Source organism: Microcebus murinus, chromosome 17, assembly GCF_040939455.1.
Source record: "Microcebus murinus isolate Inina chromosome 17, M.murinus_Inina_mat1.0, whole genome shotgun sequence".
Classification (NCBI taxonomy): domain Eukaryota; kingdom Metazoa; phylum Chordata; class Mammalia; order Primates; family Cheirogaleidae; genus Microcebus; species Microcebus murinus.
The window spans coordinates 59,658,982-59,940,109 of record NC_134120.1 but is presented as its reverse complement, the minus strand read 5'-3'; the positions used below and the strand labels follow the sequence as shown (position 1 = coordinate 59,940,109).

Below are 281,128 nucleotides of genomic sequence, written 5' to 3'. Positions count from 1 at the left end.
GCCGACACCCACAGTCTGTCACCAGGTGCCTTGGAGCCTCCGCAAGTGCAGCAGGCATCACAGTGTGGCTCGAGGTGTGTCAGTGCTGGCCCCCAGCCTGCCCACGGCCTGCAGCTCTGCCGGGGCGTGCCCCGCCCCCCAGGGGCTCATTTCTGCAGCCCGCACGCCTCCCCTTCTGGACCCTGCTGGTGTTGGGGTAGCTTTCTGGTGACAGCTGAGAAACAGGTCCCCAGGACAAACAGGACTCTCGGTCGGCGAGTGCACGTTACAGTGCTGCCGCCTATTCCTCATAAACCTGGTCGCCATAAACACACATTCGTACGTCCAGCACATCCGTGTCCACACTGTGTCCCTGCCCCAAGGGCCTGAGACCAGCTTGGGCTGGAATGCGGGGCAGGCTTTCAACCTCACCCGGAGTGCTGTAGCTGCCGTCTGGGCGGCCTTTGCCCTTCCCACCCCCATGTCGCGCTAACAGCCTGGTGCGCAGTGCATGCTCATCCGGCCTTGGTGAGCAGATACTGACAGCCCTGCCCACGCCAAGCGCCCCTGCGCAGAGTGTAGGTGGCAGAGATAATTAGGGTCCCTTGGCCACCAGGAGGCTCCTCTCTGGCCCCACCCTGCCTGTGTTCCCAACCCCTTATGAACTGAGCCAGGGAGCAAACCAGCCAAGGAGCAATGAGACCCCACCTGACACGTGATAAGGTCACCTAGCCGGGAGGTCAGGGAGTGCACTGTGCACCCCTGTCCTGGGCAGGGCCTGCTGGGTGAGAATAGGGTGGGGAGGAGGCATTGGGGTGCACTGAGCTAGCCTGGCTGGCTCCTGTCATGGACTTGGGTCCCAGCAGGGACAGGCAGAGACAGGGCAGCCAGCAGCCCCAGGCCCAGCCGGGTGCCTTACCCAACTCAGGGAATTCTGCCTGGTGACATCAACACCTCAGCAAGGCCCCAGGAGTGCGCAGCAGCCGGGCAGAGACGCGGGCATGCTGCCCGTGAGGGCCAGGCGGGGTCTGCTCTGCACCCAGACTAACCCCTTCCCTCTGAGACCTGCGTCTCCTCACACCTCATCATGCTCCCAGTGGGGGCCTGGGCAGGGCCCTTGGGCCAAACCTGAGGAGTCTTGAGGGTCCAAGAGCTGGCTGGAGCCCCCTCTTCACCCCCATCCCTACCCCACACCCTCAGTCCCTGGCATCCCTTGGGCAACATTAGAAAAGACCCACTACAGAGGCCCGCGGGGACTGTGCCTGCTTCCTGGCTCGCTGGGCACTGCCTGTTGGGTGGGGCACGCAGCGCAGGAGTGAGGCTGGGCCTGGAGACACCCATGAGGTTCTGGGGAGCCTGGGGTGACCGTCCCTGCCACATGCAAGCCCTTGCCCAGCCCCAGGCTCCTAGCTCTCTCCAGGGCCAGCCCTCATCACCACTGTCACTCCGCAGCCGCTATGTCACAGGCCCAGCTATGTCCTGCTAGTCAGCAGCCTCCTCCCTGGCCAGGGGAAACATGAGGAAAGGATGATGGAGAAAGCAGCACAGCCCCACCCTGTGCCCCATGGCCAGAACTCCAGCGGGAAGACCAGGAGGCAGGTCAAACCTGCCAGTGTCGATAAGGGGAGGGCCCGGCCCCACTACAAAGGAAACATGGTGCAGCATCCTGCTCTGTGGCCTTGCACATGCTGTTCCTGCTGCCTGGGATGCCGAGGACTGAACTCTGATCTTTTTCTTTTGCTAAAAACTCCTTCCTAAGGAGGCCAGCTGGATCAGGCTGACAAACGGTAAATTCCCACTAAGTGGCAGTGGTTTACTTCCCAACCTGATTCTGGTATGGCATTAACATCACCTAAAAGATAAGAAGCCCCTGTCTTAACTCAAGCATCCTAGCAGATGCCTATCATAAATTTAAAATATCTTAACTCAAGCATCCTAGCAGATGCCTATTAGTAAATTTAAAGCATCTTAAAGCATCCTAGCAGGCGCCTATCATAAATTTAAACGTCTTCCTGTCTGGACCTCCCAGAGTGCTCACACCCTTTTCTTAAAATAAGCATATCCTTTCTGGTCTTCAGATGAAGGCTAAGTCTCTCAGCCAATTGCCAGCCAGAGAATCTTTAAACCCACCTGTAACCTGTAAGCCCCAGCTTCGAGATGTCCCACCTTTTTGGGCCAAACCAATGTATGCCTCTCATGTATTGATTTGTGACTTTGCCTGTAACCCCTGTCTCTCTGAAAATGTATAAACCAAACTGTGACCCAGCCACGGCAAGTCCACTTGCCCAAGGCCTCTTGGCAGTGGCTCCGGGTCATAGTCCTCAAATTTGGCTCAGAATAAATCTCTTTAAAATTATTTCACAGAGTTTGGCTTTTTTCCATTGACAATGCTGTTCCCCACCTACTCAATCCAGGCCGAGCTGCAGCCTCAGGCGCAGGGCCCATTGCCCGGGAGCCATCGTGACATCATGCTCTCCATGCCTGCCAGCGCCTCAGTGGCCCCGCACAGAAGGGCACTGGGAAGATGGCAAGGTGAAGCGTGGGCTCTCTAAGATGGGGGAGAAGGGGGCAGCCCACAGCCAGTCCCCAGAGAACACGGGCTGGGGGTCACCCGGGGCGCTCCACTCTGCTCCCCACCTCTCTGAGCAGCTGTTGGCTGCCAGGCCCTCAGAAGACCCGCCCGGGCCCCAGGTGGGATGCAGTGCCCTGAGCAGGTGCAGATCCGAGCCCAAAGAGGCCCTTGCTCATGGCCGCATCGTCTGTTGCTCAGCCACGTCCAGGGCCCGTGGCCCTTCCCTGCAGGGGCGCCTTTGTCCTCCTGTGGTCCTGGCTCCAGTGCCCGAGCTGGCCAGATGGGAGGGCCTCCGGGCTCTGCAGTCCAAGGCCTGCGCCTGTGGGACAGGTGTCAGCGGCACAGGTGGTGCCCAAACTGATGCCTGCGAGGCCCGGCACGGCAGCAGGGGAGGCAGCCTCTTAACACAGCACAGCTGTGCTGCGGCCCCGGGTGGCCGCCTGCGGCTCTCCTTCCTTGCCTACCGCGATTCTCAGAGCCTTCCAGGTAGGGACCGGGTGGGTGGCCATGCCGACTGCCAGAGTCTTCCGTGATGGGGTTTGCTTCAGAGGCCCTGGGCCTGGCTGGGGTCCAGAATCAGTTCATTCTCACATGGGGATCCAGGGGTTCTCTAAACCCCAACCCCCCGCATTGCTGCAGCACTGGGGATTCACACCCCCAAAGCAATTTCTTAGAAGCTGGCTGTCTTAGTCCATTTGGGCTGCTATTGAAAATGCCTTAGGCTGACTAATTTACAAATGACAGAAATTTATTGTTCACAGTTCTGGAGGCTGGGAAGTCCAAAACCAAGGCTCCAGCAGATTTGGTGTCTGCTTCCTCATAGATGGCACCTTCTATGTGTCCTCATGTGGCAGAGGGGGTGAGGAGCTCCCTCAGGCTTCTTCAAGGACCTACTCCTATGCATGAGGCCAGCACCCTTGACTTAATCATGTCCCAAGAGACCTCACTTCTTAATGCTATCACATTAGGAATTAAATTTCACATACAAATTTGGGAGGATGCCCACATTCAGACCACAGCAGGCATCTCTGTTGTGGCCAGCAGCTTAGCCTAGGAACCTGCTGCACCCAGCCCTCTGTGAAGCCTGTGCACCCCCCGCAGCCCTCCGGAGCAGGGCCCTGCTGACCCCAGGCAGCTCTCAAAGGGGAGGGTAAGGCCACCCTAGCAACTGTCACAGCCCCCTTCCCTCACAACTCAGGGATGATAGCCAGACACTGGCATGGCCCCTTGGGTCCTTCAGATCTCTCAGGCTGGCATCACCTCAACAGGGCTTGTAGGAGGTTCTTGAGGGAGGGTGGCACTTCCAGCCCACCCACAGCAATGCCAAACAGTGTCCTCCCCAATTTCTAGCTACTGATGGCAGCGGACACGCCCCAGCACAGTTGGAAGAGTGAAGAGCCGGGCTGCTCTGTTTCCCACCTGAAATCAAACACTCCCCTTGAGCACTAGGTCCCAGGCCTGTGCTTTGTGCACCCCCCAGCACAGCAGTCCCCAACATTTGGCACCAGGGACCATTTTCGTGGAAGATAATTTTTCCACAGACCAGGGGTGGGGGTGGGGGTGAGGCAGAGCTCTGCAGCCTGGGGGTTGGAGGCTGCAGGCCTAACAAATCCCTGGGGTAAGTGAGGCCACTGTCCCCCTTGGCAAGTGGCAAAACAGAGGCTCAGAAAGGCAAAGTAATTACTCAAGGGCGCCCAGCACACAGGACAAGCCTGCCTGGGCTTACGGGCCCACTGGCCTCCAAGCCCTGCTCCAACAGCGGCGAGGGGCGGGCCCGACAGCGCCTGGCCTCCCACAGACAGACGCACGCATGCCCTGCCCCCACCCTCCTCCTCTGCGGGTCACTGAGCCCCTGGTGCCCCCTGGTGTTTCAGGAGGGCCCTCAGTGCACATGCTCCTCATGCATGCAGCAGGTGCCCGTCATGTCAGCCTCTGTCTCAGGAGCCTGGGCTATGTGGTCCATGCCCCACTGCATAGGGTCTTCAGTGGAAACGGCTCCTTTCTCTCCCTAGGACTCAGGTAGGGGTCCTGGGCCCTGGGCCAGGAAACAGATCCTATCGGGCACAAGAGGCCCTTGCCCAACACCATTGGCATCCCACTGGGCCTCCAGGCAGGACCAGAGAGGTGGGAGTGGACAGGTCTGAGGCATAAGCTAGAACCCCCACTACTGACCAACAGACCTTCCCAGGCGGGCAAGCCTGGAGAACAGCTCGGCGAGGACAGGGACAGAACCCACGTGTTAGGCAGAGAGCAGTGGCAGGACAGAGCAGCAGGGGCCACACAGCGCATGGCCCCTGGTACAGACCAGGAGCTTGCAGTTTACTCGAAAGTTTCTAGGGGAGTCATCAAAGAGTTTTGGGGATGGCAGCAACCCGGTCAGTTTTAGAAAGATCTCTCTGATGCCTTTTGACCCAATATTTCAACTTTTGAGGTCTAGCCTAAGGAAAAAAATCCGAGATCAGCAAAGTATTTGCATAACAGAGAAGTAAATTGTGGGTGTTATTCCCACTCCCGTGCCAGGTGTGGACGCTGCTCCTCAGCCCAGCTAGCACCTGGAGAACCAGAGCCCCACCCCAGGGGCCACACCTGCACCCCTTCTTGCAGCCTCAGGCACAAGAGACTCACCAGTCCTGCAGGGCGGGCTGATGGCAGGGGCCAATACAAGAAAAGAAGACCAGCCCACCGTGGGGATACAGAAGCTTATCGATGAATTGCTGGCTCCTATTGCTTTTTTTTTTTTTTTTTTTTTTTTTTGAGACAGAGTCTCACTTTGTTGCCCAGGCTAGAGTGAGTGTCGTGGCGTCAGCCTAGCTCACAGCAACCTCAAACTCCTGGGCTCAAGCAATCCTCCTGCCTCAGCCTCCCAAGTAGCTGGGACTACAGGCATGCGCCACCATGCCCGGCTAGTTTTTTCTATATATATTAGTTGGCCAATTAATTTCTTTCTATTTATAGTAGAGACGGGGTCTTGCTCTTGCTCAGGCTGGTCTCGAAGTCCTGACCTCGAGCAATCTGCCCGCCTCGGCCTCCCAGAGTGCTAGGATTACAGGCGTGAGCCACCGCGCCCGGCATTTTTTTTTTTTTTTTTTTTTTTTGGAGACAGAGTCTCGCTTTGTTGTCCAGGCTAGAGTGAGTGCCGTGGCGTCAGCCTAGCTCACAGCAACCTCAGACTCCTGGGCTCAAGTGATTCTACTGCCTCAGCCTCCTCAGTAGTTGGGACTACAGGCATGTGCCACCATGCCCGGCTCATTTTTTCAATATATATTAGTTAGCCAATTAATTTCTTTCTATTTATAGTAGAGACGGGGTCTCGCTCTTGCTCAAGCTGGTTTCAAACTCCTGACCTTGAGCGATCCTCCCGCCTCGGCCTCCCAGAGTGCTAGGATTTACAGGTATGTGCCACCTCGCCTGGCCACTCCTATTGCTTTTGTGAACAGTTACACCTTGTTTATTCAAGTAACTATTTACCTCTCTGGATTGAAACATAGATGAAATGTAGCAATGCACAGCACAGGCTGGTTGAAGTTGGAGCTCTTAATGCTGATGTGGACAACATCTCCACACAGGGCATGTCTTTACAGTCCATCATCTGATCTGGCACATCGAGGCCCTAAGCAGGGAGACCCTCCTGGAGACTGCTGGAGACCTGGCTTGGGCGTCCACGAGCCACGTTCATAGAGAAAGAGCTCAGCCCAGCGCATGCCAGTGCTTAGGGGAAATAAGAAAAATCCATCATGGACATTGAGAAGGAGTTTCTAGAAGCTAAGAAGAAAACCAAGGAAGACACAGAAGCTGTTAAAGACAGATCCAGGCAGGAGGGGCCAACCAGCTGTGCAGCTGCTGCTGAGAAGGTCCTGTATGAGAATAAGAGGACCATAGGCGGGCGACAAAAAAGAAGGAGGTAGAGTGAAATGCTGGGGGCGAAAGTCTGACTAAAAGTGATTCAAAAGAAAATGGAAAGATCAACTATCCAACGGAAAAATGAGGGACATGGAAACAGCTCACAGAAGAGGAAATGTGGGAAGAGGCCCCTGGGTGATAAGAACATTCAACTGCCATGAAGGAAGACCACGCCACAGCACCATTTTTACCTCTTAGAAAAATGATCGTGGGCCGGGCGCGGTGGCTCACGCCTGTAATCCTAGCACTCTGGGAGCCCGAGGCGGGCGGATTGCTCAAGGTCAGGAGTTCGAAACCAGCCTGAGCAAGAGCCAGACCCCGTCTCTACTATAAATAGAAAGAAATTAATTGGCCAACTAATATACATAGAAAAAATTAGCCAGGCATGGTGGCGCATACCTGTAGTCCCAGCTACTCAGGAGGCTGAGGCAGTAGGATTGCTTGAGCCCAGGAGTTTGAGGTTGCTGTGAGCTAGGCTGACGCCATGGCACTCACTCTAGCCTGGGCAACAAAGCGAGACTCTGTCTCAAAAAAAAAATTAAAGTGAATGCAAAAAGTTCATGAACAAAATATATTAACATTGTCTTCTAGAATTCTTAAGGTTTCACACCTTGGGTTTAGCCTGTTACCCATGATGAGGCGGGGGGGGGGCATGAGGGGAAGGGGAGGGGTAAACCCACAACTAATGTGTGCGGACTGCCCGGTGTGAGGGATGGGCATGCATGTAGCTCTGGCTTGGATGAGACAAAGGCAATATATGTAACCAAAATGTTTGTACCCCAATAATATTGTGAAATTTAAAAAATAAATGAGTCGGCCGGGCGCGGTGGCTCACGCCTGTAATCCTAGCTCTCTGGGAGGCCGAGGCGGGCGGATTGCTCAAGGTCAGGAGTTCAAAACCAGCCTGAGCAAGAGCAAGACCCCGTCTCTACTATAAATAGAAAGAAATTAATTGGCCAACTAATATATATATATATATATATATATATATATATATATATATATATATAAATTAGCCGGGCATAGTGGCGCATGCCTGTAGTCCCAGCTACTCAGGAGGCTGAGACAGAAGGATCGCTCGAGCCCAGGAGTTTGAGGTTGCTGTGAGCTAGGCTGACGCCACGGCACTCACTCTAGCCTGGGCAACAAAGCGAGACTCTGTCTCAAAAAAAAAAAATAAATAAAAAATTAAAAAAATAAAAAAAAATAAAAAAATAAAATAAATGAGTCAAAATTAAATATATATATGTATGTATATATATATATATATATATATTAAACACACACACACACAAAGACAGGATTAGGCTTTTTGTTTGAGACAGAGTCTCACTCTGTTGCCTGGGCTAGAGTGCCATGGCGTCAGCCTAGCTCACAGCAACTTCAAACTCCTGGGCTCAAGCAATCCTCCTGCCTCAGCCTCCCAAGTGACTAGGATTACAGGCATGCGCCACCATGCCTGGTTAATTTTTTTCTATATATATTTTTATAGTTGGCCAATTAATTTCTTTCTATTTATAGTAGAGACGGGGTCTTGCTCAGGCTGGTCTCAAACTCCTGACCTCAAGCAATCCTCCCGTCTCGGCCTTCCAGAGTGCTAGGATTATAGGTGTGAGCCCCCGCACCCAACCAGGATTAGGCTTTTGTTTTTGCCTCAGGATCTGAGACTTTGACCTTGTCTTTGATTTTTTTTATTTCATTAAAGCATTATTTATGGCAATGACTGAGATTTTTTGGCATCCATCTCAGTCCCGGCCCCAGGAGAGATAGTCAATAAACAAGCAACACTGTCATAATTTCAAACAGTGATCAGAGCTCTAAAGAAAATCATCACCATGCGATCCAGCAATTCCACTCCTAGGTATAAACCCAAGGAAAATGAAAACACACTCACACAAAACTTGTACACAAGTGTTCATAGCAGCATTATATATAATGGCCAAAGAGTGGGAAAAAGTATGCATTAATGGATGAATGGCTAAACAAAATATGGCTGTAATAGTGTAAAATATTAACACCTATTTAGTCTTCATCTCTGTTTCCTGGCACACAACTCCTAAAATCCTTGGAAATTCCACAGAGCCGTCTTTTGTATGCTAATGAGTTGATTGGTGGCTGGCAGCCACTGGGCAGCTTCAGGATCCGGGCTGGTCACCAAGACCAAGGCAGGTTCAGAGGGTTGGGACTTCCAGCCCCACCCCCAACCTCAGGGAGGGAGGGGATTAAAGGTCAAGTTGATCACCGATAGCCAATGGTTTAATCAGTGTGCCCATGTCATGAAGCCCCCATAAAAACCCAAAAAGACAGGGTTTGGAGAGCTTCTGGACAGCTGGACACATGGAGGTCCCTGGAGGGTGGCGCATCCAGGACTGCATGGAAGCTCCGCGCCCCTCCCCATACCTCGCCCTATGCATCTCTTCCTCTGTATCCTCTGTGCTAGCCTTCATGACAAACCCATCAATACAAGTGTTTCCCTGAGCTCTGTGAGCTGCTCCAGGAAATTAATTGAATCCAAAGCAGGAGTTGTAGGAACCCCAACGTGCAGCCAGTCAGAAGTGCCAGAGGCCCAGAGCTGTGACTGGTGTCTGAAGTGGGGGTGGCCTGGGGCTGAGCCTCACTCTGTGGGACCTGATGCTGTCTCCAGGCAGCATCGAGATTGCATCAAAGGAGGTCCAGCGGCGTCCGCTGCAGAACCAATTGCCGGCTTGTTGGTGTGTGGGGAAAACTCCACACTCATTTTGTCACAGAAATCTTCTCTGTTGATTGTTGCAGCATGAACATGGAGAACAAACAGCTTGAGTTTTTCCATACTCAGTGGCATATTCATACAATGGAATATTATACATCCATGAAAATGGATGAAGTTCTGACACATGCTGCCACATGGATGAAGCTTGAGGACATTGTGCTAAATGAAAGAAGCCAGACATAAAACGTTATATATCGTATGATTCCATTCATGTAAAATGTCTGGAACAGGCAATTCCATAGAAACAGAATCAATGATTACTGGGGATGGGGTTTCTTTTGGGGGTGGTGGACATGCTATGGAATTCGATAGTGGTGATGGCTGCACAGCCTCCTGAATGTACGCAAAACCACTGATCGTATACTTCCAGATGATGAATTCTATATTATGTGCAATTTTATGTTCTGTGCATTATATCCCCATTTAAAGAAAAAGGAAATAAAGCAGAATGACAAGGACAGACTGGGAAACCAGGAGACCTCTCCACAATGAAGATCAGGTTGATGCACCCTGAGTGACAAGAAGGAGCCAGCTGGGGCCCAGCCAGGAAGGACAGCGGCCTGGGCAAAGGCCCGAGGCAGACCCCTGTGTGGTCGCTCACTCACCCTGCAGGCAGCTAGTCCCCACCTCCTCTGTGCCAGGCACTGTTCATGGGGACACAGTGGGGAACAGACACCCCATAATTCCAGCATGTGAAAGCAGCAAAGGGCTGGGAAGGAGAATCAAACAGGGAGGGGAGGGTGTGCAGCACGGGTTGTGTTATATAAGAGGCCGGTGAAAGCCTAAGAAAGTTTGAGCAAATGGGCGAGCGAAATGGTGGAGCCACAGCAGAGAGGTAGAGGGCCTGGCCAGCAAGGGCCTGAGGCCACGGCCGCACAAACGTAAGTGGCTGGATTCCTTTTCAAAAGACCAAGCTCTCTCTGGCAGCTGTGGACTCCATGCTCCCAAGCCCCAGATTGGCAGAGCTAGGTAACAAACTGTATTTAACAGGTGGGGTTGCTTTTTAAAGGAACTCTTGCATCACACAAGTCCCAGATATGACACCGAGGCTAAACAGCGCTGGATGTCTGGCTGCTCACAGGCCCCGTGGTGGACCCTGGCCAGAGTTCTGGAGTCCAGCAGGCAAAGGAGCCATCTCTGTGGCACTGTGGCAGAGACAGATTCCTGGGCCCCAGCCCTAGGACTCAGGCTCAGGCATCCAGAGTGGGCCTGGGAGTCACTTGGTAACGTGGACCCAGGTGATGCTCACACGGGTGGTCCACAGTCCTCACACTGAGAAAACAGCAGCCCGGGCTTTGCCAAGCACAGTAGTAAAGCCACTGATCATGCAAAACACAAAGTGGTGGACCGAGATCTCAGCCCAGACCCTTTAGCCTGGCCAAATGGTAGCTGTGATTTAGTTAATTGATGGCAAACATTTAAAATTGGGAGATTATATATCAGAGTCTAGTTTTCCGGCTGCTCTTGAAAAGCTGCATCATCTGCCAGCTCTGGCCACGTCTCCTCACAGCAGTTGGCACCACCTCCAGGCTCCACACGCTTGCCCGTGGTCCACCAGGGCTTCAGTCCTTGGCATCTTCAGTTGTTCGTGCTGCTGTAACAGAATGCCATAGCTTTGCGACCTATGAAACAACAGCCATTGATTTCTCAGTTTTGGAGGCCGGACATCCAAGATTAAGGTGCCGGCAGACTTGGTGTCTGGTGAGGGTCTGATCCCTGGTTCATAGAAGGCACCGTCTCACGGTGTCCTCACGTGGCGGAAGGGATAGGGACAGCTCTGTGGCATCCCTTTCGTAAGGGCACTAATCCCGCTCAGAGGGCTCCGACCTAATGACCTCCCAAAGGCCTACTTCCTAACAGAGACATAAAAGATCTGTTTTGCAGGGCTTTGCTATCTCAGACCTGTTGGCTTGCGCCTGACACCTCTGTAGGACAAAGCATGGGACCACAGGTTGAGAACTGATCAGAGTGCCCACCCCTCTCTTGGGGCTCCAGAACCTTGTCCACGAGTGTATAATAAAGCCACGTGGTTTGACCCCCACTCTCTCTCTCTCTCTGTCTTTTCTTCTCGCCGCCGCCAAAAAACCTTACAGCCAGGAGTTCAAGACCAGCCTGGGCAACAGTGAAACCCCATGTCTTTAAAAAAACTTTTTTTTAAATTAGCCAGGCGTGGTGGTGCTACCTGTAGTCCCACCTATTCTGGAAGCTGAGGTGGAAGGATGGCTTGAGCCCAGGAGTTTGAGGTTACAGTGAGCTACGATCAGGCCACTGAACTTCAGCCTGGGCAACAGAGTGAGACCCTGTCCTCAAAAAAAAAAAAAAAAAAAAAAGAACACTGAAATATAATAACTACCAACCTAGAATTTAATAGCCAAAGAAAATGTCTTTTAAAAAAGGAGATTAAACATACAAAAACCAAGAGAATTCAATGTCAGCAAACCTATCCTAAAAGCTAAAACCACCAAAAGTTCTTATTTTTCTGATGGTTAATTTTAATATTTATTGAACACTATGTACATGGCATGAAAAAAAGAAGACCCAATCTCTAGAAGTTTATAATCTAGTTGAAGAGAGAACATTTGTGTATAACTTTTTTAAAAAAGGATTTTTCAAAAAGCCATGGAAAATATAATGTAAATTTTAAGAATTTGCACTGAGCATACAAATGCCAGAGGGATGCAGACTAGCTGGTGCACCAGGTCCGGTGAGGTCAATGATACATAGCTTTCTAGCAGATAGAGTTTGGTTCCAGTTTCTTTTTCTTCTTTGGCTAAGGAACTTAACACTCAATTTCAGACAGTCCAGGTCATTCCCTGACTTTGGAATGTCTCAGTGACACCCCTCCCCTCCCCTCCACCAACGGATCCTTCTATACACACCCCCAGGGCATTCAGCACTTTCTTTTTGTTTGTTTTGTTTTCCTTTTTTTGTTTTTTGTTTTTGTTTTTTTAATTTCAAAACATTAATTAAGGGGGTACAAGTGTTGTTATTACATGGATATTTTGTATAACATTCATGAATAAGTTCTTTTTGTTTATTTTATTTTTTTTCCAGCATATTATGGGGGTTCCAATGTTAAGTTTACCTATAGAGCCCTTGCCCCCCCTCCCACCTTGGGTCAGAGCTTCAAGTCTGTCCATCCCCCAGATGGTGTGCATCGTACTTATTATGTATGCACATACCCATCCCCTCCTCCTCCCACCTGCCCAACACCCGATAAATGTTATTCCTATATGTGAATAAGTTCTTTTTTTTTTTTTTTTTGAGACAGACTCGCTTTGTTGCCTGGGCTAGAGTGAGTGCCCTGGCATCAGCCTAGCTCACAGCAACCTCAAACTCCTGGGCTCAAGCAATCCTGCTGCCTAAGCCTCCCGAGTAGCTGGGACTACAGGCATGCGCCATCATGCCCGGCTAATTTTTTCTGTATATATTAGTCGGTCAATTAATTTCTTTCTATATTTATAGTGGAGACGGGTTCTCACTCTTGCTCAGGCTGGTTTCAAACTCCTGACCTCGAGCGATCCACCCACCTCGGCCTCCCAGAGTGCTAGGATTACAGGCGTGAGCCACCGAGCCCGGGTATTTACTTTTTTTTTATTAATTTTTTCTTTGTATTTTTTTGTGAGGAAGTAACCGCAGATGTGGCAGAAATTGGGACATACTTCTGATTGGCTGACTACCATGTGTAAGGCTGGTGGCAGGGGCCCCTCCCCTCCCTAGGTGGAAAAAGAAAACGCTTAGTGACCTGACCTGCCAAGGACAAACTGCCAGGCCCCACTGAGAGGAACCACACCCAGATCTCCACCTGGATTCGCTCCTGGACTCCACAATACCTCCAGCCCCTCCTATTTCTCAACGACCTTCCAAGGTCACAATAGAGAATCCCAGCTCTTCCCGCCACAAGTCCCTAGCCCCGCCCAAAGGGTATAAAAGGCCTCAGCCCCTTCAAACTGCGGCGACTTCCGGGGCCCCGCTCTTGGGACCCCAGAACCTCGTCCACGAGTGTTTAATAAAGCCACGTTATTTGGCCCCAACTCTCTCTCTGTCTGTCTGTCTGTCTTTTCTTCTCACCACCGCCGAAAAACCTTACATTTGGTGCCAAAACCCGGGAGGGGAGTCTTGGCTGTGCCAGCCTGCCTCAGGGCCGTGGTCACACTGTCCCCTCTCGTGTCTTCCAGACCTCGGACCGGGACCTCCACCGGACGCCAGTCGACCAATTGCCCTGGGTAAGTCCCTCTGCCCTTGTGTTCCTAGCCCAATGAGTCCATTCCAGGGTCTCTGTCCATGGTCCAAGTCAGAGATCCTCCACCATAAGGCCCTGAGTGTCTCAGGGACGCCCAAGCCCCTCAGTCAGTCCTTCCATCCCTAAGGATTTACAAGGCCCTGAGTGTCTCAGGGACGCCTGATCCCCTCAGTCAGTCCTTCCACCCGTAAGGATTCATAAGGGCCTGAGTGTCTCGGGGACGCCCGAGCCCCTCAGTCAGTCCTTCCATCGTAAGGATCCATAAGGCCCTGAGTGTCTCGGGGACGCCTGATCCCCTCAGTCAGTCCTTCCATCCGTAAGGATCCATAAGGCCCTGAGTGTCTCAGGGACACCTGATCCCCTCAGTCAGTCCTTCCATCCGTAAGGATTCATAAGGGCCTGAATGTCTCGGGGACACCTGATCCCCTCAGTCAGTCCTTCCATCTGTAAGGATTTACAAGGGCCTGAGTGTCTCGGGGATGCCCGAGCCCCTCAGTCAGTCCTTCCATCGTAAGGATCCATAAGGCCCTGAGTGTCTCGGGGACGCCTGATCCCCTCAGTCAGTCCTTCCATCCGTAAGGATCCATAAGGGCCTGAGTGTCTCGGGGACACCTGATCCACTCAGTCAATCCTTCCATCCGTAAGGATTCATAAGGACCTGAGTGTCTCAGGGACGCCCGATCCACTCAGTCAATCCTTCCATCCGTAAGGATTCATAAGGGCCTGAGTGTCTCGGGGACACCTGATCCACTCAGTCAATCCTTCCACCCGTAAGGATTCATAAGGGCCTGAGTGGCTCGGGGACGCCTGATCCCCTCAGTCAGTCCTTCCATCCCTAAGGATCCATAAGGGCCTGAGTGTCTCGGGGACGCCTGATCCCCTCAGTCAGTCCTTCCATCGTAAGGATCCATAAGGCCCTGAGTGTCTCGGGGACACCTGATCCCCTCAGTCAGTCCTTCCATCCCTAAGGATCCATAAGGGCCTGAGTGTCTCGGGGACGCCTGATCCCCTCAGTCAGTCCTTCCATCCATAAGGATCCATAAGGGCCTGAGTGTCTCGGGGACGCCTGATACCCTCAGTCAGTCCTTCCATCCCTAAGGATTTACAAGGCCCTGAGTGTCTCAGGGACGCCTGATCCTCTCAGTCAGTCCTTCCATCCCTAAGGATTTACAAGGCCCTGAGTGTCTCAGGGACGCCCGAGCCCCTCAGTCAGTCCTTCCATCCGTAAGGATTCATAAGGACCTGAGTGTCTCGGGGATGCCTGATCCACTCAGTCAATCCTTCCATCCGTAAGGATTCGTAAGGACCTGAGTGTCTCAGGGACGCCCGATCCACTCAGTCAATCCTTCCATCCATAAGGATTCATAAGGACCTGAGTGTCTCAGGGACGCCTGATCCACTCAGTCAGTCCTTTCCAAGGCTCAGAGCCTTCTCTCCAAGGCCTGATCAGTGACCTGGGACACCGGCTCCCGATCTCGTCCTTCCCTCATTGGACTAGGACACCATGGGCAGTCAACCCTCCAAAATCAAATCTAACACGCCTCTGGGCTGTCTCTTAGCCAGTCTTGCAGCCCTGGGCCTCAAGCCTGATATTCAGCCCAAGCGACTCATTTTCTATTGTAACACCACCTGGCCGATGTACAAATTAGGCAATGGGTCACAGTGGCCTAAAAATGGGAGTTTCAGTTTCAAAATCTTACAAGATCTCGATAACTTTTGTCACTGAAATGGCAAATGGTGGGAGAGCCCTTATGTCCAGGCTTTCTTCCATCTGCGCTCCCGTCCTTCCCTCTGTCAGACCTGTGACCCGTCACAAATCCTCCTTGCACTGAGTCCTCCGCCGTCCTTGGCCTCTTCCACCTCTCAGCCGAAGGACCCGTTAGAAACCTCTTCCGCCTTCTCTGGCCCGCCTGACTCCCTTACCTGTCCCCCTGCTCGGCCTCCACCATATCTAGGTCCTCCTCCTCCTCCTCCTCCTCCTAGCGCCCCACCGTCCTCCGCTACTGCTTGCGCTGGCTCTCTGCCAACGTCCCCTGTCAGTCACCACGCTCGATCCCAGGCAGGGCCCTCAGGCCAAACCCTTCTCTGTCGCCTGAGAGAGGTAGCCAGTGCCGAAGAGGTCGTGCACGTCCATGTTCCCTTCTCCCTTTCTGATCTCTGTCAGATTGAGAAGCGTTTAGGCTCCTTTTCTAACGACCCCCAGCCTACACCAAAGAGTTCCGCTGTCTTACACCAGCCTATGATTCGACCTGGCGTGGCATTGTTGTCATTCTGGCTTCTACTCTCACTACTGATGAAAAGGAACGTGTCTGGGCGGCAGCTCAGGGACATGCTGATCAAGTCCACCTAGCAGACCGCAGCATGCCGGTCGGGGCCGAGGCTGTCCACGCAGTGAGCCAGGGTGGGAATACCAGCCAGACACCCCCGCCGGCCGAGATGGTAGAACCCGCCGAGATCGCATGCTGCAATGCGTTCTTGCTGGTCTCCAGGCCGCCGCCCATCGGGCAGTTAATTTTAATAAGCTTAGAGAAATCACTCAAAAGCCCGATGAAAATCCCGCGGCTTCCTCAGCCGCCTTACGGATGCTCTCATCCAACACACCCGCTTGGACCCCACCACCCCAGCAGGGGCCACCGTCCTTGCAGCTCACTTTATCACCAGTCCTCCTCTAACATTAGGCGCAAACTCAAAAAGGCAGAAGAAGGCCCTCAGACCCCCATCCGAGACCTGGTGAACATGGCATTTAAAATCTTTAGTTCCCGAGATGAACAGGCAGAGGCCCAAAGGAAAGCCCACGTCCACCAAAACGCACACCTGCAAGCCCAAGCCTCGGTTGCAGCCCTGCGGCCGGTGGGGCCCGGAAAGCCATCGACCACCAGCCACCAGCCACGCCCCGCCGGGCACCTGCTTCAAGTGCGGTAAGGAGGCCACTGGGCCAACCGGTGCCCGCAGCCACGTCAGCCCAATAAGCCTTGTCCGGCCTGTGGTCAAGAGGGACACTGGAAGAGTGATTGCCCCTTGGGACAAACGTCTAGAGGGTCAGTCCTTCCACCCCCAGACCTGCCGTTGACGGTTTTGGGCTTGGCTGCAGAAGACCCACGAAGCCCCGGCTCTGCCACCCCGATCACCCTCGCTGAGCCCAGGGTAGCAATCAGGGTAGCGGGTGAGGCAGTGTCCTTTCTGGTCAACACGGGGCTACCTACTCTGTCCTGCTTCTTTTTCAGGCCCTACTTATCCTTCCCAGGTGTCGGTTATGGGCACTGACGGCAGTCCTTCACGGCCCCTACTACTGGCCCTCTGACACGTCTTATAGACGACCGTCCCATCACCCACTCCTTCCTCATCGTGCCCTCCTGTCCCGCTCCACTTTTAGGAAGAGACTTATTAGCCAAATCAGGCACCACACTCCACTTTTCCTCAGGGACATCCGCCCTTCTCCTTCTATCCCTCTCTTCAGATTCCTCACCCCCACCCTCCGCCTCTCCCAAGACGCTCCCTCTCCCGCCTGAACTTGTAGACTCTGGGGTTGGGACACCTCCACCCCAGTAGTGGCCACACACCACACCCCGTCCTCATTCGACTCAAAGACCCTTCATCCTTCCCTTCCCGCCCCCAGTTCCCTGTTTCGCCACCCACCGCAGAGGTCTAAGACCCATGATAGAACGTCTTCTGTGGGAAAAACTTTTAATCCCAACTAATTCTCCCTATAAGGCACCCATTCTCCCGGTAAAGAAGCCAAACGGGTCATTAGCGAGGCTGTTAATCCCATACACCCTGTGGTGCTAATCCCTGCACTTCACTTTCCCGTATTCCGCCCTCCACTGCCCGCTTTTCTGTCCTGGACCTCAGAGATGCCTTCTTTGCTATCCCCTTGGACCCAGCGAGTTACAATCTCTTTGTCTTTACGTGGGGAGATCCTAACACTTTCTATTCCAATAAAAGTAAACTCCAGTTAGATATCCTCGACCCTTAGGACCAGCGCTGGGAAGTTAGGGTCACAGGCAAATGATACTGGAGAAAGATAGACTATTGCCCTTCAGGGACTATTCACATTAGCCGTAAATATGTCCTGGCCCTGGGTGTCCTCGCCCAGCCCTTAGGCTCCTGGAGCCCACCCACCTGTGCTCCAGTGGCTTATTTATCCAAACAACTAGACACCACGGTCCTGGCTGGCCGCCTGGCCTTAGGGCACTGGGCGTGGCAGCCTCTCTCGCCAGGGAAGCACTGAAGCTGTCCCTGGGACAGCACCTTCATGTCTTTTCCACCCATCGCCTCCAAGATCTGCTGACTCACCGCTCGTCGGCGCCCCTCACTCCCTCTAGGTTACAGGAATCCCATCTCATATTCATAGGAAATCCCAACATCACCCTAACACAGTCTGCTACTCTAAACCCCGCTACTTTGCTGCCCATCCCGTCCTTAACCCTCTCCTCTCGCTCCTGCCCGGAGACGGTCGATGCCGCCACCACCTCCAGGCCGACCTCTCGGACCAGCCCCGCTCAGATGCAGACTTAACACTGTTTGCTGATGGCGGCTCGACCGTGGGCGATGACGGCAAACGCCAGGCAGCCCATGCCCTTGTCTCGGCCTCTCAGGTTACAGAGGCGCCCGCCTCCCCGAGGGCTCCGCTTCCCAGAAGGCAGAACAGACTCTGGCCGGACAACTTGCTCCTTCTCGTCCCCATAACCCCACTCTCACCTCTTGGTTAGATATCATACAGCACACCCTCACCTTCCTAAATTCCCCTGAAATAATCCCTAATATTTCCCACCGTTTCCTCTGTGCCCCCCTTCAGCAGCCCCTGCTGGCTGCTGTCCCTCTAAACCATTCTAACCCCCAAACTCCCTCATCAGCTCCCTCATGCTCCACTCCGCTCTCTCGCGTTCCCTTTGGGAACCTGAGCCTACAGGCCAGCCCTACGCAGACCGCGTGCGCTTTCTCACCTCCCGCACTGGCCCCCGCCTACAACTTCATGGACGCCGCCTTACCAACCACACTGTGACCACAGCCACCTCCTCTGCTCTGGGACAGTTCTTCTGGTGCAACGGAGCACTTACCCGCTGCGTCAATACATCCACCCCGGGTCCCTGTTTCCCTGTCATGGTGTGTCCCGGCCCACGGGACCTTCTGTTACTCGAGGGGTCGAGGGGGACCATGCCTGAAAGAGATGGGCGAGAGAAAGAAATGAGACCAAGCAAATGGTTGTCAAGGTCTGCTTTACTTAGATTCTTAGTAGGTTTTTTGTTTTTTTTTTTTTGAGACAGAGTCTCGCTTTGTTGCCCAGGCTAGAGTGAGTGCCGTGGCGTCAGCCTAGCTCACAGCAACCTCAAACTCCTGGCTTAAGCAATCCTCCTGCCTCAGCCTCCCGAGTAGCTGGGACTACAGGCATTCGCCACCATGCCCGGCTAATTTTTTGTATATGTATTAGTTGGCCAATTAATTTCTTTCTATTTATAGTAGAGACGGGGTCTCGCTCTTGCTCAGGCTGGTTTTGAACTCCTGACCTCGAGCAATCTGCCCGCCTCGGCCTCCCAGAAAGCTAGGATTACAGGCGTGAGCCACCGCGCCCGGCCCTCTTAGTAGGTTTTATAAGCATACAGAAACAAGGAAGTAGAAACAAAAAAATAGAGTGGGGCAACGATGAGGCTTGGGTCTGGGTTAATCAGCCCCAATCAGCGTCTTATCGGTATCCTGTTTTTGACTGGTTACTCATCTCCAATCTGGCAGGTGGTCGGGAACAATTGCAGCCAGCACTCCCTGGAGCATCCCGTGGTCCGCACGTCATGGACTGCATTCTTCTCGGAGCTATAGCTGGAATTTTCCAGGGCGAAGTCCGTGCGTAGGACGAGTCATAGGGGAGTTGAGGGTCTTTGAGGGTCCTTGCCTCTAACATCTCCCCCTCTCTTTATTAATATGAGGGAGGTTTATATAAGTTGGTGGAGAGCCTGTTTTAGGCTACGCGATGTGCTTCTGCGACCAGCACCCCAAATATAAGATCTGGCGATTAATGTGAAGGTGAGGCCTCTGTCTTAGGCTATGTAGGTGGCATCCACCTCCGGCACTTCTGATTATGAAGTGTGCCCCCGGGCATGGACCTACAATATTCCCGTCATGGAGTAACCTCACTGCTGGTGGGGTGTGCACCTGGTACGCAGCATCACGATAATCCCGTCATGGGCGTCTCCACAGCCTTTGGAACCAACTGCGTTCCATGCCTGCGGCAAGGTCTGAGAAATTTAGACCTTCAGTGGGTGTGTTGGGAGACTCTTCATGGAGGTCTTCTCTGGAGCCTCTTAGTTCTAGCCGTTGGTAAAACACAGAGACCGATTTTTGTGTGGCTGCGTCTACCTGTGACTTGACAAAATTAGTTAGTTTTTTGAAAGCCCAAGGCCCAAAGGTGAGGAGCAACAGAAAGCCTACAAGCGGCTCTAAGACACTGGGAAGCAATGTGGATAGCCAGGGGGATGTAGAAAACCAATTTTGATACCATGCCTCACTCTGTTCTCTCCGTTTTTTTCTATCTTCTAGGCTCTGTCTAACTCTTTCAATGCTATCTTCTACCAGACCTGTTTTGTCTGCGTAGAAGCAACATTCTTCTTTAAGTGCTGCGCACAAACCTCCCTCTTGGAGGAACACTAAGTCTAGACCTCTTCTATTTTGCAACACTACCTCAGAAAGCAAAGCATGGGACTCTTTAAGATACTTTAGGCCCTGCTGTAGCTCTCGGAGATCGTTATCGATGGCAGCAGAGAGCTGAAGGTATTGCTGGTTGGAGGTGACTAGAGAGGCTATGCCTGTTCCAGCCCCTGTGGCACCAAGGCCTAGGACAACTGCGAGTGTTATGGCCGAGATGGGCTCCCTCTTTTTCCGGGGCATTGTGGTGCCGCGCTCCCAAAATCTGAGCAATTCGTCAGCAGGATGTACAGTGAGCCTGGGGAAGAGCATGACTAACACACAGTATTCTCTATGCTCCAGAAACGTTGCAGTGACTACATAAGGGGTAAGGCCGGAGGAACAAGCAAAATAAGAGGTGTTAGATGCCTGAATATACTGAAAGGTGGAGTCGACAGTAATTGACTGATTGCATATTTTCTCTAAGGCTGCGGGGGGAAGCATTCTTGGGCTAAGAAGGCAAAGGCCTAGGCCTGTGACTTGGCTGAGTGTTAGGCCATCATGGGTCTCTAGGCCCCATCTGAGTCTGCTGGTGTCATTAGTAAATAATCCTGGAATGGGGGAGACTCTTGTTTTCTTGGGAAATATTACAGGTGTCCGATAGAGGAACTGAATTAGTTTATCAGGGGGGTAATGATCATCTAGTTTGCCCTGGAAAGACGTACAGTTAACTGCCCAATCATCATCATTCTGTATTAGCCACTGAATTTGAGAAGCATTGTAAGGTAGTATTATGATATCTGGATCCTTTTCAAAGAGCTTAAGGGAGTTTTCTCGCCCCAGGCGAATAATCATAGCTACTAAGTAAGGGTAGGTGGGAAGGAATTTAGGGGAGGAAGCCAATAGGTGAACCCAAAAAAGAGGCTTGCCCTGCCAAAAGAGTCTTGTGGGCGAAAAGGGGGTGGGGAGGACAATGAAGTACAAGGGGGAGTCGGGGGAGAAGTAGCCAATGGCCTGGGCATTTATGGCCTGCTTGACCAAATTAAGCGCTTGCTGCCCTTCTTTAGTTAGGGAGCGGGGAGAGGTTGGGTCAGTATCTCCCTGCAGGATGTCAAATAGGGGTTTTAACTGTCCTGTGGTGAGTTTTAAATATGGGCGAAGCCAATTAATGTCGCCTAGAAGACGCTGAAAATCATTAAGGCATTGAAGAGAGTCTTTTCTGATCTGTACTTTTTGGGAAAGGACATTATTGGGGAATAATTCAAAGCCTAGGAACAGGTGAGGGGGGCAGACCTGAATCTTTTCAGGGGACAGGCAGAGGCCTCGAGCTTGTAAGGCCGAGACAACCTGCATAGTAACTTGATGTAGGGTTGCCTCGTCAGCTCCGGCAAAAAGAATGTCATCCATATAATGAATTATATATATTTGAGGATGTTGAATTCTAAAAGAATCAATTGTCTGAGCTACATATTTTTGGCAAAGGGTAGGGCTGTTGGCCATGCCTTGAGGCAATACTCGCCACTGGAAATGTGGGGAGGGTCCTATACAGTTTACTACCGGAAGACTGAATGCAAAGCATTTGCAGTCATCTGGGTGTAACGGTATGGAGAAGAAGCAGTCTTTTAAGTCAATGACTATCTTATAGTAGCTGCTGGGGATAGCTACGGGTGAAGGCAAATCAGGCTGGAGTGCCCCCATGGGAACAATTGTTTGATTAACAGCCCGTAACTCTTGTAGCAGCCGCCACTTGCCAGTCCTTTTTTGAATGACAAAAATGGGGGTGTTCCATGGTGAAGTAGAGGGCTCTATGTGTCCGGCAGCTAATTGTTCCTGCACCAACGCTGTAGCTGCGGCTAGCTCGTTAGATGGGAGGGGCCACTGATCGATCCAGACAGGTGAGTCACTCTTCCAAGTGATTTTATCTGCCTGAAGTGCAGGGGGATCAATGGCCCTTACAAAAAATGTTCTTTGAACCCTAGTCCTGATCTGTCTGACCTAGGGAGGGTGGTCAGGGGTGCTCTTAGTCCCTGACCCTCTTTGCCTAAACCCTGCCCTGGGAGGAATCCCTGCTTAAGCATTTGGCTGGCTACAACTTCATTGGGGCTGCACATAATGACATTCATTTGTGCAAGGATATCACACCCCCATAAGTTAACAGGCAGGTTTGGGACTACAAAGGGTTGAGTGGTGCCTTTGTTTCCCTCAGGGTCTTCCCATGTTAAAATTTTTGAGCTCTGGAGAGTATCTCTAGACTGTCCTATGCCTTGTAAGTGCGTAAGGGAAGGCTGCAGTGGCCATGATTGGGGCCAGGCGTCCTGGGCAATAAATGTGGAATCGGCGCCAGAATCAAGAAGGCCCTCAAAAAGTTTACCATCTAACTTTAACTGCAGGGTGGGTCATTTTTTGGTGATAGCTTGGACCCAATAGAGATCAGAAGAGCCAGGGCAGGAAGCACCTCGGTTAGAGGCGATGGCTGGGAAGGATGTATTAAGGGGCAAGGGTAATGCCTGAGCTAAGCGCTGTCCCTTAGAGACACACACAGGGCCGGTAAGCGCGCTGGCTAGGATGTTAATCTTCCCGGTAAAGTCACTATCTACTATGGAAGGGTGGACTATGAGCCCTGCAAGAGTGGAGGAGGCTCGGCCCAGAATAAAAAAGAACATGTTAGCCGGTGGGGGTCCAAATGAGCCAGTAGGCAAAATTTGAACACCATCCTCAGGTCTCAATATTGTGTCGGAGGAGGCACACAAGTCCACTCCTGCGCTCCCTGTGGTCGCTCAGAGGAGTCTAGGGGCTGGGGATCCTCTTGTCGGCTGTTCCCCGAGGCTGACTGAAATTGAATAGGACAAGGGGCCCGGGCTGGCCCCTCAGGCCGTTTCCCGAAAGGGGGGGCAAGGGATTTCCAAGGGCATCGGTCTTAGAGCAGCACTCATTAGCCCAATGGTATCCCCTCTTGCAGCGAGGACAGAGGGAGGGGGGCCGAGTTGGCCTGCCTGGTGGTCCACTGAGGTTAGGGGCAGCAGAGGAGGTGGCTAAGGGGCATTGCCTCGCAAAGTGCCCTGGCTGACCGTACTTAAAACAGCCTTTCTGTGCCGCAGTGCCTTGAATGGCAGCCCCGACCGCAAGCTGCACAGCCTGCGACACCTTATAGGCGAAGGGGTCAACATAATTACACATTCTAATCATGTCATTAAGATCTTTATTTTTAAGTTTGCCCCTGAGGATGGCCCTGCAAGCGCTGTTGGCATTTTCATAGGCCAATTGTTTAATAAGCCTATTATTCTCATCCTCCTGCCTGAGGGTTCGTTCAGCAGACTCAAAAAGCCTGCCCACAAATTCACTAAAGCCCTCCTGAGCTCCCTGGGTGATTTTTGTCAGAGGAGTGAGAACAGATCCCGTAGAGGGAAGTGCTCGCCAGGCGCCAAAGGCGGCTGTGGCGGTCTGAGACAAAAGCCCGATCGGGAGTCCCCTTTGGCGTTGTTCAGTGGCAAACTTTCCTTGTCCGCTAAGTTTTTCAAGGGTCCAAGATGCAGAATTGGGGTTTTTTAAGTTATTAGCAGCCGTAGTTTGACAGCGGTCAAGAAAATCGGCTTTCCACGAGAGGAACTGTCCGCGTGAAAGGACCGCCTGAACCAGCTTGGTCCATTCTCCCGGGAGCAGGTAGCCGCCTCCCGAGGCTGCCTCTAGGAGGGAGTAGGTAAAGGGTGCATTGGGCCCATGCGTCCTAACAGCAGAATTTAATTCTTTTAAAGTCTTAAGCTTTAGTCTTCGGAACTCAGTGGGCTCTGCAGTGGGCCCCGGGACTGCCTCCTCCGGGGGGGGGTCATCACTTTCACTTTCCCTTTCTCTCTCTTCTGCATCCTCATTATCTGAATCTTGGGGCGGGGACTGGCTCGAAGAAGAGGCGGCAAGATTTTTTCGCCTATTAGACTGGGTAACTACCGGGAATGCTAGGGCCTTATGGGGGGACTTTAAGGATTTTTTATTTAAGGTGGCGTGTGACTGGGTGGTCTTCTGACGTGGGTGGCTAATGAAGACCGAATCTTTAAGCGTATCTTGGAGGGAGGACAAGTCTTTGGAAAGCTGGGCAAACTCTTTTTGAAGTTGTAGGACATCCTTTAATTGCGTAACCCTTTGACTTAAGTCTTCTTTGGCATACAAAAGCAAGGGCATTGTAAGGGGAGGCATTAACGAAGGTGCTCAAATTTGGGGCACGTAAGGGGGAGGCCATTCGGGATTGTGATATTGGGCCGCTTCCTCTCTGATGGTTGCCTCTTCGGCGGTGTCGAGGGACTCTCGGAGGGGTTGTTTCTTTTTTTTTTTTTTTTTTTTTTTTTTTTTTTTTTTTTTTTTTTTTTTTGAGACAGAGTCTCGCTTTGTTGCCCAGGCTAGAGTGAGTGCCGTGGCGTCAGCCTAGCTCACAGCAACCTCAAACTCCTGGGCTCGAGCGATCCTTCTGCCTCAGCCTCCCTGGTAGCTGGGACTACAGGCATGTGCCACCATGCCCGGCTAATTTTTTATATATATATCAGTTGGCCAATTGATTTCTTTCTATTTATAGTAGAGACGGGGTCTCGCTCTTGCTCAGGCTGGTTTTGAACTCCTGACCTTGAGCAATCCGCCCGCCTCGGCCTCCCAAGAGCTAGGATTACAGGCGTGAGCCACAGCGCCCGGCCAGGAGGGGTTGTTTCTTGAACACCGGGTAATTGAATGCATGAGGAGCCGTAACCTCGGGTAAGGGAGGGTAAATTGTCTTGGTGTCTGGCCTACTAATCGGGGGCTCGTCTTTAGATGTCTGGAGCTCAACCGATGGGTCTGGAGGGGGCATATTAATACAAACCGAGGGGCAAGGGGAAGGGCATGTGGGTCTCTCAGGATTATTAGCGGGGGCCGACCCTTCGGCCGCTCCTAAAGACGTTTTCGAAGCGGACCGCGACATGGGTCGGAGGCAGAATTCTGCTACTGAGAGCAGCTACTTTTTATTGGGGTCTGAATCTGCCCCTTCAACAATATCTCTGATTAGTCCCCAGTACAAAAAAACAGATACAGGGACGGCATCTGGGCCCTGATTTAGAAGTAAATCGTTTAAATCTCTACCTACTTTTTGCCATTTGTGTGGGTGAATCTCAGGTCCACCAATAATAAACCAAGGACAAGCACGATCAATGAACACAAAAAACTTTACTAAGTCTTTTTTCTTAACTATAATTCCTCTCTCTCTGAGTGAGGCCTTGAGATCCTTAATAAAAACGGCCTCTTTAGACAATGAATGGCCCATCTTGATGGGGTGACAATGTAAAAATTTACTCACCAGACCGTCGACTCTGTGAGCGGCAGAACGAGGGTCTCTGTAGGGTTTCCTTCGGCCAAAGAGCGCTCCGCGGCGTCACGCGACAAAGGTCCGTACCTCGGGCCCCACGTTGGGTGCCACTTGTCCCGGCCCGCGGGACCTTCTGTTACTCGAGGGGTCGAGGGGGACCGTACCTGAAAGAGATGGGCGAGAGAAAGAAACGAGACCAAGCAAATGGTTGTCAAGGTCTGCTTTACTTAGATTCTTAGTAGGTTTTATAAGCATACAGAAACAAAGAAGTAGAAACAAAAAAAATAGAGTGGGGTGACGATGAGGCTTGGGTCTGGGTTAATCAGCCCCAATCAGCGTCTTATCGGTATCCTGTTTTTGACTGGTTACTCATCTCCAACCTGGCAGGTGGTCGGGAACAATTGCAGCCAGCACTCCCTGGAGCATCCCATGGTCAGCACGTCATGGACTGCATTCTTCTCGGAGCTATAGCTGGAATTTTCCAGGGCGAAGTTCGTGCGTAGGACGAGTCATAGGGGAGTTGAGGGTCTTTGAGGGTCCTTGCCTCTAACAATGGTGGTCCCTCAATAAACTCTATACGGTGAGTCTGAGTTTGGATGGCTTCTCCCAGGAGCCCAGCCAAGACTAGCCGTCTTTCTACCTGTCATGGTAGGTCTCAGCTTGGCCTCTTCCATAGTGGCCTCAGGGCTCGCGGGAGGTGCCCTGGGCCACGGTGTCATTTCTGCCCAAGATTTTGCAGACCCGCTGATGACTGGAAAAAGAAAAACCTGCCTTTTCCTTCATAAAGAATGCTGCTGCTATGCTGGCGAATCGGGCCTTTGGAGCGGAACATAGACAAGCTCACCAACCTGAGTAAAGACCTGCACAACCGCCGCCGCTGGGATGCGTCCCCCTTTGGCTGGATACAATTCCCTTTGGCTACCTGGCCATTGCCGCTAATAGGACCCAGTGTCATCATCTGCCTAATCTTTCTGTTTGTTCCCTGTCTTTTGCAGTTCCTCCAGCGCCGCCTACAAGAGCTGACAGGAGTGGCCGTAAACCAACTACTTCTTCATCCATACTTTCCACTACCAACCGCCCCTCCACAGCCGCCCCGCCTAGAGCCCCTGACCAGGCCCCTCCTAGCAGGAAGTAGTCGGAAAGAGCGGGCCCATCAAAACCAAAAGGCCGGAATGTAAGGCTGGTGGCGGCCCCCTCCGCTCCCTAGATCAAAAAGAAAAGGCTCTTGAGACCAGACCCGCCAAGGACAAACTGCCAGGCCCTGCTGAGAGGATCCACCCCCAGATGTCCACCTGGATAAGAATGTTCCGCTCTTGGATTCCACAAATACCTCCAGCCCCTCCTAGAATCCCCAGCTCTTCCCGCCAAAAGTCCCTAGCCAGGCCCAAAGAGTATCAAAGGCCTCAACCCCTTCAAACAGCGGTGACTTCTGGGGCCCCCTCTCTTGGGGTATAATAAAGCCATGTGGTTTGGCCCCCACTCTTTCTCTCTCTGTGTCTGTCTTTTCTTTTCGCTGCCGCCGAAAAACCTTACACTAGGCTGACGCCACGGCACTCACTCAAGCCTGGGCAACAAAGCAAGACTCCATCTCAAAAAAAAAAAAAATTGTATAAAGTAATTTATTTTAAGATAAAAAGCGAATGATGATTAAAATCCATGAGAATCTCAAAGCACTCTTACTCTATAAATGTGCTCAAGTTTATAGACTAAAAAATTGTTTTGACACTATTTACATTTTTTTTTAAAAAGAAAACCAGCTTAATCTTGATCCTCAGGTAAAAAACATGTTACCACTTTGTATCATGGTTTGAGGTGTTATAACAATTGGTGCTGAAAGTTTTTTTCCTCAGTCTACAGCCTGGTGAAATATGTTGATGGGATTCAAAAAAAAAAACAAAAAAAAACTAACCTAAAATAAAGGCTTCAAAAGCAAAATTTTCTGACCTTGCCTGCCTCTTGTGCCAATTCTTCCCTGAAGCTAGCCATAAAACCTAAAATTATTCTATGTGAAATGCCCATAAAGTAATTATCTGAACTACTTTGTTTTTAGTTTGTTTTACTATATAAAATCCCATGCCAGAAAGGGCTTTATCCTACACCCAAAAAGGAAAAATGCGCACTCCAGAGGCCAAGTAAAATCTAAAGATAAAAAGCCTTGCTGGTTCTGCCACTAAGCCTGTTAGAATTAGGTCATACCCTTTTTGTCCAATCATCTTTCTACACAACTCTTCATACTTAAACATAAAAAATGGAAAATTTTCCCTGCATCTTTGTGTTCATTCTAAAGGTGCCCATGTATAAGTTTTAAGTCCTTCTCTTATTAATCCTATTAATTTTAATGTCATAGATTTTCAGCAAGTCTTTAGGAGAACAGTGGCCTTTGCTCCCAAACTTTGGGGGCCAGAGACACTTTAAAGCCTATGATGTCAATAGATTTGTTTGGGGATGTAATGTTTTAGAAGGATCTAATTAGCTAATACCTTTAAACAAGATATTCCAAAATGACTACCATGTTTACAAAATTTCGAACTGATGTTATATTTGTTTAAAATAACAAGTCTTATTGAAACATTTATTTATTTTTGGTAAGATTTGTGAGTTTGTATTTTGATCCCTGTTCTGTGTTATGTATATCCAATATACAGGGTATAAAAATAGTTAATAAAAAAAGTAACAAACTTTTAATAGCTAGGATATAAGTGAACTGCTAATATAGATGAATTAGGTAAATACAAATGCAATAAATACAAATTAAAGTTTTCATGTAATTTAAAATCTTAAAATCATTAAGAAAAGATAATCATTAAATGCCATTATATGTCCCTTATAAATGGGTCATTTATAAGGTAAAATACTAGAACATCAGTTCTTAATGTAAGGCTGGTGGCGGCCCCCTCCCTTCCCTAGATCAAAAAATAAAAGGCTTCCACAGAAGTTGAACTAGTAAAGAAAAATAAATAAATAAATAAATAAAAAAATAAAAGGCTCATGAGACCAGACCGGCCAAGGACAAAACTACCAGGCCCTGCTGAGAGGAACCACACCCAGATGTCCATCTGGATAAGAACGTTGGGCTCTTGGATTCCCCAAATACCTCCAGCCCCTCCTAAAATCCCCAGCTCTTCCCGCCAAAAGTCCATAGCCAAACCCAAAGGGTATAAAAGGCCTCAACCCCTTCAAACAGCGGTGACTTCTGGGGTCCCCCTCTCTTTGGACCCCAGAACCTCGTCCATGAATGTATAATAAAGCCATGTGGTTTGGCCCCCACTCTTTCTCTCTCTGTCTGTCTTTTCTTTTCACCGCCGTCGAAAAACCTTACACTTAAATATACGTTTAAACTTATACCTTGATAGCTTTATATTTAAGAATACTAATCAAATTGGCGACTAACAGTTCACTGTTCAAAGTTACTTTAACTTCCTAGGTTTTTCTAAGAGTTGACATTATAATTAGTATGTGAAATTAAAACTTCTAGATGAAAGGAAAACAACTCTATACAAAAATTCTTTTAATAAAAGTGTTATACAACATAAGTATTAGTTTTATTAAAAGATAATTTTGTTTATAGGCATTTATGGAAATAAACTGTCCCACAGGTTTGATAACTTGTGTCTCCTTTGTCATTTAGTTCAAAGAATCTTTTGATTTCCATCTTGATTTCCTTGTTTATGAAGTGATCATTTAGCAGAAGTGTTAGGGCCCATAGGTAGCCAATAACCAGCCATTAGCTTCTGTATTATGCTTGCTTGCTTGCTTAGGAGAGTTGGAAATTTTCAGTTGACCCTTATCTGACTCCACACCCACCATCCTGACTCTGCTACTGTGATTAAGTTTAGAAACTAAGGAGAAGGGTGGTGGTGCATGGCACAACTACCCACAAAATAGAGCCTCTAGGCCAGGGTCGAAGCGCCCTCGACCCTTGAGGCACCTGACATGCTTCGTGTACCCAGTGGAATGAGTTCTGGCTTAGATCACAGGATGCAGGATGTACTTCAACTAAGATTGATGTTGTCTGTAAATTAGGATACTTTAGGGGCATCCTCTGGGCTGAATCTTAACTGCAGCCAGTGACTCCTACAAAACCCATCTCAAGGCTCCAACCCCTCATTGTGCTAAAACAAGATTGTAAGATTGATGCTTTCTCTAACTTCTATAAAAGTACTTGCTAATCAGATTTTTAGAGTGTGTTTTTTGCCTTTTGTTAGGGACTGACCTTCCACAGCCCCACTGAACAGAAAAGCAGAGACATTGAGGATGCAATCACACAAGAGGAGCTTTATTTTCTGGCTAGCCAGGGTCCGAGCCCCAGAGCACCAATGCAGTGGTCACTCCCTCGGGCAAGGACCTCGACTTCTGTAACGGCATGCCTTTTTACCCCCATGACGCATAAGTGGTGCACAAGCCGATCACGTGTGGATCGTGCGTTGACCTTTAAGATGATTGATTGCCCACTATTGTCCTAATATGATTGGTTGCCCTCTATTGCCTGATGGGCCAGTTGCCCATGCTTCAATGACCTCATCCCATAATTCCCCATACAGTGGTGTAGCAAGCAAGCAATGACCAGAAGCTCATTGCCCCACCCAAGTAAATTCCCGACAATTACTCAAGTAAATTCCCAACAATTGGAAAAATTCCTCTGCCCTTCCTCTGCCCTACACTTTAAAAGGGGGGCATTTTTCCATTCTTTTTTTTTTTTTTGAGACAGAGTCTCGCTTTGTTGCCCAGGCTAGAGTGAGTGCCGTGGCGTCAGCCTAGCTCACAGCAACCTCAAACTCAAGCAATCCTCCTGCCTCAGCCTCCCGAGTAGCTGGGACTACAGGCATGCGCCACCATGCCCGGCTAGTTTTATATATATATATTAGTTGGCCAATTAATTTTTCTATTTATAGTAGAGGCAGGGTCTTGCTCTTGCTCAGGCTGGTTTTGAACTCCTGACCTCGAGCAATCCGCCCGCCTCGGCTTCCCAGAGTGCTAGGATTACAGGCGTGAGCCACCGCGCCCAGCCCATTTTTCCATTCTTGCTACTACTTTCTGTGCCTGCCAGTCTGCAGGACAGGAATAGTTCTAGCCAGTAAATACTCACAATTTGGCCCAATTTGGTTTCTAAGGTGGTCTTTTCTTGCACTTCGGACTATAACAGAAGGTTGTTTAGTTTCCATGACTTTGGGTAGAAATAAGAGTTCCTGTTAGGGTCGATTTCTCCATTTATTCCATTGTGGTCTAAAAAGACACATGGTATAATTTCTGTCTTTTAAATTGTTTGAGACATGCTTTGTGTCCTAGGATATGGTCAATCTTAGAGAATAACCCATGAGCTGATGAAAAGAATGTATATTCAGTGGTTTTGGGGTAGAATGTCCTGTAAATGTCAGTCAGGCCCATTTGTTCTAGAGTTCTGTTTAAGTCCATTATTTTGTGTCCCGGCCCGCGGGACCTTCTGTTACTCGCGGGGGCGAGGGGGACCGTGCCTGAAAGAGATGGGCGAGAGAAAGAAACGAGACCAAGCAAAGGGTTGTCAAGGTCTACTTTACTTGGATTTTTAGTAGGTTTTATATACAGAAACAAGGAAGTAGAAACAGAAAAATAGAGTGGGGGGATGATGAGGCTTGGGTGTGGGCTAATCAGCCCCAATCAGCATCCCAATGGCACCGAAAGCTGTAATGCATTCTTCTCCGAACTATAGCTGGAGGGCTGGGTGCTATTTTCATCTTAGGCTATTTTTCATGCGTAGGACAAGTCAGGACAAGTCGTTGGAATGTGGAGGGTCTTAGTCTCCAACAATTTTGTTTAATTTATTGGTTTTTAAAACGACTTATTCAATATGTAAATGATCATTAAAAATTAAGTGGATATAAAAGTTAAAGGTTATAAATGGTTTATGAAAGTCTTATAATAAAATTGCTTAAAATTAGGTGGATTTGTTTCTAAGATTTTTTTTCTTTCAATTTTTTGTCCCATGTACAATATGTTTCTCGTATGTTTATAAGATTTTATTAAAATTAACTTTGATCATTAATACACTAATACAATAAAATTTGGTTTTCTCTTTTAAACTAGATTGTCATATGATATTAATAGGAATAATAAGATTTTTTATTCACCTTTTAATAAAGTGCAAAAAGGAAGGGAAGGAAAAAAAGACACAGATTCAGTTTCCTTATTAACTTGTACTGCAGTCTGTCTATTAGGTCTTATACTTGTTTGAGACACTGAGTCTCCTTTCTGAAAAAAAAATAGGATTTCGGCATTTAAAAAATGTATATTTGAATTATTAATTTGGCTATAATTTTATAGTAACCTACAATCTTGTTTCATGACAAGTGTCTTATGATAAACAATTCGTGACTTCCTACTTTTTAAGCTTTCACTAAAATTTAAAGTTAGTAATAATAAGAATTCTAGTGAATGTGTATAATTCTATATATAAAGTGTACCAAAGAATAAGATTTTTAATAAAAAATTATAAAACTGGCCAGGTGCGGTGGCTCACGCCTGTAATCCTAGCTCTCTGGGAGGCCGAGGCGGGCGGATTGCTCCAGGTCAGGAGTTCGAAACCAGCCTGAGCAAGAGTGAGACCCCGTCTCTACTAAAAATAGAAAGAAATTAATTGGCCAACTAATATATATATATATATATATATATATATATATATATATAACTAGACGGGCATGCTGGCGCATGCCTGTAGTCCCAGCTACTCGGGAGGCTGAGGCAGGAGGATTGCTTGAGCCCAGGAGTTTGAGGTTGCTGTGAGCTAGGCTGACACCAGGGCACTCACTCTAGCCTGGGCAACAAAGCGAGACTCTGTCTCAAAAAAAATAAAAATAAAAATAAATAAATAAATTTAGAAAGAAAATAAAAACACAATTCCACTTGTGTAAAAAAAAGATGTAAAGGGGCAATGAATATAGAAATATATTTTTGGTAACAAAGGTTAAACAGAAAAAATAATGTAAAGAAAGGATCTTGCATACATTTTTGTCCTAAAATGACTGGTTATTTAGGAAAAGGGAATGTTAGGACAAAACCGAAAGTTTTAAGGTATGTTTTGTAGATGGTGTATGGTACGTGCAGGTTGGGATAAAGTTTATAAAAAAAAATTTATTAAAGAATTTTGGCTAAATAAAGATTTCTGCCTATTAATTTACTCTTAATGAAATGACATGATGTACTCATTTGATTCTATAACATTTTTTTCTTTTCCTTTTAATATAAAAAGTAATGTAGTACAAAAGGTTTTTGTTTAATTTTGGTAATTGCCTAAAAGAAACAAAGATTTTATGCTTTGTCAGATAATCCCTGTGCTCTCTTTATTAGGTGTTTTGTTTTTGTTTTTTTTTTTTTTGAGACAGAGTGTCGCTTTGTTGCCCAGCCTAGCTCACAGCAACCTCAAACTCCTGGGCTCAAGCAATCCTGCTGCCTCAGCCTCCCGAGTAGCTGGGACTACAGGCATGCGCCACCATGCCCGGCTAATTTTTTCTATATATATTAGCTGGCTAACTAATTTCTTTCTATTTATAGCAGAGACGGGTCTCACTCTTGTTCAGGCTGGTTTCAAACTCCTGACCTTGAGCAATCCACCCGCCTCCGCCTCCCAGAGTGCTAGGATTACAGGCGTGAGCTACTGCGCCCAGCCTTAGGTTTTGATTAACAAAAAAAACCACTAGAGTTTAAGAGGATTCTATACCCGTATAACTTTATCACCTTTAAAATCTTTTGATGGGTATCTCTCTTGGTTAAATTATTTTATAGTGGTTTGTGATTGTATATGAATAAATGTTTTGAGCCTTTGATTTGTAAACTAAAATGCTCACCCCCCCCCCAGCTGACTGAATGGACCCCCTCGTGGCCAAAGGAATATTCTAGGGCAAAGTAGCCTGCCAGGAGGAGGGAGGTCAGACATGCCTTATCATGCCCCCCTCCCTTCTTGGAGACTTCCTTTGTTACCCATTAACAGGCCTAAGGGTATGCAAGACAAACCTGCAGGTCCTCAATTTATGCAACAAATGGTGGCTTATCGCTGGTGAACAGTTTATGTTAAAACATTCCAAGCCTTTATACCAAGCTTCATGTCTTTAGTCACTTACAATCTGAAGAATTAAACCCACCTATAACCTGTAACACCCTCCCCCCTTCCAGATGGCCCACCCTTTTGGGCCAAACCAATGTATGCCTCCCACCCTGTCTCTGAAATGTATAAAAACCAAACTGTGATCCAGCCACAAGTCCACTTGCCCAAAGCCTCTTGACAGTGGCTCCGGGTCATGGTCCTCAAATTGGCTCAGAATAAATCTCTTTAAAATTATTTTGCAGAGTTTGGTCTTTTTCCGTTGACACATGGATGTCCCCGGATGGTGGAAGAATGATTGATCCTGTCTTGTGCCTGTTCTGCACCTGGGAAGAAATCTGTAATCAACACTATTAATGTGGAATCAAAAGAGACTTCAGTTTTAGGAGCTAGGCTTAGCCTGCAGACCCAAAGTTACAATTGGCATGTCCTTGTTTATGGCAGGCCAGCAAGCTATTTACTTATGAATGATCTGTAGGAGCTGTCCTTGTAGGTGCCTGAGGCCTTTTACCTTTCCCTGGGGATCTGGCTAATGCCTTATCTTGGTGACAGAGACTTATTTGGTAGGGAGTGTTGCACAACTCAGCTCTAGGCTTGACCTTACCTTTTGCATAAGGAGGTTAGGGGGGCGTGTTCCTGAGATTTTTATTTTCCTTTACAAAACCAAATCTCTGGCATCTTGGTATCAGGCTTCTAGCTTCTAGAATTTGGAGAAAAAATGCCTATTGTTTAAGCCACCCAGTTTATGGTATTTCATTAGGCTAGTCCCAGCAGACTAATACAGGCCTGTAAAGGAGAATTTGACCAAGGGCCCCTTGAAGCCACTATCCCAACTCTGCCAGCCTCCATCCTCCAACAGTATCTCTCTCCCCTTCCCTTGGTCCCCTCCCACAGTCTGACAAATTCCAGCTGGTTCCTCAAGGGCCCCTCCCCTGATGGATCATCAGAAGACAGCTTTTTTATAATTTCAAAAAGGATACATTTTGAAAATAGAAAAAAATTAAGGAAACAAAAACAGTCATTCAAAATTGTCCCAAATAAACCCAACTACTTTTATTTTGCTATCTCCCTTCAGGTTCTTTTTCACACATGTAGACTTATTCTACACAGGAACAACCAGACTGATTTTGTATTCTGCTTTTGCACTCAACAGAACATCATAAGTGTTCTTCACATTGCTACAGTCTGCTTGCTATGTTAATATCTGCATAATCATCCTCAAATTTTTTGCACCATAATTTGCTTGACAGGTTTATTTCCAACTTTTATCCCTGTAGCTAATGCTACAATAAACATCCTAAGCATATGTTTATTTGTTCATGTGTTCAATGTTAGTTGAAAAACAGCCTGGACATTGGTGTCAGCTCTGAGCTGGCAGCTTGTATTGTCCTGTCCCACCTGAACCCCCAGACAGCTGTTCATGTAGAAGCTGCTAGGTCTTTGACATCAGACTCTCAGCTGACCACAAATGACCTGGGAACAGTACTGTCCCCTAGCTGGATGACATGTCTGAAAAGAGAGGCTTGGAACCCCACCTCTACTTCTGGAAGAAACTAGCCAGTGTTCACCTGCCAGGAAGTGGGATTGAGCAACCTGCATGGGCTTCCCCCTGCAGCAGACAGGTGCCCTGGCCTGCCCAGTGCCCACTGAGCTATGTTGGCCCCAGAGGGGGCACTATTCCTCCTCCATCAGATACTCCCTTGGCCAGGCTGACAGTTAAGGTGGCTCTACAGCCAAGGTACAGGCACCTGACTCAAGGTAGACACGTGACATGCTTTCTTCCCAGCAGTGCTGGCTTAGCAACAGCAACACCCTGGAGATGTTAAGGACCGGCTTCCTGCACCCCGCCAGGCAGACGAACAAAGACACCAAGGATGCAATCTCTCAAGAGGAGCTTTATTTTCTGGCTAGCCAGGGTCCAGGCCCTAGAGTGCCAGCGCAGTGGTTGCTCTTACAGGCAAGGACCCTGACCAAAGCTGGGGCTGCCCTTTTATCCCCCCTCCCTCTTGAACACCCGCGCTGCACAAGCTGATTGCACGTGTTAGTCTTTAAAATGATTGGTGGACTGGTAGCCCGCCGGGGCAAAGGGGCCTTTCTCCCTTATCTGGCACCGTACCTATGCGTCTAGCTGCAAGCAAGCGATTCTCAGAAGCAGAAATATGCGTTTAGCCGATAGCTCTACCTTTGGGTCCCAAGCTAGCAGTTTCCAGAAGCCGATTACTCCTCCCCTGGGCCAATTTTCTGTTATCCGGGCTCGCACAAGTGAGCCAGCAGCTTTGGGCTGCAACCAGGCCCTTACAGAGAAGCCATCCTTAGGGTCCAGCTGCCCAAATCCCCAGCGCTGCCTGGGTGCTGTCCTTTCTGAGCCCAGCCCTGCTGCCTTCCCTGCCAGATGAGCTGCCCTGCAGCTCTCCAGAGGGGTCTCTTCCTGTGCAAGTTGAACCAAGTCTGTCTCCTGCCTGTGAGCAAAGGGATACACCAGGCTGTCTGGTGGAGGGGCTCTCAGGATTCCAGGGGTACCACCACTGCAAGTCAGCTGAGCATCATGCTCAGCTCTTTGTGGCTCAGCCATTCATCACTCTGACCAAACAAATCTTGACAAAGAACAAAGCGATGGCTTCGATCCTGCTAAGAGGCAGCCACCCCAGCAGCCTGTGCCTGCTGCCCCTGGGGATGCTCAGCATTCCCAAGGAGAGATGAGTCCAGGCCCCATCTGAATTCCTGGACAGAGCTCAGCCTCGGGCCTCTAGCTTCCTGGGCTGGGCCAAGTGCAGGGAAATCCAGGAGTTGTCTGAATTCTGAATCTGGTGCCAACCTGCAGTAGTGAAATGAGTGAGGGTCCTGGAGCCAGCTGGGACTGGGCTTGCATCCCAGAGCTACCACTCGCCCCTCCTCGGCTGGGAAAAGAGCTCACTTCTCTGAGCTTCAGTTTCCTGATCTGCAAAATGGGCATAATAAGCCCTATGTCTGATTGTCCTCGGGGAGATCAAATCCTGACAGATTCCAAATCTGAGCATTTGTCTGTCACTTCCCTGTCTAGAGGGGTTTTCACAGTGTCACCGCACCAGACTGTCGCTGCTGTGGCCTGTGAGCTCTGGGCTCCGGGAGACAGCCAGTGTGGCAGGCTTCCCTCTCCACGCCCCTGCCCTGCCATAACTTCCCTAATGAGACCTCAGCAGGGAAGGAGGGGACAGCTTTCTTTGTTGTTGTTTTTTTTCTTTCGTGGCAAAATACTGGAAATAAACAGCTTTCTTTGTTATATTCGAGATTCACAAGGCCGCAGGACAGAGAGACAGAGTCACCGAGGGTGTAATTATCAAAAGGAGTTTGGCCTCTTCTCCGGGCAGGGACCCTCCTTTGTGTGTTAGTCCCCTTTTATAACTTAGTTGTTTACACACTGGTCTTGCATCCGCCCCCACAGTGATTTTTACTCCATCCTCCCCCTGATAGGCCCTAACCTGTTCCGGGTGCTAGCTGAGAGACTCAGGTTTTTGCTCTTTGTCTTTTCCCTCTGCATCCCATAATATACTCATAATGCCTTGCGGTTAGCGAACAAGCAGTAAACAGAAGCTGGAAGGTGTCTATTGTCCTTATAGCCCAGTATCTTACATTCTTCACCTAGTTCCCACCTCTCAGAGGGGACAGGAGCCTGGGCTAATTCCATATTTTGACGATCCTGATGTACTAAAAATGAGGAAGTTTATAGTAATTGTGGTATAATTTCAATGTTTACACAAAAAGGGTAGAATATAATACATTTATGTTATTGAGAAGATAATTGCAGAACTCCATAAATTTCTGGTGAATTCTGAGTGGTGCAGTTCCACTTCTGCTGGAGCTGAGGCTGTACTCTTCAAGTCTGAATTTCTAGAAAAAGACATAACTAAACCCAGTGCAGAACCTTTATGGGATTTCATTCAAAGAAATCAGGGTGAGGGGGACATCTTTAGATGTTAGGGAACATTTGAATAAGGGTGGGATATGGGATTATTTTAAGAAATTACTGTTCATTGTCTAGGTCATGATAATATAGAGGAACAGCCCAAAGGGTCATAAAGTGGTTCAGGAAAAATATTTACAAACCAAAGCAACAGACTAGGTGCACGCTGTCTGGGAGATGGGAATGCTTGAGGCTTTGACTCGGGCAGTGGAATGGCAATCTATGTGACCAAAGCGTTTGTGCCCTTGTAATATTCTGAAATTCAAATAAAAAAGCAATAGATACATCATTTATAACCAAATGGTCACCACTGCTGGACCCAGGTGGTGGGTGTACAGGTGCTTCATTGTATCATTCTTTCAACTCTTCCATATATTTGAAATTTTTCACTAAGTTTTTGAATTGCTAATAAAAATGTACTGTAGATTTTTCCAGATAAGGTGCTATTATGTTATGCCCTGCTGTCAGAAACATCTCTTATATGGTGTTTTGTTTTTGTTTTTGTTTTTTTTGAGACAGTCTCACTCTGTTGCCTGGGCTAGAGTGCTGTGGTGTCAGCCTAGCTCACAGCAACCTCAAACTCCCAGGCTTAAGTGATCCTACTGGCTCAGCCTCTCAAGTAGCTGGGACTAAAGGCATGCGCCACCCACCATGCCCAGCTAATTTTTTCTATATGTTTTTAGTTGGCCAATTAATTTCTTTCTATTTATAGTAGAGACGGGGTCTCACTCTTGCTCAGGCTGGTTTTGAACTCCTGACCTTGAGCCATCCGCCCGCCTCGGCCTCTCAGAGAGCTAGGGTTACAGGCGTGAGCCGCCGCAGCCGGCCGCTTATATGGTCTTGATGTCTCTGAGAAGCTCTTCACTCGCAGCTTCTTTATAAGGGACACCGCTTCTCCTGGATAGCCTGCTCCATGGGACTGGACTGAGTTTCTGTAATGATTTTACCTGCAGCCCCAGCTTGGGGGTAGGCTGCAACAATTGGCAACCATGGAAGCAGCCAGGAGGGACCAAGACCCACGAGGGCCAGAGCCCTGTGGAGGCAGAAAACAGAGGCTCAGATGGGGGTAGTGAGGACAGCTTAACAAGACAGTGCCGTGTCTGCCATTGCAAAACATGTGACTGCCCTATCATGCATCATCCCACCCCAGAGTATATGATCTTAGAGATGCATACACATGTCCACCAAGAGTCACACAGGCTTCATACTAGCTCCACTCATAGTATCCCCAAACAGAAATCAATACAAATGCCCAGCCACAGGAAAATGGATAAATCAATAATGGAATACTGTACATCAAAAAAAGAGCAAACTACAAGTGCATGCAAAAATAAAGAATCTTGCAGACATAATGTTAAGGAAAAGAAACCAGACACCAAATAGTACTTATGTGTTTTACTATTTATGTAATGCTCAATAACAGGCAAACTAATCCATGGCAATGGAAATAAGAATAGTAGCTCTGCATGGTGGCACCTGTAGCCCCAGTTAATCAGGAGCCCAGGAGCTTGAGGAGGCGAGCTCCTCCTCCAGGAGCCCAGCTCCTTGAGCCCAGGAGCTTGAGGCAGCAGTGAGCTGTAATTGTGCTACTGTACTCCAGCCTGGGTGACAGAGTGAGACCCTGTCTCCACAGGAAAAAAAAAGAAAAAGAAATTAGCATAGTGGGGCATTCATGACTGAGAAGCCCAGGGAAGCTTCCAGAGGTGCTGGTAATGTTCCCCATCTTGATCTAGATGGCAGTTAAAACGTATTTTCATCTTTTATGAACTGTACACACAAGATTTTTGCACTTCATTATAGGTATGTTATATTTCAATATAAAAAATTAATAAATGTATGGAGAAAGTTTTTTTTTCGATACATGGTCTCATTGAAACAAGTTTTTAAAAAACCCAACATAGTGCTGGGTGAAGAGAATGAGAAACAGAATGACATCTATAATCCAGTACTGTTTCATAATTCAAAAGTATGGGCACACTAAACAATAACACACATTTTGCAAGAACACAAACAAAAGAGACACATTAGTGAATTAGAATGATTGCCCATAGGGCAGGGAATGGGAGTGGGAAATGGTGACAAAGGGGAACAGGCCAGTAATGAAATAAGAGGGGCACTTGCTAGGACTCCTGGAGATTATTTGCCAACCAAGAAAGAAAAGAGGAAGAGGAGGAGGCCGAAGAGGTGGAAGAGGAGTTGTTGGACTCTTGGAAATCTGGACAATCCACTGAGGTTTCTATCACTGTCCAGCATATTTGGGCTCTGGGTGCTGGAGGCCCCAGCCACTTTGTAGTGTGCTTTACACACATTACCCTGCTCACAGCCCTGGAGAGGCAGACTGCTCACAGAGAAAACAGATCCCCTCCTGAAGGTCTGAAGCCCTTACCGGGGCCTCAAAGTGGGAGGCTGGCATCTGGGGTCCCACTGGAGTTCTGGGGAGAAGGGGAATTTTTGGGATTTATAGGTCACCTAGGATTTCCTGTGAGCGAAGAAATGGCAGCAGAGGCAGAGGAGAATGATCATGGTGGAGATAGAGAAATGGCCCCTCAAGGAGAGGAGCTTGTGGGGCAGTTCACTCACAGACCAGCAAGGGCTGCATGCAAGTCCCAGCACAGCCCTCCATGAGCTCTGCCATATCCAAGGACCACTGGTTCTTTTATTTGCCTAATACTTTTAATTGACTCACTTTTTTTTTTTGAGACAGAGTCTCACTTTGTTGCCCAGGCTAGAGTGAGTGCTGTGGCATCAGCCTAGCTCACAGCAACCTCAAACTCCTGGGCTCAAGCAATCCTCCTGCCTCAGCCTCCCAAGTAGCTGGGACTACAGGCATGCGCCACCATGCCCGGCTAATTTTTTCTATATATATTAGTTGGCCAATTAATTTCTTTTTATTTATAGTAGAGAGAGGGTCTTGCTCTTGCTCAGGCTGGTCTCGAACTCCTGAGCTCAAATGATCCTCCCGCCTCGGCCTCCTAGAGTGCTAGGATTACAGGCGTGAGCCACCTAATTAACTCACTTTTGACAGACTTAAATGTTTTAAAAGATACCTTTGTCCAAAGACATACGAATGATCAATAAGCACATGAAAAGATGCTTAACCTCTCTAATCATTAGGGAAATGCAAATCAAAACCACAATGAAATACCACCTCAACCCATTAGGATGGCTCCTATTAATAAAAAGAAAGAAAGAAAATAAAGTTCTGTGAGGATGTGGAGAAACAGGAACACTTGTGCACTGTTGGTGGGACGTAAAATGGTACAGCCCCTGTGAAAAACATTATAGCAGTTCCTGAAAAAATTAAGCATAGAATAACTACTTGATCCAGCAATTCCACTTCTGACGACATATATACTCAAAAGAACTGAAAAAGAGCAGGTCTTGAACAAATGTTTATATACTCCATGTTCATAGCATCATTATTCAGGGTGATCAAAAGGTAGAGGTAACCCAGTGTCCATTAATGGATGAATGGATAAACGAAATGTGATTGTATATAAAATGGGATATTATTCAGCCTTGAAAAAAGAGGAAATACTGACACATGCCACAACATGAGTGAACCTTGAGGACATTATGCTAAGTGAAATAAGCCACTTGTAAAAGGACAAATTCTGTATGAGTCCACTTATATGGATACCTAGAGTAGTCAAACTCATAGAGACAGAAAGTAGAATGGTAGCTGGAGGATAGGTGGATGTTTATTGAGTATGGAGTTTCAGTTTTGCAGCATGAAGAGTTCTGGAGATGGATGATAGTGATGGTTACACGATATTGTGAATGTACTTACTGCCACTGAACTGTACATGTAAAAATGGTTAAGATGGTGATTTTTATGTTATGAGTATTAAATTACAATTTTTAAAAAGGTAGCTTTATATCACTATTATAAATGAAAAGCCTCTTGTCTTAAAGGAAAAGTCTTCATAAAAGACAACTATACCCCAAGTACAGGGAGGTGTTAATGTCACCCTAGATGCTGGAGCCTGCTAAGGCTATGCACAGAGACCTCATCTCGCTTTATTTAAAGGGGAGATCAGCAAGTGTCAGGGAAGTGTTAAAAGCACTCTGGAATCAACTCTCTTCTTCACAAATTCAGAAGGACTGAAAGAGAGCCTTAAGGAGAGCCGCCTCCTCCCGGCTGATCTGACAGGGTGGTGTCTGTGGGCCTCTAGAACCGTTTAAGCCAGGGTCATGGGCACTCTACACTTTAAAACAGTCCCCTGCCCCCCATACACACTTGTAAAGACAGGGGTGTAGGGGCCATGAGCAGGCCAGGGCACACCTGGTGGGGACAGCAGAGAAGGAGACCCTCATGGGGAAGAGCCCCACGCATTTCATAGAAGTGGCCCATCAAGGAATTCCAGGGTCTTGGGTGCTTGATCAGGAGTGCCTTGGTCCCAAGGACTCCTTGCTCTATAGGAGGGGCCCAGATGGAGGAGGGCCAGAGCAGAGCCCTCTTTTAGTGCTGGGCCCAGGCTGGGGACCCCGTTGCTTTGGTCTAGGGGCCTGGTGGCAAGAGAATAGGTAAAAGCTGCTCTCAATAGGCCAGAGCACGGTTGATCTGGTGGAAGGGATAGAACGAGAGGGAGAAACTGTGAATGATGTCACCAACAAAGCAACAGTAGACGTCTGATGTTTTAGCCTGCACTGCATCCATGCCTTTTTCCTGGAAACAGTGCCTCGTTTTTCTTTTGGGAAGCTACCTCTCTCCTTGACTCTCAGTGCATTTGGTTGGGCAAGGCTGACTCCACCCATTTCCCACTGCAGGAGGCCGGAGACCACCCCAGGCTGTCAGAAGAAGTCATCCTTCCTCCTCCATGTCCCCACATGATGCTGTGAATTCTTGAAGTCAGCCACACTTGAAGACAGACCCATTATACCCCTCAGTTTTTGCTTTAGAACGATGCATCATTTTAACCAACAAGGTGTGTGTGTGCGCGTGTGTGTGCGCGTGTGTGTGCGCGCGTGCGCGTGCGTGAGTGAGCGTGAGGAGAGGAGCAGACCTCACCACAATCTTCTGGGCCAGGGACCCTGGAGGTTTTCATCTACGCCACTGAGGTCATTCCCAACCACTGAGGTGTCCCTGCAGTTCCAGGCCTACTGGGCCCCCATCCAGGATGTCAGTTGTATAACTTGCAGTTGATGGGTTGAATGTTGAATCTCTTACACATTTAATTTTAAATGTTTACTTTAAAGTTTTAACTATTTTTCCTTGTGTTTTGTGTTCTCAAACATTCCCACACGCCCTTGGAAAGCTCCCGAGCTGCACGCACTATGGCTGTCACCCACGACAAACAGGCGGGAGCGCAGCCCCGCGGGCTAGCAGCCCCCTCGGACTCTCGTGAGGGTGAGCGGGAGCGGGCAGGCCTCGCACGCATGCGCGGAGGCGGCGCTGCAGCTCGGGCCTGCGCGCTGCCGTTGAGCCGGCGGGGGCGCGGTGGCGGCGACGTAAGCGGGCAGGGGCGCTGTTTGGGGCGCGTCCTCCCGGAACGGTCTCTCAGCACCGCCACGTCCTTGCGAGGCGCCTCCAGCCCCTTGGAGGGCCCGACCCGGGGAGATGGAGAGGTCCCGCCCCCGCAGCCCTCGCGGGACCCTGAGGAGGCGACCGCGTGCGGCCTGAACCGCCGTCCCGGCTAGGGGACGATGGGCGCGTCTCCGCGGGCCGGCGGCGGCTGTGAGGGCGACGGGCGGCGGGGCCGCGGCGCTGAGGGGAGCCGTGCTCGTGCTCGGGCCCGCGCAGGCCGCGCGCGCGCGCCCCCGCCGCAGCCCTGGCCGCGCCCGCCCCGCCTCTCGGCGCCGGCCCGGGAGCCCGGTCCGCGAGTGGCAGCGGCGGCCGGAGGGACGATGGGCGGCGCGGCACGGGCGGGCCTGGCCCGGCTCGCCGCGCTCACGCTGCTGGCCTGCGGCCTGTGGCCGGCGCGGGCGGACAACGCGAGCCAGGAGTACTACACGGCGCTCATCAACGTGACGGTGCAGGAGCCCGGCCGCGGCGCCCCGCTCACGTTCCGCATCGACCGCGGGCGCTACGGGCTCGACTCGCCCAAGGCCGAGGTGCGCGGCCAGGTGCTGGCACCGCTGCCCCTCCACGGAGGTGAGTGCGGGCCGCGGGAGGGCGGCAGGCGCGGCGGGGCCTGCCCCTGCCCGGGCTCCGCGGCGCTCGGCCGGCGGCCCTGCGGGCGAGGTTCCGTGAGCGGCGCCCGGCCTGCTCTCGGCCGCGGGAGGCTGCGGCCGCTGTGGGGTCCCCCGTCCTTTACACGTTCTCCTCTCGGCTCCAGCGGCGTGTTTATTGGAGGGCATTGAACTGCGAGCTTGCGGGCCCGCGTAGACAAAGGAGCGGTGCGAGAGCGCACAACTAGTCCGCGGTGGGTGAGACTCACCTGCGCCGGGATCGGCAGGTCTGTCCCCGGAGCCCCGGACCTAACGCTGCGGTGCTGCCCAGGACAGCCGTTTTCTAGTGTGACAGCGTGCCGTGTTTGCAGGGGTCAGAGGGAGGGGTGGCAGGGGAAAACAGCATCTTCCCTGTTGGTTTGGCTCGTGTTCTGCCCCCGTGGTTTTATTGTAGTTTGACGCCTGAAAATTACACATTATGAAGAATCTGATGCTAGTTGGAAGTAGTAGCGATGTCTTCTGGTCATGGTTGCCGACCAAGAAGGAAATAGGTAAAATTTTCAAGAATTGTCTTTGAAGCCGTTTGCCTTAACGTCGTTTTTTTTGTGGTTTTTTTTTTTTTTTTGAGACAGAGTCTAGCTTTGTTGCCCAGGCTAGAGTGAGTGCTGTAGTGTCAGCCTAGCTCACAGCAACCTCAGACTCCTGGGCTCAAGCAATCCTACTGCGTCAGCCTCCCCAGTAGCTGGGACTACAGGCATGCACCACCATGCCCGGCTAATTTTTTCTCTATATATATGTTAGTTGGCCAATTAATTTCTTTCTATTTATAGTAGAGGCAGGGTCTCGCTCTTGCTCAGGCTGGTTTCGAACTCCTGACCTAGAGCAATCCACCTGCCTCGGCCTCCCAGAGTGCTAGGATTACAGGTGTGAGCCACCACGCCCGGCCAACATCGTTTTTTTAATACATTTGGGCTCTGTTCACTTTATAATTTGATGTAAAATACATGTTTAAATTGTTGGTCATATTTTAAGGGAAACGTTTTCCACGTCGTGTAATACAATTTTTTGGGTTTTGGGCACTTTGAATTTTGAGAAATGCTGTCTTCTCCCACCCCCATTCTCTGAGAATGCTGAGAGAGGACTTCTTTTAAAAAACTGCTATTCATGTTAGAATGACCTAAACTAGGCAACCTAAATAAGGTAATCGTGTTTGTTTTTATACTCTAAAATATTAACGTATCATGCCTCTCTGAGATCAGTACTTGTGTGCTAAAGTACTAAGCTGTTTCTTCTTTGAGGTAGTCTGGCTGGGAAAAAGAATCACAGGAGGCTTTTACTGTAGCCTGTCTCCAACTTAGACTGGGCTTTTAAAAATACATATTTTTGGTTTTTTTTTGAGACAGAGTCTCACTTTGTTGCCCAGGCTAGAGTGAGTGCCATGGCGTCAGCCTGGCTCACAGCAACCTCAATCTCTGGGGCTCAGCGATCCTACTGCCTCAGCCTCCCGAGTAGCTGGGACTACAGGCATGCGCCACCATGCCCGGCTAATTTTTTTGTATATATATTTTTTTAGTTGGTCAATTAATTTATTTCTATTTTTGGTAGAGACGGGGTCTCGCTCAGGCTGGTTTCGAACTCCTGACCTTGAGCAATCCGCCCGCCTCAGCCTCCCAAAGTGCTAGGATTACAGGCGTGAGCCACCACGCCCAGCCTTAAAAATACATTTTTTACACCAATAATTAGGTGCTTAAGGTGCATTTGTTGTCTCCACTTTGTTCAAAATGGCAGTTAGGATCCCAGCTTGGCCACAGAAACAACTTTTGTCTTGGGTTCATTCAGTAAATATTTGCTTGCCAGCTCTGTGCCAGTCACTGTGTTTGGGATGCATAATGTCTCCACACTATGGCACTAACAATGGTAGCCTATTTTCTAGTGGTGGTGGGGACCGTGGAGTCACGTGGAAGAGTAGAAAGAGGAAGAGAGGCAAGCTGTTCTGGAGCAAGAGCTGGCCCGGTGCAGTGTTTTGAAATCTGTGGTTTGTCTTTGAGGGTTGGTTCCCTCAAGCACCACAAATCCATAGCCCTAACTTTAGATTCTTGCCTCCAAAGTGTTCCATGTGCTTAAATTACTTGTTGCTTACCTGTCACCCCAAACAAAAGCCCTGTCTTTGAGAAAGCACGTTTTAGGTGTTTCAGAAGAAGAGTCTTGGGAACTAGAATAGCTAATGTGCACTGACGTGTGGATAAAGGCTATTTTTAACTCTCCTCTCACCAGGGAAGAGCATTATAGGATTAAAGGTTCTGAGTCAGACCTGTGCTGTGTGCCTGTTGTGTGACACTGGAAAAGTAATTCTGCCACTTAGCCTTAGTTCCTTCAGCTGTAAAATGGGATGATGAAGTAATTTACTCTTAAGGTTGTTGAAAGATTCAAACAGTTTCTTAATTCTGAAAAGACCAGATTTGTTAACCTAAAGGAATCTCTAAGTTGGTAAGGTTTTAGACACTGCAACGAAATAAACAAATTTTCTTCACACATGTGATCTTTCAGTCTAGCAAATACTACTTGAAATCCTACTGTCAGCACCAGTGAAGGAACTGTGCAAGGAGGAGGGACAACAGCAGAGAGAAAACATAAAGATTTCTGTCTTTCTGAAGCTTACATTCTCATGGGGGGGTTTTATAAGTTAGTCTACATGTAAATTGTTTCTAAACCTGAGTTTATGTGAAATCCACCAAGTTCCATTTTTGCAGTAGGAACTTAGGAATGTTTTTTAAAAACAAGAATGGTGGTAGAAATCTGTTAAAATTAATGTTTAAAATAATGATTTAAGGCCAGGCTTGGTGGCTCACGCCTGTAATCCTAGCACTCTGGGAGGCCCAAGCGGGAAGATTGCCCAAGGTCAGGAGTTTGAGGTTGCTGTGAGCTAGGCTGATGCCACGGCACTCTAGCCTGGACAACAGAGTGAGACTCTGTCTCAAAAATAAAATAAACTAAAATAATGATTTAAAATTGTAACAATTTTGGGGTATTTTATGTTGTGATCTTGATTTAGTGAGTTTCAAAATTTTTTACTTTTAGAAAAAACATTGCATTCTTTATGACTTTTATGCTCTTGTAATTTTAAGTTGAATTCTTGACATGTTTATTGAGGACTTAATGTGTGTCTACCACTAAGCAAAGGGATGTTCAGATTACACAAAGGAAAATTAGAGGCAGAGTCCTGGTTCAAACACAGCTGTGGTCAATGATGTGAAATTTATGAAAATTCATCTTGATGCTAGGTGTTTGGTAGAAATGAACATAAAGACAAAAGAACTTTACAGTTTTCCTAGAGCTTTAAAATGATGGCTCATTTTAAATCTTGCTTTGTGAAATTAGAAACTTTTTCTGTTTTGCACTGCTGCTACTATCAGGCATGTATGAATTAATTACTCAATAGGATTATTTGTCCTACACCTTTAAAGGGACAAATTGGCAGTTTTTTCTTAGGGACTTTGATGTTTTAAAAGTACATTTTGAGGCCAGGCGTGGTGGCTCACACCTGTGTGATCCTAGCACTCTGAGAGGCCGAGGCGGGTGGATTGCTCGAGGTCAGGAGTTCTAAACCAGCCTGAGCAAGAGTGAGACCCAGTCTATACTATAAATAGAAAGAAATTAATTGGCCACCTAATATATATAGGAAAAAATTAGCCGAGCATGGTGGTACATGCCTGTAATCCCAGCTACTTGGGAGGCTGAGGCAGCAGGATTGCTTGAGCCCAGGAGTTTGAGGTTGCTGTGAGCTAGGCTGATGCCATGGCTCTCACTCTAGCCTGGGCAACAAAGCAAGACTCTGTCTCAAAAAAAAAAAAAAGTACATTTTGGCCAGGTGCGGTGGCTCACGCCTGTAATCCTAGCACTCTGGGAGGCTGAGGCGGGCAGATTGCTCGAGGTCAGGAGTTCGAAACCAGCCTGAGCAAGAGTGAGACCCTGTCTCTACCATAAATAGAAATTAATTGGCCAACCAAAAATATATAGAAAAAATTAGCTGGGCATGGTGGTGCATGCCTTTACTCCCAGCTACTTGGGAGGCTGAAGCAGAAGGATTGCTTGAGCCCAGGAGTTTGAGGTTGCTGTGAGCTAGGCTGATACCACAGCACTCACTCTGGCCTGGGCAACAAAGTGAGACTCTGTCTCAAAAAACAAAACAAAAAAGTTAATGGGAATGAATATATAGTCCTGAATTTGAGTTAAAAGAAAAATCACCTGTCTTGAAGGGAGATGAGGCTTTGCTGCATGTCACCAGCAAAGCCTGTGAGGTCTCCCTGAGGTTGCCCTGTCCAATCTCGTGCTGCATTTGGGCATCTGGATCTAGGGCAGCAGCAGTCCTGTTTCACATGGGCCAGACACACCTTTAGTTTATGTTTAGTTTTGCATATGAGTTTTAAGAGATGAACAAAATACAGAGGAAGCATCATTTTGAATGTTATAAAAGGGAAATCCTTCATTTGAAAGGTTATACTAAATAGCTTCTAAGAGCCCTCCACCTATACTAAGGCAAATCTTTTTAAACAAACCTGCCAGAATATACCCATTAAAGAGAGTGGTGTTCTTTTCGAACCAGTCATACTGGGAGAATGTGTGTGTGTGTGTGTGTATATATATATATGCACATAATATACAGCAATGAAAACATTAATTTAAACATTGTTAGCGTTGTGTGAGATTATCTTTTTGAACAATTAGAAATATCTGTAATATATCAAATCTTTGTCTTTTCTCAATAGATTTGAATTTTGACAATAATCAAAAGTTATTCAGGCTGGGCACGGTAATCCTAGCACTCTGGGAGGCTGAGACGGGTGGATTGCTCCAGGTCAGGAGTTCAGAACCAGCCTGAGCAAGAGCACGACCCTGTCTCTACTATAAAAATAGAAAGAAATTAATTGGCCAACTAATATATATATAGAAAAAATTAGCCGGGCATGGTGGCGCATGCCTGTAGTCCCAGCTACTCGGGAGGCTGAGGCAGGAGGATTGCTTGAGCCCAGGAGTTTGAGGTTGCTGTGAGCTAGGCTGACGCCATGGCACACTAGCCTGTGCAACAAAACAAGACTCTGTCTCAAAAAAAAAAAAAAAAAACAGTTATTCAGAGACAGTTGTGTTGAATAACGTGCCTGCCTAAGCAAGGTAGTGACAGTTTTGTTTAAAAAAGAAACTATAAGGAAAGGAACTTATTTTTTGTGTGCTTCTGAACTCTTTGTTTACATAAGTCTCAAAAGAGGAAATCCAACCATGTCCACATCAGTGGGATGAATGGATAGTCCTCAGGGCTAGTTCTTTTAAGTATAGTAATCTTGATTTATTTACAAAATGAAACTATTAATTTTTTCAAGAACATTGATGTTTGTTTTATCAGCCTTACATGTTTCAAGTACTAGGCATTCATGCTTTCCCATAAACCGTATTAGTGTAGTTTACTGTTTGAGGCAATTTTGCATAGAAAGGAACCCTGTAGCTTCAAACTTCAAATGAAATAAATAAAAAAGTACTTAATAAGCACATACTCTGTGCTTGTGTTATGCAAATCCTGTGTTGTGTGCAGAACACAAGGTATTATATATAATTCCTGCCTGAGAGAACTTGGTTTGTCTTATTGTTGAGATCAGTTTTGTCTCGGTAGTACAACTAGGACATGCTATTGTAAAAGTCCATGCAGGCTGTTTTCATCTTATAGATGGATTTAGTTCTAAAGCAGGGGTCTGCAAACTACTACAGCCTGGGGACCGGCACCTTGTTATCGTAAACAGTTTTCTTGGAACACAGCTATGCCCACTTGTTTACATGTTGTCTGCAGCTGCCTTTGTGCCACAGCAGCGATTAACTGGTTGTACCAATTGCCTACATGGCCTGCAAGCCTAAATCAAATATTTACTCTCTGTCCCTTTAAGAAAAAGTTCGATGATCTTTGTTCTAAATGTTCATTTATAGCTTCCCTTTAAAGAGTCTCCTATTGGTGAGGATTTGATTCCTCGGTTATCTCAAACTGTGAGCTCCTGGAAGTTAGATATAATGTCATCTTTGTTTCAGCCAAGCATCTAAACTGTGCCTGACACTTGCCAGCCACTGGAGCATGCGATTACTTTTAATCTGGTATGACTTGGTCTGCTGCTGAAACTGATGGCAGTCGAGGTGTAGAGGGATGAGGGCAACAATAGACAGAGTATACTATGGGGTCTGTTTTTTGTGCTAAATTGTAAATGACCCAGAGACCAGAGGAACAAAAAAATTATTTAGACTAGTCTAAAAAGGTTTCATTGAAAATGTGAAATTTGAACTCAAACTTGGGACTTCTGCTTCCACTCATAACAGAGTAACAGCTCTGGGTTACATTCCCACCTTAATTGACTTCAAAAGCTAAGTTATTTATGAAATAGCAGTTTTAGAAATCGATTAATAAGCAGCACAGGATAATGATCCCTGAGAAAAGGGAAATAAACAAGGGAGCCCTATCATTGCCCCAGCTTATTTCCTGGAGACAGTTTCCAGGCTGCAGTGCAGGGAGGAGGAACCCCTGAATGAAGTCTGGTGGTCTTCCTGTGTTGAAGAGACAGAGTTCAGAGGCTGAGGTGACATAAGTGTCCAAGACAGGACACTGGAGAGATGGGAGTTGCACAGAAGAGCCAGCTCTGGATTGCTACAAAGGGGTCCCCTTGAGGGTTTGGTTTAGCGTGAATCTGTAGATTTCATTAAGAAACTGCCAGAGGCTGGGGTGAAGAACTGCGAGAAACTGGCAGGTGGAACAATTCTTGGAGTTCACACAAGGCTGGGATAGTTAATACTCTTGCTCATCAGAGTAGAAAGACTTTCTAATGTGCAGGGCATGGACTGATGCCAGATTAGCCCTGGGATTCTCCTAACAAAGCTTAAAAGCAAACCATAAAAAGATCTGACTGACTCTATAATCTACTGATCTAAAACAAAGCCCAACAGTATTTAAAGGTGTACATCAAAATCTAGCTAAAAACATAATATTCAAAACCAGCATCAATCAAAAATTACCAGGCATGCAAAGAAGCAGGAAAATATGACCCATAACCAGAAAAAAAGCTCAGAAATTACATAAATGACAGAATTGCAGATGAAGATGTTAAGACAGCTCTTATGAATAATATTATATTCACAGAGATAAGGAAAACATGAATATGAGGGCAGAAACGGGTATAAAGAAAAACACATCAAACTTCTAGCAGTGAACTCAGCTAGGGGATCAGAACTCAGCTAGATGTCGGATTTATATTGACAGAAAAAAGAAGAGGAAAGAGTATTACAAGAGGATGGTAGTTCTTGCTTTGCTCTCAGTTTCTCCTGGACAGTAATGTAGCTAATATGTGTTGGGTACGCACTGTGTGCCAAGAATGGTGCTCAGTCTTTTCCGTGGTTCACACCTACTCCTCATGACAGCCCTGGTGGCACTCTTTACCCTTCCTTTCTGGATGGGCAATTCACAGCACTCCAGTGTCTCACTTAGTGCCTTTTTTCGTTATGGCACTTAACATGATTGCAAATTATATATCTTCCTTGTTTCTGAGGGTGGGGATTCTGTATCTTGTGTCCACTCTTGTATATTCAGGGATTAATGTGGCACCTGGGACATAGTAGGGTGGTGCTGAGTGAGTGATTAGTATTGGGTGAATGAAAGAGAGCGAGGTAACTCACTGGCTCTGTGGCCTTTGGGACTCAGCAGAGCTGAGCCTTGCTGCAGGTCTGTTTGACTTTGGTGCCCACACTTTAACCACTTGTTTGTACTGCTTCCCAAGTGGGTTTAATAAATTATAATATATCCACTCAGTGAACTGATACACAGCCATAAAAGGGGATCAGTGTGAAAGCTGTACATGTGCTACAAAAGTAAAACAAGGTGATTGTAACTCTTACTGTGTTAAATTTATTTACAGTGGACAAGGACTCAAAGTAATATGCAAAAATAAAAATGGTTATGTTATATTGATAAGATTATGAGAGACATTTCTCTATTTTTTAAAAAAATGCTAATTTTTTTAATTCACTACAAAAGGGGGGAAAAATCTTCATGAAAGAAAAGGGGAAAAAATTGTGTTCTCTGAACAGGATTACCAAGAACAAGTTAAGTCTCTGCAGGTTGACTTTTTTTTTTTTTTTTTTTTTATTCGCTAGCTTCAAGGAGAAAGGACTGAATCCCAAGCGTTGTTTAGGATATGTAGGGAACTGGCAGATACTAGGGATATGTTGAAAAAGGCATGATTTTTTTTTTCCCTAGTAAGGAAAGAGGAACTCTAGATCAGGACTACTTGGTCCAAGTAGGAAGCAAGCAGTTTGTGAATCCTAGAGAAGGAAATGGAATCCTAGTGCAGGACTTGGCTATTTTGTCAGTAGTGTGTATATGCTTGTGATGTTAATGCTTCTACTGGTTTTTGGTTTTCCTGGCTTAGAATATCCATAGTTAAAGTGCAGAAGACTTAATTCTAGGTACAGAGCAGGAACCTTGAGAACATACAAACATAGATGGCAAAGGTGGAGGAATGGAAGAGAAAGAAGAGATATTAGGGCCTGGCGCGGTGGCTCACGCCTGTAATCCTAGCTCTCTGGAAGGCCGAGGTGGGCGGATTGCTCAAGGTCAGGAGTTCGAAACCAGCCTGAGCAAGAGCCAGACCCTGTCTCTACTATAAATAGAAAGAAATTAATTGGCCAACTAAAAAAATATATAGAAAAAATTAGCCAGGCATGGTGGCGCATGCCTGTAGTCCCAGCTACTCGGGAGGCTGAGGCAGCAGGATTGCTTGAGCCCAGGAGTTTGAGGTTGCTGTGAGCTAGGTGACGCCACAGCACTCACTCTAGCCCGGGCAACAAAGTGAGACTCTGTCTCAAAAAAAAAGAAGCGATGTTAGGACCAGGTGAGGGAGCCAGTATATTCATCTCATAGGGTGGGGAGATTAAAGGGGTAGTCCATAGTTGCAGAAACTAAAAAGGTTTAACAACAGAGGAAAATGATGAAATAATAAAATCAGGAGAAAGGGGACGTGGAGAAGAAAGAGTAAGTAAGCAGGCCGGGCGTGGTGGCTCACGCCTGTAATCCTAGCACTCTGGGAGGCCGAGGCGGGCGGATTGCTCGAGGTCAGGAGTTCAAAACCAGCCTGAGCAAGAGTAAGACCCTGTCTCTACTATAAATAGAAAGAAATTAATTGACCAACTAATATATATAGAAAAAATGAACCCAACTAATATATATAGAAAAAATGAGCTGGGCATGGTGGTGCACTCGGGAGGCTGAGGCAGGAGGATTGCTTGAGCCCAGGAGTTTGAGGTTGCCACGGCACTCACTCTAGCCTGGGCAACAAAGCAAGACTCTGTCTCAAAAAAAAAAAAGAGTAAGTAAGCAGAATCCTGATTTTTGACCTCATATATCCACAGATGATGTCCAAAGTCAACAAACCAAGAAATGATGGCTATAAGCCGGTTTAGAACTGAGGGCAGGCCACCAGAAGAACTAAACCCAGTTGAAAGTGGTTGCCTCTGGGGATTAGGGACAGGTGGGATTGTTGGGGCAGGTGCACTTCATCGTAGCCATTGGATGAGTTTGCTGTTTTCCTAGATGCATACAGTAAGTTTCCCACTCTTTCCCCTTTGTTCACTACAAGCAAACCTGCTATTTTTTTCCTCCTTGGAAGAAGTTCCTTATTTTCCAACATCTGAGCTCTTCTCTGACTCCAGTGACATGCTGTGGAACTTAGGATTCTGCCAAAATTCCATATTTTGTAAATACAAAATTTCCATCCCGGGCCAGCTGTGGTGGCTCACGCCTGTAATCCCTATCACTCAGGGAGGCCGAGGTGGGCAGATTGCTCGAGGTCAGGAGTTCAAAACCAGCCTGAGCAGCGAGACCTCGTCTCTACTAAAAATAGAAAGAAATTAATTGACCAACTAAAAATATACATACAAAAAATTAGCCGGGCATGGTGGTGCATGCCTGTTGTCCCAGCTACTTGGGAGGCTGAGGCAGTAGGATCGCTTGAGCCCAGGAGATTGAGGTTGCTGTGAGCTAGGCTGATGCCACAGCACTCACTATAGCCTGGGCAACAAAGCGAGACTCTGTCTCAAAAAAAAAAAAAAATTTTTTTTCCATCCCGGATGAACCATGCACCATTCACCTCCATGCTTCTTGTAACTAAGGGGCTGAATGTTGCTATAACAAAATTCTAGAACCCAGCTGACTGAGGTTTGAGATCAAACATTTTAAACAAAACCAAATGGGCACTTAATATGTCCAATAATTGGAAAATGTTTTCTTGTAAAGAAATAAGACAACTCACTGAGATGAGAATATATTTTCTCCCCACATGCCTCCTATTACCTCTTCCTGTACCTTTATTTTTGGCCTAGCCGTCTCCTCTGAGCTCTAGATTCATACATCCATCTGCCTACTTGGTATCTTTACTTAAATGACTCAAGGACATCTCTAAATTGATAAGCCCCGAATGGATCTCTGATTCCTTTTTTCACCTCCCAGTCTACACAGCTGCTCCTCAATCTTTCCCATCTTAGGAAGTGACATTGCTTGTTATTTAAACAGACTCAGGAGTCATCCTTTGCTGCTTTTCCTTGCATTCCACATCTAAGCCGTCCTCTACAACTTGCCTTTAGAGTGTATTGTGTCTTGCCGTTTTCACAGCTGCCACCTTATCCAGGCAACTATCCTTTCCTACTCATTCTTGGTCTCTGCTTTTTCTCTTAACTTCTGTCAATCTTTTCTCCTTAGGGCAGCCAAAATGATCTTGAGGTTCTTCTGGGCCTGTCATTCCTTGCTGAAACCCCTTTAGTGGCTTCCTATCACCCTGAAAATGGACATCGGAGGGTGCTCACTGCTTGGTCTAGCTCCACCTACAACCTCCCTCCCTCTCTCCAGCTGTCTCACCCTTGCTCACTTGAAACCGTCTAACATTCTTTCAGTTCTTGGGCTTCTAAGATTTCTTTACAGTATGTACCTTCTGGCTAGGATTCCACCCACCTCCACCTCCTTCTCCCCTACACTTTGTTTGCAGTATTAGTGGAGATTTACAAAAGTTCTTATGTATAATGGTCTGTTAAAGGGACAGAGACATGGGAGGGGACTTACAGAATCTTAGAACTTAAGGGTCGTCAGTGATCTATAAGTTTAGCCTCTCATCTGAGGCTTCAGCATTCCTGTCAGATGATTGTACAGCTTTAACAAATGGAGCAACAGGAGTCTACCACATTCGTCTCTGGAAAACTGAATGTTAGTGTTTTTCATCTGAAAAACAAAATTGGTTCAGGTATTTAAGACCATCATTAATTTCGAATCTGACTCAAGTCCTGTAACCTTTAGGCTTCATATCCCTATTTTCTTTTGACCATTCTTAGTAAAATGGTATCTTAAACCTCAGAATGCATTTGTCTATTAATATCCCTCTTAAAGGGTGTTGGGTGTTGCTGTGACCTGAATGTTGATATCCCCACCAAATTCATATGTTGGAACTTAATCACCAATGGGGTAGTATTAAGAGGTGGGGTCCTTAGGAGAGGATTAGGTGGTGAGGGTAGAGCCCTCATGAATGGGATTAGTGCCCTTATAAAAGAGGCTGAAGGGAAGGAGTGTGTTTGCACTTTTCCTCCATGTGAGGGCACAGTGAGGCGGCATCTGTGAACAAGGAAGTGGACCCCTACCAGACACCGCATCTGCTGGAGCCTTGATCTTGGACTTCCCAGCCTCTAGAACTATGAGAAATAAATTTCTGTTGTTTATATATTACCCAATCTAAGATATTTTAGCCTGAAGGGACTAAAATAGGTTTGAATGGTGTCCCACAAAAATTCACGACCACCTACAACCTCAAGAATGTGACCTTATTTAGAAATAGAATCTTTTCAGATATAATTAGTTAAGGATCAAGATGAGATCTTACAAGTTTCAAGTGGGCCCTAAATCCAATGACTAGTGTCCTTATAAGAAAAGAAAAAGATGTAGAGAGACACAGAGAAGAAGATCATGGGAAGAAGGAGGTAGACAGAGATTAGGATTATTCTGCCACAACCAGGGAGCACCAGGGATACCCAGCAACTATCAGAAACTAGGGGAGAGGCTTGGTTTCTCCCTCGAACCAGAAGCAACCAGTCCAGCCAACACCTTGGTTTTTGGACTTGTGGCCTCCAGAACTGTGAGACAATAAGAAAGATTGTTGTTTGAAGCCACCAAGTTTGTGGTAATTTGTTATGGCAGCTATGGGGAACTAATATAAAAGGAAAACCAAAAGTGAATACAGTATTGCAGGTTTCATTTTGCCAGTGCAAAACAGAGTGGAACTACTTTTATCCGTCTTTCTGGACATATGCCTAAAGTCATATAAGTTATTTTGGTCTTCCCAATCACTGACTCATACTGAGCTTGCTGTTGATTAAATCTTCAGTGTCTTTTTTTTCATAAAGGCTGTTCCTAAGCTGTGTAACTTTATCTTTGCTAGATTCAACCTGTTCATTCAGCCTTTCAGGATATTTTTTTTTTTTTTTTTGAGACAGAGTCTCGCTTTGTTGCCCAGGCTAGAGTGAGTGCCGTGGCGTCAGCCTAGCTCACAGCAACCTCAAACTAACTCCTGGGCTCAAGCAATCCTCCTGCCTCAGCCTCCCGAGTAGCTGGGACTACAGGCATGCGCCACCATGCCCGGGTAATTTTTTCTATATATATTAGTTGGCCAATTAATTTCTTTCTATTTATAGTAGAGACGGGGGTCTCGCTCTTGCTCAGGGTGGTTTCGAACTCCTGACCTTGAGCAATCCGCCCCCCTCGGCCTCCCAGAGTGCTAGGATTACAGGCGTGAGCCACCACGCCCGGCCTCAGGATATTTTTTGAATCCCAATTTGTCATCCACAGTCTTTACTCTTTGGAGCACCTTGTGTCATTGGTGAATGTCGTGAACATACTTTCTATATCTTTATTTCAGTTAGTGGTTCTTAACCTTCTGGGGTTAAAGATCCCCTTTATGACTTTGAAAGCTGTGGTCCTTTCTGCAGAAAATACATATTTATATAGGTATGCACAAAACTTTTAATAAGGTTTAGGAAGTTCAGTTGCCTCTTGAAGCCCCAAGTGGTCCAAGGACCCAAAATTAAGAACCCCTGCTCTGAGTTATTTATAAAAGTACTGAAAAGTGAATTAATAGACCTTTGTAGTGTGCTACTAAAAACCTAAGATGACTGATGTTGTTCTATTAATCAGCACTCTTGGGAGTTGGGCGTTCCACAGAGTTTTCTAATTCACTTTATTGACTTGGCATTTAGCCTGCATTTCTTTGTCTTGTGATATCATAAAGGACTAATCAAATGCTTTGGTGGAGAAAACATAAAGATACTTACTCTGTTCCTTCTTGGCTAGGCCAGGAGCCAGGGCAGGAAAGGAAAATAAATGAATCTTTCATAGCTTACCCATAGTCTGTTAATTTCCTGTTGCCACAAATGACCACAAACTAGGTGGCTTAAAACAACATAGATTTAATTTTTTTTTACAATTCTGGAGGTCAGAAGTTCAAAATGAGTTTCAGTGGGCCAAAATTAAGGTGTTGCAAAACTGCATTGCTCTCAGAGGCTCTAAGGTAGGCTTCATTTCCTTGCCTTTTTCAGCTTATAGAAGCTGCCTTCGTTCCCTGGCCCATGGCCCTTGATCTTCAGATCTCTCTTTTCAACCTTATGTTTCTCTTGTCCACATTTAAAAGACTCTTATGGCAACATTGGGCCCACCTAGGTAGTCCAGGATATACGCTTATAAGATCAGCCTATTATCCACCTTACTTTAATCTACAACCTTAATTACCCGTTGCTGTGTAACCTCACGCAGTCACAGGTCCTAGGGATTAGGGATGGACATCTTTGAGGGAGTTGTTAGTTTGCCTACTATACATAGCAAACCTGTGCTAGCACCTGGTCATCACAGCTTTCTCTTCACAGTGTCCACAAAGTATTCCTTGAATAATCATTTCTGAAATGTGGCTAAGGATTAGCTGTATCGCAGTGGCTCCCTTGTTGGCACAGTTCACCTTTGCTCTTTTGTAAATGTTGGAGTGTGACTTAAACAGGTTAGTTTTATAACATTTCCTTTTCTGTGACTCCTCAAAGGTCACTGTCAGTGATGCAGTTTCTCCTTTGTCACTAGATTAATTCATCTGGATCAGAAATCCTAATTCATGTGGGCCAGTATTTCTTCAAGTATTCATTCATCAAACTATTAAGCACCTACTGTGTGCCAGGCAGGACAAGAAGTTCCTGCATGCTTTCTGGTGGGGGAGGTTAGGTGAGTCAGCATCTGTATACTGTCTAGTGGGGGAAACAGACATTAAACAGATAATACAAGCAATTAATAATAGTCCTTGGGGAAAGCATCAGGATGCCGAGGGCATCAGTGGGGTAAGTGACTAGGATGGTCAAAACTTCTCTGAAGAAATGATGTTTGAACTGAGACTGAAACATGAGCAAATATTAAGAGAGACAGAAAGGGAGGCACTCCAGGCCAAGGGAACATATATGAAGGCCAAAAGGTACAAAAAACTTGATGTGCTTGAGGAACTGGAGAGAGTTAGAGAATGAGGGGGAGAGTGGTGTACAGTAAGGTTGAAAGGATCCATTGATTCTTTCTAGGCTACCCAAAAGGTACAAAAAACTTGATGTGCTTGAGGAACTGGAGAGAGTTAGAGAATGAGGGGGAGAGTGGTGTACAGTAGGGTTGAAAGGATCCATTGATTCTTTCTAGGCTATGTTGGGGTTTCAGACATTATACTAAGAGGAATGGAAAACTCTTGGAAGGGAGGTTTTTTAAATTTTTAATTGCAGTAAAATACATGTAATATGAAATTTACCATCTTAACCATTTTTAAGTGTATGTACAGTTCAGTGGTGTTGAGTACATTCACACTGTTGTGCAACCAGTCTCCAGGACTCTCTTCTTCCTGCAAAACTGAAAGTCACACCCATTAAACGAGTCTCCATTCCCCCCTCTTCCCGAAGCCCCTGGACCAAGCCACCCTTCCACTTTCTGTCTCTCCACATTTGACAACTGTAGGTACCTCCTACAGGTGGGATCATAGGATATTTGTCCATTTGTGACTGGCTTCTTTCACTTAGAGTAATGTCCTTAGATTCATCCATGTTACAGCATGTGTCGGAATACTATTGAAGGGTTTTAAGCTGGGGAATGAGACGACTAGATTTTTTTTAAATTAACAAACATTTTTACTAGCTATAACACATGCCGGAAGATACACAAAGTCCACAGCTTGATGGATTAGCAGAGTGAGCACACTGACATTACCATGAGCCTGGTCAAGGAATAGAGCAGGCCAAGCGTGGTGGCTCACACCTGTAATCCCTAGCTAGCACTCTGGGAGGCCAAGGTGGGCAGATCACTTGAGCTCAGGAGTTCGAGACCAGCCTGAGCAAGAGTGAGACCCCGTCTTTACAAAGAAAGAAAGAAAGAAAGAAAGAAGGAAGGAAGGAAGGAAGGAAGGAAGGAAGGAAGGAAGGAAGGAAGGAAGGAAGGAAGGAAGGAAGGAAGGAAGGAAATTAGCTGGACAACTAAACAAACTATGTCTGTCTGTCTGTCTGTCTGTCTGTCTATCTATCTATCTATCTATCTATCTATCTATCTATCTATCTATCTATCTATCTATCTATCTATCTAATATTAGCCGGGCATGGTGATGCATGCCTGTAGTCCCAGCTACTCGGGAGGCTGAGGCAGAAGGATTGTTTGAGCCTAGGAGTTTGAGGTTGCTATGAGCTAGGTTGAGTCCACGGCACTCTACCCCGGGCAACATGGTGAGACTGTGTCTCAAAAAGAAAAAAAAAGGAATAGAGCATTACCAGCTCCATAGAGTCCCATTGTGTCCCCTTCCTGCCTCCCTCCCCTTCTCACCCCAAAGGAAATACTATCCTCACTTTGAACACCATAGATTATGCCTGTTTCTTAACTCAGTATGTAAAGGAAATGTGTCTTTATTCACAACACTTTTGACACCAAATGCATGGGTTTTCAATACCAAGCAGTTTTCCAGTTCTCTACAGACACCAAGTAGATGTCCTACAACTTAATTCAACTCTGACACTACCTGGAGTTAGCACAGACCCCATAGGTTAAAGACTCAGTCTCACAAAACTGCCCCTCCACTTCAGACACCTGTTGCAAGTTGTGAGCCCAGGGCTTCCTACAACCTCCTCAGCCATTTGAAAATTTGCTATGATAGCTGACAGAACTCAGGAAAATACTATCCCTGAGTTATTGTAAAAGATATTGTGTAAGATACAAATGAACAGCCAGATGAAGAGGTGCAGAGGGTAAGCTCCTGAGATTAAGAGCTTCTGTCCCTGTGGAGTTAGGGTGTGCTGTCCCTCTCCCACAGAGGTGTGTTTACCAACCAAAGCTCCCCTAACGCTGTTGTTTAGAGTTTTTATGGAAGCCTCATTACATAGGCACAGTTGATTAAATCACCTACCATTGGTTATTGGCTCAATCTCTACCCCCTCTCCCCTCTCCAAATGTTGGGTGTTGGAGATTGGGCTGAAAGTTCTGACCCTCTAATCACAGGTTGGTTTCTTTGACAAGCAGCCCCCATCCTCCATTGGCTTAAACTTAGGTTTGGTTGAACGGCGCTTATTATGAATAACAAAAGATGTTCCTCTCACCTGTATCATCCAGGAAATTACAAGGGTTTTAGGAGCTCTTTGACAGGAACCATGGATGAAGACTTTATCACAGTATACATGGAATGATGGTATGCATTCTTTTGCATTCTTGTGACTAATTTTTTTGCTTACATCATAGTAATGAGATAAGTTCATGTTACTGCATGTAGTGATAATTTTGTCAGTGATCTGCTATATGAATATGTCATAATTTAGGCGTTCTACTCTTAATGGACATATGGGTTGGCTGCTGTTCCGTAGTTACAAATAATGCAGGGTTTTTTGTGGGTTTTGTTTTGTTTTGTTTTGTTTTTGAGACAGTTTCTTGTTCTGTCACTCTGGGTAGAATGTAGTGGAGTGATCATAGCTCACAGCGTCCTCCAACTCCTGGGCTCAAGCAATCCTCCTGCTTCAGCCTCTCGAGTAGCTGGGATTGTAGGTGTGCACCACCATGCCTGGTTAATTTTTTCTATTTTTGGTAGAGACGGAGGTCTCACTCTTGCTCAGGCTAGTCTCCAACTCCTCACCTCAAGTGCCCCTCCCGCCTCAGCCTCCCAGAGTGCTAGGATTACAGGTGTGAGCCTCTGCACCCAGCCCAAATAATGCAGTTATAAGCATCATTGTACATGTCTTTTGGTACACACATATACATGTTTTATTGGGTATATACTTAAGAGTGGAATTGTCTTTCCCTGTCAGTCTTCTTTCCAGTCCACCATGTCCAAGGCAGTTCATTATCTTTCCTCTGAAAATCTGTTCCTCCTCCAGTGTTTGTTGTTTCAGTCAGTAACATCACCTCTACCTAGAAACCGAGGTGTCTCCCTTTTTACACCTCTACTCCCTTGTCTTATTAATTGCCAGATCCTGTTAATCTGAAATGTGTTCATTTCTCTCCACATTTATGGCATCCTTCTTTAGTTTGTCACCTAGATGTGGCTTCCTAACTGGCTCTGCTGTGTCTACTGTGGCTTCCCTCTAGCCCATTCTCTGCAGTAGGACACAGACTTTTTCTATTGTGCATGTGTATGTAGCCCCAGTGTATACATGATACTTAAAAATGTTATGCACACACTGTTGGGGTTTTTGACATAAGCTAGTACTTAGGACCTAACACTTAGATTAATAATTAATAACAGCTATAATGAATCTACATATTTCTAATAGTGTTCATGTTAATTTCTTGTTTTTTGGCTTTATTTTCCAAATCTGATTTTTTAAAAACCTTTATGGTAGCTAAAGAGAGCTTGTATAGGAGTAGATGTATTAGCTCTGCCAGTTTGTTTGTTTGTTTGTTTTTTTAACTTTGCTGGGATTTTTTAAAAAGGCATTTGTCCATTGAAAGGGAGACATTTAGAGTGGGCTGGTGTGGTATATTATATGCCTGTGGTATATACCTGTGGTATATGCCACTTTGCAATGTGCTGAAGACAAATAGGAGTGAGGGAGTCACTGCCTTCCCCTTCATGTTGGAGGCCACCACTCTTCATTCAGGACACCTCGTGTGCCATGTGTGACACACAGCCACCTGAAATGGATTGAGGAAAGCAGCCAGTGTTAGTCCTTGATGAAATGCCAGTAAAGCTTGATTTCTTATTACCAGTACCAGCAGAGTAATTTTTAAGAAGTTCAAGTAAATTTAGGAAAATGCATAGATAAAAGATCAATACACCAAAACAAAAAAAAAAGTCAGTTGTACTTCTATATGCAAGGAACAATTAGAAAATAAATTTTTAAAAATATAATTTAAAATGCCATTGGCACTAAAAACTATAAAATGTTGTTATAAGAAGTTAAAGAAAATCTAAATAAATGGAGAGACGTTCCATGTTCTTGGGTCCAAAGACTGGTTTTAAGGCGGCAGTACTCTCCACATTGACCTACAGATGCAAACAACCCTTCGAAAATACCAGCAGGCTTTTTGCAGAGATTGACTTGGTGATCCTAAAATCATATGGAAGTATAAGAAATCCAAAATAGTCAAGACAGTCTTGGGGAAAAAAATAATAAAATTAGAGAATTTATATTTCCTGATTTTAAACTTACAACAAGATAGTGTGGTACTGGCCTGGAATCAATAGAATATATAACTGAGATCCAGAAGTAAACTCTTATGTTTATGGGCAGTTGACTTCGGGTGCTGAGACGACTTAATGGAGAAAAAAATAGTCTTTTTAGCACAGGGTCCTGGGACCAATGGCTATCCAAGAAGGCCAAGAAGGGAGAGGGGAGGAGGCTGAAGAAATGTGTATCATCTCTAAGTTAAATGGTCATCTGCTGGGGGGATGGTATGCTGAGGGCTGGAAAGAATTCTTTCCATTTAGTGATACAAAGTGAAAGTGACCAGAAATTCAGAAGAAAGCAGCTGTAAGTAACATTTTAAAGTTTGTAAATCCCAGGGCAAAGAAAGCTGGGTGATTACAAATCATCTTAATGGGAAAGAAAATGGAGATTACTTGAAGAAACCAGCCTGAATGCACAAGATTCAGACAGCAGTTTCACTGAGTGGAAGTGAGGTTGTGTAGCGGAAGAATCTCTTCTGAGAGAGTATTTGCTTTTTCACAGTCTCTACACCCATTTTCAGTGTCCTTCAGCCTCCCTCTGACTGTTTCAGTTCTGAGGTGATTCTCTGTGGGAGAGAGGAAGTGCAGCACAGTCTCGAGAAACATTTTCATCCGTTGTTAAGTTGGCCCTGAGTAGTAGACCTATTTCTTTCCTATTCTTCTTGCTGTGAATATACTTTAAAAAAAAGAACAAGCTTTTGGAAAGGAGGCAAGAGCCCCTTTGCTTGTTCCTGTCATCATGGGCAACCTTCAGCTCTTTCTAAGCGTTTTAATTTTTGAAAAAATTTCATAAGTCTGTCCTGTTATCTTGCCTTTCTTTGCCTTTTCAGCTTTCCTATGAGTCCTCCATCAGGTTTAATTCATCCTGTGCATTCCTGCTGGTTTCTTTATGTAATGTCTCATTTTCTTTCTTACCAAGATGATTTGTAATTACCCAGCTTTCTTTGCCCTGGGTTTTGTAAACTGTAAAATGCTGTGTTGCTTTCTTCCAAGTTACGGGTCACTTTATCCTGGGTCTGCATGAGCTTCCAGACAGTTCTGCCTGGCCATTCTCCCAGGGCGATGAAATGAACTGGGAAGCAAGTGAGACACCCTGCGTTTAGCTGAGTGAGATTTCTGTAGTTTTGCAGATAGCTAGAATGCCTATCAGTGATCTCTCTCTATTAAGAAGTTTCATATTTGATCCGTTTGGCCAGTTGACCTTGGTATATTGCATCCTCAAAGTCTCATTTCCCTTTTCTGTCTCTCAGACATGTTCTTGAGTGCTTCTGTTTACTTGTTTTCTTGAAGGACACATGATCATGACATAAAATAATCTGCTTCTCCTTTTTCCCCTTAGAATAGTAGTAAAGAGTATACTTTTCCATCATTATAGGCTGATCTTGAGACCTGCTTCAAGTGTCATTGATTATTTTATATATTTAAGTAAACTTAACTTTTTTCTTATTTATTGGTCTATGCTCATCTTAGATTATGAACACTTTAAACCTCCTGTTCACATTTTTCTCATGTGATAATCTCTTCTAGCCTTTTTTATCCTCCTGTTGTCCCCCATAGAGACTGATTTCATGAACCTCCTCCCATCCCCTAAAGTTCCCTTACCTCCTCCCTCCTTTAAGCAATTTAGCTTAAAGTCCTTTGCTTGCTGGTCAGGCAACCCCTGGACAAATGTCTTCTTCCCTGTTAGTGTGGGCCACGTGGTTCCTAGCTTATCATACTTGTATTTTGAATTATGGTCCACATAGCCTGATCTTTGTCAATACTGTCATTATGTCAGAGTCACTAGTACTGAAAGTAAGAAGTGATTAAATAAAACAGGGGTTCTCCCACATCCTTTACTTTTCTGCCCAAGGATTAATAATGTCCTCAGGTAACACTCTGGATCCTTGAAGGTGTCCTTGCATCCCTATGTGCATTGGCAGGCTGAGGTACAATTAGTGGTTTTGCCATGTCTTGGTGGGAGCCTAGTGGCATCCAAGAACACAGAATGCTCTATTGACTGAACAGAGTCTCTTTATCGCCACTTCCTCGTTTTTCAGCAGATATTTCAGTCTTGTGTGTCTAGGTAGTTGATGACACTGTTAGTCAGGAATTCAACATGAGAAGAAGGTCACATTTGAGGGGAAGATAATAACTTTGAGGTGCTGAGTATTCATGGAGAAATATCTAGCAGGCAGGTGATTGATAAATAGCAAAGCTCAAGAGAGATTTACATTTAGATATTGTCTACATGCAGGTGGTAGTTGAAGCCATGGGAGTGGGTGATATTGCCCACCAGGAAAAGAGGGCCTAGGACAGAACCTTGGTGAACACCTCCAGATAAGGGGCTAGCAAATGGAAAAGAATAGGAAGAATAGTCAGAGAGGTGGCATGGGGCCGAGGGAACATGATGAATGAAGCCTAGAGAAAAGGGAGCTCAGGAAGAGCTACACTTAATATTGCAGTCCTTCATGGGATAGGGAGTGATGTGGACTCAATAATTAACACTGTTGTACAATGATACCAAATTTGTATGAGGGCTGAGCTATACTTTTTAGTTACTTTGATTTATACATCTCACTTACATGAAGTATTTGTTGTATCTGTTTTAATAGAAATTATTTTTGACATAACTTTTCATGCAAAGTGATTTGTATTAGCCATCATTTAAACTTACTCTTAAGATGCTTTTTATCATGTCATGGAGAATATCTAGCAGATATATTTGTGTTCTAAGGATGTGAAAAATAATCAAAATCCATTTGAGATGTACACTAAGTACAGGAGACAAAGGGTGATGGATGGCTGCTGACAGTCGGACTTGCTGACAGTTCAGCCATTGTACAACCTTCCTGTTATGCTGATTGATGCATCCAGCACTCTAGGTGCACAGAAGATATTTTGTTACTTTCTTAAAAATTCTATACAAAAAGGAAAGAATTTGTTTCTTTGAACTGTTTAAAAGTGTGGGCTGCCTCTCAGAATAGTGGTCAGTGCAAAGGGAAATAAGATTAAAGGAAAGCAAATATACTGAAAAAGCAGTATCAAAGTATTAAAATATTTCAAATATTTGTGACATGGTAATATGTGTGCTTTATCAACATATTGAGTAGCAAGATCTAGTGGCAGGTCTAATAACTTTACCAGCATTTTGTAGTATCTGTAGTTACTGTAATGTGATTGCTGTTATTTACAGAGTTACGGGTACTTTGTTGTCTATATTTGTAAAGAAAGAGCTAGATTTAAATTAGAGTTTAGCAGAAATGAAGACGGTTTCCCCTCATCTAAATTTCACTAACCCCTGAATTTTGTCCCCAGAGCCTTGTCAGGAACCCTTGCTCTAGATGTTATTCTTCCTGTGAAGCTCTCCTTTCCCAAATAGCTGGCACTTCCCTCTTGTGGAGGAAAAGGATTGGCGCTGTGCCTCCTCCATGTGTCAAAGGACTTTCCAAAGAAGCTTTCCTCTTAGTTTTGGCCTTTTTGGTGGGCTTGGATTGTTAAATGTGGATCCTGACAAATCAAGAGCCAGTCAGCAGGGATAATCCTCTAATCTAGGCAGTGTCTGCTTGACTCAGAAAAAATGAGTGCTCTGGGTAACAAAATCCCTCTGTGAGATTGCTTAGTAATAATGAGGAAATTTATACTGTCTCAGAGTGGGAAATTGAGAGGGAGAGCCGCGTTTCGGGTTAAGGACTCAGGGTCGTGGCAGTGTTCACAGGGATCTGGTTCCTCTCAGTCTCCTCTCTTTGCTGTCTATAGGTTCAGTTGTACCCTAGGGTGATTCTCCCCTTTATCCTAAGGTGACTGCCAGCAACAAGTGTAGTCACTTGTTTCCTTATTCATATCCAGTGGGAAACAGAAAAAGCCAGCCCTTCACGTGTGTAATTTATGTTCTTCACTCCTATGTGGCTTATCTTCGGTCATCTGTCTCCCCTCACCCCACATAGGTGCCATTTAAAGCTGCACAGCAGGAGATGAGTGGCAGCTGAGCCAGTGAAGCTTCCTCTGTGTTCACAGCCGCTCCCCATCACTCGCATCACCGCCTGAGCTCCACCTCCTGTCAGATCAGTGGCAGCAGTAGATCCTCAGGAGCGTGAACCCTACTGCAAACTGCACACGAGAGGGATCTAGGTTGTGGCTCCTCGTGAGAACCTAATGCCTGATGATCTGAGGTGGAGCTGAGGCGGTGACGCTGGTGCTGGGGAGCGCCTGCAAATACAGAGCGTCATTAGCAGAGAGGTTTGACTGCACAGTAAATGAGATGCGCTTGAGTCATCCCAAAACCATTCTCCTACCTCATCTGTGGAAAAATTGTCTTCAATGAAACCAGTTCCTTGTGCCAAAAAGGTTGGAGATCGCTGATTTAAAGCATATGCTAACATGAAAGTGATCTGTAGGTGCCTGAAATAATAAGGTTTCTGGGTTTGCTTTGTTGTTAAAAATAAGCAGATGCTGGTGGCCAACTGAGAGTTCACTTCAAACTCCAAGGTGGTCCTACAGCCCTGCCTGGAGATGGAGCAGAATAGCCCGGAAACAGATAAACTATATTAGAGCGATTTTTGCCATAAACCTATGACGGACACTCCTGTCCATGCCTCCTTCCTTGTAATCAGTTAAACATCCAAGAGTTCTGGTTTCCTCATCACAGGCAATGCCAGGGTTTTTACTTGGAATGGACCTCTCCCCTGTGTGCGGTTTCCATAGTCCTCTCCTGATTCTCAGCGTGCTGTTGACCTGATTTAGCTGTGTGTATTGGAAACTGGACTCATGTAAGTAGAAAATGAAAAACAGTTTCTTAAAAAAAGGCTGCTTGGCAAAAGACGTTAGTAAGCATCATTGTTCCAGTAACAGAAAAGGGAACCATCAATACCATAAGGCAGGCATTTAAGGCTATGGAGGAGGTAAGCCAGGAGCACGGAGAGGAGAGTGTTCAGCCCAGCAGGTCAGTTTGGAGGACAGAGAGTGGTCTAGGATTTAGCAGCGTGGAGGTTATTGGTGCCTTTTAGTCAGAGCAATTTTAGTGGAGTGGTGGAATGCAGAAAGATAAAAATGTGCTGAGGAATGAGTAGACAACAAGGGGATAGGAACAGTAGGTACAGATGGCTCTTGAAAAGAGTGGCAGTAGAAGGGATTTTTTGAGATAATCTATTTTTTTCTTTATTTTTAAGATGGGAGAGATCAACAGGTTTAAATGAGAGGAAAAAGAACAAGAGGGAATGATCATTAGTATAAAGTTCTGATAAATCAGGAAGGAATAAGATCCAGATCATTTTTACTGGCCATTATTGGTAACAAATTTTACCAAAAAGAAAAATGTAGCAGAAGTAGACAGGGGGAGGGAAGGAGAAGGCAGAGAATTAAAAAAATAAGAGGAGGCTGGGCACAGTGGCTCGCTCACGCCTATAATCCTAGCACTCTGGGAGGCTGAGGTGGGCAGATAGCTGGAGGTCGGGAGTTCGAAACCAGCCTGAGCAAGAGTGAGACACCGTCTCTACTATAAATAAAAAGAAATTAATTGGCCAACTAATATATATAGAAAAAATTAGCCGGGCATGGTGGCGCATGCCTATAGTCCCAGCTACTTGGGAGGCTGAGGCAGCAGGATTGCTTGAGGTTGCTGTGAGCTAGGCTGATGCCACGGCACTCACTCTAGCCTGGGCAACAAAGCGAGACTCTGTCTCAAAAAAAAAAAAAAAAAAAAAAAGAGGAATAACATATATAGATGCAAGGTTAAGAAAAAATTGAGACTTAATGAATAAGTTAACAGAAAATTAAGAGAAAAGGATAAGTAGAACATTTCCAACAAGACTAAACACCCAATGAAGTAAAAAAAGAAATAAGATGTTAGATTTAAGTGCAAATGCAGAAATAGTAAGAGAGTAAGTTATAGCCATGGACGTATATAAAGAAATGAAAGCTAGACACAAGTCCAGTAGCTGAACATTACAAATGAAATTTAAAAATTGGTAATGGGGCCGGGCGTGGCAGCTCATGCCTGTAATCCTAGCACTTTGAAAGGCCAAGGCAGGAGGATTGCTTGAGGTTAGGAGTTCGAGACCAGCTTGAGCAAGATCAAGAGCCCATCTCTACAGAAAATAGAAAAATTAGCCAGGCGTGGCAGTGTGTGCTTTGTAGTCCCTGCTACTTGGGAAGCTGAGGCAGGAGGATCACTTGAGTCCAGGAGTTTGAAGTTGCAGTGAGCTATGATGACACCACTGAAGTCTACCTGGGACAACAGAGCGAGACGCTGTCTCCAAAGAAAACCAAAAAAGATTGAGGAGATTGTAATCTAATTCAGGACTAGGAAAGCAAATAACAGGAACATATCTGACAATAGAAGCATCTAAGTCTGAAGTAACTAATTAGTCTCACTTTTATCTTTACATCTTTTGTAGGAAACAACTAATAGAACATTATTACAGTTAGTACATTACCATATGAAACAAAGAGATCTTTGGTACAAGCTTTTTTTTTTTTTTTTTTTTTTTTTTTTTGAGACAGAGTCTCGCTTTTTTGCCCAGGCTAGAGTGAGTGCCATGGCATCGGCCTAGCTTACAGCAACCTCAAACTCCTGGGTTCAAGCAATCCTGCTGCCTCAGCCTCCCAAGTAGCTGGGACTACAGACATGCGCTACCATGCCCAGCTAATTTTTTTCTATATATATTAGTTGGCCAATTAATTTCTTTCTCACTCTTTCCCCCCCCTCCCCAGGAGTCTTTCTCACTCTTGAGAAAGAGTGAGACTCATGGGGTCTCACTCTTGCTCAGACTGTTTTCGAACTCCTGAACTCGAGCAATCTGCCCACCGTGGCCTCCCAGAGTGCTAGGATTACAGGCGTGAGCCACCGTGCCCGGGCAATATTAAGTTCTTGATTATAAAAACCTCTTATTTTCTTCTTGTGAAAAATAAATACGACTTCCTTGGACAGAAGTTTGCCTATCTTACTATGGCTTATTACGTATTATATTCTTACTGATATAAAATCAGAGACCTTTTATGGGTGATGATTTGGGTGAATTTTGAGGAACAGGAGCATTCTTTTGCTCATATGGCTGTTGTGTAGTTCATAGAATCTGTTTTTAGTGGGTAGGGATTCCTTTAGGAGAATTTTTAAGTTGTTCTTCAGTGTGTTTGATAAATTTTGCTCTGTGGTTGCACCCCTTGCTCTGTCTTTTTATGCCTAGAACATTGTGAATGTTACTGAACTGCTGTAATTGTAAGTGACTGTGCCTCCCCCAAGAGGAATGAGGCAGAGAGGACAGACTTGGGAACAGGAGCTGCAGTGGCTGTTAAGAGTGGAGGGATTTAGGAGGGAACCATTGTGCCAAGCCTGGGTGAAGTTCACGTATTTTGACTCAGAAAATACCCAAGGCACTGAACTAGATCATTGGGACAACGTAGGATGGACACCGGTTAAAGGGGAAGGATTTTTTTTAAGCACTCAAGAATAAAGGAATTGTTAAAGGCTTTTTCACTTACATGACTATGATATAAGAATATCTCAGTCTTGATAAATAAATAAAACTAAAGATCAGGGAATTTAAGTAATGTGTGACAGTTGCTTAGCTGGTAAGTATTTGGTCTAGAATGTGGCCCCCAGCTCTTGCTAATTCTGTAACTGTGGCGCTTCTTCTTTACTATAAATGCATGCATGGCCACAGAAAAACGAATAAATGTTTCCCAGAAGACAAACGTACAGATTCCTTTAGATATTCTTGATTCTGCATTTTCTTCCAGGCTTTGTGTAGCAGTATGTTTTGAAAAATAACAAATGAAACGCTTAAAACCAGTTTTTTGTCAATAGTGGGATATAGTATTGGAGGTTTTCCTAAGACAGCGAGGCTATTGTAACATGTCGCCTAACTGCTTGTTATTTTAAAACAGCATAATTATCTGTGAAACAGATATCACTGAAAGTAAACAGTCTGTTTCAGGATTTTAACGTTTCATGATGTGTTGACTGTGTCTTTCAGTAATAGGTTACTACAATCATTACATAGGTTTTTGTCTCCCTGTTTAATTTGAGAAAAGGTTGACGTTTCAGAGTGCAGACACTGTTTAAGGACAAGGGTAGGTAATAAATAGTTGTAGTCAGTATCAATCGTGACAAATTCTGAAAACATTCGTCTCCCACTCTATGTATTAGGAGACCACTGGTAGCAAATATGCTCTCATTTTGATCTCTCACCATGATTAATTATACAAAATTTGGAGAAAGATAGGTAAGTGGGAATGATAGCTATAATATTTCTCTGAAGTTACTGGCATCTTTATGTTGTACAGTTTAAGTGTCGAAGGGTTTTGATTTCTTTTTCTAAACAATGTGCTTCAGGAGTATGGAAAACAAACATTTCCCCACTGCTGTCATCGCTTTATATACTAGTCACACTCTATTACTAATTAATACTCAGTATTTTTCTTGATTTGTTGACTTCTGGTATCACACTTTTGTGTCAGTGCGCCGTGTTCCTCCTCAGGTCCTCCCCAGCATACACGGGACTGGTGGTGGCTGACTCCAGGAGGTGCAGGGCTGCCATATTCTGCCCCTGCGTGCCATTAGTCTCAGACCTAACCTTCAGTTACTTTTCTCCACTTCTGGACTGCCCTTCTCTTTCATTTTAACCTTTCACACACACCCCATCCCCCACCCCCATTGTGAACCTGTTAATAAGCATACGAGAGTGCGGAATGGGAGGAGCAGCCAGAGGCAGATTTTTAAGAGGGTGCCAGAGCTGTGATGACCATGTGCAGAATCAGAAGTGAGGAGCTTGGTCTGACAGATTCAGATGTACCTGTGGGTATTTGAAAGAAACCGTCCCCAGAAATCTAAAACAATAGCCATGTAATTTGTAGTCCCAAGGAATGGTCTTGGTGTCTTCTCATATCCTATTACAGTAAATGCGTCTTAATGTGGAGTTGTGGAATAATTTTTACCTGTAAAAGGTAAATTACAGGAATATTCTACTTTGATGTTATTTTAACCACTTCAACTTTCAAATATAGGCCAAAACTGAACTTTAAAAATTTCCTTAGGAATTTGTTCAAACGTGCTTGAATTTCAACACCACCACTTGGTAACTGAACCAAAGGTTACTTTGACTTCTTCATCTACCCCAAGCAAAATTAATCTCCTCTTTTCTCACTGTGGTGGTAGTGGTTGGTGGTGATGTAGGGTATGAATGGATAGACTAGTAAGGGTAAGTGATATCAATCTGTAAAGTTAAAAGGAAATTTTCATTGTTTTAATTTACCTTACAGGTAACATTTGAATGGCACACTTGTCTCCCTATACAGATACTGATTCAGATTCATTGTCGTTTGTATACCTCATAGGTCTGCTGGCAGTGAGTTGTTGGAAGTGTTTTGACCCTGTGGCATTCAGAGAACAGTTCAGCACTTTGATAAGGACTTGGTCGCTTTTATTTATCTTTAATACATACTTTTTTTCTTTTCTGTTTAGTTGCTGATCATCTGGGCTGTGATCCTCAAACACGGTTCTTTGTTCCTCCTAACATCAAACAGTGGATTGCTTTGCTGCAGAGGGGAAATTGCACGTTCAAAGAGAAGATATCACGGGCTGCTTTCCACAATGCGGTTGCTGTGGTCATCTACAATAATAAATCCAAAGAGGAGCCAGTCACCATGACTCACCCAGGTAAACAGAAGAGGAAGTTGTAGATTTTGTTTTTCCTCCTAGAAATTGTGGAAATTGTTGCTTTATACAAGGCATTCTACTTCTGCTGAAGCTATATAATTTTTGACATAATTCTATGATTATATTTACTTTGGGCATTACCATTTGTTTGTCGAGACACTTGTCTTTTCCCTTTAGTTGAATTTCTTCTTCTTCTTCAGTAAAGATTATAATAGTCTATAAAACTTGCACTTATTAAATAACCTACTATGATTGAATCCTTAGTTATTTTGCATTTCTGCATTTACTGTATGACTTTGACAGATGATGTATTTGATTTGGAATCATTTGCCCAAGTTATGTCATGGCGTCTCAAGGATTACCTGACTGGGAAGGATACTTTTTATCTCATTAGGATAAATGTTGAAACTGACTTAGTAATTAGCATAATTACACTAGTAACAATATTTTTTCATTTCTTGTGGAAGCATTTAGGATATTTCTGATGTGATTTTTAAAATAACAATTGTCACAATTTATTGAGCACTTACTATATGTATGCCAGGAAGTATGCTATGAGCTTTTAAAATATGTTTCTTAGTCTTCACAATAACCATGGTGATGTGGGTCTTCTCTCATCTTACAGAGCAGGAAGGAGACTGAGGCAGTTAAGGGCCGTCAGAGCAGGGCTCAGACCCCAGTTTGCTGGTGTTCTTTCAGTTTCACCACTCTGTCTCCTTAAGTGGAAACCTAGATGAATGTTAGTATTATGGCTGGGCGCGTTGGCTCACGCCTGTAATCCTAGCACTCTAGGAGGCCAAGGTGAGTGGATTGCTTGGGCTCAGGAGTTTGAGACCAGCCTGAGCAAGAGCAAGATCCCGTCTCTACTAAAAATAGAAAAAAATTAGCCAGGCAACTAAAAATAGAAACAAAAAAATTAGCCAGGCGTAGTGGCTCTCTGCTACAGTCCCAGCTACTCGGGAGATTGAGGCAGGAAGATCGCTTGAGCCCAGGAGTTTGAGGTTGCTGTGAGGCTGACACCATGGCACTCTAGCCCAGGCAACAGAGTAAGACTGTGTCTAAAAAAAAAAATAAAAAGTTAATATTGCATTCATAAAGATTTTAGGGTTTAATGGCTTAAAGAATTAACTTTTAAACATGTAATGTTTACATAATCCAGTTGTAGACAATTTTTTTGCAAAGACTTGCTCACCATAATCGAGGGCTATTGATATTTTTGTGTGTATCTCGATAGAATAATACACATAGATTTAAATTTTATTTCCCTGTGACTTATTTTGTTCCTTTTAAACTAAGCCTTTTATTTAAGCCTAAAAATTAAGCCTAAAATCCATTTTTTCCAGTTGCAAAAGTTAACACATGCTCATTGTAGAAAAACTGAAACTAAGGAAAAGCACAAAGAATAAAATAGAAAGAATATTGTGATTTTTCACTATCCAGAGATAAATGGAGTCTTATACTTAATCTATTCAGGGAAACCAAAAGGAAACTATGGGACAGTTTACTTTAGCTGGACATCTGTGTGGGAACACTGGGCTCAAGACAGTAGTTTTCTTACTGGTTCTCAGCAGGTGCTAGTTTGTTTTTCTCAGCTGTCGTAGAGGAAAGAAAAACTGTTTGAAATTTTGGACCTAAGACAGCTTATCTTTATTCCATGCTAACTTTTTCTCTATTGAAAACATGAAGAAAAATAGACAAGGAGAAATTCAATTCAGCAAAATGTAATTGTCTTTCCCAATGGTGTTATTTTACATAGACAAAACAATAGAGAAATAGCTAGAATGAGTCTTTTAATAAAACTGTGAGATGATCTGGGAATTTTTAGAGAGAATTGAAATCTTTAAAAAAATATTTTAGGCCAGGCGTGGTTGCTCACACCTATAATCCTAGCACTCTGGGAGGCCGAGGCAGGTGGATTGCTTGAGGTCAGGAGTTCAGTTCAAAACCAGCCTGAGCAAGACCGAGACCCCGTCTCTACTAAAAATAGAAAGAAATTAATTGGGCGACTAATGTATATAGAAAAAATTAGCCGGACATGGTGGCGCATGCTTGTAATCCCAGCTACTTGGGAGGCTGAGGCAGGAGGATTGCTTAAACCCAGGAGTTGGACGCCAGGGCATTCACTCTAGCCTGGGCAACAAAACAAGACTGTGTCTCAAAAAAAATAGATAAATAAAAATAAAAAAATATTTTGAATGATTTTTGTTTAAAAAGGGTGGGAAGATCCTATAAATTAATGCAGCATTTCCCATGTATGTTCTTTGAAATATTAGTTTATCTATATGTGTTCATAGATGATCCATGGAAAAGACAAATTGTAAAATAAGTTTTGGAAAATGCTTAAAATGTCTTCCACAGTTAGAGGCTCCTGGTACTCATTAACATATTGGGGGCTCTGAGAGGTCTTAAGGAACCCATTTTATGTTGATTAACCTAATTAACTTTATCTAATAAAACCTAGTATGTCCCAAACTTACTTGACATCTAACTCTTATCACAGATTAGTGTAACAGCACAAATAAGGAACCTCGGGTATAGTTTGAGGACATGTTCTCAGGAATATAATTTTTGTGAAGCAAACAGAATGGAGGTGTTCAGAAGAGCAATAGGAAATGGCTCTGTGTAGTGTTTAGATGTGTAGAAAATCAGAATAATGTGGGAAGGTAAATTGGTACAATACCTTGGAGAGAAATTTGACACTATCCAGTATAGTTAAAAAATTCATACACTGTGACCCAGTAATTTCACAACTAGATACATACTCTAGAGTACTTTTCAAACTTTAATGTGCATGCAGATTATCTAGGAATCTTATTAAAATGCAGATTCTTATTTGGTAGGACTGGAATATGACCCAAGAGTCTGTATTTTTAATAAGTATCCAGGAGATGCTAGTGTAGCTGGTCCACAGATCTTGCTTTGAGAAACAAGGATGTAAAGATGATAGGAAGTCTAGGTTTAGTCCCAGATTTTTCACTTATGTGCTCTGTGCCATAGGCCAAGTTGCCTCCTTTGTTGGGGTTGGAGAAAATACTCTCTAAGGACTCTTGTGACTCAAAATCCAGATTCTGTGGAAGGCCGTGGATTCCACTTCCAGCCACATGGGAGCCGATGGGGAGATTTCATGTACTTATGTAAACATTTACAGCCTCTCCCTATGCTTCTCTACATCCTTGTTACTCTTGCACATGTGCAGATTATTGTAAACACGTGTCTGGCAGAGGAGAATGAATGAATTGTGGCATATTTAAGCAGCAGTTAACTATGAATGAATTAAACCTGCATATATTTATATGAATAAATCCCCAAAATATAGTAAGTTACAGAAGAATATTTATAGTCAGATATTATTTGAATAATATTAAAATTACAGTAGTTATTTAAGAATATATATAGGTATAAAATAACAAAAACATAAGATTAATAAATATCAAATTTAGGACAGTGGGTCCCTCTAGAGAGAGAAGAAAGAAAATATGATCAGGGAGAAGTAAACAAAGAGCTTCAAATAACCTGTAATGTTATATTTCTTGAGCTGAGTGTTGGGTACACAGGTATTTATCATATGCTCTTTAATTTTTGGTCATTTGAAATATTTCAAAATAAAAACCATAAGAGAAAAATTTTGTAAAATATGTATATGGTAGGATTAGAAATAATGGGGAGACAGGGGTAGTATTTCTGATTATGACCAACTGAGGAGATCAATAAATGTTTTAAAAAAGCAACTATAAAACTGGACAGAATTGACAAAAACAGTTATTTCAGTGTTCTGGAAATCAACCAAAGGCATATAATACTCTTGAGACACATTTGTGCTTTGAAAAATGCCCAGCTTCCGGTAAGAACAATGGAAAGCTGTGGTGTTTAGTAAGGCTGCTTCCTATTCTTCCAAAACTATGTTGTGTGGAGTTTCTGCCAGGGTGGAGCAGGCTGCAAAGACTGGCAGCTTGATCTGTGCTGATACAAGGGGCTCTGTTTGGAATAGTGGGTGACATCAGTGCCCATTGCCATCGTCTGTGGAAGCCACTTCACAGAGGCAGGCAGGCAAGCAGAGGAGAGCCAGTGGCTTTGAGCTGAGACTCGAGCGGGTTTGCAGTCATGGCTTGTTCTCACTGAGGGACTGAAAGAGGGGAGGACTAGCCGTGTCGTCCTTGGTCAGAAGAGTGATCAGCACCGCCAAAGCCCTGGGGGCCATTGGCCCCTACAGTCAAGCTGTATTAGTCCACAGGACCGTTTACATTTCAGGACAGGCATAGACCCATCAAGTGGACAGCTTGTGCCAGGAGGGGTAGAAGAAGAAGCTAATAAACAAGCTCTTAAAAAACATGGGTGAAATTCTGAAAGCTACAGATCGTGACTTTACTAATGTGGTAAAAACAACTGTTTTGCTGGCTGACATAAATGACTTCAATACTGTCAGTGACATCTACAAACAGTATTTCAAGAGTAATTTTACTGCAAGAGCTGCTTACCAGGTTGCAGCTTTGCCCAAAGGAGGCAGAATTGAAATTGAAGCAGTAGCTGTCCAAGGACCTTTCGCAACACCCTTACTATAAGTGGGTCCAGTGTTTAGTCTGGAATTTTTAACATCTTAATTTTCATAGTTGATATAATAACCTCTTAATTTTTATAGATGATAGAAGCATAAGCTTGACTAAAATATCTGAAGTTACCATGGAAATAGGATATAATAGGGGTAGTTGAACATGAATGAAGATTAGATTAATGCATCCAGTTGCTGGTGTGTAAATTACACTTAATGTATACCCATATGACTGAATGTAGGAAAGAGATACTCATTACATAGTTACTCAAATAAAGGGAAATAACAGGTAGGAAAGATGAGTTTTTGTTTCTGAGAAATAATCAAAAGCACACCTAATCGAACTAATGGTGTGAAATATTTAGTTCTCATGTCAGATCTGTGATTCTTTTAGTTGAGTAAAATTAAAGTATTTAAATATGAACGGTTGAGGTCTAGGAGAAGGAAGTGGACCAAAATTTTATATAATTAATATTTTTCTAATGGAAATAAAATAGACATGCATTAAAAAAAAAAGAGACCCAGTGGCTTAGCAGTCCCTAGGAAGTCAGTCTTAAAAAGAAGGGAAAAAAAGAACATAAAAAAATAAGAAACTGGCCGGGCGCTGTGGCTCACACCTGTAATCCTAGCTCTTGGGAGGCCGAGGCGGGCGGATTGCTCAAGGTCAGGAGTTCAAAACCAGCCTGAGCAAGAGCGAGACTCCGTCTCTACTATAAATAGAAAGAAATTAATTGGCCAACTGATATATATATATAAAAATTAGCCGGGCATGGTGGCACATGTCTGTAGTCCCAGCTACATGGGAGGCTGAGGTAGGAGGATTGCTTGAGCCCAGGAGTTTGAGGTTGCTGTGAGCCAGGCTGACGCCACGGCACTCACTCTAGCCTGGATAACAAAGCGAGACTCTGTCTCAAAAAAAAAAAACAACAACAAAAAAAAAAAAAAAATAAGAAACTGTGTGTAGGTATCAGTGGCTACACACCACAGAGGAAACAGATTTTATAGATTTAACCTAGGCATGTTAATAAACAAAAGCCAATAGGCAGATACGGCAACAGCACCAACTTTAAGGGGGGAAATCTCAGAATTTAGAGTCACTACAATATATTATCTAAAATGTGCAGTTTTGAACAAAAGATTACAAGCTATGCAGAGAAATAGGGATGTGTGACTCATAATCAGGGAAAAAGACATTCTATAGAAACTTTCTCTAAGTATCCCCAGATACTGGATTTAGCAGAGAAAAACTTGAAAACAATGAATGTAAGTATGTTCAAAGAACTAAAGAAAACTATAAAGAAGTAAGGGAAAATATGACAGTAGCGAATGGAAACAATGAGTCAACAAACATAGATTCTCAATAAAGAATATAAAAATTATTTGAAAGAGCCAAATAGACATTGTAGAATTGGAAAGTATAATATTGGAAATGAAGAATTCATTAGAAGACATCAATAGCAGATTCAGAATAGCAGAAGAATCAGTGAACTTAAAGATAAGTCATTAGAAACTATCCAATCTGAAGCAAAAAAGTTTTTTAAAAATGATTGAAGGGGCTGGACGCGGTAGCTCATGCCTGTAATCCTAGCACTGTGGGAGACCGAGGTGGACGGATTGCTCAAGGTCAGGAGTTCAAAACCAGCCTGAGCAAGAGCGAGACCCCGTCCCTACTATAAATAGGAAGAAATTAATTGGCCAACTAATATATATAGAAAAAATTAGCCAGGCATGGTGGTACATATCCGTAGTCCCAGCTACTCGGGAGGCTGAGGCAGCAGGATTGCCTGAGCCCAGGAGTTTGAGGTTGCTATGAGCTAGGCTGACGCCACGGCACTCACTCTAGTCTGGGCAACAAAGCGACTCTCTGTCTCAAAAAGGAAAAAAAAATGATTGAAGGAAAATGAACAGAGCCTCAAAGGCCTAGCAAATATACCGACATATATGTGATGGAAGTCCCAGAGAAGAGGAGAGAAACAAAGGAGTCAAAGAAATATTTGAGGAAATAATGGCTGAAAACTTACCAGATTTGATGAAAACATTGATCTACATATCCAAGAAGTTTATAGAGCCCTAATAGAAAGTCTGAACTAATTCTGAAAGATTAATATTGTATATTCTTCAACCACTATAGAATATGTTGTAGAAATCAACTAAAGAAGGAAATCTGAGAAATCCTCAAGTATTTGAAATTAAGCAACACACTTCTAAATAACACATGGGTCAAATAAAAATGTCACAAGAAGAATTTTAAAATATTTTGAACCAAATGAAAATTAAGAATTCAACATATAAAAATTTGTGGGATGCTGATAAAGCGGTACTGAGAGGGAAATTTATAGTTTTAAACACCAAGGTCAGAAAACAAAGATCTCAAATCAGTAACCTAAGTTTTACCTTAAGAAACTGCAAAAAGAACAAAGTAAACCCAAAACAAGTAGAACAAAGGAGATAATAAAGATTAGAGGAGAAATATATAAAACACAAAACAGAGAAGTAATAGAGAAAGTGAATGAAACCAAAAGTTGGCTCCTTGGAACTATCAAAAAAATTGACAAACCTTTAGTTAGAGTGACCAAAAAAGAAGACACAGATTACCAAAATCACAAATGAAAGGGGACATCATTACTGACTCTACAGAAATTAAAAAGATTGAACAACTTTATGTCAGTTATGTTTGACGTCCCAAAGACCATCCACAGGCTCAGTGATTCACCAGGTGGACCCAGTGTATAGTCACACTCACAGTGAGCTACTCTTTCTTACCAATTCATGTTGGGAACTCTCCCAAAATCCAAGTTCCCTGGTGCCACCCAAGGGACAGCTTTGTAAGCAGACTTTTTAAAGAATAGCATTTCAGACCTGTTATGTTAACTCTTTTCTCTACATTTACAAATGAGATAGCATAGTTGAAAGGAACAGATTCCTAAAAAAAAAAAAAAAGTATTATCAAAATTAACTCAAGAGGCCGGGCTCGGTGGCTCACGCCTGTAATCCTAGCTCTTGGGAGGCTGAGGCGGGTGGATTGCGCAAGGTCAGGAGTTCAAAACCAGCCTGAGCAAGAGCGAGACCCCGTCTCTACTATAAATAGAAAGAAATTAATTGGCCAACTGATATATATATAAAAAAATTAGCCGGGCGTGGTGGCGCATGTCTGTAGTCCCAGCTACTCGGGAGGCTGAGGCAGGAGGATCGCTTGAGCCCAGGAGTTTGAGGTTGCTGTGAGCTAGGCTGACGCCACGGCACTCACTCTAGCCTGGACAACAAAGCAAGACTCTGTCTCAAAAAAAAAAATTAACTCAAGAAAAAATAGCAAATCTGAGTAGACCTATAATAAGTAAAGAAATTGAATTGGGAATTAAATATCTTACCACAGAATTCACTGGTGCAATCTATCAAATATTTTTTTAAAAACAGCCAGTCGTTCACAAACTGTTTCAGAAAATAGAGGAGAGAACACCAGTTTTACTGTCATACCAAAACCAAGTGAAGATATACATGACAATGACACGCCAGTATTCCTTATGAATATGAGCACAAAATCCTTTCAAAAGTATTAGTAAATAGAATCCAGTAATATATAAAATGGGTTAGTATTCATGACTAAGGGAGATTTGTCCCAGGAATATAAGGGTATCTTAACATCTGAAAATCCATTAGTAGAATAAGTGACAAAATACTCAATAAATTAGGTTGAAATAAAAGAAAACATCCTTAGCCTGATAAATGGCATCTAGCTATCACAAACCCACATTTTTCATCATATCTGATGCTTTTTCCCTAAGATCAAGAACAAGCCAAAGATCTCCATTCTCACCATTTCTTATTCAACATTATACTTGTGGTTTTAGCCATTGTGGGCAGGCAAGAAAAAGAAATAAAAGGCATCCAAATTGGAAAAGCAGAAGTAAAACATATTATTCACAGTTTGTGTATGTAGAAAATCTGATGGAATTTATATGAAAGCTACTAGATCTAATGATAATGAATGAGTTTAGAAAGGGTGCAGAAGACAAAATCATTATATAAAATAAAAATCAATGATATTTCTATATACTAGCTATGAACATTCCAAAAATGAAATTAAGAAAATAGTTCATTCACAATTGCCTCAAAAACAAAAACACCCCACATCTTAGCTGGGCACTGTGGTGTGTGCCTGTAGTCCAGCCTCTCAGGAAGCTGAGGTGGGAGAATGAATCACTGGAGCCCAAGAGTTCGAGACCAGCCTACGCAATGTAATAAGTCTCCATCTCAAAAAAACTTGATAAATTTAAGGAGTATAATTAACAAAAGAAGTGCAAGACTTGCACACTGAAAACTACAAACATTTCTGAGAGAAATTCTAGAAAATCTGGATACATGGAGAGATATTTCATGACCTTGTTTTGTTTTTTATTTTTTTTTTTTGAACATTTTAAATTACTTCTAACATGACCTTGTTTTGGAGTGCTTAATATTGTCAAGGTGGCAGTTCTCTTTAAAGTGATCTATAAATTCATTGTAGCAGCTATAAAAATTACAGTATCTGTTTTATAGAAGTTGATACCTGATCCTAAAATTATATGGAAATGTAAACTACCTAAAATAGCCAAAATAATTTTTAAAAAGAACAGTGTTGAAGGACCTATACTACTTGATTTCAAAACTTAAGTGATCAAGGTGTTGTAGTATCAGCACAAGGATAGGCATACAGATCAATAGATCAGATTTAAGAGTCTAGAAAGAATCTTTTTGTGGTTAATTGATTTTCAGCAGTTGGTGCCATGACATTTAAGTGGGGAGAGGATAGTCTTCGACAAATGGTGTCGAAACAGTTGTTATCCACATGCAACCAAAGAAATAAAAAGAAGTGAGAACTGTATATATAACTTTACAATGGATATTAAATAAACTCTGTAAGAACTAAATCTATAAACTTCTAGAAGAAAGTCTTTGTGATTTTGGACAAAAAGTTATCGTCTGTGACTCAAAAAGCACTGCCATAAAAGAAAAAAATAGGCTGGGCGCGGTAGCTCACGCCTGTAATCCTAGCACTTTGGGAGGCCGAGGCGGGCGGATTGCTCAAGGTCAGGAGTTCAAACCCAGCCTGAGCGAGACCCCGTCTCTACTAAAAATAGAAAGAAATTAATTGACCAACTAAAAAATATATATATACAAAAAATCAGCCGGGCATGGTGGCGCATGCCTGTAGTCCCAGCTACTCGGGAGGCTGAGGCAGTAGGTTCGCTGAGCCCAGGAGATTGAGGTTGCTGTGAGCCAGGCTGACGCCACGGCACTCACTCTAGCCTGGGCAACAAAGTGAGACTCTGTCTCAAAAATAAATAAATAAATAAATAAATAAGACTTCATCAAAATTAAAAATCTTTGTCATTCAAAAGACACCATTAAAACAATGAAAAGCCACAGGTTAGGCAGCTCACGCCTGTAATCCTAGCACTCTGGGAGGCATAGGTGGAAGAGCTCAGGAGTTTGAGACCAGCCTGAGAAAGAGTGAGATTATTCTATCTTTACTAAAGATAGAATACTTGGCCAGGTGTCATGTTACGCGCCTGTAGTCCCAGCTACTAGGGAGGCTAGCTAAGGCAGGAGGATTGCTTCAGCCCAGGAGTTTTTTTTTTGTTTGTTTGTTTGTTTTTGAGACAGAGTCTCACTTTGTTGCCCAGGCTAGAGTGAGTGCCGTGGCATTAGCCTGGCTCACAGCAACCTCAATCTCCGGGGCTCAGCGATCCTACTGCCTCAGCCTCCCGAGTAGCTGGGACTACAGGCATGCGCTACCATGCCCGGCTAATTTTTTGTATATATATTTTTAGTTGGTCAATTAATTTATTTCTATTTTTGGTAGAGACGGGGTCTCGCTCAGGCTGGTTTCGAACTCCTGACCTTGAGCAATCCGCCCGCCTCGGCCTCCCAAAGTGCTAGGATTACAGGCGTGAGCCACCACGCCCGGCAGCCCAGGAGTTTGAGGTTGCTGTGAGCTAGGCTGATGCCACTGTACTTTACCTATGGCAACAGAGTGAGACTCTGTTTCAAAAAAAAAAAAAAGGCCACAAACTGAGAAAAAATATTTTCAAATTACATATCCGATATATGACTTGTGTCTAGAATATATAAAGAACTCTTACGAAATCAGTAAGGTAAACAATCTAGTTTTACACTGGACAAAGGATTTAATGATTAAACATTTTCTTGATCATTAGAAAAATACAATCAAAATGAGATAATATTTCACACCCACTACAATGACTATAAATTAAAAAGTCAGTACCAAGTTCTGTTGATGATGTAGGTAAATTGGAACCCTTGTGCTTTGCCAGTGGGAATGTGAAATGGTACAGGCAGTTTAGAAAAGTCTGGCAGTTTCTTAAAAAGTTAGATGCACATTTACTGTATGACCTAGCAATCATACTCCCTATAGAATCTACCCTAGAGAAATGAAAACAATGAAATGTCCATACAAAGATTTGTACAGAAATGCTCATAGCAGCATTATTTCCTATAGCTCAAAAAGTGGAAACAACCCAAACTCCCATCTGCTGGTGAATGGATGAACAAAATGTGGTATGTGCATACAATGTAACATCATTTAACAATTACAGTTGACCCTGAACAACAAAGGTTAGGGATGCTTACCCCCCTGTATGGTTGAAAATGTTGGTATAACTTTTGACTCCCCCAAAACTTTAATAGCCTACTATTGACTAGAAGGCTCATTAGTAACATAAACAGTTGATGAGCCCATATACTGTATGTTATGTATGTTATGTAGTATATTCTTAAAGTACACTAGAGAAAAGAAAATGTTATTAAGAAAATCAAAAGGGAGAGAAAATACATTTACTATTCATTAGGTGGGAGTAGATCATCCTAAAGGTTTCCATCCTGGTCATCTTCATGTTGAGTAGGCTCAGGAAGAGCAGGGGCTGGTCTCATTGTCTCTGGTGGCAGAGGGGGAAGAAAATCTGCATATAAGTGGACCCTCACAGTTCAAAACCATGGCGTTCAAGGATCAACTCTAAGTGGAATTAACTATTGATAAATGGATAAACTCAAAAGCATTGTGCCAAATGAAAGAATCCAGGCACAAAAAGCTACTATCATATGATTCCACTTACACGAGATGTCTAAGAAAGTGACATTTACAGAAAGAGAGCAGGTTAGTTGCTATGTAGGGTGGTGCTGGGTGTAAAGATTAACTGCAGATGTGTATGAGGGGCCAGGCTGAGGGTGCACACCTGGAGTCCCAGCTACTCAAGCTGATATACAAGGATCGCTTGAGCCCAGGAGTTTGAGTTCTGCCTGGGCAACATAGGAGAGATCTAAAAAACAAAACAAAAATGTGTTTTAAAAAATGGACACGAGAAAACTTTCTGGGTGATAGAAATAGCCCAAAACTAGATGTGGTGGTTGTTGCATATCCCTATAATTTTACTCAGATCAATGAATTATATACTTAAAAAAGGTCAGTCTGGTGGCATGTAAATTACACCTCATTAAAGCTGTTTTTTAAAAGTATGCAAACCTTACCAAGTAACTTCAGAAACTGCCTATAAAAAAAAAATTATAAAAAAAGTAACAGGTCGGGCGCGGTGGCTCACGCTTGTAATCCTAGCACTCTGGGAGGCCGAGGCGGGCGGATTGCTCAAGGTCAGGAGTTCAAAACCAGCCTGAGCGAGACCCCGTCTCTACTATAAAAAATAGAAAGAAATTAATTGGCCAACTAATATATATATAAATTAGCCGGGCATGGTGGCTCGTGCCTGTAGTCCCAGCAACTCGGGAGGCTGAGGCAGTAGGATTGCTTGAGCCCAGGAGTTTGAGGTTGCTGTGAGCTAGGCTGATGCCACGGCACTCACTCTAACCTAGGCAAGAAAGCGAGACTCTGTCTCAAAAAAAAAAAAAAAAAAAAAGTAACAAAAAAAAAAGTATGGAAACCAGTATTTAGAAGCAACACAAAAAGATTCTTAAACTGAAATAGTTTTGAGTTCTATACCCTTAAGTATTCTTACATGGAGAGACATAGAAAGTATTCATGAGGTAGTCTCTTTTTTGTTTTGTTTATGTTGTAAGTGTTCAGGGTAGAAATTAAAAGACCATATAAGGAAAGAATGATATTAAAAAGTGGACAAGAAAAATGTAAATGTAAAGATGGTTGCTTTGCTTTATAATTAGTAGAAATATGCTAAGTGTAAAATTAAAAGATTAACTATGAAGACATGCCCTAAACATACATGTTGTCTATTCTAGAGTTAGAAATCTAAACCAGACTGGTCTAAATTGGTACATTTTAATCCAAAAAGTTACATAATTATTTAAATGAAAAACATGGATGTATTGTTAACAAAAGCAAAGCTGGGCACTGTGGCTCATGCCTATAATTCCGGCGCTTTGGGAGGCCAAGACAGGAGGATCCCTTGAGCCGGGAATTCAAGACTAGCCTGGGCAACATAGTGAGACCCTGTCTATACAAAAAAATTAGGCCAGGTGTGGTGGCATATGCCTATAGTTGAGGCTACTTGGGAGGCTGAGGCAGGAGGAGCACTTGAGTCAGGACTTTGAGGCTGCGATGAGCTATGATCGTGCCACTGTGCTCCATCCTGGGCAACAGAGGGATACTCTGTCTCTAAAAAAAAACCAACTTCATCTTCAAAGCAGAAGTATACCTAAGGCAAGGACTATTTAGTAACATCACGAGGATGTTGAAAGAAGAGAGGGGTGGTTCTCTGGGCCAGTGAGGTTGATGCAGCCTGAGTGCTTATCTACCCCAGCCCTGTCCTACGGGTATGGAATCTCATATCCACAGCAAAAACAAAACCAGTCAACTGAGCAGCTGCACTGAACAAGGACACCTGCCTTAACGAACTAGAAAGATGTTCCTGTCTTCTTCTCTGCCACCTAGGTAGAACTTGGAAAACTCAGCAAGAAGCATTGTGTGGAGATATGGAGGGAACATGTGGTGGCAAAACCGCTCACACAGCACAGTTCCCACAGATGAAGTGAGGAAGAGCAGAGCAGGAGGGGCTGGCAGCAGATGGGCTCCTGGCAGACACACTAAGAAGAAATGAAGCCCATGTTTAGGGTCAGAGAGACAGGGGTCATAGAAAGGTCCCATTTCAGTCCAGTGAGCCGAGCTTGCCGAAAGCCCTGCTAACCCACCTCTGAGAATGCGGAGGGCACTACAGGTTAAGTAGCGCACATCATGGAGGACCTTCTCTGACTCCCATCTCTTGAGTCTCCAAAGTTATGATCCTCTTCTAACCTTTCCATGATGTAGGTCCCTGTCCTAGTGTTTCTGCTTGTGTTCCAGAGAAAATTGTTACGCACTGACAACTCCTTGCTTTGCTGGCTAATATTGATGCGTTGGCCAGCACTCTCCCTCCACATATGACCCTTTTCACCAGGTACGGGGCACTGGGAGGTGTGAGAACCCTTGCATCAGAGTCACTTGGGGTGCTTGTGAAAGATACTGGTTCCAGGATACTCCCCCACCCCAGCCTATCACTCAGATCTCAAAGGATGGACCCAGAGATGTTTTAGCCCTCCCCTGCTTACATGGCAATTCTTTCCTCCCTTCATTTAGTACAGAAACATTGAATTAGTAGCTGTCTGTGCTGTGTTTTAATATGAACTGGTAGGTCACTAATAGACCTGGATCACAGCCCTTTCTTACTGTACAATCCAAGGCCCTGCAATCCTCAGAGCCGTTTTTGTGCCTTTCTGATAGTATTGTCCTTTTCCTTTTATGTTGTCATTATTTGTACACTTGACTGGCAGTAGGAAAAGATCTACAAGTTTCATTAAGGTTTGTGTCTTTAATCTCGGCAGTGGTCAACAAAATGCCTTGAACAAAATAAATGTGTTGCCCTGAATGATTTTATTCAGATATTTAGTTTTGTTATTAAGCTTTATTTCCATTGAAGGATATATTTAATAACTAATTTTAAAAGTCCACATTGTTAAGCATCAGTACTTTGTTTCCTTGCCTTGTCAATAGTGTTTCAAGAGCTTAGTCGTGTTTGTTCTAGGGCATGCCCTTTGCCTGGTGACTGAAGGGCATCTTTCCCAGTGCAGTGCCAGTGACATCATTGACGGGAAGGACTGCTCGATTTGTGGTTTTACTTGTTAACTCTAGTTAATAGAATGAGTTCTTTGTCTTGTAGTTAGCGGATATGTATTAGTATAAAGGGGAAGTTATGAGCCCTTGGATAGTTCAAAGTAATGCACATTTGTCTAAAAATTAAGGATTTATTTTCCTGGCTCTAAAAATTTATAGAGATTTTACTGTTATTGTTTGACAGTCTTAAGTTGTGTCAAATTATCATCTAATGCAAAATCTCTTTACAGTTTTATCTGCATGTCTGTAAGAATATGTGAACATTCTTTCCATTATTAACGGAAGATGAAGAATTCAGGCCAGGCGCCGTGGCTCACGCCTGTAATCCTAGCTCTCTGGGAGGCCGATGGGGGCGGAATGCTCAAGGTTAGGAATTCGAAACCAGCTTGAACAAGAGCGAGACCCCGTCTCTACTATAAATACAAAGAAATTAATTGGCCAACTAATATATATAGAAAAAATTAGCCGGGCATGGTGGTGCATGCCTGTAGTCCCAACTACTTGGGAGGCTGAGGCAGGAGGATCGCTTGAGCCCAGGAGTTTGAGGTTGCTGTGAGCTAGGCTGACACCACCGCACTCACTCTAGCCTGGGCAACACAGAGAAACTCTGTCTCAAAAAAATAAATAAATAAAATGAATAATATAGGCTGGCCTCGGTGGCTCACGCCTGTAATCCTAGCACTCTGGGAGGCTGAGGCGGGTGGATCGCTCAAGGTCAGGAGTTTGAAATCAGCCTGAGCAAGAGCAAGATCCCATCTCTACTAAAAATAGAAAGAAATCAATTGGCCAGCTAAAAATATATAGAAAAAATTAGCCAGGCATGGTGGCACATGCCTGTAGTCTCAGCTACTTGGGAGGCTGAGGCAGAAGGATCGTTGTGCTCAGGAGTTTGAGGTTGTTGTGAGCTAGGCTGACGCCGCGGCACTCTAGCTGGAGCAACACAGTGAGACTCTGTCTCGAAAGAAAAAATGAATAATATAATAGTCATGCTGTTGTTTTACCATTTCAAGTTTTTTAGCTTCTAATTGAATACGATTTAATGACCTTAGAGAAGGTAGAGCCTACAGTTTAAATGTACTGCTATGGCAGGAAGTATGAATTTAAAGTATATGTAAATCTGCGCTTGAGTTTGCACGTTTCTGCTATATCTTCCATATGTTTCATAACATTTTTAAAAAGAAATTCATGATTATTAAAAAATGTAAAACTGAAAAATTTAAGCAGTAGCTTTAAAAAATATAAATAACTTTAGAAAATAAATGCAGTAGTTCTGTTTAAAAACTTTTCCATATGCTCTTAAATTTTCTTTTTCTTTTTTTCTAAATGTGAAGTGGAACTGGCAGGCCTTTCCGCCTGCCAAAACTTGAGACTATTTTCTATTGTATTATCCTAACTTAGACTAACTTAGCCATTACAGGTTTTGCATCCTGGTTAGGTTTTTGACCTCATCACTTGATTTTCTTTTTTGTCTTTCCTATGCTTATCTCTCCTCATTGGTAGCAGAAGTGGAGAAGGCAAAATAACATAAAGGATCTGTGTAGGTTTAGAATATTGTTCTAAAAGTCAGTTTCATAGGTTACAAGCTGGAAGATTCTTCTTCTTTTTTTTTTTTTTTTTTGAGACAGAGTCTCACTTTGTTGCCCAGGCTAGAGTGAGTGCCATGGCGTCAGCCTAGCTCACAGCAACTTCAGTCTCCTGTGCTGAAGCAATCCTACTGCCTCAGCGTCCCAAGTAGCTGGGACTAACAGGCATGCACCACCATGCCCTGCTAATTTTTTCTATATATATTTTTAGTTGGTCAATTAGTTTCTTTCTATTTTTAGTAGAGACATGGTCTCACTCTTGCTCAGGCTGGTTTTGAACTCCTGACCTCGAGCAATCCACCCACCTCGGCCTCTCAGAGTGCTAGGATTATAGGCGTGAGCCACCCCGCCCGGCCTTGAGGATATTTCTTTACGTGATAGCAGTGCATGTGATGCTGAGCCTGGACTCAAAGTGCTCAAAGCTCAAAGGTGGTCTCACCACCACAGCTGCCACATGCCCTAGAGGCCTGGTGAGGATCCCTTACCCCTTGACGGATGCCTCACAGTGCTTCTCAGTTCAGGATTGTGGGGGAGTCTTTTGGGCAAGATAGTTGTTTTGCTACGCAGGACTGTTCTTTGCATTATGGAGTGTTCAGCCTCCCTGGCCCCTGCATACTCAGTGCCAGTGGCTCCTCCACGTTTGTACAAACCCTTCCCCAGCGTTTCTAGATGCCCCCAGGAGGGTTTGGCTGCTCCTGTTGAGACCTACTGCCCAAATCTTAAGTTGGAGGAGCTTTTAGAGAAAGTGTAAGAGGGGGCCCCTCATTGGAGAGGGAAATGGGAATGGCAAAACTGAGGACGGTAGGCCTTTATATTTACCTGCACGTTAACATTCCTGGTGTTCTTACTCCTTTCTGGAATTCCAAGTTTCCATCTGGTATCATTTTCCTTTTTTAAATCATTTTATGCAGTGCAGATCTCCTGGTGACAAATTCTCTCAACATTCACTTATCTGGAAGTCTTTTTTTGCCATTATTTTTCAAGGACATATGTATACAATTTTGGGTTCACAGAATTTTCCTTTCCCAGCTTTAAAGATATCATTTCCTTGTTTTTCAGCCTCTGTTTTTTCTTTTTTTTAATTCCTTCTTTTTCTTTTCATCCCAGTGAACAAGTTGCAAAGCCTCTGTTTTTTCTGAGAAGTTGTTTTGTTTTATATAATGAATCTTTTTTTCAATAAAATTTATTTTTTAGAACAGCTTTACATTTATGGAAGAATTGTGGAGATAGTACAATGAATTCCCATAATCCTGCTCACAGTTTCCCCTGTTATTACATCTTACTTTAGTATGATACATTTGTTGTAACTAATGAACCAGTAATTGATACATAATTATTAACTAAAGTCCATTTCCTTAGTTTTTAAATATTGGAATCTTGAGCTGTATGCCCTGTGGACATAATCAGATGTAGGGAGATGTTGGTCTTGTGCTACTCCTGATATTGAAAGTATTACATTCATTTTTATTAAAAGAGGAACTGTGAATCCATTCTGATCTAAAGAGTAAAAGCATAAATTGAAAGTTTGATAAGGAATAGAATATTTACCTCATTTCAAAGTGCCTCCCCACAGAATACTTACTTAATAATCACAAAGGGGAAGAAAGTAATTTAATGGTGTGGATGCCTGGAAGACATCACTTTTACCAGATAATCAAAGTGAACTTCAGTAATGGGATATGCAAAGATGTGCACCACCTGGTAGCATACACTGGAACAGCACAGCCTCACTTCTGTGCGGACACTGCTGGAGGTGCATGCTTGATGTAGCCACAAAGAAATACCTTTTACTAAATAACTGGGCTGTAATCTTCAAAAGTGTCAAGGTTGCAAACATTAAGGAAAGATCGAGGGACTGTTCCAGACTGATGGAGATTAATGATACATGACATAATAGCTGCATGCAGCCCAAGACTCTGGTCTGGACTGCTCTTAAGGATGTCAGTGGGAAATTAGGGGACTCTTGCATGACTCTGAGATGAGATAGTAGGAAAGTATTGGTATTAATTTCCTGGCTTGGAAATTGTATTCCTTTTATAATTTTTTTTGTTTGTAAGAACATGAGCACTAAATATTTGGAGTGTTGAAGCATCATGCTGGCAACTTTTAAATTGTTCTGAGTAAAAAGTTTTTATGTGATACTTCCAACTTTCCTGAAAGTTTTAGATTCTTTTTTTTTGAGACAGAGTCTCGCTTTGTTGCACAGGCTAGAGTGAGTGCCATGGCGTCAGCCTAGCTCACAGCAACCTCAAACTCCTGGGCTCAGTCAATCCTCTCCTGCCTCAGCCTCCCGAGTAGCTGGAACTACAGGCATGGCTAATTTTTTTCTATATATATTAGTTGGCCAATTAACTTCTTTCTATTTATAGTAGAGATGGGGTCTCGCTCTTGCCCAGGCTGGTTTCGAACTCCTGACCTCGAGCAATCCACCTGCCTCAGCCTCCCAGAGTGCTAGGATTACAGGCGTGAGCCACCGCGCCCGGCCTTTTATTTTGTATTTTATTTTTTTTATTTTTGGAGACAGAGTCTCACTCTGTTGCCCACGCTAGAGTGCCGTGGCGTCAGCCTAGCTCACAGCAACCTCAAACTCCTGGGCTCAAGCAATCCTCCTGCCTCAGCCTCCTGAGTAGCTGGGACTACAGGCATGCGCCACCATGCCTGGCTAACTTTTTTTATATATGTACGTTTTTAGTTGTCCACCTAATTTCTATTTTTTTAGTTAGAGACAGGGGTCTTGCTCTTGCTTAGGCTGGTCTCGAACTCCTGAGCTCAAATGATCCACCCGCCTCAGCCTCCCAGAGTGCTAGGATTATAGGTGTGAGCCATCACGCCTGGCCTGAATTCTTTAAGAATTTTTTTTTTTAAAAATGATTTGGGGCCCTAAAAATATCAATAGTTACAATATTATGCAGAAAAGACTGAGCTGGGGTAACAAGGAAGACGTCTTTAAATATTTGAAGAACTATTGTGTGGAAGAGGAATTTTCATTGTTCCTGGATGTACAACTTAAAGTTGGAATGTTTTTGATATTAGATGGCATCTTACAACTTACTGACAGACTTTTTTTCCTTCATGATACATAAAGGTGCACCTTACAGTTGATGGTGTTTTATACATCAGTTAATGAAATACAATTCATTTATTCAGTGATACTCCTATGGAGGGGAGAAGCAAGGGCTGTGAATGGGCATTTAGAAATTTTGGTTCTGGTTAGTAGGAAAACCTTTCTGATACTTAGAACTCCCTGTGGATAGAACCAGTTACCTAAAAAGGGTCAGTGGTTTATAGGGTCTCTTGCATTATGTGAAGGTTGATGACCCCTAGGAACTCTTTTTAACAGAAAGATTCTGTGATTCTCTGCTAACTGGCAATTTGTCTTCCTGATCCTCCTTTCTAACTCTCTACATGAAGGAAGAAAGCTCTCTATTCAGGTCTTTGCTCATGCCATCTTTTCTTTTTTTACAACATGGAGAAACCTAAGAGAGCATTTAAAGAGGGAAACAGTTAGGAGATGGCAGAAGAAGCACGTGTGAGTGCTATGCGTAGGCCCTTTGCTCTGCTTGTGTGAGACTGAAGAACTTCTTGCCCAAGGAGTAAAGGGAGGAGAGCTCAGTTGGCCCTTGTTCTTTTTGAGGACAGACTATAGCCCAGTGTCTGCAGGAATTATCAGTGATTATGGTATCACTTGGTGGCTTACATGTTGGGCTTCCATGTGTCAGCCTCATGGCAGGAGATGCAGGTTCAGGCTTCAGCAAAATTACAGGTCGGTGGTGCGAATCCTGTGGTGCCGAGTGGATACTGTGGTGTACAGCTGCTCTCAAACCAGTGTGGTTCCACAGCCGTGAGACCTCACCTTCCAGTTTTGTGCTGCAGACCCTGTGTCTTTCCTGGTCACAGCCATTTACTGCCCTGCCCATCACTTCTTCCTGTTCCTCTGAGGTCTTGACTGCTGGCTCACTTACCAGTCATGGTCCTCCCATCATCCTGCTCAGCTTCAGAATCCGGGTGGGAAGTGAATGCCCCGCCCTAACATTCCTTCCTCGTGTCCCTCAGCCATTCCACATCGCCAGGATCCTGGTCCTGTAGTTGCTGCCCTGGACTGCACTGTTTGCCAGAATTGCTACATCTCAACTCATAAAATCCAGTGTCCTCTGCCCTGACCATTGCCTCTTCCCTCTCTCCTCCACTCCTCCTGCCATTTGGTTTTGTTGAAGCTTCTGGTGTCTTGACCCTTTCTCTACTTCCTCCCAAGTTCCCTCCTCCTCACCTCACCTCTCCATCCTGTTTATTTTATTTAATTTTTTTGAGACAGAGTCTTGCTTTGTTGCTCGGCTAGAGTGAGTGCCGTGGCGTCAGCCTAGGTCACAGCAACCTCAAACTCCTGGGCTCAAGCGATCCTCCTGCCTCAGCCTCCCGAGTAGCTGGGACTACAGGCATTGCACCACCATGCCCGGCTAATTTTTTCTATATATATATTAGCTGGCCAGTTAATTTCTTTCTATTTATAGTAGAGACGGGGTCTCGCTCTTGCTCAGGCTGGTTTCGAGAACTCCTGACCTCAAGCAATCCATTTGCCTCGGCCTCCCCAGTCCATTCTGTTTAGACTGTATGAGCCACTGTTTCAGTCACTGCTGGCACATGGTTTCATTGTGTCAAGGAGCGTCCTTTGTACCATGACTGTCCATTACCTGTAGGGCCATGTGGCTTCCCAGATGCCTTGAGTGTTGGTAATGGGTTTGAACTTCGTTTGGTTGACAGAAAGGACACATCAAAGGCTTTTGAACAAGAGAGTGACTGGACAGATCTATGTTTTGGGAAAACTACTAACAAATCCCAGCAGGAAATCTATAATGGATATAACCTATCACCTGCATCTGTCAGAATTATTGGTGTATTTATTTCATAAAAGAATGGAGAGTTGTTTTTTTTTTTCCTCTTGAGTTCTTTAGGTGGTCTCAGAGAGATGAAGAGAAAAATGAGGACTGGTTTTGAAAAAAGTAAAGTATTTAGATAAACATTTGAGAAGGAATTACACTGAGTCAGTGGAAGTGAGTAAGGAGAAGACCTCACACCACGAATGAGCAGACTCTTTGTGACACAGGCAAGCACAGGACCCTGCGCGTGTGTACAGCTTGACATAGCATTACACCCAGCTGCTTCCTCAGCAGCAGTCCTTCTGGAACTTTAAAGTGATCTCAATCTCTTTCACTTAAAATATGTGGTGTTCTGCTTTACATATAAATAGGTTGTCGAATTCTAGAAGAATAACTCTAATGCCATTGCTAGTCATTTACCAGAAGTTACTGAAGTATCTGTGTAGACACTTAATGTGGGAATGTAGCATCCCCTGAACTCTTTTTATAGGATATTTCCTAAAATTATATCTTTTCACAAGTTTTGAAATTCCTTAAAATTTTGGCAGGGATTCGAACTTAACAAATTCATCTGTTAAAAGACATAAAACCAGGCCGGACGTGGTGGCTCACACCTGTAATCCTAGCTGTCTGGGAGGCTGAGGTGGGCGGATTGCTCGAGGTCAGGAGTTCGAAACCAGCCTGAGCAAGAGCAAGACCCCGTCTCTACTATAAATAGAAAGAAATTAATTGACCAACTAACATATATATAGAAAAAATTAGCCGGGCATGGCGGTGCATGCCTGTAGTCCCAGCTACTCTGGAGGCTGAGGCAGCAGGATCGCTTGAGCCCAGGAGTTTGAAATTGCTGTGAGCTAGGCTGATGCCACAGCACTTACTCTAGCCTGGACAACAAAGTGAGACTCTGTCTCCAAAAAAAAAAAAAAAAAAGGCATAAAACCTGTGCTCAATGGGATTTTATATAGGGATGTTGTTGTCTTAGAAAACAGGTAAGCTTAGAGTAAAACTTACAGTGCAACGCCTCTCTATCCTGCAGCCTCAACTCGTGTGTTCTCTTCCTGGATCTTCCTTTACCAGCTACACAGACTGGCCTGAGATTTACTCCCAGCCAGGGTAGAGGGAAGACAAGGGGTAGGGATGGATTTCTGACACAGCTCAGCGGGTAAACTCACCTTTTTTAATTTTTGAAACAGCCTCACTCTGTTGCCCGGGCTAGAATGCCGTGGCGAACTTCTGACCTCGAGCAATATATCCGCCTCGGCCTCCCAGAGTGCTAGTATTTACAGGTGTGAGCTACCGTGCCCGGCCCTAGACTCACCTTCTAAGCTGAAGCACTAATCCTCTTGGCAGTCAGCAGGACTCTGTCCGTCCACAGGTGCCAGAGAGCTTCCTGAGCAGTGGGGAGGAATTGAAAGGAGGAAATAGGAATCCAGAATTTTGGGGTGGGGGCTTATTAGTTTCCTTCTTTTACTTTCTGTGAGTAGTAACATTACAAGTAGAATTAGTTCATTCACCTATAGCATTTACTGAGCATCTGACATGAAACTTGCAAGTAGTATCTATTTTTTGAAAGAAGAAACTGAGGTTCATAGAGGTTAAGTATAGTGCTGGAATTTGAACCTAGACCTGATTCCAGAGCTCAAAGGAGGTTGATTCTGCAGTTCTTTCTCTTGGCCCCTCAAAATTGATTTTGTAGCCAGTATTATAACAGTATTACCATATTTTTTCCATTAATCTTTTTTTCCCCGTTCTAAAACAGAATTGCCAGGCCAGGGGGTCTTTTTTACAGAAAAACTGCCCTGCTGTTGGTTAGGTTAGTGGGGAAAAAAGATAATTGGGGAATTTTGTTAATGCCTCTGGTTTTAGCATCAGTTTACTATATGTAGAAGACATTATAGCATTAGAAAATCAGAATTTTGCAAATGCCATTTTACTAACAGATTCAGGCAAGCATCAGTGGATGCCGAGAGCATTGAGTAAAAGTTTATTGGGGGAACTGGCTAATTGCACAATCTGAAAGTATCAGCTCACAGATAGCTTATTAATTAAAAAGAGAAAAAACATTCATTTACAGTGGAGAAATCTGGCAGATAGCAAATTAACCAAGTCATAAAATTTGCCATTAGCAATAAAGGTAAACCCAGCATGTGCTCCCGATGTGTGATGCACTGAGAAGGAAGGACATGGCATCCCTTGTAGCATCCCTACCAGAAGTGTTGGCTTTGGAGGTCTAACCATCAGACATAGTCATATAAATCCAGATCAGGGGATATTTTCAAAACATCCGGTTTGGACTCTTTAAAAAGGTCAGTGTCATGAATAATGGACCGGGTGTCTAAGGAACTGTCTCAGACCAAAGGAGACTAACGAGTTGTGACAGCTCAGCACAATGCCCACAGCCCCTGATGGAACCCTGGATACAAAGCTAAAGAAAACAATTGTGGGCCAGGCGAGGTGGCTCACGCCTACAATCCTTGTACTCTGGAAGGCCGAGGCGGGCAGATTGCTCGAGGTCAGGAGTTTGAAACCAGCCTGAGCAAGAGTGAGACCCGTCTCTACTAAAAATAGAAAGAAATTAATTGGCCAACTAATGTATATAGAAAAAATTAGCCGGGCATGGTGGCGCATGCCTGTAGTCCCAGCTACTCGGGAGGCTGAGGCAGCAGGATTGCTTGAGCCCAGGAGTTTGAGGTTGCTGTGAGCTAGGCTGACGCCAGAGCACTCACTCTAGCCCAGGCAACAAAGTGAGACTCTGTCTCAAAAAAAAAAAAGAAAGAAAACAATTGTGAAAGTTGTCACTAGGACCAGTCAGAGATACTTGATTATGGATTGTGTGTATATTAAAGAAGAAAGAGTTAAATTTCCTGAGTATGAATAACTGAATTGTGGGCATATAGAATAACCTTATTCTTAGGAGATAGTGTTGAAGTATTTAAGGGGGAATTGTCATTTTATAGTTTACTCTTAATTGGTTCAGCAAAAATAAATACATATAGAAAGGGCAAAATGTTACCAGTTGACATATCTAAATAAAAGGCTCATGAATGTTCACATAATTATTAAAATTGTTCTGTGCTATTTGAAAATTCTCAAAATGAAAGGGGCAAGAATAGTATTATTTGTTACAGCAGCCAAACTCAACCAGTGGAAACATAGATCCCCATTAAAGAATAACAATGAGGAAAGTTTCTCAAGAAAATAAAATAGTTGAAAACAGGGATCAGAAACAAGTTATTACTTCATTGTCATTTCTAATAATTAATACTGGCTGCCAGACATGTCTAAATGCATAGGATTCTGTGGCCATAGCGTTGATTTATTAGCAGTATTTGTCTGAGGCTGGGATGTGGGAGTGGTGACGGATGTCCCCAAATATTTGTCATTTCTGCTTGAATGTTTACACCATTATAGTCCAATTAATCTTTAACTCTGATCAATCACTGCTTGATTAACCATAGTTTTATTTTGAAGTTCTCATTTCCTCTGGCATTAACATCCCTGATGAAGCTGTGCCAAAGCTTCCCAAATCTTTAAGTCAAGTGTCTGAGGCATCCTAACTCAGTGTCTCTGAACCCAGATAGGCTTTAGGGGCAGGGTTGTGGTGTGATGCTTTTCTTCTAGGAGAGGCCCCTATATAACTTCCATCAGATTATGTAAGAGATTTGAGACCCAGAGTGATTCCTTATGAACCCAGTACCTTTGCTAATGTTCTGGTGGTCTGCTGTCACTGTTTTCATCTTGCTTGATTGATGGAGTCTTACTGTCCTTTGCTGTCACCCTCCCCAGTGTCTTCTGTGCTAGTGTGATGAAGCCACTATTTGGCTTCTCTCTCTAGTCCTTTTAAGATGCTCTTGTGCTTCTGAGGGCACATGCCATTTTCATGTTAAGAGGAGGTAATTTTCTATCTTCTTTAAAAGGTGAAAGGAGCCTTGATCATAGTATGTGCTCAATAAATACCATGGAATGGGTGGTTGAAATAACTAAACATTTCTTTTCCCAAACAGCTTTCCAGGTAAAATTAGTAGGTGCACTCATTCAATGTTCTTTGGTGGAACTGGTGTCCTTGGCTACCTGTGCAGGTTTCCCCCCTCCTTTTCCAGCATGAGTCTTCAAGAGGGAACCTCAGAACTGATTTCTAGAACCGTTTGTACCTGGTGTGATTATAAAGCAATGAGACTGATTGTCATATGTTGTTTGTGGGATCCGTCTCAGTTACTTTATAGCCATACCTGGTATCTTATACCACATTGCCTGTTGAACAACATTTTAGAAGCACAAAGCTAAGATTTCTAAGTGGAAATTTAAAATGCTTTAGCATTATTTTAGGTTTTCTCTAACTTATTGATCAGAACTCCTATTTCAGAAAGGTAATTAGATGATAACTTTATCGCTTGCTTTAATTTTGCAGTTGTCTCTTTGCTTGTGGATTTTAAATCAGTATTCTGTAAAATTGCTGTTCTGATAAAGTGGCTGGAATAATTTTGCATAAGGTAATAAAAAGGTATATATTTCATTGGCTTACATTTCAATAAAACTCCTTTTATTATTGAATTTCTTTTCAGGTGCGTGTAGTCTTCTGTGACTACATGTAACAAACGTCCTTTTAGCTAAATATGATAAATGAACATATCAAATATTTAGTATCCATTATTCGTTGAAGAAGCATTTGAAAGGGCAAGTTTTGGGGTTTTCCTTGTTTTATTTTGGTGGTTTACAGTTACATGTATAAACCTACTCAAATTTGAATGAGTTGTTATAATTTTTTCTTTTCCAGAAGAAAATTTTTATTGCTCTTCTCCTGACCACTAGTCTTTCTTAGGAGCTCTTTGAATAAGGCAAATTGCAAAAGTTGCATGTTGCCACCTGCAACTTCAGTCTACAAAAGAAGGACTGCTGATAGCAAATTGCTAGAAAGGCTTCTGTTTCCTCAGAAGACAGTGGGAAAGTTGTTCCTTTTGTGGAGGAGAAGAGTAGCAAAGAAATTTCTTGCTATTCACAGGAAAGGGGAGACTTGCTTTGAATGTATTACTGCTTCAGGAAATTATGTGACAGAAAGAACTAGGTGGCTGTGGAAGGGCAACTTAAGACCCTCCTTGTAATTAACATACATAGTTGTGACTGTAGGCAGACCTCTTGACAGTGTAGAAGCTGGAGGCCTTTTGATGTCAAACTAGTCCAGAATGTTGAAGCTTGGACCTGTCTCAGGAAGAGTTTGATTTTCAGATCTAGACATAAGGCCACAGTTAGTTTCAAATGTTATTCATAAAAGGTACCACCATTTGGCACTTTGTTTTTGCAGCTCTATCACCAGGTGTGTATCTTAAGTCTCAGTGATGTAAAACTCCATATCCTGCAATTTTCTTTATTCCTTGTACTAGTTCTACACACTGTAGGTGTTCCATGAATGTTTCTGGAGGCTATAAACAACAGCACTTTTCTCCTTTTTTTTTTTTTTTTTTTAAAGACAGAGTCTCACTTTGTTGCCCAGGTTAGAGTGAGTGCCGTGGCATCAGCTTAGCTCACAGCAACCTCAGACTCCTGGGCTCAAGCAATCCTCCTGCCTCGGCCTCCCGAGTATAGCTGGGACTACAGGCATGCGCCACCATGCCCGGCTCATTTTTCTATATATATTAGTTGGCCAATTAATTTCTTTCTATTTATAGTAGAGACGGGGTCTCGCTCTTGCTCAGGCTGGTTTCGAACTCCTGATTGAGCAATCCGCCCGCCTCAGCCTCCAGAGTGCTAGGATTACAGGCGTGAGCCACCAGCCTGGCCACTTTTCTCCTTTTTTTAAAGGAATTAGGACTTTCTAAAGATCATTTTAAAATAGGTTTTACAATGTGTACCTACATGATTTTATCGCATTTCTATTGCTGTGTAATGTTGCAGTCTGTTGTCACAGTTGGCTGGTTTAATAGTCGTTTAAAAAGACAAGTTAATATGGTTCTCAACTCTACAGTCGTTTTACACTTTGTCTGTTTAAGGCTTAACTACTCAGCAACAAACTACATGTTACCACATGGTGCCACCACAACCAGCCACAGCTTCATTTCAGTTGAATCTGCAAACCCTCCCATTAGCAAACATTGCAGTAGTTTTTCTAAGTATTTTTACATATTTGATGTTTCAATAAATTTTAAATGTCACTTGAGCATATATATTTATTTTACATTGCAGGCACTGGAGATGTTATTGCTGTCATGATAACAGAATTGAGGGGTAAGGATATTTTGAGTTATCTGGAGAAAAACATCTCTGTACAAATGACGATAGCAGTCGGAACTCGAATGCCGCCAAAGAACTTCAGCCGTAGCTCTCTAGTCTTCGTGTCAATATCCTTTATTGTTTTGATGATCATTTCTTCAGCATGGCTCATATTCTACTTCATTCAGAAGATCAGATACACAAATGCACGTGACAGGAACCAGGTGAGCTACCAGTAATACTGTACAGTGACTGGCTCTTACTGAACATGATTCATAGACATCTGCCATGGTCATACATGCTACAAACATTTTTTTCCATTAAAAATATTGTAACTGTCAGTCATTTTAATATGTGGAAAAATACCTACACAGGTATTTTAAGGATATTTTAAATACCTAAAAGGGGAAATTATTAAATTTATAGTGATCACTTAGAATATTGTAATTAGGTAGGTAGCTTAATCATAATATGATCTAGATAATACTGTTAGTTTGGACAAATATCATAAAGATGCATTTTTAAACTGGTGACTTTCTGGGTAGGGGAATTAGAAGGGAAGGGTAGGGAGACTTCACTTTACACCTTTTTCCATGTGAATTGTTTTCCCATGGGAGTTTTGCACTATGTATTATCTATTCAGGAAAAAAAAATCTCTGTCGCTGGGTGCGGTGGCTCACGCCTGTAATCCTAGCACTCTGGGAGGCTGAGGCGGGCTGATTGCTCGAGGTCAGGAGTTCGAAACCAGCCTGAGCAAGAGCAAGACCCCGTCTCTACTATAAATAGAAAGAAATGAATTGGCCAACTAATATATATAGAAAAAATTAGCCGGGCATGGTGGCACATGCCTGTAGTCCCAGCTACTCGGGAGGCTGAGGCAGGAGGATCGCTAGAGCCCAAGAGTTTGAGGTTGCTGTGAGCTAGGCTGATGCCACGGCACTTGCTCTAGCCTGGGCAACAAAGTGAGACTCTGTCTTAAAAAAAAAAAAAAAAATCTCTGTCAATCTAAGCTTGGACATGGGAGTAAGGATGAGGTGGGGGACTGATAGAAAAGATCTCTTTAGATAGTCATCCTAGAAATTCCAGCACACCTGCAGTGCTTAGTGAGTGCTAGTTGAATGGATGCAGACATGGTAGATCAGTCTGCTGCCCTGGAGCAGCATGGGCATGGTTCTCTCAGTTTGTTACTTTGTTTGATGTGCTGTGGGCAAATATCCATCCTAGGGGCCAGGGTCAACGCATTAGGTCCTCAGCCTAGACTTTTCCTGTAGAAAACTAAGAAGTGGATTGTTTAGAGAGTGGTTTGAAGCCAATTTTTATATAATGCCATCTTCTCCTAACCTAGTACATTCAGATCCCTGTGGGGGAGTTGGAGTTTTTATCCTTCTGCATTCTAGTGAAAGAAGCACAGACTGAGTTCAGATCCTTACCTTATCACCAGTTGTCCTCTTAGACAGTTTATTTAGCTTCTCAACTTTTTCTTCATCTGAAAATAGGTATAAAATACCTGAAAACTACAATTTATTGAACATTTACATGTCAAGTTCTGCAGTGTTCTACGCACCTTTAAAATTTTTTATTTTGATAATTTTTATTATTGATACTTTCAGACTTACCAAAGAATTTCAAGAATTGCACAAAATATTCCTTTCACTCAGTTGTTTCAGCTGTTAATGTTTTACTATATTTTCTTTTCTATGTGTGTGTGTATATATATATTTTAAACCATTTGAGAGTAAGTTTGAGACATGATGCCACTTTACTCTTAAATACTTCATTGTGTATTTTGTAGATATAAGAACATTCACTGGGCTGGGCACAGTGGTTCATGCCTGTAATTCTAGCACTCTGGGAGGCTGAGGAGGGAGGATCGCTCAAGCTCAGGAGTTCGAAACCAGCCTGAGCAAGAACGAGACCCTGTCTCTACCAAAATAGAAAAAATTAGCCGGGCATGGTGGTGCATGCCTGTAGTCCCAGCTACTTGGAAGGCTGAGGCAGAAAGATCACTTGAGTCCAGGAGTTTGAGGTTGCTCTGAGCTAGGCTGATGCCATGGCACTCTAGCCTAGGCAACAGAGCAAGACTCTGTCTCAAAAAAATAATAATAATAATAATAATAACATTCACTTATATAACCACAGTATGATTATCAAAATCAGGAAGTTAACATTTATATTATCTGACCTACAGATCTTTTTCAAGTTTTGTAAAACTGGCTCAATAATGTCCGTTAGAGCAAAGAAACCCCCACATTGATTGGATCAGGTTGTATGGTGCATACAGTTGTCATTTCTCTCCCACCTGGTTTTATGACATTGATGTTTTTGAAGAGTACAGGTCAGTTATTTTGTATTTGGGTTTATCTGATGTCTTATGGTCCTTTGTAATGAGTTTCAGGTTATATGTATTTTTGTTAGGAACACCAGTCGTTTACGTTTTTTTAAACTTTTATTTTGAGGTAATTATAATTGACTTCATTTGTAAGAAATAATATGGAGAGGTCCCTTACACTCTTCCCTCAGTGGTAATGTCTTGCAAAACCAGTAAACATCACAACCCAGAAATTGGTATGGACACAATCCACTGATGTTACTGAATCCTCTGAAATCTTCAGATTTCTCCAGTTTAACCTGTACTCATTTGTGTGTGGTGGTGTGTGTGTGTGTGTGTGTGTGTTCTATGCAGTTTGATCACTTGTGGATTTGTGTGACCACCACCACAGTTGGACACAGAATAGTTTCATCACAGGGACCCCTTGTGTTGTTCTTTTATAGCCACAGCCACCTCTCGCTCCCTTGCCTACCATCTGGCTACCACTAGTCTGTCTCCTCTCTACAGTCTTCTCATTTCAAGAGTGCTCTATAGATGGAATCGTAGTGTATTTAACCTCTAGAGTTTGAATTTCTTCACTCAACATAATTTCCTTGAGGTCCATCCAAGTTGTTGTGTGTGTGAATAGTTTACTCCTTTTTATTGCTGAGTGGTATTCCATGGTTTGGGTATACCGCAGTTTGTTAAACCACTCACTCATTGAAGGATATCAGGGTAATTTTCAGATTTTGACTCTTAAAAATAAAGCAGCTATATGAACATTCATTTACAGGTTTTTGTGTGAACATGAGTTTTCATTTGCCTAGGATAAATGTGTCAATTTCTGAGTGCAGTGTAAATTTCAAGAATGCAATTTTTGGATTATCATGGTAAGTACATATTTAATTTTAGAAGAAATTGCTATACTCTTTTTCAAAGTGGCTGTACCTATATATTTCCACTAGAGATGTATGACTGATCCACTTCTTTCACATTCTCAACAGCTCTCAATGGCTATTTTTTTAGCCATTTTCTAGGTGTGTAGTAACAGCTCTTATGGCTGTCATTTGCATTTCTCTGATGGCTGTTGATGTTAAACATCTTTTCATGTGCTTATTTGCCTTCTGTGTATCCTCTTCACTGAAATGTCCATTCGTATCTTCTGCCCATTTTCTACCTAAATTGTTTGTCTTTTACTGTTGAGTTTTGAGAGTTCTTATATATTCTGAATACAAGTCCTTTTTCAGATATGTGGTTTGCAAATATTTTCTCCCAGTCTTTGTCTTTTCAACCTCTTAACGAAGTCTTTTGAAGAGCAGAAATTTTGGTTTTGATGAAGTTTAATTTAGGAGTTTTTCCTTTAATGAATCATAGCTTTTGGTGTTAAATCTAAAAACTCTGCTTAGCCTAGGTATCCTAGAGATTTCCTATTTTTTTCTAAAAGTTTTATAGTTTACATTCATCTGTGATCCTTTCGTTTGAAACCTTCCCTCTTTTCTAAGGTAAGAATTTTGAGCTGTGAATCTCTCTCAGCACTTCTTTAGCTGTGTCACATATTTTGATACGTCTTCATTTTCATTGAGTTCTACATATTTTTTCTTTTGAGACTTCCCCTTTGACCCAGGTATTATTTAGAAGTGTATTTTTAAATTTCCAGTTGTTTAGAGATTTTGCTAAGATCTTAAATGTTAGCGATTTCTAGTTCGATTCCGTATGATCAGAGAAGTACTCTGTATGACTGTAGTTCTTTCTATTTCTTGAGGTTTATTTTATGATGTAGGACATGGTCTGTTTTGGTGAATGTTTTGTGGGGGCTTGAAGAAAATGTATGTTCTGCTCTTGGACTGGGTGTCAGATTAGTGTGCTCCGCTTGCTTTCCTGAGGAGCTGGTCTGGGAGGGCGTCTTCCCACTGGGCCCTGGTGAAAGTGTGGTTTCCCTTAGACATTTGGCTGGAGTGGAACAGGTGTTGGCCAAAAGGTTTTCTGATGTTAGGCCACTCTTTTCTCGGTACTTTGGCTAGGGGAGCCAGGATTTGGGGGGCTTTTTATTTTATTATTATTTTTTTGTCCCTCTTGTCACTTATGGTTTGAAGCTTCTGCAGCATGTAGTCTGTGATGTGTGTGGGAGGCATGAAGGAAGCCCTGGGAACTCACCACACTGTGTGCATCAAGTCTCCAGGTCCCTAGACAGTTCACCTCGTTTTTCCATGCTACAACATGCTATTTACCTCTTTTTAAAGTACAGGTTTGTTTTTTGAATATGTTGCCATATGAAACACTGAAAGTAAAATGATAAGGAGCTGCTCTGAAAGGGTGTTTTTGACAGGACAGCCCTGTGGGAATGCATTGAATGTAGCACAGCCATAGAACTGGAAGAAACAAAACTCAGATAGTTGCCCCAGGAGCCTGCTATTGGAAGATAGTGCTTTAATTAGCACCCAGTGTGGGACCTGTGTGTGATGAAGGAGTAAATGTAAGCACTGTCTTGGGCAGCTGCATGCAGGGGCTTGCTGCTAGCATTTGTTTTGTGGCCAACTGCACGCAGGCTCCTCCCAGAGCATCCCTCTCCAGACGCTGCTGTTAGTGGAAAGTGATGTTCTGACCTTTTTTCCTCCTTCTGTTTTCCCTAAGGTTGAGAAGTGCTTGATGAAATTTTTATGTGGCTTAAAAGGCTTAGCTTATTAAAGTTTAATAAGAAGGTGGTTCTCATTGCATTCTGAATAAAAAAAAAGAAGAAGATGAAGAAGGTGGCAGCAACTCAACTGGTCGAAACATTTGGCTATTTTAAAAGAGAAACCAGAACTATTAGGAAAGAAAAAACAGTAAGTTTAGGGAGAGACTCTGATTTTCTCCCACAAACTGTTATCTAGAAACAGTTCTTTCTACAGAATGTGCTACCAAGGAGAGGCATGCATTGTAAATAACTTTCTATGTACAGTATGAAGCTCACAATTGAGACCATTTTACGTGTTTATGAGAATCTAATACTTTGGCTTTTTAGTTTACTGCTAAGTGTCTGTGGTTTCCTCTTCCTGAAAATCCGTCAGAGTGCACGTGAATATGCACAAATAGCTAAGATGATAGCTGATAGTATAACTTAAATGCCACCTTCTAATTAAGTCAGTGATAGTTATTTCACACAAAAGAGTAGATGCCTCGTACATTTGTTTTGAAAGGATGCCTAAGGGTTTTCTGAGAAATGTAAAATTTTTAACAATTACATGGTAAATATTGCACCATTAATTCCAAAGTAGTCAAATTTGATTACTAAAACAAAACAATAAAATTTTAATTTTACTATTGAGGAATAGAGCAGCTATAAAAAATTCTATAACCTAATACACTTCTGAGTTTAGAATATTTTATGAAAATTCTCTGAAAATGCATACAATTTCTAAGGTATACATTTACCTTAAAATAAGGTAATGCATTTAGCTTTAAAATAAGATAAAAGCCGGCATGGTGGCTTACACCTATAATCCTAACACTCTGGGAGGCCAAGGTGGGAAGATTGATTGAGGTCAGGAGTTCGAGACCAGCCTGGGCAAGAGCGAGACACCATCTCTACTAAAAATGAAAAAATTAGGCCAGGCATGGTGGTACATGCTTGTAATCCTAGCACTCTGGGAGGCTGAGGCGGGAGGATTGCTCAAGGTCAAGAGTTCCAGACCAGCTTGAGCAAGAGGGAGAGCCCTGTCTCTACTAAAAATAGAAAGAAATTAGCTGGACAGCTAAAATTATATATAGAAAAAATTAGCCAGACATGGTGGCTCATGCCTGTAGTCCCAGCTACTCAGGAGGCTGAGGCAGAAGGATCACTTGAGTCCAGGAGTTTGAGATTGCTGTGAACTAAGCTGACGCCATGGCATTCTAGCCCGGGCAACAGAGCCAGATTCTGTCTCAAAAAAGAAAAATAAATAAAAATAAAAATGAAAAAATTAGCTGGGTGTGGTGGAGCATGCCTGTAGTCCCAGCTACTCGGGAGGCTGAGGCAGGAGAATTGCTTGAGCCCAGGAGTTTGAGGTTGCTGTGAGCTAGGCTGACACCACGGCACTCTAGCCCGGTCACTCACTCACCACAGAGTGAGACTGCCTCAGGAAAAAATAAAAAATTGTCTTCTTGCCATAACGTGTATATAATATTCATAGACTTTATAAATATCTCAGAGTTGCTGAAATGAACTATGCTTTTATTGTCCATGTTCATTCTGGAAGGTCAGTAAGTAGCTGATTGGAGAATGCACTTGCAATCTCAGGGTGTGGGAAGTACACTGAATGTTCATGTGAGGAGAAGGCTGATAATTTGCGTATATACAGTTAATCTTTGGAAATGGTAGGTTTAAAAGTTTTTTCCTTCCAAATTGAGAGGAAGGAAGTACTGTGTATGTATATACTGTTGAGATTTTTCCTCTAGGAAAGGATTATATGGTCAAAAGAAGCACACTTCTTTTGTCATTGTTGGATGGTAGAATGAATTTTCTTTATTATATTTATTAGGGATTAACAGTTCCAGGGAACTGGAAAAGTAGAATAGATGTTTGAGCTAAGAAGTTATTTTACTAGTTTTTAAAGATACTTCAAATACTCTGATGTCTTCCTTTTTATATCCTGTTATTATGATCAACTTATATAAATAAAACTGACTATATACAGAGACTATATATGTTATAATGTTAGAACATATAATTCATGTTATATATAAAAAGCTTAAAATTTGATTTTTTTTTTTAGCACAAAATATGCTCTTAAGATGATAGTAGTTGAAGATATTCATTTCTATATCCTGGGGTTTAATATGGGGCCTGGCACATCATACTGACTCGGTAGATGTTTGAGTAAATTTAAGAATGAGCTTACATTCTTTGGGGAAGGCAGACGGGTGTCGGCAACATGCTGTGTGGTATTTTAAGCAGAACAGTCCTGCTCGTGTTGAGTTGAGGGCACATCACAGAGAAGGTAGTAGCATTGGAGCTGAATTTTAAAGGATGAATAAGACTTCATCAGACAGACTGGGAGGAAAATCAGGGAAAGGGATCGTTTTCCACAGAGAGAAAAGGAGAGAAAGTTGGATGGCTGGAACCTCAGGAGGAGTGGAGAACTGATATCAGATGAGTAGCTGTCACTAGAGAATGAAAAGCTAGAGTCACATGCTGAGAAGTTGAGACTTTATTCTCTAAGCAGTATGGAGTCATCCAGGTGTTTAAGCAGTGGGATGATGTAAGATCTTTCTTTTGATGGGAAAGGCTTAGGGAGAGGGAAGTTGAAGAACAAAGGAAGATAATATTATAAGTAAGATTATGTAGAGAGCTAGAGGGTGGCAGTCAGGGGCATGGGCCAGTGGTTCCTTGAAAAAGAGCTAAAGGGGCCGGGCGTGGTGGCTCAAGCCTGTAATCCTAGCACTCTGGGAGGCCAAAAGCTGGCGGATTGTTTGAGGTCAGGAGTTTGAAACCAGCCTGAGCAAGAGCGAGACCCCGTCTCTACTATAAATAGAAAGAAATTAATTGATCAACTAATATATATAGAAAAAATTAGCCGGGCATGGCGGCGCAAGCCTGTAGTCCCAGCTACTCGGGAGGCTGAGGCAGGAGGATTGCTTGAGCCCCCAGGAGTTTGAGGTTGCTGTGAGCTAGGCTGACGCCACAATACTCACTCTAGCCTGGGCAACAAAGTGAGACTCTGTCTCAAAAAAATAAATAAAGAAATAAAGAAAAGAAAGAGCTAAAGGGCCGGGCACAGTGGCTCATGCCTGTAATCCTAGCACTCTGGGAGGCTGAGGTGGAAGGATTGCTTGAGCTCAGGAGTTCGAGACCAGCCTGAGCAAGAGTGAGGCCTCGTGTCAACTAAAAAAAAATAGAAAAAAATTAGCCAGGTGTGGTGGCACAAGGCTGTAGTGCCAGCTGCTCAGGAGGCTAAGGCAGGAGGATTGCTTGAGCCCAGGAGTTTGAGGTTGCTGTGAGCAAGGCTGACACCATGGCACTCTAGCTGGGGCAACAGAGTATGACTCTGTCTCAATAAAAAAAAAAGGAGCTACAAACACTTCTTTTGGGGAAAAATGGTGGTAATTATGAGAGAGTGAATGAGGCTACAGACTACAGTAGACTTTAAATCAGGAAAAAATTATATTCACAGTACCTGGATTTCACAAGTGTTTAAAATAAGAAAACCCTACTTTATGCTGATAAGTTTCTATGGGAGAGTTCTGATTACTGAAAGAAGAAACCTGAGATAAGATTCATCAAAGTGACCTGTCCTCAAAATGCTGCAAACTTTCTGGCTTTGAACAACTTTTTCCTATTAGATTAAGTAATATGAGTTGTTTTAAGTTATTTTCTACCAATTCAAATATTTTGACACTTTCCATTCAAATATAGAAGTGTTCAAATTGATATTATTATCAACTTTGACCAAGTAAGGGAAGATAATCTGGCCCCTGGTTTTCCTATTTTGTGATGTACAAAGCCTTTTAAGCATTTTATAGTGGGAGAACTGAACTGGAAAGGAGACCCAGAGTTCTGGTCTCAGCACTTTTACTAACTTCAGACAGATCCCCTCAGCTTTCTCTAGGGCTTGGGTTTTCTTGATTTTTCTCCTTTATGAAATAATGCATCCTTTTTTGGTCATTTCTAACATTCTATGTGATGGGGTAGAAACTTGAGGACTCTAGGGAACAAGGGCACAGTCAGAAGTTAGAAAATAAGTATGTAAGCATCATGGGAAAACGCTCTGGACAGCACAGTTGGTAGTTTGTACTGAGTGTAGTGAGCCTCAGACTTTCATGTACAGAAGTCATGTGGGAGCTCTTTTTCCTTTTTTGAGGGGAGGGCACTTGTTAAATTTATAAATTCCCAAGTACCCCTGCCCGCTAGTTTAGCAGGTCTGGATGGAGCCTACTCACCAGGCTTCGATGTGGACAAATTACTTAATCTCTCTGTGCTTCAGTCTCTTCTGCAAAATATGGATAATGTATTTCCTTTCTCATAAAATGATTGTGAAGGTTATGTGAGTCGGTACATGTGAAGGACTTAGAACAGTACCTAGCACATGGTATGTACTGAATAAATCTTACTTACTATAAACATCATTATCATTTTGTATTACTATTTAATAATAAGCACCCAATGTAGATTTAATGCCTTTGCTCCAGAGACCACACTTCGAAAACCCAGTGACTTTAATGGCCTGGTGTTTAGGTGAATGTAAGTGATGTTCATAAAAGGAATTTGTGTTTCATCTTAAAAATGAAACACATAAAAAATTAGCCAGACATGGTGGTGCATGCCTGTATTTGAGAGTCAGTAGAGACCGGGCGCGGTGGCTCACACCTGTAATCCTAGCACTCTGGGAGGCCAAGGCGAGCGGATTGCTCTAGATCAGGAGTTCATAACAAGCCTGAGCAAGAGCGAGACCCTGTCTCTACTATAAATAGAAAGAAATTAATTGGCCAACTAACATATATATAGAAAAAATTAGCCAGACATGGTGGTGCATGCCTGTAGTCCAGCTACTTGGGAGGCTGAGGCAGAAGGATCGCTTGAGCGAGCCCAGGAGTTTGAGGTTGCTGTGAGCTAGGCTGATGCCATGGCACTCACTCTAGCCTGGGCAACAGAGTGAGACTCTGTCTCAAAAAAAAAAAAAAAGAAAAGAAAAAAAAGGAGAGTCAGTAGGGTAGAAATAATATTAGAACCAAGAGAAAAAAATATTGGCTTTTAAACAAATTCAGGTCAGAGACCCAATTACACATATCCACATGCATGCACACATGCACACACACCTATGCCTGAGATACACCTGTCACAAAGTGATGGGAAATGCTGAAGGAAGGATTAAAAACTCAAGGAATAATTCAGAAGAAGGTGGAAGTACTGAAGCCAAGATCAAAGAAAAATATTGCAGAAAAGGTATTGACATTAATATCAAATGCAGAGAAAAGATTTTTTTTTACTTTTGCTGTAAGAGATTTTGATAATTCAGAGGTAGAAAGGACTATATCCAAGTATTTGTGAGAGACCTCTAATTAGATAGAGCTTGATGAAGGCTGACCTGTGCCTGCACCAGCACCTGCACTCTGCGTTTTGAGCTTCCCTAATCTGACGTGGTGGCCCTCCCACACAGCTAGGTGGTGGTCACCTAGCTCAGAGTCTGGACTCTCTTCCCTTGTGCCTCCACAGGGTCTGTCAGTTTCACCTGCTTACTCACTCTTTTTCTTTTCTCCCTCTCCCTCTCCTCCTCTCCTCTCCTCCCCTCCCCTCTCCTCCTCCTCCTCCTCCTCCTCCTCCTCCTCCTCCTCCTCCTCTCCTCTCCTCTCCTCTCCTCTCCTCTCCTCTCCTCTCCTCTCCTCTCCTCTCCTCTCCTCTCCTCTCCTCTCCTCTCCTCTCCTCTCCTCTCCTCTCCTCTCCTCTCCTCTCCTCTCCCCTCCCCTCCCCTCCCCTCCCCTCCCCTCCCCTCCCCTCCCCTCCCCTCCCCCCCTCCCCTCCCCTCCCCTCCCCTCCCCTCCCCTCCTCCCCTCCCCCTCCCCCTCCCCCTCCCCCTCTCCTCCCTCTCCTCCCTCTCCCTCTCCCTCTCCTCCCTCTCCTCTCCTCTCCTCTCCTCTCCTCTCCTCTCCTCTCCTCTCCTCTCCTCTCCTCTCCTCTCCTCTCCTCTCCTCTCCTCTCCTCTCCTCTCCTCCCTCTCCCTCTCCCTCTCCCTCTCCCTCTCCCTCTCCCTCTCCCTCTCCCTCTCCCTCTCCCTCTCCCTCTCCCTCTCCCTCTCCCTCTCCCTCTCCCTCTCCCTCTCCCTCTCCCTCTCCCTCTCCCTCTCCCTCTCCCTCTCCCTCTCCCTCTCCCTCTCCCTCTCCCTCTCCCTCTCCCTCTCCCTCTCCCTCTCCCTCTCCCTCTCCCTCTCCCTCTCCCTCTCCCTCTCCCTCTCCCTCTCCCTCTCCCTCTCCCTCTCCCTCTCCCTCTCCCTCTCCCTCTCCTCCCCCTCTCCCTCTCCTGTCTTCTTTTCTTTTCTTTTTTGAGACAGAGTCTCACTTTGTTGCCCAGGCTAGAGTGAGTGCCGTGGCATCAGCCTAGCTCACAGCAACCTCAAACTCCTGGGCTGAAGAGATCCTCCTGCCTCAGCCTCCCGAGTAGCTGGGACTACAGGCATGCACCACCATGCCTGGCTAGTTTTTTCTATATATATTAGTTAGCCAATTAATTTCTTTCTATTTATAGTAGAGACAGGGTCTTGCTCTTACTCAGGCTGGTTTTGAACTGACCTCGAGCAATCTGCCCGCCTTGGCCTCCCAGAGTGCTAGGATTACAGACTTGAGCCACTGCACCCAGCCTTTTTTTTTTTTTTTTTTGAAACAAGGTCTCACTCTATTGCCCGGGATAGAGTACAGTGATGTCATCATAGCTCACTCGATCTCCTGGGCTCAAGCCATCCTCCTGCCTTAGCCTCCTGAGTAGCTGGGACTACAGGCGAGAGCCACCACACCCGGCTAGTTCTTCTATTTTTTGTGCAGGCAGAGTCTCACTCTTGTGCGGGCTGGTCTTGAACTTCTGGCCTCTGGCAATCCTCCTGCTTCAGCCTGCCAAAGTGCTAGGAGAAATAGCTATATGTTTATAAAGAAAATTGAATTTGTAATTTCAAAACTTCAAATAAGGCCTGGCACGGTGACTCAGGTCTGTAATCCTAGCACACTGGGAGGCCAAGGCGGGCGGATTGCCTGAGGTCAGGACTTCAAAACCAGCCTGAGCAAGAGCAAGACCCCGTCTCTACTATAAATAGAAAGAAATTAATTGGCCAACTAATATATATAGAAAAAACTAGCCGGGCATGGTGGTGCATGCCTGTAGTCCTAGCTACTTGGGAGGCTGAGGCAGTAGGATCGCTTGAGCCCAGGAGTTTGAGGTTGTTGTGAGCTAGGCTGATGCCATGGCACTCTATCCCAGGTAACACAGTGAGACTCTGTCTCAAAAAAAAAAAAAGGATGCAGTGTTAAATCATAAGTTTTTAAAGTTTACTTTAGTACATACTGTATTAATATAATAATTTTGTAGCCATCTACTATTGCTGTTGCCGCAAGCACTGCCATGAGTGTGCACTGAAATCGCCACCTGATAGTCATCATCTCTCCTCCTAAGCAGTTCATCCCTTTAGTGAATTTTCGTAGTAGAAGCAATCTTTTGTGGTTTTTGCATACTTTTCATTGTGTTTAGTGCAATCTTAAATAACACCATGGGATCCATATGAAGTATCTCTTGTGATGCTTGATGTATTCCCAAGAAGCACAAGAAAAAATTGCATTACTTATACATACTGTAGCTTGAGGTCTGCTACTATAGGTGTCTGCCATTTCATGATGAATGAATACAGGGTAAGAACTACTGTAACAACAACAAAAAAAAAACTGTGCAGGTATCCCTCCAGCTATGCCAGCAGGTACAAAAAACCTTGCACTTTTAGTGAAATATCTTTTGCACCTTTTATGTGGGTACAAGAGTGCTGTAAGAAAGTCTCATAGACTCCATGAGAGAGAAAATGAAGTCATTATATGACAACTTAAGAGAAAAGTAAAACGATCTAAAGCTGCAGAATTTAATTCCAGCAAAGGTTGGTTTGAAAATTTTACAAAGGATTTGGCTCAAAAAATGTCAGGGTAACCATTAAGACAATTGTTGGGGAAAAAGGATATTTACCTCAAGAGGTGTTTTTTTTTTTTTTTTTTTTTGAGACAGGGTTTCACTTTGTTGCCCAGGCTAGAGTGAGTGACCTGGCGTCAGCCTCGCTCACAGCAACCTCAAACTCCTGGGCTCAAGCGATCCTGCTGCCTCAGCCTCCCAAGCAGCTGGGACTACAGGCATGCGCCACCATGCCCGGCTCATTTTTTCTATATATATTAGTTGGCCAATTAATTTCTTTCTATTTATAGTAGAGACGGGTTCTCGCTCTTGCTCAGGCTGGTTTCAAACTCCTGACCTGGAGCAATCCGCCCACCTCGGCCTCCCAGAGTGCTAGGATTACAGACGTGAGCCACCGCACCCAGCCTCAAGAGGTTGTTAATGTCTACAGAAGCACCCTATTTGTAAAATAATATCACAAAGGGTATTTATTAGTAAGGAAGAGAAGAGAGCTGCCAGGATTTGAGGCAGAAAGAGAGTCTACTTCTACTGTTTTATGCAAATTTTATTATCAGGACCCCCTTCATCTATAAAGCTGCTAACCCCCAAGCCCTGAAGGGAAAAGGGAAAAGCACCATCTTCCAGTTTCTGTCTTACAGTAAGAAAGCCTGGAAGGCAAGAACCCTTTCTCTAGATTGGTTGCATTGGTTCTTTGTCCCTGAAGTTAGTAAGTACCTACCCAGTAAAGGACTGACTGCCTTTTAAAGTTCTTTTGAGGCCGGGCGGGGTGGCTCAAGCCTGTAATCCTAGCACTCTGGGGAGGCCGAGGCGGGCGGATTGCTCGAGGTCAGGAGTCCAAAACCAGCCTGAACAAGAGCAAGACACCCCGTCTCCACTATAAGTAGAAAGAAATTAATTGGCCAACTAATATACATAGAAAAAACTAGCCGGGCATGGTGGTGCATGCCTGTAGTCCCAGCTACTTGGGAGGCTGAGGCAGGAGGATCGCTTGAGCCCAGGAGTTTGACGTTACTGTGAGTGAGGCTGACGCCACGGCACTCACTCTAGCCTGGGCAACAAAACAAGACTCTGTCTCAAAAAAAAAAATAAATAAATAAAGTTCTTTTGATATTGGATAATGCCTTTGGCTACCCAGAACACCATGAGTTCAACTGGGAAGGTTTCTGCTTGGTCTTCTTGTCTCCAAACACAACGTCTTTAATCAGACTCCAGATGGGGGGGGTGGTACGGTTCATTACACATAGTACGCTGATGAAAGGACTGTTAATGCTATAGAAGAGCATCTTGGTAGAACATCACTAGAGGATTGCTTTATATACTGTTGAATATGCTATTGTTGTTACTGGAAAAGCTGTGAAAGTCATCAAGGCCCCCCCCCCAAGAAATTCCTACAAGCAAAACTCTGTCCAGATGTTGTGCATGACTTAACAAGATTTATGACAGAGCCCATCAAGGAAATCATGAAAGAGATTGTGGATATGATAAAAATAAAAAAAAAAAGGTTGGGGGGTAAAGGATTTTAAGATGTAGATCTAGGAGAAGTTCAAGAGTAAATAGACACCACACCACAGGAAATAATAGAAGACAGCTTTACAGAGACAAGTGCTTCCATCGATGATGAAGAAGACATAGAAAAATTAGTGCAAGAAAGCAAATTGACTTTAGATAGTGTGGCAGAAGGGTTCCGGTTATTCAGGACCATTTTTGACTTTTACAACATGGACCCTTCTATGTTACAGGCAATGAAACTAGAGCAAACATTAGGATTGGTACCTTATAGAAACATTTTTAAAGAAATGAAAAAGCAAAAACATCAGACCAAAATTACCATGTATTTCCATAAAGTTTCACTGAGTGCTCCTTTCCCTCCTGCCTCCCCTTCCACGAAACCCACCCTTCCTCTTCCTAAACCCACTCAGTGTGAAGACAGTGAGAATGAAGGCCTTTATGTGACAATCCACTTCTGCTTAGTGAATAGTAAATATATTATTTCTTTCTTATGATTTTCTTAGTAGCATTTTTCTGTTCTCTAGCTTACTTTATTGTAAGGGTACACTATATAATACATATAAAATATATGTTAATTGACTGTTTATGTTAGTTATCTGTAAGGCTTGCAGCCAGCAGGCTATTTAGTGCTTAAGTTTTTGGAGAGTCAAAAGTTGTACATGGATGTTTTTACTGTGCTAGAGGTCGATCTCCTTAACCCCTGTGTTCAAAAGTCAACTGTAATAATTCTAAACAAGCTATAGGCTAAGTATCCCTGATCTGAAATATTTTGTATCAGAAGTGTTTCAGATTTCAGATTTTTTCAAATTTTAGAGTATTTGCATTAAACTTAATGGCTGAGCATTGCAAATCTGAAAATCCAAAATGCTCCAAAGAGCATTTCCTTTGGGTATCATGTTGGCATTCAGAAAGTTTCAGACTTTGGAGCATTTCGGATTTTAAATGCTCAACCTATAAAGAAAACTAAAAAGGGTAGAAACACCTCCCATTTCATTCTGTGAATCCAGCATCATTCCTAATACCAAAACCAGACAGAAACATTAGAAAAACAGAAAGCTACAGACTAAAATCCCTCTTGAACATAGATTCAAAAATTCTAAACAAAATTTTAGCAAATCATATCTAAATATATATAGAGAGAAAGGACAATTCATCATGGCCAGGTGTTGTTTTTTTGTTTTTTGGGGTTTTTTGTTTTTTGAGACAGAGTTTCACTTTGTGCCCAGGCTAGTGAGTGCCATGGCATCAGCCTGGCTCACAGCAACCTCAAACTCCTGGGCTCAAGCAATCCTCCTGCCTCAGCCTCCCGAGTAGCTGGGACTACAGTCATGCGCCACCATGCCCGGCTAATTTTTTTGTATATATATTTTTAGTTGGCCAATTAATTTCTTTCTATTTTTTTAGTAGAGACGGGGTCTCACTCAGGCTGGTTTTGAACTCCTGACCTTGAGCGATCTGTCCACTTCAGCCTCCCAGAGTGCTAGGCTTACAGGCGTGAGCCGCCAAACCCAGCCAACCAGGTGGTGTTTATCCCCGGAATGCAAGGTTGATTTAACATTCAAAAATTAATGTAGGCTGTGCACGGTGGCTCACGCCTATAATCCTAGCACTTGGGAAGTTGAAGTAGGAGGATCACTTAAAGTCAGGAGTTTGAGACCAGCCTGAACAACATAGTGAGACCCAGTCTCTACAAAAAAAATGTTTTCTAATTAGTTGGGCATCGTGGCACACACCTGTAGTCCCAACTACTTGGGAAGCTGAGACAGGAGGATCACTTGAGCCCAGGAGTTTGAGGTTTCTGTGAGTTATGATGATGCCACTGCACGCTAGCCTGGGTGACAGAGCGAGACTCTATCTTAGAGAAAAAATTTAAAAAAAGAAAACACTGTAAGGAGATGCCACTAGGCACCTATTAAAATGGCAAAATGAAAATGACTATGCCAAGTTTTAATGAGAATGTGGAGAAAGTGTGATTTTCATGCATCGCTGCTGAAAATACAAAATAGTACATTCACTTGGAAAATACTTTGCCAGTGTCTTAAATAAAAGTCAGACACCTATCATACAAGCCCTCTCATAAGTGTTTACCCCAAGCAAAAAGAAAGTGTATGTCCATACAAAGAATTGTAGTGCTTATATAAGTAAAGAATGTTATCAGCTTTATGCATTACAGCCCAAAACTGGAAAATAGTGCAGATGTCTCATTAACAGTTGAACTAATGAAGAAATTTTGGTACATTCATACCATGGGATACTATTTAACATTGGAAAGGGGTAAACTATTGATACATACAACAACATGGATTAATCTCAAGATAATTATGCTGAGTACATGAAACCACACACAAAATAATGCATACTGTGTCGTTCCATTTATATAAAGCACTTGAAAATGATAACTGTAGTAGCAAAAAATAGATCATGGAGGGACAGGGTAGTGGTAGGGTGGCAGGAGGGAGGGATTAGGGGCGTGAAGAAATTGGGGGTGGTAATAGACACACTGCCTTAATTGTTAATGTTTTCTTAGGTCAGGTCATGATAACAAAAGTGTAGACTTTAAATATATGCAGTTTGATTGTTTGTTTGTTTGTGATGGTCTTACTCTGTTGCCTGGGCTAGTGTGCCGTGGCATCAGCCTAGCTCACACAGCAACCTCAAACTCCTGGGCTCAAGCGATCCTTCTGCCTCAGCCTCCCGAGTAGCTGGGACTACAGGCATGCACCACCATACCTGGCTAACTTTTTTTATATATGTATGTTTTTTTTTTTTTTTGAGACAGAGTCTCACTTTGTTGCCCGGGCTAGAGTGAGTGCCGTGGCGTCAGCCTAGCTCACAGCAACCTCAATCTCCTGGGCTCGAGTGATCCTTCTGCCTCAGCCTCCCGGGTAGCTGGGACTACAGGCATGCGCCACCATGCCCGGCTAATTTTTTATATATATATCAGTTGGCCAATTAATTTCTTTCTATTTATAGTAGAGACGGGGTCTCGCTCAGGCTGGTTTTGAACTCCTGACCTTGAGCAATCCGCCCGCCTCGGCCTCCCAAGAGCTAGGATTACAGGCGTGAGCCACAGCGCCCGGCCTATATGTATGTTTTTAGTTGTCCACCTAATTTCTATTTTTTTAGTTAGAGACGGGGGTCTCGCTCTTGCTTAGGCTGGTCTCGAACACCTGAGCTCAAATGATCCACCCGCCTCAGCCTCCCAGAGTGCTAGGATTGGAGCTGTGAGCCACCAAGCCTGGCCTGTGCAGTTTCTTTTAAGTCTATTATGTCTCCATAAGGCTGTTTAAAGGAGACTCAGAGGACAAGAGCCTTGAGATACTTCACAACTTAGTGCCTTGTGTGGATTTTGTATGCTGATGCAAACTAGCCCTCTGTTAAAAGACATCGTGTAGACAACCTCAGAAATTGTAGTAGTATAGTCTAAGTGTTGGATGATGTTGATTAAATATTGTTAATTTTGTTGGATAAGACAGTGACATCTAACAAAAGCCTGTATGTGTTAGAGATGTGTACTGAAGATTTTGGGTACAATTATATGACGCTTGTGCTCAGCTTTAAAATCCTCTAACACACTAAAGATGGGGAATGCATGAAAAATATAGGTAATATATTGATAATTGAAGTTAGATGATAAATAGGGAAGGCTTGATTAAATTGTTCTCTTTTGTGTATTTTTAAATTTTTCTAAAATTTATCTTAACTGTCTTTATGGTTTTTAATTTGATTCTCATGGTGGAATCCATGTCTCCCCTGTTTTGTTCCCTACCTTGCTCCTTTAGCATCTGCCTCTTCCCACAGCTAGGGATCTAGTTGTGTGTAGAGTGCCCTCCCTTCCGATGCACCTGTGGTTCTGTGTGAGTATTAAATGCCCTCTTCCTCACAGGGCATTCTACTTTGAACAGCACCACCTGTGCTCAGCTTGGGGTTATGGAGACACGTACTTTCTGTTGTATCCTGTGCTTCATACCTGTTGTCTTTACCTGACCATTCCTTTGTCTAGAATCCCCCTCCCCAGCCCTGTGCTTCTCCTATCTAACTCCTTCCTATGCGGCTTTCCAAGTCTTGGCTCAGACCTTATTTGCTGGAAAGCTTCCCTGACGTTTATCCTTTGCCACGTCCAAGCCCACCTGGTTGCCTGCTCTATTGTATACCATCAGATTAACTGTTTCCCACTTCAGGTGACTTTGCAAGGTTAGGGGGTGCTGTCTTTTCATCTTTGGGTCATTGGTGTTAAGCAGTGCTAGCATAGCAATGTCTGGCAGGGTGTCTGGTAAATCTAGCCTTGGAAATTCTCTATTAAGCCTTTCGATAAATCAGAACAACTGAAACCTAGAAAAGTAACTGCACCTTCCTAAAATACCGAGCATAGTAATAGCATAGCCAGAGGCAGAGCTCAGGACTGTGTCTCTCTCTTGCGGTTGGTGACATGATGAGCAGTTTCAGGGAACATCAGGCGTGTCATTTCCTAAGACCGTGTTTACATACCTGGTCATGATCATCTTCGGAAGCCGGATAGGAAAGCCACTAGAGCTGTGGTAGGGGCTTCAGGGTGTATAAGAAGTACATTTTGATAATGTGTGATATATCAAATGTTTATTAAACACAAAATGCAACAGTGATTATAACACCTGACTTTTTCACTATATACATTTTTTATTCAGAATGCTGAATCTGTGGTACAGCTGCCAGTTCTTCTAACTTTTTTTTTTTTTTTTTTTTTTTATTGAGACAGAGTCTCACTTTGTTGCCCAGGCTAGAGTGAGTGCCGTGGTGTCAGCCTGGCTCACAGCAACCTCAATCTCCGGGGCTCAGCGATCCTCCTGCCTCAGCCTCCCAAGTAGCTGGGACTACAGGCATGCGCCACCCTGCCCGGCTAATTTTTTGTATATATATTTTTAGTTGGTCAATTAATTTATTTCTATTTTTGGTAGAGACGGGGTCTCGCTCAGGCTGGTTTTGAACTCTTGACCTTGAGCAATCCGCCCACCTCGACCTCCCAAAGTGCTAGGATTACAGGCATGAGCCACCACGCCCAGCCCTTCTAACTTTTTAATTGCTTTTTAAGGATCCTCTTACTGACATGGAGAAGGATGTAGAAAAATAGAAACCTTATACTTTTAATTGTTTAAAAATAAAGGACATTCAGAGATCGTACACTTAATGTCTGTATTTGCAATTTTCACAGCGTCGTCTTGGAGATGCAGCCAAGAAAGCCATCAGTAAATTGACAACCAGAACAGTGAAAAAGGGTGATAAGGTACAGTAATGAAATAACTTTAGCACTATAAAAATAATCTATTTGTTTGGTGGGAAAGAATACACCCTAATTGTTTGTGTGTCATTTGTTAGATTATTGTTTTCTTCAGGTATACTCCCTAATACTTTATTTTGAACTACTGTCTCTTCTTAGTGTGCCTGCCATGTGCAAGCCTTTCAGACAGCCCTCCAGCTTTCCTGAACTTCAAGCTCCTGCCATTATTTCTATCACTAGACTACTGGCAGTGTTTCTCTGCAGTTTTCTTCTGCTAAAACCTAGCATACATTTTCAAAGCCCTCTAATGGGGCAGTTTGTATATTAAATAGCCAAGAGATTATGTGCATTTTCTTCCTATACTTCCTGTGACTTTACTGTGCCTCTTGTTTCTTCACCAGTTAAATGGAAAATGGAAGACCTACATTTGAGAGAATCCACCTAATACAGAGCACTCTTTACAGTGGATTAAGCAGTTTGTCAGGGTTGGGCCTGATGGCTTGAGGAGACCAAATCAAGGAGGCAGTGACAAGAGGCTATTGCTGAGACCTCTAACCAGAGTTCCCTAGTCAGATCTCAAGTTGTGGTAGACCATTGCTTCTCTTTTAGAAGGACAAAATAGCACCTTAATGCTAAACCCTACATTCAATGTATTCAAGATTATCTAGAATGATGGCCGGGCACGGTGGCTCACACCTGTAATCCTAGCACTCTGGGAGGCTGAGGCGGGTGGATTGCTGGAGGTCAGGAGTTCGAAACCAGCCTGAGCAAGAGCGAGACTTCGTCTCTACTATAAATAGAAAGAAATTAATTAGCCAACTGATATATATAGAAAAAATTAGCCGGGCATGGTGGTGCATGCCTGTAGTCCCAGCTACTTGGGAGGCTGAGGCAGGAGGATTGCTTGAGCCCAGGAGTTTGAGGTTGTTGTGAGCTAGGCTGACGCCACGGCACTCACTCTAGCCTGGGCAACAAAGCAAGGCTCTGTCTCAAAAAAAAAAAAAAAAAAAAATTAATTGGCCAACTAATATACATAGAATAAATTAGCCGGGCATGGTGGCGCATGCCCGTAGTCCCAGTTACTCTGGAGGCTGAGGCAGGAGGATCACTTGAGCCCAAGAGTTTGAGGTTGCTGTGAGCTATGCTGACGCCATGGCACTCATTCTAGCCTGGGCAACAAGTGAGACTCTGTCTCAAAAAAAAAAATTATCTAGATGAAAAAATTGCATCTCAAAAGGCATAAACCAAACTGTCTCCTGCCCCATATCCAACTCTAATATTTAACACAGAGAACTCAGGCTGGAAGGATAATTTCAGATGATTCTTGGTCTTCCTAAGTTTTACCACTCTCTTGGACTTTACCCATTTTTATTCCCATTGTCTTGACATCACCATATCTAGTTGCCTGTGACACAGCTTCAGAAGGTAGAGACATTTTTAGTGAAATTCATTATATACTAAGGAAAGAGAAAAGGAAAAAAATCAAGACAGTTATACTTTAACCCCAGAGGAGTGGTAACCAGTATAAATGCTTTCTTGGCCTGGTAGCCTTTAGCTGTCACATTGGTTTGAAATTCCGTGGAGCTCATCTAACCTACCCATCTTACTTGTACCCCAGGCCAGGCCAAAACTATATTTCCTTTAATTTTTCATCTTAGCTTGTACCTCCTGGTCCTGCCAAGAGTTGTCCGCTGAGTTTCAGTCCAAGTGGCAATGACATAGCAAATAGTCATACCTTTCCTGGCTTAGGTTTCATTTTTTTGACCACTCAGGCAGAACCCCTTCTGCTCCAGGAGGATGGAAATCCATTAACCTTGTGCCCAAACACCTGGCTGATGCTTCGTGACTGTTGGTAAAGACCCACCATGGAGTCTGGTAGTGACTCTTCTCTATCCCAAGTCTGTGACCAGTACACAAGCTCCTGGACTTGGGGTGGTCCCTGGATAGCAGTCTCCTGGGGGCTCACCATCCTTCCTGTCTGTACTTAGGGATGTGATTAGTGAGCATCCTGATGAAGACCCAGTTTGTAAAACAGATTTAGACAAATGAGAAGTGTGGTAGAAAGGAGGGAAGGAGAGGGAAATGGTGATACTCCAAGGTGATAGCTGATAGGAATCTTGGAAAGATTAGAATTCTGATTTACCATAAACAGAATTAGTAGAGATTGTTACAACATAATTTTAAAACAAAATAGATTGGCTTAGATATAATTTGGGTCGATATAGTTAAGCAAATGAAAATATATTAAATTATTTTTAATAATTTTCTCTGTATAACCATTGTTTATCATAGTTGCTACAGGAAAATTCTTAGCTGAATTGTATCTCCACCATTTATGTACTTTCAGCATGTGATTTTTGTTCCTTTGCTTTTTGTTACAGGAAACAGACCCAGACTTTGATCATTGTGCAGTCTGCATAGAGAGCTATAAACAGAACGATGTTGTCCGGATTCTACCCTGCAAGTATGTCAGGTTTCTTTCTTTGAAAAAGAATAATATTATTGTGCTTTGTGTGTCTCCATTTCAGAGTGGGTGTCTCACTTGCTTTTGAGAACCACCTACCCCATTCTTTCTGGCAGGCCAAAACCTGCTGCCCATTGCCCGCTGTGAGGCTGAGGTCAGCAGGGAGCAGCGCCGCCTTCACAAGAGCTGACTTGACAGCCTTGTCTCTAAGCACATGTGGCACAGCCTCTAGGCACACCATAACCTAAGAGTATTAAGGTCAAGAATTTTTATTCTGTGATTTCTCTCCTGCCTTCCCTTCCTTCTTTTCCTTCCTTCTCTTCCTTTCTTTCCTTTTCTTTTTTTTTTTTTGATAGACAGGGAGGGTGCCACTGTATTGCCCAGGCTGGCCTTAAGCACCCTTAAACACTATGATTTATGTGAGTTTCAAAACAGCCCCTCATTCCTCTCCATCTTAAATCAGAGTCCATCACTAGGCCTTCCCGTGAGACCTCCACAGGACTCACCTGGCTCAGGGAGCTACAACTCGAGGGACTTGGATTAAATCTTTTTCTGAACCTGGATTATGCAAAGTGAGAGGACAGATGTTTGCTTCATGCCTGCCCTAGGTCAGGTACTCTGCTGTGTGCAGATTACATTTACTGCCTCCTATAATTCTTCCAGCGGTCCTAAGAAGCTACTTTTTTCCTCATTCATTGCAGAGTGAAGGATGGTGAGCCAGCTAGTAGCAGTTCCCAGGGTCACATAATCCAGAAATAGCAGATATAAAGATCTGTCTTTAATGTCCATTCTCCTTATATGGGACCTCCCTCCAAAAGGAGAATATTCTGTACTTTGTTGTGCTAAAAAGGGCAAATTTTCTTTATAAGCATGTTGATTTCTACCATGATTCTATCCCAAGCTACAGAATGTGAAACATTAAAATGTACAATTCTGACTGTCGATTGGAAATAGAAAGCCAGGATTCCGGTAGTCAGGTCAGTTGATTTACATATAAAGGAAAACCTATAAAACTAGATGTAAGCTATCCCATAGAAAATCAAACCAGGTAATGACTAGTGTTTCTTCACTTGTAGTCACTTACAGTCTGACACCGTGAGGCCATAGGAAATATGCACACCAGTGCAGATCAGGAAAAGAACCAATAGAATACATGTTGCCTGCTTTGACACCGGAATGACCAGGAAGAAGCTAAGTCTTTCCAAATTCTGTCTTCCTATTTCAGCCCAGGATCTGCTGGAACCTTCTGGTACCTAAGAACAAAGGCCTCCAACACCATTTGAGGTTATTGCTAAAATGGGAATGTCTTCCTCAGGGGCCTCAGCCTAGAATAGATTATTCTGAGAACTTTGCTCCCATTCTGTCTCTTACACATTGGCTTTTCCAAAGTTTCATTCTGAGTTTCTTAACTCAGTCTAGCACCTTTCAAACCTGACTGTGCAGCAGAGTCTGGTGGGGGGTGGTTTCAGAAACACACCCAAGTGGAGCCTGGGCCTGCTTATTGTTCCTGAGTGACTCCGATGGTGCAAGGCCCCTCCACTGGAATCCAGAGCCTTGGCTGAACGTAACCCTTTCCATGGCTGCACCTGCCACCACAGAAGTGGCTCTCAATCTTTGTATTTGTGCTCTGCTTTTGAATATTAGAATTTGTTTGCAAACTCAATGGAATTTCTTTGCACCCCTAGTTAGGGCACTGTTCACTTGTACTAGGTCTTTATTTCACTGGACCATGTGTCCATGTTCTCCATGTTGCTTTGGAGCCAAGCTGACATATGTTACTCTTACATCTCACATCTCAACAACTTGTGGCTTTATCTGAATGACAGTGTTCATCCTGCTCAGCAAAACATTTCACCTCACTGAAATTATAATGACAGTATGTTTCTCCGGTGTAGTAAAAATTAACTTTGCCCATTGAGCAACATTTTGTGACAACCTTTGACCCAGAGCAGAGTTTCTCAGCCTTGGCACTGTTGATATTTCAGACCAGATAATTTTTTGTTTGATGCTTGCAGCGGGAGTTTGTCTTGTGCATTGTGGGTTATTTGGCAGTGTCCTCGGCCTCTACACACTAGGTGCCAGTAGCTTGCCGCACACACACACATTTACAGCGACCAAAATGTCTCCAGATGAGAACCACTGACTAGAGAATGGCTGTGCTCAGATGTCTTTACCCCACATGTTCAGGCCTCTTTCCGATGGGTGCCATTCACATGCCTTTGCATTAGCATTTACCTTGTGCTGCTGCTGTAGCCTTCCCTGTGCCTTGAATACCTTCCCTTCTGCTTTTGTCCATATGGTCTTTGAAACCAAGCCTGGGTGTTAACTACTATAGCTTCTTACGTCTCACGGTGCTAAGCAGCTCTGCTCCCTCACCGTCTTCCCAAAGGACTCTGAGCAGCTAGACAGACAGAGCTGCTCCACAGCGCTGCCAAGAGCTTTCCCATGCCATGGTTGGCTGTCCTTGTTCACAGCAGCATTTCCTGGTGTATATTCATTCTCCTTGAACACCTGAATTCACTCCTTCATTCCTCACTCTCAGCAGATAACTTCACCACTAACTTCCCAGAGAAGGCCAGGTGCAGTGGCTCACACCTGTAATCCCCGCACTCTGAAAGCTTGAGGCCAGGATTTTGAGGCTGCAGTGAGCTATAATCACTGTATGCCAGCTTGAGTGACAGAGCAAGACTCTGTCTCTAAGACTTCCCAGAGAAAATAATGGTCATAATTCCCTCAGCTTCCTGACCCTAGGCCCTCATGCATGCCTGTGTCTGCACCCAGCGGCCCTCCTGTCCAGGCGTGCTGCCTGCCCTGGGCTGCTGCTACTTCTTCTCTTCCCAGGGACCTTGTCCTCTTGGCTGCCTGCTCTTTCCAGATGTCCCTCCAGTCTGCACCCGTCAGCATGTAGTCACACTCAAGCATTTCCTACTTTTTAAAACTTGCTTCAAGGCCGGGCGCTGTGGCTCACGCCTGTAATCCTAGCTCTTGGGAGGCCGAGGCGGGCGGATTGCTCAAGGTCAGGAGTTCAAAACCAGCCTGAGCAAGAGCGAGACCCCGTCTCTACTATAAATAGAAAGAAATTAATTGGCCAACTGATATATATATAAAAAATTAGCCGGGCATGGTGGCGCATGCCTGTAGTCCCAGCTACTTGGGAGGCTGAGGCAGGAGGATCGCTTGAGCCCAGGAGTTTGAGGTTGCTGTGAGCTAGGCTGACGCCACGGCACTCACTCTAGCCTGGACAACAAAGTGAGACTCTGTCTCCAAAAAAAAAAAAAAAAAAAAAAAAAAAACTTGCTTCAAGGCCGGGCGCAGTGGCTCACGCCTGTAATCCTAGCTCTCTGGGAGGCCGAGGCAGGCGGATTGCTCAAGGTCAGGAGTTCGAAACCAGGCTGAGCAAGAGCGAGACCCCGTCTCTACAATAAATAGAAAGAAATTAATTGGCCAATATATATATATATAAAATCAGCCGGCGTGGTGGCGCATGTCTGTAGTCCCAGCTACTTGAGAGGCTGAGGCAGAAGGATTACTTGAGCCCAGGAGTCTGAGATTGCTGTGAGCTAGGCTGACGTCACGGCACTCACTCTAGCCTGGGCAATAAGCGAGACTCTGTCTCAAAAAAAAAAAACTTGCTTCAAACCCGTCACCCTCCAAATACCTCCCTACAACCTCTCCCTGTCACAGCAGCCCTTGGAAAGGATCTGTACCCACTGCCTCTCCTTCTTCTCAGCCGGGGAGGAAGACAAGCCCAGATGCCTTTGTGTCTGTCCTTAATTTTTAACAAGCCAGACTAGGACTTTCTATCTATAGCTGTCAGCCCCATTAAGGATTGCTGCTTTTTGTCACATGACCTTTCCTTTCTGTCCTGTCACATTAGCTTCCTGTGGATAGCTGGCGGTTGGCATTCAGGGTCTTCCTCCTGTCTGCTGATTTTAGTTGATCATCCTGTGGATGTTCTCTATCATGTCTTAGAGGCTGAAAATCTGTCACCTTATTTAGGCCTCTTTTATTTAAAGGCTAACCACAAAGTTTTTTAGTAGTGTACAATCTGTTTTCAGAAGCAGAGTGCAGCGGCTCGGATGGCCGTATGTTTCAGATGCCTCCTTGGGAGCCAAAAGGGCCGGGCTGCCAGCTGCTGAGGCGTCCTGCGGCCACCCCACTGCAGAGGGGCCTGCTGAAACTGTGCCAGCCAGCCAGCGGGAAAGAGTTCTTGTCTCTGACATTTAATAACCCTGGGTCCTTTTATGTTTGCCAGGTTCTTACATGGCACCGAGAGGCTGCAGAGCTGTGAGAACAACGCCTCTCCCGTGTAGCGTCCTCACCCCACCCCAGCGCTCCTCACGCTGACGTGTGGCAGGTGTGGGAAGCAGGAAGGGGGGAGGGCACTGAATTTCAGTGTTGTTGGGAGGTTCTATACGTTTCACATTCTGTATCCCAAAGTATTTCTTAGAGGAATAAAGGACTTTTTCATTGAAACTCTCACACGCTTGGCCTTTTCATGTTGCACTGCTCCTCAGCCCATCATATGCTTCCGTCACATACACCACCCAGCCCAAATGTTCTGGCCCTCGTCTGCCTCCGTGTGTGTTTTTATTACTTGAGTGGAGTGGGGCTTCGTTTTAAGGTCATACCTGCCCTGGTGCTGCCTTCCAGCTGATGAGGACACCCTGGGCATGCGGCGTTCTGACCCCTCGTTTGGGTCTGCGGGAAACACGCTGCTCTGATGTTAATAATACCTTCTGTTTGCACAGTGCTTGGCACTTCCCTGCGTGTGCCACGTAGTTTCTCATTTTCACTCCAGACACCTCCTAAGGCCAGTGGAGCACACCTTCCCCTCCCCTCCCTGCCTGCCATCTGTGGCTGAGGCTGCCCAGAGTCAGAGAGGTGGCTTGCCGGCCCCCTGCGGCTGTAGCAGCAGAGCTTTGCTAGAAGGAAGGGAGGGCCAAGGAGTTCTGTGAAGCTGCAGTGCTGAGGAGGCGGAAATAACTGGGTTCGAGAAGGGGCGAGGAAGAAGAGAAGGCACCCCTTTCAGGGCAGCTGCCCACAGCCCATCGGCGGCAGGCCAGAGAAGGGTGCCGTGCCAGGCTAGCGGGGAAAGAGCAGTCCCCACTTTCATTTCTATAGCAAGGGCTGTGCTGTGGCCGAGAGGCACGAGAGGTGTAGGAGTAAGGCGCTGGGAAGATCAGTGGGTCTTCAGGAGAAGACTGGGGAGGATTGAGGGTGTTCGTGGGCTGGGGTGGGGCTGGTGGTGAGGAGGTGGAGCCAAAAGGAAAATGGGTTTTAAAGAGAAAAAATATTTTAGATTTTTAAGTTAGCTAAGGAAGGGAGGTTTTCTAAATTTGTCCCCAGAAAACCGGTTAGTCTTTGTGGTTTTTCATTACATTATGTCACAGAATAGAGGAGAGATTGTAATTATGTAGTAAAATGGGGCAGGCGCTTTTTCTTTCGATCAACCAGTTACTCAGGAACCCCAACATAAGGAAAATCCATTTATAATTAATTTAAAGGTAAAGAAACAGAAAACTCATGTAGCTTTAAAAGTTAAATCTGGAGATCAAACCATTTTGTTCTTTCTGAATAGTAAGAAAAGAAAGGCAAGATAAGAAAAGGGAAAAACAGAAACACTGGAGCAGGGAGCACCAGAGCCAAACCCTGTGCCACCCCCAGGCCACCCCTGCTGTCCCACTCCTGCACCCTGGTCAGGGGTCACATATCCTCACCCCTCCTGCCTGCTGTCGGCCAGCCAGATCCCATCCTCCACCCCACAGAATCCTGGCCTGGGCCACCTCCCCAGCCACTCTACCCCACCTAGCACTGACCAAAACCACAGGGATCCATAGACCTCAATAAAATAGATGCAAGGTATTGGGCAGATGCATCCTTGTGACTTTTAGGGGGAAGTTCTATAATTTATGTCAGATATAAAAGGGTCTGTGTCCCCTAAAAGGGTTAGGAAGCCTTGAGTTAGTCTTTGCTAGACCATAGCCAGCATCGGCACAGCTGGCTTCTGCTGCACAGTCAACACTGGCTCTGAGGCCACCCCCAGCTGCAGGCTGTGCCTGCAGTGAGCAGCCCTGCACCTCACTCTGGGAGCATTCACATGTGTGGCTGCAGGTTGCAAGAAAGGGGCGTGATGCTTTATGAATACCGAGTGAGTTTACCTCTCCCCTGTGTACTGGTAGGGACTGGTGGCATTCCGCTCCTCAAGTAAAAACCTTAAAGTTTATATAAAAGCCTGCAGGGATGATGGTTCTGGTTAATTCCATTAACTCTTAAGTTTAAAACTAGATTGATAAATTCATTCTTCAGCATCATCTTACCCCAAAGAAATGAGTATACAGCTATCAAAGTGCTGATGGGTGTGTGTGTGGGTGTGGGTGGGTGTGTGTGTGTGTGGGTGTGTGTGTGTGTGTGTGTGTGTGTGTGTGTGTGTGATTCAGGCTGAAGCTGTGAGCATGAATGTTTATTCAAAATCTCAGTAAAAATAGTTTTCTAGACCTCTTTTTAAATCAAAACTGCATTTCTAAACAGCTATAAATAAGATTAAATTTATAAATTCACAAAATTATAAAGGCTTCAATTTGGTATCATTCTCAAAATTTCTTTTATCTTATCCCAAACACAGATGATAGTGTTTCTTCCAAAGCTGCCCTGAGCGTGTGTCCTGGCACCCACCCTTTCCCTGTTCCGCCAGGACTCTGGGCTTTCATCAGGCTCCATTACATCTTCTGAAAGCTCCAGCTCCTTCAAAGTCTTTTGCCCTTTCCAAGGGACCAAGTTTTGTTTTTTTTTTTGGAAGGCAAAACCCTCCATGACTGACTTATTTCCAGTCGTGAGGATGTGACTTTCAGCTTTCCTGAATAAGAGAGAAAATCACAAATCTTCCCCTGCAACATTGCAGATGAAAATTGCTAAGTATCATTTGATTCTAGGTATAGTTCACCCCTTAAATAGTTCCAACTGCCCTGTGACTTAAAAACATTCACCATAGTTGCTTAGAAGTTTGTTTTTTTTTTAATGTTTTAAATGACAGGGATTCTGCTGGGTGGGGTAGCTCATTCCTATAATGCCAGTACTTTGGGAGACTGAGGCAGGAGGATTACTTGAGGCTTTAAGTTTGAGACCAGCCTGGGCAACAGAGTGAGACCTTGTCTCTACAAATTTAGCCGGCATGGTAGCACACACCTGTAGTCCCAGCTACTCGGGAGGCTGAGGTGGGAGAATCACTTGAGCTCAGGAGTTCAATGCTGTAGTGATCTATGATCGCACCACTGTATTCAGCCTGGGCAACAGAGCAAGACCCTGTCTCAAAAAAAGGTGGGGGGGTTTCATAAAACTAATAAGTAATTATGGAGGGAACTCTTGACTACACCCTCATTTAATATCTTTTTGAAATTCCATTTTTCTATGCTATTATAGAAAACATAACTGATTTATAAGGTATAATTACCTTCATTCTTAATAAATTTTCTAAGTTTCCTCGAGTCTTTTTTGGAATTTGGTGGAATAAAGAGTTTAAACAGCCAAATCCTACCTACCAGTGCTCATTAGACAGTGCCATTGATAATGTGAGTTTGGTTCAGGAGGTTTTCTTCAAGTTATATTTTAATAAATTCTCAATATTTGTCTCTTGGGACTTGCAAATATATCTTGAAAGGGGGGAAAACAGACTAATTAAAATTCCATTTCTTTTGATTTGACCCAATGGCTTTTGAGCATATGATTTGTAACATAGTTCTCCATTATTTTATAGGCATGTTTTCCACAAATCCTGCGTAGATCCCTGGCTTAGTGAACATTGTACCTGTCCTATGTGCAAACTTAATATACTGAAGGCCCTGGGAATTGTGGTATGTTTCCTCTTTTCTTACTACTTTTGTGCAGTAGTATATCTAAGTGTAACATAACAGAACACATTTGCGTGATAAGAGGCATGATTACGTCTCACAAGAAAAGTGCTGGCTTGCTTTGTCATGTAACCTTGTTAGTCCAACAGTGCCTTTCTTCTAGACTACTTCAGTGTCTCACTCTAACCCATTTCAGGGAGCTCCTAGAAGAGAAGATGAATAACTCTATTAGTCCACCTTTACAAGTATGCTACTCTCGGGTGGTGCATGTGGAATTAGAACTGATGTAGAGAGAAGGACATGATTTTCCTTCACTCTAATATTTTTATTTTTTCATATATATTTTTTATTTCATATGGGGTACAAATGTTGTTAAGCTTACATATATTGCCCTTGCCCCCCGCCCCACTCGAGATACTCTAATATATATATATATATATATATATTTTTTTTTTTTAATTTTAAAGAGATTTATTTTGAGCCAAATTTGAGGACCATGACCCGGAGCCACTGCCAAGAGGCCTTGGGCAAGTGGACTCACTGTGGCTGGGTTACAGTTTGGTTTTATACATTTCAAAGACAGGGATTACTGGTAAAGCCATCAATCAATACGTGGGAGCATATATTGGTTTGGCCCCAAAAGGTGGGCCATCTCGAAGGGAGGGCTTACAGGTTATAGGTGGGTTTAAAGATTCTTCAGGCCGGGCGCTGTGGCTCACGCCTGTAATCCTAGCTCTTGGGAGGCCGAGGCGGGCGGATTGCTCAAGGTCAGGAGTTCAAAACCAGCCTGAGCAAGAGCGAGACCCCGTCTCTACTATAAATAGAAAGAATTTAATTGGCCAACTGATATATATATAAAAAATTAGCCGGGCATGGTGGCGCATGCCTGTAGTCCCAGCTACTCGGGAGGCTGAGGCAGAAGGATCACTCAAGCCCAGGAGTTTGAGGTTGCTGTGAGCTAGGCTGACGCCACGGCACTCACTCTAGCCTGGACAACAAAGTGAGACTCTGTCTCAAAAAAAAAAAATAAATAAAAAAAAAAATAAAGATTCTTCAGATTGTAATTGGCTAAAGACATGAAGCTTTGTCTAAAGGCTTAGAATGTTTTAACATAAACTGTTTACCAGAGATAAGCCACCATTTGTTGCATAAATTGAGGACCTGCAGGTTTGTCTTGCATACCTTTAGGCCTGTTAATGGGTAACAAAGGAAGTCTCCAAGGAGGGAGGAGGGCATGATAAGGCATGTCTGACCTCCTTCCTCCTGGCAGGCAACTTTGCCCTAGGATATTCCTTTGGCCACAAGGGGGTTCATTTAGTCAGCCAGGTGGGGGGCAGGTGAGCATTTTAGTTCACAATTCCCCCCTTTGGCCAAGATCTGTTATAGGCAGAATCTATGGCCAAACTTTTATTTTGTCCCATCCGTTGCCAGGGTGGTGTGGCTACCTGCCCTGTATCCGTCCAGTCCCTCGGTGGAACCCTTCTGGCCAAGAGGACTGAAGAGCCAAACTGGGGCTTATAGCCAATTAAATAAGCCAAACAGGATCAGAGGTACACAGGCACTCATTAATACTCTAAAATCTTTTAGATGACATAAGAATAAAATGCAAAATATCAAAGGCAAAGCTACAAAACTAATTTACCTAAAAGTATTGAGATACTCTATTCTTGGGTTTAGTGGTAGACTTGTAGCAAACATAAGCATCATTAACATTTAAGCTAAGGGAATTTAGTAATTTATACTAAGGTCGCTGATAAATTACTCATTATATTTTCTTTTGTATAATCTATAACTGATAAAAATTACACTCAGTAAATTCTAAGTCTATAAGAAGCAGGAAAAAAACTTTTGTGATTGGGATGGATATCTGCAGCATGTGGCCTGAAAAGACAAAGCATTTCATTCAGTATTCCTTTAGGCTTTTATGTGTCCCTCTTTTATCAGGAGGGTCTAAACTAATTCCATCCCTCATAATTGGCCCTTACAGTCTGACATGCCCTCTTCCGTGATATTCCCTGGCTTAGAGGGAGGATATTTGAACAGGGCTTTGGCAGATTTTATGGTTTTTAGGTCCCAGAGATCAGGTGAACTTGCTAATTACTTAAAATTTGTCAGGACTCTGGAAAACAAAACAAAAAATTAGTAATGTTTTAAATAAAGAGTCTTTTTACTCCATGTTGAGTCATCGGTAAAGAAAAAAAAAAAAAAAAAAAAAAAAAAAAAAAAGAGTCTTTTTATGAAAATTTAGTTCCGTCTCATGAGGTTTGAGTTAGCTATACTCATGGTCATATCAGTTTTTTTAATTAAAGTTAAAGTCTGGGAAGTTTGTTTTGTTTTAGTCCAGTGGTATATATAATCTCCAAAGTTATTAGAAATCAGTATTTAAGTGGATTTGTCAGTCCTTTCCATGGCCTTTACTTGAAGAAGTCAACTTTCGACTTAGCCAGAAAGAACCACTTTCTGAGATGATTCAAAGTAAAATAATATTTTAAAAGATGATAAAACTTGGACCAGTCATGGTTAGAGACAAGTGACAGCCTAAATTGGTTATTTTGTGACATATAGCAATTTAAATAATAACCACAATTATTACTGATAACACATACCAAGACATGTCAATATTTTACAATACTAGAATATATTAATAACAAACTTATTCAAGTACAGCCCAAAGAAAGTTAAACACCATTTTATATTTGACAATGTTCCCTGGATAGTTTTGACACATCAAATAAATCTAATGTCTATCTTAGACTTTTAGTGATCCTGATCTATAAAAAGCTAGTTTAAGGTCAAAAGGCTGGATTTAGAATTTAAGTTTTAGAAAGTTTGTCAGATATCAAAGGCTTAAAGCATTTGTTTATATATAATCACAAACCACTATAAAATAATTTAATGAAGAGAGAGTTAAATCTAAAGGTGATAAAGTTATATGGATATAAATCTTAACCTTTTTAAAGTTTAGTTTTTCTAGTTAGTCGAAACCTAAGAGAGCATAGGGATTATCTGACAAAGCATAAAATGTTTGTTTCTTTTAGGCCAATTACCAAAATTAAACAAAAACCTTTTGTACTGCATTACTTTTTATATTAAAAAGGAAAAATAGGCTGCGCGCGGTGGCTCACGCCTGTAATCCTAACACTCTGGGAGGCCAAGCGGATTGCTCGAGGTCAGGAGTTCGAAACCAGCCTGAGCCAAGAGTGAGACCCCCCATCTCTACTATAAATAGAAATAAATTAATTGGCCAACAAATATATATATAGAAAAAATTAGCCGGGCATGGTGGCACATGCTTGTAGTCCCAGCTACTTGGGAGGATGAGGCAGGAGGATTGCTTGAAGCAGGAGTTTGAGGTTGCTGTGAGCTAGGCTGACGGCATGGCACTCACTCTAGCCTGGGCAACAAAGTGAGACTCTGTCTCAACAACAACAAAAAAAGGAAAAATAAAAGACATGTTATAGAATCAAAATGAGTACATCATGTCATTTTATTAAGAGTAAATTGAGGCCGGGCGCGGTGGCTCACACCTGTAATCCTAGCACTGTGGGAGGCCGAGGCGGGCGGACTGCTCGAGGTCAGGAGTTTGAAACCAGCCTGAGCAAGAGCGGGACCCTGTCCTACTATAAATAGAAAGAAATTAATCGGCCAATTAATATATATAGAAAAAATTAGCCGGGCATGGTGGCGCATGCCTGTAGTCCCAGCTACTCGAGAGGCTGAGGCAGCAGGATTGCTTGAGCCCAGGAGTTTGAGGTTGCTGTGAGCTAGGCTGACGCCACAACACTCACTCTAGCCTGGGCAACAAAGCGAGACTCTGTCTCAAAAAAAAAAAAAAAAGAGTAAATTGATATTTTAGCCAAAATTATTTAATAAATTTCCTTTTATAAACTTTATCCCAACCTGCACGTACCGAACACCATCTACAAAACATACCTTAAAATTTTCAATTTTGTCCTAACATTCCCTTTTCCTAAATAACCATTTTAGTACAAAAATTTCATGCAAGATTCTTTTTTTAAATTATTCTTTCTGTTTAGCCTTTCTTACCAAAAATATATTTTTATATTCATTGCCCCTTTACATCTTTTTTTTTTACACACAAGTGGAATTTTGGTTTTTTTTTTCAATTTATTTTGATGTAACCCTTTAATAACCTCTGAATTAGACAAAGTTATATTATTTTAATAACACATTTTTATAATTTTTCTTATTGAAAAATCTTATTCTTTTTTTTTTCTATATATATTAGTTGGCCAATTAATTTATTTCTATTTATAGTAGAGACTGGGTGTCGCTCTTGCTCAGGCTGATTTTGAACTTCTGACCTCAAGCAGTCCGCCCGCCTCGGCCTCCCAGAGTGCTAGGATTACAGGCGTGAGCCACTGCGCCCGGCCTGAAAAATCTTATTCTTTGGTACACCTTATATATAGATTTACACGCACTGACTAGAATTTTTATTGTTAGTAACTTTAAATTTTTTTTTTTTTTTTTTTTTTGAGACAGAGTCTCGCTTTGTTGTCCAGGCTAGAGTGAGAGCCGTGGCGTCAGCCTAGCTCACAGCAACCTCAAACTCCTGGGCTCGAGTGATCCTTCTGCCTCAGCCTCCCGAGTAGCTGGGACTACAGGCATGTGCCACCATGCCCGGCTAATTTTTCATATATATATCAGTTGGCCAATTAATTTCTTTCTATTTATAGTAGAGACGGGGTCTCGCTCTTGCTCAGGCTGGTTTTAAACTCCTGACCTTGAGCAATCCGCCCGCCTCGGCCTCCCAAGAGCTAGGATTACAGGCGTGAGCCACAGCGCCCGGCCAAATTTTAATGAAAGCTACGCTTCGTATGGAACCAAAGAAGACCCTGAATATCAAAAGCAATTCTAGGCAACAAAAACAAAATGGGAGGCATTAATATGCCATATATCAAACTATACTACAAAGCTGTAGTAATTAAAACAATCTTGTATTGGCACAAAAATAGGAATATTGACCAGTGGAACAGATCTGAGAATCCTGATATAAAACCATCCTCATATAGCCATCTAATTTACTTTGACAAAGCAGACAAAAACATACGCTGGGGAAAAGAATCCCTTTTCAATAAATGGTGCTGGGAAAACTGGATAGCCACCTGTAGAAGGCTAAAACAGGACCCACACCTTTCACCTCTCACAAAAATCAACTCACGCGGGATAACAGACTTAAACCTACAGTATGAAACTATTAGAATTCTAGAGGAAAATGTTGGAAACTCTCCTAGACATCGGCCTAGGCAAAGAGTTTATGAAGAAGTCCCCAAAGGCAATCACAGCAGCAACAAAAATAAATAAATGGAACATGATCAAACTAAAAAGCTTCTGCACAGCCAAAGAAATAGTCGTGAAAGTAAACAGACAACCTACAGAATGGGAGAAAATTTTTGCATCCTCCGCATCCGATAAGGGGCTGATAACTAGAATATACTTAGAACTCACGAAAATCAGCAAGAAAAAATCAAATAACCCTATTAAAAAGTGGGCAAAGGACTTGAACAGAAACTTTTCTAAAGAAGACAAAAGAATGGCCAACAAACATATGAAAAAATGCTCATCATCTCTAATCATCAGGGAAATGCAAATCAAAACCACAATGAGATATCACTTAACTCCAGTGAGAATGGCCTTTATCAAAAAGTCTCCAAACAATAAATGCTGGCGTGGATGTGGAAAGAGAGGAACACTCCTACACTGCTGGTGGGACTGCAAACTAGTTCCACCTCTGTGGAAAGCAATATGGAGATACCTTAAAGCGATACAAGTGAATCTACCATTTGATCCAGCAATCCCATTGCTGGGCATCTACCCAAAAGATCCAATGACACTCTACAAAAAAGACACCTGCCCTCGAATGTTTATAGCAGCACAATTCATAATCACAAGGCTGTGGAAACACCCCAAGTGCCCATCAATCCAAGAATAGATTAATAAAATGTAGTATATATATACTATGGAGTACTATTCAGCTCTAAGAAACAACGGTGATATAGCACATCTTATATTTTCCTGGTTAGAGCTGGAACCCATACTATTAAGTGAAGTTTCCCCAGAATGGAAAAACAAGCACCACATATACTCACCAGCAAACTGGTATTAACTGAGCAGCACCTAAGTGGACACATAGGTACTACAGTAATAGGGTATTGGGGAGAGGGGGGCGGATATATACATATATAATGAGTGAGAAGTACACCATCTAGGGGATGGTCATGCTGGAGACTCAGACTTGTGGGAGTAGGGGGGGAATGAGCATTTATTGAAACCTTGAAATCTGTACCCCCATAAATATGCCGAAATAAAAAATAAAATAAAATATTTTAATGAAAGCTTTAAAAGTAGGAAGTCATGAATTGTTTATCATAAGACACTTGTCATGAAACAAGATTGTAGGTCACTATAATATTAAGCCAAATTAATAACTTAAATATATATATTTTTTAAATGCCAAAATCCTATTTTTTTTTATTTTGAGAAAGGAGACTCAGTATCTCAAACAAGTGTAAGACCTAATAGATAGACTGCAGTACAAGTTATAAGGAAGCTGAATCTGTGTCCTTTTTTTTTTCCCCTTGCTTTTTCGGTTTATTAAAAGGGGAATAAAAAATCTTTTGTTATTCCTATTAATATCATATGATAATCTAGTTTAAAAGAGAAAACCAAATTTTATTGTATTAATGTATTAATAATCAAAGTTAATTTTAATAAAATCTTATAAACAAATCCACCTAATTTTAAGCAATTTGACTATAAGACTTTCATAAACCTTTTATAACCTTTAACTTATATCCACGTAATTTTTAATGATCATTTACATATTCAGTAAGTAATTTTAAAAACCAATAAATTAAACAAAATAATGGACTTAAACAGAACTCTAGAACAAATGGGCCTGACTGACATTTACAGAACTTTTTACCCCAAAACCACTGAATATACGTTCTTCTCATCAGCTCATAGGTCATTCTCTAATATTGACTATATCCTAGGACACAAAGCACATCTCAAACAATTTAAAAAATAGAAATTATACCATGTATCTTTTTAGACCACAATGGAATAAATGTAGATATCAACCCTAACAGGAGCTCTCATTTCTACACAAAGTCATGGAAACTAATCAACCTTCTGTTAATGTCCAAAGTGTGAGAAAAGACCACCTTAGAAACTGAATTAGGCCAAATTGTGAGTCTTTGTTTACTGGCCAGGACTAATGTCCTGCAGAGTGGCAGGCACAGTAGTGAGAATGGGAAAACGGCCCCCTTTTAAAGGCAAAAAAAAAACACACAAACTCTAAAAATCTGATTAGCAAGTACTTTTATAGAAGTGAGATAAAGCACCAATCTTACAATCTTATCTTGTTTTAGCACAGTGGGGGTGTTGGAGCCTTGAGATGGGTTTTGTAGGAGTCACCCACAGCAGTTAAGATTTAGCCCAGAGGACACCCCTAAAGTATCCTAATTTCTTTAAATCAATCTTAGTTGAAGTACATCCTGTGATCTAAGCCAGAACGCATTCCACTGGGTACACAAGCATGTCAGGTGCCTCAGGGGTCCAGGGCGCTTCGACCCTGGCCTAGAGGCTCTATTTTGTGGGTAGTTGTGCCATGCACCACCACCCTTCTCCTTAGTTTCTAAACTTAATCACAGTAGCAGAGTCAGGATGGTGGGTGTGGAGTCAGATAAGGGTCAACTGAAGATTTTCCACTCTCCTAAGCAAGCAAGCATAATACAGAAGCTAATGGCTGGTTATTGCCTACCTATGGGCCCTAACACTTCTGCTAAATGATCACTTCATAAACAAGGAAATCAAGGTAGAAATCAAAAGATTCTTTGAACTAAATGACAAAGGAGACACAAGTTATCAAAACCTGTGGGACACAGCTAAAGCCGTCCTGAGAGGAAAGGTTATTTCCATAAATGCCTATAAACAAAATTATCTTTTAACAAAAGTAATATTTATGTTGTATAACATTTTTATTAAAAGAATTTTTGTATAGAGTTGTTTCCCTGTTATCTAGAAGTTTTACTTTTATGTACTAATCATAACGTCAACTCTTAGAAAAACCTAGGAAGTTAAAGTAACTTTGAACTGTTAGTCACCAATTTGGTTAGTATTCCTAAATATAAAGCTATCAAGGTATAAGCTTAAACTTATATTTAAGAACTGACTTTCTAGTATTTTACCTTATAAATGACCCATTTATAAGGGACATATAATGACAATTTATGATTATCTTTTTTTAACTAAACATAATGACTTTAAGATTTTAAATTACATGAAAATTGTATTTGTATTTATTGCATTTGTATTTACCTAATTTATCTATATTAGCAGTTTACTTAGATCCTAGCTATTAAAAATTTGTTACTTTTTTATTAACTATTTTTATACCCTGTATATTGGATATATACAACACAGAACAGGTATCAAAATACAAACTCATAAATCTTAACAAGAAAAAATAAATAAGTATTTTAATAAGAAATTATTTTAAACTAATATAACATCACTTTGAAATTTTATAAACATGGTAGTTATTTTGGAATATCTTGTTTAAAGAATTAGCTAATTAGACCCTTCTAAAACATCACATCCCCAAACAAATCTATAGCATTATAGGGCTTAAAGTGTCTCTGGCCCCCAAAGTTTGGGAGCAAAGGCCACTGTTCTCATAAAGGCTTGCTGAAAATCTACTGACATTGAGATTAATAGAAGACTTAAAACTTATACATGGATGCCTTTAGAATGAATACAAAGATGCAGGGGAAATTGTCCATTTCTGTTTGTTTGTTTAAAGTATGGACAACTGTGTAGAAATATGATTGTGCAAAAAAGGGTATGAGCTAATTTTAACAGGCTTAGTGGCAGAACCAGCAAGGCATTTTATGTTTAGATTCTGCTGGGCCTCTTGAGTGTGCATTTTTTCTTTCTGGCATGGGGTTTTACACTGAAACAAAGTAAAAACAAAGTAGGTCAGATAATTGCTTTATGGCCATTTTACATAGAATAATTTTAAGTTTTATGGCTAGCTTCAGGGAAGAACTGGTACAAGAGGCAGGCAAGGTCAGAAAATTTTGCTTTTGAAGCCTTTATTTTAGGTTAGTTTTTTTTTTTTTTTAATCCCATCAATATAAGATCACCTGGCTGTAGACTGAGGGAAAAAAACTTTTAATACCAATTGTTAGCACCCCAAACAGTGATACAAAGTGGTAACATGGTTTTTACATGAGGATCAAGATTAAGCTGTTTTTTGAAAAAAACAATCTACCGAGGCGGGTGGATTGCTTAAGGTCAGGAGTTCGAAACCAGCCTGAGCAAGAACGAGACCCCGTCTCTACTATAAATAGAAATAAATTAATTGGCCAACTAACATATATATAGAAAAAATTAGCCGGGCATGGTGGCACATGCCTGTAGTCCCAGCTACTCGGGAGGCTGAGGCAGTAGGATCACTTGAGCCCAGGAGTTAGAGGTTGCTGTGAGCCAGGCTGATGCCAAGGCACTCATTCTAGCCTGGGCAACTGAGACTCTGTCTCAAAAAAAAAAAAAATCTAGTGTCAAAACAATTTTTTAGGTATAAACTTGAGCACATTTATAGAGTAAGATTGCTTTGAGATTCTCATGGATTTTAACCATTATTCGCTTTTTATCTTAAAATAAATTACTATATAAAAATTAATAATTTAGAAATTTTTGTAGGCAAAAACTCTGTTACAGTAACATAATGTACACATAACTAGCTAGCTTGTAAAGAATAGGACAAAAATGGACAAGACCAAGGTAAAACTAAAACTTTTAAGTTCTTTACAACATTTAGGACAACTTTGAATCCCTAACAGTACTGTTAATATTAGATGATAGTGAGTTAAACACACCTTGTGTACCTCTCTACAGGCATTGAATCAGTGAAAGTAAACTATATCTGCAGTTAGGATTAAGAGACCAAAACCAAAATGTTTTTTATAAACCTTTGATGATTAAATTTGGTTTTTTGCTCTACTTGGTGTTTCATTTATTCTAATTTGTTGACAGGTATATTTGCATTTTTATCTTAAAGTTAAACACATAAGTATTTTTGTTGGTAACTCAGATTTAGTTATTATCATGTGAACAAATATTAAATTTATTTTACTTAGCAAAAATCACACGTTACTTTGTAGTCTGAGTTCACATTTTTATAACCTTTATATCAAATCTTTACACCTCAAGAACTTTAAAATGTCCAGTAAAACCCAGGCAAAAACAATGTATGCTGACAATTTGAAAGCATTTTTACTATTATTTTACTAATAACACCTTTTTATTTTCTTAATTTTTTTTTTTAAGAGACAGGTTGGTCCGAGTGCAGTGGTGTTTACAACTAATTGATCACAACCAGTTACAGATTCCTTTGTTCCTTCTCCACTCCCACAGCTCCACTTGACCAGCCTTTAAAAAAAAAAAAAAAGAGAGAGACAGAGGCTCACTTTGTTGCCCAGGCTAGCGCACTTAGTGCGCTGGGGTCAGCCTAGCTCACAGCAACCTCAAACTCCTGGGCTCAAGAGATCCTCCTGCCTCAGCCTCCTGGGTAGCTGGGACTACAGGCATGCGCCACCATGTCCGGCTAATTTTTTTGTATGTATATTTTTAGTTGGTCAATTAATTTCTTTCTATTTTTAGTGGAGTCGTGGTCTGGCTCTTGCTCAGGCTGGTTTTGAACTCCTGACCTCGAGCAATCTGCCCGCCTTGGCCTCCCAGAGTGCTAGGATTACAGGCGTGAGCCACCACGCCCAGCCTATTTTCTTAATAATAACACAGCTTAAGTCTAAAGATTACAAAATTCACATGAAGCATTTGGGTTTAATATATGAGCACTCCCTTAATTTTAAGCCAGTCAGAAACCATATAAGCACAAATGTGGAATACATGGACAGACATAAACCCAAGCATACACACTCTCTCACACACTTACATGCACACAAAGTTTTAATAAATTTTACCCTAGAACTTTAGCCATGAAATGGTAACGCAAACTCACCAGTCTGTAAAAGAAAGCTGGATCTAAATTTCTTCTGATGAGAGTGGAACTTGTTTACACGGCAAACTTTAGTTGACCTGATAGGTAACTTAATTAGGCCTGTGGGTCAAAGTTTTGGAGAAAGCAGTTTCCATGGCAGTTTGATTTTTTTAAAAAAAACCTTTACCCCCCTTTTTTTTCCAGTTAAAAATGAGTTTTCAGGGCGACTTCCGGGGCCCCGCTCTTGGGGCCCCAGAACCTCGTCCATAATATAAATAAATAAATAAATAAATAAATAAATAAATAAATAAATAAATAAATAAATAAATAAATAAATAAATAAATAAATAAAAAAAGAGTTTTCAATGTTAGCGTTTTTTTTAGCTTGAACTGACAGCAGGGTCTCCAGGTAGCCTTTCAATTGTAAATACCATAAACAATGAGTTATCTTAACATCAATAGAAAAAGTTTGCTGGTTTTAGAGTAGCCAGAAAAGAAGAGAGAGAGATAGCTTGAGACATTTTATTTCTTATTTATTTATTTATTTATTTATTTATTTATTTCACGTTAATTCAGAGTAAGTGCTTTGAATTGAGACATTTTAATAGTCGAGGGTTGACCATTTCAGCTCTGAATTTTTCTTGATGTAGTTTTGCCCTTTCTTAAAAATTTATGCACAAGAATTAGACCAGCTGGAGCCCTAGAAAACCTGGCATGCCTTTGAATCTTTTCATTTACAAAAATACTTGGAAGTAGAGTGCTGCAAACCCACTGGGGTGCTCAACAGTCATTCTCTTTGTTTTTCCTCGTTTTTTTAAAGGATTTTCTATTTTTCTTAGAGAAAAGCCAATTGAGATTAATTTTAGGATAAAAAGACAATGGAAGCCGGGCGCAGTGGCTCACGCCTGTAATCCTAGCTCTTGGGAGGCTGAGGCGGGCGGATTGCTCAAGGTCAGGAGTTCAAAACCAGCCTGAGCAAGAGCGAGACCCCGTCTCTACTATAAATACAAAGAAATTAATTGGCCAACTGATATATATATAAAAAATTAGCCGGGCATGGTGGCGCATGCCTGTAGTCCCAGCTACTTGGGAGGCTGAGGCAGAAGGATTGCTTGAGCCCAGGAGTTTGAGGTTGCTGTGAGCTAGGCTGACGCCATGGCACTCACTCTAGCCTGGGCAACAAAGCGAGACTCTGTCTCAAAAAAAAAAAAAAAAAAAAGACAATGGAGAAGACCTTTTAGAATGCACCTTCAAATGTAAATTAAAATCCCAAACAACAATTCCTAGGAAAAGAACCAGCTCAGAATAAACCAAGACCATCAACCAAAAACTGGGGAGGTCCAGATCTCAGGAGGACTTACCAGTTCCTGCCAAAGGAGAAGCTTGGAGTCAGAGGGCCTAAAAGGGCCATGGGTACCTGGCACCGGGTTTGTGCTGCTCCTTAGGCGGTCCTGAGTCTTCTCTGAGATCCTGCCAACTACGCCAAAATGGTCAACAGAAAAAAGCCAAACTCTGCAAAATAATTTTAAAGAGATTTATTCTGAGCCTAATTTGAGGACCATGACCCGGAGCCACTGCCAAGAGGCCTTGGGCAAGTGGACTCCTATTTTTTAAAAAGAATAGAACCTAGACTATTGACTCTGGTCCAGTAGTAATACTTTCTACATTCGGCATAATGTAAAATGATGTCATCACTTTCGCTCCTTCCCTTTAAGTTTAACTTTGGTCTTGTGGGTGTTGGTAAGTTGTAAGCAGTTTGAAGGTAGGTGGCGACCACAGCCCAGCAAGGAGCCCTGTCAGCCTGGTGAAGGCTCTGGCCTGTGGCCCTACGTGGAGATCAGCTGGGGCAGCCGAGTCAGTGCTGCCTAACAGGACCAGGAGACTTTTTTTCCTTGCCTAAGACAAGTATACACCCAGGATTTTGCTTTTTACAGGAAAATAGAATAGTTTCTGGTCTCAAAAAAGAACAAAAAGTTTAGCTTGAACCAACACGTGAGTGTCTCATTTTAGCTTTGCAGCCCAAAGAAGATCTAAGTGGTCCTATTTTCAGTGCACTGTCGAATCACAGAGGAAGTGTGTTACAGTGGGCACTGCAGAGAGGACATCAGTGGTGTCGTATTTAACACAAAGCCTCTCACAGGGCGGCACATGACTGCCGCGGTGGACTAGGTAGTTCCTTGGGGCGCTGTCCCGTGCGCTGGGGACTGCTCAGTGCCGATAGAATGACACCCACGTCTCAACAGTGGAAATGTCTTCATATGCTGCCAGATGTCCCCTGGGGCACAGTCACCCCCCTTTGAAACTGGTTTAACAGAGGGCATCTACCTTATTGCCCAGCACAGAGTGTGCACGGGAAAGGATTCACACCTCTCTCTTCACCTCCAGCCTTCTTAGGTTTTAATGAAAATTCTTCTAAAATGTATTACAAGCTACCATGGTTCCTTAGATAAATAAACATCATAAATCTCTTCTAAGTGGGCATTATTATAAGCATCAGTTATTACACCATTCTGTAATTTTTTCTTTTAATAAGTCAAAGAGCTCTGAAACATTGCTTTTGCCTGGGAAGCCACTGGCTCTGGGTCTGGTTGCTTGTTGCTTCTCTCTGTGTAAACTCCCAGCCACCCTTCCCAGTCCTGCTTCTCATATGCTGTCTGGGATATGCCTAGAGCTGAACGTTGCTAGGGAGACCGAATATCCACATTGTTAAACCACAGAGAATTTTATGCTTGCTTTTTAATTGGTAGACTTTGTCCCCAACCAGCTCTGTATCTCTCCTTCAGGATTAGGTGCTTAGGTTTTGAAACAGATGGTTTTCTTACAGTTTGATCTACTCTTGGTTGTATGCTTTCTTTGTATTTAAAGGTGAAAGATATTAAAAACTGACTGCCAGATAAATGGGCACTACAGAGAAGTTAGCAGGATGAAATGGTATTTTGTGTTTCTTGCTGTTCCTCAACATGAACATTTAACACTAACCAAAGTAATAGTTTACTGTATTTTAAACTGAATGTTTGTCAGCTTCATAATTATGATCATGACTCTTTCTGCCTGTGTGCCATGTCCACAAAAGGTTGTCATTCCTTTATAAAGATGCAGTGGCCACTTTTCCCATATCTGCAATGGATTTTGGTTTTTCTTTGTGCCATGTTTGGAAAGAGATCGCCTGTTTCTTTTGAAGAAAAACTTTTGGGTGAGAGTAGAAAGTATAGGTAGATGGCAGAGAAAGGAGAGGAAATCACATGGGAAAAACTTGGTGAAGTCTTTGCAATGGGGTATCAAACATTTAAGAATTCTGTAAACAGATTTCTTATTCTTACAGCTATTTTTAACCTGGAAATATTTTGCAGCCAAATACGCCATGTACCGACAATGTAGCATTTGATATGGAAAGGCTCACCAGAACCCAGGCGGTTAACCGGAGGCCAGCCCTAGGTGATCTCACCAGTGACAGCTCTCTTGGCCTTGAGCCACTTCGAACTTCGGGGATATCACCTCTTCCTCAGGATGGGGAGCTCACTCCTAGAACAGGAGAGATCAACATTGCAGTAACAAGTAAGTGAGGGCCCTTTGCTCAGGCCCAGGGTGGCACTGCTGCCTGTGCTGGGCACTCGGGAACTGCTCAGGGGAGAGTCAAGGCTGTCGCATGGGCCATGACTCAGTTTGTACCTGAGAAAGAAATGTGTACTTTTGTTAAAACAGATAACTGGAATAATGAAACTCTCTTTATAATAAGGAGCTTGTGTATTTGTGTGTAAATAATAGGAATAGCTGCATTCGAGGAGTAGTTGTTCATAGGTTTGTCTTAGTTGCTGTTTTATGAACCTTGTTTTGAAATCATTGCATTGCAAACAGTCATCTTAAAGGGAGACAATGGTGTGTGACCTAGGCCGTCAGCAGCTTCCCAGGGAAGTTGCATAACTGAGCACTGGTGCTCTTGGTCACCCAGACTGCAGGCAACTGAGCAAAAAAGTAATCCAGAATTTGAACCTAAAAATTCACTTCTCTAGGAACAGTTGAAACTATCTGTTGCTCACTTTATTTTACACTTCTTATGGAAGTTTGATCTCTTGGTACAGGGTGGGAGAAAAGCCAAAAGGTATCTGCCTCAAACAGTGCTCTGGGCTGATTATGACCGTCCTGCTTGTTGAACTGCTGACAAGCGGAAAGGACGTGCGGAGGCTTCGGTGGCGGTGCCTAAGTGCGTCGGTGTGCGTGGGCTGGCGGCGTGTGCGTGGGCTGGCGGCGTGTGCCTGGGCGTTGCAGACTTCCACCCCACAACAAGCACTCTTTTCTTCAGTCCATTCTTTCTGTGTTACTCTCATCTAACAACCCTCACCATCCTTCCTCGTTGCCATGCGACATGGCCTTTCCAGAACACGCTGCCGCTTTGCCTGGAACTCCTAGCCCTGAAGCCATGGGATTCCACTTAGCTCGGGGTCATTGAGATGGAGAAGAGCTGTTGCCCTGTTTCCCTTCACACGTGAAGACTCATGTAGTCTGTTCCATTGAAGGCTTCATGTTTGTAACCAGCTAGAAATTATTATTAGAAAACAATTTTCTAGGTTTTATCCTGTCATCTGTGTAAACTCAGTCTTCATTCAATTATGAAATAGGTAAAACTATTCCTTGAATATAGTTTGGCTCACTTCTTACCATTTCTCAGTGATTTAACAGCATTTCATGGTTTTCATACTTTGTTATTTAGGTTTTATGGTCTAGATTTTTTTTTATAAATTGATCTAGTAATCATAAAGGAGACAAAAGCTGTTTATTAATGAGTTATTTCAGTCCCTTCATTGATCAGACATTTATTGAGCACCTACTAATTACCACATTAAGTACTGATCCCATTATATTTTATGCAGAAATGTCCTTTCAAAGTCTTAATGTTTTGACAATAAAAAATATTCATATACAAAATTAATCACGTTTATCATAATTTACATGTAATGTTAATAGATAAAATTGATGTGATCAAACTACACCAAAGCTACCTCTGCTTTTCCCTGCAAGGTCCTATAGCGCTGCAGCCACCGCAGTGCGTTTGACCAGCACCTGCTGTGTGCAAGGCACTGTGCTAAGCAGAGGTGCCGGGGAGGTTGGAGGTGACAAGGCCTCAGCTGCTAAAACGCCTCTGGGCACATTGGGAATTACTGTGATGGTGTTCCTTTCTACGAGTTTTTAAGACTGAAGTCACACACACAAAAAAAGACTTGCAAATATGGGATGATATATTCAAAATTTGGAAACAGAGACATAATTGAAGTTTTGAAGATTAGTTTGCATGTCATGTATAAAAGTTCCTAAGAAGAAAAAAATGCTGTGTTCAGTCCCTTGATGTTATGACCACTCATCTTCTGATTTTTTTAAATGCCAGTATTCCTTTCCCCTAACTTTAAATATTACAGGTAAAAATGGTGGATTTCACATGTATTCTTGAATGTTCATTTGATTATATAAAAAGCTTCAATCTATTGATGAGGAAATGTGTAATCTAAGAGGCAGTGGCTACACTGTTATCTAAAAAGAAAGAGTTTACTAAGCATTTTAATTATATAAACAAGGTGGGTGGAGAAATGGTCGTAGAAGAAACTCAGCATCCTGGAGCTCTGTTGGCAGCTCCTCTTGGCCTTTGGAAAGCACCACCTTTAAAATGTCATGGAAGTATAATAACCTTTGCCTAGAAAAAATGCCTGTGCACACACAATTTTGTGTGCAGTGTTAGGATTTATGAGACCCAGGTTAAGAAACATAGGTTATACACAGCTTTTGCATATAAACATTTGACATTCCATGTGTAAATAATTTCTTCTCTCCTCCTCTGTGCAGATATATAAGTAATTTTGCTGTGTAACATTTTGTTAAACCAGCCCTAGCCACTCTATATGCTAAAGAATATTTTATAGTTAAGACTTTTCTTTAGGAAGTCAGATTGGTTCTGAGATTATTTTTGAGGTTCTCAATAAATACTGTTCTTAAAGTGTAACCTTGACAATATAGGCTCTGAAAAGTTAAGGAAAAATATCTGGAAGTGGAGACAGACAGACAGGTGTACAGACAGACTAGACAAAAAACCCGTAGAGTTCCATGTACCTGAGGTTCTCAGTTCTGGCGGACCAAGCACCTTGTCCTTCCTCCTCCTGCTTATCAAAGCCAGAGAAACAGTGCTGCTTCCCAGCAGTTAGGTTGTGAGGTGTGGACACCAGTGAGACGTCCTTTTTATGTAAATATCACAAGTTAACCCTTGCATGAGAGAGAAGAACATAGCCATGGATGCACCTAAAGAACCTTGCAGAACCACTACTCCATGTTTCTGAGACTTCTAAGAAGGAATGATAGAGCCCTGCAGATATGACAATATGAAGAAGGAAAGAAGGTTACATGTATGGTTAGTCTACTTTACTGTCATTTAAATTAACAATGAAAACAATCCACGTGCAACTTCACATACATATTTTTACTGCACACTTCCGGGTGGCCACACTCATAGACCTCAGCACCTAAACTGGAACAAGTGGTTGGACCATGCTTTCCTTTCTCCCTTGCAGCTTTCATCAGCACATCCACTAACCTCCTCCAATTAGTAGCTCTCTGGCAAACCTCCTGCTGCACTTCCCTGGGCCAGTCTTGGCTTACACCTCCGTTGACGTCTGCTTCGTTGCATTTGAGGGAATTGTTGACATCGATTTGACTTAAACCTTCTCCCCAGAGTGATTTCCTCCCTTTCCTTTGTCAACAGAAGAATGGTTTATTATTGCCAGCTTTGGCCTCCTCAGTGCGCTCACGCTCTGCTACATGATCATCAGAGCCACAGCTAGCTTGAATGCTAACGAGTAAGTAACAAGTTGTTTGTTGGATTGCATGTGCCAGATGATCCCAAGAAAACACAGACAGTGATTTTTATGAAGATAGTAAGAATTGGATTTACCCCAGTTTAATACTGATCCTGATGGGATCATATCTAGTAAAATAATTTTATTTCATGAACATATTATTTTCAGTCAGTTACACAGATTGGGAGTTCACCTTGTTCAACAGAAACAGCTCATTTGAGGAAAGATCTAAAGGTTTTCATTAGCCACAAACTTAGAATGAATCAACAATGTTGTACAAATGCCAAGGGAACCAGTTGTAGTCTTTGTATGTAAAGAATGTCAGCGTCCTCCTCATTGACAGGGACAGCCCCACTTTACTTGTGCTCACCAGACTTATCTGGAGTCTTGCACGGTCAGCTTTTGGTGGAGCCCAGGCAGCCTTGCTGTGGTCAAGGCACAAGTGCCTTGGGTGGTTAGCCCATAGGAAAGAAGCCATCAGGGAGACCCGCTGTTTCTGAATATTAGGAAGACTGTCGGGGTACAGAGAAAATAATTATAAACTCCATCTCCAAAGGGCAAAGTAAGGACCAAAGGGAGGCTACAGGAAGGCAAGGTTCACCTAAGTAAAAGGAAGAACATCTGTCAGGGAGGCCACTTACTGGGGGGATGATTTCCTGCAGGGTGTGCCCAGAACTAGGAATGCAGGCAGAATTGGATGTCATTCTTTCCAGAGGGTGGAAAATTGGGCTAGATGACTGTAAAGGTCCATTTTGATGTGGTGATTTTCCAAGAGCGGCCCTCCACAGGTATAAGACGTAGAAAAAGTTTTTTGTTTTGTTTTATTTATTTATTTTGAGGCAGAGTCTTGCTCTGTTGCCCAGGCTAGAGTGCCGTGGTGTCAGCCTAGTTCACAACAACCTCAAACTCCTGGGCTCACGTGATCCTCCTGCCTCAGCCTCCTGAGTAGCTGGGACTATAGGCATGCACCACCATGCCCGGCTAATTTTTTCTATATATTTTTAGTTGGCCAATTAATTTCTTTCTATTTTTAGTAGAGAGAGGGTCTCGCTCTTGCTCAAGCTGGTCTCAAACTGCTAATCTTGAGCGATCCACCCACCTCAGCCTCCCAGAGTGCTAGAATTGTAGGTGTGAGCCACCGTGCTCAGCCTAGTGTTTTGTTTTAAATTGGGGGCATGCTGTGAGCTAGGCTGACTCCACGGCACTCACTCTAGCCTGGTCAACAAGCGAGACTCTGTCTCAAAAAAAATAAAATAAATTGGGGGCATTTACTACAGGATATTATTCAGTTCTTTCTTTTACTAGTATTCGTGAAAACTAGTTAAAGATTAAAGGAACCCTGGGTCACTCCCTAAATTGGCACTGGTGGGATTCACATGCTCTCCACGCTCAATTATGTCCTGACACTTTACCTGGTGAATACTTACCTGAACCAGACAAGCTCATGCAGTTGATTTCATTGACTGCTGTTGTCCAGCTATGGAAACACGGGGCAAATCACCTCCATCCAGTGACATGATCTTAATACATCTAACCTGATCTGTTGTCCAGAGACTTGCAAGAGTGACCCCTTACACACGGTGGGTGTCATGGTCCGCTGGCGTTCTCCAGCCTTCAGCTGCGTAGTCTCATTCAGCAGACGGACCACCACCAGCTGCTGCTGGGCCACCGACGCAGTTTCCCTTCAACACAGCGCAGTGTGAATGACTCAGGTTCCAGGGTCAGGCACACCTGGATTTGACTCCCATCTCCTCCGTTTTTCAGTTGTGGGACCTGTACAGTTGCATTTATCTGACACTCCCTTCAGTCATCCATTGAACGGAGATAGTATAGGGCTGCCAGCATAACGGTAGTGCTGTGAGCATTAGCATGTAAAGTGCTTAGCACAGTGCCTGGTACATAATGAGTGCTCAATAAATGTTAGCCAAACTGATGCTGCTGAGATTCTGTCAAAGTTCTATGAATGAGATGGCCGTCTGTCTTTATCATTTGACAAATGAATTTAATTTCTTTCATGAAATAGGACATAGAGCCATAGGAACTGTGAGTGCTGATGGTTCAAATCACAAGCCTGAAGGCAATATTCATTCCACCTGGCATCACCACTCTCGCTCACTGCCGTGCTGACCCACCAGGCTGGGCTGTGATTCGAGCTCACTTAGAAACTTCACAGATGAGTGATGACCTACACAAGCAAATAGAACTTTTAGAGAATTAGTCAGTAATTCATGGTCACCTGGCATCCATTCAGAATCTGCCAGATGCTCAGTCCACGCATCAGGTATCTTGGAGAATGCTCAGTAAACATACTGCCTGCTACAAAGCACAGTGCCTGGGCCATGACATTCCAGTCCATGCATGGGTGCCTGTGTGACTTAGAGCCAAGGCTCGGATCTGAGATCCATGGCTTAGTCCGCCCTTCTCCCGGCAGCCTTGTACAGGGTCGCTGTTGCAGTTGTTCGTTTGGATAAGATTTCTGTGCCGTCAGTCAAAACCACTCTGAAGGACAATATTCATGACCCCATTTAGAGAGAGAAATTGAGAGAGTGTGTATATGTGTGCATGTATGTATGTATATACACATAGGAATGCATGAAAGGGTGGTCACCACAATATTAATGGTGATTGTCTAAAATTAGAATTTGGGGTGATGTTTTCCTTTTCAATGTATGCTTTTGTGTGTGTTGATTTTTTTTTTAACAATAACAAGAATTATTTAGGTTTTTTGAGGCCATTTTTATTGTGGCGAATAATAGGAAAGATAATAGTCATTCCAATGTCTCTCAAAAATATTGATGAAAAATTCCTATGTGATTTTATTCCAGAGAAAAGTTTTATTTTAGCTAATAAATATTAATGAATTTTTTTAAATCTATCTTTTTTTTTTGAGACAGAGTCTCGCTCTGTTGCCCAGGCTTGGGTGAGTGCCGTGGCGTCAGCCTAACTCACAGCAACCTCAATCTCCTGGGCTCAAGCAATCCTGCTGCCTCAGCCTCCCGAGTAGCTGGGACTACAGGCATGTGCCACCATGCCCGGCTAGTTTTTTCTATATATATTAGTTGGCCAATTAATTTCTTTCTATTTATAGTAGAGACGGGGTCTCGCTCTTGCTCAGGCTGGTCTTGAACTCCTGACCTCGAGCGATCTGCCTGCCTGGGCCTCCCAGAGTGCTAGGATTACAGGCGTGAGCCACTGCGCCCGGCCAGAAATCTGTCTTATATATATATATTTCTCTTTTTCCCTTTATCTACCAAGAAATTTATAGCCAAAATGAGATTTTTTTTTTTCATTTTAATTACCCTGGTTTAGTTTTCTGGGTAACCTCATCCATTTGAAAGATAGTCTCAAACGTAATATAAGTGGGTTCCATCTTTTGGCATTTTAATGATTGAAAATTGATGGTGAACTTTACGCTTATACCTACTAGAGTAGTTTATTTTTCTGACAGTGTTGCTTGTCACTGATCTTGTACACTACAATTTCAGCAAGCCACTGACCCAGTGTAGTCACTCATGAAGCCCTCTGGGCAAGATGCAAAGGCAGGCATGTGGGACCCGAGTGATCCAGGTTCCCCTGAGTGGGTAGGTTGCTGACTGCACAGGAGTGGCCAGCAGATGGTGTGATCCCCCACCTCCCCACCCCGTCCTTCCCCCACTCATCATGCATTTATCAGGGGCCTGACACTACCAACTTCGGTCACATGTCCAGCAAAGGTCCATGTGTTTGAAGTCACTGCCCTTCTATTATGATGAAATACTATTTATTTAAATACTCAGCTATGACTGTGCATTAAATTTTTTTAACACTGTAAACAAATCTGATGAATTTGAGACTTTGAAGATATAAATAGCTGGTAGTCAGACAAAGCAGCAAGTAAATGCAAGGTAAATGTATTCTGTATTAGTTTCTCACACCTCTAATTCTTAGTGCCCATGTGAGCAAGGTTATTGGACTTCAGTTCCCAAAGGAGGGTTTTTGCTTTACTTTGTTATTCATACAAGCCTTGTGGAATCCCAACATTTACCAGCTTATATTTGTGTCACTGTTTTTCCTTCAATATAAGAAAAATAAATATTTCATTATTTGAGGAACAAATATATGGATGATGTAGGAAAGTTTTGGGTTTTTTTGTTGTTTTTTTTTTTTTGAGACAGAGTCTTGCTTTGTTGCCCAGGCTAGAGTGAGTGCTGTGGCATCAGCCTAGCTCACAGCAACTCAAACTCCTTGGCTCAAGCAATCCTGCTGCCTCAGCCTCCCAAGTAGCTGGGACCGCAGGCATGTGCCACCATGCCCAGCTAATTTTTATATATATATATATTAGTTAGCCAATTAATTTCTTTCTATTTATGGTAGAGACGGGGTCTCGCGCTTGCTCAGGCTGGTTTCGAACTCCTGACCTAGAGCAATCCGCCCGCCTCGGCCTCTCAGAGTGCTAGGATTACAGGCGTGAGCCACCGCGCCCGGCCGGAAAGTTTTTTTGAGATAGAGTCTCACTCTGTTTCCCAGGCTAGAGTACGGTGGCATCTGCCTAGCTCACAGCAACCTCCAACTCCTGGGCTCAAGCAATCCTCCTGCCTCAACCTCTCAAGTAGCTGAGACTATAGGCACGTGCCACCATCCCTGGCTAATTTTTCTATTTATAGTAGAGTCTCGCTCTTGCTCAGGCTGGTCTCAACTCCTGAGCTCAAGTGATCCTCCTGCCTCCGCCTCCCAGAGTGCTAGGATTATAGGCGTGAGTTACGGCACCTAGCCTTTAGGAGAGATTTTAAGTTGAGTTCCAAGTTTGACTAGGTGTCCCCTAAAGCCTTTTTCCTGGTCCTAGTTCTGATTCATAGAAATCATGTCCTAAGATTTGCAGAGAAGTGTAGCCCAGACATGCAAGATTCAAAACGATCTAGGCAGGAGGAGATGAGTCTGATATGGTTAATGTGATGAAATAACTGAACGCATGCTCCTAAAGTACTGCCGAGCTCAGAAAGCCCTGGCTGCTTGCAGCAGGCCAGTGGGCTTTGGTTGCCCCACCAGTATTCCTGATTTGCTGTCGTCTTAGGTGTAGTAGCAGAAGCTTATATACCAATAAAAAACGATGTGTCTATTTTACTGTCTACTCGTTATTTCTGAATTATTCCGCTCAGAGGGGCTCTTTTTATAAGAGGAACATTGACAGATGAGCACATCTCAATATAAAAAGGTCTGAAAACTTAATCATTTGATGTCTGGAGAATGCTTAGCTTGGAAAAGTGGGGTCTGAGGTGATATAAGAGATGTCTCCCGTTGTTTGAAGGACTCCTAAAGATGAGAATAAGTACTCACTGAGTGCCTGCCAAGAGCTTACTGCTGCACTGGGCTTTTCTACCCACACTGCCTCGTTTAATAGTCGCAACGGCCTCAGGTTGGCTGGCCATCACACCAAGGGTGACTCTCAGCTGTAGTTCTGGAGTCCTTGGAGACATCTACAGGGAGGTAGACTTCCACTTAATGTTAGAAAGAATTATCTACGAGTCAGAATTGTCCTTCCATAGCATGGGGTACTTTGAAAGCTACTGAGCTTGCCAGGACCTGGTCATTCAGACAGAAGCCACAAGGCCAGAGCTGTTCTGAGGCAGATCTCATGCCAAGTGGTGTCTCTAAGACTCTCCTTACGGTTCTGAAGGTCCCTCTTGAGCGGTTCCTTCCTATGAAGGGTGAGAGCCCAAGGAGAGGGGTTGGGTTCTCTTCCAGTGCTGCTTTTGGAACCTTAACCCTTTGCACTCGGATGTCGAGTGTGACTCGACACAGCTAGCAAAAATTACAGAGATTAAAATTACTCTTTGAATGTATCAATAATTTGAAATGTAAAAAAATCCAAATAACTAAGTTTGTATGAAAAGAAACTCCCGTTTTTTATTCTACTGCCGTGCTTTGTAAAATCTGGGGTATTTAAAAAATTAAATCCCAAGTAGAATAAAGGAATCAAGAAAAAAGCAAGCGAGTACAAAGGGTTAAGCACCAGAGCAGTGCCCTTCAAGCCTGTCTTCTACCGTCTTCCAGGCATGAGTTCTGCACTGTGACCCAGCGCCCCCATAGACGACTGAAACAGATTTCACACTTTATGCAGGATTGTCTGATACAGTTTATTCTGTACTTTGTTGTTAATACTAGTCATGAACTCCTACATTAATATATCAACCATTAATAGGTTGTGTCCTTCAGTTTGAGAAATACTGGTCTACAGAATTTTGAATTTCCAGTTCTTGACCTAGTATTTTTGCTCACACTGGCATGCATCATTGATTGTTTTACTTTCCTAAGGCTGCTTTTCTTATAGCATTTCCAGCAAAGATTTAAATTTAATCTCTATTTGAGATGTATTGCTGGATAACGAATCTTCTCCTTTCTCTTAGTATTCATTTCTCCTTTAGCCACCGGAGTATGGGATGTAGGTACACACAGGAACACTGGCTCAGAGCGGCTGAGTGACTACTGAGAGATGCTGTAGGATGAAGAGTGGGGAATTCAAACCTGATGCTTCTGGTTCCTGCTTGCCTTTGACTACTCTGGAGAGCTGTGTGAGATGGCTCGAAAGGATGTGCTGAAGAAGACAAATGTGGTTTCCTAAAAATGAGATTCAAAAAGAGTATCAAAGGCAACGAGGACCTTCCATTGGACTTCTCGCCTGTCTTTGGCAGTGGTTATTATTTTGCTTTTTAGAATAACTTCAATGTTAGGGCTGCATTAGTTTATAATTTCTTAGAAGGGCAGCAGAATAAAGTAGCTTTAAAAACTTGATAGCCCCTAAAAAATCCTTCTATCTAATATCCAGTTTTCTGAGGAAATATTATAAGGGCAGTGTGTTTTCTTATATGAAGTCATTGTGGACATCCTTCATACCAGAGCTTTTTCAAAACAGTTGAGCAAATCCCTCTCATTCATTTTGATGCCACTGACCAAGCACCCACTGGGCACCAGGCCTGTGCCAGGTGCTGGGCTCACAGCCCTGATGCCAGTAGGGCCCTGGCCTTGCCCTGCTGGCATGCAGTGCGTGTGTGCTGGAGGAAGTGCACGCAGCTCGCCTCTGTCGCCCGCCAGGGAACTGCTGCCTTCGCTATGGAGGAGTTGAAAAAGGAAGGCTTCATGGAGCGAGTGATTTAGGAACCAGGCCTGGCTTAATTAGGGCACAAAGGGAGGACAGAGCAGAGCAGGATCTGGGAGTTGTGAGGTTTGATGTGTCTGCTGTAGACAGCAGTGGTAGTCAGCCAGCTACAGAATTGGAACTTTATTAGTAGGTGTTATCTAAGGCTTTTCAGCAGAAAGATCATTCCTGGTGGCCAGGAAGTTGTTTTAAAGTGGTAGAGAATGGAGGCAGGAAGCTAGGTTAGGTAAAAATACAGAGTTGAAGGAAGAAATCAGGGAGGCAGGGAGGAGATAAAAGCAAGAGATGCTAGAGAGTATCTGATAACCAAAGATTCGGCGGTTTGAAGCATAGATCCAGAGCTGAGCAAAGAGAAGACAGATCAGAGCTGTAGGCATGATTTGGGAACTGCAGAAGTCCCAGGGTCCCAGAGAGCCAGGTAGCCCCACAGTACCAGGGGCTGCAGGGAAGCTGCAGGAGCCTGAGGGGCAGGTGTGGACTTTTCCAAGGACTATAGGCTCTTTTAGCGCCTGATGTAGGGACAGAAACACACATACCCCTCCAGGATCTGGAGAATTCCTGAGAGAGCCATACATTCCTGAAGTCTGTGCTCTTCAGCTTTTATGTCAAAATAAGTGATAAGATTGTCATCGGAGGGTAAACAGGGAGCATACTCCAGAGAGGACAGCGGCAGACCGCAGCACACTCAGCACTTAAAACATGTTGTGAATTGAATGGCAGTTGTCCCTGTATATTTAAACAAGATGCTGTTAACCTGTACTTTTTCCTGCATTCCTTCTGGGATGACTGAGCACTGAGCTGCAGACTTCAGGGGTGTGCTAGTGGCTTGCTGCCTTCACCAAAAGGGGCTGGGAAATAGTTGGAGACAGCCAGGCCACCCCTCAGTTAGGACCACCTCTCTGTTATTTTAAAGCATTGCCAACTAACTTTTAACTAATTCATGACTGCTTTTTTACTTTTATTCCATAGGGTAGAATGGTTTTGAAGAGAAGAAAACTGCTTTCTGACTGATTGCCTTGAAGGAAAAAAGAACCTATTTTTGTGCATCATTTACCAATCATGCCACACAAGCATTTATTTTTAGTACATTTTATTTTTTCATAAAATTGCTAATGCCAAAGCTTTGTATTAAAATAAATAAACAGTAAATAAAAGACTGTGGTATTGCGTATTATTCGCTGGACTTATGCTTTGAGGGCTGATTCGGCGATCACAGGCCCAGTGTGCTCGTGACTCCCTAGGAGAGGGTGGTGGCGCTGTCTCTTTCAGCACTGCCATGCCGGCTCCTCGCCCAAGCAGGATGGCCCTGCATGGCAACAGCCCCTTGGCATTTTATCTTCTTCAAGGTGTGCATCGGCTCTCTGATAATTTCTTCCGTTGTTTATGGCGGGTCTGCCTCCTCCAGAACTCCAGCTCCACAGCGGCAGAGGCCTGGCCCTGCTGCCAGTGGGTCCTGTGCACCTAGCAGAGTGCTTTGCACATCGTGAGTGCTCAGTCAATATTTGTGGACTGAAGGGATGCCTGTAGGAAGGATTTTCCAAAGTACATACTGATTAGTAATAAATCATGTCTAAGATTTTTTTTTTACCTAGTTTGTACAGTATTCTTTTTTTTTTTTTTGAGACAGAGTCTCAAAAGTCTCAAAAGTGAGACAGAGTCTCACTTTATTGCCCAGGCTAGAGTGAGTGCCGTGGCATCAGCCTAGCTCACAGCAACCTCAATCTCCTGGGCTCACGAGATCCTCCTGCCTCAGGCTCCAGAGTAGCTGGGACTATAGGTATGCACCACCATGCCCGGCTAATTTTTTTGTATATATTTTTTTAATTGGTCAATTAATTTCTATTTATAGTAGAGATGGGGTCTCGCTCTTGCTCAGGCTGGTTTCGAACTCCTGACCTCAAGCGAACCGCCCGCCTCGGCCTCACAGAGTGCTAGGATTACAGGCGTGAGCCACCGCGCCCGGCCTGCACAGTATTCTTTTAAAAACAGCAAATTCAAAGAAGTTGGGTGGCTAAAGCAATTTTACATATGTAAATGAAATAATTTTGGCTTTATCAATGAGGAAAATATTGACATATTTTGTTACATTGAATTGTATGCTTGAAGGATTTTCAGTATTTGTAAATGTTTTTAAGCAGAGAATTCTTAACCTACATCAACATGCCTAAGAGATGAGAATGTGTTTCTACTGAGAATGGGGGTTCACTGTAGCAGTCATACTCAAATCAGTAGAGGACAGAAGGGTTTTTTTAAACTGAAATAGAATTCACATGCCATAAAATTTACCCTTGTAAAGTATGCATTTAAGTAGTTTTTGGTATATTCACAAGATTGTGCAACCATCACCACTGTCTAATTCCAGAATATTTTCATCATCCCCAAAAGAAACCTCATACCGATTAATAGTAACTTCTTACCCCTGCCAGCCCTGAAAACCAGGAAATCAGCTCTGTGTCTCTATGGATTTGCCTATTTGGGGTATTTCATAAAAATAAAATCACATAATAGGAAGTGTTTATATCTGGCTCCTTTGACTTAGCACAATGTGTTTAGGGTTCGTCCACACGATACCATTCATCAGTACTTCATTCTTTTTTGTGGCTGAATAATACTCCATAGTGTGGATGTGCCACATTGTCTTATCCATTCATGTGTTGATGGACATGTGGGGTTTCCACCTGTTGGCTATTATGGATAATGCTGCTGTGAACATTTGTATGCAAATTTTGAAGTGAATGTATCTTTTCAGTTCTCTTGAGTATTTTGGGGAATGGAATTACTGTATCATATTTTTTTAACTCTAACTTTTTGAGAAACTGGTCAAAGTGTTCTCCAAAGCAGCTATGCCATTTGCCATTCCCACTAAGAATGTGTGAGGGCTGCAATTTCCCCACACCCTCCGTAACACTGGTGACTGTCTCTTTTATTATAGACAACCTAGTGGGTGTAGTTATTTCATTGTGTATTTAACATGCATTACCCTAATGACTAATGGTGTTAAGCATCTTTTTCATGTGCATATTGGCCATTTGTGTATATATGGGGAAATATCTATTCCAGTGCTTTGCCCATTTTATAATTGGACTATTTGTCTCTTTTGTTGAGCCATAAGAGTTGGTTTTTGTGGGGTTTTTTTGAGACAGAGTCTCACTCTGTTGCCTGGGCTAGAGTGCCACGGCATCAGCCTAGCTCACAGCAACCTCAATCTCCGAGGCTCAGTGATCCTACTGCCTCAGCCTCCCGAGTAGCTGGGACTACAGGGATGCACCACCATGCCCGGCTAATTTTATATATATATTTTTTTAGTTGATCAATTAGTTTCTTTCTATTTTTAGTAGAGATGGGGTCTCGCTCTTGCTCAGGCTGGTTTCGAACTCCCGACCTCAAGCGAACCGCCCGCCTGGGCCTCCCAGAGTGCTAGGATTACAGGCGTGAGCCACTGCGCCCGGCCTCATAAGAGTTAGTTTATATATTGCAGATACTAGCCCCTTATCAAATATATGATTTGCAAATATTTTCTCCCATTATATAAAGTATTCATTTTCTTGATCGTGTCATTTAAAGCACAAGTTTTAAATTTTGATGGAGTCAATTTTGTCTTTTTTTTTTCCTTTGGTTGCTTGTGCTTTAGGTATCATATCTAAGAAACCATTACCTAATTGAAGTTCACAGAAACCTCCAAGAGCTGTGTAGTTTTAGCTCTTACATTTAGATCTTTGATCCATTTTGAGTTGATATTTGTCATATGGTGTGAGGTGGGGGTCCAGCTTCATTCTTTGCATATAGAGACTCAGTTTCCCCAGCACCATGTGTTGAAGAGATAGATTGTTCTTTCCCCCATTAGATGGCCTTGGCACCTTTGTTGAAAATCAGTGGAGCATAAAGTGTGAGTTTATTTCCACATTCTCAGTCCATTGTTCCCTATTTTTGTTCCAGTGCCATATGATATTGATTATTGTTGCTTTGTAGTAAGTTTTGAAATTGGGAACTGAGTTCTCCAACTTCGTTCTTTTTCAAGTTTGTTTTTATTATTTAGTGTCCCTTTTCCATATGAATTTTAGGATCAGCTTCTTGATTTCTACAAAAAAAACCAGCTGGACTTTTATAGGTATTGCATTGAATCCATAGATCATCTTAGGTAGCATCACTGTCCCGACAGTATTAAGGCTTCCAATATATGAACATGGGTGTCTTAAATAAATAAATAAGTTATTTATTTAACTTCTATAGAAATATGATTGATTTTTATATGGTGATCATTCATGCTGCAACCTTGCCAAACTCATTTATTAGCTCTAATCTTTTTTAGTGGGTTTCTTAGGATTTCCTATATGCAAATCACATCATCTGCAAATAGAGTTTTTGTCCTTCTTTTCCAGTCTGGATGCCTTTTTATTTCATTTTCTTGCCTAATTGTCCCTGGCTAAAATCCTAGATAGTAGATAGTTGAGTAGAAGTGGTACGAACAGACATCCATGTCTTACGATCTTGGGGGAAAAGCTTTCAGTCACTACTGATTTTACAAAGTTAGCTGTTAGGATTTTTGTAGATTAGATGCCCTTTATCAAGTTGAGAAAATTACCTTCTATTCCTGGCTTGTTAACTGGGCTACTCTATCTAGTCTATTCTACTTTATTCTACTCTATTATATTTTCTATTCTAATCTGTTCTACTTTATTCTATTGTCTATTTTAATCTAATCTATTTTGTTCTGTTCCATTCTTGGAGAAAGGGTCTCACTGTCACCCAGGCTGGAGTGCAGTGACTTGATCATAGCTCCCTATAACCTCAAACTCCCAGGCTCTAGTACCCTCTTGCCACTGCCTTCTGAGTAGTTGAGACCACAAACACGTGCCACCATACCTGACTTATTTATTTATATTTTTAGAGACAGGGACTTGCTGTGATTCCCAGGATGGTCCCGAACTGTGGATCTCAAGTGATCCTCTCACCTTGGCTCCCAAAATGCTGGGATTATAGGTGTGAGCCACCATGCCTGACCTTGTTTTTATCATGAGTTTTGGATTTTGTCAAATGCTTTTTTTGTGTCTATTGAGATGATCATGTGGGTTTTATCCCTTATCAATTGTATTTTATTCTATTCATTTATTCATATTTATTACATTGGTTTTCTCATGTTAAACCAATACTGGGATAAATTTCACTTGGTATAGTATGTAATGCTTTCTATGCATTGCTGGATTCAGTTTGCTGGTATTTTCTGAGGATTTTTACATTTATATTCATGAGGGATATTGGTCTGTAATTCTCTTGTGATGTGTTTATCTGGCTTTGCTATCATTGTTATGCTGGTCTCATATAATGAATTGTGACATATTCTTTCCTCTTCTGTTTTTTAGAAGAGTTTAAGAAGAATTGGTGTTAATTCTTCTTTAGATGTTTGGAAGCCATCCGGTCCTGGGCATTTATTTTTGGGAAGTTTTTTGATAACCAGCTCTTGTTATATATAGGTTTGGTTTTCTGTTTTATAGTTGAGACAGTTTTGGTAGTTTCTAGGAATTTATTCATTGCCTTTGGGATATCTAATTTGTTGGCATATAATTGTTCATAGAATTCCATTATATTTGCTTTATTTCTGTAATGTAGGTAGTAATGTTCCTTTTTTCATTTCTGTTTTTAGTCATTTGATTATCTTTTTTTTTGTCAGTCTAGCTAAAGGTTTATTAATTTTGTTGATTTTTTTCAAAGAACCAACTTGGTTTTTTATGGACCAACTTTCAATGAACCAACTTTTGGTTTTATTGATTTGTCTCCCTTTTCTATTCTCTATTTCATTACTTTTTACTGAAATCTTTATTTTCTTTCTCCTACTTTTTTTTTTTTTTTTGAGACCGAGTCTCACTTTGTTGCCCAGGCTAGAGTAAGTGCCGTGGCGTCAGCCTAGCTCACAGCAACCTCAAACTTCTAGGCTCAAGCAATCCTCCTGCCTCAGCCTCCCGAGTAGCTGGGACTACAGGCATGTGCCACCATGCCCGGCTAATTTTATATATATATATTTTGTTAGTTGGTCAATTAATTTCTTTCTATTTTTAGTAGAGACGGGGTCTCGCTCCTGCTCAGGCTGGTTTCGAACTCCTGACCTTGAGCAATCCGCCCGCCTCAGCCTCCCAGAGTGCTAGGATTACAGGTGTGAACCACTGCACTCGGCCAGTCTCCTACTTGTTTTAACTTTAGTTTTTTCAGCATTTAAGGTGGCACATTAGGTTATTGATGTGAGATATTTTTTATTTTTTTTGAGACAGGGTCTTGCTCTGTTGCTTGGGCTCAAGTGAAATTATGCAATCACAGCTCACTGCAACCTCAAACTTCCTCCTGGGCTCAAGCGATCCTCCTGCTTCAGCCTCCCAAGTGGCTGGGATTATAGGTACACACCACCACATCCAACTAATTTTTTTTGTTTTAACTTTTTGTAGAGACAGGGTCTCACCATGTTGCCCAGGCTGGAGTGAGTGCAGTGGCTATTCACAGATGCGATCCCACTACTGATCAGCACGGGAGTTTTGACCTGCTCCATTTCCAACCTGGGCCGGTTCACCCCTCCTTGGGCAACCTGGTGGTCTTCCGCTCCCGGGAGGTCACCAGACCAGGCTGGTCTTGAACTTACTGCCTCAGCCTCCCAAACTGCTAGGATTATAGATATGAGCCACTGCACCCAGCCTTCTGTCTTCTTTTTTAATATTGGTATTTACAGCTATAATTTCCCTCTAAGTCCTATTTTGCCCATTTATAAATTTTGGTATTCTATGGGTTTTGTGGGTTTGTTTGTTTTTATATACAGGGTCTCTGTATGTCACCCAGGCTAGAGTGCAGTGGTGCAGTCACAGCACACCGTAACCTCAAATTCCTGGGCTCGAGCAATCTTTTCACCATGGCCTCCCAGGTAGCCAGGACTACAGGCATGCAACAAACACCATAGCCAGCTAATTTTTTTTTTTTTTTTGAGACAGAGTCTCACTTTGTTGCCTAGGCTAGAGTGAGTAGTGCCGTGGCGTCAGCCTAGCTCACAGCAACCTCAAAACTCCTGGGCTCAAGCCATCCTCTGCCTCAGCCTCCCAAGTAGCTGGGACTACAGGCATGCGCCACCATGCCCGGCTAATTTTTTCTACATATATTAGTTAGCCAATTAATTTCTTTCTATTTATAGTAGAGACGGGTCTCACTCTTGCTCAGGCTGGTTTCCGCCCACCTCGGCCTCTCAGAGAGCTAGGATTACAGGCGTGAGCCACCGCGCCTGGCCGCCAGCTAATTTAAAAAAAAAAAAAAAAATTTGTAGACATGGGATCTCCCTATGTTGCCCAGGCTGGTCTTGAATTCCTAACCTCAAGATTCCTCCTGTCTGGGCATCGTGAAGTGCTGGGATTATAGGCATGAGCCACCATGCCTGGCCCCGTCATTTTTATTTCATGCATCTCTATATAACCTGTGATTTCTTCTTTGACCCATTAGTTATTTTAGGAATATGTTGTTTAAATCACATGTATTTGTGAATTTCCCCAATTTACTTTTTTTTAATAGGTTTCCAATTTCATTCTAAATTATTCATTGGTTGGAGAAGATACTTTGTATGACTTCAATTATTTTAAATTTACTGAGGCTTCTTTTATGACCTAACATATGGTCTCTCCTGGAGAATATTTGATGTGCACTTAAGAATGTATATTCTGCTCTTGTTGGATAGAGTATTCTGTAGCTGTCTGTGAGAATCAGTTGGTTAATAATGCTGTTCATATCTTCTCTTTCCTTGTATATCTTCTGTGTAGTTGTTCTATCCTTTATTGAAAGTGGGGGTTGGTCCAAGCGCAGTGGTGTTTACAACTAATTGATCACAACCAGTTACAGATTCCTTTGTTCCTTCTCTACACCCACTGCTCCACTTGACCAGCCTAAAAAAAAGAAAAGAAAAAAAGAAAGTGGGTATTGACATTTCTACCTATTATTGTTGTATGTCCCTTCCATTCTCTCAGTTTTTGTTTTATGTATTTTGGGACTCTGTTGTTAGGGGTATATGGAGTTGAAGAACTTTAAAAAGCTACACAGATTTTTTGTTATTTCTCTGTCCATTGCAATCCACTGGTTCGGTGGCCCACATGATATACCCACCAACTGAAAACACTAGAGTTCGGCTGCATGTGTTTGGCCTTATCCTCTAGAGTGGACTCTGTTGTGTTAACATCTTCCTCAGTACAAAATTTTTTCTTCTGGCAGTATTTCCATAAGTTAGTAGTATAGTTCCTCTCCACTTAGTTTTATCCCAGTGGAAGTCAAAGCAGTTCTGCTTTCCTTCTTATTTATGGTGAGTCATTATTTTCCTTTATCAACATTCATCAGAAGATGCTGGACTACATCAGGAGACATAGGACTTTTAATGACAGCATAACTTTCTGCTAATTTAAGATACTGTCACTCTTTTCTCATTATTTCAAGTCCTAGCATTAAGTAAGACTTTTTTTTTCATAATAGGTGCTGTTCAGGGATAGATATGGAATGGAATTTTTGTAAGAGCTAAGAAATAATTAATAGAGAAGGTTTCCTATCAGTCTGGGGGAAGATTTGTTATCAGCCATTGAAATTTGAACCTGCTGTTTTGTGGCTTTGAGACTTAACTGACATCATTAAGTTTTCATGATTTAATGAATCATGGTCTCAGTGGGCATGAAAGTAGTGCATTTTGTGTGTGCATAGGCGCATGTGCATATGCACATTAGATGTGTGGTGTCTATTACAGAACACGTTCTTAAGAAAAAAAAAATAGATGTGTGGTGTGGATCTTTGTTGCTTAGAAACAAAGATAGAATCGGCATGGAAATGCAGTAATTCCTTAATGGGCATGATGCTATCAACTAAGAAGTCAAATCTACAAATAGAAGCAATATATGAAGTTAAATAAGTTCTTGCTTACTATTTCATAAATTAGAAAGTGACCAAATTTTAGTCTAGAATAGATGTGATATTTCAAAGTTTTAAACCTTTCTTGGACAAACTTTTGTAATGCATAAAGCATAGATTCTTTTTTTACTCCCCCAAAACAAAATTTTTTTCAGAAATAGTTTATTTCAAGGAAGCACTGTGACTGAATTTGTCAAAAACCATAGGAATATGGTCCAAGGGCTTCCACAGGAAAGCAGTTCTCAGGTCCTCCCCCGTGGTAGAAGGCCTGATGGGATTAAGTCTGATTTCTCTCTGGCTAGCTAGGTTGTGACTTTAGACTTTTTATTTTATTTTATTTTGTTGTTAAATAAAGATAATAATTTTTTACTTTCTTTTTCTTTTTTTTTCTTTCTTTAATTCCAGCACGGAACATCATGGAACTGAAACTTTAGACTTTTTAAATAGTTGAGAAAAGCTTGAAGCTTCCTTGACTTTTTATCTTCTAAAGTGTGTGGTTATGCTAAGAAGTTCCTTATCAAGATAGTTTAAGAATAGAACTGATAGCAACCAATAGAATAAAGAATCTAAGTGAAATAGAAAACTGCCCTTCTAGAGCTCTGTTAGGGAGCTGGGCAGGAAGAAACTTAACTGTTGCTAGCAGTTCCACATCTCTCAGGGTCTGTCAGTACCATGCTGGGTTTTTTACATATGTTATCATTTTAATCTCGGCAACATCCAGTGAGAAAAGGTATAGCAGTTTTCCTCTTTTACAAGTAAAGAAACTAATGTTCAGAGAGTTTGGAGTAACTTGCCCAGGATCACTTACTAGGTAAGTGGCAAAGTCAGAACTGAGACCCAAGCAGCTCAAAGTCATTGCCCCTCCCGACTCACTGCCCTCCAGGCTTGAGACAGACCAGCGTTGCTAAGAGTCCATTGCTTAGGATTCATAAGCAATTCAGAGCCTCTGAGAAGAACTAGGAGAAATGAATAGAGGGAACTATTTAATATTTGGGGGCTGAGCAACACACACACACCATGTACTTGCACATGCAGATACATACGGGGTGTGTGTACATATATGCACCCATACATCTACATACACATATACATACACTATTTTTTAAAGTTAATGAACAATCACAGTAATAATAACTAACACACAGAGTGCTATAGTGCTGTGTAGCTAACATACAGTGCTGTGTTAGGGACTCTTCCAAGCATCTGCATATATTAACTCATTTAATCCTTGCAGTAACCGTCTTATTAACCCCATTGTACAGATGAGGAAGCAAACTTAAGAGAAATTCAGTGACCTGCCAAGGGTACTCTGTAAGTGGCTGCGCTGGATTCCAGCACATACGGTCTGGCTCCAGACTCTGGGTTCTGACCCCATTCTGCTTTGCCTCATGGGGAAGCGTGCCTGTGGCAGGCACAGGTTGCAGGGGCATCCCAACCACAGACTCGGTGTGTGGAGCAGGACGGTGGGAAAGGCTGGGACTTAGGCGTGCCCTTGGGCTGGGCAATGATGCTCTTCCAGAGCACGGGCTTTCCTGTGGGGAGCAGCGAGGAGGCTCGTGCTTTCTGCAAAGTGTCAGCTGGATGCAGACAGGCTCCTGAAACTCAAAAAATGGGGTTACTAGTGAAAGCAAGGTGGAGGTGCTAGTTTAGAACATTATATCAATAGTTTAGAAACTGCCTTTCCCAAAGAAGTCAGCAGGCAAGAGTAAAAACAGGTCTGGTGAGAAGAGTTTAGAAACCCACAGGCAGGAGTTGCCTTGGTGCATTTGTGCCCACTCAGCAGTGCTTGCTCGGAGAAGGAGACGCTGTCTTTACTGAGGGTTAAGAAAGCAGGCAGGAATAGCAGGCGCTAGGGCCAGGGCAGCACCTGAACCCCAGTTCAGCCTGTGGCTGAAGAAGGACGAAGGCAAACCCAGGGAACGAGAAGATGCCAGAGTGGGTGTGCTGGTGGCAGCAGCCTGGCCAGCCTCTGAGGAGGCTTTGAGACAACTGAGAAGAAAGCGAGTAAGCCTGTAAAAACTCTCCAGACCTCCATAAAGTTCTTCATGAAAGTTCCTTTTAGGAAATGTCAGTTGGTGCCGCCTGCCCAAAGGCAGGGAAAGAGGCCTTCTCACACGGGCCTGAAGGTGGCGCCCTGTCCCGCCCGGACTTCAGGGCACAGCGGCTTGTCTCCTGGTGGCCTCACCCCGCTGTGACTAAGGAGCAGCCCAGACACAGGCAGTAAAGGGGCACTCAGATTTCAAAGGCGCAAACGATTTCCTTCTCTTGAGACCTAGACAGTGAGTTTCCAGCACCTGGCTTTGGTCACATACTCACCATGACTGTAGGGCAGTTGCATCCCAGGGGCTGGGGTGAGTTCACAAATGCAAAAACAAAGTGTAGTCTAAATGACAGTTGACTCCCTCACAGGACAGTGAACTGCTGATAAGCCCAGGGGCGCTGAGACTTAAGGAACTTCAGTCATACGTTCCTCCTGTCACTCACACCTGGGCAGGTGCTCGCTAGGCAGAATCCCCCCCACTGCTTAGATGTTCTCTGTCCCTCTCCCCCCCCACCCTTTCCCTCTTGGCATGTATTGCTGAGTGGGCATAAGGAACCCAGGCTCCTGGCTCCAAGCAGCTTTGGCGGAATCCTCCTCACTCTGGCAGTCGCGTGAGCAGCCCAGGACGGGTAACAGTCCCCAGCAACAGCGCGGTGTCTAGGCTCCTGCTGAGGCCAGACGCTGCATAGGCTGTGGGGTGAACCGCCCCCATCGCGCCGCCCACCGGCCGGCTGAGCCTGTAGGAACCATGGCTGGAGATGGGTGCTTGCTGGCGGTGTGGCCCACTCGCTGCCGCTGGGTGCGAGTCCCAACCCACTTGGTGGTTGCTTAACCGCTCCCAGCTTCAGTTTTCTCGCAAGTGGGATGAAAGTTGCTGGGACAGTGCCGTAGGCTGAGAGTTAGAAGGGTGGTGTTTGTGAGCGCGCTTGGCGTGTAGTGTAGATCAGCAATGGCTTTTCCTCTCTTATATGAAAAGGTGAGCAGATCCATCGAAGTCCTTCCTAACACCGGTGATAGGAAAGCCTGGTTCTGGTGTCACGTAGCTCAGGAAAGGCCCCACACCACTGAGGCTTTGCAGCTGGTCTTTGTTAGGGACCGACCTTCCACAGCCCCACCGGACAGAAAAGCAGAGACATCGAGGATGCAATCACACAAGAGGAGGTTTATTTTCTGGCTAGCCAGGGTCCAAGCCCCAGAGCACCAACGCAGTGGCCACTCTCACAGGCAAGGACCCCGACCGGAACAACGGCATGCCTTTTATCCCCATGGTGCACAAGCTGCGCACAAGCTGACTACGCATGGATCATGCGTTGACCTTTAAAATGATTGGTTGCCCACTATTGCCTTTTGAAATAATTGGCGGGTTGGTTGCCCTCTATTGCCTGATGGGACAGTCGCCCATGCTTCAATGACCTCATCCCATAATTCCCCTTACAGCGGTGTAGCGAGCAAGCAATGACCAGAAGCAAAAGTTTGGGGTTAGCTCATTGCCCCACCCAAGTAAATTCCCGACAATTGGAAGAATTCCTCTGCCCTTCCTCTATCCTACAAATTCCTCTGCCCTACAAGAAATTATGTTCATCAAAATGCACTCTTTGGAAGAGGAAACCTACAATACTTACAACTCACAAAGGACTCATAGTCAGAATAAAGAAGAAAGACTAACAACCTGATAGAAAGATGAGCAAAAGAAATAATTGGACATTTCAGAGTGAACCAGATATACAGATAGCCTAAAAACATATGAAAAATCTTCATCCTTTTTAGTCATCAGGGGAATATAAATTAGAACCACAGCAAAATGCCATTACATACCCACCAGAAGTGCTAAAGTGAAAAAGACAGAAAATATCAAAAATTGGCACAGATAATAGGACAATTAGAATTCTTATCTGCTGGTAGAAGTAAAAGTTGGTACAGACACCTTGGAAGCCTGCCAGCATCTGCCGAAGCTGAGCATGCACATGCCCAACACCCAGTAACTGCACTCCTGGGCATTACCCAGGAGAATCGCATGCACTTGGGTACAAAGGATACACACAAGAATGAGTATTCCTAATAGCACTCATAACAGCCCCTACATGGAAACAATGCCAGTGTCTGTCGGTAAAGACTAGGTACATAAGCTGTGTGGGGGTCACACAATGGCACAGCACGCAGCCGTGAACATGAGCCGGCACTGCTGTGCTCAGTGATGGGGATGCTTGCCACAACATAAACGTCAGACTTTTTGTTTTTTCTTTTTTTTTTTGTTTGAGACAGGGTCTTGCTCTGTCACTCAGACTAGAGTGCAGTGGCATCAGCATAGCTCACAGCAACCTCAAACTCCTGGGCTCAAGCGATCCTCCTGCCTCAGCCTCCCGAGTAGCTGGGACTACAGGCTTGTGCCACCATGCCCGGTGAAACTAAAAATAATTTTTCTATTTTTAGTAGAGACTGGGTCTTGCCATGTTGCCCAGGCTCATCCCACAATAATCAACACAGAATACTTCTGTGACCAAATGTGGGTGGGTTCCCACACAAAGCAAGCAATCAGTTCTGCAGTGGACAGCAGCTGGGTGTCCTCCAGTTCAATCTTGACGTTCTCTACCTGGAGGAAGCATCAGATCCCACAGACTTTGTCTCATGAGACACACCCCCCCCCCCCCGCATTTCATACCAATTGCAAGTCCCAGGGTGTTTGCTCTGTGCTTCTGACCAACCAACTATAAATTGAGGTTCCCACAATGCCCTCCTTGGGTTTGATTAATTTCCTGGAGCAGCTCACAGAGCTCAGGGAAACACTTGTATTGATGGGTTTGTCATGAAGGCTAGCACAGAGGATACAGAGGAAGAGATGCATAGGGCGAGGTATGGGGAGGGGCGCGGAGCTTCCATGCAGTCCTGGATGCGCCACCCTCCAGGGACCTCCATGTGTCCAGCTGTCCAGAAGCTCTCCAAACCCTGTCTTTTTGGGTTTTTATGGGGGCTTCATGACATGGGCACACTGATTAAACCATTGGCTATCGGTGATCAACTTGACCTTTAATCCCCTCCCTCCCTGAGGTTGGGGGTGGGGCTGGAAGTCCCAACCCTCTGAACCTGCCTTGGTCTTGGTGACCAGCCCGGATCCTGAAGCTGCCCAGTGGCTGCCAGCCACCAATCAACTCATTAGCATACAAAAGACGGCTCTGTGGAATTTCCAAGGATTTTAGGAGTTGTATATCAAAGATAAAGACCAAATATATATTTCACATTATTACAGATGCCTTTAGTTCATCCTGCAGAGTAGAAACCTCCTTATTGTTACCTCTTTTTCTTTTTTTAATCTTTCACTCTTTAGCACTATTAGATTATGCAGATTCCCTTGGGGGCTGAAACTCTATTATCAAAGGTGAAACAGCCCATATTTTACATAGGACTTTATTTTTACAGGACTACTTTGTGCAGATAGAAAGCATCTTTTAAGTCATCCCAATTTTGTATTATTTATTTATTTTTAGAGATAGGGGTTTTACTTTGTTGCCCAGGCTGGTCCCAAACTCCTGAGCTCAAGTAATCCTCCTGCGTCGTCTAGCTGGGACTACAAACGTGTGCCACCCTGCCCATCGTGAACTAAAATACTACTGGCTGACTGAATGGACGCCCGCATGGCCAAAAGAATATCCTAAAACTAAACTGCCTGCCAGGAAGAAGGAGGTCAGAAACGCCTTATCATGCCCCCTCCCTTCTTGGGGATATCTTTTGTAACCCATTAACAGGCCTAAGGGTATGCAAGACAAACCTGCAGGTCCTAAATTTACACAACAAATCTATGCCTGGTGGCTCATCTCTTATAACAGCTCCTTATGTTAAAACATTCCAAGCCTTTAGACAAAGTTTCTTGTCTTTCACCAATTACAAGCCAAAGAGTCTTTGAACCCACCTATAACCTGTAAGCCCCCCTCACCCACCTTTTTGGGCCAAACCAATGTATGCCTCCCCACATAATTGATTTATGACTTTACCTGTAACCCCTGTTTCCCTGAAATGTATAAAACCAAACTGTGACCCAGCCACAGCGAGTCCACTTGCTCAAGGCTTCTTGGCAGTTGCTCCGGGTCATGTTCCTCAAATTTGGCTCAGAATAAATCTCTTTAAAATTATTTTACGGAGTTTGGCTCTTTTTCCATTGACACCATCTTTATTCCAATTTTTTAAGTGCATATTTTTTAATATAGAAAAGTTAAGAAAACAGAATTGGTCATACCACTCGTACACTAGTATGTAAAATGCTTTTATTTGATTCTGTCTGTACTCTGTAGCAGCCTTCCTCTCCTCCCTGTCCACCACACCATTTGAAAAATGAAAACAAAGCTACAGAACTTAAAACACCTAATTTCAAGACTTATAAAGCTGCAGTAATCAAGACAATGTGATATTAGTGTTGTTCAAAGAAAACTTTAGGCCAGGCGCGGTGGCTCACGCCTGTAATCCTAGCACTCTGGGACTCTCTCAAAAAAAAGAAAACTTTAGAGAAGTTAAATTTAACGGAGTTTAATTGAGCAAAGAATTATTCAAGAATAGGTTCAGAGTGACTCTGAGTCTGCCACATGGTCAGGTTGCATTTATGGACAGAAAAGTGCTTTCACTTTTGACATACAAGTTACGTACAGAAACAGTGAGATTGGTTACATTTCAGCTTTGCCTTATTTGCCTTTTTTTTTTTTTTTTTTGAGACAGAGTCTCACTTTGTTGCCCAGGCTAGAGTGAGTGCCATGGTGTCAGCCTAGCTCACAGCAACCTCAGACTCCTGGGCTCAAGCAATCCTGCTGCCTCAGCCTCCCGAGTAACTGGGACTACAGGCATGCGCCACCATGCCTGGCTAATTTTTTCTATTTATATTAGTTGGCCAATTAATTTCTTTCTATTTATAGTAGAGACAGGGTCTCGCTCTTCTTGCTCAGCCTGGTTTCGAACTCCTGACCTTGAGCAATCCGCCCGCCTCGGCCTCCCAGAGTGCTAGGATTACAGGCGTGAGCCACCACGCCCGGCCAGCTTTGCCTTATTTGAAGATGGTTTAAACAGTCGACTGCCTGTGATTGGGCAAAACCCATCTGCTATGATTGGCTGAGACTGGGCTACTTGGTACAAGAGTAGGTTACAGTCTGTTTACACATCCAGGTAGGTGACTTTTCAGGGATATGTATGAAAGACCTTTAAGCTGAACTTAAAATATGTAAGGAAGCAGCTTTAGGCTAAACTTAAGTTAGCAGTGTACAGAAAGACAGATGGATTCCTGAACAGACTAATGCCCAGAAACAGACCCATGTATACGTGCATACACAGTCAGTAGACTTTCAGCAGCAGTGCCAAGGTATTTCAATGGGGGAAGGACAATCTTTTCAATAAATGATGATGGGCCAATTGGATAAACATATGCAAAAAAAGTGGATATCCATATGAACTTCAACCCTTATTTTCCACCATATTAAAAAATGTAGTAGGTCATCTAAATGCAAGTGGATCATCTGAATAAATGTAAGAAATAAAACTATGAAACTTCTAGATGAACAAATAGGAGTTAATCTTAATAACCTTGGGATTGGCCGGGCGAGGTGGCTCACGCCTTAATCCTAGCACTCTGGGAGGCCAAGGCGGGCAGATCACTCGAGGTCAGGAGTTGGAAACCAGCCTGAGCGAGACCTGGTCTCTACCAAAAATAGAAAGAAATTAATCAACCAACTAAAAATATATATACAAAATTTAGCCGAGCATGGTGACATACGTCTGTAGTCCCAGCTACTCGGGAGGCTGAGGCAGCAGGATTGCTTGAGCCCAGGAGTTTGAGGTTGCTGTGAGCTAGGCTGACGCCACAGCACTCACTCTAGCCTGGGCAACAAAGTGAGACTCTGTCTCAAAAAATAAAAAAATAAAAAAAATAACCTTGGGATTGACAATGATTTCTTAAATCTTACACAAAATCACAAACTATAAAAGGAAAAATCAATAAATTAGATCTTATCAAACTATGAAACTTTTGTTCTCCAAAAGATATTGTTATGAAAATGAAAGAGCAAGCCACAGACTGGGAGAAAATATTTATAGTATGTCTGACAGATGACATATCTAGAATTTTTTTTACAACTTTTATACTTGATAATACAAAGACAACCATTTTTTTAATGGACTAAAGATTAGAACAAAACACTTCACAAAAGAAGGTATACAATTAGTTAATAAGCACTTGAAGAGATGCTCAACCTTATTAGTCATCAGGGAAACACAAATGAAAACCACAATGGAATACTACCATCTACTAGACCATCCTACTAGAATGGCTAAAATTTTTAAAGCTTGGCCATATCAAGTATTGGTAAGGGTGCAGAGGAACTGGAATTTTCATACACTGCTGATGGGAATGTAAAATGGTATCACCATTTTAGAAAACAGCTTGGCAGTTTCTTAAAACTTAAGCACACTGCTACCCAGTCACTCCACTCATAGGTATTTACCCAAGAGACATGAAAGCTTATGTTCACACACAGACTTGTACACAAATGTTCATAGCAGCTTCGTTTGTAAGAGTCTATATATACTATGCGATTCCATTTATATAAAATTCTAGAAAGATGCAAACTAATCTGTTTACCTGGTAACAGGAGTAGGGCAGAGACAAGGTGAAGGGATTACCAAGAGGCACAGTAAAGGGATGGGAGGAAATCCTCATCTTCCATAGCAGGAATTCAGTAGATAAAGTCTAAGACTGAAAAAATTAGGAAGGATCAACATAGGTCTATGATTCAGAGACATGGAGGTGAATACGATAAGCTGCAGCTGAAAGTGGCTCTGAGAAAGGGGAGATCACTGACTGGTCTTAAGAGCAGTGTCAAAATCAGAACAATCTGGAATGTTTCTTTGAGAAGACCAAACCCTCTCGGTGCTGCAGGTACACATAAGCACCCCCTTTCCATGTTCATTACATATGGAATTAATTAGCTAAACCATGTGAAGGAGTAACTTTAATATAACTTAAAATTTTGTTAAATGTATTAACAGAGTCAGAGCCTGAAGGTCACAACCCCAAGTCTACCCAGCTGATGAAGGGGCTCCGTGCAGACCCCAGCCCCAGGATAAGCCTGGAACAGGGCACTTGTCCATATATGATCTGTGTCCTTGGGAGACAAGGGCGTCTTCAAGTTTGTAAGCGGAACCTTTTTAAGAGCATTAGGCAGCTTTTGCTTTGAAGAGTTCCAGTGATTAGTTTCTTAGGGACAAACACTGGAGCTCAGATGTTTTAAGTGTGCTCAGATTAAGGGATGCCTGCGTTCTTTCCATCTCTCTAATAAGAGCCCAAAATGAAGGATAGTTGAGAAAATACGATGCATTGAGATAATCTGCATTCTTTCCTTCAGGCCGTATGGGAAAGGTAGGTCTGATGACTTAAGCTGTTTCTCTTGTTCCTTTTCAGGTGGTCACTTCTTTCATCGAAACTCTTTGTCCCCTCGGAGCCTGGTATATGAGAATGAATTCTCCACAATCGAACCTTCTTTGGACATGTATGATGAGAACAAAACCTGATTTTTAAAAATGGGTTGTTGGGGGTCATATTTTTTGTGATTTGATTTATGATCACCTTTATTTTGTATTCCTCTGTCCGTGTTTGTTTTGGAAGAATGGCAGTGCTTTCCAAGCACAGATTGGGGTTCAGGGTTAATTTGCAAAGTTCCCCCAAGGTGTGGCTTTGAGGACTGCGTTACTGACCAAGTGGGCCTCATGGTACCGAAACCCACACATGAGCCTGGCTGTGTCCAGAGAAAAGGCAGCCTGGGGGTTAGTGTTGTGTTGCAGACACATCTCTGACATGCTGTTCTGTGTCTGGGGTTTTTATGAACCGATTTTTGTGATCTCCTGACAATGTGCACTGAAGCTTCAGGTGAAACTTCTCACCCGAGCCGAACACAAGCTGCTGCTCCTGCCCTGCGCTGTATTCTCTTCTGTCTCTTATTCTACTTCTTGTTAAAGGGCCGCTTGCTAAAAGGAGTTGAGAGAAAGCCTTGCCCTTTGTACCTCCTCTGATACTCTGGCCACTACATTTCCTGCCAGAACATGGCCACAGGAGGCACAGTCCCCTGGCGAGGGTCTGCGTGTGGGGACGGGCAGACATCCCCATCATCATTCTCCAGTCTCCGTGTTGAGCATGATGTATGGTGACAAGTGTTTATGCCACCTCAGAAACACTGAAGGCCCCTCTGTCCCTGAAGCCTGTGGACTCGTCTACTTGGTGACCACGGAAGTGTGTATATGGGAGGTGGCATCCAGAAGCACACCCAGCAGTCTCTCAGACACACTGATGTCAGGGGCATGGCTAGCAGTTGTCAAAATCAGAACAATCTTGAATGTTTTGTTAAGAAGACCAGGCCTGCTTCCTGCTGCAGAGACCAGATGAGCAGCCCCCTTCCAGGTTCATCATCCACGCCAGTCCCCTCGCTGGCCTCAGCCTTGGCATGAAGAAGGCACAGGGAGCGTTATCTGCCAGGCTGACAGAAAAGGGCGAGGTGGCCAGTGTGGTGGACGTCAGGGACACATGGGCTCTTCCCACATGCCTGGAATGGTATCAAGTTAACACAATGAAAAACTTGTATGTTATGAGTAATCTCAGCATGGAACTGTGATGAGCAAATTTATAAAACAAACTACACATCCTTTTCGGGAAAGGACATACTGTCCTTATTAATATGAGCTATATAGAGGCATAAAGGCCTGCACATCCTTGTTATGAGAGTGGAAACTTCTGTCTCCACATGTCCACGGTTAGATCTGACGGCAAACCAAGCAGACACGTGAATCCCACCCTGCTGTTCTTATTGACTCTGTAGAACTTAAGTTTGAAATGAATACTTGCCATTTTTCCATGTGCAGCTTCTCCTCTATATCAGCATCTTTTCTTGTAATGTGTTGCAAAAATGCCTCAGACACAGGTGTGCCTGAAACAGAGCTGGGATGGTGGCAGCACTTGGGAGTGTGCTGCAGAGCGGCCAACAGCATTTTGGTTTTAATAATTTGAGGCTGGAATGGTGTAGATTTAAGGTTTTAGCAGCTTTTGGGGTTTTTTTTTTCATTTTTAAATTCTTTGTACTATAAAAAAATATTTTCAATAAGCAGTTTCAAAAGAGCATCGTTCAGAGAAGCAGGTTTGCCACACTGGGTTCTCGTAGGAGAATACGTGTCCAAGAGACTAGAACTCACTCAAACCCAGATCCTGGTGTAGCATTTTCTTCTGATTTGTGCAGTCTTAGAAATGAATATAGGCTGGGTGTGGTGGCTCACGCCTGTAATCCTAGCACTCTGGGAGGCCAAGGCGGGCGGATTGCTCGAGGTCAGGAGTTCGAAACCAGCCTGAGCAAGAGCAAGACCCCGTCTCTACTATAAATAGAAATTAATTGGCCAACTAACATATAGAGAAAAAAAATTAGCCAGGCATGGTGGCGCATGCCTGTAGTCCCAGCTACTTGGGAGGCTGAGGCCTGAGGATTGCTTGAGCCCAGGAGTTTGAGATTGCTGTGAGCTAGGCTGACGCCACAGCACTCACTCTAGCCTGAGCAACAAAGTGAGACTCTGTCTCAAAAAAATAAATAAATAAAATAAAATAAAGAAAGGAATATATATTAATTCTACTCAAGACTGTTTCTTTGGGTTTTTGTTGTTGTTGTTGTTTTGAGACAGAGTCTCGCTTTGTTGCCCAGGCTATAGAGTGCCGCAGCGTCAGCCTAGCTCACAGCAACCTCAAACTCCTGGGCTCAAGCGATCCTGCTGCCTCAGCCTCCCAAGTAGCTGGGACTACAGGCTTGTGCCACCATGCCCGGCTAATTTTTTCTATATATATTAGTTGGCCAATTAATTTCTTTCTATTTATAGCAGAGATGGGGTCTCGCTCTTGCTCAGGCTGGTTTAAAACTCCTGACCTCAAGCAATCCGCCCGCCTCGGCCTCCCAGAGTGCGTGGATTACAAGGGTGAGCCCCCGCGCCCTGCCTTGAGATTGTTTCTTTACTGAAAAGGAATGAAAATACTTGAGAAGAAATAAAAGATTCAGGCCCTTAAAATCCATCTATTAATATAACATTTGAATATCCGGAAATCTGGGGCACACATTCGCTGTAGAATAACCAAGGAGGTGTTTCTTATGGGGATTTGCTCAGAATAGTGCTCCAGATTCTAGCTCAGCACCCTTTCCCTGAAGATCAGGGCCACTTTCCAGCTCAGCTATGGAATGTCCTGTCTTTGTCAGAAGGGACACCAACTTCTGCATCGAGGCCATACTTCAGGTGTAGAGAGGATGGCATTTTTTATCCCAAATAGCAGCCTCTTTACTAGCAGCTGTGCAGAGGGGACCCTGGCAGGGTGCAGATGGCCAGGGCTGCTTGTGTGTGTGGGCGCCGGTGTGTGGGCGCCGTGTGGCGCTGTGTGGGCGCCGTGTGGGCGCCGGTGTGGACGTCGTGTGGGCGCCTGTGTGTGGGCGCCGTGTGGCGCTGTGTGGCGCTTGTGCGAGAACACTTCTCACAGGCACTGCCGTCCTGAGGAGTGGGGCGCAGAGCGCGCTGACCCTTGCAGGCGTGGTGGGCACAGAGGGGCGGCTCTTCCGCAGCTCGTATGTCAGCGGCTGCGAGCCTCACCAGCAGCAGTGGCCGCGGCTCGGGACACGTACGGCGACCTCTGACGGGTGTCCGGGCTGGTGGTACTGTTTGAGGAGAGGAAGGGCTGGGGAGTGAGCTGCTCACACCACAGGCCCTCTGCGCCTCCAGCGGCCGGCCCCAGCCCTTCCTGCCCCGCCACCCTGCGTGCGCGGCGGAGCAGCCGCGCCCACTAGCGGCCGGGTCGTGGCGCTCAAGCGCCAGCGCAAGGCGGCGGCGAGCGTGAGCCTCCTGAGGGAGAGCCCGGCGCCGCCGCGTCTGAGGGCCCTGCTTGCGAGGCCTCGCCCTCGCCCTCCGGTGTGGGCGCCGTGTGGGCGTCGGTGTGGGCGCCGTGTGGGCGCCGGTGTGGCGGTGTGGACATCGTGTGGGCGCCGGTGTGTGGGCGCCGTGTGGCGCTGTGTGGGCGCCGGTGTGGGCGCCGTGTGGGCGCCGGTGTGGACGTCGTGTGGGCGCCTGTGTGTGGGCGCCGTGTGGGCGCCGGTGTGGGCGCCGTGTGGGCGCCGGTGTGGGCGCCGTGTGGGCGCGGTGTGGGCGCGGTGTGGGCGCCGTGTGGGTGCCGTGTGGGCGCCGGTGTGTGGGCGCCGTGTGGGCGCCGGTGTGTGGGCGCCGTGTGGACGTCTTGTGGGCGCCGTGTGGGCGCCGGTGTGTGGGCGCCGTGTGGACGTCGTGTGGGCGCCGTGTGGGCGCCGGCGCAGCTGCCAGTGAGTGGAAAGGCCCCGAACGAAAGGAGACTGCCGACGTTCCTGGCTGGGCGTCTCCGATGGGCTTGGTTAGCGCTGCGTGTGTTTCGTCCCCTCACGTCCAGTGCTTTCACTGCCTGCATGCTGAAGGAAACTGCCTTTTCTTTTCTGTCTTTTCTCTGGGGGGTTAGAAAGGGGTTCCTGCGTGTTGCCACGCCGGAGCGCAGCGACTGCTCAGGTGTGACCCTTAGCGGGCACTAGCTGGGACTGACTGAAGAAAGGTCAGAGTGTTCTCTTGCTGGTAACCTTTGTTTAGGCAGCGGCTCTGCTACAGGAAAACAAGCAGGTGACATTAATGTCAGTGGTTGACATTAACCATTGACAAGCAACAACATGGTGCTTGACAAATGGTTGCTGCTCATAAATGTCATGCAACAAAAACACTGATTTTAGGAAGCAGAATTTAGAAAGCAAAAAGGAGGATTACAAAGTTAATTTTGTCACTAGACCTTTATTACATTCTCACTATGTGCCAAACACATTATACTTGAAGTTGAGGGGAGTCCAGTGACCATTAGGATTTTGACTGTTCTAGAAAACTGGCACATTAAGGACCATCTGGGACGTGAGATCAAACAGAATCAGGGTGAGTCTAGGAGAGAGGACTTCCCAGGCCACAGTGGGGGTGGCATTGCAGCCACAGAGAAGCCCGAGAGAAGGACCCAGAGGGAGAGCTGGGTGGCCAGGCAGCAAGGGCCTCACTCCCTGGGCAGGGAGCCTGGCCCCAGCCTCAGTCTGGAAAGGAAATGCGCTGGGGCGTGGGCGCCGGGGCCTGCCACCGGGCCAGGGCAGGGAGGCTGGGCATGGAAAGGAGGGGCGCGGCGGGTGGAGGAAAGCAGAAGCCCAGTGTCCAGTCTCGGTGCTGGGTGGGTGCTGGAGGGACCCAGGGAGAGCCCATGTGGGGACATGTTAGGCCTGGGGCTGGCAGGGTCTCCGGAAGGGGCAGCTCTGGGTCTCAGGTGGAGGTTTGTAAGGGAAGGTGGTCAGGTGTGGCCCCTCCTGCATCAGTGTCCTAGGAAGCTGTGTTTTAAGTGTGTCTGCCCCTTAGCCCTGCTGAAGGAGTCCCAAATGCTCTCTCCTTCTCTGCTGCCCCCACACCGGTGTGTGCATGCACAAGGCGCGCAGGCGCGCAGCTGTGCACTGGCTGGACTCAGAATGTGCCGGAGTGAAAGTCCAGCAGGCGCGGTACTCCCTTAGTTCAGATGAAGGTGGAAGTCAGAGTGGGGCTGGAATTGCCCTGAGACGGGAGAGCAGGGCGTGGGGTACAGCCCTGGGAACACTGACATTGAAGGTATCAACAGAGGAGCTATTAATACTCAAACAATTGAAGGCAAACAATTTGGAAAAACTACCAGGTATAATTTCCCTCTTCGAGAAAGGCAGTGACTGGCACTCACGTCCCTCCTGTGCTGTGTGTCACCCAGAAACAGCTTCGTGGGATGAAACTCGGCATTGGCTCCCATGCTGAGGGGTTGTGGGGAGGTAAGAGTAAGGGGTCCCCGTCACAAAGGTGACTGCCAGGACATCCACAGCTTAACCCAAGTGCCTTCCCTTGCCAGATCCTTTTAAGGGCAGTTACAAAAGAGGTGCGTGGAGTTGTGTCTTTTATTTTGGCCTTGTTGGGAAATCTCTGCAAAGCTCTGACACATCCTCATCTTAGCCTGCTGCGAAAAGGATGCATGTTGCACACATATTCACGGTAGCCTGGGATGTGGCGAAGACCCTTGCACAAGGACTGGGAAAACCCTTTGTATGTTTTAAGTATCATAATATCAGAGAAAGTACAGGAAGTTGACAGAAGATTCGGTGCCCATGTTTGCTGCACAGAATTAATTGTTCATTCCTTACTGTCCTGCGAAACCGCAGGGAAGGCAAAGCGTGGAGCTGACCCTGGGCCTCGGGAAAGTTTGCCTGGCAGAGGCCATGTCCTGACTGGCTGGGGCTCTGTGTGCCCAGGTCACACCTGTCCCCTGAGGCCTGTGTGAGGGGACTGAGGTCGGGCGTCAGGAGGTCCCGAGTAGCCACAGGGTCATCCAGGGCACCAGTGGAGTTGGGAAGTTCACCGTCTTTCTTATGGGTGTCCTAGAAGATCCCAGCAAACTGAGCTTCGAAGAAGAAAGGCTGGGGGTGAGGGTCTCCAACATACATGAGATAAAAACAGTCACCTGCATCTCCACAGCTGTGACCCACCTGCTTCAGTGACCTTGAAGGGGAAGGTACCATTAGCCTCAGCTGCTGAAAAAGTGACACTTTTATGGCCAAGACTTGGCCACCCAGCCCATCACCTTGGACTCACCTGGGGTTTTCCATCCTGCATTTCACCCTCGGATCAAGCCATTTTTTCTGTTTTCTTTACTCTGACTTGGGGAAGAAGGAAGATATTTTTTTTGAAAAAAATCCTTTGAACTTCTTGCAACTGAGTTTTAAACTTGCAGAAGGATGCAGTGCCGTGGCCTAGGCTTCCTTCCTTCCTCTCGCTGATGCCCTGTGTGCACAAGCCACAAAGGCAGGCCCAGACCCTGCCGGGCAGCCCGGAGCAGCAAGCCCTAGGAAGGCATCGCTGTGGCAGGTACCACAGCTCCTGAGGTGGCGCCTGGCTCAGCAGTAAATGCCTTTGTAAGCCACACACTCTCCTGTGGAAGAGCTGAGGTGGAGGACATCTTTACCTCTCTCTGCCACGGTGGACGCTCAGTACCCTGGATACAGCCTCCTGGGTTCCTCTCTCATAGGGGCCACTCAGCCCCTATGCTGGGCGGGCCCCTGGAGAGGGCGTGTTGGCCCAGCCAGCCCGACTGGCGCAGTCCCTCACCCTCACCTTTTCCATCCACCTCTCTTCACAGCTCGTGGCACCTTTCAAGAGTTACAGGTGATTGTTCTGAGCTATTGTTTACAAATTTAACCCAACATAAAGTGAATTCTAATTTGCTTTGGGAATTATCCTTCATCCACAACTAAGTCAAAGTATATTTATACTGCATGACACTACAGGACTTTCCTAATGACTGGGAGGTGCTGAACCAAGAGGTTTGCTTGAAAAGGGGGCAGGTGGCTAGGTAGCATATAATGCCCAGGCTGTTTCTTTTCCTTCGGGTGAGTAAGCTGGCCCTGCAGCAGCAAGGCTGCTGACTGCTGGTCGCTCTGTGCCAGTTCCGGGTCCCGGCACCTTGCCAGATGCCCAGCCTAGGTGATGCCTGCTATCCTGGGGAGACGCAGGGTTGGTGGCCCTGCTCCAGGGTGACCAGGCTGGCTTGCTGACAGCTGGAGCAGGGGCTCCTGTGGCTGGTGCTTGGGGCCAGAATCTGGTGTCTTAAGCTGAGAACAGGAAGCAGGACCTGCTGCAGCATGGCAGTAGCTCTGAGAAGTCTTGACCAGTGTGATTACAGAAGCAGGAAAAGACTCCAACCTAGGAAATGGTGTTTGGAGTGTGGAGGACACCCATCACCTGATAGAAATATCCTGTGCCTGCACAAGAGAAGGAGTTGGTCCAAGTCCTGAGCCACATGTGTCCCAGTTGTTTTCACCTTCAGTAGCTTTTATATTCATATAAATATTAAAGTTAGCCCTTTCATATTTGGATCATTCAAAGAGCCCCTCTTACTCTGGTTCCTGTTAACTATGCACAACATCTAGAAGATGGCATACAAAACTATTTTTCTAACTATAGCACAGGTAATTTGGGGCAGGGGAAGCTTGGAACATACCTAAATGTGGCACATGACTTATCTTCCACCCTGATGGAGGACAGGGAAACTATGCACTTGAATTTTAATTCACCATGGGATAGTTTGTGCCAGAAAGAACACACATCAATATTCAAAAAGCAAAATTGATTCTTATCTCAATTTGGGGGCTCACTGTAGGGGGAGTTACCTTGTCTGGAACACAAAACACGTGCAAGCAGAATATGAGCTGATTCTTGACAATCAGATCTCATCAACCCTTTGAAATGTTCTGGACAGCACAACTCCTGGGTCCACATGGTTGGTGTAAGTATAAATAAGTTGTGAAATTGTACGGTATATACTTATATGCCAATAGTGTATACCTGTATGTGCGAAATTTGCTAATATAACCATTTCAATAAAAACCTATTGAAAAAGCTGATTTGGCCACATGGAGTACTTTTGGTGGTAACATGGGGACTCTCATTTGCAAGTGACAGAAAACCCAGCCAAAATTGGCTAAAGCCACTACTGGGAATGTCGAGGCTCCCAGAAGCTAAAACGCCCAAGGGTGTACCTGTGTCAGGTGTGATGTGATTTCATCTTCAAACATTGACACCAGGATACATTTGCCAACTTTGCTTCCTCTGACTAAACTCTATTCTTGGGCTGAGTGAGGTTGGGGGTGGAGGGTATCCCCATTAACATAATAGCTGTCCTGCTTCCCCAGGAGGTAGCCCCTTGTTTGGAGGCACATGGTCATCACCAGACCAGCCCCTGTGATCACAGAGATAGGCACCGATTGCCTCAGCCAGCACGGGCTGCACACCTGCGGCCCAGGAGTGCATTCTGCCTCACCTGAGGGCAGGAGCAGAGAAGTTCGAAGGCATGGTTCCCACAGCAAAGCCAGGGTGCTGCACAGAAAGGAGAAGTGGATGCTGGGGATGAAAGCAGCAAATGTCCGATATGTGTAGAAAAGAGCTTGGTCCCACCTTTGCCACGTACTAGTGTGAACTTGGCCAATCATTTCACCTGTTTGGATTTCAGTTTTATCGTTTTTGAAATAGGGATCATAAAATACCTCATAGGGTTGATATGTGGTGATTAGATTTAAAATACTGTAAGAGGCCAGCCAGGTGCGGTGGCTGACGCCTACAATCCTAGCACTCTGGGAGGCCGAGGCAGGAGGATCACTTGAGCTCAGGAGTTCCAGACCAGCCTCAGCAAGAGTGAGACCCCGTTTCTACTAAAAATAGAAAAATTATCTGGGGTCATGTGTGCATGCCTGTAGTCCCAGCTACTCGGGACACTGAGGCAGGAGGATCGCTTGAGCCCAGGAGTTTGAGGTTGCTGTGAGCTAGGCTGACACCATGGCACTCTAGCCTGGGCAATAGAGTGAGACTCTAAATGAATTAATTAAGAAATAGGCTTAATGGCATATATCTAGTATCTGAATATATAAAGAACTCTTACACCTCAACAATAAAAAGACAACCCAGGCCAGGCGCGGTGGCTCACGCCTGTAATCCAAACACTCTGGGAGGCCGAGGCGGGCGGATTGCTTGAGGTCAGGAGTTTGGAACCAGCCTGAGCAAGAGCGAGACCCCGTCTCTACTATAAATAGAAAGAAATTAATTGACCAACTAAAAAAATATATACAAAAAATTAGCTGGGCATGGCGGCACATGCCTGTAGTCCCAGCTACTCGGGAGGCTGAGGCAGTAGGATTGCTTGAGCCCAGTAGATTGAGGTTGCTGTGAGCTAGGCTGATGCCACGGCACTCACTCTAGCCTGGGCAACAAAGTGAGACTCTGTCTCAAAAATAAATAAATACATAAATAAATAAAATGGGCAAAGGATATGAATAGACATTTCTCCAAAGAAAATATGCAAATGACCAACAAGAACATGAAAAGATGCTCAACATTATTCATCACTAGGGAAATACAAATCCAAACCACAGTGAGGTACCATTTTACACCCTCAAGAAATGGCTATCATAAAAAAAGATAATAACAAGTGTTGACAAGATATGGAGAAACTGGAGCTCTCATACATTGTGGGTAGGGTGTGAAGTGGTACAGCTGCTTTGGAGAAATTTCATGGTTGCTTAAAAAACATAGCTTTACCATATGATCCAACAATATCACTCCTAGGGATATGCCCAAGAGAATTAAAAACACAAATATCTGTACATGATATTCATGGCAGCATTATTCATAATAGCCATAAAGGGGAAACAATCCAAATGTCCATCAAGTGATGAACGAATCAACAAAGTGTGCTGTACCCATACCATGAAATATTGTTCAGCCATAAAAAGGAATAAAGTGCTGATACATGCTACAGCATGTGTGAACCTCAAGCACATTTATGGTAAGTGAAAGATATCAGACACAAAGGGCTTCATATTGCATAATCCCATTTGTATGAAATGTCCAGAATGGGCAAAATCTATAGAGACTGAAATACATGGGTGGTTGCCAGGGCCAGAGGGGGATGAGTGACAGCTAATGGTAAGGGGCTTCTTTCTGAGGTGATGAAAATGTTCAGTGGTAACAGTTGTACAACCTTATGAATATACACTTTTTTTTTTTAAATTATTTTTTTTTATTTTGGCATATTATGGGGGTACAGATTTTAAGGTTTCAATAAATGCCCATTTCCCCCCCTCCCCCCAATGAATATACACTTTAAGGGTGAATTTTATGGAATGTGAACTATATCTCAGAAAATAAAAGAAGCAGGCTTTGCACATGCTAAGTACACAATAAATGTTTGTTCTTCCCCTTCGTATAAAAAATAGTTCTCAAAGGGTGGTCTCCAGGTCGGCAGCATCAGCATCACCTCGTAACTTGTTAGAAATGCAGATATTCTGGTCTGTGTTTTAATCAGCCCTCTAAGTGATCCTAACGCACGTCGAAGTTTGAGAGCCACTGGCCGAAGGACCAAGCCCTTTCCTCCTCTCAGGGCGTAAACAAGCACAGCACTTCCAAATTCTTGAGGGCCCTCTCTAGAAAGCACGGTGACAAGATCAGTTTAAGCTTCCTAAGTTTGAAGGAAAACCAGCCTCTGCCTCTTGAAGGTGGACCTCTCAGAAGACTGCGGATCTCTCTAGCTGTCTGCCCTGCTCACCTATTTCTATCATTTCCCCCAAACTCTGAACAGGTCTTTGCCAACGCGAGGCCCTGCCCTGCGGCGCCGTCAGCCCTGTGCAGGCCGGCGGGCGCGGAGGCCAGAGCCAGGCGGGCCGGCTGCGGTGCGCGCTGGGGCCGCCAGGGGGCGCCGCCCGCTCGGCCCGCCCCGCCCGCTCGGCCCCGGCGCGGCGACGGCGCTTCCGCCTGGCTGCCCGGCGGGGTGCGAGCGGCCCCGCGATGTGGCTGAGCCCGGAGGAGGTGCTGGTGGCCAACGCGCTGTGGGTGACGGAGCGGGCCAACCCCTTCTTCGTGCTGCAGCGGCGCCGGGGCCACGGCAAGGGCGGCGGCCTCACGGGTGAGAGGGGCGGGCCGGCGGGGACAGGCCGGCGGGGACAGGCCGGCGGGGACAGGCCGGGCCTCGGGGCGTCGCCACGGACACGCTCGGCGCGCGGCGGGGTCGGGGGCGGGAGGCCGGGGGCGGGAGGCCGGGGGCGCCCGGCGACGGGGAGGGCGGCGGCGACGGGGAGGGCGGGGAGGGCGCGCGGGGCCGCGAGCCGCGGGGCGGAGGCAGGGCGCTCGGCGGGCTGAGGGGCCGACCCAGGGCAGCCTCTGCCGGGTTTCGGCGCCCGCGGGCTCCGGGCGCCCTGCCAGGCGTGTGCGGCCCTGGAGTCGGAGCTCACAGATGAAGTTAGCGAGCTCTCCTGGCCGCTTCCACCACCTCAGTTTCCCCAGGTGCCTCTCGGGCCAGGTGACACAAGCACACGTTTTCTTTTGCCCCCTTCTTCATGCCCAACTCACCAAAGAATTGCCCCTTTAGCAAGATCAGAGGTCCCATAGCTGACCTCTCCTCCCCCACCTTTCCTGCCTCTGGTGTTCCTGGAGCTGCCAGCCCACGTTGTCACCAGCACAGCGTGTTCCCGGAGCTAGGGAGCTGGCCAAGGCGCCCCTTTGCACGTCTGGGTCCCCCTACTCACAGGGTGAGGCTGGACAGGCACCCCTGGAGTTGTGTGGCACATGAGATCCAGGGAAGGCCACTGGATGCCGCCACAGGTGTGGGCACAGGCCCAGGCTCGGGCCTGTGTGGACGGGCAGGAGCATAGCTGGCCCTGAAGGGAGGCACCAGTGCACGTGCTCCTGGGGACCTGATTGTTTCCCTACAGGAATGTGGGTCCGGTGTGGTCACATCTTCCAAATTATCCAGGGAATTTTATGTGAAATGTCCTGATTTCCAATATTAGCAGCTAACATTGTCTTGCCAGAGGCAGACAGGGCCTTCCCATGGCTGACTTCTGCCACCAGTCTTCTGGGGTGCACCTCTTAATGTGGATGAGACTGTCCCATTTCCAAGAAAACTCTGCGTTCTCTCCAACACCTCAGGCTCCTTCCCAGTGGGCCTCGTGAGTCCATGCTAGACCTGCCCTTCCAGACCCAGCTGTTCAGTGGGAGTTAGACAGCAGCCCCTTTGGGGAGTTCCATGGTCAACTTCAAAGTTACTGCAAGCCCACTGGGAAAGGCAGGTACAGGGTGACCAGGGCCGAGTGTTAACACTGGCATCCCAGTGCGTCAGATCTGGCTGGTGTGTTTGTGTAGGTCATCCCGGTGCGTGGTGGGTAGCTGCAGGTGCAGCTGACCACTGTTCACTTCCCTCTCCTGAGCCAAGAAGGGCCCCCTGCAGGCTCTTTTCCTCTGTCCCCTAAGACTGAGCTCCCAGGGGCCCTCCAGGGAACCATTCCTTGAAAACCCTCAACCTCCACACAGCAGGCATGTCCTGCTGTGGCCTCTGCCATGGCCTTCCGTGTGGCATCATAGGCATCATGGCCTCCTGGGCACTGTCCCCCTAGGAGAGGAAGAGCCAGTGATGCGGTTTTATTCAAGCCAGCTTTTAAACACATGCCAATCTGGACTTTTGATTAAGAGTCTGAGTGTGAGGAGATGGTTGGCTCATTAAAAAGCTTTCAAGTTTGTACCAATCTTATCACAAAAAAGAAAAAGAAAAATAATTAAAAAGCTTTCAGGTCTTGTGACATGGGTATGCCAACAGTTTACAGACTCTACAATGAAATTTCCAAGACCAGAAGAGAAACTCCAACATGAATAATGAAAAAGAGTTTATTCCAAACATTGATAAAGCTTAAGTATTCCCTTTTTTTTTTTTTTTTTTTTTTTTGAGACAGAGTCTCTCTTTGTTGCACAGGCTAGAGTGAGTGCGGTGGCGTCAGCCTAGCTCACAGCAACCTCAAACTCCTGGGCTCGAGCGATCCTTCTGCCTCAGCCTCCCGAGTAGCTGGGACTACAGGCATGCGCCACCATGCCCGGCTAATTTTTTATATATATATATCAGTTGGCCAATTAATTTCTTTCTATTTATAGTAGAGACGGGGTCTCGCTCTTGCTCAGGCTGGTTTTGAACTCCTGACCTTGAGCAATCCGCCCGCCTCGGCCTCCCAAGAGCTAGGATTACAGGCGTGAGCCACCGCGCCCGGCCCTTTTTTTTTTTTTTACAGCTTAAGTATTTTAGAACATTTCAGTAATATCTCACTTGTTTTTCAGTAAAACACTGAAACACTGTTTTTACTGAAAAACAAGTGAGATATTACTAACTTCTGAATTAGATATATGTAAAGAGTATCTTCTTTAGTAATCATTCATTTTATTTATTAAAGACTGGAGAAAAAATCAGATTAAATATAATGGACTGTGAAACGAGTGTTAAAATTGAGTAATAAAATCAATATAAATTGTTCTGATATCAACAGGGAAATGGTAACAAAATATTTTCAGATCACACCAAAAGCAGCACTTCATTAAAAGGAAGAAAAAATTCAAAGAAGAACAATGAACAGGTTTTTAGATTATTTGATAATTCAGTTAATGAAGAGAAGTGAATCAAACAATGGTAAAAGATATATTTTGTACTGATTTCTGGGGAAGTAGTGACACTGACAAAGATAACAGACCATAACTGGGTACTTGTCGTCAATCCAAAGGGTATCCGTGGTGAGAAGAAAAACTCAAAGTGCTCTAAAACTCGTCAGTTCAGAAATGAAAAAAAATCAGTATTTTCCCAAATTTGGCAATTCTGAAAATTTATATGTCCTTTGAGTCATGACTTTTGAGGCTTGAAGAAACTACTTTAAATTTTCAATAATAAAAAATTGCAATCCCTTGGCAGAAGAAAGATTATGTTCTCTTTCTGTTCTTGATATGGAAAATGATGCCACAAAATCATTGTCCTATGAAGAAAAAATCAGAGTACACGGCCAAAAATATCAGGGGAAGACATATTTTAGGAGATGTGTCTCATGGTTAATAAAATATGTTGTGTTATTTTTTCTGGATTTTGTGATATTTGTGGTACTGTTCCTTTTTTGTTTTAATTTGTAACTATTGTACTTTCTCATTCTAAAGAAATACTTGTTTTTGAACCTAATTTTGAAGTGTTCTTAAAGAAGTCCTCTCAGATCCTCTTAGTTTTGGCTCTGTACAACCCGCATCTGCCCCTGCCTGCAAGTGTTTCTGAGCAAACCCAGCCTCTGGGAAGAAGTAGCAGGGGATTTTTGTGATAGGCATCTGGTTGAAGCCTGTGGCCATGGGGGTGACTCGAGGTGTTTTCCTCCCTGGGTTGGTCACCATCCCTGTTGCCTCCAGCCAGGCTCAGCCCCCAGGGGCCCCTTAGCACTGCCCTCCCCTCACCCTCTACCTGTCTCTGCCCTGCTCCCAGGTCTTCTCGTGGGTACCCTGGACGTGGTGCTGGACTCCAGTGCTCGAGTGGCCCCTTACCGCATCCTGCACCAGACCCAGGACTCACAGGTCTACTGGACCGTGGCATGTGGTAGGTGCCCGGAGTAGTCAGGGGGTTGGGCATGGCTTGCCTGTGTGCCTGGGCAGTGTTGCCTGCTGAGGGCCTGGTGGGTGCTGCCCCCAGTTCAGAGAGCACGGCCCTGGCCAGCAAGAGGAAAGCAGGGGAGCCATGGTTTAGGAAGGCTGCTTTGCTGGTCACAGGGACAGGGCAGGCAAGGGCAGCCCTATGGAGCCACATGCCTCTGAGGGCTCAGGCTTGAGGTTCATCAGTGCCCATGTTCTCATGCCCACCTTTTCTCAAGGCAGATACAGTCAGGCCTCATTGTTTCAGGATGCCATATTTCAGGCCGGGCGCGGTGGCTCACGCCTGTAGTCCTAGCACTCTGGGAGGCCGAGGCGGGCGGATCATTTGAGCTCAGGAGTTTGAGACCAGCCTGAGCAAGAGCGAGACCCCGTCTCTACTGAAAAAATAGAAATTAGCTGGACAACTAAAAACATATGTGTGTGTGTGTGTGTGTGTGTGTGTGTGTGTATAAATAAATAAAATTAGCCGGGCATGGTGGCGTATGCCTGTAGTCCCAGCTACTCGGGAGGCTGAGGCAGGAAGATCGCTTGAGCCCAGGAGTTTGAGGTTGCTGTGAGCTAGGCTGACACCACGGCACTCACTCTAGCCTGGGCAACAGAACGAGACTCTGTCTCAAAAAAAAAAAAAAGGATTCTACATTTCAAATTAATCTATTCGTTAAAATATATTTATATATTTGTAACACCCAAATCAATACTCCTGGTGCTTGTGTGGTCATTTGGGACCACTTGTGGGCATGTGCATGCACAGAGCAGTGAAAAATTAAGTCCCTCAATACCAGTGTCCCCAGCTGAGGTGGAAGGAGGGTACATCCTGCCTTCCTGTGTCAGTTCTCAGGCTGTAAGGAAGTGTCCTCTCATGGTCTATTTAGTGCCATGTTTTTCATATTTTTGAGCTTTTTCTTGGTAATTTCGCTGTTTAAAATGGCCCCCAACATAGTGCTGAAGCACTGATGTTCCCAAGTGCAAGAAGGCTGCGTTGTGCTCTACAGAGAAAATTCATGTTTGATAAGCTGCATTCAGGTATGAGTTATAGTGCTGTTGACTGTGAGTTCAATGCTAATGAATCAACAATATATATTAAATAAGGTGTCTTTTATCCATCTTAATGACAACAAAGAAAATAAGATGTCTTTAAACAGAAACATACATAAGCAGTTATGTATTGATCAGTTGACAAAAATGTGACCACAGGCTCACAGAAACCTGATCCTGTGTTTCCCCTGGGGTGATAGTTCAGTGTTCTGGGAACTTTGTAGAATATAAGTACCATGAATAATGAGAATCCCCTATAGTCCTCCTTGGAGGAAGTGTACCCACTCTTCCCTGGATTCCCTTTTTGGAGGCTCCAGAGCTGAGGTTGCTCTGATAATATGACAGTCTCAGATAGCACTTCTATGTGCCAGGCGCCCATCTGCATCTCCTGGCAACTCCTGAAGGCATATGTGCTTTGGTCTTCTCTATTTTGAAGATGAGGAAACTCTGGCCCAGAGGGGTTAAGTGACCTGCTTGAAGTTGCACAGAGTTGCAGTTCAGACCCAGAGCCCCTGTTCCCAGCTGCTTTGCTGAATACTTCTCTGGACTAGAAGCCACAGTGTCCTTGTCCTCCAGGATAATGTCTTTCTTTGAGGCTTGGGAAAAGATGACAAGACTCAAAATTCTTCCCCAGCCTCAGGAAGGGAGGGGCCAAGGGAGTAAAAGCACAGGCGGGCAGACCTCAGGAAGCCACTCTGCCCCCGGGCAGTTTGCCCCTGCACCCCAGGGTGTATCCTCCCACTGTAGGGTCCAGTAAGCCTAATAAGGGTCAGAAAGGGGAGTTTGCCCAACAAATGGGAAAGCCCAGTAGGACTTCCTGATCTCCTGGTTCCAGAGCCTGAGTGGGTGCTGGGCAGCAAGGATTTGCCCCCAGGAAGAGGGGCTTCCTGTGGGGTGGGGCCATCCCTGAACAGGCTGAGGAGGTCAGTGTGTGCTTAGAGATATGCATCTCTGTCTCCACAGTGTTCTTTGGTTCTTGGGCAGGGGGCAGGGAAGGATGTCGGCAACAGCTGCCCCTCCCTGGGGAGGGAAGAGCTTGTGGTAGAGAGTGGGAATCCCTTTGGTCACAGTGGGCCTGGTGCTAAGGGGAGGCCTGGTCACAACCACACTGCTGAGCACCAGTCCATGGCCTCTGGCCACACACCTGACCTCCCCTACCCCTGCCAGCCCCAGGCTGGGACTCAGAAACAACTCACCAAACCAGACACGGACCTGCCAGTATCTGCCCAGTGAATCCTGACCCTGGAGCCTAGTGTCTAAGGACTCCAGGAGTCTGCTGTCTCCATTTCTGGCCTCGTCTGCCCAGTGTACACCCTGGCCCTCAACCAGACTATACCCCTCCTGGCTCTATGCACAGTGTCCCTCCAAGTCCACCTAACCTTTGTTCCCATTCTGTTGAGAACTTACTCAGACATCACCTCCTAGGAACACCATCCCAGACTCCCCAAACCTGTGTGCCCATCCTTCCTTCTTACTCCTCTGGGCTTGGCATGTCTCTACACTGAAGTCTTTCCCATTAGGCTAGGAGCTCCCGAGGGCCAGGGCTGGCTCTGCAACTAGGCAGCCTGGGAGGGTTAGGGTTCTGGTTTGGTCACCTCCCAGCTGTGTGGCCTTGGGTAACTACCTTCACCTCTCTGTGCATCAGCTTCTTCCTGTAAAATGAAAATAATAGCACCTGTCTCCAAGGGGTTCTAAGAATGAGAAATCCATGGAAAATTCTGAAAACAGAAGTAGCACTTAATCAAATTAGCTATTATATTCCTTCCCCCCCCCCCAGTTCCTAGCATAGAGATGGCATAGTTTCCTTAGTATTAACTGAAGACTGAGTTACTTTTAACTGTAATTCTCTTAAATGCACATTCGTAAACATTTATAATTAAAGTACAGACAGGTCTACATAGGCAGTGTGGGGAAGATTTCTTCTGTTTTAGTTTGCCAGGAATGTATATGTAAGAGAAAATGATACAGTAGAATTGCATCACTTGTAAATTTTAATTCCAAATTCAACTATGTGTTCTTGGCAAAAAGAGAGAAACAAGTTCTTCCTCCTACCGACTAGATTTTGCCCTCTGTGTACCAGAGAGGGAGACCATAATAGAAGTGCAAAGAAAAATGAAAAAAGAAGTTAAAGTTCACTTGTGGATGATTTAGGGGCTTCCAGGGCGCTCCTGATGGCCTGTGGTGGCTTGCCGGAGCTGTGTGGTCCTGGGTTCAGTCGCTTGCACCCTCCCCAGTCTCATCAGAGGAGAGTCTTTCCTGTGGAGTTGCTTGTCGGGCTAGGGAGCCGCTTGAGGACATGTAAAGAAACAAATTAACCCCATCCAGGACCGACCAGGCCGTGACAGGGCAGTGAGCAGGCGCTGTGGTCTGGAGCAGGTGGCAGGCCAGCGCAGCCCGGCCAGGCAGGGTCAGGGCCTGAGTCTTGAGCTGCAAGAGAGTTTTGTCAGGTAGGGAATGATGGGTGGTCGGGGCTGGCACCCAAGGAAAGATGTCAGATACACAAGCACACTGGACTTGTTTCTTGGCTGGGTCTCCCTGCATGTCTGGTGGGCTCAGGGCTGGCTGGGCCTCCTGGGGGCTCATGGTCTGCAGACTGTCCCACTCCAGGACAGCTGAGAACAACGCAGAGTATTCACTCCTCTTCTTATTCTATGTGCACTCGTTCAAAAAACAGTTCTTGAGTGCAAACCCCATGCCAAGCTCATGCAGAACCCCAAAAAGTGGGGTGACGGGCAGGGGGAGCCAGGCCAGGCAGAAACCTCTTCTCATCCCTTTACTCTTACCCTGCGACCCCTTCCCTTATTCCCTGATGGGAGCAAACAGTTCTTGGGAGTGGCGTTGTGCTGCCCTCTCTATTCTTTCCATTTTCACTGGGTCTGCAGAGGACAGGGGCCCCCTCCTCATTGAGGCAAACGCTCACCTGCACAGCAGGAGTCTGGCTAGCCAGGGGCCTGGAATCCTGCAGGAAGCTCTAGCAGGCGTCAGTGGACACTTGAATGCTCAGGAAAGAGCTGGACCCCCTTATACACAGTATGACTGTGTCTAACTAATCGCATGTATATCAAAGGCCACATTAAGTTCTTTCAATGAGAAGAAAAGTCTTCAAACTTGCTGATGTGTAGACTATTTCTAGGAGGACACATAGGAAATTAGTGGTGACTCTCATTCTTGGTGTCAGGGACAGAGGCTTCATCCTCCATGTGACTGCCATTCTGCCTGAATTTGTCAACTTTTTGTTTTTTATCAGGACCGTTTATTACTTTTGTTATATACATGTACATAAAGTTTAAGAAGGAAAAGAGTAAGCACCTTGAGGATTCCAGTCACTTGAATATAGCAAATTAGGTCATGCATTTTAATCTTTCTTCTTAGAATTTGTGTTTAAGGTCTAGTGATTTTCTGATTTTTCTTTTCTTCATCAAATATCTGCTAGGTTCTTCCCGCAAAGAGATCACAAAACATTGGGAATGGCTGGAAAATAACTTGCTCCAGACGCTGTCCATCTTTGATAACGAGGAAGATATCACCACCTTCATCAAGGGCAAGATACATGTAAGGCTCATGTCCGGCTAGCAGCTCTCATTCCCCTTCTCTGGCTGGCGGTGCTCACGTCTGTCACCTTGTTTATTTTATTTATTTATTTTTTTTGAGACAGAGTCTCACCTTGTTGCCCAGGCTAGAGTGAGTGCCGTGGCGTCAGCCTCGTTCACAGCAACCTCAGTCTCCTGGGCTCAAGCGATCCTCCTGCCTCAGCCTCCCGAGTAGCTGGGACTACAGGCATGCACCACCATGCCCGGCTAATTTTTTTGTATATATATTTTTAGTTGGCCAATTAATTTATTTCTATTTTTGGTAGAGATGGGGTCTCGCTCAGGCTGGTTTCGAACTCCTGACCTTGAGCAATCCGCCTGCCTCGGCCTCCCAAAGTGCTAGGATTACAGGCGTGAGCCACCGCGCCCGGCCTTGTCACCTTGTTTAATCTTCAGCCAGCACAGTGTAGAGCAGGCTGTTCTCTCCCCTGCAAATTGAGAGTGATAATACTTGCTCACATTTATGGAGTACTTTACATATGCTTACTGTGCTTAAGTGCTTTATGTTCAGAGGACTTGTTAAGTCGTATATAGCATATTTAATGGCATATTTTACAGCAATTAAAATAATGATTATGAGAATTACAGCAAAGTGTAAAAGCTTACAACATGATGACATTGAGTTTGGTTCCTCTTTGAAGGGTAATTAACACTGTATGAGGGTTTATCTGAATGTATAGGTTTGTGTTTGTTTCTGTTAGATTAATGCCTTAAGTTAGATTCCTGGGAGTGCTTTTACTAGATCAGTGTTTCATGACACAAATTTGCTTTGGTAGGCCCTTGTGAATTCATTATATAATACCAGAACTTCATAGACCTAGGCAGATGGTGCCAAGTTTCTCAGCTTTGCCGTGTACACTTTGGGGTTCAAGCAGGACCTGTGCTATTTCTGTCTCTGGAGAAACATAGGCAGGGAGGACAAGGCGAGCCTTCCCTCTCCTGTGAATAAGCTGCGCACCAGTAGTGGTAACAGCGACTGCTCCAGCCTCCTGTGTATAGGCCAGACCCAAACGAGCTAATCAGCAACAGAAAAGGCCTGAATGACTCATGGGGCAAAGAAGAAATGGAAATTAGAAGACATTTAGAACCATAATGGAAGTACCACTCCATGTCAGAATTTGTGGGAGGTGCACAGAGGAAATTTAAAGCCAGTTAAAGCTTAAAGAAGAAGAAAGAACAGAACAAACGAGCCAAGTGTCAAGCTCAGTAAGTTAGAAAAATAACTCCAGAGAAACCAAGAAAGTAGACAGAAGAAAATCACAATGGGCTGAAGTTAATTCCATGGGACACAAGAGAACAACAAAGAAGAACGAGTCCAAAAACATAAGCAGATCTGTGGCAGATCGAGATAGAGCAGGGAGCCTCGCGTGCCCAGGGCTGGAGACGTGAGCAGCGCCTGTGAGGAGCAGAGCTCTACGCAGAGAGAGAGAAGACCATAAAAAGCTTTATGGCCGTAAATTTAAGAATTTAGACAAAATGGGCGCTTTACTAGAATAATGTGTATTAGTTTCCAATTGCAACTGTAATAAGTTATCATAAACTTAGTGATTTAAAAGAACACAGGCCAGGCGCGGTGGCTCACGCCTGTAATCCTAGCTCTTGGGAGGCCGAGGCAGGCGGATTGCTCAAGGTCAGGAGTTCAAAACCAGCCTGAGCAAGAGCGAGACCCCGTCTCTACTATAAATAGAAAGAAATTAATTGGCCAACTGATATATATATAAAAAAAAAATTAGCCAGGCATGGTGGCGCATGCCTGTAGTCCCAGCTACTCGGGAGGCTGAGGCAGGAGGATCGCTTGAGCCCAGGAGATTGAGGTTGCTGTGAGCTAGGCTGACACTACAGCACTCACTCTAGCCTGGACAACAAAGCAAGACTCTGTCTCAAAAAAATAAATAAATAAAAATAAAAGAACACAAAATATTACCTTACAATTCTAGAGATCAGGGGCCTGGAGTGGGTCTCATCGGGCTAAGAGCAAGGTGTGGGCAGGGCCACGTTCCTTCTGGAGGCTGTAGGGGAGAGTCCTTGCCTGGCCTTCTCCAGCTTCTAGAGGTGCCTGTACTCCTTGCTTCTCGGCTCCTCCTTCATCTTCACGCCAGCAGTAGCGTCTTCAGCCTCTCCCACTCTCCCTATGTCTGTCTCCCTCTCTTGTCATCTCCCTTCTGTGACTCAGACCCTCTTGCCTCCCTCTTTATAAGGACCTTTGAGCTTCCACTGGGCTCACTCAGGTTATCCAGGATCATCTTCCCTTCTCGAAACCCTTAATCACATCTGCAAGGTCCCTAATCACATCTATAAACAACTGCTTTTGCTAAATAAGGTAACATATTCTCCCAGGTTCTGGGAATTAGGAAGTGGACATCTTTGGGGAGCCGTTGTTTGGCCTACCACATAATATAACTTACTTAAACTGAGGCTCAGGAAGAAATAGGAAACCTAAAAATGCCTAAAACTATTAAAGAAATTGAATCCATATTTAAACTTCTACCCGGAGATTTTTATAGGTGGGGGTTCTACCCACCAACAGACAGCAAGTCCCAACTGTGAGCCAGGCTAGTCAGTTTCCAGTGGTGGGGGTGTCATTCTTGGGTAGAGGCTGGACAGTGACCAAAGGCTTGGGGCTGGGGAGTCCCCAGTGGAGAATGCAGAGGGAAGAATGGAGCAGCCACGCTCAGCCCCATGCTCCCTGTGTGGGGGTCTCTCAGGTGCTACTGAAGGGGGCGAGGTAGCGGCAGGGTGGCTGAGACCAGGAAGGTGGCCCAAGGGCAAGGCAGTTGTGGTGGCGGTGGGCTCGGACCTTACTGCCGAGAGGGCTGACCTACTGTGGCTGTCCAGGGCTGCCCTGTGCTCTCCACCAGCCTCCTGACTCTATAGGACCAGGGGCCACAGAAAACCAAGGCAGGACCTTAATGATGAGGAAGGTGCCAGAGCCCTTTCCCAGACAGAGAGCTAGTTTCTGTAGGAGCATTCCAGGGGGCCCAGAGGCGGGTTGAGAGAGGAGGTGTTCACATTGCAGCCCACTGGTGCTGGTGTAGGGAAGAGAGACCTTTTCTCCTCCCCGTTTAGGTTCCTGGCTGGGGCTCTGTAACAAAAGACAGATTGACAAGAGAAAAACAGAAATAACACTTGCATCTCATATATTCCTGGGAGAAACTCAGGGATGGGTCACTCAAAGGTTTGCTTAGAACTTGGGCCGTTGATACAGCACTTTAACAAAGGAACGGTCAAGTCAAACAGAAATGACAGGAAGAGGGAAAGGGCTCAGCCCTCCAAGGGGCCCCTCTGCCCCTCTGCCCGCTCTTGGGCCTGCCCAGGAGCATGCTAGAAGCCAGGCCCTCTTGCCTTCCTCCAGGGCATCATCGCAGAAGAGAACAAGAACCTGCAGCCCCAGGGAGATGAAGACCCGGGGAAGTTCAAGGAGGCGGAGCTAAAGATGCGGAAGCAGTTTGGGATGCCTGAGGGCGAGAAGCTGGTCAACTACTACTCCTGCAGCTTCTGGAAGGGCAGAGTGCCCCGGCAGGGCTGGCTCTACCTGACAGTCAACCACCTGTGCTTCTACTCCTTCCTGCTAGGGAAGGAAGGTGAGCACCTCCAGGCCGCTGTCACCCTCAGCCCCACCACTCCCTCTCGGCCCCCGACATATGTCCCCACATGGCCTCCAAAGGGGTCTCCCTGGAACCCATAAGCTACTTAGCTCCGCAGGGCCTGCTGTATACCTCCTCCTGGCAGGCTCTGACTGTGCCCGCCGCCCACTGGCGGGACTCTCCCACGTGACCTTATTTGCAGGCCTACCCTCTTCTAAGCTGGTGCGTTCGGGCACACATCTGCCCTGAGTGATCGTTCTAGGTCGTGCAGTGCCTTGGGCACAGCCTCACCCAGAAAGGGGCCCCAGCACCATGATCCCAAACCCAGCAAGCCTGCCTCCCTCAGCGCATAGCCTCCTTGTGCCCCTTCCTGCCTCTGCCATTCACCTGTCAAGGCTGGTGACCAGTCGCCTCCCTGCCAGCAGAGACTGGCATCCTCTGTGCTGGTCACCCCATGCTGTGACCGTTCACACATTGGTGTGCTCCCATTGGTGGAGCTGCTCGGGCCTCTGTCTCAACCAGTTCACCTGTGCACATTCATTCTTTTCACTTTCAGCCTCGGGTGAGGCAGGCATTCACCAAGGGTGATTGGTCTGGGAGGCAGTGGCCATCCTGATGGCCCATGCCCTTCTCATGGAGCTCGTGTCCCAGCATAGCCGGGCCCAGGTCCTGAGGGGCACACAGGAAATGCTGCCTCTGAGAGCGGCTCACCCGGGGTGGTCCTGGGTGCGGATGGTCGGGAGCCCCACCTTACCTGGTTCTGATCAGTGGCGTGTCTATTCCTGTGGGCACCCAGTGAGCCTCGTGGTGCAGTGGGTGGATGTCACAAGGCTGGAGAAGAATGCCACCCTCCTCTTCCCTGAGAGCATCCGTGTGGACACCCGTGACCAGGAGCTCTTCTTCTCCATGCTCCTCAACATCGGTGAGACCTTCAAGCTCATGGAGCAGCTGGCTAACCTGGCCATGAGGCAGCTACTGGACAGCGAGGGCTTCCTGGAGGACAAGGCCCTGCCCAGGCCCATCCGGCCACACAGGAACATCTCAGCTCTGAAGCGGTGTGTTGCCCTCTGGAGGTGGGAGGGCACCAGACTCACGGGCTTTCCACTCGGGAAGGAGGCCCAGTCAGCAGATCACTGCAGCACTGTGTGGGGAGGCAACAAGGGACATTAGTGATAAGCATGCCGCCAACGTGGAGGACGCTCTTTATACCTTATGTTTCACGGCCCCATGATGAGAAGGTGCTTGGGAAGGAACCTGAGGCACAGAGAGGTGAGGTCCCTTAGCTGGTGAACAGTGCAGCTGGGATGTAACCACCTGGCCAGGCATGCTCGGGGTACTCTGGGCTTGGGGTGCACAGCCTCTACCCCACCGTGATTGACAGCTCTCCTCAAAACCCCTTGGCCAAAGAACCCTTATAGGCCTCTAGGGCCTGAAGCCAGCAGGGGAGACAGGCCAGGTGCAGGTCTCAGGTTATCACTGCCCTGTCCCTTGGGATTGGTAAACAAAGGAATGGATCATGGTGCTATCCCCTCCAGATCACTTCGGTTGGAGCTCCTAGGTTATAGCTTCATGGGAAACCTGCAAGGCTGGCCGAGGTCTCAGAGGTTCCCTGGGCTCCTGGGTCACTCAATCAGGGTGGGCATCACCAAATTTACACTGTTCAGAGACCTCACCCCCACCAGGCATTTCATGGCTTGTACCCACAGGCCGTAGTCTAGGCCCAGACTCGAGTGTGCCTTCAGGACCAGAACATTGTGCAAGGACATCACCCTTGTGATGACAGTGACAGGGTGGCTTGTCACCTTTTAGAAGGAAAACAAGCAGGGCTGGAAATCGACAGTATCTGGCACTGTTGGTCAGGGTGGGTGGTCAGGCTGCTGGCAGCCCAAGGTGGGTGGGATGCTCCCTTGGGGGCTGGGAGAGGTTTATGGGGACAGAACCACTGAAAAGTTAAGGGCGGTGCAAGGCCGCCTTCACAGCCATCAGACTTCCCATGTACATCTCCATGAGCAGCAGGCACCGTGTTGTAGTTTTAGCTCCTCACCTCCCTATTGAGCACGGCTCGTCCCGGCTTCAGGGTAGCGTCGGGCCTCCCTACTGCGGAGAAGCCCCAGGGCCTGCAGCATGCTCTGTCTGAGCTGGCAAGTGCAGGGGTTCTGGGCACTACCCGCCCTGTGGTACCAGGGAAGGGTCATACACTGCCCAGGTCAGCCTCCAGGCCTGTCCAGAGCAGTCAGGTCTCCAGGGCATGCTATTTGCTAGTCACTTCTCTGCTAGTCATGTGAACATCCCATGTTCTACTTAGTCATTTAACATGTGTCTTTTATTGAATGCTAAGATCCCTGGGCATGACTTGCTCACGGAAAAGCCCTAAAGTTCCTGAATCTAACGTGGAAACCAAGGCCCGAGGAGGCCCTGAGCCCCCTTGAGGGTGTACTGGCGCTGGCTCTTGTCCCCTTTCCTTCCAACCCCCCACCTGTTTCCCCAGAGACCTGGACGCCCGAGCCAAGAACGAGTGCTACCGGGCCACGTTCCGGCTACCCAGGGATGAGCGGCTGGATGGCCACACAGGCTGCACCTTGTGGACGCCGTTTAACAAGCTGCACATCCCTGGCCAGATGTTCATCTCCAACAACTACATCTGCTTTGCCAGCAAGGAGGAGGATGCTTGCCACCTCATCATACCCCTGAGGGAGGTGAGCAGCCTGGGCGGTCTTGTGGCACTCAGTGACGGGACACACAGAAGGTCTGTGGTCAAATGAAACCCTCCCCAAGCACCTGCCCTCTGCTGGAGGCTGGAGCCATAGCAGGGTGGGTGGGGGTGCCCTGGTTGCCCCCTCAGGGAACCCTCACCTAGCGGAGAGACAGAGCAGTGGCGTTCTGGGAGAGCTCCTGCTGGGACGGGAGGAACTTCAGGAAGGACCCATGCTTCTTTGGTCAGAGCTCGGGGCTTCCCGTGGGTGAGTGTCCATTTGTCCTGCCTTCCAGGCCTTGCAATTGAATTTTGGCAAATTCTTGCTCCTTGTCTGGGCTTAGAGGACCCTGTCCCTGAGCCAGTCCCACCACATCACTCAGAGGCCACCTGACCAAGTCCTCCCGTGTGGCTGCCTTGGCTGTGGCTCAGGCTCCAGCAGAGCTGTGGGGGTCAGCTCTTACCTGTTGGGAATGCTCTTTCTTGGGTTTCCTGGGCTTCCACAGTGAACCTGGTGGAAACAAGGCCGTCTGTCCTGAGCTGCAGTGGAGGGGTGTGGATAGCCAGGGACCCTCCTGGACAGAAGGTACTGACAGGTCTCAGGGCTTCCTCATGGCCCAGCAGAGCAGTGGCTGTTTTTAATTATATGAAGCACAGTGAGGTTCTTAAGTTAAAACTTAAACCACAGTATTTTAATTATATTAAAAACCTAAAGCAATGACATCTCCCTGGCATTTGCACAAAGTCCCCAAGTTGCAGGTGTAGCTGTAAATAGATGTGGGAGAATATGCTGCCTCAGTTTCCCCAAGGTAAGTTAGAGGCAAAGGCTCAAAAGAACTATAGATCCAAAATCTCCAGGTTGAGAGGCCCAGACGTGGTCCCGACCCAACCTTCTCTTGGCACCAGGGCTCAGTAAGTCTGTCCTAGGTGCTGTGCTGACTCAGCTCCGAGATCTCGGGGTGGGCCAAGGAGTCGTCTTGACACCTGAGGCCCCAGATACATTTTTCCTGCTGGACCCTTGACGTCTGAGTGGCAGAGAACTCTGGCCAAGCTGGGGAAGCAGGACCGGCTCACTGGAGGGTCAAGCCCTGCTCTTGCGACACACCTCAGCAGTTGGCCTGCGTGGAGGACAGTGCTTGAGCCAGCACTGACCGTCCCGAACACGCCTGCTCTCAGTCCAGCCAGCGGGGCTCACAGGCGTTTCCCCTGTTGCCAGCTCCATTGTGTGACTAGTGGACTCTTCAGTTCCCTCCCAACCGTGCCCTTCCCATGCTCACCCAGGAAAGGACCGCTCCAAACTTTGCTGAGGTGGTCAGCCTCCCGATCCCCCCACCCAACCAAATGGCCTCCCACCTCCTCCTGATCCCCACTCCCTGCCCACTGCCCCTCCCTCCTCCTCCTCATCCCCACTCCCTACCCACTGCCCCTCCCTCCTCCTGATCCCCACTCCCTACCCACTGCCCCTCCCTCCCTCCTCATCCCCACTCCCTACCCACTGCCCCTCCCTCCCTCCTCATCCCCACTCCCTACCCACTGCCCCTCCCTCCTCCTGATCCCCACTCCCTACCCACTGCCCCTCCCTCCCTCCTCATCCCCACTCCCTGCCCACTGCCCCTCCCTCCTCCTGATCCCCACTCCCTGCCCACTGCCCCTCCCTCCCTCCTCATCCCCACTCCCTACCCACTGCCCCTCCCTCCTCCTCATCCCCACTCCCTACCCACTGCCCCTCCCTCCCTCCTCATCCCCACTCCCTACCCACTGCCCCTCCCTCCCTCCTCATCCCCACTCCCTACCCACTGCCCCTCCCTCCTCCTCCTGATCCCTACTCCCTACCCACTGCCCCTCCCTCCTCCTGATCCCCACTCCCTACCCACTGCCCCTCCCTCCCTCCTCATCCCCACTCCCTGCCCACTGCCCCTCCCTCCTCCTCCTGATCCCCACTCCCTACCCACTGCCCCTCCCTCCTCCTGATCCCCACTCCCTGCCCACAGCCCCTCCCTCCTCCTCCTCATCCCCACTCCCTACCCACTGCCCCTCCCTCCTCCTCCTCATCCCCACTCCCTACCCACTGCCCCTCCCTCCTCCTCATCCCCACTCCCTACCCACTGCCCCTCCCTCCCTCCTCATCCCCACTCCCTACCCACTGCCCCTCCCTCCCTCCTCATCCCCACTCCCTACCCACTGCCCCTCCCTCCTCCTGATCCCCACTCCCTACCCACTGCCCCTCCCTCCCTCCTCATCCCCACTCCCTGCCCACTGCCCCTCCCTCCTCCTGATCCCCACTCCCTGCCCACTGCCCCTCCCTCCCTCCTCATCCCCACTCCCTACCCACTGCCCCTCCCTCCTCCTCATCCCCACTCCCTACCCACTGCCCCTCCCTCCCTCCTCATCCCCACTCCCTACCCACTGCCCCTCCCTCCCTCCTCATCCCCACTCCCTACCCACTGCCCCTCCCTCCTCCTGATCCCCACTCCCTACCCACTGCCCCTCCCTCCCTCCTCATCCCCACTCCCTGCCCACTGCCCCTCCCTCCTCCTCCTGATCCCCACTCCCTACCCACTGCCCCTCCCTCCTCCTGATCCCCACTCCCTGCCCACAGCCCCTCCCTCCTCCTCCTCATCCCCACTCCCTACCCACTGCCCCTCCCTCCTCCTCCTCATCCCCACTCCCTACCCACTGCCCCTCCCTCCTCCTGATCCCCACTCCCTGCCCACTGCCCCTCCCTCCTCCTCCTCATCCCCACTCCCTACCCACTGCCCCTCCCTCCTCCTCCTCATCCCCACTCCCTACCCACTGCCCCTCCCTCCTCCTGATCCCCACTCCCTACCCACTGCCCCTCCCTCCTCCTCATCCCCACTCCCTACCCACTGCCCCTCCCTCCTCCTCATCCCCACTCCCTGCCCACTGCCCCTCCCTCCTCCTCATCCCCACTCCCTACCCACTGCCCCTCCCTCCTCCTCCTGATCCCCACTCCCTACCCACTGCCCCTCCCTCCTCCTGATCCCCACTCCCTACCCACTGCCCCTCCCTCCTCCTCATCCCCACTCCCTACCCACTGCCCCTCCCTCCTCCTCATCCCCACTCCCTGCCCACTGCCCCTCCCTCCTCCTGATCCCCACTCCCTACCCACTGCCCCTCCCTCCTCCTCCTGATCCCCACTCCCTACCCACTGCCCCTCCCTCCTCCTGATCCCCACTCCCTGCCCACTGCCCCTCCCTCCTCCTGATCCCCACTCCCTACCCACTGCCCCTCCCTCCTCCTGATCCCCACTCCCTGCCCACTGCCCCTCCCTCCCTCCTCATCCCCACTCCCTACCCACTGCCCCTCCCTCCTCCTGATCCCCACTCCCTACCCACTGCCCCTCCCTCCTCCTGATCCCCACTCCCTACCCACTGCCCCTCCCTCCTCCTCCTGATCCCCACTCCCTACCCACTGCCCCTCCCTCCTCCTCCTGATCCCCACTCCCTACCCACTGCCCCTCCCTCCTCCTCCTGATCCCCACTCCCTGCCCACTGCCCCTCCCTCCCTCCTGATCCCCACTCCCTACCCACTGCCCCTCCCACCTCCTCCTGATCCCCACTCCCTGCCCACTGCCCCTCCCTCCCTCCTGATCCCCACTCCCTACCCACTGCCCCTCCCTCCTCCTCCTGATCCCCACTCCCTGCCCACTGCCCCTCCCTCCTCCTCCTCATCCCCACTCCCTACCCACTGCCCCTCCCTCCTCCTCCTGATCCCCACTCCCTACCCACTGCCCCTCCCTCCTCCTGATCCCCACTCCCTACCCACTGCCCCTCCCTCCTCCTGATCCCCACTCCCTACCCACTGCTCCTCCCTCCTCCTCCTGATCCCCACTCCCTACCCACTGCCCCTCCCTCCTCCTGATCCCCACTCCCTACCCACTGCCCCTCCCTCCTCCTCCTGATCCCCACTCCCTACCCACTGCCCCTCCCTCCTCCTGATCCCCACTCCCTACCCACTGCCCCTCCCTCCTCCTCCTGATCCCCACTCCCTACCCACTGCCCCTCCCTCCTCCTGATCCCCACTCCCTACCCACTGCCCCTCCCTCCTCCTCCTGATCCCCACTCCCTACCCACTGCCCCTCCCTCCTCCTCCTGATCCCCACTCCCTACCCACTGCCCCTCCCTCCTCCTGATCCCCACTCCCTACCCACTGCCCCTCCCTCCTCCTCCTGATCCCCACTCCCTGCCCACTGCCCCTCCCTCCTCCTGATCCCCACTCCCTACCCACTGCCCCTCCCTCCTCCTCCTGATCCCCACTCCCTACCCATTGCCCCTCCCTCCTCCTCCTGATCCCTACTCCCTACCCACTGCCCCTCCCTCCTCCTCCTCATCCCCACTCCCTACCCACTGCCCCTCCCTTCTCCTCCTCATCCCCACTCCCTACCCACTGCCCCTCCCTCCTCCTCCTGATCCCTACTCCCTACCCATTGCCCCTCCCTCCTCCTCATCCCCACTCCCTACCCACTGCCCCTCCCTCCTCCTCCTCATCCCCACTCCCTACCCACTGCTCCTCCCTCCTCCTCCTCATCCCCACTCCCTACCCACTGCCCCTCCCTCCTCCTCCTCATCCCCACTCCCTACCCACTGCCCCTCCCTCCTCTTCCTCATCCCTACTCCCTACCCACTGCCCCTCCCTCCTCCTCCTCATCCCCACTCCCTACCCACTGCCCCTCCCTCCCTCCTCATCCCCACTCCCTACCCACTGCCCCTCCCTCCTCCTCCTCATCCCCACTCCCTACCCACTGCCCCTCCCTCCCTCCTCATCCCCACTCCCTACCCACTGCCCCTCCCTCCTCCTCCTCATCCCCACTCCCTACCCACTGCCCCTCCCTCCTCCTCCTCATCCCCACTCCCTACCCACTGCCCCTCCCTCCTCTTCCTCATCCCTACTCCCTACCCACTGCCCCTCCCTCCTCCTCCTCATCCCCACTCCCTACCCACTGCCCCTCCCTCCCTCCTCATCCCCACTCCCTACCCACTGCCCCTCCCTCCTCCTCCTCATCCCCACTCCCTACCCACTGCCCCTCCCTCCCTCCTCATCCCCACTCCCTACCCACTGCCCCTCCCTCCTCCTCCTCATCCCCACTCCCTACCCACTGCCCCTCCCTCCTCCTCCTCATCGCCACTCCCTATCCACTGCCCCTCCCTCCTCCTCCTGATCCCCACTCCCTACCCATTGCCCCTCCCTCCTCCTGATCCCCACTCCCTGCCCACTGCCCCTCCCTCCTCCTCCTCATCCCCACTCCCTACCCACTGCCCCTCCCTCCTCCTCCTCATCCCCACTCCCTACCCACTGCCCCTCCCTCCCTCCTCATCCCCACTCCCTACCCACTGCCCCTCCCTCCTCCTCCTCATCCCCACTCCCTACCCACTGCCCCTCCCTCCTCCTCCTCATCCCCACTCCCTACCCACTGCCCCTCCCTCCTCTTCCTCATCCCTACTCCCTACCCACTGCCCCTCCCTCCTCCTCCTCATCCCCACTCCCTACCCACTGCCCCTCCCCCCCTCCTCATCCCCACTCCCTACCCACTGCCCCTCCCTCCTCCTCCTCATCCCCACCTCCTACCCACTGCCCCTCCCTCCCTCCTCATCCCCACTCCCTACCCACTGCCCCTCCCTCCTCCTCCTCATCCCCACTCCCTACCCACTGCCCCTCCCTCCTCCTCCTCATCGCCACTCCCTATCCACTGCCCCTCCCTCCTCCTCCTGATCCCCACTCCCTACCCATTGCCCCTCCCTCCTCTTCCTCATCCCCACTCTTTACCCACTGCCCCTCCCTCCCTCCTCATCCCCACTCCCTACCCATTGCTCCTCCCTCTTCCTCATCCCCACTCCCTACCCACTGCCCCTCCCTCCTCCTCCTGATCCCCACTCCCTACCCACTGCCCCTCTCTCTTCCTCCTCATCCCCACTCCTTACCCACTGCTCCTCCCTTCTCCTCATCCCCACTCCCTACCCACAGGGCCTCCCTCGGGCTCCCTGTCAGGCTTCCTCTCCTCCACTACCACCCAATGCAGTGTTTTCTTTTTTTTTTTTAAGACAGAGTCTTGCTCTGTTGCCCAGGCTGGAGTGAGTGCGGTGGCCTCAGCCTAGCTCACAGCAACCTCAAACTCCTGGGCTCAAGCTATCCTCCTGCCTCAGCCTCCCGAGTAGCTGGGACTACAGGCATGCGCCACCATGCCCGGCTAATTTTATATATATATTAGTTGGCCTATTAATTTATTTCTGTGTATAGTAGAGACGGGGTCTCGCTGTTGCTCAGGCTGGTTTCGAACTCCTGAACTCAAACGATCCGCCCACCTCAGCCTCCCAGAGAGCTAGGATTATAGGTGTGAGCCACCACTCCCAGCCTGTTTTCTTTTGGGGGTACCACTGGAGTCCTGACTAAACCTAACTCCTTTATGACACATCCTTCCACAACAGCCAGTGAAGTTTAAAATGTCAGTCAGCTCATGCCTGTAATCCTATCAGTCTGGGAGGCTGAGGGGGGAGGATCTCTCAAGGTCAAGAGTTGGGAACCAGTCTGAGCAAGAGCAAGACCCATCTCTACTAAAAATAGAAAGAAATTAATTGGTTAACTAAAATATATAGAAAAAATTAGCCTGGCGTAGTGGCGCATCCTTGGAATCCCAGTTACTTGGGCAGCTGAGGCAGGAGGATTGTTTGAGCCCAGGAGTTTGAGATGCCACGGCACTCTAGTCCAGGCAATAGAGTGAGACTGTCTCACAAAAATAAAAATAATAATAAAATCTCAATCAGAGCTTGTTGGTGCCCTGCTTAGATTCCTCTAGCATCTTCTGGTTCAGAAGAAGCCTCCCCTGCCTCCTGTGACCTGTGAGGCCACTGTGAGTGTCTGCCCCCATTGGATGGCAGACACACATCCGCCATTCCCCATCCCTGCTCACCCTGACCCAGTTCTCTGGCCTTCTCTGCCTCCCTCAAGCCAGTCTCACTGACACCTGAAGGCGGTTTCCAGGCCTCTGCCCCATCTCTTCCCCAGTGCCTCACTCGCTGGACCAGGGATCAGCTAAGTCACCAGGTCCCCATAGATGTCCTCAGCACGAGCTCCCCACTCACCCTTACCAGCACTCACGCCTACTGCCTGTTCCTGGCCTTTAACTCCCTTATCCATCTCCTTGTGGGCCTCGGGCTCTGCGCCCACTGAAAGCCCAGCAGCCACACCCAGAGGGCATCAGAGCCAAGCTCCGGAATCCACACTGTCACGAAGTTTTGCTGGGAACAAGTGCTAGGGACGGCCATGCAGGTGAGGGGTGCTCATCCTGCTGTAGAGCAGAGCAGCGACTGCATCTCTCCAGCAGCCAGCCAGGACCAGCAGCTGGGCCAGGCGTTTTCTGTTTTTATCGTCACCTTCAGAAAGGCCCTGCATGACCACCCTGTTCACCCCCATCAACAGGGAAGAAACAGAACTTAGATGTGCAAGCAGCTTTTCGAGGCCACACACAGTAGGTGGCAGAGTCAGTATGAATCCAGTCCAGCCACTCACTGCACTGTGCTTAGGAGAGGCACCCTGGACAACTGTGGTCGTCGCACATTCACAAAGCACACCCAGCGTCAGGTCCTAAGATGCAAATGCCCAAGAGAGTGCTTTTGTCTTCTCAGGTGACCATTGTTGAAAAAGCTGACAGCTCCAGTGTCCTGCCCAGCCCTCTGTCTATTAGCACCAAAAGTAAAATGACCTTCCTCTTTGCCAACCTGAAAGACCGTGATTTCTTGGTTCAAAGGATCTCCGACTTCCTCCAGAAAACGCCATCCAAGCAGCCAGGCAGCAGCTTCGAGGGGAGGAAAGTCAGCATTGTGGACCCAGGCCCAGAGGTGAGAGGGGCCCCCTGGGAGCAGCCAGGTGGGGTCAGGGCCAGGGAAGAGCCAGGGTGGCCACCACCTGGCCCAATGGTGCATGCTGTGGGCCTTGGGCTGAGAGGACGATTTGTGGGAGCTGGAAAGAGACCACCCTGTGTTACAGATGAACAGCCTGACCCAGCACCATGGTCTCAGATGTCCCAGCCACACTCCCCACCTCCCAGTGACCACTGCAGCGCCGCCCACACCCCCTAGTCCTTTTCTTGCCCAGCGTTTTGCCAGTTCCCCTGAGGGGCCTTCTCTATCCTTCCTGAGCACCAGCTGCACTGAGAGCAATGGGGGCGCTGGGGAGGCCTGTCTGCCTCTCATTTGTTCACGTGGCCTTTACCTGTCAGTCTTTCCATCTGAAGTTCTTGAAGGTAGAGACCCCTTTTAAAGACTCACCTGGCTGGGTGCAGTTGCTCATGCCTATATTCTCAGCAGCTCAGGAGGCTGAGGCAGGAGGATCGTTTAAGCTCAGGAGTTCGAGGCTGCAGTGAGCCATGATCACACCACTGCACTCCAGCCTGGGCAGCAGAGTGAGACCCCATCTCCGAAAAAAAAACCAAAAAACAAACCAGTAATATAATTATTGTAACAACAGACTTGACAGTAATTCCTTAATAGCATCAGATACTTGTATTCACATTTCCCTGAGTGCAGATGTACTTACTATAGTTTGATTATTTGAATTGAGGTACACAAAAAATACATTACTGCTGTTTGCTATGTCTCTTAAGTCCCTTTTAATCTATAGGTGTCTGCTCTGCCCTCTTCAGTTTTTCTCTTGCGGTATTTTGTTGAAGGAATTGGGTCATTTGTGGTACAGAGTCTCTCACAGTCTGGTTTTTGCTGATTGCATCCCCTGCAGTCATAGAACAGTTCCTTTGTCCCTTGTTTCCTGTAACTTGGTTGAGCAGTGAGATCCAGAACCTCGATTGAATTTGGGCAGTTGTACCTGTAGGCAGCGTTGAGGCACTGTGTGTTTTCAGCAAGAGGTGCATGGCAGCCAGTCACCTCTCTGTGTGCAACTGCCGGTCGCTGAGAGCATTGCCAGACCCAGCTTGCACTGGGGATCGCAAGGTGGCAGCAGCCTCACACTGTCACCCCTCTGTTTGGTAGCTGGAATGCTCCCACAAAGAGAAACCACCCTCATTGACGATTCAGTTACCCAGAGGCACAATTTATATATAGGAAAGGCAGAGTAAATCTTTTTCTCATTTCTTTTATTCACCAGTTGTCAAAGTAATGATGAGTTGGTTTTCTAGTATCCTCCAAATGTAAGCAAGGAGTTCTTTGTGTTTACCTTTTAGTATAACTATGAACAACTTGACATGTGTCCCTCCATGACAGTCATGTTCTCTTTTCATCTGTGACCAGGGGGCTCATCTGGGCTGGCTCCTGGGAAGTCCTTGGACACATTCCTGGTCATCTGGTGGCTTCCTTGCTTCCTGGTATGATAAGAAGGGTGTGCTGTTGTTGTTCAGTCTGAATTTGTAAAACACTTAACCATTAGAAGAATCCCTATAAAAGTCCACAAATCTGACTTCTCTGGAAAAATCAGCAGCCTGGCCCTACAGGGCCCTACCCCCAAGGCCACCAGCACTGGCACTGCAAGGGCCTCAGTGCCCTAGAGCCCCATGGATCTGGCCCAGCAGGCCTTTAAATTGTCCACCCCTGGATGCTGAATACATGATTACATACACAGATGGGGTGGGAAGTGGCGGGCAGAATCAGAGTGGATTGGCCACATTAAGAAGGGTGTAGAGGAGATTGGGCTTTATCTAGGATTTCAAGAAATGATGAAGTTGGATTGGGTGACGAGGCCATGAGCAGGGCAGTCAAGACACCTGTGCCTTCACGAGGCCCCACACCTTGAACAATAGGCCTAATGGCGAGTTAAGTACCAGTCTGGCACCTTCCTGGGCCCTGTCCACTTGCTCATCCTGCACGTCTTTACCACATTCCCGTTAGGTACTAGCTGCTGTTCTACCCACTAAGTAAAGCAATGAACAAAGTAGACATGACACATGCCCTCTTAGAGCTTGTATTTTTTTTTCTTTTTTTTTTTCTTTTTTTTTTTTTTTTTTTTTTTTTTTAAATCCAGTCCCCGTGGGGACCGTCAAAAATTGCCAATGCCGACTATATTGCAAGTCGTCATGGCGGGGTATTGGGAAAAGTTTTCAATTAGCAATAATCGCGCCTCGGATAAACCTCATTGGCTACGATACTGCCACTGCGCAAAGCTTAGAGCTTGTAGTCTAGTGAGATAGTAGTCAATAAATGTATATGTCAGGCCATGACAAGGGCTGTAGACAAAAACAAAGCAGGATGAGGGGCTCAGGAGTGCCAGGGGAAAGGAGGGCTCCATTTTATCTTGTGTTCATGGGCAGCCTCTCTGATCAGGTGACATTGGAACAGAAACTTGAGAGAAGCAAGGGACATGGTGGCTCTCGCCTGTAATCCTAGCACTTCAGAAGGCTGAGGCAGGAGGATCACGTGAGGCCAAGAGTTTGAGGTTGCAATGAGCTATAATGACACCACTGCATTCCAGCCTGGGCAGCAGAGAGAGAGAGAGAGAGAGAGAGAGAGAGTGTGTGTGTGTGTGTGTGTGTGTGTGTGTGTGTGTGTGTGTGTGTGTGTGTGTGTAAATCAGTCAATCCACCCACTCATCCATCCATCTATCCAGTTAAAAATTCTTTTGGGCAACCAAAAGACCAAGTTATATATGAAGGAATGAAGATCAGAGAGGCATCAGGTCAGATTTTTTGATACTGTAGTAACATTTTATAAAAATAGAGTAACATTTTTAAGATATACAGTACCAAGATGAATGGGCTTTGGAGTGAATGGCAGTTTAAAAAAAATACCTTCATTGTTTGGTCCTGCATATTTAGCTGTTTTGGAATGCAGGTGATTCCTCCTTGAGTTTCAAATATAAGATTGCTACAGTCACATCACAATATTTGGTGGTGAAATCCTGTTTGTTAACTGTCCTTCTTATTCCTTTTCGTTTAGAGTCAGAATAAAGTTGTATTTCAAAAAAAAAAAAAAGATACACAATACAAGAAGCTGTGACCCAAGACTTTTATACCCAGTCAGACTGACCCTTATCCATAGAGCCCACAGCCTGTAAAGATGTGCAGAGGAATTCAGTGACTGCACCAGCTTCTGGGGAACCTACTGGAGAACAAACTCCAGACAACCAAGAAATGATTGAAGAAGCTTTGGCATGAGAACTGGTGGGAACATTGAATGTATTTACTGTAGAAACAAGGCTAAATAGTGAGGATGGAGGGGACATTATGGCACTGGAGATAGCACAATGAAAGCATGCAATGAGAAGGGATGTGGAATATAGACTGAGCACATTGGTTGCTTTATTAATTCAGATCGAAAGAATATCCTTTAAGTCACATATTGGCGGGAGAGGGAAGAGAGTGAAAAAAGAGGATTACCAGGTAATTTCAATATTGCCCATAAAAGATCATTGACATTATCTTAAAAAGAGGGGGCACTATTTAAAGGGCACCTCTTTAAATGCACTCCCAAATCCTAGCACATCCATGGATATGCTGGGTAAGTCTGGGTGTGGCAGCAAATAATTATGCATTTTGACAAGTTCCCCAATGGATTCTGAAGCACAGCCAGGTTTGAAAACCACTATTCTAGTCCATTTAAAAATACAACTAATTTTTAAAAATTTAAAAAGTACGATTAATTCAGGAAAAACTGTTAGTCTTTACTTCTCAGAGTGTATGTCATACTGATGATATATGAAAGATAATACATTTTTAGTTATGTGGATTGTCTATCTTGGCATCTTCAATTCACTGTCATTAACCATCTTCTTTTATGCTGACTTGCATAAAACCAGTTTAATATCTCAAAAGGTGAGTTTTTAAAATCTCAGTAGTCATACTAAAACTTGTGCCATTACCCCATAAAATGACAAGATATATTTAGGTTTGCCTCTTTGAACAGACACTAATGTATCTTTACTATAATGTTTCCAGCTGATATAATTCAATAGATCTAAGAATGTATACCCTGCCTTCATGCTTCTCTACTTTGCCAATTAAACGTAATGTGTTATAACTTCCAGATCAAAGCAGAAAAAAAGAGGGGACACTAAGGGAACTATATAAAGATATTATTGGCCAGGCGCAGTGGCTCACCCCTGTAATCCTAGCACTCTGGGAGGCCGAGGTGGGCAGATCGCTCAAGGTAAGGAGTTCGAAACCAGCCTGAGCAAGAGTGAGACCCCGTTTCTACTATAAATAGAAAGAAATTAATTGGCCAACTAATATATATAGAAAAATATTAGCCGGGCATGGTGGCGCATGCCTGTAGTCCCAGCTACATAGGAGGCTGAGGCAGCAGGATTGCTTGAGCCCAGTAGATTGAGGTTGCTGTGAGCTAGGCTAACGCCACGGCACTCACTCTAGCCTGGGCAACAAAGTGAGACTCTGTCTCAAAAAAAAAAACAACAAAAAAAGATATTATTATAGCATAGAGGTAACTATTGCAGCATAAACATACCCTTTTTTTTTTTTTTTTTTTTTGAGACAGAGTTTCGCTTTGTTGCCCAGAGTGAGTGCCGTGGCGTCAGCCTCACTCATAGCAACCTCCAACTCCTGGGCTCAAGTGATCCTACTGCCTCAGCCTCCCAAGTAGCTGGGACTACAGGCATGCACCACCATGCCCAGCTAAGTTTTTCTATATATATTAGTTGGCCAATTAATTTCTTTATAGTAGAGACGGGGTCTCGCTCTTGCTCAGGCTAGTTTCGAACTCCTGACCTCGAGCAATCCTCCCGTCTCGGCCTCCTAGAGTGCTAGGATTACAGGCGTGAGCCACCACGCCCGGCCAACATACTCTTTTTGACAGGGAAAAACACTTGGGGTGGGGAAGGATACCATGAGGTTAGGCAACTCTCTGAAGAAACTGTATTAACGGTCAGCATATCGGGGGTTACTGTGGGAGCTGGCTTTTCAGTTGTAGTATAACATAGACCCACTGAGTGCACGTGCCATAGTGTATGCCTTGGCAGTCTTATCAAAGGGTGTGTGGATGAGCAGTGCCTGCAACTGGGGGAGGGTTATTGCAGCAGGACTGTGCCTCGGGGCACATCCTGGGGAGGGGAGGAGGTGACACTGGGGCTGGGGCCCTGGCCAGAGAATGGCCTCAGGTGTGGGGCAGAGGGTGGGAAGGTGTGGTAGAGGGCCCAGGTCGCATTGGCATGTGCCCGTTCACTTAAACAGAAATGAGAAGTGTGGGTCAGTAGGAGGTGAGGATGGGAGGTGGTTTTGGAGATTTGTGCTGGACAGATGTGTGAGATGGTTACCCAGGGGAAGGGAACAGGACTGAACTGGGAGAGTGCAGGGTCATAGGCAGCACTGAGCATCTATAAGGTATGACCTGACCTGGCCTTGGCTGGAAGCAGCCGGGCCCGCCCGCTTGGGGCCATGCTGGCCATCTCACTGGGAACGTGTGTCTACCATGTAGGACACATCCTGGAGTTTGTCTCCTTTCTTGGCACTGAGATTTTTGATTCTCTGAGGTGCTCTGTGTCCTGCGAGCCCACCTGTGTCCTGGTCCCTGTGGGGAAGCTCAGGCCGGAGGCAGAACGTCCACAGTCGGGGCATGGCTGGCCTGCCCTGGGCCCTTCCCTCGGGTGCAGGCATTCTGTTATAAAAATTTAGGTGCACCTACGGTCCATTTCTACAGCACCAGCTAAGGGTAGAGGGGTAGACTGTGGGTATGAACCTAACAGAGTTCTTTCTTTTTTCCTTTTTCAATAAAAACAGCTTGAGATAAAATTGATGTACAATATACTGTACATATTTAAAGAGTACAGTTTGCTAAGTTTTAATAGGTCTACCCCTGTGAAACTATCACCACAATCAAGGTCAGGGTTCTCTTAAGAATCACAGAGAAGGTGAAGTGTTCTAGGACCTCTGGCCCTGGGTAGACCAGAGCTGACAGGAGGGTGTGGGGAACAGAGATCCCGGCCTAGGCCAGAGCCGAGTGCGCAGGAGTTGACTGGCCTGCAGAGCCTGTCATCCAGCTGGGGCCTCCCACTGGGCTTTGCTTCCTGCCAGGACGGCGTCCCTCTCAGGCCCATGGAGCACCAGGATGGTGGCAGCAGACCTGTGTCCTGCCTGGCTCACCCCAACACTCCTTGCAGAGGCCCTACTGCATTTCCTTGGTGGCAGCCAGGTTACACAGTCACCTGAACCCATCCCCGAGCCCAGACCAATGTCATAGGGGCCATCACCCAGGCCTCCGTGGAGCTCACAAAGCATCGGGCCTGAGAGTAGAGAGGGGTGTGCCCCCAGATAAAAATGGGATTTCTTCCTCCCCTTTGCACCAACCTTACTGACATAAGGGCCCAACAGGATGAGCCCAGAACCCACTTTCCCCTGAGACCCTTGACTCACCAGCATGGGTGGGTGTCCAGCCTGCCAGAGAGGGCTGAGGTCTGGGCTGCAGCCATGGCCTTGTGCCCAGCCAGTGCTGTCCAGCTCCATGACCCTTCTTCACAGGCATCACTGTCCAAATATGGGTGGACGTGCACAATAGAGGCCCCAGGAAGCTCCGTTGTTAGGGCCTCCCCTTCCCTGTTTTATTTTCTAGTCTTCCTCAGCTCCTCAGGAGGTGCCAGAGCAGCCCACCAGCCTGGCCTCTCCCCTCAGCAGCCACCAGAGCTTCTGTGCACAGGAGGCGCCGACTGCTTCCCAGGGTCTGCTCAAGCTCTTCCAGGGAAACTCGCCCATGGAGGACCTCGGAGCCAAAGGGGTGAGCCTTGGGCACAGTGCTACAGCCTCCTTGGGCTCCTTGGGCTCCCTGACGGGCAGTGGCCTCTGGGGGCTGTACTCAGCAGTGTGAGAGGGACCAGCTGGTCCCTGGGGAGAGCCCCCCTGCCCTGCCTGCCGGTGCTGCTTGCTGTGGACTCTGGGCGTCCCGAGGGAAGAGGCTGCCCACTGCTGCGTAGCCGCCTCCTGGCGCTAGCATGGTGGTGTGGTCCAGCTAAGCCTCAGCTGCGCCTGCATCTTTGCCAGCCACCACTTTGCAGTCTGGGCTTGCTGGCTGCCACCGTCTAGATTTTTTACATAGCAGGCTTTCTTGTGGCTCAGAGAAGAAAGGGGAGGAGGGCTTTGTCACCTGGGCTTCCAAGCTCCGAAACGCACTTCAGCTCCCAAGTTCCTTGGTTTGCTTTTCCTTCAGGCCAAGGAGAAGATGAAAGAAGAATCATGGAACATCCACTTCTTTGAATATGGGCGTGGTGTATGCATGTACCGCACGGCCAGGACGCGGGAGCTGGTCCTGAAGGGTGTCCCTGAGAGCCTCCGGGGAGAGCTGTGGCTCCTCTTCTCCGGTGAGTGGGGTCCGGCCACCCATGGCCTTGGCCCAGCCAGTCAGGCCCCCACGGCTCTCCTCTCGTGAGCTGGCCTGGCCCTCGGGCACCTCTTGAGGCTGGCTGGCAGGAGGCCACAGCCCTCTCAGGCCAGGCAGCCATGCTCTGGGTTGTGTGTGGGGCCCAAGCCAGGGCAGCATCCTGAAGGGCAAGGCCAGGGCCCAGTACTCTGCTGGAGCCTTCCTACCCTCAGTGGTAGGCAGACGGGCCCCCACGAAGCCTCCTTTTCTTGGGATAGGCTCAGACAGCCCTCACCACCGCCCCCCGCCCTGCCACCCAGGAGGAGGGCAGGTCAGCTGCTCCAGCTTCTTGGGTGGGGCGCCCCTCCCCAGGAGCAGTCTCTGGGGAAACCTTGTGTCACACCTCCCGGTTGATCCCATAGTTTTTGCTCCTCTGTGGGGCACTGATGTCTCCATTCTGCCCTGCTGTTGCCCCCAAAGTACTGAGAGGAAGAGAGAGACAGCTATTTCCTGTGTCTCCCAGGGGCTTGGAATGAGATGGTAACTCACCCCGGCTACTACGCAGAGCTGGTGGGGAAGTCCACGGGGAAGTGCAGCCTGGCCACGGAGGAGATCGAGAGAGACCTCCACCGATCCATGCCTGAGCACCCCGCCTTCCAGAATGAGCTGGGGATTGCCGCGCTCCGACGGGTGCTGACTGCCTATGCTTTCCGGAACCCCACCATCGGGTACTGCCAGGTAAAGGGGCTTAGCAGGGTCCCAGAGACAGCATCTCCCCACTAGAGGCTCGCAGGAGCAGGCCCCTGTGGCCCTGGGCCCGTGTGGTGGCCTCACACACCCGAGACTCTGCCCTGTGCATCCGGGGAAGGAGCCCAACTGCAGAAGATGTAATTTTATTTTATTTTATTTTTTTTTATTTTTTTTTTGAGACAGAGTCTCGCTTTGTTGCCCAGGCTAGAGTGAGTGCCGTGGCGTCAGCCTAGCTCACAGCAACCTCAAACTCCTGGGCTCGAGCGATCCTTCTGCCTCAGCCTCCCAAGTAGCTGGGACTACAGGCATGCGCCACCATGCCCGGCTAATTTTTTATATATATATCAGTTGGCCAATTAATTTCTTTCTATTTATAGTAGAGACGGGGTCTCGCTCTTGCTCAGGCTGGTTTTGAACTCCTGACCTTGAGCAATCCGCCCGCCTCGGCCTCCCAAGAGCTAGGATTACAGGCGTGAGCCACCGCGCCCGGCCTAGAAGATGTAATTTTAAAACAGCCGGGCGCGGTGGCTCACGCCTGTAATGCTAGCACTCTGGGAGGCCGAGGTGGGCGGATTGCTTGAGGTCAGGAGTTCGAAACCAGCCTGAGCGAGACCCCGTCTCTACTAAAAATAGAAAGAAATTAATTGACCAACTAAAAATATATATACAAAAAATTAGCCACGCATGATGGCGCATGCCTGTAGTCCCAGCTACTCGGGAGGCTGAGGCAGGAGGATTGCTTGAGCCCAGGAGTTTGAGGTTGCTGTGAGCTAGGCTGATGACACAGCACTCACTCTAGCCTGGGCAACAAAGTGAGACTCTGTCTCAAAAAAAAAAAAAACAATAGATAGAAACAGTGTTAATTGTTCATCTCATCTCTATGCCATGTATTAAGTTGTCTTCTGTGTGCTTCTCATCTGGGTGCTAGCAGCGTTTGATTGTTTTGTGTGTGTGGTAAAATAAATACACATAACGTAAAGTTTATCATCAAAACCATTTTTAAGTGCACAGTTTGTTTAGCTGGAATTAATACATTCACATTGTTGTGTAACTGTCGTCACCATCCGTCTCCAGAGCTCTTACCATGTTGCAAAACTGAAACTCTGTACTGGTTAAACGCTCCCCAACCCCCAGCCACCCTTAGCAACCACTATCTCACTCTGTCCCTATGAATTTGACTACTCTAAGTACCTTGTGTGAGTGAAATCACACGATATTTGTCCTTTTGTGTCTGGCTTATCTTACTTAGCATAATGTCCTTGGGGTTCATCTGGGTTGTAGCATATGTCAGCATTTCCTTCCTTCATAGGATGAATAATATTCCATGGTATGAATATACCACATTTTGTTTCTCCATTCATCCACTGATGAACACTTGGGTTGCTTCCACTTCTTGGCTATCGTGAATAATGCTGCCGTGAACGTGGCCATACAAATATCTGTTTGAATACCTGCTTTCAGTTTTGGGGGCTATATATCCAGAAGTAGAATTGCTAGATTGTACAATAGTTCTATTTTTAATTTTTTGAGGACTCTCCACAGCAGCTACACTATTTTATATTCCCACCAGCAATTCACAAGCGTTCCAATTTCTCCATATCCTCTACAACACTTGTTATATTCTGTTACTGGTTTTCTCTTTTTAAAGTAATGGGTATGAGGAGGTATCCACTGTGCTTTTGATTTTAAATCTAGCATTTCTCATAGCTTTTGATTTTAAATCTAGTGTGCATTTCCCTGGCCAGGTCAAATGGCTTTCTGTTTGCCCTGAAAGTCTTATTAGGCCTGTGCAGTCCCAGTTCTGCCACATCGGCCCCGCAGCCAGCGGGCACCGCCGTCTCCTGCCTCTGCGGGCTCCGGCCACACGCTCACTCACGTGTCCACTTGGCCCTGCGTCACACCTCCAGTGCCAGGTGCCACTCCTCAGAAGTGTGATGTCCGGGTGTCCGCCTTCCCCATTCGTCTGGTGCCTTCTGGCTCAGCTCAAAGGAGTTAGATGACCGTCTCTGTCAAATTGATTTCCTACAAATTGCCTTTTGGCAAATATCCGAGAGTTGGGCTGGGACAGCTTCTCATTGCCAAACGCCAGGCTGTCCTGAGGGGCAGACTTGATTGGAGAAGAATGCTGGTGCAGGACACTTTTGGAGGAGGGGCAGTTTTATTTGGGGGCCAGCAGTGTGAGCCTCCCCCGCTGTCTCTGTGCCCGGCAGGCCATGAACATCGTGACCTCGGTGCTCCTGCTCTATGGCAGTGAGGAGGAGGCCTTCTGGCTCCTGGTGGCCCTCTGTGAGCGCATGTTGCCGGACTACTACAACACCAGGGTGGTGGGTGAGTGTCGCAGGCGCTCCCTTGCCTAGTCTCCAGTTGCCCGGTGGCTGCCATGGGGTAGCAGTCCTTCCCAGGCCAGGCTCCGTGCTGAGTTCTCCCCACAGGTGAGCATCTGTAGGCCTCATAGCCGTCCTGAGGCTGCACACAGGCATTGTCCCCGCCTTACAGAGTGGGAATCTGAGAAACAGTCACACCGCCAGAGAGGGACAAGCTGACACAGACGCCCCAACTGTCTGCCTACGTGGCTGAGACTCCTGCCCAGACTTCATTCGGGCTCCCTAGGAGTTACTGCCTATGAGAATTAGAGGCTGTTACACATCTGGTGGTTTTCAAAAGTCCTCCTGGAGCCTAAATTCCCATCCTTCTCACTTTTCCTAAACTTTTTTATTATAGAAAATTTCAGACATTAAAACTAAAGCATAGGCCGGGCAAGGTGGCTCACGCCTGTAATCCTAGCACTCTGGGAGGCCGAGGCGGGCGGATCGCTTGAGGTCGGGAGTTCGAAACCAGCCTGAGCGAGACCCCGTCTCTACTAAAAATAGAAAGAAATTAATTGACCAACTAAAAAAAGTATGTATACAAAAAACTAGCCAGGCATGGTGGTGCATGCCTGTAGTCCCAGCTACTCGGGAGGCTGAGACAGGAGGATCACTTGAGCCCAGGAGTTTGAGGTTGCTGTGAGCTAGGCTGACGCCACGGCACTCACTCTAGCCTGGGCAACAAAGTGAGACTCTGTCTCAAAAAAAAAAAAAAAAAAAAAACTAAAGCATAATATATATACCCACATGTACCCTTTGCCCAACTTCAACTTCATAAACTGACATCCAGTAAAAGATGTATTCTCACATGGAAATGGAAATGAAATGGACGTGGGCTTATATCCATATATGTATTTAATTATACATATATTTAAGTCTGTTATTCTAAGATTCCCTTCCCCTACTATTTGGTGCTTGGAGTTACTACTCTTGGGGTCCTTCAGGGTTGCACCTGTTCACAGGCATCAAAACAAGACACTGAGGCCACTGCTTACTTCTGACACCTTCAGGAAGAGACTAGTATTTCCCCAAAAGAAAATTCAAGTATAGTGGAAGAGACAGCCCTTTCATACCATGGTTTGGCCGCTGTAGAAGGGCACGTACGTGCAGGCTCTCTCCTTCCTTGCTGTCACCCCGCACCGGTGCTCCCTTCAGCCCTCACTGTATGGAGCTGGTAGGGCCAAGTGGCAGGGACCACTGGGCCCCCGAGCCCTAGACCTGGCCCCACCTTGAGGAGTGCCTGAGGCCACAGTGTGGGCTCACCCCATGCTCCCTCCACCTCCGCAGGAGCCCTGGTGGACCAGGGCATCTTCGAAGAGCTCACGAGGGACTTTCTGCCCCAGCTCTCAGAGAAGATGCAGGACCTGGGGGTGATCTCCAGCATCTCGCTGTCGTGGTTCCTGACCCTCTTCCTCAGCGTCATGCCCTTCGAGAGTGCCGTGGTCATTGTCGACTGCTTCTTCTACGAGGGCATCAAGGTGATCCTGCAGGTGGCCCTGGCCGTCCTGGATGCCAACATGGAGCAGCTGCTGGGCTGCAGCGACGAGGGCGAGGCTATGACCGTGCTGGGCAGGTGACGTGCCGGGCTCCTTCCTTCCCAGGGGCTGACCACAGAGCCCACCCCTCACCAGCCCTGGGTGCAGCATTTGTCACCACGCCCACCACATGCCAGGCCTGGGGCTGTCCAGGGCCAGGAGTGAGCTTCCTTTCTAGTGGGAGACGAAGCAGTGCCTGGGTGGTGATGAACACTGGAGAAATGACGCAGGGGTGGGAGGCAGAGCACCCTGGCTATGGCTGCCGCTCAGATGTCGGGTCAGGACACTTCCCATGGGGACACCCAGAGCCAAGATCCAACAACAGGAGTCCTGTTGGTGGTCAGGAGATGGCTGGCACAGTGGGGCCTGGCCTCTAGCAGAGGCTAGGCATCCCTTACCTTCCCAAGCTCAGTGGCATCGCTGTCCCCGTGCCCTAGTGGGAGCAGGCCTACTATGGACTTGCTATGGCAGCTGAGCGATCCGATGCCTGGCGGTCATACCTGAGGCCCAGGGTCATGCAGGCCCTCCTCCTCCTTTCCCATACCCCACCCCACCCCTCACAGATTCTCTCTGGGATCCAGCCCCTTCCCTGCAGCCCACAGCCTTAGTCCAGGCCCACAGCATCCCTTCCTTGGGCAGTGCTTGCTGCTTCATGGTCTCATCAGTCTCGCCAGCCACCATCCCACAGGACTCTTTCTGATTAGAACTGACCCTGTCCCTCACCTGGGACATGAGAACTCCCCATACCACAGCTGGTCCTCTGGCCAAAGGCGCTGTCTCCCAGCCTGGCCTTTAAGCCCATGCCCCCTCCCAGTCTCACTCTGGCCCATGCCCTGAGCTCTTCAGTCCTGCATGTCACACAGGCATATTGGCCTGGCCTAGAGTGCTCCCAGACCCCTTGCCTGCTGAGCCAGCCCAGGTGCTGACTGGGGCCCTGTAGACCTGGCAGGGTTGTCACCTCCCTGCTCTGAACTATGGTACTTTGGGTCCACACATTTGTCAAGACACCAGCCAGCAGCCAGTGTGTGGCTGGCCTGCTTGCCCACCTCCTACAGCAGGCAGGTAGGGCCTCTCCTCAGGAGCTGGGGTCTGCCTAGGACCAAGGGGTGCGGGGCTGCCAGCCACACCCTATCATCTGAGTGTGAGGCATGGGGCCCTGGCCAGGCTAGGTCGGCTGGCTAGAGGAGAGCCCTGTCCTCAGGGATGTGTCCCTGGAGAAGCCAGTTCGTTGGGCCACTGATGACACCACCACAGCAGGCCTTCTCCCAGCTCTTTCCTGAGACTCACCCCTTCGGTCCATGATTCTTCCTGGCCATGGCAGGGAGTCCCCACATGCCTAATGACCCACCAGAAAAGGGAGCACGTTATCTCCCAACCTGGGCAGGTCCCGGCTTGTGAAGATTTCTTGCCCACGGCCCCCAGAAGACAGGCTGGTATCCTCGGAGCTCAGGCCTCAGGGGACAAGGCCTTGAGGCTTTCCAACTTGCCAGGGGCCTGCTGTGGCACACCTCTGCCCTCCTGGAGGCTTCCCAGGCCTCAGCAAGCTCTCCATTGAGAGTCTGTATGTAATCAGGTCCCTCCTTATCACCTAGCTGTGAGACAGACATTCCTGCTGCCTGTGGTCTAGACTTTGTCCTCTAATCTTGCAGGTACCTGGATAACGTGGTCAATAAGCAGAGTGTTTCCCCTCCCATCCCACACCTCCACGCCTTGCTGACCAGTGGGGATGACCCCCCTGCAGAGGTGGACATCTTTGAGCTTCTGAAAGTGTCCTATGAGGTAGCATTCACCAAGCTGGTTTGGCCAGGCCTCCCATCCAGCCGTGGGGGGTTCAGATGGCCACAGCGGGTGGTGACCCTCTGTTCCTGCTTAGCTTGATCTCACTGAATCACCTCTGGCCTGTAGAAATTCAGCAGCCTGAGAGCCGACGACATTGAACAGATGCGGTTTAAACAGAGGCTAAAAGTGATCCAGTCCCTGGAGGACACAGCCAAGAGAAGCGTGGTAGGCGGCCAGCAGGGCAGGGCGGGGGCGTGGTAGGCGGCCAGCAGGGCAGGGCGGGGGCTGCAGCGCTGGGCCAGGCGCTGTCTGCACACAGCGGGGCGGATGCAGAGTCCACTTGCACCTGCCCCACGCTGCCTGGGTGTGTGTGTCCTGGGAGGGTGCTGTGCATCACGAACCCAGGGCTGGAGGCACAAATCTGGGGGTGTGGGGAGAAACCCTGGTCATATTTTTCTGTTCATGGGTGAATCAGTGGGAAGTTTCTCCGCCCCTGCTCCTCCACACACCCCACGTCCCTGCTGCAAGCCTTCGTCCTCCTCGCCCCAAAGGCAGGGACTTCTTACTTTGTCTTCATGTTCCCACCCTCCTCCTACAGGCCTGCGGGCCGCTGTGAGGGTACCTTGGTCACAAGCAGCAGAATCTGACTGACTCCGGCTAATTAAAGTAAAGGAGAATTGGCCTGCGAGTCCCAAGACCCCTTACAAAGAGCCAGTACCAGGGCCTGGATCGGGATCCAGACACCAGGAGCTCAGTGGCTCTCCCTACCCTGTGACCTGCAACTGGGAGCTCAGGAGAGAAAGGCCTACCCCGGGAGGAGCTCAGGGAGTGTGAGCTGACTGGGGGTGAGGGGTGAGCCTGTGGACTGTGTCCTATTTCCTGAATGGACTGACCTCGAGTGCTGGGCCCACTGGTGACATCTGAGGGCAGTTCATGCCTTTGCCTTGTGCACGTGAGGATCCTCTCTAAGAGATCTTATTTCTACCACAGCAGGAGCTTGAGAATCCATTAGTACATCCTGTTTCTCTTTCCTTCTAGGTCCGAGCTATTCCAGTGGACATTGGTTTCTCAATTGAAGAGCTGGAGGACCTCTACATGGTGTTTAAGGTGACAGCCAAGAGCCAGGGCAGGACCAGTACCCCATCCTAGTCCCCTAAATACATCCTCAGCACAGCAGCTTCCTGCCAGAAGAGAAATAAATGTAAAAGCATTCTCAGATATAGTTACCATAAACCTCATGTAGAATATAATCCTCTTTGGAATTTAGGTGGGACTTTTTTTTTTTTTTTTTTTTGAGACAGAGTCTTGCTTTGTTGCCCAGGCTAGAGTGAGTGCGATGGCGTCAGCCTCGCTCACAGCAACCTCAAACTCCTGGGCTCAAGTGATCCTTCTGCCTCAGCCTCCCGAGTAGCTGGGACTACAGGCATGCACCACCATGCCCGGCTAATTTTTTCTATATATATTAGTTGGCCAATTAATTTATTTCTATGTATAGTAGAGACGGGGTCTCGCTCTTGGTCAGGCTGGTTTCGAACTCCTGACCTTGAGCAATCTGCCTGCCTCGGCCTCCCAGAGTGCTAGGATTACAGGCGTGAGCCACCACGCCCAGCCTAGGTGGGACACATTTAAATGTCAGAAAACCTACTCAAGTCAGCTTACACAGAAGAAGGAATGCATTGGCTTGTGTAACTGAAAAGTCTAAGAATGAACAGCTTCAGGCATGGCTGAATCCAGGTGCTCAGATGGGCTGTCAGGGTCCCCCACGTCTGATGTCCTCTGGACTGCTCTTCCTGCAGAGTGGCAGGACTGTCATCAGCATCTCCAAGGCTATCCCGTCTTCCAAATTCTTAGAAATTTTCTTTCCAAGTGGTTTTAGCAAAATGCCTAGCTAGAGTTGATCACTGGAATGACTCGAGTTAGGTGGTGTGGCTACAGGATAGGGGGTGCATGACCCCACCCATCCCTGGAGATGGGGCTGGTCAGCTGAGGGTGAGACAGGAGGGGTTCTCCAAGATTTGGGGTACTGTTAACAGGGAGGGGAAGGTGCTGGAGAGGAGGCAGAAACAGTGGAGCCCACACTGCCTTCCTGCTCTCGTTGCCAGTCCCCACCCTCCTCCAGCCACTTCAGGTCCAGTTCCCAAGGTGGGCACACACCATGGCCTTAGGGTCACAATAGTCAAGCCAGCTCTGCCTCTTGTGGGCTGCCGAAGGCACTGTCTTTCAGCAACAGCCCTCCCACCTCCCTACCCCCATCACCAAGGGGCTGGTGCTGCCAGCATGAGAGGCCCTATGAGTTACTCACCTCACCAGGGCTCTGCAGGCCTGGACAGAGGGGGAGGGTGGACGTCCTGGCCAGTCCAGTGATCCTAACGGCCCCAGGGCTTAGCAGTGAGGCCATCTCACCAGACTGCGTACCTGCAGGCCAAACACCTGGCCAGCCAGTACTGGGGGAGCAGCAGCGCAGCCGCCGGCCGCCGGGACCCCAGCCTGCCCTACCTGGAGCAGTACCGGATTGACATGGACCAGTTCCAGGATCTCTTTGCCAGCCTGACACCCTGGGCTTGCGGCTCCCATACACCTGTGCTGGCGGGGCGCATGTTCCGGCTTCTGGACAAAAACAAGGACTTGCTGATAAACTTCAAGGAGTTCGTGACAGGGATGAGTGAGTGCCCCTCGGGCCTACCAGGGGCCTAGCCCAGCCCTTACCCTTTCCCAAGAAGCTTTCCAAATTACAGCGCAGCCCGTCTGCCCTTGCTGCAGCAAACAGAAGGCAGCCTGGAGTCCTTGGCCCTTGGTGAGGGAGGAGCAGGTTACCTGCTGGAGATGGGCTGGGGTCCAGTGGGAGCCCGGCCGCCTCCCCCGTCATGCAGCACATGGCAGCCAGAGACTGGGCCGGCCAGCCCTGGGGAAGGGCCAGGCTTCCCTGGTGGGGCTCCAGGGCGGGCAGAGCCTGGGGTTGGCTCCAGTGGCCTCTCCAGGAGGGAGTCAGACGACTGGGGCTGTGAAGAGGGTCCCCGCTAGAACCCCCTAGAAGGGGCTCTGGAGCCGCCTTGCCAGCGCACCCCCTCCCTGGCCTTTCCCACAGGTGGGATGTACCACGGAGACCTGACAGAGAAGCTCAAAGTGCTGTACAAGCTGCACCTTCCCCCAGGTGAGAGCCGCCCCTGCCTTGTGCCTGACCAGGGCCGCCTCCTTGTCCAGAGTTCAGGATGCAGCACCCCAAGGTGCAGGCACAGGCCTCCATGAGACTGTGGGACCTCGAGGTGGCACAGGGAGCTCAGCATGGTGGAGGAGGAGTGGGGAAGAGGGAGCCGGGGCACTGGGCCTGAGAGCCGGCCACGGCCTGGGAAGGAATGTGAAGGAGAGTCCCACGGGTGCCCGGGTGTCTCTAGAAGCAGAGCTCCACCCGTCGAATGGGCAGCTCCACCCAAAACCATGAGGGGTTGGCGAACAGGACTCAAGTTTGAAACTGAGACTGTCAAGTTTCTTGAGGGGATCATCCTGGGGAGCCCTGTCCCATGGCCATGAGGAAGGCCCATTCCTCTCTGGCCTCCACGCCTGCTGCTGCCTCATGGCACAGTGGGGGCACATCTGCTGTGGCGCTGGGTGGGCAGGGACAGGGCTCACGGAAGCTGGGCCAGAGCCCACAGGGGCAAGGGGCTCCCGCCAGGGCGGGAAGCTACCTGGCACAGCAAGGGTGGCTGTGTGGAGAGTTCTCTGAGGACTGCTGGTCCCCAGTATCACAGAGGAAACAGACTCGGGCAGGTGACGGTGATGGCTCAGGGCACTCTGCTCCCCCCGAGTGATTTTTAGAATACTGGGCTGGGCTTCACCCCCAGGGGTTCTCAGTTAATTGCCTGTGCAGGGGCCCAGACCTTTTGTTTGTGAAGCTCCCAGGCATCCCTCTGGGCCTCCAGAGCTGAAAAGGCTCTTGGCACAGGTGTTCTCACCTGTGCCTGGCTTCCCCTTTAACCACCTCTGGGAGGGTTGACCCTGCCACCAGAGAGGCCTTGGATGGACAGACCCCGCCAAGCCTGGGTCCCACAGCTGAGGGCTGCCCCAACACCCTCGAGCCGCCTTGGCCCGCCCTGCCCTGTCCAGGCGTGGCACACGGCCCACACCCTGCTGTCCCCATGCTCACCGTGGATCCCCTTGCTGCGCCTGCTCCTCACAGCAGGGTGGTGGGCCCCATGCAGGCTGTGTGGATCTGCAGCCCTGGGCACCGCTCCGTCGCCGCCCCAGCACCAGACAGGCCAGGAAGGGCCCATGTGGAGGGCCCTCCATCTGTCGAGAGTGAAAGCGCCGTGTTGCTTGTGCGTGGCCGGCCTCCCGCCTGCCTGTAGGAGCACCCGGCACTCGGAAAGATCCCCTGGACGGAGGGTCGCCGGAGAGAGGGCAGAGGGTAGCTGCCATGTCCTGGGCTCCTGATCACACTGATGGAATTTTTGCCCAGGGTGTATTTTTCGTTTTCAAACACAATGTAAAAGTCAGGAAAGCTACAAATAATCAGAACTAAGCATCTTCATCAAAAGTGCTACCGAGAGTTCTAATCAGGGATGCTAGGACCAGTAGGGAAGCCGGCAGGGAGAGCAAGGCCTGTGCCCCGACTGGGGAGCTCTGCTTGGCGTGGGAGCTCTCCGTCTCCTGCTCTCACTCCTCTCTCGAGCACAGCCCTGAGCCCGGAGGAAGCCGACTCCGCCCTGGAAGCAGCCCGCTATTTCACAGAGGACAGCTCCTCAGCAGGTGAGCAGGCTGGGACGCCTGAGCGCCAGCCATGACTGCGCAGCCACCGCGGCCTCCCCGGGGCCTGGGCTCTGAGCGTGCTGCATCGGGTGCTCCCCTGGGCCACACAGGCTGGGACGCCTGAGCGCCAGCCATGACTGCGCAGCCACCGCGGCCTCCCCGGGGCCTGGGCTCTGAGCATGCTGCATCGGGTGCTCCCCTGGGCCACACAGGCTGGGACGCCTGAGCGCCAGCCATGACTGTGCAGCCACCGCGGCCTCCCCGGGGCCTGGGCTCTGAGCATGCTGCATCGGGTGCTCCCCTGGGCCACACAGGCTGGGACGCCTGAGCGCCAGCCATGACTGCGCAGCCACCGCGGCCTCCCCGGGGCCTGGGCTCTGAGCATGCTGCATCGGGTGCTCCCCTGGGCCACACAGGCTGGGACGCCTGAGCGCCAGCCATGACTGCGCAGCCACCGCGGCCTCCCCGGGGCCTGGGCTCTGAGCATGCTGCATCGGGTGCTCCCCTGGGCCACACAGGCTGGGACGCCTGAGCGCCAGCCATGACTGTGCAGCCACCGCGGCCTCCCCGGGGCCTGGGCTCTGAGCGTGCTGCATCGGGTGCTCCCGGGGCCACAGGCTGGGCCCTGCCACGCTCTGGGGCCAGGCCGTCCCCATGGATCTTCTCACTCCTGTTTCTCTTGTGTGTCTGTCTCCCTGGACCTTGGCTCCTCCTCTCTCTGCCCTCTGCTCCTCCTCTGCCATCCCCTCCAGCGGCTCCTCTGACCTCAGATCTGGATCTTTCCCTGCCCTGGGGGGCTCAAGGTCAGTCCCTGGAAGGCGGGGCCACCTTTGCCTCTGGGCTTTGTCTCCCTGTCACTGTCCTGCATGATCCAGCGGGAAGCTCTTTGTCCAAGGGACCCCTCCAGGACCTCATGCTGTGGGGATAAGTCCTGAGAAGGACCTGGAACCCAGCCACCCTCCTGCACTGATGACAGAGGGGCAGCCTTCGCGTTCGATATGCGTGTCAAGCATGCGTCTCACTGGGTGTCAGGCAGGCAGGCCGTCGCCTCTGCAGCCACACACAAAAGGGGTTTTGTCACGTTCCTAGGAAAGAAATATAAATGCTGTCTTTGCAGCCATGAGAAACAGCACACAAGTGGAGGCTGGAGGGAATGCCTTCCTAGGAGAGCATCATGTTCCACATCATGTTTTTGTTAAGGAAAGACACACATGTTAAGCACCTGTTAGAACTCACCCCTGTGCTACGTTTCTTGCCTGTTGGGAGCGTCCAGTCCAGAGTGATGGCCTTCTGAGCCCTGGGGTTTGGCAATTGGCCATAGCTGCACCCTGTAACTTCACGTGGGGGATAACACACACTAAGGAGCCAGCCCAGAGGGAAAATAAAAAATAGCGTGTGTCAAATTGCCTGTGGCAGTCCTGTTGACAGTGCCAAAGGCTTACTTGAATTTGAACATGAAGCTTGAGGACCTTGATTTTAAGTGTCCAAACTACAGAAGCAAGTGCACCGTGTATACTTGTCACCTAGGCAAGTCCAAGATGCTTTAGGCTTGTCCCACATGCTCTGGGGAGGCCTGGTGTTGCAGATCCCTGTCCTTAGACCCCTCTCGGCCACCAGGCAGCAGGTCTCCACTCCAGCATGAGACACCTGAGCCCAAAGAGCCCTTCACGGCCACCCACACTGCCATGGGTATGGGCCCCTGAGAGCTGAGGTGCTGCCATCTCCACCCAAGGTCCCTTGCTGGCCACCCTGTCTCAGGGGACAGCCCTGGGAGAGCTGGCAGGCTGCTCTTCAGGTGCGTGTGTATGCACAGGAGTGTGGTGCATGCCAGCCCCAGCAAGTGTGATCTCCCGTGGAATAACAGCACAGAGCACAGCGTCTGTGTCCGCAGAACCTCTCATCAACTGGCATGGCAGGCACAGTAGAACTGGAAATTAGGACCTAATGTATTAGTTCTCAAACTTGTCCATACCATGCATAGTTCTTCTCTTAAAAAATAGCGTGGTGAGGCGTTCCTTTGAAAAAGAGGAAGTGGGGTTTGTTTTAATGTCCCCAAGTGAAGCTGCAGTGCTTGGGCTCTGCCCCCAGGACCTAGCCTGGGCTGGTTCTGCAGAACCACAGAGCGGGGCCTCTCAAGGTCCCCATGGTTTGCAGTCGTAACAGAAGAATGTTCTTGTTCCTTTTATCTTTCCGGTTGTCCAAAAGCACTACCACTGGAAGAGCAAGAAGAGAGTAGAAATGAGGATGTCCGAGAAAAAGGAGGTATGGGCCATGCTCCACTGGTGGCGTGAGCGATCCCAGGGTCCCTGGGTTTGGGCACCCTTGCTTCTTGTGTCTGTCCCCGGTCACTGCCAGAGAGACGCCCTTCCCAGGGAAATGGCAAACAAGTGCCCTGACAAAGGAATTGACCCTCGAGGTAGATGGCCAGCCCATCCCTGCCATGGGGATGCTGCTCTCCACCAGCCCCGGGCCTGTCCCCTCTGGCTGCCTGGCCAGCACCTCCCTCTCGTGCCAACCTCTCTCTGGCCTGCACGTGGTTCTGTCATTATTGTGGGGAACACAGGTCTAGCGCCATTTCATCAGCTAAGGTCCAACTACTTTGGCAGATTTAGAGGAGACATGTGGGTGTTCTGGAGTGTTTTCCCCCTCACTGCCTTCCCAGATGCCAGGGTGTTTTGTAATAGGGCCCAGGTAACTCCATGCCAGAGAATATCCAACCCCACTGCTCCCTGTTGCCAGCCCCCAGCTCTCTTCCTCTTATTTGACAGATGAAGATTAATCTCTTCTTCTCCTAACTCACAGAGGAGAAGGTGACCAGCCCTCCAGACTACCGGTATTACCTTCGAATGTGGGCCAAGGAGAAGGAGGCTCAAAAGGAGACGATCAAGGATCTTCCCAAGATGAACCAGGTAGGCTCAGCTGGACCCCAAGACAGACATGTCTGGAGAATTCTGACAAAGACCTGACAGTGCAGCATCACACCGCCCTCCCTCCAGCCATCTCCTGTGGGGTAGGAATTCCCTCCCTGCCTCTAGAGCCCGTTACTCTTGGGTAGCAGTCAGTGATGACTCCAGAAAGACAAGAGGTCAGTGGCTCTAAGGCATTGTACAGGTGTACAGGTGTTTCCATGGTGACAGCTCACTCAGATTCAGTCAGCACTCATGAACCAGACCAGCACTGGAGAATGTCAACCCCCAATAGCCAGAGACTCAGACAGCACCTCTGACAAGAAAGCGCTCCTGGCTGGGCGCGGTGGCTCACGCCTGTAATCCCAGCACTCTGGGAGGCTGAGGCAGGTGGATCGCTCAAGGTCAAGAGTTCAAAACCAGCCTGAGCAAGATCAAGACCCCGTCTCTACTAAAAAAATAGAAAGAGGCCGGGCACGGTGGCTCATGCCTGTAATCCTAGCACTCTGGGAGGCCGAGGCGGGCGGATCGCTCAAGGTCAGGAGTTCGAGACCAGCCTGAGCAAGAGTGAGACCCCGTCTCTACTCTAAATAGAAATAAATTAATTGGCCAACTAATATATATAGAAAAAATTAGCCGGGCATGGTGGCACATGCCTGTAGTCCCAGCTACTTGGGAGGCTGAGGCAGGAGGATTGCTTGAGACCAGGAGTTTGAGGTTGCTGTGAGCTAGGCTGACGCCACGGCACTCACTCTATCCTGGGCAACAAAGTGAGACTCTGTCTCAAAAAAAAAAAAAAAAAAAAAAAAAGAAAGAAATTAGCTGGACAACTAAAAATATATAGAAAATATTAGCTGGGTATGGTGGCATATGTCTATAGTCCCAGCTACTCGGGAGGCCGAGGCAGGAGGACCACTTGAGCCCAGGAGTTTGAGGTTGCTGTGAGCTAGGCTGATGCCATGGCACTCTAGCCAGGGCAAGAGTGAGACTCTGCCTCAAAAAAATAAAGAGAAAGTGCTCCTGCCCCTCCCAGGCCCTGCCCAGCACATGCAGGCCCAAGCAACCCCTCCATGGCCCACTGCTCGCTCTGGTCTCTCTGTCGAGCGCTTGGCATCTTGGCAAGGGTCTCATTGCCGGGAAACGGCAGCCCCACGATTCAGACTGCAGGCATCCAATCAAGGCAGTTCTTGAGCTACAGCCTGACCATGGCCCTCAGGCCAGACCCTGCCCTGGCTGTGCCCAGAGGGGGACCCTACAGTCTGAGCAAGCTCCCACCCGTGAGCCAGAAGAATGGTGCACCCCGTAGAATAGGTTTCATCCCTCTCTCAGCCACAGAGGCCTGGGAATGTGGTTTAAAGACCTAGAACCTGCCTTCCTACCCACTCCTCAGCTGACCCAGCTTGTGCTCACCTTCCCATTGCCCTCCAAGAGCTTCCTGAAAGGGCAGAGTTGAAGTTGCTTTTTTTTTTTTTTTTTTGAGACAGAGTCTCGCTTTGTTGCCCAGGCTAGAGTGAGTGCCGTGGCGTCAGCCTTAGCTCACAGCAACCTCAAACTCCTGGGCTCCAGTGATCCTTCTGCCTCAGCCTCCCAGGTAGCTGGGACTACAGGCATGCGCCACCATGCCCGGCTAATTTTATATATATATCAGTTGGCCAATTAATTTCTTTCTATTTATAGTAGAGACGGGGTCTCGCTCTTGCTCAGGCTGGTTTTGAACTCCTGACCTTGAGCAATCCGCCCGCCTCGGCCTCCCAAGAGCTAGGATTACAGGCGTGAGCCACAGCGCCCGGCCTGAAGTTGCTTTTAATTAAAGATATAAAAAGTCAAAAGTGATTCTAAGACATGACAAAGAAGTCCTTGTAGTGACAGTTTAGAAAGTCATGATAGAAATGTCTCTCTCTGCTAAGAGGACTTAGACAAGGGGAGAGATTCCAGGCCAGAACCACATCCTCCCGGTGCTAAAAGAAAGGCACTGGAAAAGAAAACCTTTTAAGCCGGGCGTGGTGGCTCAAGCCTGTAATCCTAGCACTCTGGGAGGCTGAGGCGGGCGGATTGCTCGAGGTCAGGAGTTCGAAACCAGCCTGAGCAAGGCAAGACCCCGTCTCTACTATAAATAGAAAGAAACTAATTGGCCAACTAATATATATAGAAAATTAGCCGGGCATGGTGGCACATGCCTGTAGTCCCAGCTACTCGGGAGGCTGAGGCAGGAGGATTGCTTGAGCCCAGGAGTTTGAGGTTGCTGTAAGCTAGGCTGACGCCACGGCACTCACTCTAGCCTGGTCAACAAGCGAGACTGTCTCAAAAAAAAAAAGAAAGCCTTTGAAGAGCTGTGTTGTGTTACTCAAGTCACTCTCCCTCTCCGAGCCTGCATCCTAATCTGTGAAGAGGAAATGATGGGGACAGGTTTGTGGAGAGGACTCAAGACCACATCCAGTACCTGTTAGAATGGCCAGTCTAGCCAATATGCGGGCAGTCTGACCCAACTCTTACATTTCCCTGTTCTTTTTGTTTTTCTCCTTAAAAGGAGCAATTTATCGAGTTGTGCAAGACCCTTTACAACATGTTCAGTGAAGACCCCATGGAGCAGGACTTGTACCACGCCATCGCCACGGTGGCCAGCCTCCTTCTCCGCATCGGTGAGGTGGGGAAGAAATTCTCGGGCAGGAAGCCCAGAGATGGTGCCCATATTGGGGACCATGACGCTGCCATGGAGGACGAGCCACCAGCACCTGAGCCCCATCAGGACCCAGCCCAGGAGCCCCAGGCATCAGCTGGGGGGGACCCCCAGGCCAAAGCTGGTGGAGACACCCACCTCGGGAAAGCGCCGCAGGAGAGCCAGGTGGTGGCCGAGGGGGGCAGCGGCGAGGGACAGGGCTCACCCTCCCAGCTGCTGTCCGATGATGACACCAAAGACGACATGTCCATGTCCTCCTACTCAGTGGTCAGCACAGGCTCCCTACAGTGTGAGGACCTCGCAGACGACACGGTGCTGGTGGGCGGGGAGGCCCGCAGCCCCACGGCACGCGGCGGCGGCACCGTCGACACCGACTGGTGCATCTCCTTCGAGCAGATCCTGGCCTCTGTCCTGACGGAGTCTGTGCTGGTGAACTTCTTTGAGAAGAGGGTGGATGTTCGACTTAAGATCAAGGACCAAAAGAAGGTGGAGCGGCAGTTCAGCACCTCCAGTGACCACGAGCATCCTGAAGCTTCAGGCTGATCATTGTAGCTGCACAGGCCCTGCCCGAGGCCTTGTCTCCTCCTGCCCTTGCTCCCTTTCTGTTCCCTTTGTCAAGATGCACCCTTCCTCTTCGCCCCAGAGCAGTGAGTTGGAGTGGAAAGAAGGCCGATGCCGGCACAGGTGCCTTAGATGGATCCCCAGGTGTGCATCTCCTGGCGCCAGCTGCTCCCCAGGTCCAGGAAGAGGCTGGTGTCCCCACCCTGCCACCCAGTGGGGGGCCCATCTGGCAACAGCCACCCTGCACAGTGTCAGAGACTGTCAGATCTGCCTCCTGCTGCTCTGCCCCATGCTGGTCCCCGCCCACGGCCGTTCTCCCGCATGGTCCAGGGTCATGTGCTTGTTGGGCACCAAAGTGATGGAAGCTACAGGGTACTCTCCGGAAGCCCTCCAGCCTGAGCCTCCTGACTATCAAACACAGGCAGAAGTCACCACAGGGCGGGTGCCACGCACAGGCATGACATTACGCGCTCTCTCAGTTCATCATCCTTACCATTAACTTTAAAAGCACATCCCTCAGGCCCTGAAATATTTCCTTGGATTCATTTTAGTTGGCTAAAAATTACACTGTGCTTAATGCCTTAATAAATCCCTGAAAGAAATAAAACCCAAACCGTGTACAGTGCCTTACTGTGGCCCTCGCCCATTGCTTAGGCTTCTTGGCTTCTCCTGGGGCCAGGTGCAGGGCCCTGGCTGTGTTCTGGAAATTCAGGACACTTAGTCCCCCTGGAGTGTGAGGAGTGCTGAGTTGGATGGGGACACGGAAGGTGCTGGTGCAGGCTGGGCAGGGCTGCAGTTGGGGGTACCCATCTCCATGAGTGGGAGGCTATGGGTCCTGGTACAGGAAGTGAGTCCTTGGGCCTGGGCTGCAGGAAGCAGACTGTGAAGCACATCAACCAGTGGGCTGAGCCAGCGTAGGCCTGAGTCACAAGGACCCCTCACTTTGTAGCAAGAGCTAAAGCTAGCTATTGGTGTACAGTACCCACACACAGGGCTGCTCTTGCTTCTACTAAAAGATGCAGCAGTCCCCCCTATCTACAGGGGTATGTTCCAAGTCCCCTGGTTGGGGGCCTGAAACCTCAGTACCGAGCCCTATATATACTGTTTTTCCTGTACATGCATGCCTATGATAAAGTTTAATGTGTGAATTAGGCCCAGTAAGAGATTAACAACAATAAAAATAGAAAAATTATGAGAATATACTGTGATAAAAGCTATGTGAATGTGGTCTCTCACAACATCTCACTCATTTTCCAGAGGGTGGTTGACTACAGGTAACTGAAGCCACAAAAAAACTACACAAAGTGAAACTTTAGATGGGGGCTACTGCATATCTCTATGGCTGCTGGTTTTTGGTTTTTTTTTTATTTATTAGCTTTATTAAGGTATAATTTACATACCATAAAATTTGCTTGTTTTAAATTCAGTGATTTCTAGTAAATTTACAGAGTTGGACAACCATCTCCACAAATGCAATTTTTGAACATTTCCATCACCCCAGAAAGACCCCAGGCCCATTTGTAGTCAATTCCCATTCCCACGCCTAGTCCCAGGCAACTGCTAGTGTCTATCTGTATGGATTTTATAGCTGGTCTTAAAAATGATCCTTTTGGCCAGGCACAGTGGCTCATGCCTGTAATCCCAGCACTCTGGGAGGCCAAGGCGGGAGGATCACTCAAGGTCTGGAGTTCAAAACCAGTCTGAGCAAGAGCGAGACCCTGTCTCTACTAAAAATACAAAGAAATTAATTGGCCAACAAAAAATATATAGAAAAAATTAGCTGGGCATGGTGGCGCATGCCTGTAGTCCCAGCTACTCAGGAGGCTGAAGCAGGAGGATCACTTGAGCCCAGGAGTTTGAGGTTGCTGTGAGCAAGGCTGATGCCATGGCACTCTAGGCTGGGCAAAAGAGTGAGACTCTGTCTCACAAAAAAAAAAAAAAAAGATATACCATGTAGAAGAATAAACTTGTGAACACCAAGGAAATTAAAGGGAAGACTATAAAAGGAATCTAGCCGGCTGGGCATAGTGGCTCACGCCTGTAATCCTAGCACTTTGGGAGGCCGAGGCGGGCGGATTGCATAAGGTAAGGAGTTTGAAACCAGCCTGAGCAAGAGCGAGACCCCGTCTCTATTATAAACAGAAAAATTAATTGGCCAACTAATATATAGAGAAAAAAAAATCAGCCGGGCATGGTGGTGCTTGCCTGTAGTCCCAGCTACTCGGGAGGCTGAGGTGGGTGGATCGCTTGAGCTCAGGAGTTTGAGGTTGCTGTGAGCTAGGCTGACGCCACAGCACTCACTTTAGCCTGGGCAACAAAGTGAGACTCTGTCTCAAAAAAAAAAAAAAAAAGGAATCTAGCCTATTCGAATGATAAAAATATACAAAAATGTACAACAGTACTTTTATCTAGTAATCATTCAACCTAGGAAGATAATTCAAAATGTTTAACAACCAGAACAATAACATTAAATAATATGTGAATAATACTAATAAAAATTTAAAGTATATTTTTATATGAGTAAACATGAATGACTATATTTTAAAACCACTTACTAGCTGGGCACAGTGGCTCACACCTATAATCCCAACATTCTGGGAGGCTGAGATGGGAGGATCACTTAATGCCAGGAGTTGGAGACCAGCCTGGTCAACATACGAAGACTTCTCTACAAAAAATAAAACAATTACCAGGTGTAGTGGCTCTAGCCTGTAGTCCTAGCTACTCAGGAGGCTTAGGTGGGTAGATCACCGGTGTGGGTGACAGAGGGAGACCTTGTCTTTTAAGTTGTACCAAACCACTCATCAAATCATTCTTGGAAATTTCTTGGAAATTATAATTTCTAAGAAAAAAAGTATGTATATGAATTTTTAAAGGATTACAGGTTTATTGCAGAGAGGAGGAAAAAATACAGAAAAGTAGAAAAGCACTTTTTCCTTGTACTTAAGACTAGTATTAACTTGGTATTTTGGTGGTTTTTTTCAGAGTTGAACTGATACTATATATGAAATTTTTTATTCTGCTCCTTTCACCAATCATAAAACATTCTTTATAGACGCCTTTTCTCAGCCACAATAAATCAAACGTGGAAATGAAGGAAGACCACCTAAAAGAGAAAGAAGAGTACTCAGAGCTTGCTATATAGCAAGGGAGTTGGCCACCACTTGTACTTGGCAGACTCAAAGGCAGGCAGTGCAGTGGGAAGGCTTTCAGTGTGCTCTGATTGCAGGCTATTGAAAGCTGGAGGTGAGCTAACAAGAAGCAGGATGTTCTATGTCAGTGGTGTGGGAAGCATATTTGATTTTCTAGGGATGGTTCTCAGGTTGGGGGCAGGGTACAAAATATAAGGAGGAGAATGGTGACCAAGTCCTCTCCATCTCACTCCACTGCTGCAGAGGCTGTGGTTTATTTAGCTTTTGGGCCCAGTTACTGCAGAGGGTGCTGGTCAGAGTTCTACTGCATACACTGGCCATTGTCCGTTGTACAAACACAATTTTAAAAATTATTTTTTCTGATATATGTCTATGCTAAAAAATTTGGAAAATAAAATATAAAAAGTTTAAAATTACCTAGCCTAACCACACGCACACACACACACACACACCTGGAAATAGTGCCGGGTGTCATGGAATTATAATCATGTACTATATATTTTGTAACCTCCTTGCTTCCCAACCACGCATGTGCCAGTATTTTCACTTCAAACTCTTTGTAATGGAACAGTGTAACTGGTTCTATAAGCAAGAACATGTTTTCTCAATAATGTTTAGTTCCCCATATTTCACATAAGTTTTATTTTTATTTTTTTTTTTTTGAGACAGAGTCTCGCTTTGTTGTCCAGGCTAGAGTGAGTGCCGTGGTGTCAGCCTAGCTCACAGCAACCTCAAACTCCTGGGCTCGAGTGATCCTCCTGCCTCAGCCTCCCGAGTAGCTGGGACTACAGGCATGCGCCACCATGCCCGGCTAATTTTTTATATATATATCAGTTGGCCAATTAATTTCTTTCTATTTATAGTAGAGACGGGGTCTCGCTCTTGCTCAGGCTGGTTTTGAACTCCTGACCTTGAGCAATCCGCCCGCCTCGGCCTCCCAAGAGCTAGGATTACAGGCGTGAGCCACAGCGCCCGGCCTCACATAAGTTTTTAGTGTTCACATTATGGCTGGGGCTGGCAACTCTAAGTGGCCTTGACAGTGAGATTTATCTCACCCTTGGCAACTTAGCAGCTACAGTCTCAATGAGGCAGAAAATAGAGAATTCCTTAGCAAAATGTATTGATCCCAGGACGCTGTAGCTTTCTGCTGCACTGATGCATTCTCTTTTGAGTTTCTCTCCCAGGAACGGCAGCACCTCTGCAAAGCCTCGCACCGCCTGGTGTCTGGAGAAGACACGGGAAGCGATACTCCGCCACAGACGGTGCCCAAAGACCCACTGAGCCTGCGCACAAGGCTGAAAGAACAACCAATATTAACCCCTAGTTAATTATAACACAGAAATCTCTGCCCTGGGAGGACTTACCCGCCACTGTTTGATCACGGGACATCTGTGCTAGGGTGATTTCCCACCGCGCTTGCGTGCCCTGCACTCCGCCCCAGACACGCAGTGCGCCCGCCCGGCGCGTTTTTCAGCTCACCTGCAGAGAAGCCCTGACCCTGTTGGCCAGGGAGCTGGGTCTGCGGCAGTTCATACCTCCCCTGCCCTGCTGACATGTCCACAGAAATAAATCCTTTCCGCCTGACAATCCTGTCCCAGGGATTGGCTTTCTGTGCGCGGGCAACACTGAAGCCCCTGTGGGCGCGGGGACAGCAGCGTAAGGGTCTACGCCAGTCTTCACAGTTCGTGTTTCCCTGTCACACTTCAGCGCACACTGGTGCATAAGTGATCTGTCCGGCTGATGCGGATTATTTTCCTAGGGGAGTAGCCAGCTTGCTTTCCATGGTTTCTCCATTTTACCGATCCCCCATACCCCAAGAGCACACCCTTGTCAGGGCTGGGCGTTACAATTCTTTTTCCCAAGATGGTTTTGTAAGATACTGGGCTATAAGGACAATAGACACCTTCCAGCTTCTGTTTACTGCTTGTTTGCTGACCGCAAGGCATTATGGGTATACTATGGGATGCAGAGGAAAAAGACAAAGAGCAAAAACCGGAGTCTCTCAGCTAGGACCCGGAACAGGTTAGGGCCTATCAGGGGCAGGATGAAGTAAGAATCACTGTGGGGCGGATGCAAGACCAGTGTGTAAACAACTAAGTTATAAAAGGGGCCCTAAGGAGGGGCCCTGCCCGGAGAAGAGGCCACTGCGCTGGCACTCTGGGGGCTCGGACCCTAGCTCGAACTAGACAATAAAACTCCTTTTGGTAATTACAGCCTCGGTGACTCTGTCTCTCTGTCCTGCGGCCTTGTGAATCTCGGATATAACATTTGGGGGCTCGTCCGGGATTCTCGCAGACCGCTGGATAGGACGCAGAGCCAGGGAAGGAGTGTATAGATTGGAGCCCCGGACTAGTGGACCCGCATTAGGACCTAGGCGGACGCGCTGCTGGGTGGCCGTGGAGGCCAGACGGAGACGTCTGCTGGCCTCCTTGGAATCCCCACGGCTGACCTTGGAGCTGGAGGCTCGGTCAGAAGGGGACCGGGGAGAGGTTCCGGAACAGGAGGGTCAATTTGTTTAGTTTGTTTTTGTTGTTGTTGTTGTTTGTTTGTTTTTGTTTTGTTTGTTTATTCGTCTGTTTAATCATTTTGTTACTTGGGCCTCATTGGTCTTGTCTTTACACCTGTGCGATTGTGAGAGTGATTCTTGTCCTGTGTCTAGGATTTCCTCTTCTTTTCGGGAATGAGACAGACTCTGACGACGCCGTTGTCCATCCTCGTGAGTCACTTTAAGGATGTGAGGGAGGGGGCACAGGACCTTTGTGAGGGGAGAGAGACGCCAAAGCAAACAGGATGGCGGCGCTCGCCCGAGCCCTGTGCTCTCCCTGCGGCACCCATGCCCAGGGCCCTCCCCGTGGCGCCCGCGCCCTGCGCTCTCCCTGCGGCGCCCGTGCCCAGGGCCCTCCCCGTGGCGCCCGCGCCCTGCGCTCTCCCTGCGGCGCCCGTGCCCAGGGCCCTCCCTGCAGCGCCCGTGCCCAGGGCCCTCTCGGTGGCGCCCGCGCCCTGCGCTCTCCCTGCGGCGCCCGTGCCCAGGGCCCTCCCTGTGGCGCCCATTCCCAGGGCCCTCCCTGCAGCGCCCGTGCCCAGGGCCCTCTCGGTGGCGCCCGCGCCCCTCCCGCTCCACCCCGGTGGCGGCGGCAATGGTACCTGCGGCGCCTATGGCCGCAATGGAACCGCTGAGGCGGGGACCGGCTTACAGGGCTAGGCAGCGGGCTGAAAGGGCTCCAGATCCGGAGCCCGTGAGGGCGCTCCCCCTGAGAGCAGATGGGGATTTAATTAACCTTTTAGATTCAGTCTTTTTTTTTTCAAATTAGCCCACTTGGGATGGTTGCCAACAGTTGCTCAAGGTACTTTTTACAACTGAAGAGAAAGAATCCAAGCAGAAGCACGGAAGCTGGTTCCAGGAGAGGACGGCACACCATCAACCCCTGAGTCACCGACCAGACCTTCCCTCTCCAACGGCCGCCCTGGGACTACAATGAGGCTGAAGGCAGGGGGCGTCTCCGGGCCTACGGCCAGACTCTGATGGCCGGTCTCTGAGCAGCCACACGGAAGCCGACCAATTTGGCTAAGGTAGGAGATGTCCGTCAGGGGCCTGAGGAAAGTCCGGCAGCTTACCTAGAAAAAAATTATAGAAGCCTTTCGGCAGTACACTCCGATAGATCCCAGCGTAGAAGAGAGTAAAGCGGCTGTCATAATGGCCTTTGTAAATCAGGCAGCCCCAGACATTAGGCGAAAGTGCAAAGGATAGATAGGCTGTGCGACAAAACTCCACAGGACTTGCTAAAAGTGGCAGAAAAAGTATATAATAACAAAAAATCACCCGAAGTTAGAGACACTAAGATTAAAAGATAGAAAATTTCAGGCGGGCGAGGCGCGCAGGGTGAACAAAGAAATGGCCAAAATCCTACTTGCAGCTACGGGAGGAGGTCAGCTAGGGGCAAAAGGCCGGGAGTGACCCCGGAGGGAGAGGCTAGGCAAGGATCAGCGCGCCAGTTGCAAGGAGCATGGACACTGGGCTAGGAACCGCCCCAAGAAGAAGGGGGGATGTAGAGCTAAATCCTCCGAGAAGGTTATGGTGGTGGGGCAAATAGAAGATGAATGGAGGGGGACGGGGCTCGGTTCCCCTCCCCAAGCCCAGGGTAACTTTACTAGTGGAAGAGAGCCCAGTCAATTTCCTGGTAGACACGGAGGCAGAACATTTGGTGATTACTGAGACCACGGGAAAACTGTCAAACAAGACTAGCTGGGTGCAGAGGAGCGTGCAGGGTGGGCAAAGCATCGGCCACCTCTATACATTGAGTTAAAACCAGGGGCTGAGCCAGCCCGAGTTAGACAGTACCCCAAGCCCAGGAGGCTAGAGTGGGAATAACGCCCCACATTCGAAGGCTCCTAGACGCCGGGATTCTCCTGAGGTGCCAGTCAGCCTGGAATACTCCTTTGTTGCCAGTGAAGAAACCGGGTGGAAAGGATTATCAGCCTGTGCAGGACCTCAGGGAGGTCAACACGCGTGTCCTAGACATCCACCCTACGGTTCCTAACCCCTACACCCTACTAAGCTCCCTTCCTCCAACGCAGATTTGGTACACTGTCCTAGATTTAAAAGATGCCTTTTTCAGCCTAGCCGTGGCCCCGCACAGCCAAGAAATATTTGCCTTTGAGTGGCAGGACGAAGAGAGAGGGATCCAGGGGCAGCTGACTTGGACAAGACTGCCCCAGGGGTTTAAGAACTTGCCCACCTTGTTCAACAAAGCCCTTCACAAAGACCTGGGTGAGTACCGTGCCAACCACCCAGAGGTGACCCTGCTGCAGTATGTAGATGATTTACTATTAGCTGCTCCGACCCTTAAGACCTGCCTGGAGAGCACCAAAGACTTACTCAGAGTGCTAGGGGAAATGGGCTACAGGGCTAGTGCCAAGAAGGCCCAGATTTGCAAGAATAAAGTCACCTATTTAAGATATAAAATTAAGGGAGGCCAAAGGTGGCTAACAGAAGCAATGAAACAGACTGTGCTTAGAATACCCACCCCGACCTCCTGTCAGAAAGTGCGGGAATTCCTGGGGTCAGTGGGATACTGCCGCCTCTGGATTCCGGGGATCGCAGAGAAGGCTCGACCCTTGTATAAAGGGTGCAAGGCAGGACAAACGTAGAAATGGACAGTGCAGATAGAGAGTGCCTTTCGAGCCTTGAGAACAGCTATGTTAAAGGCTCCGACTCTGGCGCTTCCTGATCCTACAAAAGAGTTCCATCTGTTTGTAGATGAGAAAAAGAAAATAGCCAAGAGAGTGCTCACACTGGCACTAGGACCTTGGAGGCGCCCAGTGGCATACCTGTCAAAAAAAAAAAAAAAAAAAGAAACTAGACCTGGTAGCAGAGGGATGGCCGGCTTGTCTGCAAATCATCAAATCATGGCAGCTACTGCCTTACTGGTCAAAGACGCCTTAAGCTCACCCTGGGTCAGCATTTGCAGATTACCACGCCTCACGCCATAGAGGGGATCCTGAAGCAGCCGCCAGGGCGAAGGATTACAAATGCGAGGCTGACTCTCTACCAGGGGCTTCTGTTGGACACTCCTCGCTCTGAGTTCCGGACTCCTGCCATCCTGAACCCGGCCACACTCCTGCCGGATCCAGAGCCGGAAACACCTGAACACAGTTGCCTCGAGATCCTGGCGAGACCCAGATGGCCAGGAAAGATCTAACAGACCACCCTCTTCCAAACAGCGACCTGACCTGGTTCACCGATGAGAGCAGCTTTGTCCAGGACCGACACAGGTATGCGGGGGCGGCTATAGTGAATGAGCGGGGCAATCTTATCTGGGCATCACGCCTCCCACAGGGGACATCAGCCCAGAAGGCGGAACTGGTGGCATTGACGGAAGCCCTCCGCAGGGCCCAAGGAAAGAGGCTGACGGTATACACCGCCAGTCGCTATGCCTTTGGGACAGTACACATACATGGGGCTCTCTATGAAGAGAGAGGTTTCATCATGGTGGAGGGCAGAGAAATCAAACATAAGCCTGAAATACTTCAGCTGCTAGAAGCCATTTTGTTGCCAAAAGCAGTGGCAGTAGTCCACATTCCAGGACACCAGAAGGGGGATTCTTTTGAAGCCCGGGGCAACCCGGCTGCAAAAAGGGCTGCAGAGGAACCAGCACTAACAGATGTTCTATGTTTGAGCTTGCCACCTCCTGGGATGGGAAAGATGCCCCCCCCAACCGGATTATTCCAGTACGGATATAACCTGGGCCAAAAAAAAAAAAAAATGCAGGCAACACAGAGTAAGGACGGTTGGCCCCAAGATGGAGAGCATCGCCTAGTAGTCCCTGAAGCCTTGGGGAACCTCCTGCTAGGACACTTGCACCAGATGACACATCTGGGAAAAAGGAAGATGCTATAATTGCTGGACACTGCACAAATCAGATTCAAATCACAAAGAAAGATAGCAGAAGACATTGTCCGGAACTGCCGTGTCTGCCAGGTTATGCAGCCGGGGAGGATCAGAGGGACCCATGCAGGTACCAGGGAGCGGGGAAGGCAACCAAGATTATTTTGGGAAATAGACTTTACAGAGGTAAGACCCAGGAAATATGGGTACAGATATTTGTTGGTCATGGTAGACACCTTCTCAGGGTGGGTAGAAGCTTTTCCTACTAAAAGAGAGACTGCCTTAATAGTGGCAAAAAAAAATATTAAAAATATAATTCCTAGGTACGGGCTGCCGGAGAGCATAGGATCTGACAATGGGCCAGCCTTCACAAGTCAGGTCAGTCAAGGGCTAGCCCGATCACTGGGGGCAGATTGGAAGTTACATTGTGCATATAATCCCCAGAGCTCAGGGCAGGAAAAAAAAATAAACAAAACCCTAAAGGAGACCTTAACTAAATTGGTCCTAGAGACTGGCGGGGACTGGGTGACCCTCCTTCCCTTTGCCCTGTTCCGAGCCTGGAACACCCCTTACCATTTGGGCCTAACCCCCTTTGAGATTGTGTATGGTACCCCTCCACCTGTAATCCCTAGGGTGGGCCCTGAGGCTCTCCCAGAACACCCCAAAGAGGTGCTGCAAGCTGTACAAGCTCTGCAAAGTGTTCACAGCCAAGTGTGGCCGGCCCTCCAGGCCATCTACCAGACAGCTGGGCCAGGGAGCGAGAGTATTAAACACTTGTATCACCATCACCAGCCAGGGGGTTGGGTATGGGTGAAACGGCATAACAGTGAAACCCTAGAGCCTAAATGGAAAGGACTCTTTCAAATTATTCTCGTTACCCCCACTGCTCTTAAGGTTGACGGGGTAGCAACCTGGATCCACCACTCCCACGTGAGACCGGCTGGTGAGGACGAGCAGAAGCGACAGCAGGACGAGTGGAGGCGACAGCAGACCTCACAAATCCACTAAGGACCAGGCTGACCCGTGTGACATCTGCAGAGTAAACAAGACTATTGACTCAGATTCTGGTAGAACTGCCAATTGCCCTTCTAGGACTCGGACTGGGACTAGTTACCCCAAAGATTTGGACTAAGCTGCAAAAATGGGGTTTAATATTGTTCTGTGTTTCACATGCAAGTGCATTATAAATGTCCTGCTCTTAGACCAAAAGTTTTGCAGTTATAATTAATAATGAGAACCCACATCTGCCATATAAACTTACATAAAAAATAACTTAGAAACCTATGAGGTATATAATAGCACCTCAAAGGCAGAGCCACTAAACACCTGGTGGCCAATTTATATTTCAACGTAGAAAAAGTCAGTCTCCTAGGAAAGCCAGCACAGACAGTACAATATCCTCGAGAGGCCCTGCTGCTGCCCAATCCCCTGTTCTTAAGTAACTAGACTATAGAAAAAAATGTAAAATAGACCTCTGTAAGCCAAAATAGGTTTTACGCCTGTCTAAAATTCCGGCCCCCTCAGAAAAACCGTAAGTGTGGGAGTATTAGAGGTTATTATTATGCCAAATGGTGATGTGTAATCACAAATGACAGAGAGTAAAAATGGCAGGTACAACCTCTTTTCACTGAAATATCCTATGTCCGACCTTGTACTAGAGATAGGCCTAACCCCCTGCTTAAGCCAATCAGTTTTAAATGAGTCTAAAAAAATACTGCATTATGGTACTAATGTTCCCTAAGGTCATCTATCATCAAGACCCTAGATAAGAGGCTCTTAAGAACCAAGAGAAAGGGGGGAATGTAAGATACTGGGCTATAAGGACAATAGACACCTTCCAGCTTCTGTTTACTGCTTGTTCGCTGACCGCAAGGCATTATGAGTATATTATGGGATGCAGAGGGAAAAGACAAAGAGCAAAAACCTGAGTCTCTCAGCTAGGACCCGGAACAGGTTAGGGCCTATCAGGGGCAGGATGAAGTAAAAATCACTGTGGGGGCGGATGCAAGACCAGTGTGTTGTGGACGGAAAAAATCCAAGCCCTGAAATATTTGAAAGAAGTTTATTCTGAGCCAAATTTGAGGACCATGACCCGGAGCCACTCTCAAGAAGCCTTGAGCAAGTGGGCTCACTGTGGCTGGGTTACAGTTCAGTTTTATACATTTTCAGAGAGACGGGTTACAGGCAAGGTCACAAATCAATACATGAGAGGCATACATTGGTTTGGCCCAAAAAGGTGGGACATCTGGAAGTGGGGGCTTACAGGTTATAGGTGGGTTTAAAGATTCTTTGGCTGGCAATTGGCTGAGAGGGTTAGACTTTATCTAGAAGACCAGAAAGGATATGCTTATTTTAAGTAAGGTTGTGGGCACTCTGGGAGGTCCAGACAGGAGGACATTTTAAATTTACAATAGGCACCTGCTAGGATGTTTTAAGATGCTTTAAATTTAAGAATAGGCGCCTGCTAGGATGCTCAGTTAAGACATTTTAGATTTATGATAGGCATCTGCCAGGATGCTAGAGTTAAGACAGGGGCTTCTTATCTTTTAGGTGATGTTAATGCCATACCAGAATCAGGTCAGGAAGTAAACCACTGCTTCGTTTGGTTAACAAAAGCCGCTTAGTGGGAATTTACGGTTTGTCAGCCTGACCCTGCTGGCCTCTTTACCATTTGCCAGCCTAACCCAGCTGGCCTCCTTAGGAAGGAGTTTTTAGCAAAAAATTAGAATTCAGTCCTCAGTGTAAACAACTAAGTTATAAAAGGGGACTAATACACAAAGGAGGGTCCCTGCCCGGAGAAGAGGTCACTGCTCTGGCACTCTGGGGGCTCGGACCCTAGCTCGAGCTAGACAATAAAACTCCTTTTGGTAATTACAGCCTCGGTGACTCTGTCTCTCTCTCCTGCGGCCCTGCGAATCTCGAATATAACAGTTTATGTTGTCAAGCATGCAGGAACGTCTCAGCATGGAAAAAAATAAACACCAAAATAACGAGTAGTACTAGGAAAAATTGCTTTGCTACTTGTCTGTATTTTTCCCTCATTTCTGCAGTAAGTCTCTACTCCTTAAAGGCTAACTCCCCACCCTGCCCGGCGTCCGCAGGCTCCCTCCACGCCCGCCCAGCGCCAGGAAGGCCAGCCGAGCGCCCTCTGCCCAGCGAGCCCACGGGACAACGGTTCAGAAGAGGCGGGAACTCGATCCCACAGGGACAGCGGACCCCGGCAGCCAGAGGCCCAGAGCCCCTCGGAGGCCCCAATCGGCCACAAGGGGTCGCCGAGGGGCCCGAGAGTGCGCGGGGGACGCCACCGCGGGCCTAAGAAGTGGGCGCATGCGCAGTCAGGCGGCGCTGGAGCGGGCGGGTCCCTAGCGCGCAGAGCGGAGGACTTAGGCAGACTGAAGCGCTGAGCGCACGCGTGGGTCAGGGAGCGCAGGGCGCATGCGCACGCCCGGCGGCTACCGAGTCCGCCATGGCGCCGCCTCAGCGGGCTCGCGTCTTGCGGTGCGGCAGCTGCCGCCTCTTCCAAGCACACCAGGTCAGGCTAGCGCAGGGATAGCGGACGGGATGCGGCGGGGGCGGGAGAGCTTTCTCATGTGTCTGCGGGCTATGCTTGGGGCCCGAATAAACAGGCAGTGGTGGTTTGGGGATAGTCCTTGCCACCCAGTGACGACAGCGTCTCAGTGACGTCCTCCTTCTAGTTACCTGGTAATCTGCTCTGCCGTGAGAAAAGATAGCATCAAACTTATTTTAAATGTTTGTTAAAAAGTCAGGAAGGGGCCAGGCTCAGTTGCTCACGCCTGTGATCCTAGAACTTTGGGAGGTCTGGGTGGGAGGCTCCCTTGAGGACAGGAGTTTGAGGTTGCAGTGAGCTATGATGACTTCCCTGCCTTCTAGCCCGCGACTAGGGAGGGAGACGCTGTGTCAAAAAAAGTCAGGAAGGGCTGGGCTTGGTGGCTTATGCCTGTAATCTTAACACTTTGGGAGGCCCAGGCAGGAAGATTGCTTAAGGTCAGGAGTTCCAGACTACCCTCAGCAAGAGCGAGACCGCCTCTCTACTAAAAGTAGAAAGAAATTAGCCAGACAACTAAAAATAGAAAATAAATGAGTCGGGTGTGGTGGTGCATACCTGTAGTCCCAGCCACTCGAGAGGCTGAGGCAGGAGGAACACTTGAGCCCAGAAGTTTGAGGTGGCTGTGAGCTAGGCTAATGACACAACATAGTAGCCCAGGCAACAAAGGGAGACCAAAAAAAAAACAGGAAGGTGTTTAGTATGCCTCTGAAAGCTTGCATTTAATGTTGAGACATTCTAAGGGCTATTTTAGGGGCTCAGAAACTTTTTAACTTTATTTTTTCCGGACTGTTTTAGAAGTTGAAAACAAATGGAAGTCATTTACATATTAAACTTCCTACCCGAGCCTAATGACTCATGGTCATTTTCAACCCAGTGAAATGTAACTTAAAACGAAAGAGGAAGTTAAGCCTTTAATAGCAAGTCTGCTGCATGTGAGGCATTTTACATATCTCATTTAATTTCAGCAACCTCTGAATTAGGTATCATTCCCACCTTATAGAGCTGCACATACTGAAATCCAGAGAAATTGAGTGGTTTCTACCATTAATAAATGCCATCAATAAATGGCATAGCCAGGCCTGTATTATTGCAAAGATCCTATTATCTATCTGTCACCAGCTTCCAGAATTAATCTATTACCAGTTACTGCATGTCTTTCCAAACTTTGTAAAAATACATTTCTTACTTGCATACTTGCACAGTATTTTATGGTGTTTTAAGGTAGAAAGTGAGATGTAGAATTGATATGTTGTAGGATATATCCACTTAAATTTTTGTAGATGCTGCTTGTCTTTTGGGTACTCCACAAAAAAACCTGCTGATTTTTGTTTTAGGATCATATTAATCATATTAATTTTTATGAATAAACCTAGACATCTTTGTTGATGGTAAGCATGGTATTTCATTACATTTCATTGGTGTCCCTGGGTAACATTTTCTTTGTGGCTGTTACAAATAGACTGTTTTTGTCCATTATCTAGATTTGCTTTTATAAAAGCTATATATTTTTTTTTATTTTTATGTTTTTTAGAGACATGATACCTGTTCTGTCACCCAGGCTAGAGTACAGTGGCATAATCTTAGTTCCCTGTAACCTTGAACTCCTAGGCTCAAGTGATCCTCCCGCCTCAGCCTCCCAGGTAGCTGGGATTACAAGCCCACACCAGTTTGCCAAGCCCAACTAGGGTCCAGCACCCTAATTAAATATTCTTTTCTTTCCTCAAGCTTAAATGCAACCTTTATAATATACTAAATTTTCACACATATGTGTTGGTTTATTTCTGGGCTTTAATCTTTTAATTTTATTTATTTTATTTTTTTATTTTATTAATTTTTTTTGAGACAGAGTCTTGCTTTGTTGCCCAGGCTAGAGTGCGTGCCGTGGCATCAGCCTAGCTCACGGCAACCTCAAACTCTTGGGCTCAAGCAATCCTGCTGCTTCAGCCTCCCGAGTAGCTGGGACTACAGGCATGCACCACCATACCCGGCTAGTTTTTTCTATATATATTAGTTGGCCAATTAATTTCTATTTATAGTAGAGACGGGTCTCGCTCTCGCTCAGGCTGGTTTTGAACTCCTGAGCTCAAGCTATCTGCCCGCCTCGGCCTCCCAGAGTGCTAGGATTACAGGCGTGAGCCACTGCACCCGGCCCTCCATTGATCTTTTTAAATGATTTCTGGTCCACTTATACTTTGTTTTAAATAATTGCCGGGTGCAGTGGCTCACACCTGTAATCCTAGCACTCTGGGAGGATCCCCGAGGTGGGAGCATCACTCAAAGTCAGGAGTTCAAAACCAGCCTGGGCAAGAGTGAGACACCGTCTCTACTAAAAATACAAAGAAATTAATTGGCCAACTAAAAATATATATAGAACAACTTAGCCAGGCATCGTGGCTCACACCTGTAGTCCCAGCTACTTGGGAGGCTAAGGCAGAAGGATTGCCTGAGCCCAGGAGTTTGAGGTTGCTGTGAGCTAGGCTAATGCCATGGCACTCTAGCCGGGGCAACAGAGCAAGACTCTGTCTCAAAAAAATAATAATAATAATTATCTGAGTTATATTTCTGAAATTTCATTGTAGGTGAAAAAGAGTGTCAAGTGGACATGCAAAGCTTGTGGAGAGAAGCAGTCCTTTCTGCGGGTGAGTCCTGACAAACAGAGCAGTGGGGCCCATCCTGCAGAGGGGTCCTCGTGGAGCCACAGCTGGCACCATTTTCTCTCTCACAGAGTTCACAAAGCCCCTGCTTCCTGGACTCCTGTTTTTCAGGAAGTAAAATGGATGGAGCAGTACCTGGAAAGGCACTGTCAAAAAATATTTCTTTATTTAGCAAGTGTCTGTTGAGTACTTTCCATGGGCCAGGCACAGGGGAAACAATGGAAAGTAAGACTGTTGTCATTCTTGCCCTTTCAGATACACTCCTATGTAAGGGGAAGAGAAACCAGTGCACACACAGGTGCACACCTATGTAATTGAAAACTAGACTGAGCACTGTGAATGGGAAGGTCAGGGCCTGTCAGAGATAACAGGGGAATCAGCCCCAGCAGGAGTGGACAGTGGACTGTTGGTGGAGTCGGGGCTGTGGGAGAGGGTGGGCCTGGGAAGGGGAGGTGGTCAAGGAGCACGGGGTGGCAGGGAACATGTTGTAAATGCTCTTATCTAGCCTGCTTTTTCCACTTGACATTGAGCATATCTTTTCAAGTCCATTCATCATGGCCTACCTAAACTCTTCAGTACCATAACCTGTCCGGCATCCTGCTTTGTTGGACCTGCCTTTATTCACCTGTTCTAGCCCTGATGCTGCGTCTTCCAGCTCATCTCTCGTCCGTTTTCTCCTCCTATAGCCACAGTGGCTTTCTTTCTGACCTTGACACAATCCACGTTGCTCCCTCCTGGGGCCTTTGTGTTCATTGTTGGGGCTTCCCTCCCTATTCTCAGTATCCTGTGGGAAATTATGTATCAGTATGTTTATGCGACTTATTGTCCATCAGACTCTACACTTCATGAAAGCAGAGGCGTTTCATATTTTATTTGCTGATGTATCCTCAGCACCCAGCACAGTGCCTGGCACGTAGCCAGTGCTCCATATGTATTTTTTATTTTTTTGGTTTTGGGGTTTTTTTTGAGGCAGAGTCTCACTCTTTGCCTGGAGTAGAGTGCCGTGGCGTCAGCCTAGCTCACAGCAACCTAAAACTCCTGGGCTCAAGCAATCCTCCTGCCTCAGCCTCCCGAGTAGCTGGGACTACAGGCACGCACCACCATGCCTGGCTCATTTATTCTATATATTTTTAGTTGTCCAATTAATTTCTTTCTATTTATAGTAGAGATGGGGTCTATCTCTTGCTCAGGCTGGTTTTGAACTCCTGACTTTGAGCGATCCTCCCACCTCAGCCTCCCAGAGTGCTAGGATTATAGGCGTGAGCCACCACACCCACCTCTACATATGTATTTGTTGAATCAACAAGTAATCACTGATGGGCATTTACCTCGATTTTCCTTTTCACTGTTATGCACAACTCTGCAATGAAGCTTTTCAGTTCACTTGACCAACTATTTACTATCCTTAGGACAAAGTCCTAAAAGTTAAGTTGCTGTTTTTCAATCAAGTTTCTTTTAGTTAGTTACAAATCATACACAGAAATACTTCAGAATGGCTTCAGCAAAGGGGGTGGGGGTGGGGGGAAAGAATGTCCTGGCAAGGAAATGGAGTATCTTAGAGAATACAAGGGCAGAAGTTTATCCCTGACCCCTTAAAGAACTGGCCCCAAGAACTGAACGGCTGCCAGCAAGCCAGGCCTCAGCTTTTCCTTCCTTTCTCCTACCCTCACCCAGTTTCTCCCTGTATCTTTCCTCCCTTTTCTCTTCTCTGTCCCTTCCTGTTTCTTCCAAGACAGTTCACAGTAACATTTTCTGCTGAGTTCACAGAGTCTCATTTCAAGCCACCTGGAATAGCTGAGTCCCAGTGATAAACTCCTGGGAGTAGCACTACTCCAGTGAACTGAGATTGGGTCTCAGAAGACAGGGATTGGCTCATCAGCTAGGCAGACACCCCACATAGTGACTGCTGCTTATCTTAGATGTCGTACGCATTTCTGAATTCTCCTGGAGGAAGGTGTGCCTTCTCTCATGCCTCCATGCCTGTGCCATGGTACATGACTTATGGCCAACTAGGCTGCAGTGACAAACTTACCAAAAGTGTAGTGGCTTGACACAATAGAAGGTGTTTCTCTTGTTCTTAGAACAGTCCTGGGAGGACATTAAGGTCTGCAGGGTGCTATCCTTGGTGTGGTTGCTCAGGGACCCAGGTTGCTGTCATCTGGGGCTCTTTTATTCCCTGAGGCTCATCTGCAACTGCCCCAGCCACCAAAAGGGACAAGAGCATCGAGGAGCTACCTGGGAAGCTTTTAGAGCAAGGCCTGGAAGCAGACAACATCCACTGGAAAGAGCCTGATCTCATGGCCACCTCTGACCACAGGCAAACTGAAGAATTAAGTCTAGTTTTGTGCCCACACAGGGAGAATGCATTTCAGTATTCAGCCAGCGGTTCTGCTCTCTGGGAATGCGCACCCCTACCACTCATGCCAGATCTAGGTTATTGGTCTTTTTCAACTTTGTCATCCCTCTCCAGTTCTCCATTCACCTGAACGTGCTCCGAACAGGACTACATTCCCCACTCAGCTCTCTACCCATCCACTAAAATTGCTCATGTCATAGTTGGCAGTGGTCTCTGGGTTGCTAAAAACAATGGTTGGTTCTCAGTCCTCACCTAACTTACTAGCTCTTATGCACCATGAGTCCCCAGGAATTCTGTGCTTATGGGGCATGTAGAATACTCTCTAAAATTATCGGTGTATGGTATCACACACCTGTAGTCACAGCTGCTGGGGATGCTGAGGCAGGAGGATCACTTGAGCCCAGAAGTTGGAGGTTACTGTGAACTGTAATCACACCACTGCACTCCGGCCTGGGCAATAGAGCAAGACCCACTCTCTAAAAAAATTCTAAAATAAAGAAAAATAAAGAACACTCCCTGCAGATGAGGTGGTGAGGAGCAGCAGACATGTGTAGTGTGTGTATCTGCTCACAGATGTGTCCCTTGTCCCATCACTCTTCACCTATAAAATACAGGTTCAAAGATCAAATGATTAAGAATTTCGAGATGGCAACAGCAGAGCAGGTCTCAGGCCTGTGACGCTGATTCTGCCAGTGGTAGGGCCCACACTCATATTTCAGCTCTTACTATCTTCTAACACCACTCAGCTCCAGCCACACTGGCCTCCTCACTGTTCCTCCAAAGTGCCAGACTCAGGGGCTTTGCACTCCTTTCCGTGTCATTGCTTCTGGGAGAATGTTCTCCCCCGCAGACAGCTATGTGGCTTGTTCCCTGGTATGTGTTCAAATGTCACCATCTCAATGACTCATGCCTTAACTACTTTGAACAGCCCCTGTAAAATTGTGAGTCTGTCCCCACTGTACCCCAGCTCCTTTTCATTGCCTTATCTCTCTCAAGAGCACTTACCGCCATCCGATTATTGCCTGTCCCCTCTCACACGCTGGAATGTGAGCTCTATGATGACAGGGAGTTTTGTGCACTGCTGTATTGTCCACACCTAGATCAGGGCCTGGTACATAATATGTGCTCAGTAAATATATATTGGCTGAATTAGTGACTGCTAAGTGGAAAAAAGTATCTTATTTTGTATTCCTTTGATTATCAGCTAAGGGTTAAGTATCATTTCATATACTTCTTGGCAATATGTGTCACTTTCTTGTGAACTTTTTGTTCATGTTCATTAACCATTTTGTGTAAGGTTTTGGGTTGAATTTGGCTTTGATAGGTAGAGATCAGGGCACCAGTGGGCAGCCAGATAGACCTAAGCTATTAGTTATAGAGCCTATTAGTTTTTAAATCATTCTGGAAATAGTGGTTAATCGTCAGGATGCCTGCATGTTGCTTTAGGCGTCTTTGGGCCTTGCAGCTTTGTCTTCCCTGAGGTGCATCTCAAATGGATCTATTTCTCAGCATTCTGCCAACACTTTTTGACTTTAATATATTTTTTTTGTTTCTCAGGCTTACGGTGAGGGCTCTGGTGCTGACTGTAGACATCATGTTCAAAAGTTAAATCTACTGCAGGGACATGTTTCAGAACTGTCACTCAGGTATGGTTATTTGAGAGGAGCACAGTTTTCTTGCCCTGTTTTCATCTTGACTGAATAGTGGACGGAGTCCATGGAAGTCCCTTCTGTGTCTTACAATATAGCAACTAAACACCCTGGGCAATCCTCCCACTGAAAATAACTGAAAAATTCTGGCTATAATATTCTAAATGCACTGATGAACGGATAGGAAAGTAACCCTTAGAGGTCAAAAATGAAGTAAAAGCCAAAATCCAGAGAGGAAGCACCTGAGCCGATGGAGTGATTGAAGCCTGGTGCTCTGGAGCCTCCATTTAGACAGCTGGGAGGGGTGTAGGAGACAGAAGACAAAGCCAAGGGCCTGTCACTGTGGAGAGGTCAGATGGAGACTTCCACACAAAATAGTCCTCAAAGGATTGCACCCTCAGTGGACAACTATACCCACTCTGCAATGCGTAGTTTGCCTGTTTTGATTTTGGCTATGGCTAAAGAGGGAGAAATACCTCTCCAAGATTTTGGAAGCACAAGGAAGCTCCTGCATCGTTTTTTAGCCTTTTACACACACTGTATAAAAAGCTTCAGCTGATACTTTTTCAGTTGTCCTAGAAACCAGAGGTAAATGCAGCTCCTCTCTGAAGCAACACATCTTCAACCCAGGCCTTACAGGATTCCCACAGATAAAGTTCCAAATCTGGCCAGCCCTGGTGGCTCATGCCTATAATCCTAGCAATCTGGGAGGCCGAGGCGGGTGGATCCTTTGAGCTCAGGAGTTCAAGACCAGTCTGAGCAAGAGTGAGACACCGTCTTTGCTAAAAATAGAAAGAAATTACTTGGACAGCTAAAAATATATAGAAAAAGTTAGCTGGGCATGGTGGTGCATGCCTATAGTCCCAGCTACTCGGGAGGCTGACGCAGAAGGATTGCTTGAGCCCAGGAATTTGAGGTTGCTGTGAGCTACGCTAACGCCACAGCACTCTAGCCCGGGCAACAGAGTGAGACTGTCTCAAAAAAAAAAAAAGTTCCAAGTCACATATACTCAAGAATTAAAAAGCATTAAACACTCAAGGAAACATGTCGCCATGAGCAAAAGATAGAAGCAATAATCAGAAAAGTTAGAGGCACATAGACTTCAGAATACATAATAATGCGTGTATGGTATATTTATTTATTTTTTTGAGACAAGTCTCACTTTGTTGCCCAGGCTAGAGTGAGTGCCATGATGTTAGCCTAGCTCACAGCAACCTCAAACTCCTGGGCTCAAGCAATCCTACTGCCTCAGTCTCCCGAGTAGCTGGGACTACAGGCATGTGCCACCATGCCCGGCTAAGTGTTTTTTTCTATATATATATTAGTTGGCCAATTAATTTCTTTCTATTTATAGTAGAGACAGGTCTCGCTCTTGCTCAGGCTGGTTTCAAACTCCTGACCTTGAGCGATCCGCCCGCCTCTGCCTCCCAGAGTGCTAGGATTACAGGCCTGAGCCACCACGCCCGGCCTGTTTAGTATATTTAACAAAGTAAAATAAGAGGTTTCTAGATCAGGCTCAGTGGCACACCTGTAATCCTAGTACTTTGGGAGGCCAAGGCAGGAGTATCGCTTGAGGCCAGGACCTGAGCAAGAACAAGACCCTGTCTCTACAAAAGTAGAAAAATTATCCAGGCATGGTGGTGTGCACCTGTAGACCCAGCTACTCAGGAGGCTGAGGCAGGAGAATTGCTTGAACCCAGGAGTTTCAGGTTATAGTGAGCTGTGATGACACCACTGCATTCTAGCCTGGGTGACAGAGACCCTGTCTCAAAAAAGAAAAGCAGGCTGGGCGTGGTGGCTCACGCCTGTAATCCTAGCACTCTGGGAGGCTGAGGCGGGCGGATTGTTCGAAGTCAGGAGTTCAAAACCAGCCTGAGCAAGAGCGAGACCCCGTCTCTACTATAAAATAGAAAGAAATTAATTGGCCAACTAATATATATAGAAAAAAAATTAGCCAGGCATGGTGGCACATGCCTGTAGTCCCAGCTACTCGGGAGGCTGAGGCAGCAGGATGGCTTGAGCCCAGGAGTTTGAGGTTGCTATGAGCGAGGCTGACGCCATGGCACTCACTCTAGCCTGGGCAACAAAGCGAGACTCTGTCTCAAAAAAAAAAAAAAAAAAAAAAGCCGGGCGTGGTGGCTCACGCCTGTAATCCTAGCACTTTGGGAGGCCGAGGTGGGCGGATCGCTCAAGGTCAGGAGTTTGAAACCAGCCTGAGCGAGACCCCGTCTCTACCAAAAATAGAAATAATTAATTGACCAACTAAAAATATATATACGAAAAATTAGCTGGGCATGGTGGCGCATGCCTTTAGTCCTAGCTACTCGAGAGGCTGAAGTAGGAGGATTGCTTGAGCCCAGGAGTTTCAGGTTGCTGTGAGCTAGGCTGACACCACGGCACTCTAGCCATGGCAACAGAGTGAGACTCTGTCTCAAAAAAAAAAAAAAAATGTAAAAGATCTGTTCACTAAGAACTATAAAGTATTGCTCAGAGAAATTAAAGAAGATTTAAATTAATGAGATATAACATGTTTATAGATTGGAAAACTCAATATTGTTAAGGTGTCAGTTTATGCTGATCTATAGGGTCAACCTAATCCCAACCAAACTTCCAGCAGGCTTTTTTTTAATAAATTGGCATGCAGATACTAAAATTTATATATAAATGCAGAGGACCTAGAATTACCAAAATAATTTTAATAAAGAACAAAGCTGGAGGACTTCTTTAACCTGAATTTAAGATTTACTATAATGCTATGGTACTCTAGACAGTGTGATATTGATGAAAGGCTAGACATACAAATAACATCAGCGGATGAACGGATAAACAGTGTGGTATAGTCATACGATGGAATACTACCCAGCAACAAAGGCAGCATGGGCAACTCTGGAAAATGTTGCAGAGTAAAAGAAGACAGGTGCATAGAGCACATGCCGTGTGGATCGGCAGTCTCCTGGGGACTGGAGGAAGTTGCCTGCACAGGCACATAAGGGAACCATTTGGGATGATGAAAATTTTCAATATCTTGATTGAGGCACTAGTTAAAAAGTATTTGTCAGGCCAGGCGCGGTGGCTCACGCCTGTACTCCTAGCTCTCTGGGAGGCAGAGGCGGGCAGATTGCTCGAGGTCAGGAGTTCGAAACCAGCCTGAGCAAGAGCGAGACCCCGTTTCTACTATAAATAGAAAGAAATTAATTGGCCAACTAATATATATACAAAAAAAAAAAATTAGCCGGGCATGGTGGCAAATGCCTGTAGTCCCAGCTACTTGGGAGGCTGAGGCAGGAGGATTGCTTGAGCCAGGAGTTTGAGGTTGCTGTGAGTTAGGCTGACGCCATGGCACTCACTCTAGTCTGGGCAACAAAGCGAGACTCTGTCTCAAAAAAAAAAAAAAAAGTATTTGTCAAAACTCATCTAGCTATGCGCTTAAATTGGTACTCTTTTTATTTATTTATTTATTTATTTATTTTTGAGATAGAGTCTCACTTTGTTGTCCAGGCTAGAGTGAGTGCCGTGGCGTCAGCCTAGCTCACAGCAACCTCAAACTCCTGGGCTCGAGTGATCCTTCTGCCTCAGCCTCCCGAGTAGCTGGGACTACAGGCATGCGCCACTATGCCCGGCTAATTTATTTTTATATATATATCAGTTGGCCAATTAATTTCTTTCTGTTTATAGTAGAGATGGGGTCTCGCTCTTGCTCAGGCTGGTTTTGAACTCCTGACCTTGAGCAATCCGCCCGCCTCGGCCTCCCAAGAGCTAGGATTACAGGCGTGAGCCACAGCGCCCGGCCTTTTTTTTTTTTGAGACAGAGTCTCGCTTTGTTGCCCAGGCTAGAGTGAGTGCCGTGGCATCAGCCTAGCTCACAGCAACCTCAAACTCCTGAGCTCAAGCAATCCTTCTGCCTCAGCCTCCCGAGTAGCTGGGACTACAGGCATGCACCACCATACCCGGATAATTTTTTCTATATATATTAGTTGGCCAATTGATTTCTATTTATGGTAGAGATGGGGTCTCGCCTTTGCTCAGGCTGGTTTCAAACTCCTGACCTCGAGCAATCCGCCCGCCTCGGCCTCCCAGAGTGCTAGGATTACAGGCGTGAGCCACCGCGCCCGGCCTAAATTGGTACTCTTTAAAAATTTTGTTTTAATGTAGAAATTGGTACATTTTAGTGTGTGTTAATTATACCTCAATAAGTTAATTTTAAAAGTAAAAAAAATTGGCACATTAACAACAAAATAATGAACTTGCAGAACACAGAAAACAAGGGGAAGAGCTAAAAAGCCTCTAGAGAGAAGAGAACAGTATCATCCCCATCTGTGGCTGAGGAAGCTGGGGTACAGTGATGTGCGCACAGTCACACATAGCTAGTCATTGGCCAAGCCAGGAAGCAAGCCTCCCATCTCTCAAGGTCAGGGGCCTGCCCCTCTGTCTGTGTCACGTTCCCCGCTGATAGAGGGCTTCTTCCCCAGCAAGAGGAAATGAACGGCCCCTCTGCCCAGAATTCCGAACTGCCAGAAGATAACTGGATCACATCAAGACAACAGAGATGTCTGTCCCCAAGGTCCCCTAAACAGTCTTTGATCTCCATCATCAAGTCCTTGCATCCTGCTGATTTCACATCTTCCTTGTCCTTCGTCATCCTGGTCATTTACAAAGGACATATATATGATCTTTCCCTAAGGTCTCTGGAAGGACCTGTAGGTGCCAGTGAGGAAGAACCTGTGGGTCATCAGCAGGATGATAACGTGAGTCTACAGGTAAGCCCGCAGCACACCTGGTGACTCTGGGAGACAGGCAGGGTTCCACTTATGTATCCACTAGTCATCATGCAGCAAACTGTTGCCACCAAAGGATAGGCACTTGGCTTAAACAGGGAACCCACAAATGACTGAACCAGTCCCCATTATAAGGGTGGAGGTACCCATGGGTACGAACCATTCCAGTTCTCTGCGGAAGCACTTTCTCTTCTGTTTGCTTGAGGAACCCCTGAACTTCACTCAAACTTTACTTCCTTGTGCTGCTTCCACTTTGTTGGCACAGCGCTCTGGGTGTGCCTCTGAGAGGGAAAGGCGCTGTTGTAACTCACACCCGGGTTTCCATCTTCCTTTGCTCCAGACTTCGAGTTTCTCAAGAGCAGGTATTGCATCCAGGTGTTCTCTGTCCCCAGCACCTAGTAAGAAGGCTGGCAGAGTAGGTGCTCAGACAGTGACGGGGCCAGGGTGTGTAAGAGCTTCGGTGACTGAGTAGGTGATGCTGTCACAACAGCCAAGTTGCTGTGGACATACGGAACACTGTGGCCTGCCAGGGTTCAGGGATGTGGGGACACCGCCTGCCTGAGGGCAGCGCCCTGCTCGCATGCTGTTCATGGGATCATGCTGGCAATGTCGCCTCACCACCCGGTCTTCGTATTTTCATTCTAAACCGAGGGAGGTGCTCTTCTGGCATCTTTATGTCTGTGCTTCCAATTTGGTCCATTTATAGACTTAACTTTACATCATTTTTATTATAAAAAATACTTCTTTGTATACTGAAGTTTTCACCTATATCATTCTTTGATGCTATACAAGTTTTAATGATTTTCATTCTTTAAAAGCATTTGCAGAATACAGTGGATTTATCCATATTTATTCCCCTCAGTATGAGGCATTTAGGTTGTTTCCACACTTCTGCTCTTGTGAATAACATCTGCTGTTATTTATAGCACTGAGACTAGCATCTCAGTGTGGAGTCACTGCGTCAGGGAACATAGACATCTGTGAGGTTCTTGCCAGGTTGTGCCGTCCGTCCTGCCTCCCCAAGGCCTGTGCCAGTGAGCACCAGCCCCACCAGTGTCCTATGATTGTGTCCCCACCACCTCCAGCCAATGCCTTTCCTGAAGTCGAGGTAGACATGGGTTCTGAGAGCCTCAGACCTAAGAGTTGGGCTGGGTATTTTCAATAAAACTGCCTCTTTCCAACTCTGATGATCAACTTTCCCAATCCTGTAGGAGAAACCACAGACCTCAGAGAGCCGCTGGCTGAAGTATCTGGAAAAGGACTCCCAAAAACTGGAGCTGGAAAGAGTGTGTTTCGACAGACAGCCCTCATCCAAAACAGAGCCAGACTGCCCTTTCAGTCAAGACCTGCCTAGAAAAAGGTGCTACACATGCCTCCCATCCAGCCCTGGTCCAGTGCCCACACTGCCTTTTGCAGTAGGGGCACCTTGGTGGCGAGTGCCAGCAGGTGGGAAAACTAGGGCAGCCACTGTCACTGTCAGCCCCTTGGCCTGGCCGGGCACAAGCTGGGCAGGATGCCAGCATAGGCACCTTTTCCAATGCCCACGTAATTCTGAGTGTCTCAGACAGGACTGACCTCAGGGAAGAATTTAAGGGCAGAGCTTACAAAGTGAAGCATGACCAGGGTAGCTGATGGACCTGGGAACTTTTAGCCTAGCAAAGACCTCACTTTCTGGAAAGTTCTGCTCTGGGCTTCCTCTGTGCATTTCAGTGAGTTTTCTGGAGAGATTGCCTTAGGCTAAGGATCTCCCATGACCTCAGGTAGTGCTTTTGGGGGGTAGATTTCTAGTTTCAAAGAGCATTATAACAAGTACATGCTACAGAGCAGAGAAACGGATGGCCTGGCCTGGCCTTGCTGCAGTTGAATATCCCTAGCTGCCAGCTGGGAAGCGGGAGGCATGAGAAGGCTCCCACCTGAGCTGTTGGGCCAGATGACCATGGAGTCAGGTTCTGGGGGCACTGTTTGATGATAGGACTGTTGACAGCACTGTCCCTCTGCCAGGAAATGGAGCCAGAGCACAGTCCAGCCTCCGTGCAGCTTTGATGTCCAGGGCTTGGGCAACTCCGAGGTCACCTTGGAACCCCAGGTAGGCGATGGAGGATAGTTATTTCTCTGTGGTCCCAGTGACCAATGAGCATCTATGGGACTTTTTTATTGTGTTGTTTTGTCAGTAGTTGGTGGGGTGTAAGGTGTATACCCCAAAAAGCCCAACTTCCTGCCTGGGGTTCTTATCTTTTGTTTGGAAGCCACCTCCTCTATGGTCTGTACCCTATTTCCCTCCTATCCTCTCTGTGATGCTAACTCAAGGCCAGAGGGCATCCTAACACCTTGGAGCCAACTAAAGTTGGCCAACAGGGATTTTCTGAGTCAGGAGGGGCACCTTTGTCCAGTGGTCGTCAGAGGGCTTGCCCTGGATTTCTGGGAAAATGCTTCCCTCTACACCTGCACTTCCCCGGTGTGCACTCTTGCACAGGAGACCCTCTTCACTTAGGGTGTCTTGTTCTTGATGCTTCCATCCTGGCAGGCCCCGTGCACATTCAGCCTGAGCCAGGGGCGCTACTGGGCATCAGTCACTGTCAGCCAAGGTCTGCCTTCAGTCAGCCTCAGACCGCGCACGGAGCGCTGGCTCACAACCAGGAGGCAGAGTGCAAACTTTGGTGTTGCCACTAACTAGCTTTGTGACCCCAGATAAGTATGTGGCCTCGAATCTCCACAGAAGAATGATCATGTGCCAGTCCCTGGGCACATGATTTTATTATTATTTTATTTTTATTATATTATTATTATTATTTTATTTTTTTTGAGGCAGAGTCTCGCTCTGTTGCCCAGGCTAGAGTGCTGTGGCATCAGCCTAGTTCACAGCAACCTCAAACTCCTAGGCTCAAGCAATCCTTCTGCCTCAGCCTCCTGAGTAGCTGGGACTACAGGTATGCGCCACCATGCCCGGCTAATTTTTTTCTATTTATTTTTAGTTTGTCAATTAATTTCTTTCTATTTTTAGTAGAGATGGGGTCTCGCTCTTGCTCAAGCTGGTTTCGGAACTCCTGACCTTGAGTGATCGGCCCACCTCGGTCTCCCAGAGTGCTAGGATTACAGGCGTGAGCCACCGCACCTGGCCTATTCCTTTGTTTTAAAGGTGAGGATGAGAGGCTTGAGTGAGGTCACAGTAAGTGCAACACAAGCAAAGCCAACAGTAAGCATCAGCACTGCAGAGCCTCTTCCATGTTGCCTGGGTGGCCGCGCTGCAGGGACCTGCTCCGTCACTACCTTCAAATCCCTTTGTCGGCCGTGAAACCCATTTTCAGTGGATCTTCGGTTCCTGAGGTAGAAGCCAGGCCCCCCCTGCACCTATGTCCTACCCCACAGGGAGCTCAGTGCAACGATTGCCACAGCTGCAGAAGCCCAGTGCAGTTCTGGGAGTCATCCCATCCCTTTGCAGATGGTCTCCAGGGCCCCCCTGATCTCACCTCCTCTCAGGCATCCCGACCTGATTCTACAGTCCCCAGGAGATGGACCACCTGATGACAGGAGAATGTCTTTTTGTGGACAGCCAGGCCATGGGATTTAGCGGAGGCACTGGGATGAGGTGAAGAGTGTTTATTCGCTTTGCTTTGCTAACCCTCAAAGCCTGTCCCCCACTTGCTAGCCTGCAGGAGTAGACAGGCTTCAAGCACAAGGCAAGGTTGCCATAGGGCAGCCTGCCGGCCCAGGCACCTACAGATGTCCTCACTAACAAGGGTGAGGTCATCTTCTCCATTTCTATTTTAGGGCTGTGCTGGCCTGATCGGGAAGGTGAAACGAGACAGCCAGTGCCTCCAGAACTCTGTGGACTGCAGCACCAGTGAGCGTGGTGCTCATCTGTGGGAACTACAGAGTGCTGCCCAGCGTGTCAAAACCATACCTTCTGAAAGGACACGAATTCTCCTGTCAACTGAGGACAGCTCACATGTGGACACAGAGCCACAGAGACTACTACTACAACCTGTACCAGCTGGTCCGGTATAGGTTGAGCAAGGGACCCGCAGGGCCCAGAGCCCAAGGGAAGGCCACACACACCCCCACATCTGGATCTGAGAGGCCCTGCTGGAAGGCCTCCACAACTGCTGGGCAGTTGTGGAGCGTGGGGATTTCTCAGGCAGAGAGTGGGTCCCTGATCCAAGAGGCACAAAAGCCCCCACCCATGCAACTGTGTGACCTCTTTACAACTGGGGAGGATGATCTGTGAACTGAAACTAGCGTGTTACTGACTGAGATACACTTATTACACGGGCCTCTTTCCACTGGACTCCTATAGCAAGGAAACAGGGTTCCCCCTAGGTTTTTTTTTTTTTTTTTTTTTTTTTGAGACAGAGTCTCACTTTGTTGCCCAGGCTAGAGTGAGTGCCATGGCGTCAGCCTGGCTCACAGCAACCTCAATCTCCAGGGCTCAGCGATCCTACTGCCTCAGCCTCCCGAGTAGCTGGGACAGGCATGCACCACCATGCCCGGCTAATTTTCTGTATATATATATTTTTTAGTTGGTCAATTAATTTATTTCTATTTTTGGTAGAGACAGGGTCTCACTCAGGCTGGTTTCGAACTCCTGACCTTGAGCAATCTGCCCGCCTCAGCCTTCCAAAGTGCTAGGATTACAGGTCCCCCTAGGTTTTTAACAGGCATGGTGTACAAGGACCAACAGTAAACATTACTGCCTAACAAATCATTTCTCGTTGCAACTGACACTAGGACAACATTGTTGATTAAAGTGCTGATACCATTTAATTACAGATTGTTTAGAAATATGGAAATAGGATGGCTACAAAGGACTCTTCTCACTTCAAAGGACTCTTCTCACTTTAAAAGCAGCTGACACATTTGGAAATGAGAGAACTGAACCATTGTGGTTAGGAGAAGAGGGTCAGCACGTGGCAGGCAGCATCGCATGTGGTCTTCCCTTCCTGGTTCCCCAGTAGGGACCCTGCAGCCACCGGCTACCCCATCCTCCCAGCTCTCCTTCAAAATCAGAATATATCAGGTTTCTAGCAGAAAATCAACTCAGTACTACTAGTTAACTTAAAAAAAAAAAATCAGAAGGCCATCAGGCTGCTGGTATGCCTCTGGCAGGATAGAGGCTGGGGCCAGGGCCTGCTCTGCCCTGGAAAGCTGCAAGGAGCCAGGGCACTGAGGGAGGCCAGGCTAGCTTCTTAGACATCGATGGGCACACTCAGACTTTCCCCCCACGTCACTTGTTCTGCTGCCTGAATGGCTTCATGCACCCTACCCCCCGATTCTGGAATAAGAAGGCAGAGAAACTGGCCCATGCAGAGGCCTGCATCATACACTAGCTCAACACAACTATGAGACCAAAAAGGAGAACACTGGTGAACAGAAGTGGTCACAATGGTGGCGGGTGCTTTGAATACTGGATGGTGTCCAGAGCAGCTCCAATGTCATAATTCTTGGTCTGGAGGAGCCTGGTGAGCCAGCCGCCTTCATCAGAGAACCCCATGGACAACATCTGAGACAGGGACTCGATCAGCCTCGGGTCAGCCTCTGCCAAGAACAATGAGAAGCCATGAGCAAGCGTTGCTAAGCCCCATATGCAACCCAAGGCACAGACACTGGCATCCTGGTCTTCAGCCAGGAAATCCCCAATGCCCACCAGGGGCCAGCCCTGCCCTGGGACCTCAAGCCCTCCCAAGAATCCCCAAGATGCAGCTGCTGACAAGTATTTTTTGTACAGGGCCAGACTGTAGCTATTTCTGGCTGGCTGTGCAGGCTCTGCCACAACTACTGAATTCTGCCACTGTGGCCCCAGAGCAGCCACACAGGATGAAAACATATGAGCATGGCTATGTTCCAATGAAACTTCATTTATGGACACTGAAATTTGAATTTCATCTAATTGTCACATCATTTGATTTAAAAATGTAAGAATCACTCTTAGCCCACAGGCCATAGTTTGCTACCTCCTGCTCAGAGACAGAGAAGATATATACTGGCAACCCAACAGTTGGCTCACCCATTACTCAACACTACTTATGTCACTGCAACATGATAATAAGGAACCTAAGCTGTGTCTTTTATTCAGAGTCACTCTGACTACCAGTCCCCACCTCACTCTGCTGCTTTCCAAACCACCCACTTCACATGGTGGCTTCCTGCCTGGCACCTACAGGGATCTTGGCCGTGACCGCTGCACTAAGGTCAGCCCTTGCTGTGAGGAAAGTGAACATGGGGTGAGTCCACTGTCAGAATCACGAGCCAGTGCCAAACCCATGGTATCTTCTAGTCACACCTGCCTTCTTCATTCTTGGTCTAAATCTGAGCTCATCTACTATCACTCAGTATAAACTCCAAGGACAAAGCCTACTCCTGATTTCTGTGTCTACAGACGAGCCCCATGGCAGAGAACACCCCATCCTTTGATCTGTGTTGCTGAAATCAGAAGGTGACAGGATGCTCTGAAAGAGAAAGGCAGAAATACAAAACCTCCTATATCACTCACCTGGTGGAAGATGTGGGTACAGGGCAGCTTCCTTCAGCCCTGTGGGTCCTTCCTGAGAAGGGTCCAAAGAGCTTGGCCCTTCAGAGTCTGGCATCTGTAGAGACTGGAGTTCACCTGTCGATGGGTCCACTTCTTTTGAAGATAAATGGGTCCAGTCATCATCTCCTCCAGAACAGTTGTCAGATTCCATCTGTTCCTGGAACAAAAGTCACATGAGCACACAAGGGAAATGACAGCAGGCCAAGCTGAGCACAGCACTTCTTCCTGGAGGAGTCAGGGTGTGATGGGGGTGTGTATGATTGTGCGTGAGGTACCCAGGCAGGGCTGGCAAGGTGCTACAGGCAACGGTGAGGCACTCACAAAGACCAAGTATATTTTTCCCTACAAAGTTCTAGCAGAAGGTTCACAGTGACTTAAGTGCCACAAACATAACTCTGCAACAGCACCAGGGAGCCTTGGGCTACATAAGTGGGGCTCTGTAGGTGCTGGGGATGAGGCAGCAGTGTGGGGCAGAAAGCAGTAGGCAGTGACAGGTGGCAGGAGGGGAACAGGCTTGCCTCGGGCTGCCCCACAGACTCCAGTTCGATCTTTTTCATTTGCTCTGCCAGAGACTGCTCGGTATTCTCGACGTTCCCTTCTGGCTTGGTGGGGTCAGAAGAGCAGCTGCTTGGCTGAGAGCCACTCTTCTCTTCTGTGCTGGAAGTCTCTGGAGAGATGGGCATCAGGCGGCTTCTTTTCCCTCCATGTTCCACATCAATATCAACTTCAATGCCTAGAGGCCAGGGAAGAAACTGGAAGCTATGAAGTCCCCCAGAGGATGGGCCTGCTGGCAGGGTTTCGGCATGTGGGGACTACAGGCTCACAGAGGTCCTCTGTTGTCCCCACAGCCTGTGAAGGTTGGAAAGGTGGTCCTTACTGGATGGACACAGACACTGGGCTTTACTACGGAGCTTGGCCCAGAGTCAGGCAGATAGCATGGGACCCGCCAAGACACAAAGCCATGAGGCAGAAGGTGCCCTGTGATTTTCAGGATCCCAAGGGCTTCTCTCCCAGTATCCTTACCCCAAATCACCTTGGCTTCCACAAACGCTCTTCCAGTACGTTCACCATGTTGGACCTGTCTCTTCCTCCAATTAGCAAAACATTAACCTCAGCTAACATCCAAGGTCAGCTTCTGAGCCACAAAGTCCACAGAGACCATGCAGAACACAGGCTGCACAGTACGCTGGCCAGGCCATATGAACATGGTGAATCAAACACGACACGTGGCCAGATGCCACATCCGCAGCGAAAACCAAATGCCACACCACGGTGGCACACAGGGTTTTGTGCTATGCTAAGTACCCTTTTTTTTTTTTTGGTTTTTACTTCAGTAGATTTAAGGGTATGAGTAGTTTTGTTTTTGAGACAGAGTCTTGCTCTGTTACCCAGTCTAGAGTGCTGTGGCGTCAGCCTAGCTCACACCAACCTCAAATTCTGGACCCAAACCATCCTCCTGCCTCAGGCTCCCGAGTAGCCGGAACTACAGGCATGCGCCACCATGCCCGGCTAATTTTTTCTATATATATTAGTTGGCCAATTAATTTCTTTCTATTTTTAGTAGAGATAGGGTCTCGCTCTTGTTCAGGCTGGTTTTGAACTCCTGACCTCGAGCAATCCGCCCACCTTGGACTCCCAGAGTGCTAGGATTATAGGTGTAAGCCACGGCGCCTGGCCATGAGTAGTTTTTGATTACAGAGATGAATTGCATAGTGGTGATGTCTAGCCTTTTAGTGTACTGATCACCTGAACAGCGTACATCATACCCACAGGCAAGGTGCATGCATTCAAACACTAGGGTTCAGCTCGGGGAAGCAGGCAGACCCTGCCAGCAAAGTGAGGCCCTGAGACAGGCAACATGGGGTGGCCTGCGTGCCTCCAGGCTCACGCATGCTCCAATGGTAGAATCACCTGCACCGATTTCTAAATTCAAATTTAGCTAAGAACTCACACCCACAGCTTAGCACCAATATTTCCCAGATGTGTCCGGAGGCTTTGGTGCATACTCCCTGACTCCCCATGCCCTGCCTGCACCTGAGCTCCCTGTGCTCCCTCAGCTCCTGCTGCTCTTGCCTGATGTTCCAGTTTACATCTGGTCGCTTCTTACACTAGATCAATATTTACCTCCCCTTCCCCTATCCTTTTTTAAAAACTCAATTTTTGGGTTAAAGCAGCATTCCATGTTTATGAAGTGCCACTACATAAATATCGTTCTTTGGGCCGGGCATGGTGGCTCATGCTTGTAATCCGGGCACCCTGTTAGGCTGAGTCAGTAGGATCCCTTTAGCTAGAAGTTCGAGACCAGCCTGAGCAAAGCCAAGACCCCATCTCCACTAAAAAAATAGAAAAATTAGCCAGGGATGGTGGCATCCGCCTGTAGTCCCAGCTACTCAGGAGGCTGAGGCAGGAGGATTGCTTGAGCCCAGGAGTTTGAAGTTGCTGTGAGCTAGGCTGACATCACAGCACTCTAGACCAGGCAACATAGACTCTGTCTCAAAAAAAAAAATTGTTCTTTGCTGGGCCAAGCAGTGGACATGATTATGTCCTTGTATAGATTTTTGTTTTCCTGCCACTAACAATGCCCTCTTTTTCATTTGCTAACTTTCCCCATTTCTCCAGCAGCATCTCTACAATTTTCTATGAGGGCAAAGCAGATCAGAGGCCCCATGAGTTCTGGTATTTTCCCTGGAGTGCCTGCTGCGGCCAGAGCTAGCAGTACACGGGCAGGCGCCTGGCTGTGTGGCAATGGCGGCCTCGACTTTCACCTGGCAACTCCCTTTACCTCTCTCCTGTGTGAGGTCCCATTTCCTGGTACCTCTGTTCTTCATCCTAGGTTTACTTCTTTATTTGATTCAAGCCAAGGTCAGCACTGTTCTGCTCTCTTGTTTGATCATTTTAGCTTAGTATAGAATTATAGGTTGAAAAACCTTTTTAGGCCAGGCACGGTGGCTCATGCCTGTAATCCTAGCACTCTGGGAGGCCGTAGGCGGGAGGATCACTCGAGGTCAGGAGTTTGAAACCAGCCTGAGCAAGAGCAAGACCCCGTTTCTACTAAAAATAGAAAAAAATTAATTGACCAACTAAAAATATATATACCAAAAAAAAAAAAAAAATTAGCCAGGCATGGTGGCGCATGCCTGTAGTCCCAGCTACTCGAGGGGCTGAGGCAGGAGGATTGCTTTAACCCAGGAGATTGAGGTTGCTGTGAGCTAGGCTGATGCCACGGCACTCACTCTAGCCTGGGCAACAAAGTGAGACTCTGTCTTAAAAAAGAAAGAAAAAAGAAGAACCTTTTTGACTGACTGACTTTTTTTTTTTTTTTTGAGATAGAGTCTCACTTTGTTGCCCAGGCTAGAGTGAGTGCCGTGGCGTCAGCCTAGCTCATAGCAACCTCAATCTCCGGGGCTCAGCGATCCTACTGCCTCAGCCTCCCGAGTAGCTGGGACTACAGGCATGCGCCACCATGCCTGGCTAATTTTTTTTTTGTATATATATTTTTAGTTGGTCAATTAATTTATTTCTATTTTTGGTAGAGATGGGGTCTCGCTCAGGCTGGTTTCGAACTCCTGACCTTGAGCAATCTGCCCGCCTCGGCCTCCCAAAGTGCTAGGATTACAGGCGTGAGCCACCACGCCCGGCCTTGACTGACTTTTGAAGTGACCAAAGTTGTTCCACTGTCTGCTAGCGTCCCATTGTTGCCCTTTGTGCCTGCGCACATCACAGTGACCAGGAGAGTTCCAGGAGCCCTCCTCATGCCGGGCTCTGGTGTCTGACAGCAAAAAGCTTTGCTGTGGGGTCTTTCTCAATCATTGTTCCAGGCATTCTGGGCCCCTTTCAACCTTGAGATTATCAACAGTGCCAAAAACCTGTCCTGCATTCCCTGTTCATTTCCTCATTTCAGTTTTCTGTTCTCTTTCTGGGATTCCTATTCATCCTATATTGGGCTTCTAGGATTAACCTTCTACTAATTTTTTCATCTTTTCTATTTCTATTTATTTTGCTTTTGGAATAACTCCTTAAGACAATCTTAGAATCTAAGCCTTCTTAAATTTTTAGTTTTCTGGCTGGGCGTGATGGCTCACGCCTGTAATCCTAGCACTGTGGGAGGCTGAAGCAGGTAGATCACTCGAGGTCAGAAGTTTGGAAACCAGCCTGAGCGAGACCCCATCTCTACTAAAAAGAGAAAAATTAATTGACCAACTAAAATATATATATACAAAAAACTAGCTGGGCATGGTGGTGCATGCCTGTAGTCCCAGCTACTCGGGAGGCTGAGGCAGCAGGATCTCTTGAGCCCAGGAGTTTGAGGATGCTGTGAGCCAGGCTGATGCCACGCTACTCACTCTAGCCAGGGCAACAAAGTGAGACTGTCTTAAAAAAAAAAACAAAAACATATTTTTAGTTTTCTTCTTCCTATTTTTTTTTTTTAATTTGTAAGAACTTTCTTATTCTGTTCCCTTTGTTCCCCTTTTTATAGTATTCCACTCCTTTTCATGGATAAAGTACTCTTATATCTCATTCAGTACATTATGACTTTGTAAGGCCTTCTTTTCCATGTGCAGAGGCTCTCCTTGGATGGCTGGTGGCTGTGCCTGTCTGACCCTAGTGAGGCACTAAGAAGAGGCCCACAGGAAGCCCTCTCTGTGGGGCCAGGGCCTGCCTTAGCTTCCCCTCTGTAGGGTGACTACAGCCCAGCTGGTGGGGGCTGTAGGACTCTTCTGGAGCATTCAGCCTCCCTCAAGAGGGACTCCCCATCTCCTGTCTGGCCAAGGAAGTGGCTGCTGGGCCCACTCCTTGCTCATGATGCCCAGTGCCTGGTTAATGCGTTCTGCTGTGTCCCCAGTATCCCATGGCTGAAGCTACCCTGGGTCAGGTGCCCCTGGAATCAAACATAGGTCTCCTGCAGGGGTGGCAAGGACCATCACCTGGCTGAGAGACACCCTGGAGCCTCTTAGTGACCCTTACTAGAGGTTTTCAACCTGTCCCCTTGTAGCCTGGCCGTGTCACTCCCCCCTCTTGCCTTTCCTGGCACCTAGCAGATGGTCTTGCCTCTCAACAGGGCTGCGTACAGGTCTCCGCAGTTGCCTCTATGTGCGATGTGTTGATCACATCAACACACCTCTATGTGTGGGTGTGTTGATGCCTCCGCAGTTGCCTGCCATCCCCATCATTTCCTGTCTTCCAAAATCTGACATCTTCTTATATTTTCCTCTCTTACTTTCTTTCCCTTTTTTTTTTTTCTTTTTTTGAGACAGAGTCTCGCTTTGTTACCCAAGCTAGAGTGAGCGTTGTGGCGTCAGCCTAGCTCACAGCAACCTCAAATTCCTGGGCTCAGGCAATCCTTCTGCCTTAGCCTCCCAAGTAGCTGGGACTACAGGTGTGAGCCACGATGCCTGGCTAAGTTGTTCTATATATATTTTTAGTTGGCCAATTAATTTCTTTGTATTTTTAGTAGAGACGGTGTCTCACTCTTGCCCAGGCTGGTTTTGAACTCCTGACCTCGAGCAATCTGCCCGCCTCTGCCTCCCAGAGAGCTAGGAGTACAGGTGTGAGCCACTGCACCCAGCCTCTTTCCCTTTTTCTTGTCCTTGCTGCTTTATGCCTCTTTGCTTAAGCCTTTACTGTTGTTTTAGTAGCATTTGAGGGGAGCAGAGATAAAAGCAGGCTTAACTACAGCTGCCTCCATCTGTAGTACTTAGTTTTTCTTTTTTCCTTCCAACTTTTCTTTATGAAGCAAACAGAAAAGCTGAAAGAATAGTACATTTTTAAAAACTGGGTGAGTGATTGGACACTTCTGTAAACAGAGCAGAGATTATTCAGGGTTGTCCCAAAAGTCACCATACATAGGAAAATGGGAAATTATAGTTTTATGTACCTTTGTTTACAAAATAGTCATTACAAAATTTTACAAAATGTTTCCTTGTATGGAGACTTTTGGGACACCCTATAGAATTTGGGTTCCTACAACTTGAATAAACCCTGAGATTTCAACCCAGAGTTTACCACACTGGACAATGTCCTGTGACCAGCTGCCCCCAAAGCCTCTATGTGTAGGTGTGTTGATCAAAGATACTGTGAACAGGAAGGGTCCTGCTGCTTTATGTCCTAGACATCAGTGACTGCGACCTCCAGGCCAACAAAGTCCTGGGCCTCAGTGGTGGATCACACAGCTGCTTCTCACAGCACCTAACAAAAAAGGCAGAGGCTCTGTGCTTGACAGTCACTGCCCCTCCACACACTGCCACTGGAGCCTGCTGCTGACTCGTTCCCCTTGGGCCCTGCTCTGGGAACAGTCTCTTCTAGGCAGTTACCATGTGAGTCATCCTGCTTTTAGGTCCTCATAAAGAACGAAAAATACCCGTGACTGTAACAACAAATGGAAACCTCCAAAGCAAGAGGCCCGGGCCCCATCAGGACCCACTTACAAGACCAAGGCAGGCCAGGGCTGGGGGCTGCTCTGTTTCAAAGTCCTTGCCTGAACCAGACTTGGCTTTGTGGCTTTCCGGCATGGCTCTCCTTCATTCTTTTAGTGAAGGGCTTTTGTTCTTCATAATTTTAATCACGTTTCCATACACCAAAATATATACTCCCAAAACCCTTCATTGGTGATTCTGACGCTCAGCAAGGCTTGAGAACCACTGTTCATTTGTTTCCTCCAGACAAGCTGCCCAGGGTCCCTAACAGCCCATTAGTTGGAGGCATATGCCTCAAAATTCAACTGCAGGCCAGGCACGGTGGCTCACTCCTGTAATCCTAGCACTCTGGGAGGCTGAGGCAGGAGGATTGCTCGAGGTCAGGAGTTCGAGACCAGACTGAGCAAGAGCAAGACCCCATCTCTATTAAAAATAGAAAGAAATTAGTGGAACAACTAAAAATATATAAAAAAAAATTAGCCGGGCATGGTGGCGCATGCCTGTAGTCCCAGCTACTCAAGAGGCTGAGGCAGAAGGATTGCTTGAGCCCAGGAGCTCGAGGTTGCTGTGAGCTCAGCACTGTAGCCCGGGCAACAGAGTGAGACTGTCTCAAAAAAAAAATTTCAACTGCAATTTTTCAGACTTTTACTGTGTCCCGAGTGAATGGCAGAGGTGTTTAGGCACAGCCTATCTCCCAATTAGACTCTGATCACTGCACCACTGTTTTACCCTCGTTGGAAGGCATTAAGAATAACAACTTTTTTTCTCATTCTCTCAAAACCTCTAACTCCAGTATAGAAGCCATGTGTGTGGTCTGAGCTGTTTAATTTAGCAGCAGCAATGCTAAGATGTCACTGCTGCCTCAAAGCAGAACAAGTGGGGTTGAAGCAGATGGCGGTCATGCCCTGTAGCCATGGCAGGGTATAGCAGGTGGGGTCGGGGGACCCCTCCCATCAGCATTCCTGATAGAAATTGGACACAACCTTTGGACAGGCTAGGTGGACACTACCTGCTACTGCAGTCACAAAGATGAGCTCTCTCTTCTAGTCTGCAATCATGATCTCTTACAACCTTGAACTGGAAGTCACCTTCATGAGCTGATTCTTACTGCCACAAGCCAAACCCTGCAGCACCCACCTCCAGACCCTTGGATGAATGCAGCCAGCACTTTCTAAAGCCACAGGAGAGTATCTCAGAGCCTGCACCTGAGGTCACGTGGCACTACTCTGGAGTGCCTGCTGGGGGTCACCCACACCAGCAGACCTACTCTGCAGTCCGAGGCACTGTGTCACAAAGAGCACCTGCCTCCACTGCTCCCTTCCCCTGAAATTTGGCACAGGCCCAGCACTCAAACACCCAGGAATGGTTTGGTGGTTACAAACAAAAAGGAAGAATAAATAAATAGCATCTCAGCTAACGACTACTGAAGTCCTCAAGTCCAAATCTCAAGGCTCAGTTTAGGGGAAAATGCAGACTGTTATTCCCTCAGTAAAGGACAGTTAGAAGGTGACAGGCCAGCCCTGCAACCATAACCTAGTCACCCTGCTGGGTATCCCTGCCAAATGCTGGCTGATTCCACTTCAGTCCCTGTGGAAAGCTCAAGAATTTGTCAGTGAATTGATCTTGAATTGCCTGTGGTCCAGCACTTGGCAAAGGCCGATCTGAGGCAACAGAACCTCACCAGTGTCAACTACCCATTTCTCCACAGGGTCCCAGGTGGAAGTTTCAGAAGGTACACACTGAGTCACCGCAGCCCTCAGCTGGCCTTGAGGGACAGACAAGGAGGGTCACTCACCCAGGGGGCCGAGGGCAGCTGCCACGCTCTCTCCTACATTCTTCAGGAAACTCACGCTGGGATCCTCAGATGGACCAGAAGCTTTGATTTTTTTAAAACAAAAAGGTATCTTTAATTCAGTGCCTTTGATACCTATCACCTTCCTGCCAGCCAAGGTCCCTGTCATCCCAGGTGACCTCTACCCCTAGTAATCTCATCACCTTTCTCCTCTCTCTCCCACTCTGCACCCTCCCCTACATGGGCCATTCCACCTTCTTCTGTGACCCTGGTGTTCAGTTACCCCACAGGGGCTCAGTACACACAACAGGGAAGTACTGACCACATCCTAGATATGTTACTAACTCAAAGTTTAACAAATTTCCTCATCTTTGTCCTAAAAGATGAAGTGAATCAAAGGACACAGTAAGACTAATAAAATCAGAATCTAAAAATCTAGAATGCAAGGCCATGGGTAAGTTTTTAACTTTGAGACTGTTTTTTTTTTTTTTTTGAGACAGAGTCTCGCTTTGTTGCACAGGCTAGAGTGAGTGCCGTAGCATCAGCCTACCTCACAGCAACCTCAAACTCCTGGGCTCAAGCCATCCTCCTGCCTCAGCCTCCCAAGTAGCTGGGACTACAGGCATGCGCCGCCATGCCCGGCTAATTTTTTTCTATATATATTAGTTGGCCAATTAATTTCTTTCTATTTATAGTAGAGACGGGGTCTCACTCTTGCTCAGGCTGGTTTTGAACTCCTGACCTCGAGCAATCTGCCCGCCTCGGCCTCCCAGAGTGCTAGGATTACAGGCGTGAGCCACCGCGCCCGGCCTTGAGACTGTTTTTGAAAGACTGGAGCAAGGCCAGGTGTGGTGGTTCACACCTATAATCCCAGCATTTTGGGAGGCTGAGACAGGAGGATCACTTGAGCTCAGGAGTTTGAGGTTGCAGTGAGCTATGATAAACACCATCACACTCTAGCCTGGGTGACAGAGTAAAACCCTGTCTTAAAAAAAAAAAAAAAAAGACTTGAACAACTTTAGCTCTGATTTTCCTGACAATTATGACAAAAGAGAAGAGAACAAAGTACATCACAGAGATCTAGGGGAAGGGCCTCCCTGCCTGTACCTCAGGGGTACTTCAAGGGCAGCCTGGTGAGGTGAGAAGAGCTGGAGATGAATTAGTGGACGTAGGCACTCAGGCACCTCAGTTGCCCTACTTGTGAGATGGAGAGATGATACTCCCCGCTTTGCAGGGCCCTTGTGAGGACTGAAGGGCGTGGCAAGAATTCAGGACATGGGAAGGCATGGCTAACAGCCCTGCATGCAGTTCAGACTTGAGCCTCACCTGATTCCGCGGGCGGGCTGGGGTGGGCATCCCCTGCTCGGGGAGGACGTGGGCTCCAGTTCCCTGGTGGGCCCATCTCCCAGCCTGGCCACCCAAAGTGCCCGTGTTTCAGCTTGCGGAGCCAGCGGCTGTGAGAGAAGCCCTGGGGAAGAGTAAGCAGAGGGCAAGGCAGTGAGGGGCAGGGGCTCCTGACACCCTGCATCCCCCAGCATGCACGGAGGGCCTGCTCACCTCGGAGAGGTGCCCAGAGGGGCTGGGGAGCGCGATCTTGGTGTGGCCTCCGTGCAGGCCCTTCCCCTCGCAGACAGCGCACAGGTCATAGTCCGGGCAGATGCTGCACTTGTAGCGGGTTCCCACCACAGGCCCATTGCAACCGTCGCAGATTACATTGGGGTGCACCATGTTGCGGGGTGCCTCCTGAGCATATAGGGGGCGGTGGTCCCGCCGGCACTCCTTCTTCTCTGCAGGGAGGGTGGAGAGAGCCATTAGGATAAGGCCCCCTGGAGTCCTCCCCTCCATCATCACTGCAGGACTGTCACAGTCAGCAAGGTGCCTGCCCAGCTCCCCCACACCAAGGCCACACGGAGTTCAGTTGCTCAGGTGACAGCAAAGAGCAACCAAGAGCCTATGAGGAGGTTCCCAGTCCCAGCACCCGATAACCAGGCGCCTGTGGCCCAGGCAGCAGAGAAGCAGCAGGGGGCCAGGCCTGCACACCTTGGACCTTGCTCCTACCAAGGCCCCCAAAGCTGACCCAGCCCTATGGTACCAGGCCCCATTCCTACGGTGGCCATGGATTCCTCTCTCAGGCCAGGTGCAATATTTGTTATGTCCCTGTCTTACATGGCCCTGAGACTCCTGACCCCTTCTTCAGAAGACATTAAAGTCCTATTTTTGCTCAGCCAGGAGCACCTAGTTTCACAAAGCACCCCAGAGCAGCCCTTACCTTTAATGTAGATTCGGAAAATGTCATCCTTCACGTAGGACATGGCCATTGTCAGTTCCTCATCACTGGAAAAGGCAACCAAGTCCCCATCCTCATCTAAGTTGTTTAAAAGATGACATATAAGAGACCAGGCATGGTGGCTCATGCCTGTTATCCTATCCCTCTGGGAGGCAGAGGTGGGAGGATTGCTTGAGTTCAGGAGTTTGAAACCAGCCTGAGCAATAGTGAGACCCCCATCTCTACTAAAAATAGAAAAATTATCTGGGCATTGTCACACATCTGAAGTCCCAGCTACTTGGGAGACTGAGGCAAGAGGATCACTTGAGCCCATGAGTTTGAGGTTGCTGTGAGCTGTGATGATGCCACTGCATTCTACCCTGGGTGAGAGTGAGACTGTTTCAAAAAAAAAAAAAAAAGGAAACTGAGCCCCTTACTTCCTCACTGCCCCCTTCATATAAAAAAATAAGTATAAATAAAAGACAACACATGAGGCCAAGCCTGGTGGCTCACGCCTGTAATCCTAGCACTCTGGGAGGCTGAGGTAGGTGGATCGCTCAAGGTCAGGAGTTTGAAACCAGCCTGAGCAAGAGCGAGATCCTGTCTCTACTAAAAAAAGAAATTAATTGGCCAACTAAAAATATATATAGAAAAAATAAGCCAGGCATGGTGGCACATGCCTGTAGTCCTAGCTACTTGGGAGGCTGAAGCAGGAGGATCGCTTGAGCCCAGGAGTCTGAGGTTGCTGTGAGCTAGGCTGAGGCCACAGCACTCTAGCCTGGGCAACAGAGTGAGACTCTGTGCCCCCTCCCCCCAAAAAAAGACAACACATGAGCACCCAGGGACTCAGCTGGACACAAGCTGCTGAAATGACTGAAGTCAGTACTAAAGGGACAACTGTGAGGCTGTAAACTGGAGCCCACCTGCCTGAGCCAAGAGGAAGCAGGGGTGAGAAGTGAGACTGCACCTTCAGTCTGGCACTGCTGGATGGCAGTGCTCTACCCTGGGCCGTAGCTGCGCAGGAGGCGGAGGGCATGTACAGGGGCAGCAGCAACAGCTGGCTGCCTACTGCCCGGCCTCTGGGCAGCTGCCCCTTCAGAAAGGTGTCCCCTCAGTCCACATCTGACCAGGCCCAGATCCATCTTCAGCTGTGGGAGATCCCTGCCTGTGCCCTGCTCCGAAGGGGCCTAGCCCTCTTATAAGGCCTTGGGCTTCTGGTGGTTTAGGCGTAAAAGGAGATAGATGAGCCCATCTGCCTGCTGCTTCCCCCAACAAAGCTAATAAAAAATGTATGTAGTCTCCAGTTTTTACCCATTAGCTCAAATGGTTTTAAAGCACCACCAAGTGGGCCAAACTGTACCACACAGCTGCAGGCTGGACAGGCCTGTGGGCCACCAGAGGCAACATCTAGCACAAGAACAGGAGTGGCACCAAGAGGGGGAAACAACCCAAATGTCTCTCAAGTAATGACCAAATAATCAAATCGTGGCCTGTCCATACAACGGAATATTATTCGGCCACAAGAAATGAAGTACCAATATGTGCTGTGACCTGGGTGAACCCTGAGCACATTATGCCAAGTGAAAGACACCACTTGTAAGACGACACTGTATGACTGCACCTCGTGCAGCATCCAGCCAGGAGAATGAACAGATAGAGCAGACCAGAGTTTGCTGGGGAGATGGGAGGATGGAGAGATGACAGATAAAGGACGTGGGGATTATAAAATGAAGAAAAGGCTCTAAAATTGTGATGATGGTCTACAAACCTATCACTATGCTAAAAACCACCGAACTGCTCACTTCAATTGGGTGGACTGTATGCTATGTGACTTATAGCCCAATAAAATTGTCACAAAACTCATCTTTTTAAAGAACAAGAGTGGCAGGAAGGCTGGCAGCACTCCAGAGGGAGGTTCCACCACTGCCCCCTCCCAGGGGCCGGCCTTGGCCACTTGCCTGCCACCACAACCTCCCAACCCCACCCGCAGCAGCCACTGGCCACACCAGTGCAGCAGGAAACTGAACTAGCTCCTGGGCCTCTGTCCCCACACAAACACCTCTGAGGAACGTTCAGATCCTGTGCCCCACTGCCAGTGGGATAAAGTCTGTAACGCGGCCTGGCCTCTGGCGCTCAGTGCCCCACCTCTCCGCGGTCCCGGGCTCCCAGGCCAGGCCAGGCCAGGCCGCCCAGAGTCCCCTCGCACCCCCCGCTTGTTTACCCGCGTCACTGCCTCTCCCTGCCAGCCCTTCCTCCCGGCCGCCCTGTCTGGGCTCTTCTGGGGCATTATCTGAACCCCCCACCTGGCGCGGCAGGATGTCCAGCGTAACCTGAGCGCCCGCCTGACCACCCTGTTCCCGCAGAGAGCCGCGAGGGCGCCCTGGCGCGTCCCGCCACGCTCCGCTCCGCACCGCACGGACTGGGAGGGCGGCACCGTACGCCCCAGGCCCGTGGGCCCGCCGCCCGGGCACCCGAGGGACAGCGCTGAGCGCAAGAACACGGTCGGGACCGGGCCTCGGTCACCACTCCTGGTCACCGTGCAGGCACCCGAGGCGAACTGGGGGCCCACGCCGCCTAGCGAGAAGCCAGACAGCCCCACTCACGGTCCACCGGCCGTCGCCGACGAGGAAGGGGGCGACCACCCCGCCCCGCGGGCCCCGCCGCAGGCGGCCCAGCCCGGCTGGCGTCAGCGCGCCCGGGCCGCTCACCGCGGTAGTGCGCCTGAAAGCCGCCGGGCCGCAGCGCGGGGAACAGGGCAGCCACCCGACTCAGCAGCCGCTCGCAGGGCCCGGGCCCAGCTGCGGCCTCGGCTTCCGCCTCGGGCTCGGGGCTGAAGCAGAAGCTGAAGCGGCGGATCTCGCGCGCCGCGTCCTCCTTGCCCAGAAGGTAGGCCTTCACGGTGCACGACGCCATGGCCGCCAGCCCGAGCAGCCGCCGCGCAGCGCCCGCCGCCGCGCCTTTTGTAGGGGACACGGCCCCGCCCGCCCGCCTGGGGGCGCGGCCAGCCCGCCCCGCGCGAGCCGCCCTGTCAGGGCCCCGCGCCCGCCCAGCGCCTCGGGCGTCCCCGGGACTCTCATTGCTGACCCCTCTCTTCACTACCCCCGGTACCCCGGGACCCCAAGAGGTCGGCCTTGGCACTTATCCGGGCCTGGGCTCCAGCCTCTGCACCTGGGGGAAGGTGATCGGCAGGGGCCCCGCCCCTCGCCCGTCCCAGACTGGGGCCTGGCCGTGACTCAGCAGCACAGTCCCCAGGCTGCTGGGGACGTCCAGTGGAGGGGACACGGAGAGGCCTGACACCAAGAGGCTCTAAGCTGTCCAGTGGGCGACGCTTTCCAGAACAAGCTGGCTCCTAGGGTGCTGTCCCCGCCCTGCCATGGTTGGCCTCCCAGGTGGCAGCCTTCTCCATTGTCCATAGCATCTCCATGATGGGCCCTAAACTGGGTTGAGGGACAGACCTTCAGTCCGGCCGAGCACCACAGAAGCTCCCTGTTTAATGGGGTACAGCCGAGCGGGCCTGGGGGGCGCAGCAGCCAAGCGTTCACCGCGGCCCAAGAGACTCATGGGTGCCAGACACCACCTGGCAGCACGGGCTCAGCTCAGCAGGTGGAGGCCAAGGGCCTGCGGGGGCTCAGGCCTGTTAGCCTCACAGGAAGCCAACGGGGTCACACCAAACCCCTCCAGCTGGGAACCAAGATACACTGCTACTATGTGGCCAACGCGACCTGTTCTCAAGGCCTGAACAAGAAGTTGCTCAGGAAGGGCATGCCACTCTATGAAGCCTCCCAGGCAGGGTCCTGTGAGTAGGAGGTGCGACCTGCTGTGTCAAACAAACTCTTGTCCTTTCAGGGTGGGCCTGGTGGGAGGACAAGCTCCAGGGTGGGAACCCAGAGACCACGGGCGTGTTGGGTGGCTTGTGGCTGCTGCGGGGCACAGCAGGGGCTTGCCCACAGGTGTGACCGAGCCGTCCCAGAGAGCTCCAGAGTGGGCAAGGCCCGCAGACAGTGCGGTACAGTTCCCTCAGGACAGTCCCTGCATCCAGCGGTGAGCCTGGAAAGTGACCCTCAGCCTGCCGGACCCACTCCCGGGTAGGCAGGGCCAGGTGCCCGGGATGGGGCGTGCTGGGCAGCGGCCTGCGGACAGGTGCTGCAAGCGTGACTCAGCAGCCTAGTAGCCTGACAGCCACCCCGCCCCGGGCCGCCCGCGGGTCAGGTGCCCAAGGACAGCCTCCCGCCCGCGGGTCAGGTGCCCAAAGAAGGCCCCGCCCCCAAACCAGCGGGGGCAGGGCTGCCACTGGGAACTCCTGTGCTTTCTCACATTTGGCCCTTGGGGACCGTGGCGGGCGGTGGGTTTCGGGAGGGCTGCAGGACTCAGGAAGAAAAGAAGCCGGGGGCGCTGTGGAGACCTCTCCCCAGGGGAGCCGGGCCCTTCCCGGCATGCCCTGCGGCCGGCGCCGCCCTGCCCCCACCTAGGCGGCAGGAGATAAACAAGGCGGTGGCGGGAAACCCCCTGGCAGGGCCCTCTGCTCCGGCCTCCGCGGTCAGGTGGTCTGGCCGGCAGTGAGTCAGAGTCCCATGACTGCTGTCATAACAGGGGATCCCCGGCCCTCTGCTGCCACCCATCTCAGTGAGCTCTTCCTTGGCGGCAGGGGCGGGCAGCGGACCCAGGGCCTTCGTGAGTCTGTGCGGGATCCTGCGCAAAAAGAGCCTAAGGAGGCCAGGGCCGCTGGCCAACCGACCCTGCCCCTCTTCTTTTTTTTTTTGAGACAGAGTCTCGCTTTGTTGCCCAGGCTAGAGTGAGTGCCGTGGTGTCAGCCTAGCTCACAGCAACCTCAGACTCCTGGGCTCAAGCAATCCTCCTGCCTCAGCCTCCCGAGTAGCTGGGACTACAGGCATGCGCCACCATGCCCGGCTCATTTTTTCTATATATATTAGTTGGCCAATTAATTTCTTTCTATTTATAGTAGAGACGGGTCTCCCTCCTGTTCAGGCTGGTCTCGAACTCCTGACCTCGAGCAATCCACCCGCCTGGGCCTCCCAGCGTGCTAGGATTACAGGCGTGAGCCACGGCGCCTGGCCTGCCCCTCTTCTGATGTCTGCTGTCCTTCCACTTTCCCCAGATGCCCGGAGGACCCCAACCTCCCTGCATCCACTGGCCCGGTTCCCACCCTCCAGAGCTGGTGGGACACTCAAGGAAGGCCTGGCACCTAAGTCAGGAGACCAGCTATCAACCACTTGCCATCTTTGGGCAAATGACCAGCCTGTTTCCTCATCGCTGGAGTGAGTTGCCCCTTCCAGGGGGGCCGTAGGTGTGCAAGTTGTTTAGCTGCCCAAATTTGGGGGGTCAGGGAAGAGACTGCAGAGGGGTTTTGGGGGACAGAATAGGGAGCCAGCAAAGACCTGAGCCCAGCGGGTCTGGGAGTCAAGCAGGGGTGGGCGGAATGTCTGATTCTGCTTTTTGCCACCTGATGTATTGTAGCCACGTCCTCAGTTTTCCCCTTCCCTTTTCCTAAATAATCTGTCCCTTAGCAATGGTTTTCTCCAAAGTTCATTTTCTTTGGGATGTGGAGTCAAGTGTCCAGCCAGAGACAAGGCCGAGCGTTTCTGGGCAATCCCTTAGGAGACTGAGGACCACAGGGGGCAAAGGCCTTCCAGACCAGCTGTAGCCCACGGGAGAGCGTCTCCAGGCCTGCAGTGCAGCCACTCCCTTCCACTCACTCACAGGGCAGCCCCTGCTCGGTTCCCAATCAGGCCAGCTTACTCCACCTGGAGACTTTTCTCAGGCCCCTCCTCTGATCTGAAACCCTTTCCCCTCCAGCCCTGCATGGCATCGTCCCACCCTGAATCTGACCTCCTCAGTGGGGCTTTCCCTGCCTTCTCTCTTGGAAAAATCCCTGAGCACTGCACATCACCTTTTAGCCCTTTCCTGCTGCAGCTCACAGCCCAGACAAGGGGTGTCAGGGGACAAGGGAGTGGAGAGTATGCCCACAAGAGGTTTGGAAACGTATTTCTAAAGGAAAAGGCGCTCAAGGTTTAGACAGACGTGGCTAGAGAATTCGGTCATGCCAAGGTGTTGGGGAGTGGGGACACCAGAAACCCTCTGGCGCGGCTGCTGGGGGCATTTCTCCAAATAAATTCTCACACTCCCCAACTCAGGGATGGGGCGAGACCTTGGGCCCTCCAGGCTCACTGAGGGATGCCTAACGTTGCCTAGCAATGTGCATGGCCATGAAGACGGCTGTCACCAACACCAAGTGGGGAGAGAGAGGCTGGCAGAGGCCTGCTGCTGGGCTGCCCCGTAAGTGCTGGTGAGGGAGCTCAGCGCCGAAGATTAGGGGATGGGACCCGCCAGGCCTCTGCAGCAAGCTCAGGCCGCGGGACGGGGGCAGTCAGTGGAAGGGGGAGGCTGGGCTGAGGGCATCTGCAGGCCAGGCCCGTCGGGGGCAGGCACTGGGTGGGATTCCTTGTCCCACACAGAAGGCCAATGGGCACTTCACTCTTCCCAAAGCACCTGAAGAGCCCACCTGGTACTACTCTTTGGACCCATTGAAGTGGTCCAGGCCACCACTCTGCATGTCCCCTAAGGCTGTTCATGGATTGGGACCTGCCCCTGCCTTGTTGTCTGGGATGCCCTGTAGCTACAGGGAGGGGACTCCAAAGAGGGTCCAGGATCTGATGGCCTTGCCTGTCACCAGCCTCTCCTTTCCTTCACTACACAGTGGCCAGAGACCTAGCCCCACAAACAGAGGGCCAGTCTGACTGCAGAAGGTTCTGGAAAGGCTGGACACGGTGGCTCACGCCTGTAATCCTAACACTCTGGGAGGCCGAGGCAGGCGGATTGCTTGAGGTCAGGAGTTCAAAACCAGCCTGAGCAAGAGCGAGACCCCGTCTCTACTATAATAGAAAGAAATTTAAAAAAAGAAGGTTCTGGAAAGACAGAGGAGGAGCCAGGAGGAGTGGGAAGGAGGCCTTGAGGACACCACACAGTGATTCGTGCAGAAAGCAGTTCAAGAGGTGGGAGGCCAGGCTCAGGAGAGGCCGCCTGGCCTTCTCCAGGAGGCTCCCGTCCCGCCCCGCGAGGATCAGAGTGCGGGTCTCCCGGAGACGGTCTGCGGTCAGGTCATGGCTGCACCGTAAGTGCGTGCCCTGGCCCTCTCCGTCCCCAGCCTCCCTCTTCGAAAGCTCTGGAATATGATTTTGAGGATCTAACCCTTTCCTGCTCCTAGTTTCCATGCACAGCCTGCTCCCTGGGGCTCTATCTTCTCTCTCCCACGCCCAGCACCTGCAGGTACTTACCAATCCCCCACCTCAGCGCTGGGCTCCACACGCCCCCACGGCTCCCACTACTTCTCCCTTGGCCGCACTCCCTTGACCAGTGTCCCTGCGTTCCCACCGGGAGCACCCTCTGCTTTGCTGGTGTCCCTGGCCTGGCAGGGCTCAGGTAGTGTTTGTGGGACATGTGGCTGTCGTGTGTGAGTGTTAGACACAACGTGTGCCGCAAATCCGCACATCGTATAGCCCTGATGCTCTGCAGTAGGTCAGTCTGGGGTGATCTATGGATAAAAGCAGTAACAGTGCAATCCCTACCCGTGCTGGGCCAGGACCTACGATTTAGGGTAGGGTGACCCAAGGTTGGCTCACAAGAGCACTGCAGCTCCCTGGGTAGGGAATGGACGAGTGACCCAAGCTAGCCGATAAGAGCTGGCCATCTGGAAGTTAGAGCCAGCCCGGGAGCCTCCACACTGAGCAAGTGGTCAGAGCTTGATCTCAGCATCCACCCTGTGGGTCCTGGCAGGCCTAGTGCTAGATCCTGAGATGGCTCAGGCCGTTGATTTTGGCTTTGGTTGATTATATCCAAGAATACTGACCCACCACCTCCTCACACTTCACGCCTGCTCCAGGGTTCCCAATGGCAGTGACAGTCACCACAACACAGGCCAGAAACCTGAGAGGCAGCCATGACCATGCCTCTCCTTCAGACCACCTGCAGTTCCTACTGATTGCACTTCCTCATATTAATAGTAACAACAGTAGGAACACTCATGTGGCACATCTTTCATGCCAGGAAACATTCTGAATATTTTGTATATGTTAACTCACCAGATTGTTTATTTATTGCCAATGCCAAAGATTCCAGAGCTCTCTATCTCTTTGCCAGGGGAGCCTGAAATGCTTGGTAATTCCTCTAGCCTGGACAGGAACTACAATAAGCACAGCCCCCAGAGGACCCTTGAAGGATATACAGTTTTGAGAAGTACACACACCTTTTTCTTATTTTGTTTTTTAGAGACAGGGGTCTTGCTATGTTGCTCAGGCTGGTCTTGAACTCCTGGGCTCAAGTGATCATCCCACCACTGCCTCCCGAATACCTGGGAATACCAGCAGTCACAACACCTAAGTATACTTTATTAAATCACAGTGGCAGAGGTGGTGGCTCACACCAATAGTCCCAGCACTTTGGGAGGCCAAGGCAGGAGGTTCACATGAGGCCAAGAGTTCAAGACCAGCCTGGGCAACATAAGGAGAGTCTATCTCTACAAAAAATAAGAAAAAATTAGCCGGGTGTGGTGGTGCGAGCACCTGTAGCTCTAGCCACTTGGGGCACTGAGGCAGGAGGATCACTTGAGCTCAGGAGGTCGAGGCTGGTATACCTAAGATTACACCACTGCACTATAGTCTGGGTGACAGAGCAAGAGCCTGTCTGTAAAAGAACGTTTTTTTTAAATCACAGAAATTTAGGGTTGTGAAATTTAGGCATAATCAAGCCTATCCTATCTCATTATTAGCCCTATTTTACTCCCAGCTAAATGGGAGACCTTACTTTCAGGCAGATAAAGTTGTTCAGGTAAAAAGTCTACTCTCAAATTTTTTAAGCTCAAAATAATTTTTATGCCACAGTGGTGTATTTTG

At 46.8% G+C, this 281,128-nt stretch overlaps 4 protein-coding genes, 2 long non-coding RNA genes, 1 other non-coding gene and 1 pseudogene across 13 annotated transcripts; 5 read left to right on the top strand and 3 right to left on the bottom strand.

Moving 5' to 3' along the window:
* The first annotated feature begins 42,850 nt into the window (after positions 1–42,850).
* On the top strand, positions 42,851–174,016 carry RNF130 (ring finger protein 130). 5 transcript variants are annotated; one of them, XM_012790069.3, is made up of 9 exons: positions 42,853–43,480; positions 71,695–71,889; positions 99,181–99,431; positions 118,819–118,890; positions 121,266–121,348; positions 129,102–129,198; positions 143,572–143,776; positions 146,964–147,057; positions 155,159–155,343. In XM_012790069.3, exons 1-9 carry the CDS (start codon positions 43,033–43,035, stop codon positions 155,172–155,174), a joined length of 1,461 nt encoding a protein of 486 aa, XP_012645523.2. In that variant the 5' UTR covers positions 42,853–43,032; the 3' UTR covers positions 155,175–155,343. The 5 variants fall into 5 exon arrangements, with proteins under 5 accessions (XP_012645524.2, XP_012645523.2, XP_075849847.1 ...); XM_012790070.3 differs by lacking the exons at positions 146,964–147,057; positions 155,159–155,343 and adding an exon at positions 172,567–174,016 and having other exon boundaries at positions 42,851–43,480; XM_075993732.1 differs by lacking the exon at positions 143,572–143,776.
* On the top strand, positions 75,001–79,387 carry LOC105885265 (2-iminobutanoate/2-iminopropanoate deaminase pseudogene; annotated as a pseudogene).
* On the top strand, positions 129,205–134,642 carry LOC142861597 (uncharacterized). Its single transcript, XR_012912831.1, has 2 exons — positions 129,205–130,745; positions 133,699–134,642. It is a non-coding gene; the product is annotated as an uncharacterized LOC142861597 (long non-coding RNA).
* A 9,485-nt stretch (positions 174,017–183,501) lies between the features above and the next one.
* TBC1D9B (TBC1 domain family member 9B) lies at positions 183,502–231,299 on the top strand. Of its 2 annotated transcripts, XM_020282188.2 has the most exons (22): positions 183,502–183,681; positions 187,048–187,158; positions 191,680–191,798; positions 195,189–195,417; positions 196,217–196,475; positions 197,909–198,116; positions 205,753–205,965; positions 212,629–212,790; positions 213,220–213,370; positions 213,893–214,107; positions 216,330–216,447; positions 217,773–218,058; positions 219,670–219,799; positions 219,926–220,024; positions 220,838–220,906; positions 222,221–222,461; positions 222,885–222,950; positions 224,471–224,542; positions 225,295–225,345; positions 226,748–226,804; positions 227,345–227,451; positions 229,976–231,299. In XM_020282188.2, the coding sequence occupies exons 1-22, from the start codon at positions 183,564–183,566 to the stop codon at positions 230,666–230,668; spliced, it is 3,774 nt and encodes a 1,257-aa protein (XP_020137777.2). In that variant the 5' UTR covers positions 183,502–183,563; the 3' UTR covers positions 230,669–231,299. The 2 variants fall into 2 exon arrangements, with proteins under 2 accessions (XP_020137777.2, XP_020137779.2); XM_020282190.2 differs by lacking the exon at positions 225,295–225,345.
* Positions 208,097–208,237, bottom strand: LOC142861734 (U4 spliceosomal RNA). Its single transcript, XR_012912891.1, has one exon. It is a non-coding gene; the product is annotated as a U4 spliceosomal RNA (small nuclear RNA).
* A 12,296-nt stretch (positions 231,300–243,595) lies between the features above and the next one.
* On the top strand, positions 243,596–260,554 carry MRNIP (MRN complex interacting protein). Its single transcript, XM_012789925.3, is given in 8 exon segments — positions 243,596–243,755; positions 246,371–246,430; positions 250,359–250,447; positions 255,132–255,207; positions 256,437–256,585; positions 257,227–257,311; positions 258,994–259,271; positions 259,273–260,554. Coding segments are annotated over 8 exon segments (981 nt in total). The 5' UTR covers positions 243,596–243,689; the 3' UTR covers positions 259,451–260,554.
* Positions 259,958–275,196, bottom strand: SQSTM1 (sequestosome 1). 2 transcript variants are annotated; one of them, XM_012789923.2, is made up of 8 exons: positions 274,931–275,195; positions 272,226–272,321; positions 271,514–271,743; positions 271,283–271,424; positions 269,960–270,040; positions 262,270–262,484; positions 261,713–261,908; positions 259,958–260,757 (listed from the first exon to the last, which is right to left on the bottom strand). In XM_012789923.2, the coding sequence occupies exons 1-8, from the start codon at positions 275,133–275,135 to the stop codon at positions 260,600–260,602; spliced, it is 1,323 nt and encodes a 440-aa protein (XP_012645377.1). In that variant the 5' UTR covers positions 275,136–275,195; the 3' UTR covers positions 259,958–260,599. The 2 variants fall into 2 exon arrangements, with proteins under 2 accessions (XP_012645377.1, XP_012645378.1); XM_012789924.2 differs by lacking the exon at positions 269,960–270,040 and having other exon boundaries at positions 274,931–275,196.
* LOC142861595 (uncharacterized) lies at positions 265,647–269,953 on the bottom strand. Its single transcript, XR_012912829.1, has 2 exons — positions 268,760–269,953; positions 265,647–267,067 (listed from the first exon to the last, which is right to left on the bottom strand). It is a non-coding gene; the product is annotated as an uncharacterized LOC142861595 (long non-coding RNA).
* Positions 275,197–281,128: the final 5,932 nt, after the last annotated feature.

Bases quoted from the DNA above. Each gene is read 5' to 3' on its own strand.
- TBC1D9B (XM_020282188.2), top strand. From the start codon at position 183,564: ATGTGGCTGAGCCCGGAGGAGGTGCTGGTGGCCAACGCGCTGTGGGTG. The intron at 225,346-226,747 runs GTCAGTCCCTGG...GTTGTCCAAAAG, and splicing joins CCTGCCCTGGGGGGCTCAAG to CACTACCACTGGAAGAGCAA. The intron at 226,805-227,344 runs GTATGGGCCATG...CCTAACTCACAG, and splicing joins GGATGTCCGAGAAAAAGGAG to AGGAGAAGGTGACCAGCCCT.
- SQSTM1 (XM_012789923.2), bottom strand. From the start codon at position 275,135: ATGGCGTCGTGCACCGTGAAGGCCTACCTTCTGGGCAAGGAGGACGCG. The intron at 262,485-269,959 runs GTGAGTGACCCT...CCTGGCCTCTAG, and splicing joins AGCTGCCCTCGGCCCCCTGG to GCATTGAAGTTGATATTGAT. The intron at 260,758-261,712 runs GTGAGTGATATA...TGTTCTTGGCAG, and splicing joins GTACCCACATCTTCCACCAG to AGGCTGACCCGAGGCTGATC.
- RNF130 (XM_012790070.3), top strand. From the start codon at position 43,033: ATGGGCGCGTCTCCGCGGGCCGGCGGCGGCTGTGAGGGCGACGGGCGG. The intron at 43,481-71,694 runs GTGAGTGCGGGC...TTTTCTGTTTAG, and splicing joins ACCGCTGCCCCTCCACGGAG to TTGCTGATCATCTGGGCTGT. The intron at 129,199-143,571 runs GTATGTTTCCTC...AATATTTTGCAG, and splicing joins TGAAGGCCCTGGGAATTGTG to CCAAATACGCCATGTACCGA.